At 39.1% G+C, this 288358-nt stretch overlaps 1 protein-coding gene across 7 annotated transcripts; it reads right to left on the bottom strand.

Annotated features, from left to right (window-relative positions):
- Nucleotides 1–89233: 89233 nt before the first annotated feature.
- HIVEP2 (HIVEP zinc finger 2) lies at nucleotides 89234–287989 on the bottom strand. Of its 7 annotated transcripts, XM_033235238.1 has the most exons (11): nucleotides 287492–287598; nucleotides 176653–176765; nucleotides 157778–157845; nucleotides 121552–121646; nucleotides 114150–114194; nucleotides 107576–113148; nucleotides 106391–106545; nucleotides 102477–102652; nucleotides 99210–99311; nucleotides 97539–98434; nucleotides 89234–91698 (listed from the first exon to the last, which is right to left on the bottom strand). In XM_033235238.1, the coding sequence occupies exons 6-11, from the start codon at nucleotides 112760–112762 to the stop codon at nucleotides 90874–90876; spliced, it is 7341 nt and encodes a 2446-aa protein (XP_033091129.1). In that variant the 5' UTR covers nucleotides 112763–113148; nucleotides 114150–114194; nucleotides 121552–121646; nucleotides 157778–157845; nucleotides 176653–176765; nucleotides 287492–287598; the 3' UTR covers nucleotides 89234–90873. The 7 variants fall into 7 exon arrangements, with proteins under 7 accessions (XP_033091129.1, XP_033091128.1, XP_033091127.1 ...); XM_033235237.1 differs by lacking the exons at nucleotides 157778–157845; nucleotides 287492–287598 and adding an exon at nucleotides 287885–287989; XM_033235236.1 differs by lacking the exon at nucleotides 157778–157845.
- Between the last annotated feature and the right edge of the window lie 369 nt (nucleotides 287990–288358).

The following is a 288358-nucleotide window of genomic DNA, read 5'->3' as shown; positions in this document are numbered from 1 at the left end:
CATGAGAATTGAGTGGGAACACAGAGTCAAACTGTATGAGTTTGTTCTCATGCTGCTAATAAAAACATACCCAAGACTAGGGATAATTTATGAAGGAATTTATAAATTCCTTTATAATTTATAAAAGGGGTAATTTATAAAGGAAAGAAGTTTAATGAACTCACAGCTCCACATGGCTGGGGAGGCCTCACAATCCTGGCTGAAGATGAAAGAGGTGCAAAGTCATGTCTTACATGAAGGCAGGCCAAGAGAGCATGTGCAAGGGAACTCTCCTTTATAAAACCATCAGAAGTCATGATACTTATTCACTATCAGGAGAACAGCATGAGAATGACCTGCCCCCATGATTCAATTACCTCCCACTGGGTCCCTCCCATGACACATGGGAATTCTGGGAGTTACAATTCAAGATGAGATTTGGGTGGGGACACAGACAAACCATATCACAAACCATATCAATTCCTCTAGAGAACTAAGTAATTTTGGGATGGGCACATTAGAAAATGTGCTGAATGACAGCCTTTCTTTCCTCTAATTTTCAATATTCACCATTTTTTTTCTTAACAGCTCCAAGACAGGTATTTGTCTTTAACATGGACCCCAATCAGGAAGTGATTATCCCCATCAAAATAGCAGAATTTCCCCTACCTCTGATTGCTATAAATCAGAATAGAATGCCAAGGTACCAGTGAAAAGAGCACCTCAAGATGCAGGATCATGCAAACTGAGAAAGAATCTACTCTCTAATCATAGAAAATCTGTAGCAGGAACCCGGTGTGCACTACAATGCACTACTGAGCACAAATATAGGGCTGTTGTTAATAAGGAACCACTTAGGGTGAAATTTGAGAAATTATAGAAGCACAGACTGAGAGAATTTAATATCATTTATAAAAACTCTTCAGTCTTTGAATACATTCTCGATGAGCTAACAGAGATATAGATTTCAGAAACTAGAGTCATTTTAACAGGAAGGAGCCAAAAATAGAAGGGACACACATTCACAGGAAGACCCACAGTCACCGAGCAGAGACTCACCCTGTCTCTTTTCAGCTTTCATGTGCAAAATCGAAGAATTAGTCTAAAATTATACATTGTATGCCTGCAATGTGCAAACACTGTGCTAGGTGACATGAGAAATTCAAAGGTGAAGGAGACAAAGCTTTAAGGTCTAATTTAGTTCCATCCCTAGCCAAGTATATGACATCAGAAAATCCAAATGTTGCCAGAATTCAGTTTTCCAAGGGGTAAAAATCTCTCAGGTTTCTTGAAATTGTGCAAGACTATAAATCTATAATTTTATAAATCCTGTCCTCAAAGAGTTTAGTAATTTTTTATGAAGACTTTAAAAAATATACACAGTGGGATGGGAGTGGGAGGGAGTTCCCAATACAGAGATTATTTTATTCAGAAGTTTTCAAATTTTACGTTACTTTTTATTTTTGGTGATGAATTATTTGCTCAAAGCATTATTAACTAGAAACCTAAAGAAGTAAAACAAGTATGTAGAGATGTTACGATGGAATCAGTTGGGAGATACCAGGCCCCTGGCTTGGCAGACACTCCCATCTTGACCTTTGGACCTCTGTGGATTCTAAGCAGCTCCACAGAACCCCCCAGAGCACTCTAGAGCATGTCAAAAATCATTTATGAAGTCCAACCTACTTCTTTTATGGATAATATAATAATAGCCAAAGAGAAGTCAAGTTTTTTAATCAGGAAATGTTCTTTCCAAGTTCACGGAGATCAGGGACAGAATGAGGACTGGGTCACTCCTGCAAATAAGTTTCTTCTCCAGATACTCTCTGGCACTCTATATTATCTCCCCTAATATGCTGATAATTTTTCTATATACCATCAAATCATTTGCCCTCTTTTCACAGTCACTCCTCAAATGCAAAAGGGACTCATATTTGCTTTCGATTCTATTAAACGTTGTTATTTTTATAGACTTGCAAAGGGACCGTTCAACACCAAGATCCGTCTATCTAAACATTTTCCTAAGAATTATCTGGTAAATGAAAAGACCAAAGGAAAGATGTCTTGGGGCGAATAACACAGCATGCTTGGCGACACTTGCCTCCTAGAAACATTTGTAAATGTTTCATTTTTGTTCATGAACGTAGTGATGGAGGGTTTTAAAATTTTTTCTAGAGCTTCAAAGGTCATTTAAAATTTTTTCCATTTTCTCTGTCATTTTCTGCTCCTAGATCAGGTTATATATTTCCTGCTGTGACTCTATGTTTCCCAGTGAGGCAAATTCTTATTGTTCTTTTAGTGTTTGTCAATTTAATGAACTGTTTTATGACTTAGACCCAAATAATGGAGCTTTTGTGGAAAAAGGCAGGGGGCAGGAAAGAAAGGAGAGGAGAAGGGGGTGTAGGGTAAAGTGATAAACTCTAACATATTGGGATCGCCTTTTAAAATCCTACACAGTTTCTTCCCCCATTCAGATAACTTGCTGACCTTATCTTATGCTACATCTGATTGCAATTACTTCAGTTTGTTAGGCTGACCAATTTTAGAAACTTGGACAATGTACTTCGTTGCAATCAGATCTGCATTAAAACACAGAAATGAAGGATAAAGCAGTTGTTGCCATTGAAGTTGTTATGGTGTATTTTTTCCAAAAGAAATACACTAGTGTCAGCAGGCCTGAACTGTCATTTCTCCAAACTTCTAACATGACATCTGCAAATAAGTCTGGTATCTTCTGCATAATTAATCTGTAATCCCATAAAACCCAGTTACACACTGTTTCAATAGTTGTTCCTCATTCCTATCTACCTGTCTCCTTTATAAATTTTATAATGATTGACAAAACACTTGAAGATACAATGCACACAGAGAGGAAAAAAGACATAGGAAAGAGCCAGTATATTTTTTCAGCTTTAGAATTTTAACCCTCCTTATTCACTAATAGATAGCAAATTATCTTTCCACCAGGCTGTCTTGCCATAGGTAGAGTGATTTGGCAACTTCTTAACGCAATGTTATTTGAAGGGTATAAAAGAAGACATCTATGGTTTAAAAATTGCCCCCACACATTGCCATAGCCTCCAAAATTCCCACCCTTACCTTCTGGAGTGAGGATCTATGCAGAAGGCTCAATGAAAATGTAGATGTGTCACTGAGAATGCATACTAGGATCTGCAGTCAATACATTGTCATTTCCCAAGTAGAAAGCCCTGAGGGGGTAAGATGGGATTTTAATGGGGAGAGCGAGTGAGGAAGGGAGCAGAGCCTTTAGGGCAAGCAGCCAGTCACCCTCCCTTGCTTCATAAAATCTCTCTCTCTCACACACACACACACACACACACACACACACACACACACACAGTTAGCAAGGAAGTACAGGCCTAGGACAAATACTTTGACAGAGCCACCAACAGCTATGGGATACTGAGAGAGTCAACTATTGGCCCAACACTGGTGGTCTCCAACACATTACCTTGTCTTATCTTACCTTCATCCTCAAGACACACATGAGAGTTAGAGGCAACCATACTAGTGGAGAGAAAAGAAAATGAGCTCCAAAGACTTCAAGTTCACAGAGCTACTTTACATCAGCATCTGGATTTGGATTCATGGTCACACTCTCAATTTCACTTCCTTGGAGGAACTGTAGGAAGGTAGAAGGTATGGAACATGACACATGGCAGGGAGATGGAGGAAGCTGGAAGCCACTGGTGCCTGTTTCACAATTCTGCTTCTTGTGATATCTGGCATGTGAAAGTGAAATGAACCCTAGCTCTGATTAATTCTGGGTGAAATAGAAAAACTGAATTCCTGATGGGTAAATATTCAGCTTCCAGTTGATTTCCTGAGGCTTCTCTCCTATCTCTTCCCTGTGTTCTCCCTGTGCTCCGATATTCTACTTTGCCCCATCTGTGCATTTGTTCATGCCATTCCCTCCTCCAGGAACATTCTTTTCTTCTTCTATGCTTATCAAACTCCAATAAAGTGGAGCCACTTCCAGTGCACGAGTTACATTATAAAGTCAACACATAGACATAAATCAACTTGGTCAAAGTGAATCTTTAAAATCCCTAAAATCACCTTTAAAGTTCAATATCCATGAATGTGTCATTGTGAATCTCTGCAGCCCAAGAGAACAGAGGCTTCCGAGGCAACAGTAGATTCGTGTCTTCCATCTCATGGATGGAAATAGCCTTGCCCTAACTTAGTTGCTTTGTTTCTTTTTTTTTCTTTTTTTTTTTGAGATGGAGTCTCGCTTTCTCGCCCAGGCTGGTGTGCAGTGGCAGGATCTCGGCTCACTGCAAGCTCCGCCTCCCGGGTTCATGCCATTCTATGCCATTCTCCTGCCTCAGCCTCCCAAGTAGCTGAAACTACAGGTGTGTGCCACCACGCCTGGCTAAGTTTTTGTATTTTTAATAGAGACGGGTTTTCACCGTGTTAGCCAGGATGGTCTTGATCTCCCTACCTCGTGATCCACCCGCCTTGGCCTCCCAAAGTTGCTTTGTTTCTTTCTTCTCTTCTAATTTATAGCACATGTAATTCATCTCAAGTAAATTACTCATGTGATTTGCTGTCAGGCATTCAAAGTGGATTGATATCATGCTTCTTATGAAACCAACCTTTCATCTCGTTTGGTGCTTACTTTATTCTCCCTTGTAATTATTGTTATTGGACCCCTCTGCATGGATTATAAGACTGCTATGGTCACAGAATGGTTTTCATTCATATTTCTAGGCCTCACTATGCATAATAAATGTGTTGAATTTTAATACATTAAAATGCTAGTTGTATATAGATAGTTTTTCTCTGGCTGGCCAGAACCACTTGCTGAAATGTGCCCAGATACTTTATGTCCTCTATGGGTAGAGCAGGCATAAGGAGGCCAACTGGAGTTGAAAACTCTTGGGAGAGAAAAGGCCCCAAGCCCAGCCTGGCAGCACCAGCGAGTCAAAGTCAATGGTTCCAGTGTAAGGTAGGGAAAGGACCTATCCTCACCATTGTCTAGAAAGCCAGAGGCTTTGCTAGGCAGAGGTGGCCCTGCCTTGGGATTGAGGGACTGTTTACTGGAGCCAAGAAGACCTCATCACAGACTGAACACAGTTTAGGAAGGGAAATGGGCAGAGGATGTCTTTGGAAGAATCTTAGGACAAAAGTGTCATGATGAATAGGGAAGACAGGCTTTCAAAAATCTTTCCTTGGGTGGCCGAATTATGAGCTGTGCTATAGGATTATAAACCCCATCTGAAGAGATTATCCAAAATAAGCACAGTGGAGAGACATGTCCTTTCAACTTTCATATGGACTAAATGCTGACCTTAATGTTTAAATATCTGTTCATCCTAAGTTTGTCTTTCTACATTGGCAGCTTTTAGTATATGACTAATATGGTTTGGCTGTGTCCCCACCCAAATCTCACCTTGAATTGTAATAACCCCCATGTGTCAAGGGTGGGGACAAGTGGAGATCACTGAATCATGGAGGCAGTCTCCCCCATGTTGTTCTTGTGGTAGTGAATAAGTTTCATGAGATCTTACGGTTTTATAAATGGGAATTCCACTGCATAAGCTCTCTTGCCCACCACCATGTAAAAAGTCCCTTTGCTCTTCCTTAGTCTCCTCTGCCATGATTGTGAGACCTCTCCAGTCACATGGAACTGTGAGCCCATTAAACCTCTTTCCTTGATAAACTACCCAGTTTGGGGTATGTCTTTATTAGCAGCATGAGAACAGACTAATATGACAATCTTGAGTGAGTTTTTAAACTGTTCTGTGTCCCAGGGTTTTTTTGTTTTTTTGTTTTTTTTAATCTCTTAAATAGAAGTAATTATCAAACTTATTTCAAAGGTTCCTTGATGGATTAAATGAGAGAGTTCACACAAACTACCTAGGATAGTATCTGGCCCTGAGTAAGCTCTCAATAAATATTAACCTTGTACCTTATCCAACTTCGTCAATTCATCTATTGACCACAACTTGACCTCTTACTCTATTTGGCACTGCTCCATTTCACATATCCCAGCCTTGGTGCTCAACCTGCACCATTTCAGTTTCAAGACTCTGCCCACATTCCTCTCTCAAGCTGAGTGGCAGAGTCTGTTAATTGTTCCTGGTATATTTTCTCTGCCTCTTTCGCCTGAGTTTTAGCAGATCCCCAGCCACTCAGCCAAAGACTACATTTCCCAGGCTTCCTTGCAGCTAAGTGTGGCCCTGAAACTAGGTGCTGGCCAACGGGAGCTGAGATAAATTGATGTGTACAATTTTCAGAACATACTACTATGAAAGAAGAGGTATGCCCTCCATTCTGCTGGCTGAACTGTGAGCATACCATAAGATGGAAGCCACATGTGAAGGCAACAGAGCAAGAAGACAGGATGAGCCTGGGTCCCTTGTGACTTCCCAGGGCAGAGCCACCCACGTTTAAACAAGCACAGCAGGTTAGCTTTACATTCTCTTATGGATTATCTTTTCCACTTGATACCTTTGCTCTTTATGGTCTATTATAACCTATATCAGAGACAAAGATATCTAAAAAGAGGATAAATTTCAGGTGTCTAAGAACTTACGGTTTTCAAAGATCTTAAAGTGAAAAAAAACGACAAGCTGATTACTCCACATTCTACTGTAAATAAATTACAGAGGCTGGCTATTTCCCCACTTCCTTGCTTGTCTTTTGGTTTGAGAAAAACTGATTTATCATCACTTACCTCTTTTTCTTGCTAATCAGTACAATTTTTAAATATTGAGACACCTTGGCTAAATCATAAATGTTTTGTTAACATGTATTCATTGTAAAAACTTGCCTTGACTCATCTATGACTGTTCCAAAGATTTATATGACCAATTCATGTCTGTTTTTCCACAGAATGATCTTCCCTCACTTCTGAATATCTGTCAGCACACATCTGTGCCTGTGTGTACAAAAACTTCACCTCTTGAGAGCCCCAGATTTGACAGAACCAAGTTTGCCTCATTTTTCAAACAGTGTTAACTCAGTTTAAAAATACTTTTCTCATTATGTTATTGCAAGAGTCTTTTATTCCATCTCATGCTTTTGTCTATTTTGGATCTAACATTTATTTAATGATAAGTTTATTATTAGGGAGGGGGCACAAATAAAATTTAGCTACTACTAACCACCCCCTGTCAAATGGTGGTACATTAAAGAGATGAAGGAAGGTATTACTTTCTTCAGATAACATAAGACAAACATTTAAAATTCAGTCCACTTGGAAAATGCTTTCTCCACATCTTTTTTATCTGGAGAGTGATTTCCTTTTTAGTGGGTTACACAATGCAAATGAGGCACAGTTCATTTTTATCCAAGTTCAGGGAAATGAATTTATAGGCACTCCAGAGGAAAAGTTCCACGGAGATATTCAAGCTTTCTTACTTTCAGACTGTCGGAAGCTCTGTCTTTCCCTGGATATGTCTTTCCCTAGATATCTTGAGGGCACCCAATAAAGCCAGTTTTGCCTGAGAAAAGCCATTTATACCTCTGCTTTCCAACGGAAGACTAATTTGAATCGCTGTTACCATTTTAAATCTCTTCAACTGGTTAGGGTGTTGTTACCAGTGTAACTCCATCAACCAACATATACTTTATGATTTCCAGTTAGAAGAAAGCTTCTTCGTTCTACAAAACAAAAAAGAAAAACGCTATTTCTGCCCTGAAGGAGTTGCCAATCTAGTTGCAAAAACTTGTGAAAGTCTCTGGCTTTTCAAGACCCATTAAAAAGACAAAGCCATGTCCTTCAAGGCCCCATAAATGGGTCTACACTCACCTTTGGCAGTTCTAATCCATCTTGTGTGTCATCATATTGCCTAAGCTTGAATAAGCCTTTTAATCTTCAGTAAATTAAATTCTCAGCAGGGGCTTATAAATCCTGTTGTTCTCAATGCCTAATCCAGTGCCTGATCCACAGAATACATTCATGAATAAATAAAGGAGTGGATGAGTTAGAAGCAGAAGGTAAAACAGTGGTTACCAAAGATTGAATAGGGGAGGATGGGGAAAGGTTGGTCAACAGGTACATAGCTAAAACTAGATAGAAGGAGTAAGTTCTGATGTTCTATTGCACAGTTAACAGTAAGATATTGTATATTACCAAATAGCTAGAAGAGAGGTGTTTGAAAGTCCTCACCACAAAAAAATGATAAGTGCAGGAGGTGATGGTTACAGCTGATTTGATCATTACACTATATATGTATCAAACATCAAATTGTGTATGCCATAATATGTATAATTATAACATGTCAATTTAAAAAATAGTGAATGAGTAAATTTTTAATACAGTCAATGTAGTTTACAAAACTGGGTCTACACCCAGGACATTCTGGCACAATAATTTCTATTTACACCCAAGAGGCACTAAAGATCCCTAGCTTTCATTTATCTATTCAAATTTTCAACAAATATTTATTGAGAGTTCAATATCTGTGCAATATTTTCTCAGGTGCTGGGAATACACTGGGAGTAAGCCAAGAATTTGTCCTAAGGAAGCTTATATCCTAGGGAGAAAATGATGAGGAAAGAATCTCTCCATAGCAAACGAAGCAGCCAGCCAGGGAAGGAACACTACACCACATCAGCTTGGGCTTACAGGTAAATGAGACTTGTCTATTAAGGTTTATTAAATTCAGCAACAAAATGGCTTTGATCTCACAAATAAATAAACCAAAACGAATTACTCCTTGAAAAGTAGAAATGAAAAATTATTACATTTCTTCTTCCTAATTGGTACATCCATAAGGGAAACATTTTAAAAATAAACTAAGATAAAAATCAAAAATGTGTGCCAGAAAGGACTATCTGAACTATATTTGCATGAAATTGTATTCTGTGCTTAAAGCCAATGTTTCCCTAATTTATGTGCTATCCCTCCTTAATTCCTTCTGTCTCCTTTAACAGTCTTTTACGAATGAATTGATTTCTTCACTAAAATTCTCATGAGGGCAAATACACAGACATAATGTCCAATTTTTAAAAATTACTTACGTCTTATATAATCTACCGAATAAAATACTGTTAATGAAAAACATCAAAGTGATGTATTTAACACATGTGGAAGTTAACACCACTTAGTTTCCCCCTTCCTCCCTCCCATAATAACAAAAAAAAATGAGTGGCTGAGGTAGGCATTAGTGATAGAGGAGGTAGACATGTCTTTCTAAAATTTAAATTTCTAATTTTCTCTTTTTGAATAATAATCAGCCAGGTGCCTTTGGTCACGAAGGGTAGGTAAAGACAGAAAGTCGAAATACATTCTTCATGAAGTAGCAAAATCATTTTTAAGGTAGGAACTTTGAACTTAAAATATTACTGCTGATTGTTCATCACACACTTTATGTCTCTTGCTAAATAATAAAGTAGGCTACATAGAGCTTCCTCCATATATTTATGTCTGCTGAAAATATTTGGCTAAATTCATTTTGGAAATACTTCACTTCCATGAAATATTGACATGGCAAAGACCATGTCAGAAATTTTGCCATTTTTCTGTGGAAAATAATACACGTGTCAGCCATACTTTATTCCTTCCCACACTTTGATACTTAATGATTAAACATTTGAAAAGTACTGTTTCTAAATATTCTTCCAGACCACCTGTCCAACACTGAGTTAGCTATTCCAGTGCAAAATCCTGGCTCCCAGACAACTAAGGGACCTTCAGAAAGGGGTAGAAAATGGTGGCTTCTCACCAGAGCCCTAAAACTGAGTAAACTCTAGGAAGGAGAAAAAGTGTAGAAGGTGAAGGGAAAGGAAAGGGAAGGAGTCTGGCATCTGTGATGGAGCGGGCCAGGTGCCTACAAACTCATCTCTCCTTCAGAGCTGAGGAATAAGCCACATTTGCCACCCATGCCTGGCAGTTAGCAGTGGCCATGAGACTGAGTTCTGGGCTGTGGGGAACGTGAGTAGAAGTGGTGCTCACCATTTCCAGGCCTCCCCCATAAAACTCCCTGCACAAACCTGCACATGCTCTGCCTCTCCCAGGGTCACCCAGCTGCAGATCAAGGGTAGCTCTTTCAGGAGGCACCAGAGCATGGTGGAGCCACTGGGCAGAGGGAGCTCAGACTTCTGAATAACCGAGGTCAACGGAGCACCCACATTGGATGAGTGATATCAGAAATACAACTCTGTGTGAAGCCACTGAGGTGTGGGGTAATTTCTGACAGCAGTAGTCTTCCCTGGCTAATTCAGTGAATAAAGAAATAGAGCGATAAGGACAAGCTCCACTTCTTCCTCTAGTCCTGTGAAGCAGTTCATCTTTTTCAACGTCTCAGTTATGACATCTCTCATGTGAAAAGCATCAACGCCAGGAGCTGCTCCATGTCCTCTGAGCAAGGGATGCATCCCATCCATTTACAGACTATAAAAACTCAGAGGGAGGGTTTCATTGCTCAACGAGGGGCTTGAATTTTCTTTGATCCCTACTGATGGTGAATGATCTCTTTATTCCCTGTACGGGGAGGGAGGACGAAACCTGGGGCAATTACATTAGATTCCGTTGACATGTGAAGCAATTTTGGCAAACCTAGCGAGGCTTTTGGTTGTGATTTATATATAGTCAGGGAGAAATGACATCTGGGATGTCTGATTTATTCACTAGCAAAATGCTGGCTGAACCTAAAATAAGAAAATAGAGATTTATGTAACAGATTGCAGAGCCTTAATTTAAGAATGGTTAGGAAAGCAGCAGACACTCCAAGGCTCCGCTCTGCTTGGAATCACATGCTGCAAGTTAATGTTACCTTTCTTAAAGTATTAAGTGACATGTTGAGAGTTAGAGCATTATTTCTTCAAAATTCAACACTTGAATCTTTTCAAGATGACTGTTTCATATCCAAATAAGTCCTGGCATTCCTTTACATGTTGACTGCCGCAGAGAAGCAAACAGCTCTGTGAAATTTATCGGACAGCTATAGCTATGGTCTATTGTAGTTCTACCTGCAATCCCCACAAGCAACTTCATATTAATCTCCATTCCAGGAGAACCTGGAAAGTACTGGGATTTGGTGAATAAGGAATTCTGTCCCCTCTATTAAGAGACCACATGGAGTCAGTGCCGTAATTGTTTCGTCTTCAAAACCTAACAAAATTTTTCTGGAAGAGACTCAATGTTGTAAACACCAAAATGCAATTTTTCTCTGGTCTCAGTGCCCACAGTAGATGTGCTTCTGCATGTGGTGCTCACTAGACGAGCCACTGATTTATTCTTGGCTGGTGACACAGTCCTGTTTCCTGCTTCCTTCTTTACATTGGCCTTTGGAAAGCTCAGAGTCAAGAGGCAATCCCCATTGAGAATGCAGAGGACTCCGTGGCACAAATGCGATATCTAACTTGTTTCCTTGCGTTTCTCTCTCTTTTCTGACTTTGTTTCACACGTTCTTATCTATGTATCAGTTGTTCAAGCAGTTCATTTATCATCTTAGCTGGCTGAAATTCTGAATAAGGTGGGGGTATCCACAGAGAGAGAGAAAAATGATAAAAGAGAGAAGAATGATGAAATAAGAGGGAAAGAAGAAAGGGACAGAGGAAGAGAAAGAGAAGGGAAGGGTGACTGGGCTGGGAAGGATGAACAGGACATAGGGAGGGACAGAGGGAAAGACACATTTCCCGTTTCCATCAGTGTTCAGCCGGTGAGAAAGCTGAGTGCTTATCAAAGGATCATTGAACAGGTGTATTTATCTTTTCCTTTAAAGAAAACTAAAGCTCTTGCTATTGTTCCTTTCTTCTTTTAAATTTCCCGCATAACAAAGGGATTGCACTGAAGAATCTCTTCCACAATATGAAATTTTGCTAACTAATCATGCCTTCCTTGATGTTAAGATTTGGAAAGATTGGGGATGAGATTTTTGTCCTTAGCAAGTCTAACCTTCGTAAGCCTGCTAAGGCTGTTTAGTTGCCCCCTTTCAATGCTGCTAACTATTGGAGACAGACAATCCAGTGTCTCAGGGAGCATGGTTTCAGCTTCTTTACACCCCTCACTCTGGGCAGCACAGCTCCTAGGATGAATGGTGACATAAGCACAGTACCTCCTGCCTGCCTCCCCTCTTTATGAACTTAGCCTTTGCTTAGGCAGCGCATACCATCTTGCTGACCTTGAGTAATTCCTTGGTGTGATCTTGGGCCTCTGTGTCTGCATCTAACACAACAAGACTCCCCATGAGGAGTCCAGGAGTTCCTTCTCTCCTTGACGCGTCTCCCAAATGCATCAAATTACTAGCTAGGATACTTGGGGGATGGACAGGAAATGGCAGAAGGGCCAGGGGAGACATCCTAGAAATCCAAAGATATTTCTGCTGCAGCCCAGTATCTTATTACGCTTCACATGCTAGATCAAGCAAATGAGAGGAGACAAACATGCTGGGAGCACAGGTCCACTATTTTCTACCCCCCCCCCCCCCCGCAAGGCGATCCTGTCTAATACAGCATCATGGGTCAACTTTGAAGCCTGGGAGTCACTCAGACCTCAGTAGAATCTCAACATCATCACAGAGAGGCTGAGTGAGTCTACTGATGCATGACACAGGGACCATCCTACTTATGACATAGAGTTATTGTAAGAAAAAAATGAGATGACACAGAAAGGTCTCACCCAGTGCCTGACAATACTAGTGTTACTCTTCTTTTTCTTATCATTAATGTCTTCTGTCCACTAGCTAAGAAATCTTTCAATAAATAACATCTGTTATGAGATTTTTCCTTTTCCTTCTTGTTTAGTTGGTTTTATTTGTAAACGCTTTAAAACATTTTTTAGAGACAGGGTCTCATTCTATTGCCCAGGCTGGAGTGCAGTGGTGTGACCTGGCTCATTGCAGCCTCAACCTCCTGGGCTCAAGCAATCCTCCCAGCTCAGCTTCCTGAGTAGCTGGGAGTACAAGCACACACCATCATGCCAGGCTACTTTTTGTATTTTTTTTTTTTTTTTTTTTTTTGTAGGGAAGCAGTCTCACTGTGTTGCCCAGGAAACAAGTTTTTTAGCCTCTTCCTGAGTATGTTCAACAGTGTGTGAATTCCATTAATACACTAACTTGGAATCCGAAAAATCTCCAGCCCTTCCAAAGCAGCTCCAAAATACAAGAATCCACTAACAACAGATCTGCTTCCATGGAGCTAAGTGTGAACATCCTGACACACATTGCAAAGCAAACTGTGTACAGGGTATATGCTTATAAACAGTCTTACCTTCACCCAGGATACCATGTTTTATTATTATTATTACCCTCTGTTTTCCTCTTAAATGCTGACAAGTTGCACTAGGTATTTCCTTCTCTCTTAGATACCAAAATAAAGCCTCTTCCAAACTTCTGGCTGTTGAGCTGCTATGCCAGGGTGCCAGAGCCAGCCCCTGAGTCACTCAGCCGAAAGCCAAGCCGAAGGGAGGAGGTTTTCATTGCAGGAACTTAGGTTAGCTTCCTGGAGACAAAACACAGCAGCATCAATAAATAGGGTAGAAAGGAGGCAGTGATAAAAATGAATTTAAACCTCAACTTCAATATTAACTAAACAGCATACAATAGTTAAACATAGCTATACAATATAATGCATTTCTATACAGTGGAAGAAAAGGGTCAAAGTCAAAGGCAGAATATGCTTTGATTCTGCCATACACGCAGTCAACATGGACAGAAATAGCATTTTCCTAAATCCACAGCCTTTTTATGGCAATAGCCCAGCCTCTTTCTAATGGGTATTTTCAAGTTCTTTTTTTTTTTTCATTCATTCTGTAAATATTTATAAGTGCCTCCTATGTACCAGATGCTGGAGATACTACAGAGAGGAAGAAACTGAAGTTCCCTGACTTCATGGAGTGTCTATTTTACAGGAAAAGATAGATTATAAACAAGGCACACCAAGGGAAGATGAACAAACTGTGTGACCCTGGGAAGTGTCTTAATCATCCTATGCCACCTATTTCTCATCTGCTTAAAGGGGCTGCTAATAGTCCCTACATGACTTGGTGCATAGGCTTGGTGTGAGGATAAATGAGTGTTACGTGTTTAAGGCTAAGCACAGTGCCTGGCTCTGGGTCAGTCTACCCTATGTGCAGGCTGTTTTAGCCCCAGTGGAATGGAAGATCAGAGGGAGGGACCTCTTGTCTGCTTTATCCATTGTCATCCCAGTGCTTAGAACCGTGCCTGAAATAAAATAAACACTTGCTCAATCAATAGATGTTGAATGATGAAAATTTTAAAAAGTGATAGATTGTGATTTATGTTTTGAAGGAAATGAGCAGAGTCCTCTAAAAGAGAGGACAGGGAGAGCAGGAAGCAGGGATAACATAGCCAGTAAGGGTCTCTCTGGGTAGAGATAGGGCAAGAATATTCCAGAAAGAGGAAATGAGTACAAGTGCATTGTGGCAGGAAAAGCTTGCTGTGTTCCAGGGTCTCCCAAACGCTGCAGGGTGAGCACATGCGTCTCCGTGGTTGCAGGTTTCCCAGATTGTATCCTCTTGACCCACCACTGTCCATCTCCAGCCTTTTCCTTCCCCCCTTATTACTTAGTCTATTTCCCCCACACTGCAGCACATGACTTCTCTCAGTTGAAATCTCTCTTACTATTTCCTTTAAGGAATAATAGTGGAACATAGAGGGAGACAGTAGGAAGTGAAAGAACACAGATCCCTCAAAAATTTCAGCTCTCTGCAGACTCAGATGAACCTGGTTGGTTGCAGTGTAGTCACGCTGGAGTTTCCAGACATCTCTCTGTATCTTTTGTCCCTGTGTTTCATGCCCCTTCCTGAGGACGTTTAACAACTTGGGACTCCCAAGACTTGCTCTTAAGTCTTTAAATGTGGAGGTTGCATCAATCTCATAAACTCATTCCCCAGTAAGGGATGTTCATCCTATGTGTTTCCATCCCTCTAGGCTCAAAATTATTCTAAAAGAATTGATGAGGTGCCTTCAGAAATGCTCATATTTTCTCAAAAGTGAAAGGGGTATTTATTTTCTTATAATAAATAAAGCAGAATTTCCTCTGTTTTATGATGAGGCAATATGTAATCTAACAGGATTTGCCTGTGACTAGAAAGACCGGAGTGAAGAAGACCCTTGACTCCTCCTGAGTGCTCATTAAATGTTCAGGCCACAGATGTGCCCATCCAGACAGTGAGAGGCATCAGCCATCACACAGTTCCCAAAACTGTTCAAGTCCCCCAACACTCTTGCTATCAGCCTTTGTAAATTAGCTGTTTCCTAGCCATGATGAGGAAAGAAGAGGGGTCAGTGAAGAGATTAGATGTGTCATTCTCTCTGGTAGCCCATGGAAAAAGAAAGAGCAAGAGAACCTTTAAGTGGCATCTCTGCTGGCTGCTTTGTCATGGTTGTGTAATATCCAGGATATGGGCTGGGCATGGTGATGCAAGCCTGAAATCCAGCACTTTGGGAGGCTGAGGTGGGTGGATTTCTTGAGCCCAGGAGTTCAAAACCAGCCTGGGCAACATGTCAAAACCCTATCTCTACAAAAAAAAAAAAATAAATTAGCCAGGTATGGTAGTGTGCATCTCTTGTCCCACCTACTTGGAAGACTGAGTGGGAGAATCGCTTGAGCCCCAGAAGTAACTGAGGCTGCAGTGAGCTATGATTGCCCCACTGCACTCCAACCTGGGCAACAGAGTAAGACCCTGTCTCAAAATCTATATATATATACACACCTCTGGGATATGTTCCTCAAATTGAGAAATGCAATTCCCTTGGGAGTGGACAAAAATGTTTCCATTGTATAGTATCTTCTTACTGAAAACCAGTAGAGATCCCTTCTTTCCTTTTTCCAAGAGTAAGTGGTTGTACTTGTATAAACGCCTAACTGAGAGCTGAGGCTTGGGGTTCTAGTCTTAAGGATGACATTTTGTTCCTTGAGAAGTCCCCACGGCCTCAGCATCCTTGCCTATAAAATAAAAGGCCCTGGGCTTGGTAGTTGTTCAGCTCTCACACATTCCATGGGTCTATTTAACAAGCATCAACTTGCAGGTGTTCATGTGGCACACCCAAAAGGGAATTTGTCCTGTTCTGGCTCCATTTAGTGAAGCCTGGTCTGTACTGTTTCTGCCAATGGCAATTGGACCTACCTAGTTCACACATCTTTCTGTAGCAAGTCCAGGTAGGGTTATGTTTTATTAGATTTTTAAAGGAGAAAAAAAAATCTATGAATGCACTGTGGATCTTTATGTGTAAGCAGAATGTTAATGAGCTGTGCATTTTATGTTCCACCGGGATCGGTTTATTAACGCTTTGTTTACACATGAAGATACAGAGTTGCATTAACTAGCAACAATCACTGCACGCATATAACTATACGGTGGTTTGCTGTAGTACCTCCAATCTTTCCAACATGTTAATGTAAACACTTAGACAGATACCTGGAAGGCAAATATTTCTGTCATGGTTCTGTTCTCATCTTCATTTTATAAGCCTTGTTCAGAACAGGGCAGGAATCCTCCTGTATTCCATACTAGTGTGTATGTGACCTTCTTTATAGGCAGATTGGGAGAATTCTTAGTGGCTTCTATGATTTCACAACATTCACACATTAAAGTTCAGAGTCTTCATCAGTTGTCTTTATATAACTCTAGCTATTTCTATTCCTACTTGTGAATGCACAGACTTATGCAAATGCAAGACGATGGAAAGCATGGCTTGCCTCCAGGGCCCACTCTACAATGTGGGATTGCTGCCACTGCCTGCTACAAAAAAAACCTTCTTTTCTGTGCCCACAGCCACGGAAGGGCTTCTATGGACCTTCCTGCCTTTTGGCATGAAAAGAACGTCTGAACTGAATACTGTCTAAAGAATGCTTCCCAACTATGTGGAAGGCATTACCCCAGGTGACTTCCTGAGTCACACCAGCCAATGGGCCCAGAAAGACAGCAGCTGTGAATCAAGCCATGAACTTTCTGGTCACAGGGAGTTTCTTGTTTAACTATTTTACCACCACTTACTCCAAATTATACTCTCTCGGTTGTCAGGAATCTGTCTTCTTTAGCTTAAGCACACAGTGATTCATCACTTTTTGGGAACTACAGAAGAGGAAACTCAGTAAAACCTCCTGTTAAAAGTTGACCCAGAATTATGTAAGTGGGTGAAATGAATAGCAGAAACAGATGACTTTAATGCATCTCATCTGCTCATTACCTGCAGGGCAGATGCATATATTTGTGACTATTGCAGCACAGCCTCCATTTTTCTTTTACCACATCTTTGACCCCCTTCAGTGCATTAAAGATCCTTAAGTTCCCTTTCTTAGAAAGTTATATATAATCTCAACATTCCTCAATTTCCATCCTGTGTTTCTCATGTGATCAACAAAAATATATCAATTCTTGTAAAACTGTGAAAGCTACTTCTTGTTTCTATGAAAACTGGGATTCGTTCTTAGCCTTTCCTTTCAATGTATCCCCATGCCCACTCCCTTCCAAATGTGTGACTTTAATTCATTATTCTTATCATCTGTTACTTTCACTATAGATATTTATTCAATTTCAATCTTAGAATTCATCTGTTTGTGGTGCATGTAGATCTACTTAACCTTACCCAAGAGTTTATCACTAAAAATGAAATTGTCTTTGAATCATTTACTCCATAAATCTCCAGGAAACATAGATGGTGGCCTCCACCTCCTATGACAGGTAATATTCTTGTCCTTGATTACCCTACTTGACTTGCACAAAAAAACCTACCCAAGTGCTCACCATTTCTTCATGCTCAGCACAGTCCCTGCATGGAGGCTTCCATGAGGACCTTTGCCTTTATGGGTCATCTCTCCTCTGCAATCCCAGAGCATCGATGCTCTGCGGCACAGCAGATCCTGTGTCATACTGACCAGTGCTGCTCTGTGTGAGGTACTCCTGTCTTGCCAATTACATTAGTATTTTCTTGATGTCTGTGTAATGTTACTAGATCTTGGTGTCTTCCCTGGACCTCTACCTCCTCCCCTATAAAGAATAAAATGAACTCTCTTCTGGATCCCCTATCTATTTTCTCTCTAGAATGATGACTTTTCCCTGTAGAAAAATGAAAGTAATTTTTTTTCTGATATTCCTTGTGTATTAGTCTGTTCTTAACACAGTTAATAAAGACACACCCAAGACTAGGTAATTTATAGGGAAAGAGGTTTAATTGTTTCATAGTTCCACATGTCCATGGAGACCTCACAATCATGGCGGAATGTGAGTGAGAAGCAAAGTCACGTCTTACATGGTGGCAGGTAAGAGGGCATGTTCAGGGAAACTTCCCTTTATAAAACCATCAGATCTTGTGAGATTTATTCACTATCACAAGAACAACATGGGAAAAACCCAGCCCCATGACTTGATTACCTCCCACCAAGTCCCTCTTACAACACATGAGGATTATTACAATTCAAGGTGACATTTGGGTTGGGACACAGAGCCAAGCCATGTCACCTGACTGTACTACTATTAAATAGATTGTAAATGCATAGGAAGTGAGTCAATGCTTCATTCACCTTTCTATCTTCTATGCTCAATGCAGAACTTTTAATAAGTGTGTGTTTCATATGGAAGGGATAAATGGGTAATAACCAATTGCTGAGACTTTTAAACCCCTTGTAGTGTTTTCACATTCAACTTATTAAATGTTAGAGAATCAATAAATACTGCACATCAGCAGTTCAGTCTTTTTTTTTTTTTTTAGATGGAGTCCTGCTCTGTCACCCAGGCTGGAGTGCAGTGGTGTGATCTCTGCTCACTGCAAGCTCCGCCTCCCGGGTTCACACCATTCTCCTGCCTCAGCCTCCTGAGTAGCTGCAACTACAGGTGTCCACCACCACGCCCAGCTATTTTTTTTTTGTATTTTTAGTAGAGACGGGGTTTCACCATGTTAGCTAGGATGGTCTCGATCTCCTGACCTTGTGATCCGCCCACCTCAGCCTCCCAAAGTGCTGGGAGTTGCAGATGTGAGCCAACAGTTCAGTCTTATAATTTGACTGGCCAAAGTTATTTTTCCTGCCCAGATTTTTCCCAAATGAGTAAAGCATTCAATTATGTGCAAAAGATCGTCAGTCATTGTTAAGATGCAAATAAAATGTAGCACTCTGCACTGAAAAATGTAACCTAAAAATAGTTTCTAGTTTATACATAATATGCCTAGAGAGGTGCAGAAATGTTCAGTGATTTCTATGTGTTTGATGGCTCCAAGAGCAACATCAAAGTTTCATTTAAAAAAAAAAAAAAAGCTGCTAAATGTGAAAAGCTGACAGTCAGCCATGGCTCCCGCTGAGGGTCTGCCTCATGGCTGGTTTCAGGGAGAGATATTTTCTTTGTGTCATCAAAGTTGACAGTGAATATTAAAGTGGACTGTCACCTTGCCTGAGACCTCTAACAAAATACCTCTCTATCTCTTCTTTCTATGCTCACAGCAAAAGAGCTAACCTAAAAATCACATCAGCCAGTTCAACCCACTGTTATTTCAAAGTGCAACCCACATGTGAGAAAGGGGCCTGTGGCAAGCCATTCAAGGTATTAAAACCGTGACTCACTGAGAGACAGAGAAAAAGTATTCTCTGCACAGAAATTCAGTACCATGTTATTGCTAAAATTAAAAAAATATTAAACCCTCAAAACAAGCCTGCAATGTATTTGTATAAATGGTGGCATTAGAACATAAATCTGTGAAAAAGTTCTAATTTTTCAGTAAATTCATGGAAGAATATAAGATCATATCAAATAGCAGAAGCAAAACGGAGGAGATGCATCTGAAAAATGCTTTCTTTAACTGAATGAAGTCATAGAGTTATGAGAAGGGAAGAACAGTCTGGCTTTCTTGGCAAGGCCGTATTTAAACCAAGTTTGGAAGTAATTTTAAAAAGATTATCATTCCACAAAAAAGATATCAGCGGCATTATTTTCAACAGCAGTTACTCTGCACCGTGGACAGAGATCCCTCCTTGTGTCTCTCTGGCTCATCACAAGGATTGATAGTTTCTAATAGGAACCACAGTCCCTGTGTTGCACGTGGTACAAAGACTCTCACTTCGCATTTTATAGCAAACCACCTAGCCTTTCTGAGAGTTTACAATCCTGTATCCAAAACGCATATGCATGATCAAATGAGGCAACAATTCAGGAATAAAATCAACCTTACAATTAGAAAATATTGCTTTATCTTTTATTTCATGCAGGTAGTGGCTGAAGATTGTTGAGAGCAAAGGAACATCAGTAAGTGTCTCCACAATGTCAAAAGAGGTTGAAGAACCCAAATGTCCATCTGTGACAGACTGGATTAAGAAAATGTGGCACATATACACCATGGAATACTATGCAGCCATAAAAAAGGATGAGTTTGCGTCCTTTGTAGGGACATGGATGCAGCTGGAAACCATCATTCTTAGCAAACTATCACAAGAAGAGAAAACCAAACACCGCATGTTCTCACTCATAGGTGGGAACTGAACAATGAGATCACTTGGACTCGGGAAGGGGAACATCACACACTGGGGCCTATCATGGGGAGGGGGGAGGAGGGAGGGATTGCATTGGGGAGTTATACATGATATAAACGTCATGCACATGTACCCTAGAACTTAAAGTATAATAAAAAAAAAAAAGAGGTTGAAGAATGAAAGATTCACTTAGTCTCTCAGTTGTTTATGTTGGTGGTAAAAACAGATATTTGACTGTTTGTGAGCTGAATTGGTCCCTTTGAAAATTGCAGAGTGTAACTTGGAGGAATGATGAGCACACAATTACTTAAAAGGGCAAAAAGCAGTGTAAACATATGGGTAAGAATAATGGAGAACTCTGGAGTGGAGGCTGCAGAATGTGGTGGAAAACGCAGTTTCACATGCTTACCATCCAGCTGAGAGCAATTTGTAAGAGCACCACCCAAAGAATCATGAGGCTCTAGTGGCAGATGTTTGCTTCAGGAGCCAGAGCTCATGATTGGTAGCTCACTTCAGGAGGCTGTGTGAAATGTGTCCGCATTTGGTCCAGAACAAGCCTGTGGAGCTTTAAGCATATAAGTGACTTAAGCAGGAAATCCTAATGCAAAAAGTTAAGTAAATTTAATATGAACTGAAAGTTCCTTAAAGAAAAACACCATCAGATGGATCTGAAAAAATTTGGAGGAAGATCTGTGGTGTCACAAAGGTCTGTCCTGGGCCTTGTTGTGTTCACCATTTCTCTGTGATTCATATGATAATATAGATGCTATTTCTATCATTTACAAGAAAAATTTTTTAAAAATTGAATTGAGATCTGAAATTATCTCAAAGGCTGGGATAATGGGCCAAATCCAACACCAGTAAATCTCATTCCTCCTTCAGGACCTAACTGAAATCATATTTCTTCAGCAAGTTCTTTCCCAAGCATTAGACCAGGCAAGGTCTCTCATGTGCTTTTGGAGTATCTTGTCTTGTCCTTTTCTTTGTGGCAGATTGTAAATTTGTTGAGGGCAGGAGAACAAGTCTATCTCATTCACAGTTAGACTCCTAGTGCTCATAGCAGTTCCTGGCACATAGCAAGTGTTTCATACAAATTCTTTGAGTTAAAAAAAGAATATACAAAATGTCATGCATTTTGGCTAAGGGCATTAGTGTGTGATTAGAAGATGTAGCAGTGGGGTGGTGGAGATTGTGATTGCTAAAGAGTGTCAGATATGACAGCAAGATATGGAAACCTCACTATATCAACAAGTCAAGACTTCAAACAGTTAGTACAGCACAATAAATTCAAATTTCCACCAAATAAGAAGGAGATAGTTCACCTCCAATCATCCTTGAAATTGTGTATCCAGCTCTGGGGGGAAAATGACAAGCTGAAATTAATCCAGAGGCAAGCTAACTTGATAGTTGGGCCTGTGAACCATGAGAGAGGCCTAAACTCCTGAGGCTAATTAAAACCAAAAAAATAATTTTTGGATCTTACCTTTAAGTCTAATCCATTTTGAACTGATCTTTGAGTATGGTGTAAGATAAGGATTCAATCTCACTCTATTGCATGTGAATATCCAGTTTTCCCAAAACCATTTGTTAAAGAGACAATCCTCTCTCACTGTGTATTCTTGATACCCTTGGTGAAGATCAGTTGACCATATACAAGTGAGTTTATTTATGGTCTCTCTATTCCATTCCATTGGTCTTGATGTATTTCTTTATGTCAGTCTCATATTGTTTTAATTAATTTAGCTTTATAATATATTTTGAAATCAGAAATGTGATGTCTCCAGCTTTGTTCTTCTTTCTCAAGACTGCTTTTGCTATTCAGGATCTTTTGAAACTTCTATAAAAAATAGGAGGAAAGCTTCTTGACACTGGTCATGGCAATGATTTCTTGGATATGAGACTTAAAGCATGGACAAGAAAAGCAAAAGTATACTATTAAGACTACATCAAACATAAATGAGTCTGCACTGCAAAGCAAATAATCAGCAAAACGACTGTTTCTTTTGCAACCTACAAAATTAAGGAAAACATTCGCTAATTATATATCTGATAAGCGGTTAATCTCCAAAATATATGTAAGTAACTCCTACAACTCAATAGCAAAAAATCAAATAATCCAATTTTTTTAATTGGGCAAAGGACTTGAATAGACATTTCTCAAAAGAAGACATACAAATAGCTAAAAGGTATATGAAAAAAAAGGTTCAACATCACTAATCACTAAGGGAAATGCAAATTAAAACCACAGCAAAATAGCACTTCACATATGTTAGATCGGGTATTATCAAAAAAACAAAAGACAACAAGTTTTGGTGAGGATGTGGAGAAAAGGGAACCCTTGCACAGTTGTGATGGAATGTAAGTTGGTACAGTCGTGATGTAAAACACTGTGGAAGTTCTAAAAAATATTTTAAACAGAACTACTATATGATCCAGCAATCCCACTTCTGAGTTTATATCCAAAAAAAAATTGAAATCAGGATCTCAAAGAGATAGTGCACACCCATGTTAACTACAGTATTATTCACAATGACCAAGACATGGAAACAACCTACATGCCCATCAACAGATAAATGGATAAAAAATGTGGTCTATACACTCAATGGCATATTACTCGGCATTGAAAAAGGAGATGCTTCCACATGAAACATCATAGATGGGCCTGGAGGACATTATGCTAAGTGAAATAAGCCAGTCACAGAAGGAAAAATACTGCATGATTCTTCTTATATGAGGTAGCGAAAATAGTCAAACTTAAGGAAGCAAAGACTTGGATGGTGGTACCAGGGACTGGGTAGAGGCGGAAACTGGGAGTTGTTCAATGGGTATAAAGTTTCAATGATGCAAGATGCATGAGTTTTTGAGGTCTGCTATACAACACTATGCCTATAGTTTACTGAATTGTGCACTTAAAAATTTGTTAAACAGGCTGGGCACAGTGCCTTACACCTGTAATCCCAGCACTTTGGGAGACCCAAGGAGGTGGATCACCTAAGGTCAGGAGTTCGAGACCAGCCTGGCCAACATAGTGAAACCCTGTCTCTACTAAAAATACAAAAACTTAACCAAGCGTGGTGGCAGGCACCTGTAATCCCAGCTACTCAGGAGGCTGAGGCAGAAGAACCACTTTAACTGGGAGGCAGAGGTTGCAGTGAGCCAAGATTGCGCCACTGCACTCCAGCCTGGGTGACAGAGTGAGACTCCATCTTAAAAAAAAAAATTGTTAAAGAGTGTATATCACATTAAATATTCCTACAAAAAACCACAAAATAAATAAATATTCTTTTAAAAAAATGTTTATTTTATTTTAAGTTCCATATACATGTGCAGGACCTGCAGGTTTGTTACACAGGTAAACATGTGTCATGGTGGTTTGCTGCACCTATCAACCCATCACCTAGGTATTAAGCCCCACATGCATTAGCTATTTATCCTGATGCTCTCCCTCACCTCCCCTGCCACCAACAGGCCCCAGTGTGTGTTGTTCCCCTCCTTGTGTCCATGCGCTCTCATTGTTCAGTTCCCGTATATAAGTGAGAACATGCAGCATTTGTTCGGTTTTCTGTTCTTGTGTTAGTTTGCTGAGGATAATGGCTTCCAGCTCCATCCATGTCCCTGCAAAACTCATGATCTTGTTTCTTTTTATGGCTGCATAATAGTCCATGGTGTGTATATACCACAATAAATATATATTCTTGCCTAATACAAACACACATGTACACAAAGATGCACAAGGAAACTTTTAGATGTGAGTATGTTTCTTGCCCTGATTTTAGTGATGGTTTCACAAGTGTATGCCTGTATTAAAATTAATCAAATTGTACATTAAATATGCCAATTTACTTCAATAAGGGTGTTAAACAATTAAAAATGAGACTGGTGGGAAGACCAGAAAGCAGTCTTCACATATTTAAAGGGTTGTCCTGCAAAAGAGGGATCAGACTTTTTATAGCATCTGGCACTGGAGGACAGAGAAAGGGGCAAGGCATATAGATTACAAAGAGGTAAGATTTAAAGCTTGATAAGAGGAAAAATCTTAATAATTACAGCTATTTAAAAATAAAATAGGCTTATTTAACTTTTAAAGGTGATATTATGGACAAATACTTAATGAAAAAGGATAAAAGATGGTTCTAAAACATGAGTAGTACAATTCTTTTAGAATAAAGGTATGCATACCCAGGCACGTGTGCACGTGCGCACACACACACACACACACACACACCTGGGCACATACATCAGAATGTTCACGGTGTTTATCTCTGAGTGATAGTATTACAGCTATTTTTAATTTTTATTTTGTACATTTTGATTTTGTTTTCCAAAATTATTACAGTGAATGCAAATTATTTTTCTTATGACAGGAAAATACTGTACAGCAAAAATGGTTGTGGGACCTGGGGAGTTCTATTTTGTTGGAGGTGTTTGAGCAGAGACTGTAGTTGCTGTTGTTAACTCTCAGGATGTTGAAAAGGAAACTGTCACAGACAAGAAGATGGCTATTACCTCTTTTAACCTCTATGGTGCTTCAGATTCTGAGAATCTATTGCACAAAATAGCAATTATAACTAATAGCAATTAATAACTAATAATTATAACCACTGTAACTATTAGCATATAACCTGTAGTTATTAATAGTTATGATTAATAAAGTCACAGATTCTCAGATTTGTCAGGGGAACTCAGAAGTCAACTTTCCCAGTCCATATAGACAGTATGAAAAATCCTTGGCCGGGCGCGGTGGCTCAAGCCTGTAATCCCAGCACTTTGGGAGGCCGAGACGGGCGGATCACGAGGTCAGGAGATCGAGACCATCCTGGCTAACATGGTGAAACCCCGCCTCTACTAAAAAAAAATACAAAAAAAAAAAAAAAAAAAGAAAAATCCTTGGCCACACACGCAGATAGAGGATTGCCCATGGAATGTATAGCCTTTCCTGCTGCCCACTGGTCTACACTAGCAGGTAAGAAACACATGTGTCTCTAAACACCCAGCCCAGTGGTACATGAAATGATCTTCATCTATTTGTGTCTCAAGCATAAAATGATAGTCCACACACAATCTTTTTGTACTGTAGCCACTCTGATCTTTCAAAATGAGAATAAAGAGGTCTTGTCACTAGTTGTACAATCTATTTTCCTTGACTTGAAATCTCATCTTTTATTTCTTCAAAGCGCATAAGGACTTTTTCTTTAATTGTATCTTGTGTTCTGTTATCAAATCCATTTGTTGTTGTTCTATCTCTGCTCAGGATGTCTGAACATTTTTACGTAGAGTAACATTAACTGTGAACCTAAGTTGAATTCAAAACAAGACAGCTAACTCTAAGAAAAGCCTTAGGTAAAACTTTGAATATATTTATCTTGAATGCTACAAGATGTCCAAATTATCCCTAGACATCCTCTCTGCACTTTCTTCAGACACCTAACCTTTCCTCCCTCTGCCACCTCAAATTCAAAATTCACACTTAGGAAAAAGATTTGTAATTTTTTCAAATCAGAGCTTATAATAGAAGCCAATCAACTAATTCTGTAAGTGTCTCTTAAATGCCCTAAACTGTGCAGGACCACTTCATTGAAAAAAAAAAAAAAAAACAAAATAAACTCTTGAAATCACAAGGTAATGTATAGCAATTAACAATTGAACATTATAAACAGTAAATGCTATTGGTAAATGCTACTTCGGTTCAGGAAATAAATTTGAGCTGACAAATTTATGGCACTACCAATAAATGAAGGAATTACTGTATAGTATGCTAGCAGGGATCCTGGGAGAGTTGGTGGAGATGGAAGTTCTAGCTGAATTTCAGAACCCTCCAATATAAACAGGCTTATCTGAGGGGACATGTCAGTCCTACACACTATTGCAAGTGTTATCAAAGCGTGGTCCACGGACCAGCATCCTCTACACCACTTGGGGGCTTGTTAAAGATACAGAATCGAGGGCCCCGTCCAGAACTAGTCAATAAAAAATCTAGATTGTTAACAAGCTCCCAGGGTGATTATTCATATGCACATTTAAGTTTGAGAAGCTCTGGTCTACACAATGGCGATTCCGCTCAGTTTCTTCGTAGTTTAGTCCTGGCATGTCAAAGCTACTCGCTTTTTTAAATCAACTATTAATTTGTAGCCTTCAATTGTCACGGCGGCAAAATTAACTCATTACTTAACTTTATTCTATTTCTCATGCACTTCACCCTCAACATCCCTTTTTTCCCCAAAGGTGGTCCCTTGAGAATTACAGATTTTCACCACCCAGCAACCGAGGCACTACCCCACATTCTACACGAGGGGGCGCATGAGGACTAAGATTCGGGATCTTCTAGGCCATCTTCTCCACAGTGATTTTTATCAGCGATGGCCCCCTTTCTCCAGGATTAGTTCCCCAATGGCATCACTTGGAAGCATGAAGAGTTGCTAGAATCCTCTCCTCTACTCATAAGCCAGGCATTTCCTGAACCCTTGCGGCGTTCGCCGCTTTCCACCCCATGCCATTTCCCTAAGGGACAGGCATTCAGATGATCTACCCCCAGGGGTCCCAGGGAAGGAGGGAGAAGCATTGCTTTAAGTACAAGGGCAGATCAGAGGGGCCCTTGGCCAATATCCCTGCTCTCATTTCTCCTGTGTTTCATCTTCCATCAGGTCATGCAGCGTTGAGAGTCTTTGACACATCACCCCTCTCTTCAGATCCCCACCTCTCCAATATTTCAGCAGACCTCGGTCTTTTATAATCTAATTTAAAAAAACTCTTGCTCCATTCTGTTCTTGTACTGCAAACAGAGAGTAGTTGAGTGAGTGGCGTGAGGATGAGGAGTCCAGAGCTGAGGCTTGTGGATTTCCTGAGAAGTTATTCACTCAACCTTTGGCCTGGAGAATAATTAGAAAAATGAATGTTTCATTTGGGAAGCCTTTTTCTTTGTCCATTGGAAACCAATACTGGCTCTGCGGCTGTGTTTTAGAGAGTGTCCAGTGGCGCTAACTTGCTAAATCCATGAGGTTTATCACTGTTACGCACAGTGCCCATCATGTGTTGGCAACAAGGAACTCACAAATGCATTTTGACAAGTACTATGAAATTTTCAGTGTCATATGGGTCTTCCACTTCCTAAAAGCTTTTGTCCTGGTGCAAGCCTTTATTTTAACTGTAATTTTTCCCTAATAGAGTTTGATTTCAAACTTTAACAGTTGTAATTATTTGTATCAACCTGCAGTCCCACACTTAAACAAATTGGAGCACACTCCAGAACAAAATCAAAATGGCTTCAAAGAATGACAGAAAAACATTTCTTTTGGCAGGGAGTAAGAGGAAGCCAGAAGGAATAGAGAGATCCAGTGGAGAGGGTAAAGCAACGGGAGGCCTTTCCATATGTGTAGTCTCTTTAAATAATTACTAGGATTCCTTATGTTGCCTATGCAGGATACAACCGTATCTCTTAGTAAAAATGGTTTCCCCACCCCCACAATTCTTGTGGCTATTACCAAACAGTGCTTTTTATAAAAGAAAAAGAATATGACAAAGCAACCACAAGGAAGGTAAAAAGAAGATAAAACCCAGGGCTAGACGGTACACCCAGCCGATGCTCAATAACGATCACCTTAAATATTTGTGTGGCACAAGGTACAGAGTGGGCTTCTTTCACATTGATTTGGAAATTCATAGCTTCTTCAGGCTTCTTGTCATAAATACCATGTGAAATATTTTATGACATGGCCCCGTGGATCCTGAAATGCTCGGTCCCGTTCTGTCTAGAAGTAGCATTTCCCTTTTCCTGTTGGGCCCCTCACCAAGAGCACTTAGCATCTGAGGCATCTCCCTGGTTATACTTTCATCAGATGGTGAAGCGGTTATGTATTCCTTGCACTTTGCCACCAACACAAGCACTTTCATTGTTATCATTTACTTATATCAAGTAGAGAAATAAGTCAGATGAATCATCATATACTGTGTATTTATCACAAAATCGAGCCTACCCGTTATGCCTGGGAGAGCACTGGCATGACCCAGTTAACTTCCCTAGGGCTGGATACCCTTCAAGTCTTCCTCCATGAAGGAGAATCTTTCTCCTTGTATGAGCCAACAACACATTTTAGCGCACTCATTTCCTCAGCAATTTAGATCTGTTTTAATTGGGTAAATCTTTCATTACATAAATACAAATATTAGCAGGGGCCAGAGAGTGTATCAGGCACACCAAAGCCAAGTGGCTGGAGGTGCTGTGCCCCACCAATTAGTCTTTTTTTTTCACTGTGATAGTTTCTGTTCCTTAACATAAGACATCAGGTAGAAACCATTCCATCTGGAGACAAGAAAATACATCTAGTGTCCGATCTACATGTATTTGTATGGCTGAGAGGAGAGGGTAGACCATTCCAGGACTCAGAAGCCATCCAGGGAAACAGGAGGAAGAGAGCCAGAGAAGTGTTTTAGAGTGGAGAGAGCATGATTAGACTCAAGCAAAGGAGCACATCACAGAAGGAAAGAAGAATTATTTTGGAAAGTTGGGCAGGACAGTTTGGGGAGTGCTCTGAGAGCTAGTAAGGGGTCATGGTCATGACAGCATAGGCAGTTGGGAGCCCTGCCATGACTTAGAGTGGTGGCATTTGAAAGAGAGTAGGGTTAGGCATGCAGAGTGGATTGGGGCAACATAAGTCTATGGCGAAACTTATTCATGTCTTTTTAAAGTCTTTTTGGTTACAAGTGTCAAAGCCAGCGAAGTTCGGCTAATCAATAAATAAGAACTTACTGTAAAGATGCAAAGTCATCCTCAGAAGTCTATAGCAGATGTAGTCAGGCCTCTTTTGACTCTGGTTCATTCCTTGGCATTGCCTTTTGGTTTTCTCTACACACTGACTTGTTCTGATTCTCCCTGTGTATGGCCACCATGGCTCCAAAATTCATGTCTGAGCCAAACACAGATGCTGATCTCTGTTAATCCATTTCTTTAAGGCCAATTCCAAATTCCCAAGAGAAAGATACTGATTGTCCAGCTTGGGTCAATGAGAACTCTGATGCAATCTATGGCCAAAGTGGAAGGGTCATGGTGGATGCACGGTTACTTGGGCTTCCCTTTTGTGGAGAGGGGGATGATTCCTGGAGAAATGGTGTCATAGGCTGGGAGGGAACTCCAAAAGATGTTTACAACCACCTGCCAGAAGTCTGCTGGTGTATTTTAATCCTGCCATCCTGCAAGCTCGATGTCAGTAGGAAAAAAGAAAGGGAAAAATAGAGGGAATGTTTGTCATATTTCTAGAAACAGGGCAGGTTTAGGACACACTGAAGTGCCAGCCATGGGGGTGACATCAGGATAGAATGGTCTGGGCAAAGCTGAATGGGAAGAGGCATTTCCACAAAACTGCCCAAGGCAGTGTGCACTCTTAGGGTCTGAAGAATTCAGAGACCCAAGGGGGGTTGCTATTTAGAATAGCTCAGAACATCACAGGTGTGCTGGCTTTCCACTTTAATGTGAAGCTGGGTGTGGAGTTTTTAAAGCACTATGCAAGACCTCACAGTTCCCAAAACATGGAAGGAAGTGTTTGAGCTCAGAACATTCTCACATTATTAATCAACACACCAAATATCTACCAAGGACCCACTCTGTGCCCAGTGCTGTTCGACACTGTAGTGCTCGGTCAGGGCTGTAGAGACACAAGGGCCATCCCTCTGCTGTTGCAGAAAGTCCCTTCGGGGGTTCTGAAGGAAGTTGGATTCCAGGAAGTTTCCCAGACTCCTCTCAGCCTCCCTTCCCAAACCCAAAGAAACGTGCTCCGTCCACCCTCCTCTTCTGCCTGCCAGAGTTTCCAGATTTGTTCTGTTTTGCAGTTGCATCAAGCCACACTCAATTCCAATCCTAGCAGAAGGCATAAATTAACATTTTATTATGCGTGCTTGTTAGGGTCTCTTAAAGCAGACATGCAAATTCAAGGCTCCCATAGTAAATTAGGGCATACCCAGATTTCACTGAAAATAAACCAAGTTGCCCTGGCCAAACCCTTGGAAAGCAGCACTTCACTGAGCTATCCTGGGACAGATGCTCCCCTCGGCTCCTGTCCCAGGTTGTTTACCCTGGCCCCTGGCCACTTCCTGCCCCGTTTGGCACCCCGGTACTCTCTGTCCAGCTGCCACTAGCTCATAGGACTCTTGGTCGACTTTCACTTACAAGGAACCAATTTTACAAGCAGCTGTAGGTGAGCCTTTTACAGGCCTCTGGCGAGTGAATGAGAGGCCTCAGGCCCTCTCCCACAAGCAGCTGGACAAATATATCTGCCTTGGTCTTCCGGGGGGGCAGCTATTTTCAGGCTCCCCTTTGACTGACTCTTCCTACTACTGTGCCTTTAAATGCAGCTTATAGCTCTTAAAACAGGAACTTCAAGGTAGACAGAGCTTGATTTGATGTGGCTTGGCTGTGGCAGAGGAATTCGAATTAGCAAAATCAAAAGTGAGAAGTAGTTAGTATGCACTTAGGCTCTACTAGATTCCATTTTTAATTGTTCTGTGGCCTTTGTTTCCAACACGCTGATTAGATCATATAATTTTGTGTGTGTTTGGAGGAAGGTGGACAGGGGAAAGAAAGAAAGTTTTCCACATCGCCACTTTAATTTTCAAAGTGCCCTTTCATATCCCTCATTATTGTAAACATCTGCCTCCTTGGGAGCATGTGTGGAAGATCCCACCCAAATAAAGAGAGAAGGTGGTAAAGGCAAGGAAGCCATCAGAGACCTCCTGAGTCAGCCCACCAGCATCAGTCACAGATCGGAAACCCTAGTTCTGACCCGGTAGGTAGAAGAACTGACTTCAAGGGACTTGTGCCAGCCTAGATGAGCATGGCAAGTATTCGCAGGGGATATTTGAGCCTCCCTATCTTAGAGGTTACACTGGAAGATACCATCAAATGTGTCCTATGTAGTGCGAGCGTGTGGCAGTGCCTCCAACATTCCTGCAACCCTGCTTCCAGAAGACTACTTGTCCCTCCACCCCTGTGGCTCACAGGAAGCTGAGTATTCCTTCTGAGTGCTGGAAGATACACTGGAACCTGTGGCTACCACTCTGAAGGCTCCAGTTTTCTGCCATGTTGCTATCTCTATTTTATTTCTCCTTCCAAGCAGATGCTTCTTAACCTCCTTCCTCCTACCTCTCACCTCTCTCCCAGCTTTTCTGCATCCTTTCTGTCCTTGTTTCACTCAGTTCTTCTTTGCATCTCATTTCACCTTCCTGCTCTATAGAGAGCTAGCTATGCGTGGCTCTTACCTTCCCCCAGTGGCATTTAAAGTGTTTCTTGGTGCAAAACATCCTATTCATTGCCATAGAAACAGGAAGCTCAGTGTGGAAGAAAAAGGAAAAAAAGAAGTCTGACACTCCAAAGCTGTGCAATTCTGTTATTTTGCCCAAATCCATAAATGGCAACATGCTGGGAGATATGTAAAAGCCCGCCCGCTGCTAGAACCAGAGAAGGAAGGGCCTTCCATTCCTAGGAGACTGTCTGCAGGTTTTAAACCAGGCCCTTAAACCAGGCGAGAACTGGCTCAGTGGAAAGAATTACTACTTTTCCTTCGCATGGAAACTCACAGCTGAGTCTAGGGAAGTCAGACTGCCAGGACCCTGAGTGAGGAGTCAGACAGACCTGGTTCTATGATAAATGCTGCCTCTTAAAAGCTGCAGCCTTTTGGACTTTTCACTTAACCCCTCTCAGTCTCCTCAGCTGTAAAATAAGGATATGAATATTGCCACCACCTTTTTGTCAGGCTCTGGCATGTGGTGCTGCACCTTCATTGCACTCCTGTTTCCTTACCCCATCCTTACCCCATCTGTTCATCATGGTGAACACCTCCCCGACATAAAACTAAGAGAAGAACTTCACATTCACATAATTCCTAAAATAAAGCCAATCAGCCACAGCATTTTTTAAAATGTACTAAAAAGTATTTATTTTTTACATCTTCATGCAAAACCTGGACAGAAGCCTTCTCCAAACCATTGATTTCCAAGATGCATCTTCAGCCTACCCTGCGCGCTGCCTTTTTCTTCTGGGTCCCAAGCACTCTAGAAGTTGTTATTCCCTAAGCTGAGAACAGGCTGGGTAAGTGTGGTTCAGAGCTACAAGCTAACAATGTGAAGTTTGCTGGTTTAATCTCTACCCAGCCAGTGGGTCTCTCAGAGGTAATCTATATTCTATTCCCAGAAATGCACCCTACCTTTCAACAACTACCTTTGTTCTGCATCTCTTAGATTCTGCATTTGGCATCCATTAATCACAGGGACAAATGAACAGCCACAGTTGTTTGCATCTTCCCTGTGATCCACTTGCACTGGCCTATAAAAATTGCATTAACAACCCTTTGATCCACCCCAAACTTGTACCTCAAACCACCTCATTTAACTAACTCCCACAAACCAAGTCAATAGTCCCCTTCTCTATTACCCAGGGCCAGGTACCAAACAACCAGAAACCAGCCCACTAGACCAGAGCTCACTGACATTATTCAAACTGAGCCACCCAAAGCTGTTTCCCTACCCTCCCTTGGCTCTCCTATGAAAAACACAATAAGGACTCTGGCTATGGTCTCCCTTGTACCTCCTTCTGCCTCCTGACCAAACCTGGTGCCTCCCCATGTGGCCTTCTCTGGTGTGGTGGCCCCCTTCTCTTGAAAACTGTAGGTAATAAAAGCCTTCTTTCAATGGCACTGGCTTCTCTTGTCATCACTCATTCACCTTCATAAATTAAGAGCCGGGCACAAATCAACCTCGTCCACATCTGTCATACCAGTGACAGAGATACCCTGGTAATGAGGTGTAACTGGTTCATCATGTACACATCACACGCTTGGTGGTGCTAGCTCAGCAGCATCTTCATCTATAAATAAGGCAACCATATGTCCCACTGTGCCCTGTAGAGTCCACATTTACCCCTAGTTGACCTGTACAATTATTAATAGTGGCCTCATTCACTCTCAAAGCAATTCTGGTTTGGAATATAAATGATATGGTTACCCTACTATAAAGGACAGAAAAATATTCTTCTATGAAATAGGTAAATGTCTTTGTTTCAGGGGACTAATTGCAACTGAGTCATTCAGTGCCATATTTCCACTTGAGGAAAAGGTCTAAATGAATGGTACAGACTTTCTAAAAATACAAGTGCTTGTCTTCACATAATATGCAAGAAGATCAAGAGGAAAAACCAGCTGCATGAAGTGTGTATACAAAGCAGAGCAAGAATCATGATTACGCTGAGATTTCTTTCACGAGCATCAAGGATGATGGTAGCTTTGCTCACTGTGACCCAGAAGCTGGACCAGGGTAGGAGTCACTATGGGCCAAACGATCAGGTAATTAGCTCATGTTTTCATGTTTGGTATCTGACAGGAGATTTAGTCATTCAGTCATTCTGCAAATATATTTTGTCTCTAATATGTGCAGAACACTAGGGATACAATTAGAATCAGTTTCAGTTCCTGTCTTCAAGGAGTTTCTTCTGTAAAGGAAGACATTAACACACACAAGAAGTATTTCAAAAGGCACAAGCACAGGTTACCATGGGACCATTTACGAGGAGCACTTATGCTAGTCCTGGGGGTTATTAACTGACTCTATGAGTGAAATTTGGGGTGGGTGTGGGGAGACATGAGGGTGGATTATAAGAGCCTAATTCTATCTGAACCAGTGAGCATAGAGACCACTGTCTAAGGTCCTGGAAACCAAAGGACAGAACCTGAGGGCACTGGAGCACGAGAGTGGGGGACAGTCCAAATTCAAGCAACCAAATGAACAGAATATAATGATTGCCTGAATGCTGCAGAAAATCCAGTCCCAAGTTCTAGCATTTCTTGACAGATAGAAATGAGGAATGTTAAGGACCGCTAGGAAAAAAAATACATCAAACCCAAAATATCAGAGAATTGATTATGAATGCTCTAGATTTTTACCCCAAGCCTAAATTCATCCCATTCTTCCCTAGGTGCCAGGACTGGTGCGCATCTCTGCCCTTCAATGCTCTAGCCTCAGTTCCAAGGAGGAGAAGGATCAGCTACGTGCCAGGGACAACTTCCTCATCATCCTCCCAGGGAAGTCTGTTGGAGGTTGTTTGTAATCAAGCCCTAAAAATCTATGACATGCAGCTGCACTGTCTGTGATGGCACGTACGTCAAGGAGAAAAATTCATGATTTAGGAATGCATAGAGCTATGTTTTCCTCCTCCATGCCCTAGTCAGATGCAGAGTTGTTTTGGTCCTCTACAGAGTTATAAATAAAGAGCCAGCTCTAAAGATTTGCTGAAGCAAACCCAAGGCTGAAGGAGCAATCCTTCTTAATTGACCTGACTTACACAATGCTTCTGGTGTATGGTCTTGCTCTCCCCAGACAAAGAGAATGCCTATAAAAAGAAATACATAACATTGGCCCTAGCATTCTTTTAGAGTCACAGAATGTAAGACACAGGGGATATTAGAGATCATTTTGCCCTATGCATGCATCTTACAGATCAAAAGTGCCAGAGGTTGTGGAGCTATTTAATAGGATTCCTTGACTGGGATTTGTTTTTATTTCAGAAACAAACACAATTGGATTCAATACCTTGGAAAACAGAATTTTGGTAGACTTCGAAGTTATAGACAGCTGTCTCTGTTGCATCCTTGATACACTTAGAATAAGCCAAAGAGTAAAATACCCCAAAGTATTCAGTCTCATAATACAATCCCCAGGACCTATCATCGAACTTCTCCTGATGAGTGTCCACTACTTGAATGGGTCTTTCCATCCTCTTACACATCACCAAATGTCCCTATTATGTTTCCTGTTCTCAGTGCCCTGATAGAAAGGTACTGGTCTGATAAACTCATTCACCCCAAGGTGTACATATAAATAGTAGCCTAATGAGAGTAAGTCTGTAAAATGCTTATCCACTAAACAACAATTTTTAAAAATAGAGGCCAACATTTTTGAGTATCAGGGTGCAGAAATTGCACCAATCATTTTAACCACATCATCTTATTTAATCTGGACAACTCTACAACGTAAGTATCATATTATCCCCATTTTTTGGATGAGTAAAGCAAGGTTTGGAGTGGTCTCCCAAAGTCATACTATTAATAATGGTCAAGCTGGGATTTGAATACAGGCCATTTTAATCCAAAGCCTACAGTCTTCACCACAGTGCCATGAATTGTGACTGCTGTAAATAACAACAACAACAAAAACCATAACACTTGCATATCTGCTTTAATGTATTTCTTCCGAAAGCACAAATCCTGGCCATTCAGACTGGTTTACTTTCTTTTTTTCTCCAGCTTTATTGAGACATGATTGTCAAATAAAAATTGTGTATTTTCAAGGCGTACAATGTGAAGATTTGATATACATATACATTATAAATGATTACCCCATCGATTCACTTCCAAAAGCTTTCATATAACCGCTTATTGGCAGCTTCCTCATATCTCTGTGTTTCCATTCATTAATTTGGCCCTAGTAATTTCAACAGCTATAAAAAATAACAGCAAGTCCAGACCTTCTCTGACAATGAAGCTGCCTCCATTTTTCCAAGATCAAATGTTGCGGCTGGGAGTGGTGACTCAGGCCTGTAATCCCAGCACTTAGGGAGGCCGAGGTGAAATGTTTAAATTAAAAAAAAAAAAAAAAGGTACAATGTCTTTGTAATTCCTCCGTGCCCTGTTTTCAGTCATATTATTTTCTTCATCATCACTACTGTCCTGCTTCCTCCCTCAAGACTCTGTTCAAACCCCTCTGGCTTCTGGAAATGGTCTCTGTTACTGTAAGTGGTCAGAGACAGAAGGGCCATGAACGTGGCCTAACCCACTCCAGGAAATCCATCACCTTTTCAACTTCCCCTTTCCTCACGCCTGCTCCCGCCCCCAGCTTACTCCTTTGCTTCCTCATTTGCAGCATAAGAAAATGTGCCCGGGAAACCAGCACAGGACAAATCCTGGAACACACTCAACAGTGTACTTCCCACTAAGAGAGCAGTCACGTCTCGGCCCAGAAGCTTGCAGTCAGCCTCCAGGGCTCTGAGGAGAAGGGGCCATTACCTCAGCCTCCCAGAGACAGACTCAGGCACCCTGGCACCGCTGCACACAGTGACACTGCCTGGCAGGGGACTGTTTTCCACTGTCTCTACTGTCTGTGGGGCTCCTGCAGCTGCCTCCAGTTCTCTAATCCAATCAGAGCTACATTGTCCTTTTTCTGTTATAATCATGCTCAGATTGCCAGACACAAGATATTTATCAGTTCTGGCAAACGCTTCTCTCTCAAGAGAGGCCATCTCTGAGTCAGGCTGAGCTGCCTCACCTGCCCAGACTGTTCAGGGTCTTTCTTTGGTAAGACTCCACTTTCTATGCCTTTTCCAATTCATTCACATTCATTCATGCTCTCCAGGATCCTTGGGGCAATTTAGTGTCCTTGATAATGTCTTGGGTGAAGTGGAGAGCCCCACTTCCTGCAGGGTGGTGCATGACATAGAAAGGCTGAACTCCTCTGTTCACAGCATTCAGTCAAGGACCTACTGACGTGTTCTAATAAGCCATCTCCAAACTCCCCTCTGGTGGAAAACTGATGTATCTGTTCAAGGGGTGCAGACAATATTCAGAAGTTTTCCCCAAAAGTTATAATTACATTTTTCTTTCAAGTAAGGCACAATAATGACCCCCCCAACACGTGTACACACACACACACACACACACACACACACACACATACACGTTCTAATTCCCGGAACCCTGTGAATATGTGAACTTACCTGGCAAAGGGGATATTGTAGCTGTGATAACTTAAGGATCCGGAGTTGAGGAGCATATGTTGGATTATTCTGGTGGGATCAATGTATTCTCATGGGTCCTTAACTATCAGAGTACCTTTCCCAGCTATCATCAGAGAGAGGCGGCTAAAACAGGCAACACTGCTGGCTTTGAAGATGAAGAAAGAGAACATGAGCCAAGGAATAAAGACAGCCTCTGGAAGCCAGAAAAGGCAAGAGAATGATTGTTCCCTAGAGGCTCTGGAAAGAAGGCAGCCCTCCAGACACCTTGCTTTTACCCCAGTGAGATGTGTGTGGGACCTCCAATGTCTAGAACTGTAAGATAATGAACTTGTGTTGTGTTAAGCCACTAAATTTGGTGATTTGTTATGGTGGAGGTGGGAAATGCATACAGGCCTAAAAGAAGGAACAGGTAGTTCAAGGACCTTTTCTTCTTAGAGCCACATTAGATCAGAAATTATCAAATACCCACCTCTTAATTGGCAGTTACCCTCTCAACAGGCAACTGTCACAACAACTATGAAAAAGACAAGGTCATTGTGTCATCAAATGGGACTTGCTGCTGTTTCCTGAAGAGATTCAACATGAGAAATTTTGAAAAAAGAAAGACAAAAAAAAAGGTGAAAGACCAACATTATCCAAGCGATTTAGGAATATCTATTGCTACTGACTGGGAAAGACATGGGCTGTTACATATTAATACTAACCCCGAGCTCATTTTCAGTGCAAACTGTTAACCTTTAACAGGAATGTTCTTTTTGATTACAAAGGAAATAAGCACACTGCAGAATTAAGCATTTTGTTTTTTAGGGTCTGAAAGACATAAAGGAATACTGGAAATCTTTGCGATCATTTGGAGTCAGGGCGACTTGGATTGTGTCAACTCACAATGAAGGCTGCAGAACTTGTCTGCAGCCCACTGGCATTTGGGAATTACGCAGAGCCCAGTCATCAACCTTTCAAGTGGAGAAAACTAGATTCAATGCTATTCTGATATGAAGTGGTTACACTTGTCCAAATTTGATCAAGAGTGTTTAAAGCAAATGTCGAGATAATTGAAACTTTCTCTTGTCATTCGAGTTTCATTTCATACCTTCTCCCAAATATTACAAAAGTGAATTTTCTTTGCCCCAGCCCTTGAATATGGCATCAAACAAAAAACAGTTTTGTGTTCTTTTATTACTTATCTTTCTTTTAATTGTAAAAATTGAGTTAATAAAAATTGCTACTATTTACTGAGCAACTATTATATGCCAGTCACCTGACATTCACGATCTCATTTAATCCCTCAACTAAGGATTAATATTTCCATTCATTACATGAAAAAAATGAAGTTGGAAAGTCTAAATAACTTGTCCAAACTCACAGAGGTGAGAGGTGGTGAATGCCAGAGCATCTTCACTGCTTCTTGGTCAAGGGCTTCTTGGTTCACTCATTATTTCCCATGTTTCTTGAGTGTGAAATATAGTCAAAGCCAAAAAGAAGTGTAAAATAAAATTTATTAGTAACCGGTGGGTCCACTGTGAGTTTATGAGTCCATGCCCCCACCTCAAATTTGGGCTTCCCATAGCAGTATGCAGAGAGGACCACCAGCTTCCCTCTCTGGGGTAGACGAATAGGGAACTAACAAACCTCTTCCTCATTTCTAAGTGTGGCTCATGCAGTCAGTAATTAAATTTATCTTGTGATACAGCATCCTGAGAGGTCTGGAAGGGTAGGAATACCAACATGGCCTGAAGCCACATGTCACAATTGAGGATCACAAGTTACATTAGTTTTATCACTGCTTCCTAAAAACGTTTTCCTAGTATCCTAGTGCCATGCACATTGGTGTATTTGCTGTATCAAGGTAGTTAGCCCTTAGATGTTTCCTCTTCTATAATTCCTGGCCCACCCTCCAGTCTTTACATCAAAATAATTATTTCATAGAGGTTTTCTACTGCAATGGCTGCTGGGGAATAATTCCTCAACTCTTTCTCCTTTCTTACCTTCCTTTTAGCTGCCTTAATTCTGTGCCATCTTGCAATTTCAGAGGTCAGTCTTAATTTCTCCGATTTGCTGTGCAGTTGCCTGATGTTATGATTTCCTTGTGAATCACATTACAATGTCAGGTGGTTGGAGGACTTTAAGCAAAGAATTAGTAATAATAGTTTGATTGCATTGTCTGCTACAAGAACAACCAAGAATAAAATCCAGTGAATTCATTTTTTCTGGTTCTAGTCAATTAAGTTTCGCTGTCCAGCAGGAACAATGCTGTTTTCGCTAAGGAGCCAACCTTAGCTCATTGGTGTAGTGATCAATACTTATGACTTTTTACCACTTACATAGGTATATAATTAATATGATACAATTACTGTTGATATGCTGTGGCAGTCGATTTAAAAAACAAGAGAGGTGATAAGACAATGGGCTTGGTGTTTTGGTTTGGGTTCGGTTTTTTTTTTTTTTTTTGAGGTGGAGTCTCGCTCTGTCGCCCGGACTGGGGTGCAGTGGCCGGATCTCAGCTCATTGCAAGCTCCGCCTCCCGGGTTTACGCCATTCTCCTGCCTCAGCCTCCCGAGTAGCTGGGACTACAGGCGCCCGCCACCTCGCCCGGCTAGTTTTTGTATTTTTAGTAGAGACGGGGTTTCACCGTGTTAGCCAGGATGGTCTCGATCTCCTGACCTCGTGATCCACCCGTCTCGGCCTCCCAAAGTGCTGGGATTACAGGCTTGAGCCACTGCGCCCGGCCTTGGGTTCGGTTTTGAATTATGTTCCCAGGCTCAGAAGAATCACTAGCATTATGGGCAGTATACCTGTAGATGGGTCAAAATATGAGAGTAAATGCCTTGTGAGAAAGTAGGTCACTTCTTGCAGAGATTATTCTAATGCAAGAAATAAAAGAGAAAGCAATCCATCTGAGATCTGGCCTTTCAGTTTTCTGATTTAGAGTTCAGACCGAAATGTAAGAAAACCTGCATTCTATTCCTGTGCTTAGTACTCATTCTTCCAGGATTCCTCAGGGTTACAAGTAATAGACAGAGAATTGCAAGCAAGAAGACACAAACTTCCCTCTAAAATGTTGGACAAGGCCAACCTCTACAGTCAGACTAATACAGAGTGAAATTCAGGAAAAATGATACCAGCAAACAAAACCAAAACAAAACAGAAAGCTTTATGCCAACTCAACATCAGGAAATATGACTACCTGTAATTTGCCTTAATAATATCTGAATGAAATATAGAATTGTAAATAGGAGAGATTAAAAATAAATTGCAAAATTTACAGGTGCTAGACTAGGTGCAATCAGACTTCAAACACGTCCAGTTTAAATATCAAATGTCTTGATGTAAAATATTTCCTTAAGGGAAGCTGAGAAAGCCTCAGTATACTAAAATAAAAGGAGAACACACATTAATAATAACTTCGTTATAAGGATGACTGATACCTGCAGTAACCATGTACAAAAATTTTATTTGGAGTTATTATTTTCCCCAAATTTCAGTATTTCTAATGCACATCTCAAGGTCATAATTTTTCTTTTATTTCTGAAGTTTAGCAAACACATTAAAATTTCCTGGAAGGGGCCAGAGCATGGGAAGATGAAGGCAAGGGGCTAATATTTTCTTCAGGTAACTGACCAAGAAACAGGAAAGATGTGTTGAGTGATATCTTCAAAATCATGTATTAGACTTTTACTTCTAGAAGATGAAGTGGTTTGCACCAAACCAATTATTAAGAACAAACAGAAAAGCCAGATAAAAATATTTTTTAAAAAATTAGGAACAACAACCATCAACTTGAAGGCATTGGAGAATGACTGAGGCAAACAGGATTTGAGGAGCCAACATCCCAGAGAGAAGAGAAAAACGAGAAACAGAGAGCTGAGCTGATATTCTACAAGCAGGTTTTCCTCTCAGAGCAATTGACAGATTTTGGCTTGAAACCAGAAGTTAAGAATCCACTTTACGGGACTGTAGCTAATAAACAGAGAAACAAACAGAGCTTATAGAAATCTCACATGGCTGTAGACAAAAAAACACACAAAAGAAAAAACAAAACAAAAAATAATAAGATGGGGTGGTGGGAGGAGGGGGATGGGGGGGCCGTTGCCAAAGTATCCAAGACTTGAGGGAACAGAATCCAGGAGAGAAGCGTAGCAGGAGGAAGTAGACTAGATATGTCCGTTTTCTCCTAGAGGCATTTGCTGATTTCTTAAGCTACACAAGACAAGAAGCAAAGCAGGAAGTCACAGAAAATCAGAGCAGAGTTTTTGACCTTCTCACAGAGTTGAAGTGGCAAAAATGGAGTTCAGAACCCGTCAAGGTGGAGAAGCCCCAGTCAATATTCCAGGATTCAGCTGAGACTTCTGGGGGCTACACACCAACGAGGAGTGAACCAGAAGCCGATGCAACTGTCAAAACTTCAGAACAATGAATACGCTCACACATAAACACTCTATTGGTTGTGTTTCTCTGGAGAACACTGACCAATAAAGAGCAAAGGACGCAAATGGGAAGAGGAGAAAGGTTTAATATGTGTAATTGGAACTCCAGAGGCAAGGAGAAAATGACAATGAGGAAGAAACTCTATTTGAAGGTATAATGGCTTAGTATTTACCAAACCCGATGAAGGACTTGAGCCACAGATTGATTCAAGGAGCATTATAAAAACCAAATCAGGGAAATACTAAGAAAACCATACCTAGGCACCCTAGTAACACTGCTAAAAACTCAAGAAAAAGAGTCTCTTGGGAATGTGGTCAGCAAAATGGCGGAGTAGGCAGTTCCAAGATCCCATATCCCCAAAGAAACATCAAAAAACCAGCAAAAACTATCAGAACAAAATGTATAAGAATGCTGAGAGTCATGATTTACAGCAACCTAAGAAAATGTGGAATTAAGAAAAAGGCAACTTTTAAAACTTCCTGGCATTCAAGGAAATCTTTGTCAAATTGCCAATGGGACACAAACTAAGTAACAGAGATTTCAGTGATACCACACTTCAGAATTTAGGAACTCTCATATTTTTGGTGGGAGTATAAAATGAAGCAGCCACTATAGAAAACAGTTCAGCAGTTTCTCATGAAGTTAACATAGAATATCATATTATCTGGCAATTTTTCTCCTAGGTATATACCCAAAATATTAGAAACAAGGACTCAAATGGATACTTGTATGCCAATATTCATTGCAGGATTATTCACAATAGCCAAAAGGTAAAACAACCCAAATGTCCACCAACAGATGAATGGATAAACAAAAGACAATATATCCATACAATGGAATGTCAATCAGCCATAAAAAGGAATGAAGTTCTAATACATGCTACATCATGTAGGAACCATGAAAACATTATGCTAAGTGAAAGAAGTCAGTCACAAAAAAGTAAATATTGTATTATTCCATTTATATAAAATTCCTACAATAGACAAAATCATAGAGACAGCAGGTAGAATAAAGATCACCAGAAACTGGGGAAAGGCTGTATTGGGAATGTATTGCTTAATGGGTATGGAGTTTCTGTCTGTGATGATGGAAAAGTTTAGAAAATAGTTGTGATGGTTGCACAACATTAAAAGTTGCTAGATAAAATGGAAACCTTATTTTCAAAGGATCAATGACCCTGACAGCTGACTTCTCAACAGAAACACGAAATCAGAAGATAACGTACAAATATATTTAAAGTGTTTTAAAGTGCTAGATCTACCAATAATTCAATAATAGTGAAAATATCCTTTAGTAGTAAAAGGTAAGTAAAGGCACTTCTAGAAAAAAAAATTGATTTTTTTTCCTTTTTTTTAAATTCAGGGATACATGTGCAGAATGTGCAAGTTTTTTACACAAGAAAATGTGTGTTATAAGGGTTCATTGTACAGATTATTTTATCACCCAGGCATTAAGCACAGTATCCATTAGCTATTTTTCCTGATTCTCTCCCTCTTCCTACTTTCCACCCTCTGATAGGCCCCAGTGTGTGTTGTTCCTCTCTATGTGTCCATGTGTTCTCACTATTTAGATTCCACTTATAAGTGAGAGCATGCAGTATTTGGTTTTCTGTTCCTGCGTTCAGTTGCTAAAGATAATGGCCTGCAGCCATTATCCATGTCCCTGCAAAGGACATGATCTCATTCTTTTTTATGGCTGCATAGTATTCCGTGGGGTATATGTTCCATATTTTCTTTATCCAGTCTATGATTGATGGGCTCTTGGGTTGATTCCGTGTCTTTCCTATTGTGAACAGGGCTGCAGTAAACATATGCATCCATATATCTTTATAATCGAATGATTTATATTCCTTTGGGTATATACCCAGTAATAGAGATTGCTGGGTTGAATGATATTTCTGTTTTTAGGTCTTTGAGGAAATGCCACACTGTCTTCTATAACATTGTACTAGTTTACACCCCCCACCTACAGTGTATAAGCATTCCTTTTTCTCCACAAACTCGCCAGCATCTCTTATTTTTTGACTTTTTAATAATAGGCATTTTGACTGGTGTGAGATGGTATCTTATAATGGTTTTGATTTGCATTTTTCTAATAATCAGTGATGTTGAGCTTTTTCTCATATGATCGTTGGCCATATGTACGTCTTCTTTTGAGAAGTGTCTGTTCAACATGTATCCTTTGCCCACGTTTGATGAGGTTGTTTGAAAACTGAATTTATAACAGCAGATCTGTATAAAAGATATATTGAATTATTGTTCATACAAAAGAAAAATGTGATAATTTTGAAATAAGAAACTTCAAAAAGGATAAAGAGCAAAGGAAAGAACAGATATTTGGCCAAATATGAATAAAGATTAGCTGTACAGCCAATAATAATATATTTTGTAAGGTTTAAAATATGCATACAATTAAAATGTGTGAAAATCCATAACCAAAAGATTGGAGAAAGTAAATATAATTTAAGGCCGGGCGCGGTGGCTCAAGCCTGTAATCCCAGCACTTTGGGAGGCCGAGACAGGCGGATCACGAGGTCAGGAGATCAAGACCATCCTGGCTAACACGGTGAAACCCTGTCTCTACTAAAAATACAAAAAACTAGCCGGGCGAGGTGGCGGGCGCCTGTAGTCCCAGATACTCGGGAGGCTGAGGCAGGAGAATCGCGTGAACCCGGGAGGCGGAGCTTGCAGTGAGCTGAGATCCGGCCACTGCACTCCAGCCTGGGCGACAGAGCGAGACTCCGTCTCGGAAAAAAAAAAAAAAAAAAAGTAAATATAATTTAAGTGTTATAAAATTTTTATAATGTTAGAGAGATGGTAAAAATATAATTTATGTTAGATACTGGTATATCAAGGATATAAGTTGTAATGATTAAATAAAAAGTAGAAGTATATATAAAAGTTTGCAAAGAGGAAAAATAGGCTGCTAACAATAGTTGATTCATCCAAAAAATGATTTAAAAGGGAGAAAAAAGGGAACACAGAGCAGGAAGATGAAATAGAAAATAACAGTAAGGCAGTTAATATAAACAGGAATATATCAGTTATTACATTAACTATAAAAGGATTAAATATTCCTATTAAGAGGCAAAGATTGCCCAGTTGAATTTTTAAAAATTTGTATGCCAGAGATTGACTTACAAAGAGCCAGCTCTGTCCTCAGCCAACGATCTCTGCTTTCTGTAAGCATTCTTTTAGTCTTTACCTTGTAAAAGAATCTCCTGAAGATCTTTCTAAAATACAAATTCCTTGAAAATACCTTTCAAAGAGTCAGAGATTAGGAGGGTGATAATTTGCATTTCTATGAACTCCCAGCTCCCAGTTCATGCTGGTGCTGCTGGCCTTTGAACTACATTTTGTGTAGCTATATCTGTTTGATGATATCAGTAGGCTCCCAGAGTCTGTGGGAGAGACTTGACTTTTTCTCATGAATTTATATAAGAGGTGGGGTAGAGGGAACAGATTGACCCACGTTTAAGTTTGAGTAAGGCATCACTTTACATAATTTTCCTGAAAAGAAAACAGCAAATGGATTAAACCTTTTTCATCTTTTCCATGAGGAAAATAAGACTCTCCTAGTTACCTAAAACATTCTGTATATTAAGGGGGAATTCTTTTTTTTTCTTTTTGTTTTATTATTATTATACTTTAAGTTCTACGGTACATGTGCATAACGTGCAGGTTTGTTACATATGTATACTTGTGCCATGTTGGTGTGCTGCACCCATCAACTCGTTAGCACCCATCAACTCGTCATTCACACCAGGTATAACTCCCAATGCAATCCCTCCCCACTCCCCTCTCCCCATAATAGGCCCCAGTGTGTGATGTTCCCCTTTCCAAGTGATCTCATTGTTCAGTTCCCACCTATGAGTGAGAACATTTGGTGTTTGGTTTTCTGTTCTTGCGATAGTTTGCTGAGAATGATGGTTTCCAGCTGCATCCATGTCTCTACAAAGGACATGAACTCATCCTTTTCTATGGTTGCATAGTATTCCATGGTGTATATGTGCCACATTTTCTTAATCCAGTCTGTCACTGATGGACATTTGAGTTGATTCCAAGTCTTTGCTATTGTGAATAGTGCCACAATGAACATATGTGTGCATGTGTCTTTATAGCAGCATGATTTATAATCCTTTGGGTATATACCCAGTAATGGGATGGCTGGGTCATATGGTACTTCTAGTTCTAGATCCTTGAGGAATTGCCATACTGTTTTCCACAATGGTTGAACTAGTTTACAATCCCACCAGCAGTGTAAAAGTGTTCCTATTTCTCCACATCCTCTCCAGCACCTGTTGGTTCCTGACTTTTTAATGATTGCCATTCTAACTGGTGTTAGATGGTATCTCATTGTGGTTTTGATTTGCTTTTCTCTGATGACCAGTGATGACAAGCATTTTTTCATGTATCCGTTGGCTGTACGCATGTCTTCTTTTGAGAAATGTCTGTTCATATCCCTTGCCCACTTTTTGATGGGGTTGTTTGTTTTTTTCTTATAAATTTGTTTGAGTTCTTTGTAGGTTCTGGATATTAGCCCTTCGTCAAATGAGTAGACTGCAAACATTTTCTCTCATTCTGTAGGTTGCCTGTTCACTCTGATGGTAGTTTCTTTTGCTGTGCAAAAGCTCTTTAGTTTAATTAGATCCCATTTGTCAATTTTGGCTTTTGTTGCCGTTGCTTTTGGTGTTTTAGACATGAAGTCCTTGCCCATGCCTATGTCCTGAATTGTATTACCTAGGTTTTCTTCTAGGGTTTTTATGGTATTAGGTCTAACATTTAAGTCTCTAATCCATCTTGAATTATTTTCATATAAGGAGTAAGGAAAGGATCCAGTTTCAGCTTTCTACTTATGGCTAGCCAATTTTCCCAGCACCATTTATTAAATAGGGAATCTTTTCCCCATTTCTTGTTTTTGTCAGGCTTGTCAAAGATCAGATGGCTGTAGATGTGTGGTATTATTTCTGAGGACTCTGTTCTGTTCCATTGGTCTATATCTCTGTTTTGGTACCAGTATCATGCTGTTTTGGTTACTGTAGCATTGTAGTATAGTTTGAAGTCAGGTAGCGTGATGCCTCCAGCTTTGTTCTTTTGACTTAGAATTGTCTTGGCAATGCGGGCTCTTTTTTGGTTCCATATGAACTTTAAAGCCGTTTTTTCCAATTCTGTGAAGAAAGTCATTGGTAGCTTGATGGGGATGGCATTGAACTATAAATCACCTTGGGCAGTATGGCCATTTTCACGATATTGATTCTTCCTATCCATGAGCATGGTATGTTCTTCCATTTGTTTGCATCCTCTTTTATTTCACTGAGCAGTGGTTTGTAGATCTCCTTGAAGAGGTCCTTAACATCCTTTGTAAGTTGAATTCCTAGGTATTTTATTCTCTTTGAAGCAATTGTGAATGGAAGCTCATTCCTGATTTGGCTCTCTGTTTGTTACTGGTGTGTAAGAATGCTTGTGATTTTTGCACATTAATTTTGTTGATAAGGGGGAATTCTTTTTTTTTTTTTTTTGAGGCGGAGTCTCGCTCTGCCGCCCAGGCTGGAGTGCAGTGGCCGGATCTCAGCTCACTGCAAGCTCCGCCTCCCGGGTTCACGCCATTCTCCTGCCTCAGCCTCCCAAGTAGCTGGGACTACAGGCGCCCGCCATCTCGCCCGGCTAGTTTTTTGTATTTTTTAGTAGAGACGGGGTTTCACCATGTTAGCCAGGATGGTCTCGATCTGCTGACCTCGTGATCCACCCGTCTCGGCCTCCCAAAGTGCTGGGATTACAGGCTTGAGCCACCGCGCCCGGCCGGAATTCTTATAGTGAAAGAAAAAGCTATGACTCCATTTCACCATGAATTCTGCTGATACCATTATCAAGCCAAAATGGCATATGAAGCAAGAGATACACCATTGCAGGTTGCATGCTAGGAAATGCATCATCAATTATTTCAGGTGTGTTCTGTCTCCTCTTCTAAATTATACCGTGTGTAGGGGTAGTAGTCATCTCTGCCATTTTTTTTGAGACAGGATCTTGTGTTCCCCTGGCTGGAGTGCAGTGGTGTGATGATGGCTCACTGCAGCCTCAACCTCCCAGGTTCAAGTGATCCTCATACCTCAGCCTCCTGAGTAGATGGGGAACCACAGGCTTGTATCACCACACACAGCTAGTTTGTTTCTTTTTTTTAATTTTTTATAGAAATGGGGTCTTGCCATGTTGCCCCAGGCTGTTCTCAAACTCCTGGGATCCAGCAGCCTTCCTGCCATGGCCTCCTGAAGTGCTGGGATTATAGGTGTGAGCCATCACACCTGGCCTCTGCCATTTCCTTTGTCGCTTCACAAACATTCAGCACAAGGATGTCCTTAATCAAATTATTAAGACTAAGGGTCAAGACAACTGCTAGAAATTAGTCTGAACTTAACCCAAGTTTGTCTTCTGCCCTATGCAGCGCTACCATGTATCTTATTCATCACCCCTCATCAGCCTACCTCCTCACCCACACCCCATTTAGTGTTTCCACAATGGCTGATGGAAGCCTAATGCAACCAATATCCCTGTAGGAAGTCATTAACTACCGTCTTCCCTTTACAACTACTAAGAGAGAGCATACCAAAATAATGGTACACTCCCTGCCACCCCCATTCTATCCAGCACTCAACAGTGAGGATTCTGATACGGTACAGAAAACAAACTCACACAGTGTTGCCATTGGAAAGTTCGAGTCCTTCAAATCGTATTCCTACATAATCACCTGTTACTTCTTGGCAGGCCCGCCTTTTCTTGATGTCAATTTAGTTATTTGGGCCCTAACTAAAGTGAGCTTCCAAGACTGTTGTTTTGGCCTGAAATCTGTTGGCTGGTTTAATTGTTTTTAAGGGTGCTAAACACCATATTAAACAGTGTTGAATGATATCTCCCTTATTTGAATAACATGAGTTATCAATGGTTTCATCAGGTGAATGGCACGGATCACTCTGCAGACTATGCAGCCTAATGCATAGGAAGGTTCTGAAAGAAATAGTCCTGAGATGGCTTTTGATTTTATTTAAGATTATGGTGGGTCAGGCACGGGGCCTCACCCCTGTAATCCCAGCACTTTGGGAGGCTGAGGCAGGTGGATCATGAGGTCAGGAGTTCAAGACCAGCCTGGCCAACATGGAAAAACCCCCTCTCTACTAAAAATACAAAAATTAGCTGGGCATAGTGGTGTGTGCCTGTAATCCCAGCTACTTGGGAGGCCAAGGAAGGAGAATTGCTTGAACCAGGACCTGGGAGGCAGAGGTAGCAGTGAGCCGAGATCATGTCACTGCACTCCAGCCTGGACAACAGAGCGAGACTTTGTCTCAAAAAAAAAAAAAAAAAAAGTATTGCATTGAAACTCAAACTCTCTCCTTTTTCTAATAAGAGTAGAGAAATTTTAGGCCTCTTCATTTGGAGTCAGGAGGATCCCAGACATATTAGACCAAAATCTAAGATTCAGCAAGCTTAAAGTTAAATGTGTCTGCATTAAGGAAATGGATGTCTAACCCCAAGTGATTTCCTTATTTTTTGAAATCCTCTCTGAATTGGGAATGGGCATTCTTATGGGGCAAAGAAAATCCTACGAAATCTTTTTTGAGACAACTATATCAGTTGATAGCTAAGCAGCTGTCCCTCAAATAAGCATTTAAGATCATGGAAATATCCTGAAGGTCCAGGGGAGATGATGAGATGTGCTATTTATCATTGCTTTTTATAAAGAATGTATAACTTACTTGGAAGTTACCAGTCTGTGTGGGATATGTGAGACCTGAGGAATGGTTCTTCCAATGGCAGTGAACTTCCATTGATCATGGACTTCCTGAATAACCAGCTGTCTCAAGCCTGCTTCCTCTCAGATCTTTCTCCAGGACACTGTCCCAGAATTCCAATCATGAAGTCACCATGTTGGGATGTCACCTGCTACAAGTTTTTGAGCCACCAGACCATTGAGCACCTGCCAGTTGCCAAACTATGAATGGCATAGTGCATTTCACTCCCTGCTGTCCCTAGAAGCAGGCACAATGCATTTCCAAGGGCCTGCTGAAAGAACCCCTCTCTTCTCAGTGAATATGCCTAGTTTCCAAATCCTGATCCCTCCTAGTCTGACCATATCTGCTACTTCTTGAGCCCAATCAATCAAACTCTGTGTGCCTGTGGATATATGTGCATGTGCACACGTATGTTCATGTGTGGATGCATGTAAACTCAGAGAATGATATAGCAGAAAATACCTTAACTAATTAGTCTGTATTTTTTAGATCTTCTTTGTCTTGTCCTAGGGATCCTATAGAACCCCTTTAAGGGCAGAGTAGCTTTAGGAGGAGAACATGAGGAAACTCAGAAGATTTCAGGGGCCCCAAAGCCCCACAACAATTCAGCTTTCTGACCATCAGTTTTACATGTTGATTTTTCAGCTTTCTGACCATCAGTTTTACATGTTGATTTACATGATCCTATAGAACCCCTTTAAGGGCAGAGTAGCTTTAGGAGGAGAACATGAGGAAACTCAGAAGATTTCAGGGGCCCCAAAGCCCCACAACAATTCAGCTTTCTGACCATCAGTTTTACATGTTGATTTTACAGAAAGAATGTTTTTGAAGAAAGGGTGCTCTCACTTTAAACAACAAAAAGAAAACAACAGTGGTTGAAAACCAGAGATTCTAGTCCACCTCCTTTATTTTACAAGTAACTCATGAAGAGATGAAGATTGTCCCACAGTCACATAGCTATTTAGCTAGAGTTGGAACTAGAACTGAGGTTGATTGATTTCCCAAGTGTGCATTTTCTATTCACCACACAGCAAGAAGAAAGGGGAAAAAAATACCGGTGTGCTTGTTGCATGCATTAATGATTGGGATATGTCTCGATGACAACCTAGGGTTTAAATGGCAAGTGAGAATGTGGGAGTGGAATTATTCCATCCTATAATGAGTCCCAAGAAATCTCAAGCAAATGAAAGAGTGAAAAAAGGACTGAAATCTTGGGCCAAAGGAAATTCCTTCCTTATGTGTTTGGTTACCTTCAGTCTACATTTTCACAGAGTAAAGAGGTAGCATGAATCCTAAATGGCCCTTGTAAAAAGCTTCCCATCAGAAACATCAAGATGGCAAGGAACCTTTTAAGTCAGCAGATTTCAGAGCTTCTTGCATATTTGATATTTGTTAAAAGCGTTCACAGAGTTGTGGCAAGGCTTCTGAGCAGAATGCAAACTGCCACTGGTCAAGAAAACTCTAGTGAAGGAAGCTGCTAAAGTCAATTGGGATGGTCTTACTGATCAGAATCTTTTGTACATGCAAATATACATGGACCTACAGAATCATGCTGAAAAGGATTCTCCTAAGCTTTAAATCTGTATTTTGTTTGCAGTATGAATGAGTAGGAGCACTACTCAATCATGAATGTGGATTAGAATCACCTGGGGGGCCTTAAAAATACTGCTGCCCAGGCCCAACTGAAAAGAATTAGGAATTTCTGCAGGTGAGAGTTGGACATTAGTATTTTTTTAATGTTCCAAATGATTTTAATATATGACCAAAGTCAAGAACCACAGAGTCAGAGGGTTCTCAAAAGAACCCAAAAGATGAAGAAGGAAGAATGAGAGGGAAAGGAAGATTACTGGGTCCCGATCAGCTAAAGTGATGCGCTGTCCAAGCAAATGTCAGTGGTGAGTGACCCACGTCACCGACAGAACCATGCTACAAGCATGTGGCTGCCATGCTCCAACCCTCAAAGCCTCACTACTCCAGTGGGTCTTGCTCTTGGTGTAAAACAGCCCCTGGAATTCTGCCTGAAAGGCAACCACCCAGCTCTCACTCATGACCCTTGCTTTCACTTCTAGGATCGGCTACTTTTACCTCCATCTATCAGGAAGACTCGAACCTCTCACTGAAAAGACACTTATCTTTCCCCACCAAGAGTATAAAAGAGAATGTTCTCATACATCTTTTTGCTTTATGAGTCCCCAGTGGAATCCCTTTTGCTTCTTCTCACAGCCTCTGTCTCCAGGTAAGAGAAAGGAGACTCTTCTGGTAATGGATATTTCTTCTCAACTGAATACTTCTTTTTTTTTTTTTTTTTTTCAGAGACAGGGTCTCATTTTGTTGCCCGGGCTGGAGTGCAGTCACAACTCACTGCAGCCTCTACTTTCTGGGCTCAAACAATCCTCCCACTCAGCCTCCTAAATAGCTGGGACCTACAGGCGCACCCCACCATGCCTAAGTTATTTACTTTTTGTAGAGACAGGGTCTCACTATATTGCCCAGGCTGTTCTCAAGCCCTGGCCTCAAGGGATCCTCCCACCTTGGCCTCCCAAAGTGCTGTGATTGCAGGCATAGGAGCCACCAAGCCCAACCTGAATCCCTTTATAACACTTGAATTTCCAATAACCAAAAGAAAGTCCAAAGACCTCTGCTAGTTTTGGTGAAAGCTCAAATGCTGTAGTCCCATTCCCCTTTAGGGGATGCTGCTCATCACCTGCTGACAATGTCTAAGTCGCCCACCCTTTCAGCAAGTAAGCATTCCCCTCACCTGCTTAACTCCTACATAGAGCCCAGCACGTTACAAAACTATGGAACAAAGTATTTTTTTTGTGTCCTGGCAGCCTGACTTGGTTGAGAGTGCAACTGCTCAGCCTCCTGGACTGCTTGTGTTCCACAACCCTGACAGCTGTGAATCTGCCCCTGGGAGGGAGGCCAAAGTTCTGAGGGAGGGAAACTGGAAGTGGATATCCTCCTATGAATATCATCACACCCTCAATACCTCCGTGTTTTTGTTGTGTTGTTGTTGTTTGTTCTGTTTTGTTTTTCATTAGCAGGAGCTAACAGAAGGCATATTCTGCGGTGTGTCAGGGAGCGGGGTCGAGGTGGTAAGGAGCTCCTCTGAGGCAGGTGGGGCAATGAGATGATAATAATTCCAGGAGTCAGAAATTATGAAGTCTGCTCCCAGCTTCATCAGTCACGTGTGTGGGACCAAGGTGAAATGTCCCTTTCTGCATTTCCAAAGCAAAATAGTCTCTAAGAAAAGCACAGTGGGGATGGCGTGGCCTTGCCATGCCTGTAGCTGGGGGAATCTCGATAGAAAAACAACTGGGGCACAGAAGAAATTATTTGAGGAGTCAGAAGGCAATATAAACAAAAGTAAAAGTACTATCTTCAGTGCTTTAAGAAACGAACAAAGGGATAATTATATTAAGAGAATGGTGTATGAAATTATTTTCCACAAGAACTGAGGCTACTGAATTTCAGGAAGAAACACAATTCTTAATATTTGGATCAGGCATTGCACATGTAAGAATTGAATGTTCCTATTTCCTGAACATGCAGAGCCTTTGTTCTCCATATGCTACCTCTATGCTCCCTGCACGGGCTTCTCATCAGAATTACACAGAACGCCCAAATCTTGGAGAACTGGGATGATTTTGCATCTAACAACTTGGCTTCCAATTTGGCTCCCCTAGGAAATGAAATTCCAAGGGGAGATTTAGTCTAAATGAAGCCCCCACAGGAAAAGCTTGCAGGGATGCCAGCTCTAGCTTTTCCAAGCTCCCGCAGTAATGCTGAGAACAACAGGCAACCAACCATCAAGAAGAGACAAAGAGCCAAATGTGTTTCGCAGATCTAACCACACTGTGAGCCTGTGGGTGAATGTCTAAAGATGTCCCTGACAGCACAGGCTGCTCCATCATGGACCCAAGGAAGCCCCATCACTTGAGATCTAAAACTGGCCAAACAGTAGGCTGACACATCTCCTTAGTGGCCGCATTGTTCAGGCAGGGAAGCCCACAGTGTGTCCTCATTCTGAAGGTCTTTTCCTTTGCGGGTATCTAAGGATCCGCAGGCTGGGAGCTTCCTGGGATGAACAGAAGGACTGGGTCTGTTCATGTTCACACATCTCATTTCATTCACTCACACTTCAAAAGGCTTCAGCTTATGTTAAAATTTTAGCTCTTTCTTATTCTCAAATCTGTTTTTGAAGCTGCCACCAGTATGCCTGAGTTCCAGGTATAATATATAGCTCTTCACTGCCTCCCACTTCCAAGCCTTGCTACCAAGTATGTCACTCACATTTTCCCCTTTCAACACAAACCTGATGCTTTTCATGCTTTCCTCTGCAAATGATGGATGGTAGCTGAGCTAAATATGGAGACAGGGGTTACAGACACATTTTGTTCCTGTTAAATGTTCTACTTCTTGTGTTATTGCTTTCTTTGCTTCACATTAACTCACTTCCTTCCTGGTTTCTAAAATGTAGGTGCCTATGATTGGAATCTTAGAGGCTGAGAGAGAGACTTCATATTCTAGATCTATCTTTAGGTCTAAAGAGTGCCTCCATTTACCTGTAATTTCCCATTAGAAGGGAGTAAATCACCTGTCACTTTTGTGGTCTGAGACAAACAAGCTGCTTGAAATTTGGAACATCTGTTGTTTTGTGTTCGATCAATGAAATGAAGAGTAATTATGAAAGTGGCATTTCCGGAAGATTACTGTTCCAAGCTTTCCCATAACTTTTAACAAGCTAAACTTGGGGTCTTGTGAAAATTCATGAATACTGACAAAAAAATAGAGGGCTCAGACTTTGGAGATGAACACAACCAACTTAGTCTCCTGTTTCTACCTCTTCCAAGCTTGTGACCTTGGGCAAGCTGTTTATACTTTGCTATAGCTGGCATGTTGTCGTCCTAACCTCCTGTGGAAATTTGACCCCCAGTGTTGGAGGAGGGACCTAATGGGAGGTGTTTGGGTCATGGGGGCAGATCCCTCATGAATGGATTAATGCCTTCCCTATGGCAGGGTGAGTGAATTCTCACTATTAATTCCCAGGAGAGCTGGTTGTTAAGAAGAGCGTAGTGCCCACCACTCTTGCTTCCTCTCTCATTTTGTAATGACTTCACACCTGGGCTCCCCTTAGCCTTACACCATGAGTGGAAGCAGCCTGAAGCCCTCACCAGAAGCAGATGTTGGAGCCATGCTTCTTGCATGGCCTGCATAATCGGGAGCTAGATAAACCTCTTTTCTTTATAAATTACCCAGCCTCAGGTACTCCTTTTTAGCAGCACCAAGTCACAGTTGGAGATCCTCAGTTTCCCAGTCAAGGTGCCCATGTTGCAATTAGGTGTCATATCTTTTTAGTCTCCTTTAATAGAGAACAGTTCCCATGTATTTTTTAAAATTTTGTTTATTGTTGTCTCTCTTGATGTTGACATTCAGAACAGTTATTTTGGAGACTATCTGACATTTTGAATTTGTCCTATTTTTTCCTCATGATTATATTCAGGTTTTCAAAGTGGCAAGAATACTACAAAGTTGATGTATGTCTCATTGCATCTCATCAAGTGGTACATAATGCCAATTTGTCCCCTCATGAGTGATACCAGGTTTGGTTACTTGTTTAAGGTGGTTTCTGCCAGATTTCTCCATTCAAAAGGAACTTATTTTCTTTGTAATTAATAAATAATATTCTGTGGGTTAAAATTTTGAAACTTAATGAATATTCAGCTCCTCAAAAACCTTTCAACCAATAGCTTTGGAATCTCTTAGTTATTCTTGTATAAATCAATCATTTATCATTTATCCATTGAGGTTTACAAAATGTTGATTTTTTTTTTTTTTTTTTTCAGATGGAGTCTCACTCTGTAGCCCAGGCTGGAGTGCAGTGGCGCAATCTCAGCTCACTCTAACCACTGTAACCTCCGCCTCTGGGTTCAAGCAATTCTCCTGCCTCAGCCTCCCGAGTAGCTGAGATTATGGGCATGCGCCACCATGCCCAGATAATGTTTGTATTTTTAGTAGAGACAGGGTTTCACCATGTTGGCCAGGCTGATCTCGAATTACTGACCTTGTGATCCGCCCACCTCACCTTCCCAAAATGCAGGGATCACAGGCGTAAGCCACCATGCCTGGCCACAAAATGATGATTTTTAAAGTCTATCATTTTTTGTTTCTTCTACACATATTAATTGATTTTACTTGGTTTTTTAAACAGTCAACAAAATAAAACTTTTCCTTTCTTTCTCTCTCTCTTTCCTGGTGATTTTTTTTTTTAAATCAATGTGCCATTGCCATGATTATTTTTATTGATGTTCAAATTGCCATAAATGTGGTCAAAGGGGCTTCTGTGAAATTTCAGCTTTGTTTTGTTTTGTTTTGAGTGACTGACTTAGGGTTTACAATATACATAGCTATCTTATCCCATTTTACTTTCAAATAGCATTATACTTATTTACAAATTGTTCATGAACATTATAATAACATGCATCCATATCTCCCCACCAGCCCTATGTGCTATTGTTGTCATGTAATTTTACTTCTATGTACTTTTATCAATACAATAATAGTTATTTTTGCTTTAAAGTCAACTATTTTTAAAGAAATTAAAATGAGAAAATTTTTCTTATATTTACTCATATTTTTCATTTTCTAGTATGCTTCATTTCTTTGTGTGGATCCAAATGTCTACCTGGTATTTTGCATTTACTTGAAGAACTTTGACATTGTTCTAATACAGATCTGCTAGTAGTGAATTCTCTCTCTCTCGCTCTTTTTTTTTTTTTTTTTTTTTTTTTTGTCGATACAGGGTCTCACTCTGTTTCCCAGGCTGGATTGTGATGTGATCTCGGCTCACTGCAGCCTTGACCTCCTGAGCTCGAGCAATCCTTCCACCTCAGCCTCCTAAGTAGCTGGGACTACAGGCACACACCACTATGCCCTGCTAATTTTTGTAGAGATAAGGTTTCTCCACGTTGCACAGACTGACCTCGAACTCCTGAGCTCAATCCTGCCTTGGTCTCCCAAAGTGCTGGGATTACAGATGTGTGTAACCACAACTGGCCTGGGTTTTCATTTTTAAAAGCAATTTTGTTATGCTTCATTCTTAGAAGACATTTTTGCTGGTTATAGAGATCTAGATGCGTAGTTTTTCTTTCAGTACTTACAAAATGTCACTATCTTTTGGCTTGCACAGTTTCTCACATTAAGTCCACTGCCATTTTTACATTTGTTTTTCTGTTAATAATATGTTCTACTTTTTAGTTACTTTAAACATCTTTTTTTCTTTAGCATTAGTTTCAATACTGGGAATATACTATGCTTTGGTGTGGCATTATTTAGATTTATTTTGTTTGGGTTCTTTAAACTTCTCGTATCTGTGGGCTTATAGGTAAATTTGTTTGTTTGAATCAAATTTGGAAGATTTTTTTGCCACTATTTCTTCACATTTTTTTCTAGCTTCTTCCTTCCCTTCTTGTAATAGAAGTAATTGCATGTATATTATATTGCTTGCTACTATCAAATAGCTCATGGAACTTTACTGTTATTTTTATATTTGTTTTGTTGGGTTTTGCCGTTGCTGTTGTCCTTAGTTTTCTTCTTTTCCCTCTTCTACTCCTCTTCTCTTCTGTTGTCTTCTTCTCCTTCTTTAGTAATTTTTTCTCTGTGATTCATGGGTTAGTTTCTACTTCTATGTCTTCATATAACCTTTGAGTCTACAGTGCCTAATCTGCTGTTTTATAGCATCTAATGCACTTTTTATTTCAGATATTGTATTTTTCATCTTTAATAATTCTGTTTGGGTCTTTTTGTATCTTCCGTTTCTCTCCTTATTATATTCATGTTTTCCTTTACCTTCTGGTGCATACCAAGTATATTTATAATAGTGTTTTTAATGTCTTTGTCTGCCAAATATATCATCTCAGTCATCTTGGGGTGAATTTCTATTGACTGATTTTTCTCCAAGACATGAGCTATATTGTAGTACTTCTTTGCATGACTAGCTATTTTTGGTTTAATGTTGGACACTGTGGTTTGAACTTTTCAGTGCTGTATTTTGTTGTATTACTTTGAATATTATTGGTACTTGTTCTTCCTTGCAGTTAAGTTACTTGGAATCAGTTGCTTTCACATTACTTGGAAAACATTTTACTGGGGTGGGTTAAGAACAGTATTTAGTATAGGGATAATTTATCCCCACTGCCAAAATAATATCGTTTTGAGAACTATACCCAACATCCCATGTGTTATGTGATCTTCCCACTTTGGCTGGTGGAAACATGAACTATTCCCTGCTTTCTGTGAGTTTTAGGAATTCGTCAGCCTACTGCTTTCCGGCAATTCTTTCCTTGGTCTTGGACATTTTCTTCTCTAGTATGCACAGAGCAGCACTCTGCTAAATCCTGGAGACAACCCTCTGCAAATCTCTAGGACTTTCTCTGCGCAACTCCTTTCTCTCTAGTAAACAGCCCTACAAACTCTGGCTGCCTTGGCCTCCCCAATTTCTAATCCATTTATCATCAACTTAATGAGATTCCCAGGCTCTGTTGGGTTCCCCCTCCCCTGTACTGCAGTCTGGAAACTTCCTTAAATCAGTAATCTGGGTCAATTATAGGGCTAACTTCATTTGTTTCCTTTTCTCTGTAATGACATGTTGTAACACATGAGACAGTCTTTCAATGTCTATTGTCCAATATCTAACATTATTGTATCATACTTTCTGCTCAGTGTTCTGGTTCCTTAAGGCAGGGGGGTCAGTCAGGTGCCTGTTACTCTATCATTGATGAAAGCAAAAGTTCTCCTATGTCTTTTGACAAGTCCCCACCAGTGTTTGATTACCTTTTTGCTTTCTGACACAACTGGGTATTCTAGGTTCAAATTATTATTTTGCTAGTCCTATACCCAGAATCAGCCATTTCTCCAAGGGGCTCTTGTTCCTTTAGTGGGAAATAGTATTTGGAAGACAAGATATGGGTACTAGATTTGCTCATTTACACTGCAGCACCATTTAATCTGTGTGCTGTTATTAGATAGATTTAATAAATGTAATTTCTGGAGTCATTGCTCTATACTGATATCTTGAATTAAAATTTAACAGCATTCTCTTCACCTTCCTCAGACCATATTTATATCTCTCTTTTACTACAACAAGAACCATGGTTCTCAAAACATCACTATATTTATTTATTTACTAAGTATATATGATATAATTTCAGAATTATAACATCAATACCATTACCACCACAAACCTACTAGGTAAAGTTTAGGATTATTTTCCAATTATTATTGTCTTCAATATATTTCCCACAAAGTATGAATAGTCAGAGTACTGTGTTCAAGGGTTATTTGGATTTTTTTCTATGTGATTTTGTTATAAATTTGATAATACAGTTAAGTTTATTTCTTGTTTTTATTTAATCTTAGAGCTTGCTTTTATCTCACCATTTTAGTTCAATTTTATTTTTTGAAAATGAATAACCTTTACTTGATACAAAAATCAAAGCCATCAGAGAACCCCTCTCCTATCCCAAACTCCTCTCCTCCATGCTATGCACCTGTAGAGCAAACCATTGACATTATTCATTTATTTCTCTGTAGAGGAAACCATCTACATTAGATTTACACACCTGTAAATGAAAATATATTTTCTCTGTGTGTTCTTTTAAATGAGTAAATTTTCATTTACAGGTGTGTGTTTATGTATTTGTATTCTTATTCCTTTTTTTCCATACACAAAATATAACACATTATATATGCTACTTTTGTTTTTGTCTTGTTTTTTTGCACATAACAATGGAAATGTATGTATAAGATGTCTCTTACGCATCCACTTATAGATATCAAATAGGTAAATTGAGCATAGAAATATGGAGTTCAAGGGAAGGATGAGAGCCTTGAGATTTCTTCCCGACAAGTTTCTCTACCAATTATTGAATAAGACTTCCTTATATTTTCACCCTACCAATTATCAAAGCCTGCTTCACTTTGGTTTTGTTCAAGTCAACTCCTCTTGAAATTTTTTGCACACCACTTGAAAATAATAACCACAACTGTCTAAAGCACATTTTGAAAAGACAGACTTCTCTTTATCCTGATGAGTTAGAATTCCATTATCCTCAATTCAATTGACCCCATTTTTCGAAACTCAATTCTCTTTATGTATGACCTTTGAGAACTTTCCGAGTTAACCACAGCTTGCTTAATTTGAGGAGGCCTATAAATGAAATTGTCTCAATTCAGTTTCAACTTCCTTATTTCTTCTACACATTTCTCTAAAGATCTGGAACATTTTGAATTCTATATTTGCTCCACAAGCAGATTTCCACAAGAGCCAACCTGAAATTATAGGAAAAGGAGGGTTTCTGTTGTTTGGTCAAATGAAATGATTCCAGTGTAAAACAGACATAAAAAGCAAACAAACAATAACTGTATTTACTGAAAAACTGATATGGAAAGCCTGTTACTCGCATTACATAAGAAGAGTAACTGATGTTAGTATATTGCACTGTCTTAGAGCAATTCATTGTCATGGACTTTTTATTCTTTCAACAGTGTAATACTACTAAGTAGAAAACCTGGACTAGGGCTGAACAACTGCACATCTGAATAAATCAGAGCCCTTGCCTTCAAAGGGCTTTCTTTCCATTAAGGAGACAATTGTATTCACAGATATTGTTAATCTAAGAGGTATTTTATATTATCATGAAAAGAGTCTTAAATAAGAGGTAATGAGAGTTTAGTGACAGGTGCATTAATTCTGATGGAGAGATTTGATAAAATTCATACAGGACATAAGACTGAATCTGACCCTTTGAAGGCTGAGCAGGACTTTGACAGCAACGGGGGACAATTGGTTTTTTACCAAAGATAAAGAGGTCCATTGGAGTCCGTTGTAACACATGACGCAGCAAATGATAGAAACTTTAACTGAACCGATTGCAGTGGGAGTGAAGAGGACAGGAAAGTCAAATGTCCAAAAATAGGAGGATTTAGTCAGATGTCATTCACTGTCCCATATTGCACTTTTTTTTTCTTGAGACAGAGTTTCGCTCTTGTTGCTCAGGCTGGAGTGCAATGGTGCAATCTCAGCTCACTGCAACCTCCGCCTCCCAGGATCAAGCGATTCTCCTGCCTCAACCTCCCTATTAGCTGGGATTACAGGCACCCATCACCACACCCAGCTAATTTTTTGTATTTTTAGTAGAGACGGGTTTTCACTATGTTGGCCAGGCTGGTCTTGAACTCCTGACCTCATGCAATCCACCCACCTCAGCCTCCCAAAATGCTAGGATTACAGGCGTGAGCCACAGTACCTGGCTGCACATTTTAAAAAAATAACCTAAACCTTGGAGATGCTGAGAAAATAAAGTGAGTTTTGGGGGGATTTATTCTACCTTTCTTACAGAGTTTTCATGAATATCAACAAAAGTGAATGTGAAAAATAGTTTGTTTATTGTGTGGTGTTCCTGTTATTTCTATTAACAAAAGGAACAATAGTAATATAGTTATTTAAAGGTGTTATTTTTTCCTTTGTGAAAACCTGGAAGTAAAATTGAAACCAAAGGCTATAGTGAGTTTCGCTGTAGAAAATAATTCTACCACCGGTTTCAGAGTAAACTGTAGCTCCTGGGATTGAATGCATCAGGTTCTACAATTGTACAAAAAGGGCCTCTAAACTCATATTTTAGCAGGAGAACTAGTTTTGTTTCCCAATGTGAAAAGAAACCATTGCAACACAGATAGCTCATTTTTCCCAGGAGTACAGAATGGGTTATGGTAATCCCAGGTTTTCAGAAATCTTTATTTTCTTCCTCTTCCTCAAAAAGACGTGTGAAAACAAGTCACGGCCCACAGTCCAATTCTATGACCAGTCTCATCTCTTCCACCCTGCACAGGCTGCACGACCTCAGAGGGACACATTCAGGCATACATTTACCAAATAACATATTGTCATCACCAGTATCATCCACAAAGGATTTTGATAAACAGCTGGTTTTACATGACTGCCCTTGTCAGTGCCTGCTGGTGTAGATAACCACAGACATAGACCTTACTAATACAGCTCAATGGCTCAGTGCAATATAGGTTTCTGATAAGCAGGGAAAGCAATAATACCTAATATTTATCAAGTGCATATTACTTATCCAGACTCTTTTATAGCAGAGTCTCATTTTGTCTTATTTAATTTCAGCATTAAATCACCATTTGGGTAAAGTCTTATTCTTAACCTTATTTTACTGACGAGAAAACTGAAGCAAACAGTGATTAAATTTCTCATCCAGGCTGGGTGCAGTAGCTCACGCCTGTAATCCCAGCACTTTGGGAGGCCAAGGCGGGTGGATCACCTGAGTTCAGGAGTTCGAGACCAGCCTGGCCAACATGATGAAACTCCGTCTCTACTAAATATACCAAAAATAAGCCGGGCATAGTGGCAGGTGCCTGTAATCCCAGCTACTCAGGAGGCTGAGACAGGAGAATCACTTGAACCTGGGAGGTGGAAGTTGCAGTCAGCCGAGATCACACCATTGCACTCCAAGCTGGGGAACAAGAGTGAAACTCCGTCTCAAAAAAAAAAAGTATCTCATCCAAATTACAGTACTGTGTGGTGGGGCCAGGGATTTTAACCCCGGTAGTTTAACTTCAGAGTTTATACTTTTAACCACTGAAGTTTATTGCTGCCAACAATGTATTTCACGAATTAAGAATGAGAAGGACTTATAGTTGGTTGGAATCTAAGAAAAGAAACAAAGAATTCCATGTCTGGATATGGGTTAAAGAGATCATGGCAACCTCTCAAAGGAGAGAGGAGAGAGCAAAAAAGCCAGGCTTAGGTTTGAATGAAAGCTTTGCCACTTACTAAGATTGTGACTTTCGGGGGATATTTAGCCTGTGCATAGCTCTGTTTCTTTATCTATAAAATGAGGATAAATGTAGCACATACAGCAAACAGTGAGGTTTATAAAACTAATACAGGTGAAGAGTCTATTAGTAGTAATTAGCACGTAGACTATGTTTAAATTATTACTATCTTTAGAGAAAGGGTCTCGCTCTATGGCCCCGACTTGATTGCAGTTCCTTGATCATAGCTCACTGCAACCTTGAAATCCTGGGGCTCAAGCTACTTAGTAGCTTGGACTACAGACTCACGCCACCATGCCTAGCTAATTTTTTCTTTTTTTTGTAAAGATGAGGACTCATTCTGTTGCCCAGGCTGGTCTTGAACTCGTGGGCTCAAGCAACCCTCCTGCTTTGGCCTCCTGAAGTGTGCCACCATGCCAGGCCAAAATTATTATTATTATTATCATTATTTTGAGACAGAGTCTTTTGTTGTTACTCCGGCGTTTTTAGTTGTTGTTACCCTTGGCCTCCTGGGCTCAAGTGATCCTCCTGTCTCAGCCTCCCAAGTAGCTGGGACTACAGGCATGCACCCTTATGCCCGGCTAATTTTTAATTTGTATTTTTTGTAGCGATGGGATCTCACTACATTGCCTAGGCTGGTCTTGAACACCTGAACTCAAGCAATTCTCCCACCTCAGCCTCCCCAAGTTCTGGGATTATAGACGGAACCACCACACAAATGAAAATTTGGCTACCAGGCAGCTCCTTTGAAGAATAGCATAGTTTATCCTTATACTACAATGTGTGTTCACAGGTACCAGAACATTCTCTCCTCAGACAGGGACATATTTGGACTGAGGAAGAATTGAGGGAGAAGGAGTAGGTGTCTGAGTAACTTGAAGGCCCACCCCAGCCAAGACTCCAGCTCTCCACCATAGGCTGCTCAGTTATGACACTCAAGTGCCCTCTGAATTGGCTTCCTTACTTTCCCAGGGTTCTGGCTTGCATGGTAGATTCTCATGGTGGATTTAGGCTCCTCCTCAGTCACTTCCTCCTGCAACAGTCACAGAGCAGTCCTGGATGCCTGCCTGTCACCGGAACACAGGGAGATGTTGTCTTGTCCCAGGCATGTCCTGCTTAGAAGAGAATCTCAGCCTCTTAGAAAATGAAAACAAAGCTGAAGGAAAGTAAGAGTATTAAGGCATCATGAGGGTTCATAACTCAGACTAGAAAAGGTCTGAACAGACCTGATTTTAACTCCTTGCTTACAAGATGAGGAAACAGAGAACAAGGAAAATGATTTGCCAAAGATCACTGAAGCATGGTGCAGCAGAAGAGGGCATTCCTGGTGTACCAGATTCCTGGAGCACCGATCATTGTTTTTCAGTCTGTGTTCCTCAGAGCCCCAGGGCTTCTCTGATGTCCTTCTGAGATCTCCAAGAAAAAAGGGAGCAGGAAGGCTCTCAGGCATTTCTTCAACACATACATCCTCACTTGGAGTGGTTCACATGTGGGACTTCTAACTGAGACTGGTTTTGAAGGAAGAGCTCCAGCACCAAGGGAATGTCTGAGAACCACTATCTTAGACATTGCTGCCTCACAGACACTCATCATTAAACAACTTCTAGAGAGTGAACTAGAATGTTCTCCCACTGACGGAACCTTTTATTAAGTATTACACAGGCCAGGGAGGTCAGGCAATTATACTTCAGGTCATCAGATAAATGTTCAGGTAGACCCAAAGATAAAAGCATTCAAAAACTTGAGGATGTTTCTCTGCTGTTCATATGTTTTATAAATTTTACTATTGTTCAAATTAATGGTAAATAATTTGCCTGAACAGGACAGATATTAATAGAGTAGTAAAGATAATATCTTCAACCAATATTTATCCAGTGCCTACTCTGAGTATCTCGAGCTTTGTCTGTAGCCTGAATAAATGTCTCATTCAAATGTGCTACATTTTTCCAATGCAGCCAGATGATTTTACCACTGATAAAATCCAAATGTAAAATGTTGTTCAATTTATCAGAACTTTCAGTTATTGCAACATTTTCTCAATCAACATTTATATTTTTAGTTGAAAAAGATACATTCTCATCTGTTAAAAAAAAAAAGTAGGGAACCCTGGTTAGACTACAGGACAAGAATGAGCATTGAGTAATAACATTCTACTACTCCATGAATCTAGACGGGGGAAATTTTCTGAGTGTTTCTAGGTGATTTCAGGCCGTCAACTGTATTTTGTTTTTTGTGAGACTGGTCATAACTGTCTTTCATGTGTTATCACTCAAATTCAGTCAAGTCTTTTGGGCAGAAGGCCTCAGATAATTGAGCTAGTTACATTATCTGGATATTAATTAAAATAGAAATCTTTTGAAGAGAGGTATGCTATAATGTTTTTATTTCTCCCCACTATACAAGGACCCTATGACTTTATGGGATGACAAAGCCCTACACAGCAATGTTAGCACTTGCTTAGCATAACAGGGATCATAAAAGATGAGCAAGCATAACAGAGCAGATAACCTCGTCATTTGTCATAATTAAGAGGAATGTGGAGAGGAGGGTGGGCAGTTTGATAAAACTGGATGGAAACGAAGCTGCCCGCTCAGTGTTTACTTGGTGACTGGAAGAAAATCACTGGCTGGGCTAGGCTGTAGGGATGGCCTAAGGTGTCTAGGACATCACCACACTAACACCTCAGGAATATCAGGAATGTTGGAGAAGCAGTATCTTTTGTGTGGTGCTTCGTACGGCTTGTAATCTCCAACCCGCAGTCTCTGCAGGGACGATGAGGCTAGCTGGAGCTTAGGGGAACATCCTCTTGGGAGTGAGAAGGCAGTCTGGAGTGAGAGACAATGCTGTGGATGGGAAAGCAGTGCCCGTTAGCAAACGGCAATGCAAGGAGAGGACCAGAGGATGAGAAGCCAGGTCAGTGGCCTGGAGGTCATTCAACAGAAGGGAGAGTGGGAAACCTCAGATGACTCGGATGAGAATCCCTTTGTCCTGGGTCTCCCCTGCTGAAACATGGGCAGCTACAACTCTTAAAGGTGTCTCATGAGCTGAGATGCCCATGGAATGAGTCACAAATAGTTTCTGCAGGAAAAGCTATCTCTTTCCACTGGACTTTGAATAAATACCCTGGATGTCAGGAAAACTCCTACTTTCTCACCCAAGGTCAACAGTGTTCTACTACCGCTCTTAACCTTCTTGAAACTATAGGAGAGTTACCTTCCCAGGTGACAGGTACTTCTTTTGTCAAGTTATTTGATCCAACCCTCAGTGAGGCTCCTTCAGAATTTGTACAGTGTTTTGGAATGCATTGCATCTCCCCCGTCCCCTGCAAATTCATGTATTGAAGCCCTAACCTCCAATGGGATGGTATTTGAAGATGGAACCTTTGGGATATAATTAGGTTAGATGGAGTCATGAGAATGGGGTCCTCATGATGGAATTAGAGCCCTTATAAAAAGAGGAAGAGAAGCCTGATGTGGGGGCTCACACTTGTAATCCCAGCACTTTGGAGGGTTGAGATGGATAGATTGCTTGAGCCCAGGACTTTGAGAACAGCATGCACAACATGGCGAAACCCCATTCCTAACAAAAAAAAAATTACAAAAATTCGCTGGTGATGGTGCCAAACACCTGTAATTCCAGCTACTAGGAAGGCTGAAGTGGGAAGATCAATTGAACCCAGGAGATCGAGGCTGCAATGAGCCGTGATCATTTCACTGCACGCCAGCCTGAGCAACACAGCAAGACCCTGTCTCCAAGGAAAAAAGAAAAAAAGGAGGACGAGAAATCAAGGAGCAGGTCTCCATGTGAGAACATAGTGAGAAGGTGGCTGACTGGATACAAGCCAGTAAGAGGCCCCTCAGCACACAGTGAATCTGCCAGCACCTACATCTTAAACTTCCCAGCCTCCAGAAGTGTGAGAAATAAATGTCTGTTATTTAAGTTACCCAGGCTACGATATTCTGCTATGTCAGCCCAAGCAAACTAATACATATAGTTACAGCAGTAATACATACAGGTCAGGTAACTGTTGACAATATGTTGGTGTGTACTACCTTCCCTTTATTTTTCCAGATCCACTGAAAAGTATTTTGTGAATAGATGGAGACATGTGCAGAGCTTTTGAAAGATTCCCACAGCTCTTGAAAATCGATACTCTAAGCACTACTGGGATGTGAGTGTGTGAACTCACGTTAGCTCATTTTTTAACTAATTTTTCTGGTTCAGGGATTATATAAAAGGATCTTCAAGAACTGAGCAGAAAAGAATTGTACCAAACTGGATTAACTGGGGCTCCTCAAGTGAGGGCAAGCCCAGAACACCTGCCAACCATTAAAGACTGTGACCTACCATCATTGTAACAAATTGCATAAGACCAATTTGGCAGAATTCCAGGTAACACCTCACTTAGGACTGGGACCAGGAAATTGCTAATTACATTCCAAGAAAAAGTGGATCTGAGTTGCAAGGTATAGCTCCCTTCTTCCTGTGTCAGATCCATATTTGTTTATTCCCATGAATGTATGACATTTTGGATATAGAGGTTCACATTTTAATCTGTTTATTAGCACTCCTTCAGAATAAATGTGAAAATCTCTTGCCTCATATAGTTTTAAACATATCATTTCCCAGGGTGGGGGTAGTGGGGGGGGGGGGGGTGGGAGAATGAGGAGAGCAGGCAGGGAGCAAAGCTGTAATGGGAAAATGAGTATGAAATCCCATTCCCACAGACTCTGCAGTTTTAAAACAATTGGCTTCAAGCTCTGCGTTGTTTCCTTTCCCTCAACTTCCTCTTCATATCAGTAAACCCCAATCAGGTTTCTCAAGTGATCGAAGGCCAACTTACCAGCATCTGTTCCATGTCAAAAGAATCCTTCTTTAGATTTGCTTGATGAGTGCATCATAAACCTTAATGTTTCAAAAGCAAAGGAGATAAACAGCCCAGCAGACCCCCTGGGGATTTGGTGATGCACAACTCATAGCATGAAACATCTGAAATAAATCATATTCGCCGTGTTTCCTATTTATGTAATGCAGGAAGTGCTGTTTGCAAAGGCCCCTGTGCTCTCAGAGATAAGGAAGGTTTTCTGCACTGTTCAGAGTTTTTAGATAGACCATTGGAATTTTGCACAGCGTACAGAGACTGCAGTCCTAGGCAGAACAGACAGGAAGCTGTTCTTAAGGTGTCATCAACCCACTGGAATTGTTTAGCAGCACCCGGGAAACTTAGATAGTTGAGATTCCTTTGTGCACCTGATAGAGGCTGTTGTCTGTATGTATAGATAAACTTATATCTAAGTACATACCTAGCCATTGCTGTGAGATTTCACTCATGGAACAATATACATAGTAGATGAAGCAGATCAGACTGTGTTTGGTAGGTCTGCATAAGAAAGCAGGTTCAGATTTGACAGCCCAGTGTCTGGTTAGAGGATCAAATGCATCAGTAAATGAATTATTAATCATTTTTCTTTATGTGACTTGAAACGCATTCCCACCCTGAAGCAAGGTAGGATGTAAGCAATAGGGTAAAGTATGATGATAAGAGTTGTGATGTCTACATTTGGGATGCTTTTATTTTAGAGGACGGTTGTGTGGGGATGTGGGAAGGTGTGGGTGTCAGGGGGTTGCGGGTTGGGGAACGGTGTGGAATGTAAATATCTACATTATGAAAAGATGACATGAATAGTCCCAAACAAGGGACAGGCAGAAACATTAAAATGCTTCTGCTATGATGTTCAATACAAATAAAAGCAGAAAACAAAAGTTAAACACATCATAAAGCAAGCAACGATGACTTCAGTGGAGAAATTGTGTTTCTATTAACATGGCTGGCAAAACCCATAAATGAATGCAATTATCTTTTTGGTGGACAGTTAGTCTTCTCCCCTCTTATTATCACAGTTGTGGTGCACATCTCTTCTAACAGTGGACAGTGCAGTTCTTGCTTTCTTTGTAATTGCTTTGAAATGTACATCAGAGGTTTTCTGGTGTTAGGGAATTATTTAAACTGAAAGAACACCTGGAAAGCAGACTGGTTTTCTTATTTCCAGAGCTTGTTCCTATTGGGAACATCCACATATTTTCTTTTGCCACACAGCCTCCCCTTCATGATTCTGTATCACAAACACTTTTGGTATTTTAATGTTTGACTTTAAAAATTATTTTCTTAATGATAGACTCTGGGTTTGTGGGGACTTCACTGGTCATGGCAAACACGTGTTTGCTCCCAGAGCCTGTGGGATCCTACTGAAGAAAGTCACGTATCTGTTCTTTAAAAAAATGAGATCACCTGCACTGAAAATTCTGCCTATTCAATCATAACCTTTGCTTGGATTAAGTTTCTAAGTGTAATAGGTGGTTTCTCTCCTTCTCTCACATGTGTCCTGTCCTTACAGTATAATCTATACCTTAAAAACAGAAGTGTGACCATTGCTCATGACTTCCACCACTGTCAGCCTAGTGCCTAGTCCAAGTTTCCATCATGTCTTCCCTGAACAGCTGCAGTGGCGCCTGATTGGACTCCCAGCTTTCATGTTTGCACATCCTAGAGAACATTGTCTACAGAGTAGCCAGAAAAATCTTTTAACATCCTGTTATTACTTTGTAGAAGGTAAGAAAGATTCTTGAAATGATGGATTGGAATTGGAGGTATTGATATAGATTCATGATTTCTAAAATGTGTGTGTGTTTGTGTATACGTTTGTATCTCATGCATGTAAAATGTGGACACATGCACATTTCCTGGCTCTATCTGCTGAAAGAACCTAGAAGACATGCATAGTGACAATGTGACCACACCTAGCACCCAGATCTTGACTTCTGACACTATTCTCAACTAAAAAGAATTAGGGCTTCTCAAAGAAATGATTGTTTGCAGGTCTGGGATACAGAAAATACAACAAGGTACAGAAAAATCTCTTTACCTGAAAAAGTAAATAAATATCTCCCCATCAAAAATGATAGGGACTTGTCAGAGGGACACAGGGAACAGCTTGAAGGAGCCCACACAAGAAAATTTGAGAAATTAAATAACTATGGGCAGTAATTACTAATAAATCATTAAAAAACAGGAATCTACAAGTCCATACCAATAATAAATAATAAAGTAAAAAATGATGAGGTTTAGCTGGACACGGTGGCTCACGCTTGTAATCCCAGCATTTAGGGAGGCCGAGGTGAGCAAATCACAGGAGGTCAAGGCCAGCCTGGCCACCAAGGCAAAACCTCGTCTCTACTAAAAATACAAAAATTAGCCCAGCATGGTGGTGCGTGCCTGTAATCCCAGCTACTTGGGAGGCTGAGGCAGGAGAATCACTTGAACCCAGGAGGCAAGGGTTGCAGGGAGCCGAGATTACACCAGTACACTCCAGCCTGGGCAACAAAATGGACTCTGTCTCTAATAATAATAATAATAATAATAATAATAATACTGGCTGGGCACGGTGGCTCACGCCTGTAAGCCGGTAATCCCACACTTTGGGAGGCCAAGGTGAGAGAATTGCTTGAGCCCAGGAGTCTAAGTAAGACAAGCCTGGGCAACATAACGAGTCCTCGTCTCTACAAAAAAAAGTTAAAAAAATTAGCCAGGCATGGTGGCACACGCCTGTGGTCCCAGCTACACAAGAGGATGAAATGGAAGGGTTGCTTGAGTTCAGGAGATCAAGGTTGCAGTGAGCTCTGATCATACCACTATACTCCAGCCTGGGCGACAGAGCAAAACTGTGTCTCAGAAAAAAAAAAAAAAAAAGATGATGATGAAAGGAAATCTCTTGCTATAAATGTGGCAGGTTTATGAATGAAAAATCATCATTTCACAAATGTAAAGATGAATTCAGGTAAGGATCAAGAAATGCTGAATCTAGGAAGTCAAGTGTACTAAGAATCAGAATGTTTGTATGATTGCTTATTGGTTGCAAGGAGAAAATAGAGACAGTACTGTGGACAAACCATACAACACCTTGAGTGGATGGTTTAAATCAATATTACCAATGAGGGGAAGATGGATATTGTGTCCCTCCAGATAGGATACCCTGAGAAGGGCAAACGTCAGTTCTATGTTATTTCTTGCAATAACGCATAACCTAAATCTAATTATGAGGAAACATTAGACAAAGCCAAAATGAGGATTATCATATTGGAAAGGGGTCAGGAAGTGGGTGGGAATAAGAGGGAGGATGCTACATGATTTGAGACTGTCAATAGTCATAAAAGCATTTTTTTAAAAAGCTGAGACATTGTTCCAGATTAAAGGACATAAAAGAGATATGAAAACTAAATGCAATGTGTGATTATAGACTGGCTCCTGTAGGGAAGAGAAAAAATGCTATAAAAGGAGTTATTGAATCAATTGATAAAAGTAGAATATAGATGATAGTTTGGATATAAGTACTATATTAATGCTAAATTTTATTGAAGTAGGTAACTATTCTGTAGTTATGGTATATTAGTCAGGGTTCTCCAGAAAAATAGGACCAATAGAATGTATGTACCCATACAAAGAGATTGATTGTAAGGAATTGGCTCATGTGATGATGGAGACTGGCAAGACCCAGGATCTTCAGGGTAAGTCAGCAAGCTGGAGACCCAGGAGTGCCAATGAGTTAGTTCTAATCCAACTTGGAAGGCTTGAGAACCAGGAGAACTGACAGTGTCATTCCAGTCTGAAAGCCAGCAGGTGCAAGATACAGAAAGAACTGATGTTTTGATTTGAGTCTGAATTAAGAAAAAAAAAAAAAATTTGAGCTAGAATTTGAACTGGACTTTGCCAGTTCAAAGGCCTTTAGGCAGGAAGAATTCTCTCACATGGGAGAGTGCCAGGGCTTTTGTTCTGATTGGATGAGCCCTGCCCACTTTAGAGAAAGCAATTGCCTGACTCAGTCAACTGATTTAAATGTTAGTATCACAAAAATATCCTCACAGAAACAGGAATAATGTTTGAAGAAATATCTGGGCACCCTATAACCCAGTCAAGTTGATACAAAATTAACCTTCATATGAGGAAATAACCTTTTTATTAGGAAACACATATTGAAATGTTTAGAGATTAAGAGCCACACTGTATGCAACTTGCTCTCAAATGGTGGAGACAAAAATGTTTTAGAGATAAAGATAGTAAATGGTGATGGAAATTGGGCAAAATGTTCACATAAGTGAATCTGAGTAAAGGGCATAGAGCTATTCTTTGTACTCTTCACCTAAGTTTTCTGTAAATTTTAAATTATTTCCAAATAAAAGTTTCTTAAAAAGCCTTTCTTTTTCCTGCTAAAAGTACTCCAACTGCTTCCCATTCACTAAGAATACACCTGACTTTCTTTATTCACCTGCAGCACTGTCGGGGACCCAGACTCTGCTCACTCCTCATCTCACCTGATTCTACTCACCTCCCCACATAAAACCTTACTCACTCTGCACACTCTCCGCTCCCAAGAAGTACCAAGTTCATTCTCACCACAGAAGCTTTACACTTGCACTCTCTGCCTCTATGCATTTCCTCCAAGTCTCCACATGGCTGCTCCTTCCCATTGCTCAGATATGCTGTCAAACGTCATGTATTAGTCTGTTCTCTCACTGCTATAAAGAAATACCTAAAACTGGGCTGTACAGGAAGCATGGCTGGGGAGGCCTCAGGAAACTTTCCTTTATGGCAGAAGGGGAAGCAGGCATGTCTTACAGAGAAAGAAAGAGAAACGGGAGGGGCCACACACACTTACATAACCAGATCTCATGAGAACTCACTCACTATCACGAGAACACCAAGGGGGGAATTTGCCCTTTTGATCTAATCACCTCCCATCAGGCCCCTCCTCCAACATTAGGGAATACAATTCGACATGAGGTTTAGGCAAATCCAAACCATATCACGTCATTTTCTCAGAGAGGGCTCCTGACTACAGAAGTTCATCTTCAATCATGTTTTTCTGTTTCACTTTCCTCTCTGGTTACCATGCTGACTCACTCCTTTGCTTGTTTATTATAGTCACTGAGATATAAATTTCAGAAAGGCAGACATCTCATTCATCCTGTTTACTGCTGTCTCTAGTCTTTAAAACATTGGTTGGCATATGGTTAAGTCCTAAAGAAATATTTTTAATAAATGGATAAATGTTTAAATGCCTAGATCCCTCAACCTTTTGAAACTAAAATATTCAATCCATTAGCTTTTTGCCCTTCTGTACATATAGGCTTTCCCAGTTTGCAGCAAGAATTTTAATGATAAATATTATGATGCTTCAGATGAGCATCAAATATAGACTATTATAATAGAGGAGTTTAAAAAGTACTAGTTGAGGTTGGGTACGGTGGCTCACACCTGTAATTCCAGCACTTTAGGAGGCCAAGGTGGGTGAATCACCTGAGGTCAGGAGTTCGAGACCCGCCTGGCCAACATGGCAAAATCCCATCTCTACTAAAAACACGAAACAAAAACAAAACAAAAATTAGCTGAGTGTGGTGGGATGCGCCTGTAATCCCAGCTACTTGGGAAGCTGAGGCAGGAGAATCAATTGAACCCGAAGGCAGAGTTGCAGTGAGCTGAGATCCTGCCATTGCACTCCATCCTGGGCAACAAGAGTGAAACTCCATCTCAGAAAAAAAAAAAAAAAAAAAAAAGTACTGGTTGATAAAAATAAACTTTTTTTCCCAAGTAATTCTGACAGTCTGAAAATTAAACTAGGTTGACCTAGTAGATGTGAAAAAGACAATAGACTTAGTAATAAGAAAATTCCTTGGAAACAGGTTCTTGTGTAAAAATATCTAGTACACTATCTGGAAAATAGTAAAGGGTTCATAAATGTTTAACAAATGTAAGAAATAACCTATCAATAGCTAATAGCTCATAAGCAAGTAACTCCAGAGAAAGTAAAATAAAGCAAGATGGCTAGTTTTGCACCTTCAAATATTAAAACACATTCTTTTTTTTATTTAGAAGAAGAGCTCATGAGAGTTAGAGGTAAAAATTCCCCAATGAAACAGGAACAACGTTGGGAATAACAACAGAATCTGCCTCAGGATAGTTGCCACCTTCTTTACAACTTTTTTCATTTGTTTTTGGGTGGGGCAGGGGTGGGGGGTTGCACCTCTGGTTCAGTTGATGACTCATACTTCCCAACAAGCCATATGTTGCTATAGAATGCATTCACTCTCTGCATTCACTAGGGATAAGAGCCAAGTAAATATAATAAATCACTTTTTACTCATCAAAAATAAGAATGAAATGCCATTTGCAGCAAGATTTAATCAGCAGGTGCTTAAGTAATTTTGGTGTTGAAAGCTTGCACTCTCCTGTGATATGATAGACTCATTCACACCCCCACACTCCATCATGACATTAAAGCAGTTACACCATGGAAAGGTGCTCTTGCCATTTTTTTACAACCAAAAAAAAAAAAAAATCTATAATTTCTCAAGTTCACTGCATTCAGGTAAAACTGCAGCCTCTGGAAAGTTCTTCTTGGATACCACTTCTTGTATACTTGCCTTCCCTGTATCCGACCCTCTGGAATGCAATACTCTACCTCTATAGCAAGAACAGTGATTGCTTAAGTATAACTGAGCTATTTTGCAATTAGTTTTAAAACTTAAGGCTATCATTGGATCATAGCCTTGTAAATAAATATATAAATGTATCACTTTTGACCTCTTCGTTAATCCAAAACCAATTTCACCACTAACATTTCCTAAGCTTAAGGGAAAAGAAATTATCAACCCAATCTTTTTCTTTGTTTTTTGCTTTTGTTTGTTTTTCCACTCCACCCAGGGTGGAGTGCAGTGGTGCAATCATGGCTCACTGCAGCCTCGACCTCACAGACTCAGGTGATTCTCCCACTTCAGCTGCCCTGGTAGCTGGGACGGCAAGCACATGCCATTACGCCAATTTTTTGATTTTCATTTGGTAGAGATGTGGTTTCACCATGTTACCCCAGGTTGGTCTCAAACTTCTGGGCTCAAGTGATCCATCCACCTTGGCATCACAAAGTGCTAGGATTACAGGCATGGGCCCCATGCCCAGCCCTTGTTTTTCTTTAATTGCAGTACAATTTGTATAGAGTAAAATTCATCTTTTAAATATAAAACTCTATGAGTTTTGACAAATGCATGCAGTGGTATAACCAGCATCACTATCAAAATATAGAACAAATTCATCATCCTTCAAAAATTCCCTTACGACCTTTTGTAGTTAAATTCTTCCTCTATCCCCAGCTCGTAACAACCTTTAATCAATCAAATCTTTGTATATGAATATGTTCATTATATTGCGCTCTTTTGTCCTAATAAGTAAAACTTTGTTAGAAAGAATTCAGGGATCAAAATAAAATTTTATCTGCAGAAAGGGAAAAAAGGCAAGTTAAGAATGATACTCTTACATTTGTTTTCGTTATGTTGTATTTTTAATTATTTCTCCATATTATGCTACTGTATTAGTCCATTTTCACACTGCTGATAAAGACATACCCAAGACTGGGCAATTTATAAAAGAAAGAGGCTTAATTGGACTCACACTTCCACATGTCTGGGGAGGCCTCACAATCATGGTGGAAGGCAAGGAGGAGCAAGTCACATCTTACATGGATGGCAGCAGGCAAAGAGAGCTTGTGCAGGGAAACTCCTGTTTATAAAGCCATCAAATCTTGTGAGACCCATTCACTATCATGAGAACAGCCTGGGAAATATCTGCTCCCATAATTCGATCCTCTCCCACCGGCTCCCTCCCACAACACATGGGAATTATGGGAACTACAAGATGATATTTGATTGGAGACACAGAGCCAAACTGTATCAGTTACCAGTATGTAGAACTCTTATTTAATAAGAAATTTTAAACGGATGATGGTATATGTCATAATAGATAAGGAAAAAAGTCAGTTCAATTCCCCCCTGCTGAGGAAATGTCATTTCTATAACAGTATCTTAAATACTAATTAGCTTATATTAACCTTCTGAAGTGATTAATAATAGTTAAATCATTCTTCTTATCAGAGATGTGAAAATGTTCTCAATTTGAATCCAAGGTAATTGCTAGTAACTGCTTAGAGTCCTAGGTTACAAAGAATTCTGAGGCTTAACAGGAAATATTAATAATATCAAACACTGAAGTCTTAGAAATGATTACATACTAAGTACACATTATTTTATTCTATCCTAACAAAAAGCCCAAGAAATGTTCCTAATGTTATCCCCATGCTATGAAAGGGGAAACTGACTTTTAGAGGGATTAAATAACTAATGCAAGTTCAAACAGGTGAGAAATGATGAAGCTGGGATTTGAATGTACAAAGCCAGGCCCAGCTGGATATTTACCAACTTTAATACATTAAACTAAAGCAATTAGTCACACAATATGGGGAGGGGGTGATGCAAGTTTTGTATCTGAGCTGAAATCTGAAGCATATATTAAATACCAAAGGCACAGAGGCTGCAAAGCAAAGAGGAGCTTTTCAGGCAGAAGGCAGAGCAGGTGCAAAGGCCCAAATGATAGAAGAACAAGGCACGTTAGAGGAACCAAGGTGCCCCCAGAGGCCAAGGAAAAGCAGAACAAGCAGAGACAGGAGAGAGGCTTTGGTCTTTTCCTTAAGGGATTCAGAAAGCTCCTGCATAGCTTGAAGCTGGCTGGTGACACAATCAGATATAGGTTTCCCAAAGGCCAGCTGCCTGTTAGGTGGAAGGCTTATTCACAAGGGTAAGTGAGTTGGAGGAAGAGCACTTAGGAAGTCATTGCAAACAATCCAGCTGAGACATAGTGGCTGTATTAGCCATGTCTTGGTGTATATACCACTATTATATGTTGACATTTGGGGCCTAGCTGACCATAGGACTGCCTATCTCAGAGTTAGTTAATTCCTAGAGATAGCAAATCAAGGACTGCAAACATGCCTTTCATATGCAAACCAACCAATTCAGAGTCCAGGCCACCAACTGCCTCCTTTATCAAGTTCCTACACTTCAGGCCACTGTCCTCCTGCATTACTCACCCCAGGACCAGACAGCTAGAGACAGCACCTCTGCCCCAGAGTCTGCTAAAACTAATCAAACTAGTCAATCCTAAACCTGCTTACCCTGTCTTAACCACTCCTTCCCAAAGAAACCACAATCAAGAATCTTGCCCATACTTTCCATCACTCCATCTGCCTCCCTAACTACCCGGGTGCTTCTCTGCATGGCCGCCTGTAATGTGGTATGCCCCCTCCTCTCAAGATTGTCACCATAACAAACAGTTTTCAATGGCAGTCATCTCCTGATGGTTGGCCTCACTGTACCTGAACAATAATGAAATCTACATTTTAAACAGTGGCATACTGGAAGTGAGGGCATTTCTGAGGGATGTTCAGGGGATACAACTGATAGTATATGGTGACTGGTTGAATATGGGGGAGTGAAGGGAAGTAGGTATCAAGAAAGGTATCTACGTCTAGCCTGTAAGTACAGAGAAATAATAGTAAACACTTAGAGCATTCACAAATGTTCTAGGTTCTGTTCTAAGCACTTTATGTATATAACTCATTCAATCCTCTTTGAAATCCTACTTATTATTCCCATTTCACGTAGGTTGAAACAGACACAGGGAAGTTAAGTAGTCTGTCAGAAGACAGACCAGCTAACTGTTCATCCATCCATCTTTTTTGCTTCCCGGGAAGGCAGCTGGGACATTGGTTGGGTGTGGTCAAGAAACTGAGCTCTGGCTAGCAGAATATGGAAAAAAATGATGAGTGGCCCTTTGAGTCTGGCTCATAAAATCCTCCCATATGCCATCCTGTGTACTCTGGATTACCATAACTCTGGAAGCCTCTGGTTGGAGATAGTGGAGCCTCTAGATGGATGGAGTGTGGGTCCCCAAATTAAGGAATAGCAGACTATTTCTGTAAAAGAGTATCAGATAGTATACATTGTAGGCTCCGAGGACCAAGAGGCAGAATTGAGGATGTTACATAGATTCTTTTTTTATTTTTTATTTTTTTGAGACTGAGTCTCGCTCTATTGCCTGGGCTGGAGCGCATTTGAAAAGCATAGGAACATTTTAAGCTCATTAGTCCTACAAAAAACATGTAGCACGTCAAATCCAGCTCACAGGCCTTCATTGACATAGCACCGTCCTATCATCACTTAAAGGAAAGTCACCTGCTGATCCGGAAAACATTCCATGACTGGGTCATAGACTGCTGTATATCAAGCCTCTGAAGTGTTGGGGCTGTTTGCTCCAGCAGTGAGTATCTGTAACTGCCCCAAGACCACACAGCAAGGAAGTAACAAAGCTCAGGTCTGAATCCATGTAGTCTGGTTCCTGAGTCTCTGCTTGCTGACAATGCATGATGCTACCTCTTGAGAAAGAAAAAGACCAACTGTGATTACTGATCTCTAACAAGGGTTGGGAAGGGGCTGAAGAGGATCACATGCTTCATATTACCATCCCCATTCTCATCTTGAATTAAAAGAAAGTGCACAGAGACAAGTGCAAAAGTTCTACTTAAAATAAATGTCCCTTGAAAACTCACTAGATATCCAATTTTAGTGAAAAGGGACCTCATTCGATAGTGTCAAGGTTGATGACCTGGTACTCTTCTTTCAAGGAGTACAGACAATTAGAGGACTAATGTGTTTCATCTTATAAATAACCTCAGTGCCATTTCTTCCAACTCCAACTCTACCTGCCACCTTATCAGGTGTATCCCCAAATGTAGAGACCAGTTGATATGGTTTGGCTGTGCCCCCGCCAAATCTCATCTTGAATTGTAGTGCCCATACTTCCCATGTGTCGTAGGAGAGACCCAGTGATTGAATTGAATCATGGGGCCAAGTCATTCTTGTGATAGTGAATGCGTTTGATGAGATCTGATGGTTTTATAAAGGGGAGTTCCCCTACACACATTCTCTTGCCTGCTGCCATGTAAGATGTGACTTTGCTCCTTATTCGCCATCCACCATGATTGTGAGGCCTTCCCAGCCATGAGGAACTGTAAGTCAATTAAACCTCTTTTCTTTATAAATTACTCAGTCTCAGGTATGTCTTTTATTAGCAACATGAGAACAGACTAATACGCCCGTAAATCTGGAAGCGTGCAGCATTTGGAAGAAAGGAGGTAGAATGAAGAGATGTGTAAGGCCTGGCTCTGAGGTCATCCCATACTTTCCAAGATCTCCATTCTTTAAATATTGATGACACCTTATTTAGAGTAACTAAGGAAACAGCAAAGAATTTGTTCTTGGAATTTTGCAGAAACTGAAAGGGGGAGCTAGTATGGATTTTCCAGAGCACATCCGAGTTCAAAATGTTGGATGGCATATAGTGTACCTAAAAAATGGACAGGTCTTTCTCTCATAAATTTGGAATGAAAGAAACTGGCATTCCAAAATACCATTCCTGCTCATTCTTGCCATCCTCCCCGACCCAGCAGCATTTGTTTTTATTGGTGTTTATAGTTACTGGTTGGCCTCAAAATAGATATTTTAATTCAGAGCTCTCACTCATGGTTAAAGAATGTGAAAAGAAGGTTTCTATGGTAATGTTTTCACTTTTAGATTAAGGTGCAGATGATTAATCTCTCCTATCCATCTCATGAAACCAAGGATGATTGATTAATGTGGAAACAGACAGTTAGGAGAGAAAATAGTAAGTATTCATTTTGGAATTTTCCTTAAATATTTTGTCTTTTGTCTTTATTATTTTGTTCAGGAAGTTAGGACAGAGAGGTTATTTTTATTTACCACATTCATTTATCCTGGACTCAAAGTTATAAAGAGAAACAAATTATATGTATCTTTGTAATTTATCCTATATGTGAATATACCATTATTAGCTGTTGTGGTTTGGAGATACCATCCTAAATTCTAGAAAAGTGATACGTAGGAAATGTAGTCTTACACAATGCAATCAGACTACTTGCAGATTAATTTCAAAAAGTCGATGGATCATACAGGTTGATACATAATACATTAAATATTTTAACTTAAAAAATTCTGAAACGTACATGCATGTTTTTCATCCTTTGGTGGACGATGGTGTACCATCTTCCCTTTCAGCATTGGGCTGTGACTGGAGATTCAGTCAGGTAAAATAAATACGATCTAACTATAATGCATTGCCAGCATGATAATTTCACCTTATTCAAAGTGGAATGAGTATTGAAAGACATTCAAGAACCAATTGGAGGCAGGGTCATTTTTAATTTTTAATTTTTCTAATTGCCCACACATAATTCAATTGCCACTTTCTTAATGACTTGTCCTTATTCTTTCCAAAGCATTTAACTTAACAGCCATAGATAAAAGCACTCTTTTTTACACTCATATTTTATAGATTCATGTGGAATTTAAATCACATAATTATAATAATCCACAAAACTTGCATATATTGGTATGGGATTAAATTCAACTGCACATAATTCAACTGGCAACAGGAAAAGTGCACAGTTGTATAGAAAGCAGTCTGGAGTGTTCAGCTTGGTTTATGAAGGGAATGAAGAAATTCAGTTACTCCTATGAATCTATTTGATATAGGTCAATTTGAAAATCTTTAAATGTATATGTCAAGTAATTTTTGCATGTTTGTGCATTTTTCAGATCCTTTATGTCACTACAATTAAATAAATGTGGTCATGGTGAGACTATATGGGCCACAGTGGAGTAGTAGAAATAGAAGTGTTGCTGGTGTCTGAGTGACTTTGATTTGAATGAAATCATCTTAGTATTAGTAACAACTCAGTAGTAACAAAAGCAGTTTTGTCATCATTATTTTTAAATTGACTTAAATAGTAATAGTCTTAACACATTATAGTTGTATTTATGTGTCAGCAACTGTATTCAAAATGTGCTTATAGAAACTGTCAAATGCTTTGAAATAGTTTCTTAGACATAATACTCAAAATGTTTGATTCTATGATATTGAGGACAAGTTTTCTAGGATTAATAAATAATTCTGTCTGATGAATTTCTATTCATCTTTATTAACTTCTAGCTTCAAACAGACCAGTGGTTCTCAAACGGGGCAGTATCACTCACACACACACATACCCCAGGGCATTTTGGAAATTCATGGAGGCTTTTGACTGGTGCTATGATGATAGGGCGCTGCCAGCATTTAGTGATTAAGATTCTCCAATGCTGGATTTCCATCAATGAGCAGAACCATTTTATAAACTTGAATGTTCCTCTAAATGGAACACGAAAGTGAAATACTCATTTGGATTTATGTGAGCCTAGAACCAAACTCTGTTTCATTATAAAGCAAATTTGAGGTGGGGGTGTATAGATTTTTAAGTCATCTCTGCTACCAGAAGACAAGCATGCTCCTAAAAATCGTTGTGCTATGCAAGGTTGTATAACGACAAACCACAGGGCTTATGGGGAAAACAGGGTTAGGGACACAATACTCTAAAACTTCATCAGTGACAGTTAAAAAAAAAAAAGATAGGGTGCCAATAAAAATGGCAGCATAGTTTCACATGCATTAAATGGTTAAGAAATACACAGGTACTCCAATAAATGTGGTGCTTAACTTAAAAAAGATCTAATGTTTGCTACTAGAAGTAGGTGACAGAAGAGCTGCAGTTTGTGACTTACTGTGAAATTATGGAAGGAAGGTCATCTGAAATTGAACAGAAAGTCCAATTTCATTATGCGATACACTATGTATATGAGTGGCACTCATAACACTCTTGGTGAAATGAGGTAGCTGGTAGATATCGGAAGTGCGTTAGTGTTTATGTTTGTATATTCCTACATGGCTCCTTCAGCTAAGTGCTGTCTTCTGCATTCACCTAGTACTTCTCAATTGAAAAGTCAAGCATAAGCAAATGTGTTATGTTCAAACTGTTCCCTAATATGTCAATTGTGTTGAAAAAATTTTAAAACAAACATTACAGCAGAATTGACTGTAGACTGAATTTTTTCTGGAAGGGAAACCACATGTCAATTGAGAAAATTTGTATTTTGTTATTTTTGGAACTTTCCAAGATTTTCTTTCTCATTTCAGAAAATCGTGTTCTAATGAGAATGCCACTTGTGGTACCTGAATTCCCAGTGCAACACACTGGCAGGGGAATATGTGGCTGTCATAATCATGGTGATCTGCATGGAGGTGCAAGCTCCTAACTTCTTCATTATACTTTTTACTGTTATCTTTAATTATAACACAGAACATTTACCCATTTAATAAATAAATATAATTTTATTATAAATTACTTTTCTGTCATTTTTCCTTTATATATAGTTAGGGCATTATATTGAAATTTTTGAAATTATCCATATAATTTTGAAATTATATCATATGGATAATTTCAAAATTATATGGATAATTTCCATATAATAGGCTGAGTAAACTATAGAAAAGAGGCACTATAAAATATGATAGTTGATAAAATTGTGAACCACTGATATAGAGCAATAAAAAAGAAAGGGAATGTAGCCATATTCTTATCAACAAATACACAGAAGGATTAAATGAGATTATATCTGTCTGGCATATGATTCATTTTAAATACATTACAGATAGATTTATTATTATTAAGATAGCACCAGAAGAACCACAGATCCAATTGCTCCCTGGACCTCTCCTTTCAGATGTCCACAGGACCCCCAAACTCAGGAAGTAAGGAGGTAAGAGTTACCAAATCGATCACGGCTCTCCCAAACCTCCCTGCCCCCTGCCCTTTAACCATGTTGTGAAAAGGCATCATCTTTAATCTGTTTCTGGCTAGCTAGAAATGGGATGTTAACCATGACTCCCCTGTCTCCTGAGAGCCCTCTATCTAATAAACACCATCTCATATGGTGCACCACTTCCTGCAGTTCAAGTCTGTCTGCTTTCTTTCATCTTCACTGCCACATTATTGCAGGCCACCATCGTGGAAATAGCCAACTAGCTGAGGTCAGTGTCCCCTCTCACCCTCTCATCTATTCTCTCTTTCACCAGCACCATCCAATAGAAATGCAATATGAGCCACATACGCAGTTGTGAAATTTCTGGTACCAACCTAAAAGGAGAAGCATAGGAAATTAATTTTAACATCATTTTAATTAACCTAATATTTGTAGTATAATTTCAACATATTATCACTATGAACAATTATGAATGACATATTTGATACTGTCCTTGTGCTATGTCTTCAAAATTGGCATATATTTTACATTTGCAGTGCATGTCAATTTGGACTAACCAAGTTTTGAGTGCTTTGTAGCCCTAGGTTGCTATGGCTCTTGGACAGTGTACCTTAAAGCCCTTTTAGCTGGGTAAACCACAAACGCTGTCCCATCACTTTCCTACCTAGCATGCTCTAATTCCCAAATAGCTGTTGCCCTAACGTCTAAACCTCTAAAAATGATTTCCAAGACTCTGCAATATCTCATCATTGTTTATCCCATTGGCTCTACCTCTTGCTATCCCTTTCCTGGCCCCCGCACCTCAGAATCTTTACTCACTCTGTAGAATTTGTTTTGTTCTCTCCAACATGTCCTTCTCTCTCTTGCTGTGGGATTTTTCCAGAGGACCTCCTCTACCTGTGACACTTTTAATGTTCTGCACTAACCTGATTATCACTTTATGTTCCCAAACACACATACTTTTTGTTCAGATTAGGGTTCCATCCTTATAGTTCAGACTCACTTGCTTCAAATCTGGGTTTGCTTTGCAGCAATCCCTCCCTCAAATCCCTTGCCATGCTGTCACTGAAATCTCTTGCTCACATGTGGTCTTGTCTACTCAACAGTGTAGCAGGAGCAGTCAATCAACGTGTTTGAATGAAAGAACAAATGATGAATTTCCTTTGAAAGCTTGCAGCTATGGCTGAATGACAATCAGTGAAATAATGGAATGGATGATTCTGGAGTCAGACAGACCTGAGTTTGAAACTCAGTTATGTAATCTTGGGCAATTTATAAAATTTATGTTTCTTTCCTTATAAATATTTGGTGATTTGCAAAATGGAAATTGTAATGCCCACCTTACAGGAGCTAAAAGGAGTAAATGAAATAATGTATATATACATAAATGGCACATATTTATTTGTCTAAACAGAATGCAGTAAATCTGGTCATATCTCTTTTGACATAGGAATGTCTAGTTATACATACCTTAGGATTTAGATTTACATAGAAAGAAGGTGGCTTTACTTCAGAATGGAGATCAAGACACATTCTTGAATGAAGCATTAATCTGAAGCATTTGCTGCATGTGATTGGCAGAGGGAGTAGGGATGATGAATAGGGAATATAACATTTTTTCCTATCTGGCTATGTTCCTTGTGTGGACCCCTCTCCCTGAAAGAAATCCCATATTGCTAGGTATGCCAAGGTCCTGGCTGAAATGTCTAACACATTTGAATTGTAACCTTCCCTGGGAACCTAAGTTATGTTTTTCTTGGGGTAAGGAATTAAAGGAAGCAAAACTGGGGACTTAAATTTATTTAGTCTTTAATATAAAAAGGTGTTATCTTTTTGCAATTTAAGTTTATTCTGGAAAATATTAATGAGGCAGTGTTCACATTTGGGACATTTTAATATTGCTGGCATGATACAATTTGGGGGATTTGATGCTGTCCTGTGGTACTCAATGTATTATTTCTGTTAAACTAGATTTGACAATGTGACTAGGCTTGATACGAGTTGGGAAATATACCACAGTCCATCCCTTGTCAAACAGGCTTCCATATGAATATTAAGCCCTAATGCCCTAAGACATCCATTGTGTGCAACGAATTAACTTTTTTCCTATGCATGAGGATGGTGCTAGTTATATAATCTCCTTAGAAGATTTGAGAAAATAATCACTCAAATCATTTTCTGATGGGCTTAATTCTCTCTGGGAAAGGCTGCTTGTTCTAATTTTTGAGCTAAGATGAGGTTGCTTTATTTAATCTATTTGTCTAGTTTGTTTCAGTTGAATATCACGTGAATTATGATCTCACTGGTTCCAAGGGGATAACAGAGAGTCATAGACTATGTTTTGGGGAAAACAGTAGGTCTTTGGTGACAGTGGATTTTCTCCAAAGAGGGCAACATTTGCAGTGTGGTTTTCCATGAGTCTGGCTACTTAGATGGATACGTGGCAGCGAGGGGCAGCCTTTTCCTCAGACCCCTTGCTTCACAGTCAGGAAGGCCACTTGGCTAGAGAAAGGAAACCCCTCTGTTTCTTTCCTTCCTCCACTCTTCACTATGGAGGGAGAAGAAATGGCAGACTCCTTCCTTCTGTCTTCCATTTACTTAATAACATGTGATCAGTAGAAAAGCAAGGCAAGGCTTCCAGGAGCCAGGGCACTCTCTTCACAGACTCTACATCCTATGCAGAAGCAGTAGGGGGTCAGGGCCCTCGGGGAGCCCAGCTACATCTCTCTTCCCTTAGCCCCACAAGGGGTCATATGCATTTATACCAAGGCAGAACTGAGAGACCCCACATGAATCCTGAGAATGGGATATATTCTCCACCCTTGCTTTTAACAGATTTCTGGCAGGAGGAGGAAGAGTGGCCTATGAGATGCCTGTTTACTTCTTCATAAAAGCATGCTTTGGCTGTTATTGCTTGAATGAGTTCCAAGTTCCAAAACTGAGTGGAAAGAGAAGCAGTCAATAGGATTGGATCACCAGAATCCTTAACTAGATATTTAGTGATAAGTACTGAACACAAGTTTTTTAATAGCAGATTTTTGGGTTTGTTGTGGTTTGGTGGTTGTTGTTCATTGGTATAGCTCCAGCACCAAGAAGAGAGCCACCATGTGATAGAACCTCAATAGCTGTCAAATGGTGAGTGCTTATAGAGGTGGGTGGTGCAGCCTGTGCACAGGGGAAGGGTGCAGTCTGCAGAGGTGGCTGGCCGATTCAGGAAGCACTAGACGCTTGTGAAGTTTAATTTAAATATAATTAAATAAAATTAAAAGTCCAGTTTCTCACTTGCACTCTCTACATTCCCAGTGCTCCAGTCATGTGTAGCTATAGGCTCTTGTATTGGAAGGTGCAGATTTTTCCCACTGCAGAAAGTTTTACTGCACTGCACCACTTTAGAGCCTAACTGCCTCCTCTATTTACTAGCTGAGAAAACTTAAGCAAATTATTTGACTCAGTTTTGTGACTATTAAATAAGGGAATAAATGAAAGCACTTAAAACAGGGCTAGTAGAGAATACTTACCATTATTAGCTACAAGTGATTTTGTATGGGGATCCTGTCCCCATAAAAGGGCCTGGATCCCTGGACCATGTACAATGTGTGTGTATGTAGTTTTTCCTACATGCTATAACAAATAACATGTAGGAAATGATAGCCACCGTGCCCAGTGGCATTTTTGATAGAAAGGTTTTCATTTTAAAATATTTTATTAATATGATTTTTAATAAATTAAGGAAATGTATGATCATTAAACATTTTATTTTAATTTTGCCAAAACAAAATTTTATTCACATCAAACTATGTGGATTAAACTTGTATTTCAACAATGTAACGAAAGTTGGAATCTACTTGTATAAAACACGCCAGGGGCTGGGTGCGGTGCTCACGCCTGTAATCTCAGCACTTTGGGAGGCTGAGGCAGGCAGATCACTTCAGCCCAGGAGTTCTAGACTCGCCTGGCCAACATGGTGAGATCCCCGTCTCTACAAAAGAAATATAGAAAATTAGCCGGGCATGGTGGTGGGCACCTGTGGTCCCAGCTATTATGGAGGATGAGGTCAGGAAGTCTCTTGAGTCAGGGAGGCGGAGGTTGCAGTGAGCCTAGATGGTGCCACTGCACTCCAGCCCAGGAGACAGAGTAAGATCCTGTCTCAAAAAAATAAAAAAACATTACAGGGATCTAGTGCAGAATCTGAAATACATTTATAGGCACTTGGTGAATGGAGAGAAAATCTGTTTATATGATTCATTTTGATAACCAACGTGTATTTCCAGTCTTGAAACCCTGGCCTCAAGCAATCCTCCTGGATCAGCCTCCCAAAGAGCAGGAATTACAGGCACAAGTCAACACATCCAGTCAAATATATATTTCTGAAGGTGGCCTTAGTTGTTGATAAGCAATGGATATGTATGCATAAAATGATCTATCTAGAGAGTTCTAGAAAATAGTTTGTGTCTCCTTCTTGTTAATCTTTAGGTACTGTTTGGTGCCAAGTAGAATAATTTCCCCCACTTTCCCTGTTCTTCAGGACTACTGCATAGCCAAGCTGGTTTATTGTTGCATATAAAGTCTGGGTAAGCATATGTTTCTCTACACTCGGAAATTAATGGGAACTGATGCTCTATATAATGTCAAACAGCCCCTGGGAAAAAAAACTGTACTGTGGCCAAGTAGATGCCACCACATTTAGTAATATATTTTAAACTAATAAAAATCATTTCCAGGGCAGAAATAGGCTTTGTTGTTTTGTAAAATTTTGAGTTCATTCAACCCAACAACGCTCACTGTAAATTATTGTAAATGTAACCTTAATCTAAGTGAGAAGAGCATAAATAATCAGAAACTGTTCTTTAAGCAAACCTGGACAAAGAGTTGGGAGCTCAGTTTTAGCCTTTATTCTGCAATGAACTACCTATTTCTCCTTGAAAACTTCACCTAACTTCTCTAGACTATAGGTTTTGGAAAAGATATTTGTAAATGACACGTTAATTTAATAACCTCTAATTTATTATTTAATAACAAAGCTACTATTATGCTACTAAGGAAATATTAACTAATAGTAAATCCACAAATACTGTTGATTTTTTTCTCAGAAAATGATGTTCTAAAAGTTGTGTTTTCTATAAATTATCTTGGGGAACATATAGAAAATCAAGTTCTCAAAAATATTAAACAATTTTGTATCACTAAGGCTCAGCAGATGAGATGTGGTGTCCTGTGAAGTATACCTTTGCTCACCCCTATATTCCTTATCTATCTTTGGAAACCCTTAAACTTCCTCTTCTACCCCTTTATATACCCTGAGGAATTTCATCCGATTCAGCGCTCTCAGCTATGAAAAAAGACAAGAACTGACAAACCAGTCTGCAGCTCTGGCCTCTCCTGTTTGAGGTTGAACTCCTTTGGGACTGCTAAGGAGAGCTCATTTCTTTATCAGCATTCTGTACAAATCCACTCTCTTTTGTGGCTGAATAATGCCACCCTCATTCCATTGCCCAGGTTAAAAACTCATCATCTTTAACTTCTCCATCTCTTTCCTCCTAGCACCAAATCAGTCTAGCTATCAGCCATTCCTCTTCATTAGCAAAACTGTACCTTCTTTCTCCAGGTCCCCATCATTTGTTTGTATTGTTGCTGCTTTTATTTCCCTTATCTTCGCTGCTGCCACAGTGTTTTATTTTTCCCAAAATAATGATAACAACAACAATAGCAATGCCACTTTATTGCTTAAATCCTTCCTTGGTTCTCCATTGCTTACAGAGCCAGACCTGTAGGCTGGATTAGGAAACTGGACTTTGATATGTGTTTCTAGCTTAACCATGTACTACCTTGCCATATACCCAGGGTGTCAGCTACATGTTGCTTTTTACACATTAATTGGTTTACACATCTCAGATCATCTAACATGTGTTTTCCCACTAATTTTTTTATAATGCTGTTTCCTCTAGAATATAAACTCCATTAAGGCAGGGACTTTACCTGTTTTGTGCCATATTGGACACCTAGCACACAAAAGAGTACTCCAGTGTAGGTGATGAAAAGCTATGTTGAATGAATTAGTCAGTTTACGGTTTCAAGGATCTGTTCTAAGGCTACCTCTGTGATGAAGCCTTTCTCCATTCTCAGCAGTATGATTGCTCTCTCCCTTTGTGGTTATAAAACACACCAAATGTGCAACTATTTTAGCTCAAACATCATATTATCCACATTTTCTCACAGATATGTCTTTTCTATTTACTTCAGCTCCTTGGTGGCATGGATACTCTTTATTAATTCTAAATGCCCACCACCAGGCTGGGAGCATTGGGTCACACCTGTAATCCCAGCACTTTGGGAGACCGAGGCAGGCAGATCACTTGAGGCCAGGTGTTTGAGACCAGCCTGGCCAACATGGTGAAAACCTGACTCTACTAAAAATACAAAAATTAGTCAGCCATAGTGGCGTGCAGCTGTAGACCCAGCTACTCAGGAGGCTGAGATGGGAGAATCACTTACTGAGAGGTGGAGGTTGCAGTGAGCCGAGATAGCACCACTGCACTCTAACCTGGGCTGCAGTGGGACTCTGTCTCAAAAAAATAAATAAATAAAAATAAAAATAAATGCCCACCATAGTACCCAGTTCAGAGCTGGCACTCAAAAACTCTTATGAATGAATGAGTGAATAAATGAGTGATGAATTAGGTAGAGGAGGAAACAGAGTAATTTGATTTGGCCTGGGATCATCAACACACACACACACACACACACACACACACACACACACGTCAATGAGGAATATGACGCACAAATCACCCTACATACTCAAAAGATTCTTCTTGGTAAGAGACAGATATTAGAGTGTCTGTGTTGACCTTTAATTCACCTTTGTAAAACATGGTTTAAAAAGACAGTCTGGCTCACAAAAGCAAGTAGGTACATTGTAAATCCACCAATTTGAGATTTTTGTAGTGGAAATACTAATAGGTTTTGACTTTTAATGAGCTTCTGCTTTCATTATTAAAAAGGTTCTACTCATTCTAATAAAAGAACTGTGATTTGTGGGTATCTTCTGATATATTTTAGTTGATTCTTAGCTTCAGCCACCTTAGCAAAAAGAAAGAGGTTTCCCCAGTTGAATTTCAGATAAGTATACATACTGCAAGAGAGGCAGGAGGCAAAATGATAATTTGCTTTATTCATGAATCTGTTCAGATGCAGTGTATGCTGCCCAGGCCCATGAAGTTTGGATAAGTCTATTTCTAGGCCCCACACCTTGGTGACCACTATCTGTTCTAATCAGATAATCTATGGGAGCCAATGACTGTCTTCTCATTTGTTAAAAGCATTCATACTCAGAATGGGCAGAGCCTGGCAATTAAAAGCACAGATGGTATGTTGCTAGTATCAAAATTTCTTTAGAAACAAAACTGGGAAATTAAAATGTAAAGCAACACATAAGAACTAGACACCTCAAGCATGTAATTGTATATTTATTTCTCTTTTTAAAGAACACTCCTTAATGTAATTCAATATACAAACTTGGTTTCACAGAATTATAATCCACTATATAGCACAAAGATAACCCAGATTGTGTGTGTGCGTGCACACATGTGCGTGCCTGTGCACATGTTGCTGTACCCCTCCCTCTCTTCCACTCTTCTGGACCTACAAAGGCTCTTCCCACCTTCAACACTAACCAAAAGCCATTGTGAGTATTACATACAACAGACATCCTCCCACGAGTTCTTTGCCCTTGAAAGACTCTTTTCTCCATTCCCCCTGAGATAGCCAGGAGTCTGACACTCTTACCCTATGCAAAAGGGTAAGGTGACCTCCCTTAACACAGATGTTAACCCTGTTCCCATGTAAACTGGCTGACAGGAAGAGCTGGTGAGCAGGTTTCCATCCCCTTTTCCCCCTTCCACACCCAACCCTCAGAGTCCAAGTGCGACCCTCTGTGCAGCCTTAGTTCCAGTCACCATCCTGTGTAGCAAGAACTAAGGAGACTCTAAACCCAGGTCTTCTCCATGAGCAGCGCACAGCACTGCCTGCCAAGCCACCGGGCCGGCCGATAACCAAGCTCTACACAGTCCCATGTGCTTTGTCACCTTAATTTTTTAAAGACACCTAGCATAGGTCTGTGGCAACCTAGTGTCCAACTGAGTTACATAAATTGTACCAGTGATGCACTTGTACATATTTACATGGGGTGGAATGTTTTCCCATATTTTTAAGATGAGTATATAGATCAACATGTTCACATAAGACCAAATACTTTTAATATTATTTATAACTGATTTATAAAGCTTTGAAAAAACTCACAATAGCACATTGTTTACTTTAATGCTTTACGGTACTATCATTTTAAAATCACAATCAGCACTTAAGTTATAGTCAATCCAGCAAACAAGAGACAAAAAAATATACAAGAGTTAAGAACTGACTGATACATCCTTTATCTTTTTTTTAACTAATGCATAAGTGCAGAATAAGATACTCTAGTTTAAATATCTTGTTTACAATGTACATTTTTGTTCTAGTTACGCAACAGTAAATCCCATGCTTCACATAGAAAAGCAATCCACAACATTAAGAAAAAATGTACAATTTATGAAACAAAGTAAATAAATATTAGTATTACAGAATCAGAGCTGTACATAAAAGCTGTTCAGTTTTAATCATATAAAAATATGTTTTAGTGCAACCTCACATATATATTGATGCTGTTTTGCTTTACATCATTTAGATCCAAGTGTCCAAAAAAGGAAAGAAATTACATTTATTACAAAGCAGATACACAAATTCTAAAATATGTACAAATTACTGCTAAAAAATGCTTATAAGAATATAAGCAAAGTAAAGAAAAGGCACAAACATCTGTACAATTTTAAAAGTACCAGACCCAATAGGTTAATTTCAAATTTTGTTTTGGTCAGGCTCATGATGACTTGTTAATTTACCTAATTCTTTTGATATAACAAAAGTATATATAATAGCAAACTACTGTAACTTAGGACAGGCATGCTATAAACTTGATTACCTCCATTTCTAGAAAAACAAAAACAAAAAAAAATGGGAAAATGTGGAAATGAAAGTCTCCATGCATCGTAGATCAATGTAGTTGACTCTTTTCTGACGAAGGATCTTTGCCTTCCTCTGTGCTTGAAGATAATTCCTTGCTGCTGTGAAAGTCCAACTGCTTGTCATCCACACAACTCTTGCTGTAAAACGTGGAGTGAGCTAATGGAGTCTGTGATGTACTAAAATTGTCCTTTTCACCATCATGCAAGTCAGGGTGGGTGGCTGAGGTACAGGGCTGACCTGGCTCAGGTCTACTAAAGTGTCTAATGCTAACATGTGCACTTCCTAGGGGGTTCTGGTGGGGCTCCTGCACCCGCGCTGGCTGATCTGCCCCAAGCAGAGCTGCCTCTTCTGTGGCAATCCGGAGAGAGGCAATGGCTTTTGTACAAGTCTGTATATTTTCCTCCTGTTCCCGCTCTGTTGCGTTTAGGCTGTCTTCTGAAGTGCTCTGTTTCATCAATAGCCGAGGAGAGGAGGGAGTGCTAGGTGGACCAGATGACTGCAAAGCATGAGGACCTCGCTTCTCATGCTGCTTAGAAAGCACATAGGGGTCCTTGGAGAAGGACTCCCCAGGCGCGCCTTTCTTCTCCTCAAAGCCCTCCATTGGCAGGGGCAACGTGGGTGGAGGATGTAAACTGGAAAGGGCTGGCGGCATGGAGTGAACCATCTGGATCCCACCAACGGGCACCATGGGGATAGGAGCTCGCACTTGTTGCTGAGAGTGGAGTGGAAGATGACTGAAGACATAGTCATCAGGACCCTCCGGGAAAAGGCTGGAGCCTGGATGTTCATAAGCACCTTCTTGGTCTCCATAGAGACTGAAGTAAGGAACCTGAGGTAATCCTCTTCTTAAGTTCTGCACAGAGAACCAAAGAGAGCACAAAATTCAGATCCTGCTATGCTTCGTTCTTAGGTCAAGCTATTGGATTCATTCACTCACCCACTCACACATTCACTACCTAGAGAGGCTTCAATACCTAATCCTTTGATCAAGTTTTCCTACTTCAAGACAAAGGAGATTTCTCTGTTGTCTTTTATAATCCTTGAATAAAGGTGTCTGCCTGTGAAAAGTTGCTTTTGTTTTTAAACAGCAAGGTGATAAAGCAGTCAGGATGTTTTCCACTGGGTACAGAGACACATTTCAGCTCTGTTTTTTTTGCAAGAGATAATGAAAAGAAATTAATGGATAATTGGCAAAAAAAGTTTACTGAGCAAAAAACACTAATAAATATTAATAATATTTTTTTAATTCAAAAGGAAATAAAAAGATTACCATCTGTTGCTATACTGGACAGATTTGTAATATTTTTCTTAAGTGTTGATGGGTATATAATTGGAATGACAAGTCTGAAAATTGGCTTTTTAAAAAAGTTTTCCACAGAACAGATGACAAAATGGAACCACAAACTGGTTTCTCCAATGTGTAAGACATTGGTCTAAAGGAATGCACCTGCTAAGAGATACTCAATGCAGAAGACCAGCTTCTTCATCCAATAACAAATCAAGGCCATTTAAGTCTTACATCAATAATAATTTTTTAAAGGAAACTATCCATCATAGAGGTAGTTAACATTATTTCAGACCGTTAGCAACTTATATTCAACTCCATAGCTGTGAACCAAAGAAGACTGCATCTTAATCTTTCATTTATATTATTATTTCCACCTCAATATCTTGTTGGCAATCAATAAATTAAGGATGCTTAAAATGTTCAGCCAGAATTTCAGATTTCATAGTCCTAGTCCTGAAAATGGAGAATTTATTTTCCCTACTGTTTCTGTAGTGAAATACAACTTAGATTGTCAGATTTAATATTATCAGATTTTAATTACTGTGATTCATTCTTTAGTGGATTGTCATCTAAAAAGAACTTCATTTTTTCTATTTTTTGAGAACCAAAGATAGATAGATAGCTATAAACCCATACAGTACAGTAGTAGTCCAGGATAGAGCCAAAGAAGCTGTTCTTTTTCATTTCAAGAGTTTCAGTTCTAAAACTCAAGGTATGCTCTATACCATTAAAGATTCATCCAGTTCTATCTAGACTGTGATTTCTGCTACTCTCTGAGATGCTTAGCCCTTACTCTCCTCTGTGATATGTCATACACAAGCTGGAAACATGGGTTCTCCTGAAAGTGTGAGAGAAATGGTGACAGTGATGATTGCATCAACACTATCATTACCAGAACCTCATAAGCTGGGAAGGGTGGGGATTTTACGGTATGAGAAGCATTTAAATTCTGCACATAGACAAAATCCCCCTTGTATTTAATCAGGTTTGGAAAAGGCATGTCTCCTTCATCAAACACCAGTTTGGGAGGAAGACCTGTAATGCCTACAGTAACAATCTCTGAAGATAATCAAGTATGTTTTCTTTTAATCACAGCAATCACAGATTCAAAGTTTAAAATAAAATCGAGCTTGTTTATTTTTCCATTTTACTTCTGGCTGCTATTCTATGACCTCCACTGCATACAGCCCATCAGAATGGATCTGTGGGGGAACCAAGGAAGTGGGACAGAAGTCAGAGAGAGAGAGATGTCCTGTTACGTAAACTGACTTGAGATCCCCAACTCCAGGCTGACAAATGTAGTCATGAATTGTCCTCTAAAACCACAATAATACTCAGCATGTTCTAAATCCTGTAAAATCTTATTGGTGCTACTAATGAAAGTTTCAAATTTAGCTCTTCACTGATTTTAACCACAGAGCTATGTGTACAAGTAGAATTTCTACCATGTGGCCACTTCCACTGCTCCAAGCCCCACCAGGAATTTCTACACATCCTCTCTCCTCTCATTCACCCCTTCTTCATCCTCCAAAGAAACTCCCAGTAAGTTTTCTCTACTTTGGTTTTTACTCCATTTGCAATCCTACTGTTTTGTAATTTGGGCCTTATAAATGTGGTGGACAAACTTCCATCTTACTTAAATCTCAGTAAGAAAAATTTTGTCATGGAAAAACAAATAGTGAATTCAAATGTAGATTATGTTAAGTGTAAGTACATATATATATAGACACATATACACATATGTACAAATGTACATACACAGACATCTATATATACATCTATACGCCATGTACCAGATCTATTACCCTACTCATCTCCTCAATAGTATGGCAGTAGGGACTTCTAGACGCAAATGATGAGAGGGAGATAGAAGAGCAAGAGCCTCCTTGGGGGCAGCAGGGAGCAGAGAAGGGAGAAGTGACCCATCTGTGCTCAGTCACTGGTTGGGGCTGCTTGGAGAGTGTGGATTTGGCTTGTAAACAGTCCTGTCCTGAAGGTGCTGACAAACCAGTAGGAGGCTGTTTGCCCACTACATTCCTTATAGCTGAATGACACGGTCTTTCAGGGACAGAAATCTGCATGGGCCACCTCCCTGGCTGCCAGAAACAAATTAAGAAACTGTGGTCAAGAGGTTAAGTGACTTGCCCAAGATCACACAGATAACAAGGGATACGAATGAATGTTGACTGTTTCCCTAGACACAATCTTCATCTACACTACATACTGACGGCCTGGACACACCTTTGTTTCTCTTCTTGCTATCTATCTACAAAATTTTTTAAATGGAAAAGGAAATTTATTTATCACAAAAAAAGATAAGGCCACAAGCCATAATATTATTTCATCCTCAACCTTGAACCATGCGTAGTAGACCCTCAAAAATTCAGTAAATATTGAATAAATGGATAAAACATACTTACCTTATCTATCTATCTATCTATCTATCTATCTATCTATCTATCTATTCATCCATCTATCTATCTTAAAATTAAAACTAACAGGGGCACTGGGGCAAAAACAACAGGGTGGCAGGATGCCTCTTGCTCTTCTACCTCCTTCTCATCGTTTGCATCTAGAGGTCCTTCTGTCATACTGTTGAAGAGATGAGTGGGGTAATCTGGTATATAGATGTATATATAGATGTCTGTGTATGTACATTTGTATATGTGTGTATACATATATATGCACATACACGTAACATAATCTGCATGTGAATTCATTCATTTCCTCCAAACCTGTGTTTGCTATGATCACCATCACTCCAAAAGCAGCCAGAATATGAATATGTCACATTGGGCTATAAGGTACCTTCACACCACAGTCAGTGTCCTGTGGTGTGAGAAAGCATGAAGTGGGCAGTGATTGGGACCAGTTGTCCCTACATCAGGGAGGCATGTGAACAATGTAGCAGGCTATACATCCTCTAAAGAGAATTAAACTGGGGAGACCAAAAGCATAAAGTTTAACAACACTATGAAATGTGTCCATGATCAGCCAGGCATGGGGGCTCACACCTGTAATCCCAGCACTTTGGGAGGCTGAGGCAGGTGGATCATGAGGTCAGGAAGTCGAGACCATCCTGGCCAACATGGTGAAACCACGTTTCTACTAAAAATACAAAAGTTAGCTGGGCATGGTGGCAGGCACCTATAGTCCCAGCTGCTTGGGAGGCTGAGGCAGGAGAATTGTTTGAACCCAGGAGGTGGAGGCTGCAGTGAGCCAAGGTCGTGCCACTGCACTCCAGCCTGGTGACAGAGTGAGACTCCATCTCAAAATAATAATGATAATAATAATAATAATAGTAATACCCATGATCTGATATTTAAAAACAAAAACAAAACAACAAAAACACATAAAAAAACTGGTACAAATTCAGTGACTACTAAAACTCACCTCTCTCCAACTTTCTGGGCATATATCTAAAACTCACATGAACTTACTTAGTCCACTCTTTCAATTCCTTTGCCCAACTTGACTGTGGGTTCCTGTAATTTTTTACAACCACAGCATGTTTGCACTAAAGGCTTACTTTTTCTGACTGAAAAACTGCATGTTTGCAGTTGACTAAATATGCACCACTGTTTCACAAATGCCACACTCTCAATCCACCTGGCCAATGCCAGAACATAGGCTGCATAGATGGCAGGGAGAGGCTTGTCTAACACACTCTGCCAGCATCACTGTGTGTATACCACAGAAAGCATGTGTCATCCCAGACTTGGTGTCACACGATACAGGGGATTTACAGTTCTCTATTCGTGCTGCAATGGCATAAACTGCAGAAGATCCCTTTTTCCTACTTTCGCTAAGGCACCAAAACCTGTGGAAATGTATCTCTTTTTCTTATTAGCTTGCTAATTTGTTAGCTTGGTAAACAGCATTCCAATTGCCATGCACGTTTCTGCAGGATTTGCTTCATCAAGATGAAGTTGGTACCAGATTTGTGAAAAGACAGTGCTGGGGATGGGGACATGAATGCAGCAGGTTTCCTAAAATGAAAAAATGACAGGCTGAGCTCAGGATTCAGGGTGGTGGAAGGTGATGAGAGGGAGAAAATTGGCCACCAGGGCAGTGATAAAACAGAACTGGGAGCTGGCAGTGTCTTCTCTGGCTGTGAAGGATGGTGCTGATGCACATGACACAGAGATCCGGAGCAAGGGAGTACAACAAAGAGCAGAGACCAGGAAATCAAAACACATTCAAGGCAGACAGATTCCAAAGGTATCATGCCTCTGTCTATGCTAAGTGCATGCTTTACTCATTTTTGAAAATCCTACACAAACTGAAAGAGACATCACAATCTACTGAGCTGTGGAATTAGGTAGGACAGGTGCTTTTTTTTATGAATTTGTATTAAACCTACTGCTTAAATGTAATCCATGATGGCTACTGTTATTTTCATCTATAATGAAGGCACATCATAGAAATCTCTGCACATTCTCGCTTAGCTCTCCTGATTTCCCTTTCTCCTTGGGCCCACGCTTGCACTGAGCCAGTGCATTTGATGATAGTAATGGCAAGAAAAGCAGACAGGCTCATGTCTTCGATTTATAAACATGCCAAGTGTGTCATTCTCTCCTCTCCCTGTCCCTGACCAGTTTCACATGTCCACTCATGATGGGCAAGGTAAAGAATGTATTAAAAAATAAAAGTTTTTGAGGCCAGGTGCAGTGGCTCATGTCTGTAATACTAGCACTTGGGAGGCCAAGGCAGGTGGATCACTTGAAGTCAGGAGTTTGAGACCAGCCTGGCCAACATGGTGAAACCCTATCTCTACCAATAAATACAAAAATCAGCCAGGTGTGGTGATATACGCCTGTAGTCCCAGCTTCTCCAGAGGCTGAGATGGGAGAATCGCTTGAACCTGGGAGGCAGAGGTTGCAGTGAGCCAAAGTCGTGCCGCTGCACTCCAGCCTAGGTGAAAGAGTGAGACCCTGTCTCAAAAAACTAAATAAATAAAATAAAAATCTAAAACATAAAAGTTTTTGAAAGTCAAGGTTAATAACTGAATTGGAATCCTTACCTGGTGATGAGTGATGTCTAAATGTCCCTGTGAGTGTATGTCCATGCAGTCACGGCATTCCAAAGGTTCATCTTTTTTACTTACAAAAAGGCTTCAGTTTATGTCTATCATGAATTAAGTTTAGAAAGCCTTCAGAAAGGTCTCACTTATTCCCACTGGGAATGCACTGCTGTTCTGATGCAATACTACACTTCAGGTAATGCCACAGCCATGTTACCGACAATAGCATATGACAAAAATGTCTCCCCACTATTTTCAGTAGCCAGATTCACTCCACCCATGACAGATACCCATATTCTACTAAATTTCACACCAGTGCATTATCAGGAGGCACCAATGTGCTTCCACTTATATATTAGAAAGAAAAGTGAATTATACTTACAGGAGGCCCCAATACAATTGGCTCTGCTTGCAAATATTGCCCCACGGACAATGGTGGGTTATGATATAAAGCCCTTCTGGGAGATGGCGCTCTTATGGTGGTCATGTATCTTCTCTCTCTTCTAGGAGAGAGGTCTCTTCTCGCTGTGATATCTTTCCCAGGAGACACTGGCCTCCTTGGAGACAAATGCCTTCTTGGTGAAACATCTCTTTGGGACATCTCTCTTCTCAATGCAGCTTCCTTTCTTGGTGAAAGATGTCTCATGGGTGACAGATCTCTCCTAGGTGATAAATGTCTTCTGGGAGATAAATCTCCTTTGGGTATCAGATACCTCTTTGGTGAATTATCTCGGCAGGGTGAAGAATCATATCCTGGAGAGGAATGGCGACTTGAGGGTGAGAAGTCCCTGGGAGAGGAGCTTGGCTCTGAAGGTAGCATGCACTCCTCATCCATACAACTAGGTATGTCCAATCTGTCTTTGTCTGGTTCTGAGTCCGTGCTTTTGCTCTGGAATAGCCTCTGGTATTCTGTCATCTGGGTATCTTCACATGAGTCACTGGGTGTCATAAGCTGAGTAACTCGAATACTTGGCAAAGTAACCAAATAGCTGATCAATGAAGAATGTCCCAGGGAACTATCTGAAGGAACCCCGTGGGGTACGGTGCCAACATTCACAGGCAAAGAGGAGAATCTAGGAGGCTGAGGACTCGTGCTTCTTGATCTTGTTTTTGGTGTTAAATCTCCCTGGTCGTCAAAGTCATCCTCATCTTCGTCATCATCATCATTATCATCTCCATCCTCACCATCTGATTCCTCGGCATCTGAGAACTGATGATCAGTTGAAATGCTGGACATGCTATGCTTCTCTGCTGCTTTGTGCAAATCTTCCATATTTTCTGAAACAATTGAACCAGGATTATGGAGATCAAGATCCAAATGTCAAGGTTAGGATCTTATTTAAGCCCCGTTTCTTTCTAACAGTTTTTCCCAGTCCCTAGTGCCCATAGACAGTTATGTCTGAGAACTCCTATAAAATGAGGCACTTACCTGTGTGACCCTGTATTCATTCTATCTTCTTGTATATCTATTTGTTTTCATCCTCAACTTACAAGAAAAATTCCACAGTAGGACTTTATATCTCAGACACCATCCCACTCACAGAAAACCCTCTACAAATGAGTATGGATAATGTTAATGATGATGCAAGAGGAAAAAGAAAGGCAACAACCTGTCTCTGCAAGCTCGGATGCAAACGTATGTCTAACTGATGTATCTCAGGAGGTCTGGCCAACCTCAATGATGTTTGTTTGTTTGTTTGTTTTCCTACCGAGATTCTTCTTAAATAATAATACATTAAAATACTTTTCAAATTTCCCAAAAAGCCTCATAAAATCTAATTTGCTATCACAAAGCAAGTGCAATTCTATTCCCTTCATGGCTCTAAATAGAAGTATTCTCATAGTAAGGCCTTTTTTGCCCTCAGAGTCAAAACAGAAATGCATTCCTTCTCAGTAGATTTCAAGCAATTCAATGTGTCAGATTTATTTTCTATATTTAGTATTTAATAAAATGAAAAGTGATCACTTTTTAAAAATATCTAAACTTATCTTACCACCTCAGCCACAGAGCTCCACTGTGCATAATGAAGATGTCAACTCATTTATGACATACCTGCTTCCTCAGTTTCTGTATCATCCACTGATGTCATTGAGACTCCCAATTCCAGGCATTTTTTCATGTGCGCTTTAGATTTCATATGCTTCGTCAGGTTTCCTTGAAAATGTAGCCAAAAAAAAGAGAGAAATTAATTGGTTATCAAATTAACAACTGCTGATGGCTACTCCAAATTCAATGCGAAATGAATTAATTTTATTAAATTCATCATGTAACACAGATTTGTTTCTACCCACTATCCCTTGTTTCAACCTTAAGAAGAATAATCTGGTTTTTGAAGATAACAATCCCTGAGAGCTTTGGCCCAATCTCAGATATTCTTTATTCTAGAAGATATGTGGAAGTCCAGGCTCACATCTTTTCAAGAGTAGGCTCCAAGCAAAACTGGAAATCCCAGGCTCTTCTGCCTGAGAAGGGATCTCATATCTATCCAAATGCACCAGCCACCTGGGACTCCACGTAAACAGGGAAACACAATCTGGCCACATACTTCAGAGATACTTCAGAATGAAATATTCTCAACACACCCACTGGGCCCCTGACCTTCTGGCATTGATCAGGTATAGAGTAACCTCCAAGGATCTTCAAAGTTCAGAAGAAAAATACACACAAACTAATGTGAGGGCAAACCTTGTCAGTGCACTGAAAGATCCATACAAACAATTAGCTAACTCTCATAGGGAGCATTATTCCCAGTATTTAGCATCTATCTGTCTGGCATATGTTAGCAAACGTTATGACAGCAATTCTTCAAATTCTGGAGCTGCAACATTCTCTTTTTATTTATCTTCAGGCTCCTATCACGCTAAGGAAAAAAGAAAAGTTTCATGCTGAATATGTTATAATAATAACGGCATATACAATTATATGTGTATATGAATGTGTGTATATAAATTATATATATAATTTGTATAACTGCTTTATGAAATGTGAGAAATTTTGAAAACATTGATCCAATCCTCCTTGACCCAGGATCTATAGAAGAATGTACATACATACACACACACATATATTTATATATATAAATTATATGCCATATAACTTATCAAAAGGGATTCAGGAACAAATTCAGTTGTAAGGAACCTTTACATCACTTCAGTGAAACCAGTCATAATGTTATCTGTGCCTTTGACAACGCTTTAGCAATGTACCAACAAATACTTTAAGAGAAGGCTCTGTGAAATCTCTGTGGAAACTCAGTCTGCTAGCATAGTTCTCTTGTAGGAGTGTTAAGCTTGCTGTTCATGTAATGTGTGAGCCACAGTTAAAACTGGGACACCGTTATTATTTTACTCATATTGCTTTATTAGTTACTTATTGCTTATATACTTATCAATTTTATATGCTGTTTTGATAATTCCAAACAGAAATATTTCCAGGCCCCCATTGCTCTTATTTATCAAAACTTTTATTTACCATTTTTTAAAGAGCTCAAAAATGATATAGACATATCAAGAATCCTTAAATCTAGAAAATTAATGAAACGTATCTATAAATTAATAAAAATAATCACTTCTGCCAGAGTGCAAGTATGCTATGGATGTGTATAGGTATGGATGCTAAGCATATTGGGAGAGTTTATTTAGATTTTAGTATGTGTTTCTTTCTCCTACATTTTTCTCTCCATTCCAAGGATAGTCACGCTGTAGACTCCCATCTTCAGAATAGGTCTGTAGCTAGAAATCTGGATCTGAAACAATTCCACCATGACTTTAGTTTGTTAAAGTCATGAGCTGTGGAAGTAACGTATAAGGACAAGGAGAGGGAAGGAGAGTGGCGGGGGAGGCCCTTGAGGAAGTGGCACAGACGAGGAGAAGGGATTGGTCGTGCAAGGGCGTTCCATCTGTGCTCAGACGACAATGTGGGTTTGGACAACAGGCATTTCAGCCGGAGGTGAAAACTGGCCGGGTTTTCCAGGATGTTTTGCTCATTTTAAGATTCTGAGACATTTGCACATTCCCAAAAGGTGACAAGGAAACTCCAATAATGACCAAGAATAAATTATTTCCTTCAGGAGATGATGATTCAGAGGCAGACTTAATTTGATTTTTAAAAATATCTAGAGATGTCTCATTTCTTCATCCAGTTTTTCACACAACTACACCTGCAGCAAACTCATATGCTCAGTGAAGATATGTATCATTCGCAATGACTCCTGAATTTGCAGTATTCCCTAAAATCAAAGTTTTTATTTTCTTATCTCCTAAGGAATCTCTTAGTAAAGTTCTGTATAAAGGGCTTGATTGTGCAAAGGTGAGTGGTATTTAAAAGGCCATATGTTTATTTTTTGAGATGCAAATGAACACATACTTTATTTCAGCTTCAAATGAGGCACTCCTGTCATACAGATCTTTTTAATAAAAAAGAAACAGATATGTTGAGAGGCTACCCATTTACACTTCTACAACCAATACAGCAATTTAGGATTTTCAGCTATAAAAGAATATAGCTATACATTTCTCTACCAAAGATAATTTTACTTGATATTTATTTTTCTTGAAGGGTATCAGAGCAGATTAATCAATATGAAAATTTAAAGTGGTGAGGGAATGCCTATAGTATCCACTAAACCTAAGGTAAAACACACTTCTGCAAAAATCAAACAACCTCTAAAATCATAACTGAAGCAACTTCCTTCAGTAAAATATTTTTACATAAATATATCTGTTAAAAATGGATTTTTTAAAAAAACTTCAAGGCAAGTCCTAGTTTTATAAGACTAACAGTTATGTACTGAGAATCAGAAATTGTCTCTGTGCTGATAAAAACAGGGAATACAAGCTATCAAATTTCTATGCATAGTTAATGCAACTGTGGATGGAGGCACCCACCTGGGAATGTGTGGGTCTCTACATTATTTATAATCTTGAAACTGACCAAGAGCACATGTTTTCTTCCCAGCTGCTGCCTTGCTTCTCTAATACCACTGCATGTGCAGGATTTCAATGCTGGTATAAATATTATCTAGACCACATAACATTTCCAACATGAAGAAATAGCTATCCAGACAATTCGTAGCCACTTCCTTTGGAGACAACTGGCCCGGACCTATGTCTATTGCTCTTAATTAAGTCATAAAAGGAGCCTCACAGTCTCACATACATCCTTTGATCACTTACTTGAGGGAGAAAATACATTTTGTGGAATCATATTTTCACAAACAAACCATCTTTACTGTTGATGAAGGCTAGTTATAAAATAGCACTCAGAAATCTAAGTAGCCATAGAGAAGCATTTTTCCTCTCAAAAAAATCAGACTTGTACCTTTCGTTTTGAAGGCAAAGTTACATAACTTGCATACATAAGGCCGAACATCAGTATGAGTACGGATGTGTTTTTTGAGCATGCTTGGCTTCTTACAGCGAATCCCACATTCTTCACAAATGTACTTTCCACGGCCACGTCCTCTGACATATACATAATCTTCATTTGATTTGTACCTGTTTTAAAAAGGGGGAATCCAGTGGTTTTCAAACATTCTTAGCATGCCATATCTTAAAGCAAAAGCTAATTATTTGCATGGCAAACTTTTATGCGGGTCTTTTGCAGACAATTATTCAACTTTACATCTATGAAGCCTGTGAAATTTATGCAGTAAATGCCTGAAAGAACTAGATAATAGATTTGGCACTGTAAACAAAATGTAATGCTACATGGAATTCAAAATGGAATTGGGTCCACTGTTACATGTGAATTTATAGAGTTGGGAAATAGATGTTCAAATTGACTTATGTAAACCTCAAAGAGTTGCAGACCTTTGGATTGGATTCTAGTACGGCCTCCAATCAAGGGACATACAAAAAGCATACCAACATATTCATCATGTAGCTTTTGTTAACATTACATCATCTAAGATGTGCGTGTACAAACATACAACCCTCTAAATTTGCTAAATTAAGTATAACTGATAATAGAATTCTTCATTGCAAGTTCCTACTCTATTTTTACAATTCTGGCACGAGAGCGCCTCAGAAATTTCTAGTTTACACAGGGTGAGCTCAGCTCACCAACTGTTGTCTACAGATTTGATCTGCTCTTCCCGAAGACCATGAATCTGTAATAATGTAGAGTCTAAATTTCAACTAGCTTCTTCAAGGTAGTTACATAATGAAAACTAGGGATTCTATTTTTAATCAGATTTGCATTTGTTTCCAGAAGGGTTTCATAGAGATGTTTGAAAGGATATCCGAGGTCATCTTGCTTAATCAAATCAGCTAGAAAAACAGTCTTAGGCATTTTCTTTGATAATCGAGGGAAGAAATCTACCCAATGCTTAACCATGCCATTTTAGAATACAATAAAACATGATTTGTCATAGGATATAGTAGTATTACATGGACTAATTCAATGACTGCCATTATCTCTTAAGTCAAAGCTAAGGTTAGAATTTTCGGTTTAATGTTATTTTTGGAAAGACATTCCATTTGGGGAGTTCTTTTCATAACTTCCAAAGGTAAACTGACATGCAAAATGCCATAATCCACTGTGGATTTAGTTTAAGGCATTAAATTTATAGTTTTTTTACATTCTAAGAGCATTGCAAACTTCCTCATTTTATCCTAGCTAATCCACAAACAGGAATAAAAGCAAGTTTAACTTCAGTCAACCAAACTATTGAAATAATTTTAAGAAAGGAAATCCATCCACATATTTAAACAGCAACTCTGTTATGGATTCACATCTAATCTTAACGTTTTCTACTTTTTGGTCAGTACCAATACAGATGAGAGTTAAGCAGAAACTGTTCAAAACTATGAATAATCCATTTTGCATGTCTTTGGTTCCTTTAAATTTTCCCCCTTTCACCAGGAATTTTGACTTCTACTTGTTCTTCAAAATTATTTTGAATTTTATCTTTGTCTTTTCTAATAAAGTAGAAAAAAAACCCTAAAGATGCAAATATCTTTCAGCTTTAAATTTCACTATTCTCTGCTCCTAACTAGATGAAATTGCTTCAGAGATATAGACCAAAACAAATACTTTTGTACAAAGCTAATTTTCTTCAGGGAAGGATACTTCAAGCTTACTATAGCCCACCATCATAGTGATGGGAAATGCATTTTATCATCAAGCAGTATAATTTTATTTTCAATGTCTTAGCTGATTAACTTGCTTCCAGAATGAAAATACAGTAAAATTCTGTATAAAATATAATGATGTATTAGAAAAGCCTGTGTAAATAAAATATCATACAACAATTCCACAGGCCCATGAATCTACTTGATAATTGATGGATTTTGAAAAAAATTCAAAGCTATGTTTAACTAAATTATTAAATGTATTATTAAACCTATCAATTAGATAATATACACTAAAGATTTTGGTCAGTAATACTTTTTTTTTTTTTTTTTTCTTTAGCTATCACTTTGCAATCGCCAAAATAAGAGGAGGTAACACAAGGTTTGGAAAAAACACTTGGTCACCACTGGGCAGAAATTGGGCCACAGATTAAGAAGTAATGGGACACAGCCCCTAACGGGGCAATTAAAGGAGGAGGAAATGAAATATGGGCACAATCCTTTTGGATCACCAAAACACAGCAATAAACTGTTCACATACACTTTTTCACTTGTGTCCTTCGTTAGTGGAGATGGGCTCCCCCAAGGCATAGAGTAATTGTGGAGGTCTCGCTAATCTATTGGTGCAAGTGCACTGCTATGAACGCTGCTGAATGTGAGAGGGTTGATTCAGTCATAGGGACCTCTCAGTCTCTGAGGAAAGATAAAACCTATATTTCTCTCATTTGTGTTAAAAGATGGGAGATGTCAAAAAAATATTGAGACAAGCTTCATGACTACATACAATTGTGGTTTTAGTGGTGAAAATGCTAGACATCCAAAGAGGGCAAAACCTAAGAGAGAATCAAATAGAATAATCCATCTCCAAACCGGTAATGTTAGGTGAAAAAAGCATATTTCATCTCACTGAACATTCCACACTTTTTATTTATTTATGTATTTATTTACTTATTTATTTGAGACAGAGTCTTGCTCTGTTGCCCAGGCTGGAGTGCAGTGGCGCCATCTCCGTTCACTGCAAACTCTGCCTCCTGGGTTCACGCCATTCTCCTGCCTCAGCCTCCCGAGTAGCTGGGACTACAGGCACTCACCACCAGGCCTGGCTAATTTTCCTGTATTTTTAGTAGAGACGGGGTTTCACTGCGTTAGCCAGGATAGTCTCAATCTCCTGACCTCGTGATCCGCCCACCTCGGCCTCCCAAAGTGCTGGGATTACAGGCGTGAGCCACCACACCCAACCACATTCCACATTTTATAGTCAAACAAATAACATTATTGTCCTCCAAATATAATTGGAATAAAGTCATGCCCATAAAAATATGTAAATAATAGATTTGTTGTAGAGATACGGCTAATTACATCATAATCTCCAAAACGTGGTTAGCATGCTTCAAAATTTTTAAATTTTAAAAGCCTAAGTGTAGAGCTTTCCTTCTATGTGACTGGATGAAAGATACATATCAAAATCTAAAACAAGACATTACACATGTGTAATTTTTCTTAACCATACAAATAACAAAGTCTTTGAACCTTATTACTTGAGTTTCTATGACTCAGGACTCAAGATTTGAAAAGAAATTCCTAAATACGGAGAAAGTGTCATAGACCAGAGAAGACTGGAAAGGCAAGACAAGTGAGGGCAATGTGGTACCCTGACTTGGATCCTGGGGCAGAAAAGGATATTGATGGAACTGGTGAAATCCCATTAAAGCCTCCAGTTTATATAATAAGAAAAATAAATGAACAAATTAACTAGTTCTGAAGATCATACATGATTGTGCATGATCTGACTTTTGTAAGCATAGAATAAAAATATGTCCATTATTAAAACAAATACCTATAAAATCATCAAAGAATGAATAAACTTAGATGACATCAAGTGTCCCCAATTTAGTAGATTTCATAATAAATTAGAGGGGTGGAAATTTAAGGAAGAGGCTTGAATGATATCCATTAGGGACATTTTCATGAAAAGGAAGTCCCAAAAGCAAGGGCATGAACTTATGATCTGTTACCAGCCAGAGTTCAGAAATGCGAATACAAAAGGAATTTACTTCGGCTCCCAACCAGATTAGACCGTACTTTTTCCATGCAGACATTCTGGACCATTTACTCTGACCTATAACTGAACATTTTACATTTGCACTTATGTTTCCTTACCCTCCTTCAAATATTTTAATTCGGACTGGCTCAGTTTGTTTGGATCCAATATCTTTATCTCCATGAATATCTCCTTTCCCTCTTTCCTTTAAGATATTTCCCACTAGTTTCCTTTCTAGTTTGCTGCCAAATAAAAAGGACGCATCAGGTTTCATCTGTAAGACAAGAATAGAGAATCATTTCACATGCTTTCTCCAAGACACAGGAGCCCCTATGTCCCACTCTTCCATAATCTCTGAAAATGAGCCTAAATTCTGTACCAAAAGGCCAGGAACTAGTTATATAAACTAAGGGCCACTAGGGATAAAATCAGATAAGAATGACAGTTTCCACTGAATAGATTCAACATTCTGTTAGATATATATTATATAAATACATATTTTATATATAAATATATATATACACATATGCACTCAGCACTCTGCAATGCTAATACTTAAAAGACATTCTATGTTTCGAAGTAGCAGTGAAAACAATCTATATTAATTAAGGAAGTAGTCTCAAAAATTATTGAATGGTAACTGATATAAGTGAAAACATATTTTTAAATCCTCTATTTGCCTCCTTATTAATTTAGTAGAAATTTCAAAATGCCCCTTAATATTTTTATAATTTTGCATGGAAGGCATTGATGGTGCTTGTAGGAACAAACCAGCCAGCAACTTGGAAAAATAAGTTTTGAAGGAGATAGATGTCTCGTCAATGAGAGTAAGCTCTGCAGCATTTGCAAAGCTCAGTCCTCCATCCTCATCTTTCCTTTCAGCCTCCACTCCCTGCTCTACGGCTCACTTAACAATTCCCTGAATTCCTCACACCCAAAGAAAATTAGACCTGCTAGGTCACTCACAAAGGTCAGAAGGAAAATAACCCATGGGAATTAATCCCAGTGGTAGGATTTCATGGTACCCAAATTTTTACATTTTAAAAGCATAAATGTAGGCTTTTCCTTCTGAAAATACAGAAAGTGACACTTTCAATATTTGGACCATGCCTGAGACCTCAGAATCAAGTGCAGTCAGTGGCTTCTTCCACTCCTAAGTAAGGCCATACTTTCTGAGAATGCCCCCACACTGACCTTCGTTTTCCATATATATATATATATTTTGGCCTTATATCCTTCACTATGTAGTCTGCTCAGCAATCAAATCCACAATACAGAGTTCTTCCTAAAACAATATTTGTTACCTGAGTAAACTGCTTCCAAGCACTTGATGATGTAAGCTTGCCGGTTCCTGGCCTATGCATAGCAGCCAGAGTATAAATTTCTGCAGTGATTTTTTGCTTGGACCTCAGCAGAGCCAGCGTGGTCTTGGTGTTCAATCCTGATGGGTTTGGGTTACAGGAACTAATGCACCATGAAGCATAAACTGAGGATTTGAAGGTGGCCTGTTGCACATAACTGGGTTTTGTATAATTCAAGAAGCACCAACTCACAGTAGTCGTTGTCCGCAGACTGGGGAACTGAAGAATCTGCTGGAAATCTGCCATGTCTGTGAGAAGAAGAGTTGAATCTGCCACGTTCCCACTGGGGGCAGAGGCCATGCGGACCAGCATGCCAACAGGCCGCTTGTGGCCCTTCCTTTCCTCTTCCAGCTGACCATCTCCCGCTGGTAATGAAGAACTCTGTGGGCTCATGCTCATGTCCGATGCCGTCTCATCGATATCTAATTCATCTGAAGATTCTTTGCTTTCAGAAGGCCCACTGGACTTCTGCCCCAGAAGTGGTACCTGGGAACCAGAAAGCATCTCCTTGCTGGGTGGGAATGGCTCCCTGGAAGACGGGCTAACAGAAGGATAGTCTTGAGATGAGGAGGGTGACAGAGAGGAGAAGGAAGATGACCCCGACTGCAAGCCATCTTTTGGCTCAGAAGCACACCCTTGTCGAACCAGCTGGGGTTTCTGGGGGCGAGACAGGTCCTTTTTGATGTCTGAGTTGTTCAGCTCCACAGCACTAAGCTCCTCCACAATCTGTCCATACATCTTTTCTTCTTTGACCCTTTTCTGCTGCTTGGTTTCCATGAAGAGCTCCAAGCTACTGGCTGGAGAAAGCATTCGCTTGCTACCTCCCAGGGTGGCCACGCTGTCAGAGGTGGAAGGTAAACACAAGGGGATTGAGGATTCTAAGCCGAGGGGTAAAGTCTGAGGTGCTTTCCAAATGGGGTACTTCTCCAAGCCAGCATGCTGCCCCAGCACCTGGGCAATGTTGAATCCTATCCCTTGCATGGCTGCGTTGGTGACCAGTGTCCTTTGGGTCATATTCTCATCGACTTTGCATATGACAATGGCAGGGCTATTCTGCCCAAGTATCTGAGAAATGCTTGTGTACATGACACTTCCATAAGATGGTACGTGTGTTTGGATCCGAACAGGAACCACTGTTCCCGGGAGGGACTGCAAAGGCCCAGCATTTGCCGAGGCAAAATCTTCTTGAAGAACCTGCTCGGAGGGCGTTTCAGTTGACTTACTGCTCTGCTCTGATGGAAACTTTGGAAGAAGGTTCTTTGGGTGTAGCCCTGATGCTCCTGAATAACATGGGTAGGTCTGCTCTTTCGTGTGTGCATACTCAGCAGGTTTCTTTCCCGTGTTCCCTGCCACATGCTCTAAGGGATAGCTCGAATGGATTTCTGTCTGAAAAGAGGGCTTGCCATAGCTCTTCTGAGGGGGCTGAGCAAAGGGATGTGGGAAGTGCGCCTGCCACCAGGGAGGCTGCTGAGCTGGTAAATGAACCATACAAACTGTAGGATATTGAAACTGAAACAAGGCATTCTGGATTGGAGAAAATGGAATTGTGTCTTGATGTGGAAATAAGTGTGGCTGTTCAGGTAAGTGTTTGCTTGTCATATAGGATGTTGGTTGGATCAAGGGATTTCTCAAAGATTCCTGACTCTCCATGTGCATGATCTGTGGTTGGGCCAGGTGCAGTGGCCCTGAACTCAGCGGGGGACAAGGACCCACCACCTGCTTCCCTGGGTCCTCTTGCTGAAGAGGAGGCAGCACAGCAGGTGGGCCATGGTGCCACCCGGACCGGAGGCCAGCATGCAGGTGCTCCAGCTGCTCCTGTTTCACACTCTGATCCATGCCGGCCTCACCCTGGGCGATTTCTGGGGAGCCACTGAAGGAAGCTTGCCGCACCAGAAAGCATTTCTTCCTCTCCCTGGACGGTGATACTGTGGAGGCTGCCACTCCCGACACAGGAGCATGGGACAGATTCCCATAATCAAATGATTTGCTGCGAACTTCTGGGACTTCTGCTGGGTGAGGACAAGGCATCTGCTCTGATGAGCAGCGTCGCATCTCTTTCTGGTGGTGATGGCCTGGGACAGACAATGAGTATGAACCAGCAGGGACAGTCAGAAACTCTGAATGCTTCCCAAACTCATCCTGCTTAGGAAGTGCAGAAAGCTTACTAGTTTCTTCTCTTTCAAAAGACATGGAGAAACTGGAGCTGTGAGACAAGTTGCTTTCTTGGCTGGGGCTGCGGGAGAGGCCTGTGCCTGTGGATTCAAAGCTGGACTCCCCTGAGGAGTGCTCCATATCGGCAAGTCGCAGACGCTTCTTTTTGGGTGGCAATTTCTCCGCGGGGAGCTGGGAAAGGGTCTCACTTCTCTGGGGCCACTGAAATTCTTCCACAGGCTTCTCTGGCTCTTTGCTCTGGGCTTCTTTCTCCTTCTCGGGTTTATCAGGCTCCTCGGTCACTCGAATCTCAGGAACCTGGATGTTGTGTTGCCGAACTAGCCTGGGCTGTGTGTGATAGGACGGCTGCTGCACCTGCTGAGATGGAGAGGGTTTCCCTCCACTTTCTGCACCATCCCCGGGTGGAGTCCACTCAGGACTCACTGGGGCTTCTGAAATCTCACTGTCACAAGTCTCTGAAGGGGAAGGGGCTTTATCCTGTGTGCAAGCCACAAGTTCGGCTGACTCAGATCTTTCAAATGAATTGGGTCGGCTCAGCGAGTTGGTGTGCTGAATCACAGAAATCACATTTCCAGGAGGTTTCCTGCCCCCTAGGTCTGACATCTTGTCTGAATCAATGGCTGAAGGTGACTCCTCTGACACAAGAGATGGACTTCCAGGCTGCAGTTGGGGCCGACATGGGTCAAAGCGTTCCGTGTGACCATGAGAAAGGTTTTCGTGTCCAGCCACGGCAAATCCACTCCTGACTCCTTCCTGCATCTGCAGTTTGGGGTCATAATCGGAAGCCATGATGCCCATGGGAGTGCTTATGATGCTGCTGCAGATCATGGGGGTGTCCTCTTCATCCCCTACGCTCTTCTCTTTCCGGCGTTTCCTGTTTTCACAGGTAGTTCCAAACATGCTTGGTACTCCCTGCAATGGCACCACAGGATCCATGAAATATTCTCCACCGTGTTTTAAAGAACTCAAGCAGGAAATGTCCCTGTAGCCTTGCTTTGGTGTTTCAGAGTCCTCCCACTTCTTATAGGGTTTCCGACAGATGTCATAGTCATACCCAACCCTGTCCCCAGGAGACAATTTCTTTTCCTTCAGGGATGAACTGCTGACACCCTTCAACATCCTGCCATGGTGCTCGACCTCCACATGGCCCTCCTGTACTGAAGGCAGTTCAAATGCTGCTTGTCTTCTTAGCATGCGCTGAGGGGGTATGCCCACGGTCCCTGGATAGAATACATCGTCGGAACCAGTCATCCTTTCGTCAAATGAATGACTTCCTCTCAAAGAAGGAGGAATAGTTAGATTAGTTGCTGAAGAAGTTGGCATTGAGTTGCTTCTAATAAGGGGTGAAGAGTCTACAGGAGCTTCTAAGAGAACCGGGTTACTGCCTTGGAAGTTTGCTGGATAAAGTTTTCCTTCATTCCTGATAGATGATGGAATAATCTGGGGTTGTCTAGACTCACTGTTGAACTTAGTGGATTTCAGAATGCTCGTTTGACTGGGGTCAACGTCTCCCTTGCTTGGGATCAGCTGTGAAACAGGATCTTCAAACATCTTGACATCTAACCTGGTGTTTACGTGAGGTAATGGTTCCATTATGCCCTTCCTACCCATTGCAGCACGCTCCTGACTTGTGGTTGTAACACTGAGTGCATTTCTCGGACTAAGCCGACAGTATTTTCCAAAGATGATTTCTTCATAAGACTTTGCATTTGTGTTGGGAGGGCTTATTTGCTGCTCAGCACTTTCTGAGCGAGAAAAGTAACCAGAATCAGTGCTTCCTTTACTGTGCGGGCTCAGAAGGTTGAGCGATGGCTCAGAATCTTGTCCTTTTTTCTCTGACAGTCTTAGTGCAAGTTTCTGTTTGACTGTGTGTGAATCATCAGCCTTAGTATTTAAAGATGGATTTGGTAGCATATCAGGGCCAATATACTGAGAGGTTTCATTAGGGAGAGGAATCCCACTTTTAGGAATAATCAAAATCGGCACCTTCATTGGACCTCCCAATGATTCTTCCAATGACCCATGATAGCCACCTCTGCTGGCAATGTCCAGTGGGATGGGTGGGCCAGGACTCATTTTGTCAGAAGCCTCGGCAAATAAAGAACTCTCCTCATCTGTGTCTGTACTCTGTTCACCATCTGAATGTATTTCTGCTTCTACATCAATAAAACCAGCCTCTAGGTCCAATTTAGATACAGCTGACTCTGTGAAAGGTACTAATCCTGCCTTAATTGCATGGGCATGTGACTTCCTGTGCTTGTACAAATTGCTCTTTGTCTTGAAAGAGAAACCACAAGGTATACATGGATATGGCCGCTCCCCAGTATGGGACCTGATGTGTTTTTTCAGTACGCTAGGTTTGGCACACGCTCTGCTGCAGTAAGGGCAAATGTACTTGCCAGGCTTTTTGGGTTTGTGCTCTTTCTTGTGAGCTTCTTCTGCCTGTTCGATACTTTTCTGGGAGTATTGGCTATAAGCAGGGTTCAGACTTGAAATCTTTTTTCTAGGATAACCACCACTGTGGCCATGTATAGGAAAAGGAAATAAGTCCTCGGAGGCAACGGATGGCAAAGGGCCAGGGAAAAGCCACGGAGGACCTTCGAGGCTCTGATGTGGCTTGGTGCTGTGCATGACCCCCTGTGGCAATGAGTGCTGAGGGAAAGAGAGTGAGTGTTGGCATGAGTAAGGACTTGGACGATGCGGTGGATATTGCTTCTCTGTGACTTGCTGCACCACTTCACTAGGGGAGGCCAGTTTCCCAGAACCAAACAGTTGTGCTGATGCTGTGTTTCCGATTTGCTCAGGCTCTATTTGTGGTTGCCGCTGTCCTTCTTGACTGCCAAAAGTGCTCATCTTAATAATAGCCGATTGTTCCTGTCTCCATCTACCTGATGCTTTATCAGTTTCTCCAGACCTTGAGGTAGCCTTTTGTCCTAGAGCTGTGTCCCCAGTGTCCATTTTGTTACACAAGGTCTTAAGTGCTAGTTCCCCTGAAAGCGGTGCAGACTCATGGAGTATCTCCAAATCTGTGCTTCTTAAAGCTTGGTTGCTTCCATGTTCCAAGGGGTCTGCAAACTTGCTGATTGCTCCTTCTCTTTGGAACCTTCCACATGCACACCACAGTCAATGGGCATTGGATAGTAATGTCCTTGGACCAGGGCTATAATACAGTTCTCTCCATTGTAGAAATGTCCATCCAAAAGCTAAGTGCAAATCTATAAAGATTTCTTACGGCATTTGAAAATTTTCAACTAGGATGAAATTGGATGATGAATAGTCTAGAAGAAATTTTGCTCATCAACTAGAACAAAGTTCAATTGCCAGTTTCACTACGATAAAATGACCTGAAGAAAAAGAAAATACAAAGAGATTGTCATAAGAGTTCCAAATAAGAAACCAAAAATAAAACCTAACTAACCAACCAGAAATCAGATAAATTTGAAATGCTTTTTACTCCAAGGAATTATTTTTATTGCGATTACATTAATTCCACAATTCAAATATATTAATTTCAAACTCAGCGTTAAGTCATAAACCTAAGTCTCTTCCATGTTTGAATTTTGGTCACTCTTTTAAATACTTTTTAACTTTAGAAAAATATCCTTGATGGATATTATCTACAAAAGTGTAAGATTTTAGAAAGCCCCACTAAAAAAATTAGAGCTATTCCTAACCAAGTTTTATGATTTGTATGCCAAAGTGTATTACATATCTCTATATAGGGATATGTTTTATAGCTTAATACAAAAAATATGTGGCCAGGCATGGTGGCTCACTCCTGTAATTCCAGCACTTTGGGAGGCTGAGGCAGGTGGATCATGAGGTCAAGAGACTGAGACTATCCTGGCCAACATGGTGAAACTCCGTCTCTACTAAAAATACAAAAATTAGCTAGGTGTGGTGGCATGCACCTGTAGTCCCAGTTACTCGGGAGGCTAAGGGAAGGGAATTGCTTGAACCCGGGAGGCGGAGGTTGCAGTGAGCCGACATCATGTCACTGCACTGCAACCTGGCAACAGAGCGAGACTCCATCTCAAAAAAAAAAAAAAAACCATATGTTATATATTAATATAAAATATAAATATAACATAGTATACATATAAGCATACATATATAAAATACATGTTTTATAAAATTCATAAAGTATTATATATTACTATAAAGTATAGGTTTATTTTACAGCTTAAAATCAGTGATTAGTAAAATGACATCAAGGCTATAAAAATCAGATGTCACAGAACTTTGGAAAAGATAAAAGGGTGCATCTAAACAAAACAATTATAAAGTCTTCTTAATATGGAAAACAAAGCATATTTCTAGGACAGTTTAAAAATGAAATGATTACCTGAACAGTTTAGAGCTCTCATGGGCATGATTGTCCTGACGCTTCCTGGATACAAAATAAATGCAGTTAGGAAAAATTGTTCCATTAAACCATACCATTGATATATACAAATACAAATTCCAATTTCCAGTTCATTATACAAAGGGTTCACAAAGCTATGTACCCTAAAACAAAAGCAAGAAACTGCTTCAGAAAGCATTACACTAGAAGAGAAGAGTAAACCTTATATTGACACTGTGACTCAAAAATAACTCAGAGAAAATATTATAAAAACATCATGGTAATATTTTCTAAGATATATGATTATTATATATCAAATGTCTTAGTTATTTAAATGTAATCAGGCTAGTTCTAATTCCCTAGATACTAAAAGTTGAGAATAGTGGGCATTTTTTGTTTTGTTTTTTGAGACAGAGTCTCACTCTGGTGCCCAGGCTTGAGTACAGTGGTGGAATCACTGTTCACTGCAGCCTTGACCTCCTTGAGCTCAGGCGATCCTCCCGCCTTAGGCTCCCAAGTAACTGGGACTAAAGGTATACAACACTACACCCATCTAATTTTTGTATTTTTTGTAGAGATGAGGTCATGCCATATTGCCCAGGCTGGTCTCAAACTCCTGGGCTCAAGCAATCTTGGTCTCCCAAAGTGTTAGGAGTATAGGTGTGAGCCACCTCACCTGGCTGAAAATAGTGGGGTTTTTTGTTTAGTTTTTTTTTTTTTTTCTGATAGGTTTGAATGTTTATGTTTAAAAAGAATAAATTTCCTTTTTAGGAAATTTACATAATGGCAAAGTGAAGAAGTCCTCTAGATGAGGGCCTGTGACTCAGGAAGACTTGACAACTAAGTAATCGTTCAATTTTAAGTGAATACTCAACTTCCTTAAGGCAGTGTTCAATGAGGTACCCAGAGGGTTCTGAGAACTTCAATGATAAACTGTATCAACTGTCATAAAACCTCAGATGCTTCCTTGATAGGCAATGTGTCAGTTTATCAAAATAAAAAAGATCATACACATTGACCTAGAAATTCCACTGCTGGAAATATATCCTTACAGATGTCCTTGTACAAGCGCACACTAATATATGTACAAGAACTGCTTAAATAAATTATGGCTCAATTATAAAACTGAGGCATTTGAAATAAAGTACAGCTATAAGTGCCAATATAGAAACTTGTTCAGGGAATAGTAACATTAAATGCAAGAAAAGCTTATTGCACCCTAGTATGAAGACATATTGTTAATCCTATGGGTGAAAAAGAGGAACAATTGATCAACAGAACATTCCTGTGAGGATGCCAGGCAGCATGGACACCAGCCTGATCAACATAGAGAAATTCCATCTCTACTAAACATACAAAAAATTAGCTCGGCATGGTGGTGCATGCCTGTAATCCCAGCTACTTGGGAGGCTGAGGCAGGAGAATTGTTTGGACCCGGGAGGCAGAGGTTGCAGTGAGCCAAGATGGAGCCATTGCATTCCAGCCTGAGCAACAAGAGCAAAACTCCATCTCAAAAAAAAAAAAAAAAAAAGTGGAACCTGGGATTCAGAGGAAAAGCAAAAAAGGATTTTTACCTTTCACCTCATGACTTTCAGTAAGTTTAATTTTTGTTTATTTTTCTTAACATGAGCATGTTTATTTTTTTTAAATAAAACACTGGTTAATAATTTTTAAAAATGCTACCATGCAGATGTACTGCAGATTCCTAAAGCAAAACTCAAATAGTAGTCTTACTTCCGTGGGCAATTTTCTCCCTAACATAGAATTTGACTGTGATGATGATGATGAGAGAAGTTGCACTTTGAAAGGGGAAAAGCACCTGGAAATTCCCACAGGAACAGTAAGTCTTTGGGTGAGAAATCAGTAGCCCCCAGATATTTGTAGTAAGACATCTGTACTCAAAGATTCCTTCTGTTAATGGCCATGAAGCCTAAGAGATTTGTAAAACAGCAGTCAAAAAACTAAACAAAGATATTAATTTCAGTTTGCTAAAAAGTTTTGCTGTTGGATTTCATTTTTTGCTGTGCAATAATTTTCTGTAGCATCCCTCTATAGGAAATGAGGCAAAAACTGAAGCAGAAGTGATGGCCTCATAATATTCTAATGCAAATTTACCTCTGTCAATTCCAGGAACCATGCTAACAAGAAGAAGACACAATATTGATTCTGATTTGGCTGACTGTGTTAATTAACTAAATATTTAAGGTTCATGTAGACACAGCCTCTGTCAGATTTGCAGAGGTAAATAATATCCTCTAAAATGGAAGTATGCTACACTTCCAATTCAAGACAAGCATATGTGAATCCTCAATTAGGACTCAGAGTTTGAAGTGAATAATTTCTAAGTTACTTTTCATATTTAATATTGTATCATGGTATTGATCTATGCATGCAGTTCCACTGTTAATTATAACAATGATAATGGCTGTCATTTACTATATATTTACTATGGGCTGACACATACTGTTAAAGAGTTTCATGTACATTGTCTTATTTTATCTTCATTATACCCCTATGCTAAGGGTATTATTACACCTATTTTACAGTTGAGAATGATTCTTAGAGAGGTTGGGTTTCAGAACCAAAATTCAGATCTAAATTTGATGATTTCTAAGTCTAGGAGGACTCACCATCATTCTCCATTAAGTTTTATTCCAACCTAAAATAATACATTTTCAATAATATCTTCACCTAAATATTTTCACTTAACTTTAATATGTGAAATGTCTCAACTTTTAATGGTTCTAAGAGAATATAAATGAGCTCTGCATGTTTGTAGTACAAAAAAATGGCCCCAAAATGCCATTTCCTAGAAATAAAAAGTCCATAATTTAAATAATGTTCAAAATATGTATAATAAGTATTAATGAGAACAGCTTCTTGTAAGACTGTAATAAAGTCTCATGACAGACTGTTTTCTTTTGTTCTTTGAAAATCATTACTTTTTTTTTTTTTTTAGAGGAGGGGTCTCACTTTCTTGTCCAGGCTGGACTCAAACTCATGGGCTCAAGGGATCCTCTGGCCCCTGCTTCCCTAGTAGCTCCCAAGCCACTGTGTCCAGCTTGGAAATCATTAGTTTTAAAGAAAATAAAACCTTACAAGTGAAAATCAGGTATGTATCATTTTACGTCTTTTGGTTGACACAGAATATATAATTTTGCTCAAAACATAAACTTCAGGGGCTGGGCATGGTGGCTCATGCCTACAATCCTAGCACTTTGGGAGGTGGAGCCAGGTGGATCGCTTGAGCTTAGAAGTTCGAGACCAGCCCGGGCAAAACTCCATCTCGCAAAACTCCATCTCTACAAAAAAATACAAAAATTAGCTGGGTGTGGTGGCATGTACCTGTAGTCCCAACTACTCAGGAGGCTGAGGTGGGAGAATCACTTGAGCCCAGCAGGTCGAGGCTGCAGTGAGCTATGATTGCAGCACTGCACTCCAGCCTGGGGAACAGAGTGAGACTCTATCTCAAAACAACCAAAAACCAAAACAAAAACAGCATAAACTTCAAGTAATAAGTACATACAATTTTATAAAAAACAGGGCTGGAATAATTTATTTCATAAGTTATTCCATAAAATATAATGTTTTCACTTAGCAATGAGGTCATACCTTTATAAATCAGACATTTAATTTTTATGGTTTAAAATAATAAAACCATTCTTATACACTAAGGGCATATCATCTAGTAGATGCATAAAATAAAATTCAGAAATAATATTCTGCTACCAGAGAATACACCAGAGTGAAAAAAAGTGACTTACATAAAATTCAAAATCAGATATCCCATGGTCAGAACAAAACATGCCTAGACCATTAAGTTAACTGTTTAATTTTTAGGAGAAGGAGGATAATCAGAAAAAAAGTCTTGTCTATCATTTTATTTTAAAAAATCAATTTTGCTAAGTTTAACATAGGATCTTTCTATATTCCAACAGCACTTATTATCCAGAAAGTTTTTAAGATTCAAAGCATTAACTCAATTATGCAAATAGCTTCTGTCAAGAAAATCTCTTCCTTCTAAATTTCTAAGACAAGCCTACCCAAGATGCCCCACCATTTTACCAGGAAGCTAGATGATATCCCATGCCATGCTTTCTCTCCTGGGTTGTGCCGGAAGAGCGTCCATCTTTGTGCCTAAGCTGGAGGTCCCAGCCCTACAGGGATCCCTCCTCTGATTCACAATGTCTAGTTTTTCACTTCAGTGGAAGACTTACTAGGGAACTAGAAATCATGCTTATTTCACATGAACCTTTCACATTTGATTTGAAACATGTTTGAGGATGTCTTTTTCTCTCCAACACTATCCTTGGGGAGCCTTTGACTAACTACTGTCCATAAAATCACGTCTCTTCTTGGAGTTTCTGAGACATACAGAGAAAGGTAGGTGGGAGAGAAAGTGAGTGATGGCCTCTTTTTGGAATTTATTGATCATATTTATGAACCATTAAAAATATGGACTATTCGTATTAGTCATTTTTCTACAGCTGCTTTATCCTGGAAACTGAAAAGATTCTGCAATGGAAATTGCATGCATCATAATCTATTAATGAACATAGCATGACTTTCTCTTTAAAAACGAGCAGGATTTTGGAGGGTTTGAAAGTTTCTCTGCTACTCCACTCAAATTATACTGAGGAAAAGAAATTCACTTTAAAAACAATTGGATTTTCCAAGTTTAATTCAAGGTTAGATAATGGCATTTGTCTTGTTTTGTTAGGTGACACTTTTACTAAGCAACCTAACTCTTCCAAATGACATAAATTCGTGAGCTTGCTACTAAAATGTATAAAAATGCTTATAGATAAGAAAACATTTTAATAAGTATGTTAGAGAAGGAAATCTATATTAAATGAATCATTAAGTCTAGGAAAATACTTTCTTTGGACTTCATAATATTATTATAAATCATTAAATGTACCATTGTATCTACCTGCAATTTTAGTTTAATTTCTTCAACAGAGATCTACTCAGAACTATAAAGATCTATAGTAATATGGTTAATTATAGCTACAGCATTTCTCTATGACTGTGTAGAGTCAATTCATTTTTCAGATTCTCTAATAGTCCATTAAAAATATATACCAGGTTTCCTAATCAATTGATACATCAAAAAATGCAGTAGGAGAGTAATTCTCATATGCAAACAGTGAGTTATCACTTTATTCACTGATATTTCCTTTTATGGTAGCCAAACCCACACAAAGTCATTTTTGGCACCCACTGCCAACAAAGGAGCGGAATTCCAAATACAGTTTTGCATTCACAGTTAAAATTTTCTCTAGTGGGTTTTGAGTGTTATGAAAGGAGTAAGATAATTGACTGGAGAATAAAACTCAGGGGATATGACTCTGGGTTTCCTGTGGATACTGCTACAGCCCTCAGGAGTCCTCCAGTTAATAAAGACAGACATTGTCTGGCAGGCTTATCATACTTTTCAGAGGGGGATCATGTAAAAAAAGAGATTACCTCTGCATGGCTATTTCGGTGGTAATGGAACTAAAGGAACTAAAGGAACTGAAGTGGAAGAAAATATCACAGGGAAGAGCTGGCATTCTTCTAGAAGTGTGCCCTCTCCTTTGGCCAGTCTTCAGAGTCCCACTCAAATAAGTTTGGTACCCAGTTAAATAATGTCCTCAGACAAGCTCCCAAAGGAAAGACACAGAAACAGTCTCCTGGATGGACCTCCTCAGAGGTCTCTTCAGGATAACTACTGGGTGGGATTGGCAGGAAGACAGGCTTGCTCTGCAGAAGAATAAAGACCTACAGTACCCAAGGTTGTCAATCTAGGATCTTTTGCTTAGAAAAACATTATCTCAGAAAAAACTTTACCTCAGGAAATTAGTCATTACTTGAGTGGTGGCAAAAGTCAAGTGAGCATTAAATAATGACATCCTAAATAATGACAGTATAAAATGACTGGCAGCAAACACAGCTTCTCCACTTCCAACATTTAAAAAATAAAATATTTTTTAAAATGCAAATGGTCACTTGCTCTTTTCTTGAGGATTTGGTGGTATGACACTTATAAACATTTGGTCTTTTCTTGAGGATTTGGTAGTATGACACTTGTAAACAAAATATGTGTCTTATGGTAATAATTAGTGAATGACATTTTAGAAGGGACATCATTGTGTTTGTTATTAAAATGCCATAGATCAATTGTAAAATCTTTAAAAAATGCATGAACACCTCAGGGCATCGTAGCTGTAACACTGATCCCACGAGTCACTTAGACGCTCATTGCCCAACCACCGCTCAGAACATACATGCTCAGAGAGTATGGGATAAGGGGAAAAAGGAACTACCAAGAAAGAAGGCATGACGAGTGCCAGAGTCCAGCTGAATAAAGACTTATTTCCACAGGAGGATTTTTTAAAAGGTGCCTTCCTGAGAGCCAAATTCATTATAAAGGCTTCTTTTAGTAAAAATTCCCATAACAACCTCAGTTCCCTCCAAAATGAGCAAGTTGCCACTATATGGAGAAAACTATATTATATACAATCCTGCCAAGCAATACAGAAAATTTTTGGAGAAAAGTAAAAATATTGTGATGATCATCCTCTAATTTGATGTAATTAAAATCTAGTTTGATATTTAAAATAATGCGAAACGGTCATATTTTTCAATGTGGGCTGCAATGCAGGCATCATCGCATATATTTGTAGAGTTTGCCTATTTAGTCAAGATATTTATGATTTATTTTGACTACAGCATGCTGCTTTTAATATTTTGTCATACCTTTTAAAATAATTTTTTAAATTGTGATTTCACCTTTCTACTGAGATGTTTTCTCATTATATAGCAAAAGTTATTAGGATTTACTAAGTAGACTCTCACATGAAAATAAACTTTGTCAGAAATAAATTCTGTGAAATAAAGCTATTTTAATTATAACAATGATAATTAATTATAATTAAGACTGGTGGGCCGGGCATGGTGGCTCACGCCTGTAATCCCAGCACTTTGGAAGGCTGAGGTCAAGAGATCGAGACCATCCTGGCCAACATGGTGAAACCCTGTCTCTACTAAAAATACAAAAATGAGCCGGGCATGGTATCAGGTGCCTGTAGTCCCAGATACTTGGGAGGCTGAGGCAGGAGAATCACTTGAACCCAGGAGGCAGAGGTTGCAGTGAGCCGAGATTGTGCCTCTGCACTCCAGCCTAGCTAGTGACAGAGCAAGACTCCGTCCCCCCGACCCAAAAAAAAAAAAAAAAAGACTAGTCTACTATGAAAAACAAAATACAACAAAACAACACTTTTCTCTCTAGATGGAAAATATATTGTTTCCTCCCTGATTTGATGACAAAATCAGTTTATATATGAGCCCATGGTAGGCCAAAACAGCTTTTCAAGTTTAATGTAACGAGAATAAGAATAAATAAATTTTAGTTATTAACCTGTTATCCACATATCAAAAAACTGCATCACAGCCGTCTTTAATTTCCAAGATGCCAATTCTCCTCACAGGAACTCATGCACAACTTCTGGGAATCTAAAAGATGAATAAGAAGATTTAAAAGATGATGACACCTGTAATGAATTTAATAAGCATGCTCACTCTTCTTCACTCACAGAACCTACCTTCCTTTAGGAAAGAAAATTTGGAACTGGATCTCTCAAGAAGCTATGTCCCCCCCCACAAGAAAGAATTTCCTTTCTTTTAACATAGTTTAAATCTTTTGAATAAATACTTGTATTTAAAAGGAATTCCCTGTAACAGTGAAATGCTAGAGTTAAAACTTCAAGTATCAGAACTAGAAATTGTGTCATTGTAGTCCATGATACGGTTCTGCCATACAGTTCTGCCATAAAGCTGAGATTTCCAAAGAACATCTTTAGGTGTATCAGCAACTAAACTTCGCAGGTGAAGTCTTAGATAACCTCGTTGTAAATTTGTTTCTATAGTTTATTTCAGCAATGTTATAGTTTGTGCTAAAATTAAATTCTGAAATAGGAAGCTAAACCCAACCAAAGCAAAATTCAGACTTTCCAAAGTCTAGTAAGTAATGAAGAAAGGAACTTTTCATATATAGAATTAATATTTATTCAAGTATGATCCAAAGAAATGCATGGAAGGTCAAACTACCTAATCCAAATAGATTAATCAATGATCCTAACAGAGTTTATCTCTCAGTATAAAAGACCTACTTAAAAATATTATAATGATACTCATAATTGTATATTTGTTATTTTTTTAAAAAATTGCTCTTTCTTCCTGACAAGTTAATACAAAACTCTCGTAAGAATAACTAAAGCATTAAACAACAGTTAAAATGTGCTTTCCTGCAGTACCACTTCATGTGAACATTCAAAGTGCTTAAAGGAAGTAGTTTGCTTTAGTTTCCCCCTCATTTCTGCACATCACTGTGGTAGCACTTCAGGACACCCTGTGCACTTGAGACATGAATCATTATAAGCAAGTAGGCCCACTCGGTTCCTCAAAAGATTCAAAAGGTGCAAAAATAGCTTCTGCAATTGAAGGAAGAACCACGTCAGTAACCAGATGAATGTGGGTGGTCACATAAGATTCTGGTGCTGCAAAGGGCAAATTATTAAGCAAATGCTAGATTTATTTTCTTTTTTAAACTTTATTCTTCTTGCCTGAAATCAATGGTTTGCTGGTACCCAAAGTGACACCTGACAAGGTCTACTGTTCTCAAAATTGAAACTTTCATCAATGCTAAAGAGCACGATTCATTAACATAGAAGGAATAGAGGTGATATCCTAAAAAAATACACATTTTCTATAAGATAATTAACTGTAGGTTTAACACACTAAATATCACATCTTTTTAAAAAAATCAAATAAAAGCACTTCAAAAAACACCACAAAAACTATAATCTATTCTAAAGTAAAGCATGGCATTCCTCAAAAAAAAAAAAGAAAAAGAAAAAGAAAAAAAAAATCACTGAGTTATTTTGTACTCCAAACAAAATACACCCAAGACATAAATGGGCCAAGGTTCTAAAGAGACAGATATTTATAGGGAGCCTTAACTTGCAGTAGTCAATGACTACCTGTGACTGGTAATCTCACAGTCACCAAATTAAGAGGCAAGAAGGTAAAAGAAGAGCTTAATTTTCAGTAGGCCAGCCAATCTCCCTTCCCCTACAGAAATCATCACTCCTACCAGCAGCATCCACAGGCAAAACAGAGCACGTGAGTGCACCCCAACAAGCTGTGATGGGACAGCATTCCCAGTTCTGATTCGCTTTTCCAGTCTTACTTTCTAAGATGATGGCTACTGGAAAAGCTAAACATTCCTTTCATGATATGTACATGTATTTGAAATTATAGATTACAAATGATCCCCCTTTTTACCTGGTAAGAGGATTTGAAAATTGGTTCTGTTGCATCACTCATGACCTTTTAAATGTTTGGGTTTCTCTTGAAGAAGAGAATGGTAATCACGTTATACTTATCTTTACCTTACAGAAAGTTCCAGATAATTAGTGTGATTTTAAAGCAAAGATGCAAATGATATTAACATGAAAGATATGATATCAATTTCGGAATTTCTGCACAAATCATTTTGTTATAAATTGAAATCAGTAATGGCCTCTACATGGGACTTGGTTATTGTTATTATTGAAATGGAGATATGGAGATGCTATCTCAGAAATTTATTTTTTGCATTAATTTTAAGTGAGTTTTTGTGTCTTTATTTCTCCATCAAAATAAAAGAAAAACCTTTTATCAAACAGCTCTTGAGAATGTATTATGACAACTCATGCTCCTATTCTTAAGAAATCAACAGTTTACATAGTATGTTATTAAAGAAATGGACTAAAGGAGGAAAGATGATTATTTCTTTAACTTTGCTTTTAGATTGTTAGATTCGTAAGAACTTACCAGGTAATGAAATCTTAATATTTAATAAAACAAACAAGTTTTCAGAAATAGTGCTAATGAATCTTGATAAATATCCCAAGGTCATTTAAAATTCCTTCCTAAATATGAGGTAAAAATTATATTTCACTTTACCACATACAGGATGGTTTTTCTGTCAACCTGCAGGTTGAAAGAGACCCTTGAAAATATTTTCCAATCCTCCATCTCCTATTTGTAATAAACACTTGGAAGATTTGAGTATTACTGTTTCTATACCAGTGGTTTCTCAGCCTTCCCATTCTTAGAAGAGAAAAAATCCTTGGCATTAGTTACTTGTTCTTGGATGCTTATGGGTTATTACTATTAAGCTAAGCAAGAGTCAAGCTACTGATTGATAGATGATAGATAGACATTTAAAAATTATCCATTGTTAGTGGGATTGTCTTTTTCCATTCTCTACTTTTCCAAATTGTTTCAAAACAAGTTATAGTTAATGCTTTAATAAGACTCTTACATGAATCTAGCAAGAGGTGAAGGTTTCATTGGCAGAACTCGCAAGTACCTCCCATCATCCTTTTTTTTTCTGAGGTTAAATAAATACACACTATATCACAATTTTAGGAGAAGAGCTGATAAGGTAAACCAGTTACACTTTAGATGAGCATTATTATAATTAAAAACAGTCATTATTAGCTGGGTGTAGTGGCTCACACCTGTAATCTCAGCACTTGGGGAGGATTGCTTAAGACCAGGAGGTTGAGACCAGTCTGGGCAACATAGCAAGACCCTATCTCTACAAAAAAAATTTAGGCAGGTGTGGTGGTGCACATCTGTAGTCCCTGTTACTTGGGAGGCTGAGGTGAGAAGATCATTTGAACCCAGAGGTTTGGGGCTGCAGTGAGCTATAACTGTACCAGCCTGGGGGATAGAGTGAGACCCTGTCCCCCACCCCCCCAAAAAAAAATCAAAACCACAACAATGAAAACAATTCTTATAAATTCAATGGAAAAATGGCAAATAGGAACTGGAAACAAGATATGATAGCTTTATTTCTCAGTAAAAAGGAGTGTTTAAGTATTACATGTTTAAAAGAATGAACACTACTGTTCACTAGAGAAGAGACACTTTACTCTTATAGTAGGGAATAGAAAAAATTCAAAAGTAGTGACTAAAGATGAGAGAAGAGCACTGAAAGAGATATCAATGTTCAAGATATACTCCATCAATTTCACATGGTTTTTGTAGAGGCATCTTTTCCTCTCTATAAAAAAAAAAAAGACTCTAAATGGGCCCATTGTTCCACTTTGGAGTGCCTAGAGTGGCAAAGAAAGAAGAGGTTGGGAAGGACTAGAGAAGGCAGGTACAGGATAGACAATATGCATACACACACACGCACACACACACACACACACACACATTGACAGGATAACTATAAGCTAGATCTTTAGAATATTTTTGATATAAAGGTAATGAATGAGGTTGGTGATGAAATGTAAAAAAGAAAACATATTAAAGGGACATGACTAGGGAAAGAGAAACATGGTAGTTTTGGAACATGGGGCAATTCATTACTGGAACAACTCTGTAGAAGGTTTTGAAAAGTCAAGAAGGTGCATGGAAAGAAGGATTCCCACAGAGTTTTCATAGTAGGAGGCTGGGGCAAATTGAGTCCAAATTATCCAGAAACTGCCTATAAAAATGATACCAAAGCTACATATGGTCTATTGCTGATTCTCAGCAGGTAGTGCAGGAGCACAGAAAAGCTAGGAAACAAAGCATTGCATAAATTAAAACTAGTGAAAACAAACAAAAACAGGTAATGTGCATTAGAGATTGTAACTTAAGCCTCTTTAAATAGGATTTCTGATTATTCTATGATACTTTAAGACATTCACTGAATGCCTACGATGTGCCAGAAATGGGCTACATTTACACAATACAGAAAAAGACAAGACAAGCACTGCATTTAAGAGCTCAGAGCTGGCTGGGTGTGGTGGCTCACACCTGTAATCCCAGCACTTTGGGAGGCCGAGGCGGGCGAATCACGAGGTCAGGAGATTGAGACCATCCTGGCGAACACGGTGAAACCCCATCTCTACTAAAAATACAAAAAAGTTAGACGGGCGTGGTGGCGGGCACCTGTAGTCCCAGCTTCTCGGGAGGCTGAGGCAGGAGAATGGCATGAATCCGGGAGGCCGCGGAAGTTGCAGTGAGCCGAGATCGCGCCATTGCACTCCAGCGTGGGCGACAGAGCAAGACTCCGTCTCGGAAAAAAAAAAAAAAAAAAACAAAAAAAACAAAAATTAGCTGGGTTTGGTGGCTGGAACCTGCAATCCCAACTACTCGGGTGGCTGAGGCAGGAAAATCACTTGAACTCCAGGAGGCAGAGGTTGCAGTGGGCCGAGATCACACCACTGCACTCCAGCCTGGGCAACAGAGCAAGACTCCATCTCAAAAACAAAAACAGAAACAAAACAAACAAACAGAAAAGAGCTTAGAGCTTCAGGAGGTAGTGATATTTGTGAATTCGTTCAACAAATGACATAAATATAAACAGATTACAAGGGAGATTGCAAGAGGGAATGGTCACTCCTTTCTGGAAAGTCAGAAAAGGTTTTCTAGATGTAACGACACTGAACTTCATATTTAAAGAAAACTATATATGTTAATATATAGAAATGCACAGTTATCAATGTTAGATTTAGAAACAAATACATTTGTCAGATGAAATAAAAATATAAGACTCTACCATTCTGGTTTATCTATGGTTGTATATACTTTATTTTAGTGTGGTGGAATGTTGGTTCATGAGGATGCTTGGGGAATAAGGTGTTCTAGCTAATACAACCTTATGGCTAGGTAAAGACCACAGATAAATCATTTTTTGTTAAACATCTGGTAGTAATTTATTTTCAAAAGTAAGCTAGCTTTTGCCTTGAGTTAATTACAGTCTACTAACCATAGTTGAATCTTCCTTTGATGATTCGGGATCATATAGCGTTCTCTAGTCATTCTGCATCTTGGCTGTGCTTATCTGGTATTGACCATGCAAACTTCTCCCAACATGTGTCCTTAAAACACATATCATGTTTTCTAAGATAAGAGCTATAACCTAGGTTGTTTTCTTGACCCAATTTGACACCACGTAAGTCATATACCTGACTAACTTGATTTTAGGAGCAAATATATAACTACAAACTTCTATTACTATTTAAATGTTTAGCTTATTCTAAATAATATAGGCAGTGTTTAGGGCTGTGGAATAATTTAGAAACCATTGAATTTAATCTATCAGGCAACTAAGAAATGAACCAGAGAAGTCAAAAGACTTGCTTAGGGACCCACAGCTCATTATGATAGTTCTGGTCTGCAACTTAGGTCTTTAAACTGTCAAGTCAATTATTTTCCATTATCCACACCACGTCCTCTTATTCAAAGTTTATTTATCTAACCCTATTGCAGAAATCGATTGAATGAGTAAAGAAGTAAAAAATGAAGAATTAATAATTTTGAAATTCAAATGAGCAAAGATATGTATAATCCACAATCAAAGAAACAGAAAATAAGAGTAGTTAAGGACCAATGCTCCACTGAACTGTTTATCAATTTTTATAGTAAATAAAAATCAATTCAACAAAAATTTTAATTTTTCCAAAATGAGTAAATAGTAGAAAAATTAGAAGTAAAGATAATCAATTTCTACAAGCAGTGCATTATTTAGTATCAAAAGCAAAAATAATTACTTAATTTACAACCAATTTTCAGTATAAGCTATTTTCTAAGATTTTTATGTTCTTAAAATGAAAATTTTAAAGTAAATATTTTAAGGAGAGTTATGAGATCATCTTCCTAAAAGCAAAGATAGCTCTTTCATTGAGAGTCAATGGAGGTAAGCCCCTTGTTCACAATACCAAAATTTTACCTAGGAGACCTGTGAAGACATGGTAACACCACCTCCATAGGCAATACTTCTGCTGCATTGGTTTTGCGAAAGGGCAGAGCCAAGTAGATGTTTTGTATAATCAAAAATATTTTTTTGTTTTCTCTTTTGTGATACATTTTCTCACTTTTATTTTTTTTTCCGTCCCTTCAATTTCCTCTATCTTATTCCTTAATATGACGGTAGGTAAATAACTACTTCTAGCCAAGCCATCTTAAACATTTACTCTTTAACTAAATATTTGGAGAGACAGGGATAAAAGCAAATAAGGTTTATTTGACTACCATACTCTAGTGAGAAGTATTTGTTCTCTCAAGTTTTATCGTTTACAATGCTTATGTTTACTATTTGGTTGCTGCAGATATACATAAATAAGGTCATGACTCTCCAATTTTCTTTTTACTCCTAGGTATGCCAAGACTAGCATAAAGAAAGGCCGCTGTTAACTTTGGATTATGTACACAAAGAGAACAGATAAATCAAATCATAAAATATGCATTATATTCATAAGTATTCATATAACAGGTTGACCTTGCCTGCAGAAAATCCATTTTTGAGGGAAGATCCTCCTGCATCAGTGGAAATAATACCCAAAGCAATGAAAGCACAGCTGAAAATTTGAATTGCATCCCACATTTCATGCTACAAATGATTCTCAGGTGTGATGAAAAAGAAAATTGTCTTCAGTCTACCTATAGTAGGTCTACAGACAATAAAAATCCCTCAAAAACAAATCAAGGCAAAGCCTATGACATATCATATAACTTAATCAGACAGATCCTATCTACTTCTAATAACTGAGCTGCTGAAAGAATCAATTCTATTTCCTCTCTTGACAATTTTCCTAGAGAGTGGGGAAACTGGTCTGTGTGCCTGTGTAGAGATATACAACCTCAGGAAACCAAAGAACAAATCTGGACTCACACTGTCCCAGGTTCTATAAGGTACATAGGGTAAGTGGATACTATCTCTCAAGACTTCAGAAATTGACATGAGGTTAGCACACAGCAAATAACCTGAACATCAGTTGTTGTCAGAGCTTACGAACCATATGATCAAAAATGGCTTGAACAACCAGGAAAGCCTAGACAGAGGGAAGGGGCTCAAGTGGAAGCCATGATTTACACAAATGAGTTAACTGGATAAAGCTTTATTATTACCTGTGCTACATGGTTATTCAGGTACCTCCTTGACATTTTGATAAACTGTGAATGGTATTCATATTTTTTGTCTCATCTCGGAATATATCATTGCTTACAAAGTTTAAGGCTAAAAAAATTCAAGTTTCAAGCAGGCATTTATAAGATCCTATTGGGCAAATTCTGTCAGGCAATTCCAGAATTCCATCTGCAGGCTTATTCACTCAGTCAAATTACATTTTTTCCAAAGCTCATATATACTAATGTGATGAAATAAAATATTGCTAAAATGCAACCTTCATATTTCTTCGTTTGAATCCAGATATTACTGTCTCGTTTACCAAAAAAATCCCCACATACGTATAAATTTAAATCAATTTCAATGACACCAAGTAAGAATTAAAAATAGTGTGCATGTGTAGGATCAAGATAAATGAGACAACACTCTGCTTTCAAAGAGCTTACTGTCTAACGAGTAAGGAAAGCATATGAACAATAAGCTATGAAAGCAACAGAGGCATGAAATGGTGTTGTGAGTATACAAAGACAAGAGATTGCTTACAAATGCTGCATTTAAGGAACACTACCTTAGATTTTGAAAGAAGGCTCAGATTTGCAGGCAGAGATACATTTAATGTGAGGTTATTATTGTGACATAGACAAGAGAAGGGGTGTTGGAGAAACAGTCTGTGTGCCTAGAACATTAGGCAGACTGAGGTGATGGTGGTGGCAGAAGGCAAAGAACTTTAGTTGGCAGACACGGAGAGACATCGGTGGTTCTGAGAAGACAACTGCCACTTTAGAAAGCTATTATATCCCATCTCTTTCCATCCTTTTCAGGCAAACTCTGCAAATGTATAGCCCGAAAAAGAATCAAGATTAAGAAGAAGTTTGTTTTAAGGCAAGGAGACTTGGAGCAAAGGAGGAAAAGATACAAGTAATAAGATAATGGAATAAACTCTTTTAAAAATGGGATACTATGCAGCCATAAAAAAGAATGAGTTCACGTCCTTTGCAGGGACATGGATGAAGCTGGAAGCCATCATTTTCAGCAAACTAATACAGGAACAGAAAAATACTGCATGTTCTCACTTATAAGTGGGAGCTGAACAATGAGAACACACAGACACAGGGAGGGGAACGTCACACACCACGGCCTGTCAGTAGGTAGAGGACAAGGGGAGGGAGAGCATTAGGACAAATACCTAATGCATGCGGGGCTTAAAACCTAGATGACAGGTTGATAGGTGCAGCAGACCACCATGGCAACAAACCTGAACATTCTGCACATGCATCTCAGAATTTAAAGTAAAATAATAAATAAATAAATAAATAAATAAATAAATAAATAAATAACATTTCATTAAAGAATGAATGAAAAAAAATGGGAACCAAAAAGGAACTCAAAAGCATAGATAAGGAATCTGTGTCAGAAAAAAGCATGAAAATTTTTCTGTTTTAGAATGAAGGGAAGGAAGATATAATGAAGCAAGATAACTTTTCAGATAGAAAAGAAACTGAGGAGTTCCCTTAGATGTTCTTATTTTCTCAGAAAAGTAGAAGGTAAGGTCTCCTGATGGGAGCAAGGAACTAGCTCTGCTAGAGGGGCTTGATGAGTGGAGAACAGTCAGTTTGCCTGGAGTATTAGTACTCATAGCAGTCTTAGGAAAAAAACACTACTTCTTATTAGGCTATTTAAAAAGAATATTTTCCAAACTTTTTTCTGAGTCAATAACCATATCCAAATAATTTAATAATATATTCAAAAGTTTATCTTTTATTCTAAAATAAAACTCTTAAGATGATTAATTATAAGCTATTACGTATGAACAGTAGATTTAAGACTATTATATTTTTTAAAAACTGTGTATATATCTCATAATTCTATATAACTACCTAGAGTAGCAAATTGTGATACTCGTGCTGTGCTTCATCGTATAGGCATTTAGGGAATATTTACTGATGACTTGAATATTTACTTTTTAGCATCATTAGTGACTGAGGTGATTCTTCTCAGTGAATTAATCAATAATTTAACAGAGGAAATTGATGATGATTCTATGCCACATTTCTTTCCCGATACCATGATTACCAAAATATGTATTGCTTGATACTATGAGCAGAGTAAGGTGTCAATTCTAGTCTATTTAGCGATTGAAAAGGAACTCCATGTTTTATAATTTTTTAATTTCTTTCTTTCTCTTTCTTTCTACCCCTCCCCTCCCCTCCTCTCCCCCTCTCCCCTCCCCTCCCCTCCCCTCCCCTTCCCTTTCCTTCGTCTCTCTCTCTTTCTTTCCTTCATTCTTTCAGACAGGGTCTAGCTCTGTCATGCCCAGACTAAAGGGCCTCCCTCTGCCTCCAGCCTCAGTAGCTGGGACTATAGGTGCCCACCACCACGTCTGGCAAATTTTTATATTTTTCGTAGCAACAGGGTTTCACCCTGTTGCCCAGGCTGGTCTCAAACTCCTGAGCTCAAGCGATCTGCCCGCCTTGGTCTCCCAAAGTGTTCGGATTACAGGTGTGAGCTACTGTGCTTAGCCCTCATGGTTTATCATTTCTAATCGTCTACTTAAAATGAAGTCATATGGGAGAAATTTATCTGGACTCAAAATAAGGAAGAATTTTATTTTTATTTAAAATTAGCTTTATAGACACTACATTTTAAGCCTGTTCTATGTCTCTCTTTGGGCTGACTGATAGAAAGCTAAGATCTAAATCTGTGGCCGTCCTATAGGAAGAATCTAGACCTTCTAGGCATGTGTTTTGGTCACTAACATCATTTCTAGCTTCAAATACTATTTCTACTTTTCTTTCCCATTATACTGACAATTAATATGTACACAAACAAACACACACATCTCAATAATGAGGACTATTAGAAAAGGCAATAAATGTAGCTAGAAACTGTTTCCAAAGTTGAATCTATTTGTATTTTTCAATAGTTTGAGCAACACAACTGTGAAGACTAATTGGTTCCAGCTCTGTGAAAAATGACAGAAACTCTCTGAATATGTGCGTTTTCCTTAGCCTTCAACTGTATTGATTCCAAGAGAAGAGCTTTCATAAATACAACAGAAAAGGTACATATAACCTAACTGGATAGGAACACTAATTATTTTTGCTTCTCTAAGGAACTGTTTAAGAATAATATGGAAATAATATGATCAAATTATATTATCTTTGAGCCATGGTCAAATTTCCAGCTACTGTCAAAGCTCAGCAGCAGACAAAGCAAATTCATCTGACATATTCTAGAACATGGATAACTTACACTGGCAGATCCTACACACAAATCCTGTGCAGTGTACTGAAGCAGGTGGATGAAGGTTTTGTTTCTGTTGAACACCCATGGGGTTATAAAATCAGATTTAGAAACATGTACTTTAATAAGTTTTGAAGCCATTTGATCAGAAAGCATTACAAGTCTCAAATTGACCTCTACTTTTAAGGTAAAGCTCCAAGTATCCTAAGGGTCACTCCAATTTTAAACAATGAATTAAAGAGCCTGAAAATAATTTTCCATTTTCAGTGTCATTTTGATTAACCAATTACATGTGATCTAATTTGATCTTTCTCTTCAAATAAATGTAAACACTAAAGAGTGTGTGTTTGGAATTCGTAATTTGGGTTTCAGTCAGCAGTTAGCAATATCTAATATAAGCATATTGGCTTAATTTCTATATTCTTCACACTCATATAAATAATTTGAAGAATGCAGTTTAAACAATGCAACCAGAAGTTATTTGCCCTGAAAAAATTATAATAAATTAAAAAATGGTTTTTAGTTTTGAAAGCAGTTTGACAAAATCTGCAGGCCTGTGAATGGTCTGAATTCATATAATTTTCAGTGATTTCTCTTTATCGATGTTATTTGGAATCTCACTTTCATTCTTTCTCAGATATCACTGAAGGGAAAAAATTTGCTTAAAAAAAACCCAACCCACCTAATCAAGAATTCTTCATTAGCACAGATTGTCATCAAAACAAACAAAAGTAGAGAAAAATAAGCAAAAACAAGTAATCAAATAAAAACAAAGGAAATTGCAACATAAAGTATTTTAATCATTTTGTCCAATTTCTATCAGACTTGCTCTGGTTCCACTGAGGGCCTCAGATAAGGTGCTAGAACTAATTTTATTGCAGCTTCTGCTCTCTGATTTTAACATGGATGTAAATTATTTGAATAAATATTTATAGATTATAGTGAGTCTTTCAATAGGTAACTAGCAATACAATATAGAGAAGAAAATGTTTTAGTAACATCTTGTCTATGTATATTATTTTTCAAAACTTATTTCAGCCTCACAATAGCCTTGTAATGGAAGAGGAGCATGAGAAAACTGATGCTTAGAAAGGTTAAGCAATTGTCAAAGCAATTTCTCAAAGATCACACAGCAGCGGGTCACTCCTTAGCCTCCTGCTTCTCAGTGCAAGGCTGTTTCCATGGACGGCACATGAACATAGGTTTAAGATCCCATCTGCCGTGAACTAACCATGGGTGAATCCCTTTTGGAGCTTGACTTTCTGCATACGTAAGATGGGTACAATAAAGGTGCTGGTCCATTTCTCCACCATTCTATGGGTGAGCCCACGTGGAGAGGACACACGAAAGTGACCTTTCAATTTTAAATTGCCAAGCAGTAGCATGACTGTTGCTGTCATTGATACTAATGAACAAAGCAGTTTTATTGCTGACTAAAGAAACCCAAGCTGAAGAAATGTTAAGGTCTAGGTCCTAACTAAAACTTCCTGCTTCACGGAGGGCCCTGAGTAAGTCCTATCAGCACAGTAAACAGTCAGAAAGCTTTTATACAGTGACTACAGTTGACTCTTGAATGCTGCAGGGGTTAGGATGTTAATCTCACCCTTACCCTGGACCGAGCAGTTGAAAATCCGCATATAATTTTTGACTCCCCGAAAACTTAATAGACTACTATTGAACAGAAGCCTTACCAATAACCTAAGCAGTGGATGAACACATATTTTGTATGTTGTCTGTATTATATACTGTACTCCTACAATAATAAGCTAGAAAAAATGTTATTAAGAAAATCATAAGGAAGTGAAAATAAATTTACTGTACTGTACTGTATTTACTGATCCCATACGTTTTCATCATCTGTTTACAGGATGAATTATCTGTCGGAAATGGTGGCAACTGCAGCTGTAGACCTCAAACTATGGTACACGTTAAGCAATTCAGCTTTTTCTTTTTTTCTTTTTTTTTTTGAGACGGAGTCTTGCTCTGTCCCCCAGGCTGGAGTGCAGTGGTGCGATCTTGGCTCACTGCAAGCTCTGCCTCCCGGGTTCACGTCATTCTCCTGCCTCAGCCTCCCGAATAGCTGGGACTACAGGTGTCACCACCACACCTGGCTAATTTTTGTATTTTTAGTAGAGATGGGGTTTCACTGTGTTAGCCAGGATGGTCTCGATCTCCTGACCTCGTGATCCACCTGCCTCAGCCTCCCAAAGTGCTGGGATTACAGGCTTGAGCCACAATGCCCGGCCCAGCTTTTTCTTTCTAATGTCATGACTTTCCTCTGCTTCTGGGGACCACTTCTAGCACTAGTAATGGCACTTCCTATGGGTCCCATGGTGTTATTCAAGGTTTAAACTATTGCATTAAACATGATTTAAAAAATGTGCAAGAACCATAAGAGATCACTTTTTATTGTGTCTGCAATTTGCTGGGAGACAAACCATTCACACGGAGATGATTGGCGTCACATGGCGTTTTAAGTGAATGCTTGCAACACTTGAGCTCACTGCAGTAGCAACAGGAGGGAACTACAAAATTATTACGGTAGTATAGCAGGTCCAACAGTTAATTTTATGCAGATTTAATACTGCATCTTTATCTGTTTACATGTTTCTCACTGTGAATGGTGCCACAGTCTATGTATGTGTATAAGTTTTGGCAAATTTTAACTTTTTATAATAGATGTATGTATATTTCATGGTAGTAGATGATAAAATAGACTAGTATCTACATATATTTCATATACTCATAACACATCTAATTTTTTCTTTTTTTGCTGTTTCCAGATTTTTTAATATTTCTGATATTTTATTTATTAAATAGAAACTACCTTAACATTAACCCAATGCTTACAAGTTCTGGATGAAAAATTTTAAAAAAAATTTAGAATTCATTAAACTTCATCTATCCAAGTGACTCCAAACTGATGTGAAACATTTAGTTCTAAATGACTTCACAATACTTTCTTACATGGAACAAATAGTTGTAACTCATCAAAAGTAACAAGTCTGAAATACTTTAGTCAAGGAGACAGTAATTAGGATTTTAAGCTAATAAGGGCATAAATATTTTAGATTGAGAATGGAGACAATATCACCCAAAAGTGTAAATAAAATGCTATTCTTCTTGAATAACAGTTTTCCATTGTGTACATATGTGCTTGGGGTGCCCAAATAGTATGGACAAAATACTTCCTTATTCCCAATTTTGCTTTCTGCAGTTTCAGTTACCCTCAGTCAACCATGGTCAGAAAATAGGTGAGAACAGTACAATAACATATTTTAAGGGTGAGAGACCACACTCACACAACTTTTATTACAATATATTGTTATAATTGTTCTAATTATTATTGTTGTTAATCTCTTACTGTGTCTAAGTTACAAATGAAACTTTATCATAGGTATGTATGCATAGAAGAAATCACAGTATACATAGGATTCAGTACCCTCTATGGTTTCAGGCATTCATTTGGGGGTCTTGGAATATATCCCCTATGGATAAGGGAGACTACTGTACACACAAGTCTGGAAAGATCCTCTTTTTTGCCACAAACATAGTGATTATATGTCAAGGAGGAATATTATAAATAATTCTGACTTGGGCTTCTAGGTAACAGTAGCTGGTGCCTGTTAAACATTAAAGAGGATTTTCATCCTGAGAAGCCATAAGGAATGTCTCTCTCTCTTTGATTTGGGTGGTGAGGAGAAGTCAGGGATTTCTTTGGTCATTGCTACTACCGTGAGTGGAGACAGCCTGATGGCACATCTGATACACAGAGGAGACAGTCAGACACCCCAACAAAAGAAACTAGCTCCTCAAGGCTTCATAGATCTCTGGAGCAAGCTTTGCCTGAAAGCACACCACCCCTGTATAATGTTTCCATTTTTGCTTTAGATAGTTCCTGTAAAGTTCCCCGTTCCTTGCTGTCAATAGTGTCATACAAATGCTATAATTAAAACACCTTGGTTGAAACAGGTTTGGTTGGCTGGTGCTTCCCCCTTTCTAAGTCCACCTGCATGCTCATGAAGATGGCACGAAACCAAGAAATAGCAAGGTTGTACAGTGTTTCGCCTGGGTTGCAATTTTCTGCCTAACCTACCCTCTCAAAATGAGAAGAGATTATGCTCCTAAGTGTTTAGGGACAAGGATGACCTCATGAAGATGGGGTTGATTGATGAGGTACATAGTCTTTCGAGTGAAGACAGAACTGAGTCTCAATTCTAATGCACAATTCACCAGCTATGAGATCTTGGTTATATAACTAATTCTCCTAACATGTTTCTTTATTATGAAATGGGATACTAATAGTTATTATGTCAGCTGGTTGTGAGTATTAAATGAGATAGCACATGCAAATAATTCAGGACAATACCTAGCACTTGTAAAATGTCATAAAATATTGGCATTCTTATTTATATATTAGCAGAGTTAAGTTTCCAGAAGCTATAAATACAGGCAAACATTACATTTACAAAAGTAGGTACTTGACTTTTATTATTTGAGCTATAGGGGTAACAAGTGTCCATAAGTTGAAAATGGTTATTTGATTTTGCATGTATACAAACACATGTGAAATATGTGTTTATATCTGTAGATTTTGTCTTAGCACAGGTGAAATATTGAAAATATGAAATATTACTTAAAGCATGACATGCTTAAAAAGCAAACTGTTCTTAATGTATTTCATAAACTAAAAATTACTACATATAATACAAATGTCAAAATTTCTCCTTTTTTTGTATTATGTCATAATGACTAGCTATTAAATGTAACTCATTTTTTTGGCTTGTCAGTGGGAAACATCATTCTCGTCCTAAGTGCAGTCCAGGAGGAGACAGCGGTCTCTATGGTACCACCCAGGTATCCTTAAAAGACAGATAGGAATGTGAATCTTGTCCACTTCAGGGACAGCCATTTCTTGTTGAGGGGCTAAACCACTAAGAAAGGAGGAGAGAGAGCATCAGGCATTATCTCTTCTTGGAAGAACTGAATATTCATATTGTCACTAGTCACTATTTCAGTGACTAAAAATTAGTAAATTTCTGGTCATCAGTAGACAGCTGCAGCATCAACATATTATTTGAAAAACCAAAAGCATGTTTTCCCCAAAACCTTATTGATGTTCCAAATATCAGAGTTGTCAACTAACTTCTATAATGCAATCTGAAACTGTAATCAAAGTCCAAGATGGTAGAATAGCAAACTAGTGACACCAAACAGCAGGGGTGCCTCTGGGCTAAGATGCAGCTAGTACACAAACACAGTTCCTTTGCAGTGTAGCAGGGAATGACACATCAGCACCAGGCTCATGACAGGAACCCAGCATCACTGATTAGTTTGAAATTTTCCTTGCTCATTTGTGCATGAAAAGCCACATATCATTTAATGCCAATGAGTAGAGTCTTCTCAAACCAGGGTCAAATTGTTAAAGGCTATTTTTTTCCTAGTATACTGAAAAACCTTATTTTTTCCCAATAACTTTCCCAGAAATTAGACTAAGCAGCAAATATTTTCCCTTTACTTCAGACTTATGGTCTGGGCTACTGCACACCCAGGTAGCAGCAAAAAACACTGAAAATGTCTGCATTTGGCTGGTGTGGAATAAATGGTCTTAATAGCTCACAAATATCTGAGGAATTAAACCTAGGAAGATAGCATCACCACATTCAGCTGCTGAAGTGTGTGTCTATTACTTCAATTTTTAGATGACAATATTCAATTAACAACCATGATATCGTATTAGTCATTATTAACACTTACTAAGCACCTCTGCCTCTAGTATGCAAAGTGCAGAATTCAAGTTTAATATGGTTGGACTCTAACTGCCAGATGGCATCTTCACTTGATTTATGCTTCTCTATGAAACAATGGGTTCTTTTCCAAGCTAATCACCCTAAGTTTCTAAGTATTTGGCCTTCATCTTTATATATGCCCAATATGCTCAGAAACAAGAAATGCATGACTTATTATAAGTACATTTATAAATTTATAAGTACATTTATAAATTATAAATTCTTATAAGTACATTTATAAATTTTCTGCTTAGAGTGATAAGCATCTTTTTTACGAGAATGATTTAATTTGTTGAGAGAAATTAAAATTTAAAACCAGAAGATAAGATCTTAGAAATGGCATCTCTTTAATATTCTCAGGGATGACAAACAGAAAATAAAAAAGAGAATTTGAGAGGCTTAGGAGGAGGAGTCTCTCAAAATGCATAGAAGGTGCTATGAAAATAATTCAACGAACTGGCTCTATTACATAAAACTGGAAAGATTCTTCTGTTCTGACACTGAGTGTCTCTCCCTAGGCTAATCCAAACGGCTCAGAAAGGCCATGTGCTCTACCAGACAATAGTTTTAGAAGATCATAATTTTATCTTTTGTTGCTTTTTGATGTTAACGAGTAATTAATGGCATTTCTTGACAAAGACTAGTTACATAGTGATAATTAGGCAGAAACCTCTACATTTTGACCAGAGTGAATACTGTAGTAGTCACCTCACTGTATGATGTGGGGAACATAATGGACTGAGCCTGCACAAGGGAAAGAGGCCAGGGTAGCCCATGTGATGGCTCAGCTTGCCCTGTCTATTTGGTTCTTATGCTGTCTGCAGGTCAGAAGAGAGGACCTTTCCCAGGGATTCACCAGGTATGAGGTCAAGCAGTGGCCAGTGTCAAAAAATAAAAAAGAAAAAGAAAAAAAGGAGAACAAGGGAATACACACAATACTTGCAGGCAAGAGGTACTATGATAGCATAAAAAGAACACTAGATTAAGGCAAATGTCAGCATACCATAAAATACATTCTCACCAGAATTGCTTGAACCCTGGAGGTGGAGGTTGCAGTGAGTCGAGATCGTGCCACTGCACTCCAGCCTGGGCAACAGAGTGAGACTCTGTCTCAAAAAACAAACAAACAAAAAACAAAAAAAATTATCACTTGAGAGAGTTAGATAACATTCTCACTTGCGAAAGCTAAATAAGGCCAACAATCACCGAGATAGTGATTGCCAGTAATTACAAGAATCTAAGCTAATTCTCTTTTACTCCAGATCTAGTATTTCCACAGCGCCTCTCAATTAGCAGATCAATTCAGCTCTCCTGATTATGTACCCTTGCATAAGTCACTTCCACTTAGTGGGACTTGGTTTTCCCATCTATAAAATGGACACAATAATTCCTGCCTTGCTGTCTTCCTGGGTTACTGTAAGAACTAAGTGAATCTCCATATGTGAAAACAATATGAAAATGAAAATCACTAGATCATTGTAAGATAAGAATTTTAAATCCATGACCCTTCTCAATCACAGTTTTATAGATGTCCCCATCACAGGCCTTCTGTGTCATGACTGAAGTTCTAACATGGTTCATTTGTATTAATCTTTAAATGTAAGTATATCCTTCTCCCTAAAGCTCTCCACAAGTCCTTTTCTGTGAAACCACAAGATAGACATCTACTAATCATTCCATCTCATTATGCCATGTTAATCTCTTAGACTGGAGTATGAGGCCCCTGGAGGTTGGGATTCTGCCTGTATTTGTTAATATACTACCAGCTGCTGTAACAAACAAAATCCAAAACGCATAAGGGCTCATTCTCAATAGCAATCTAAAATGTGTGTTCTGATAGATGTGTGGCTCCACACTGGGAGGAATTAAAAAGTCCAAACTCCTTCAATGGCTTCACCATCTGCAACAAGGATTCAATGTTCTGCCATGATTATGGCAAAAGCACAGAAGCATAGAGGGTAAACCAGGGGAGGGTTTGATGAGTCAGGTGATGAAGTTGCACCCAGGGACTTTCCCCCACATTCCATTCACTAGAACTCAGCCACATGGCTCATCTGTCTGTAGCAAGGCCTGGGAAATGCAGTCTAACTGTGAGTCCAGGAAGAACAGGACATAGGTTTGGTGAACAGCCAGCCAGTCTCTGCCACCCTCATACTCGAAATTTAAAAGATGCTTTCTAATGTATGAATGAACTGACTAGTACATCCAAGTCTTGGCCATGAAGTAATAAAGGAACACAAAAAAGAAAAAGAAAAAGAAAAAGAAAACTACTATATGTAAATCATGTTCACAGCTCTAATTCACTTAATTTCACAAATCACTGTTTGCCTTTCTTTTCCTAATATATGCAAACCCAATTTTAAGGATGAAAAATGACATGGCCAAAAGAAAAAAGAAAAGCATCATAAACAAAGCTTAAAGTTTCTAAAAAAGAATCATTCCCTAATAAGGGAATATCATGGATAGAAGAGAATCATGAACACAGACAGAATTTTCTAGCAATACACAAAGAAAAGATAAAGAGAATGTGATAGCTTCTACTTGTGCAATTTACTTAGGGATTTTACATTTTTATACTAAGAAGTAAAGTCCTGCCGAGTTTCTGTAGCTAAGCTAGATTTTACAACACAAAATTCTGATTTTGATGTTTTAATATCTAAGTTGTTTTAAAATCAATTGAGTTTAAAGACTGATCAAATGCATGAATTAAAAAAAGATATTTGGCATTTTTAAGTAAAGTCACTAAGTACAGCAAGAATGGATGCGGGGTCTTTTAAAGGCCTAATATAAAACTCTGCAGTATGTACTTTTAAATGTCAGCATTTGGCCAGGCGCGGTGGCTCAAGCCTGTAATCCCAGCACTTTGGGAGGCCGAGACGGGCGGATCACGAGGTCAGGAGATCGAAACCATCCTGGTTAACACAGTGAAACCCCATCTCTACTAAAAAATACAAAAAACTAGCCGGACGAGGTGGTGGGCGCCTGTAGTCCCAGATACTCGGGAGGCTGAGGCAGGAGAATGGCGTGAACCCGGGGGGCGGAGCTTGCAGTGAGTCGAGATCCGGCCACTGCACTCCAGCCTGGGCGACAGAGCGAGACTCTGCCTCAAAAAAAAAAAAAAAAACATAAATGTCTTCATTTGACCAGGTCAAGATTGCTAGTGTATTTAATTCTTACTAAAAGAAATCTATGAAATGTAAGGTTAAACTCCAACTGGTAGCTAAGTGCATACGCCAGTATTTCATCATCACCTAGAAGTTTCAGGTGATGAAATGCTACAGTGAATGCTCCAACCAGGAGGATCTCTTTACTTTACTGGAATTTGCTTCACCACACAAGCTTTCAAAATAGATATATTTCTGCTATTTTTTCTTACTATATTTTAAAAGAGAAATGACATAGGTTTCACAGATGCTGGTGAAATAATTACAGTTGCATAGTCAAGGCATATAATTTGTTGAAGAACAGGGTTAAAAAAAGATTTCACCTACACTGTGTGGGTACTAAGACTTAGGGTTAACTGTGAAGCAACTGCTACCTGTATCTTTCATAGCTATAACCAACACTGAGGCAAAAAAAAATACCCCAATATATAAATGTATAGTGTATACGCACATACACGCACACACAACTCAGAAAACAAAGAGAAGATATCCTTCCTAAACTCAAAAGCGCACAGATGCTTACACTGAAAATAAAGTCAGTAGTTGCCTTCACTGCAAGGGTGTGTAGCAAAAATCAGGACAGAGCAAGGACAGGAGAGAGAACAATGAAGAATGATTCCTCCTTTCCCATAAATCAAAGACTGCAATTCACTCCCTGAGACAAAGAGAGATGACTTCTCTTCTTTGGCACCCAGTGTATGGGAACATCACCCCTTCATGCACCCCTGACTCCTGGGAGTGGGAGGCTGAAAGTACCAGAAAAGGAACCAAATAATCTCATTTTCATATGAACCTGTTGAACTCCTAAGCATTTTAACCTCTAAGCTGAAAGGGCTCTTAAGCATGAACATCAAAAGCTGTCTATCACCTGTTTTCACAATCTCCTAATTCTAAGAAGTTTCCAAGCAAGTCTACAATGACACAGTGCAGCAAACTCCAGTTCAAACTTTAATTGCATATAGAAGCACAATGCCAGTGTAGTTTATCCAACATGTATAAATTTTAATTGGAAAAATTTTCTCACAGCTTAAACAATCACACCTTAGTGATGAAGAGCTCAAAGGACTTCTGAGTAATTATAAATGAATACTATACGTAGTTGTGGCCTGGACAATTCCACTCAATTTCAGAAAATGTTACACAAGTACTAAAGCAGATTGATTGAGTGTCCCACAAAGACAGCAGGTAAGAGGTGGTTTCAAAGGCGGGTATAGTAATAGGGTCATACTCTCCTGATCTGGCTTGATACCACGATAATATTTATAACATTAGGATTCATAACTCTCGTCCTTTCAGAGGAAGGCAGGTAACGTAGATGTGTAAAGTGGCTTGCTGAAGACAAGGAAAAGTATTGGTGCCCAAAAGCCAACTGAAGACAGAACGTCCTGCCTTTATGTGAATCAAACTAAAAAAAAAAAAAAAAAAAATACACATTTGGAGATCCTGAGTTATGACCCCTGCTTGGAAAAACAAATGCCAGCATACTTCTCTCAACCAACCTAACTAACTTTTGCATAAGGTATTAAGCAACAGTAAAAAGTTAAAAATTGTTCTCTGACACATGTTGGGGTGTAGGTACTCTAGTTTATTAGTGAAATAAGGACTCCATAGTCATAATAGATGGTCAGTGGGAGAAGGGCAAAGCTGACATCCTTTTAACAAAATAGGGCAGCCTAATAACGTGCTTGAGATTATAAGGCCATTCCACCTTACCATGGAGAAAAGCTTAAAAAAATCCCACAGGAAAAGTGCTAGATAATTATTCTTAATAGACTTTCAAAAGATGAATGGAGAATAGTCATCCTTTCAATTGGATTCCACAGGGCATGGCCACAAATTTTAGCCTTTGCTACCCAAAATAAAAAAAAAAACAAAAAACCACATAATCAACAAATTCCCTTAACACTGTGCTGTGTGCCACCCTACATAATGCTAGATTGTGAGGTATATACCCTTCAAGATGAACTAGATACAAAACACACACCAGGTATAATAAAAGAAGGAGAAGAGGGGCTGTAAACAGAGGAGTAATTACATGGGCTGGCAAGGCTAGCAGATGTCTTGAGTGAACTAGAGAGCCAAAGGAACCAAGAGGGCCTAGTATGTGAACCTGGCCACTTGTACCAGCCAGCCTGTGTGCAAGAGGGAACAGCTTGTGCTCCCCATGGAGGGACAGGGAAGCAATTAACTCCAACATTCCCTTCTTAAGGAACCCCCCAGCTCCTCCCTACTCCCTGAAATCCCAACCAGCCTCAGAGAGTATCATGGTGATAAGCCAGATCCCAACACTGCCCCCCAACAACTGCCCCCTATCCCAACTTGGGAACCTTTTACACAGAGCTTGCTCTTTCTGTTAGTGGAAGAGGACACAGAGAGACAGAGGAATCCTGCCTTCCTTTGCTCGTTTGCAGGGCTTTCCAAGTAGGGCAGAGTTTCACAGAAAACAAAAACAAACAACAACAAAAAACTACTTTTCTTCAAGGGGAGGAGCTTATACAGAAAATAGACAGTACATGGGAACAGTTTCAGGGCAGGTCTGAGAAGACTGCGTGTCTCCTGACCTAGCTCTACCATCTCATCAACTTGTTGAGCTCATATTTAAGCATACAAGAGCTCTTCAGACTGCACATAGATTTTATAATGCCATCTACAAAGGGCCTAATTTGGAGGACTCTGGTAGAGGCTTATGAAACACCAACATGTAGGGTGCTAAGACCCTTACCTTTCATTCATTTAACAAATATTTAATGAGCATATGCCAAGTGTCAAGTGTTTTGCCTGGTGCCAGGTCTACAACGGGGAATCAAACAGACATCATCTCCGTCTGTCCAAGAGAAATTGTGCCTAAAGGACAGCCCTCTCAATACAGGTTAGGACTACTGTTCTCAACCTGGATAGATCTCAATATATCTACACATTAACTAACATCTTCGTCTAAAAAGCAGCATTTTCAAAAATTTCATCATCAATACTAATACCTATACTGGGTATTACCGTGCCTACTGGATTTACTGTCCTGTAGATCTGCCTTGGTCTTATTCACTGTCAGTATTCCCAATATACTCACATTTTGGAGAAATGGGATACAAAATGACTTACATTCTCAAGTAGCTTACAATCTCCTTTGAGAAACAAAATATTTACATGAAACTGTAAATGATAGAGTGGAAAAGATACTATGGAAAATTCATGCAAATATTCAATAAACAGGCTGCATAAAATGTTGTATCCAGGCTGCTGTGCCTATGGAGTAGCCATTCTTTATTCCTTTACTTTCTTAGTAAACTTGCTTTCACTTCACTCTAAAAAAACACGTTATCCAAATCATAACACTTTTCAGAGCAAAGGGGAGAACTATTAATACTTAATATTGGGAATGTCTCTGGCAATTCAAAACTATTTTCACAAATTCCTTTTTCTGGGAGGTGAATTCTCTAATTCAGAAACCTTATTTAGTTCCTCATCAAAGAAATATTTATGGAAAATTTACCATATTCAAGGTATAATGACAGGCTTTTCTAGAGGTAGGCTTTAAGCAGGAGCTCACAAAGATAAATAAGACATAATTCTTATTTATCTATCTATTCTTATTTATCTATCTAAGACATTAAAATACCATAAATGCATACCATGTGACAATCTTATGCTCAGCTTTTTGCATATACATTATCTCATTTATCTAATTTAATCATCAAAACAAACCTAGGAGATAAACAGTATTACTACTATTTTATAGATGAGGTTTCTAGTAGTTAAGTAACTGTCCATGATCCACGGTCCCTCTGGCTGTAAGGAGCTGGTATTGGAACCAGGTACATCTCATTGAAATACCCCAGCTCTTATTCTGTGACAGGTACTGTATGGATTATTCTGAAGAGGAAAACATGTACTTCTTGTTAGAGTAATCGAGGATGAATCAACGGCGGATAAGTGATGTTAGATACAGATCTTGAAGGACTGAGTTAGAAGGATTTTAAAAGGCAGAGAGTAGAGGGGATGGCAACCCAGGGAGGTGGAACAATGAACCAATAGCCTGGAGCTGGAAAGACTAAGCATTGAGCAAGGAGGAGTCAACTTGGCCAGTACTACATAGTTCTGAGTAGAGAGCCTAGGAACTATAAGACTGGAAGACAGGAAAGCTGAGGTCAACTTTCCTTTTGTGTTTAATTTAAGCAAATAGGAAAACTAAGTTTGCATGGCCTGAGTACACTCCATAGTGAATTTGCATTGACGCCAACCAGTTCATCCAGGTCAAGATGTCTGGGAGGTAGAGGGCTTCATACAGCTGGCCTGAAGGGGGCATTCTATCATCCAAAGGCAGGAGGGTGCCAACTCATGGCTGGATGCAGTTCTGGCAAAGTTGAAATGACGTAAATCAATCTAATTTTTTTCCATAGAAATAACACTAATATCTCTACTGGGTATTACTCTACCTACTGTAGATCTGCCTTGGTCTTATTCACTGTCAGTACTCCCAATATACTCACATTTTGGAGAAACAGGATACAAAATGGCTTATGTTCTCAAGTAGCTTACAATCTCTTTGAGAAACAAAATATTTACATGAAACTGTAAATGATAGAGTGGAAAAGATACTATGGAAAATTCATGCAAATATTCAATAATGAGTGTGACATTTCATACAAATGGCTGGATACCTGTGTTCTCATTAAAACCAGAATCCGGTTTACTGTCCATCCAGCCTAATCTTCCACTACATCTACTCCAGTAAGCTAGGCTGTAGAAAGATGGCTTAGTCATTATTGTCAAGCATAAGAGGCATCTTTATGCCTTTGCTCAGTCCATGAGCTTGGCTTGGCAGACTTTCCTTATGATCTCTATCATGATCTATTAAAATGTACCTAGACATAAGACCCAACTCATATGCCAGCTGTTTCATGAAACTTGATACATAAGAAATGCTCTGTAAATATGTCTGTGGGTGAATGGATGGAAGGAAGGAGGGAGGGAGGAAGGAAGGGATGGATGGAAGAGTGAGATAGAGGCAGGTATGGAGAGAAGAAGAGATAGAGGGATAGATGGGTGGACAGAGGGAAGGAGGGAGGGAGGGATGAAAAAAGGGATGGATGGAAGAGAGAGATGCGGGAGGGATGGATGTATGGGTAGAGGGATGGATAGATAGAGGGAAGGAGGGAGGGAGGGATAAAGGGATGGAGGGAAGAAAGAAGGGCTAGATAGATAGAAGGATGGATGGAGGGATGGAGGAAGGATAGGGGAGGGATGAGTGGATGGGGGATAGAAGTAGGGAGAGAGGAAAGGATGGAAGGATGAATGGATGGAGGGAGGAAGGGAATGCTGGATGAAGGGATAAATGGATGGATGGTGGAGGACCTCATAATGAATCTCTCAGTTGGTCATAATCGTCCTCCTGTCAGTATGCCATAGTACACATTTGCTCCTACTTTAAAACGCTGCATGCTCCCTTCTTCCATTAACATTTGAATACAGTTCTTCTCTTCCTTATTAAATGGAAGGCTCCTGAAGGCTGAATTATATTCATCTTTGTATCCCACACAAATCCAAGTACAAGGTCTTTCACAGAATACGTGCTTAAGATATCAGAGTATCAGTTGTATGGTATACCTGGCAGCAGGCAGAAAAGTGCATAATGGAAAGCACAATCCATATAAGGGATGAATACTGATATGAATGGCTGTAAATGGACCTATGTCAGCTTTGAAAATTCCAGACAAAAGTCAGGTCTCTAGTCTGAAGTTACCTTTAGGCAGAGACAGTCAAGGTTATCACCTCTTACTTCTCCTTGAGGCCTCAATTCTGACCCCATCTCTTCCTTGAAGGCTGAGAACACTCGCCCCGCCTCACCCACCCTGAGATTTTAAGCCCTCCCTCTCCTCACTCTCTTGGCACTGGGCACACACCCCTTTAAGATATGGGCTGAGTGTGCTCCTATGTAACTGCTGCCCCCTGTGTCTCTCTTCAGGGCAGAGGAGTCGGCTTTGCTCATCTCTGTGAGCCAACACTCCCAGAACAGTATCTGGCACACACTTGGCTCTTAATAAAGACTTCTTTGTAAGTACTTCATTTTAGAAGTACTTGGCTAATATTCTGGGTTGTTTGTTTGTTTGTTTGTTTTGAGATGGGGTCTCACTCTGTCACCCAGGCTGGAGTGCATTGGCACTATCTCAGCTCACTGTAACCTCTGCCTCCCGAGTTCAAGTGATTCTCCTGCCTCAGCCTCCCAAGTAGCTGGGATTACAGGTGCCCACCACCATATCCTGTTAATATTTTGTATTTTTAGTAGAGGCGGGGTTGCACCATGTTGGCCAGGCTGGTCTTGAACTCCTGACCTCAAGTGATCCACCTACCACAGTCTCCCAAAGTGCTGGGATTACAGGCATGAGCCACTGTGCCCAGCCCAATATTCTAATTTTTAAACATCTACCAGGTATAATCATCACTGTTAACAAACCCAGGACATGTTGCTAAATCTTTTAGGGTAATAGGACGTAGGTTAGGCTTTATAGTCAGGCAGCCCCAGCTGGGAATATCAGCTCTGCTTCCTACTAGGGTTGTTCTCTTAAATAAGTCACTTGCCCTCTCTAGGCTGATTTCCTCACATCACATTGTCCATGGGGATAACAACACCTACCCTGCAGAATGTTGTATGGGCCACAGGTTAAGTAAATAAGCACCTAACAGAGCTCCCAGCCATTGGTTATTGATCAATAATGATAGCAATTATAATGACTAGACTAAGAGGATAGGTAAAAGTAAATGTTGATATATTTTTTCAATGATTTTATATATATATATATATATAGTTTTTAATTACAGTGTATTTTTACAAAATCAATCTTAAGAATTTAATTAAGTAAAACCCCATACATAGTCCACATCTTTGGGGCTATAAATTATTTGACATGCTTTCAGTAAGAAACTCAATCCAACAGGCAAAGGAAACATCATGGAATATACGGATGTCTTGAGTTTATAGAAAAGCATGCAAAATATTAGGGTAGGTTCAGTGGCTCACACCTGTAATCCCAGCACTTTAGGAGGCCAAGGGGGGCAAATCACTTGAGGACAGGAGTTTGTAGCCAGCGTGGCCAAGATGGTGAAACCCCATCTCTATTAAAAATACAAAAATTAGCCGGGCGTGGTGGTGCGTACTTGTAATCCCAGGTATTCAGGAGGCTGAAGCAGGAGAATTGCTTGAACCCGGAAGGTGGAGGTTGCAGTGAGCCAAGATCATGGCACCGCACTACAGCCTGGGCAAGAGAGCAAGACTCTGTCTCAAAAACAAAAAGAAAGAAAGAAAAGACAAGACAAGACAAGACAAGAAAGAAAAAACACAATATATGGCACACCAGGTAAGGCTATAGGATCTGCCTTCAAACTGATTTCTGTTTCATGGTTTTCCAAGGAGAATTGAAAAAAATAATCAGTGGATAGGAAAGAGGATGTTTTTTCAACATCAAATATTCAAAGCAGGTTGATAACAGCACTACACATCAGGAATTCTTCATCAGTCTCTGTGCCTCCCAAACGTTAACTGTGTAAGTGATACATGTGTATACCATATTGAGAAAAACCAATGCGGGAAATATGTTTTGGACAGAGTCTCCAAAGAACAAAAATGAGTGTCTAGCTTCCTGTGTAAACCAATGTCATTACATTCAGAGAACAGTACATCAGGACATTCCCTAGAAAATATCTGCTTTCATGGGGCGCGTGTGTGTGTGTGTGCATGTGTGTGTGTGTATGTGAGAGAGAGAAAGCGCAAACAAGCTGATGGCATTCCACCATGGAATGACCTCAGAGCACTGTAAGACAAATCATTAAAAATGCAACATATGCAAACTCTCTTCTACTGCAGATGCAGAGGGGTTAGTGAAAGCAGAATGGTCACTTAAGATCAGTTTAAGAAACCTGGCCGCTTACAAATGGGAGTAAATAGGTGGATTTTTCCAAACCACCCGATTTACATCTTCCAAACCCTATCATTTTGTGCAATGGCTAAAATTTCATGCATGTCACGAGTGTTTCCCCTCCCCCTACACACAATGTAGCTGCTTTGAAGAATGTCAGATTAGAAACAAGGAGAAAACAGAGCCATTCTTTTAAAGTCTCAAAAATTCACAACTAAATTTAAATTGTACAACTTTCAGTTGAAGAAAGGCAGAGCCAACAGTCCTTATATCATGGAGTGAGAATACTTTCTAACACATTCTCTCCACACAGATTTCACAGACCTGACCCCCCATGTTAGGTGTGTACAGTAAGTCAAATCCTTTATGTAGCAATTATCCTAAGAGCATCTTTAATTCTTCAGACTAACAGATATCATATCAATGAGTAAATAAATCCAAGAGGTTCTAATTCAACCTTGGATCAACATGGAGCTGAAGCCAGATTTACCCTCCTGCCTGAAAACAGAGATAGAAGTAGACAACATGCATGAAACAATAGCTCTCAAGATGCTGGGGGCCACCTAGCGGGAAGGGACAGTGGTCCCTGAAAGAAGGGAAACAAATGAGGTGAACTCTACAATGGCCCCAGCAGCTGGCGTGGAGAGAGCGTTTAGGCCACGGCCTAGGAAAGGGTGACCTAGGTAGAGATCAGCAGTCCCCGAGTGGAGGACTGGGAGACAGAAGTCCGGGGAGCCGAAGACGGTTAAAGATCACGGGGTAAAATACCAGGAGGACAGCACTACAGCAAGAGAAATCCAAAGACCTGTGAATATTCAGTTGAGTACTGCTTGATCAGCACATGAGGAAACTACCCACAGCCAGGGAAAAACCACCTGAAAATATTAGAGGGAACAGTGCCTGGTATTCACAAAGGGCTGCCAGCCCTGTTCCGAACAGGCAGAAGGGAAAATCCCATAATTTATGGGGCATTGGTTAGAGTTCTAAGAAAGGTCTTGCCTTGATAGCGGAGAAAAATCCACTCTAGACTAAGTGCTGCCCTGGTCCTATCTAACAAAGCTTTTTAAAAAGCAAGATGTAAAAAGATCATACTGTTTCCAAGTATCTTATACCATGCCCCATAACAAACCTCCATAAAATTTTTAGGAATTCAAAAGTTTCTGGTAGCCAACAAGGTAAAATTCTGGCATCTAATCTGAAATCATCAAGTAGAGAGTGGAAAAGTGTGACCTACAAAGAGGAGAAAAATTAACTGATCAGAACATCTCAGATGACAGAATTAGTAGAAAAGGTCAGCAAGACAGTTTTTTAAAAACTGCATTCCATATTTTCCAGAAACTAAAGAATGGCTGTGTTAAGTGGAAACAATATGGAAAATATTAAAAAGCTCAAAATTAAACCCCTAGAGAGGAAAAGTTCAAAATTTGAGATATATAATGCACCGGATGGCAGATTAGACATTAAGGGCAGATTATATATTACTGAAGAAAAGATTAGTGAACTTGAAGACAGAGCAATAAAAATGATTCAAAGTGAAACAGACAAAATACTTGGCCCTACTTGAAGTCCACAGTTCCAAATGTGTGTCTGAAAGTTAAATGCTACCACTTATTCTGAGGCTCAGACAAAGTTCATTACATCATTCAAGATCATTTTAACACTGTAAAAAAAGTGCTTATTTTTCTGTTAATAAATTATATGACTTTAAAATATTTAATATAATTTAGTTATTTCACTTTATAATCTTTCTATTGACGGATATATATACTGTTTACAAGATCTGTCACTACTATGTATACAGTCAAATATACATCAATAATGAAAACCCATGGGCAGGTTCTAATTTTTCGGTCACTATAGTCAGAATTATATTAATGCAATCAAAGTTGTTATGAGGGCTAATTTCACTTAAAGGTTAATATTCTTTGTTTTTCTGATCTAATTTCTGACTATCTTTTGTTTCACCTATGTCTCTCTGTTATCTGTGGTTGAATCTTCTGGATTCTGGAAAATCATTCACATTTAAGATTTTATTAACATATATATATATAGATGACATACATATTTAATTGATTTTCCTTAAGTTTGCCTCTTTATTGGAGTAAGAGATAGTATATTATTAAATCATTTAAATTCAATCATGTATAAAACATAAGACATTATGTCTGGATGCTCCATCATCAGTTCAGGGTTGTTGTTGTTTTTTTTGTTTGTTTGTTTTTTGTTTTTTTTTTTTGAGATATGGTCTTGCTCTGTTACCCAGGCTAGAGTGCAGTGGCACAATTATGGCTCATTGAAGCCTCAACCTTCAAGGACTCAAGCAATCTTCCCAACTGAGCTTCCTGAGTCGCTGGGACTATAGGCACATGTCCCAAAATTTTTTATTTTTTTGTAGAGACAAGGTCTCACTGTCATGACCAGGCTGGTCTTGGCTCCTGGACTCAAAGGCATCCTCCTGCCTCCGCCTCCCAAAGTGATGGGATTACAGGCATGAGCCATCATGCCTGGCCTCAGAAGTTTTTTTAATATATTCGGCTTCTCTTTACAATTTTTCCTCTATCATTTTATTGAATTCCCAGCAGGTCCATGCTGGTCATTGCAAATATAATGATGAATAAGACATAACCCTCAGAGTCTATGGTCTGGAGTTTGACAGGTGAAAAATAATTTTACACCAGATCTATGGTCAAATATGGACAAAGCACTAGCAAGCAGAAGCAAGGAGATGACTAAGTGTGCTGACGAGAGGGATATGGGAACACAGTAAGAAAAATTTCATACCGGAGATGACCTTTATGTTTTGAAATATGTGCAGAAGTTCATCTAATAGAGAAATTGAAACGTGACATTAGAGGCAGAGGAAATAGCAACTGTAAATGCACAAAAGCATAAAGAAACCAGGTGTATTCTGGGAATAAACAAATGTTGGTATTACTAATCTATACCCTAAAGCACTAGGAAGCCATCAAATATTTCTAAGTTTGGGAATGACATGATTAGATTTGTCTTTTAGAGGAACAACTTTGGAACCAGTGTGGAGAACGGTGGAGAGGTGAGTGGAGACTTCAGGCAAGGACATCAGTCAAGAGTTGCAATAGTTCAGGGAGATACAATGAAGAACTGAACTGGGCAAAGGTGTGGGTTGGAGGAGGCTGATTACAGAAATATTTGAGAAGAACAATTGACAGAATTTGGGAATTGGTTATATGTGTCAGTGTGATAAGAAGGTGAGAAAGGAGTGAAAGGTGAGTCCAAGGTTCTCGCTTGGATGTCTATAGGGGTAGTGGGGCTTTGCATAGAAAGAAGGTAGGACAAACAGGTCTTGAGGGAAAAGTATGATTGTAAACATGTCTAATTTGAAGTTTATTTGGGCTATTTATGCAGACATATCTAGTATATAGTGTGTGGAAGTAGGAAACTAGAGCTTCTACTACAGAATAGTAGTCAAAGAAATCAAAGTAGATAAAAACACTCAGTCTTTGCAAAGTATATAGAGTAAGAAGGGAAATGAGAAAGTCTTGCTTCATCCATTTTGTTCTACTATAACAGAATACCACAGACTGGGTAATTTATAACAAGCAGAAATATTTTGCTCATGGTTCTGGAAACTAGGAAGTCTAAGATCAAGCCATGGCCTTCTTGCTGCAACAGCCCATGGTGGAAGGGCAAAGACAGAGCAAGAGAGCACACAAGACAGGGCCAAAGGGGCTAACTAATCCTTTTAGAAGGAGCTCACTCCCAAGATAACAAACCCACTTTCTCAATAACAGCATTAATCCATTCATGAAGGCATGGCCTAATCACCTCTCCTTAGGTCTCAACACTGTTGCACTGGGGATTAAGTTACCAATATATGCTCTTTGAGGGGCACACATTAAAACCACAGCAAAGCCTTCTGACAGAACTCTGCGCTGCAACATTTAATGGGCTGATTGGGGGACAGAACCAATGATGGAGACTGAGAAGGAGTAATTGGGCAAGCAGTAGAGAAACCAGGGGTAAGTGGAGTCAAGAAATCCAAGGGAGAAGAATATTTCGAGGAGGAGAAAGTTCAAATGCAATAGAAAAGTCATATTAAATGAGAAATTTTTAAATGTCTACTGAAATTGCCAATTGATAGATCATTGAGGCCTTTTACATGAATAATTCCAGGGAGACTGAGACGTGAAAACCAGATTCCATTAAAACAAAAGGTAAAGAAATTGACATTTCTAACATAGATTAATCTTTATGAATTTCAAGCTGGGCATGGTGGCTCAGGAAGCCTAGTCAACATATTACATTAATATTAATAATGATATATGTGATCGTCATAAGTGATTATGGAGTACTTGTTATCTGTCAGGCATTGTACTAGGCATTTCACATGCACAGTCTTGTTTAATTCTAGATAATTTAGATGACTCCACAAGAGTCTTTCTTGAATCACAAATTGCTAGTCTTCTGCACAAAATATCCAACTTGATTATCTGTACTTTATGAATAAGAACTGTGTCTTATAATTCCTTTTTTTGTGCCATCTGGTAAAGTTTTGGGGACATAATAGAAACTCAGTATCCTTTAAAACTCTTGATAACATACCAAGTTCCTGCTATACACATGACTTTGTATTGGACAGTAGAGAGGATTTTTTTACACTAACCAATTCTATACAAAGTTGGAAGCTTATTGGAGAGACAAGGCATGCAGGTGAAAATTTAAATTATAGCTCTAAACATCAATTAAGTGCTACTACATTTATAATAATAGTATATGAGTACAGTAAAAAGGAGATTGCTGTGAGCTAATGTCATGAAACAAATATTTATGCAGCTGGTAGAAGTTAAATAAGGGCTTCAATATTCTGATAGACAGAGACAAGGCTTTCCAGGAGGTGGAAATGCCTGAGCAAGGGAATGATTGTGCATCTCACGAGAGCCAAGAGCTCACAGCCAATGATTTATTTAGCAAAGTCTTCAACCCTACTATTCTTTGCCCCCCGTTCAGCCCATTTCCAGCATGTATTTTTTTCTTCCTCATATTTCCTTAATTAATCTCTTTATCTACTTCTCATGATCACAAACCTCTGTTATCCTATCCTATTTCAACTACGACCACCTCCTCATCACTCAGCTCACACTACTAGCACCGCTAAGAATCCACAGTTCTACTTCTGAAGTCACTTTGGATTTCCCAGCACTCTGCACAGTAGGACCCATAGACCACCAGATACTATCCCCTGCCTCTGGCATTTCTCATTCTTCACTCTAACTCACTGCTGTTTTCCCCACACAAATGTGCTCCAAGACCTCCTAAAGCAAACTATACATTGTCTTCTTCCAAGCCTCCCCTGGCTCAAAGTCAGTCTTAATGCACAAGGCTCTAAATCATAATTTACAGCTTGGAAACCATTAATCCTGTACAGAAGGAACAGAGTTTACTGCCAATGAGTTGTTCAAGTACTAAGACAGATTCTGGTTCTATATGAATTTTTATTTAAGTTCCCTATAAAAATGTTTATAATAGCATCAGAGGGTGTGTGTGTGTGTGTGTGTGTGTGTATGTGTGTACATATACACAAACACATTGTCTCTCTCTCTCTCAAAGTGGGGAGGAGTGGGTGTTGAAGAATGACAGCTCCTTGAGGACAGGCCACATTTTTGTTCAACTCGAGTTGAACAGTATTAGCAAGGGCATGAGAGGACTTAAGAAACAATACAAAATAAGGCAGATAGATATGTTCTTCAAGCTATCCTTCGACCCTGGATTCTAAAGACTAAAATACAAACTAAGGTTGGAGGGACCCAAATTTTCTTCTCTGAGTCTCAGAGATTAGGTGTATATATTTTAGAAATATAATAGTACTTTCTTAAAAAAATTACTTGGTAATTAACCTGACTAAAAGCTCTGGCTAAAATACTGTGGCTCCGGCTTAGTATACTCTATGGTTGTAGCCAACACTAGAAAAAACACACTTTCAGTTCTAGGCTCTGTTCTCTCACGAAATTTTACTTTGGCTGTATGCTGATCATTTGATCTCATTTGGAGATGACTAGCAGTCACATATACACCATCAAGTGACAATCACAAGGCCAAATCTAAGTTATTTCATTTCAAATAAGCATTGGACTATTATTACTAACTTAATAAGCAGGAAGTGCCCATGTGTCTTATGTATTATGCTGGACACAACTTGCAGGGAGATAAATAAAACATCACTAATAAGTACAAGATCCTCAAAGTTCACACTCTGAGATGTAAACAGTGAATGACAGCATAATTTTTAAGAGTAAAGAAATTGACAATGCAACAAAGAACACCACGTAGGAAGTGAAGATAACAATCTGCCTTGAAGAATTGTAAAACAATGTGCAAGAAAGTAACATTTACACTAGATCTTAGCTAGGCGCCATGGCTCACACCTGTAATTCTCAACACTTTGGGAGGCTGAGTCAGGGGGATAGCCTGAAGTCAGGAGTTCAAGAACAACCTGGCCAATATGGTAAAACTCCATCTCTACGAAAAATACAAAAATTAGCCAGGCATGGTGGCACACGCCTGTAATCCCAGCTACCTGGGAGGCTGAGGCAGGAGAAACCCTTGAACCTGGGAGGCAGAGGTTGCAGTGAACCAAGATCACGCCACTGCACTCCAGCTCTGTCTCAATAAATAAATAAATATATAGATAAATTAATTAATTAAATAAATAAAATAAAAATCAACTAAATCTCAAAGGAGGAGGGAAGGGATATATTTGGAGCATGTATTACTTGCCAGACACAGGTGACAAATTATCTCACTGTTGCCACCATTTTAGACATGGTAAATCTGAGGCAGGACAACTAAAGTCACCTGCTAGAATGTCACACAGCCAGCTTCAAACACAGCTTTGAATGCTCTGTCCAACATACAAGCTCCCTTCTAAAGGCAAGGAAGCCTTCTTTAGGTGGAAAAGTGAAATAATCTTTATTGCACTTAAAGTTTCCTAGAAATTACCTCTTACGAAATATTTACTTATAATGATTAACAGTTTATGGTTGTAGCTGTAAGTTTCTATCTGCCCATAAAACACTTTTAAAGCTGGGTGCAGTGGCTCACACCTGTAATCCCAGCACTTTGAGAGGCCAAGGCGGGTGGATCATTTGAGGCCAGCCTGGGCAACATTGTGAAGCCTCATCTCTACAAAAAGTTAGCCAAGCGTGGTGGCATATGCCTGTAATCCCAGCTACTTGAGTGGGTGAGGCCTGGGAATCTCTTGAACCCAGGAGGTGGAGGATGCAGTGAGCCAAGATCACACCACTGCATTCCAGCCTTCAGGACAGAGTAAAACTCGAAGGAAGGAAGGGAGGGAGGGAGGGAGGGAGGGAGGGAAGAAAAGAAAAAAAGTTTTTAAAACCCAGTCCATTGAAAAATGCCCAGGAACCGGGCAAGGTGGGTCAAGCCTGTAATCCCAACACTTTGGGCAGCCGAGGCAGGAGGATTGCTTAAAGCCAGGAGTTCAAGATCAGCCGGGGAAATACAGCAAGAACCTGTCAGGAAGGAAGGAAAGAAGGAAGGACTGGAGGAAGGGAGGGAGGCAGGGAGGGAGGGAAGGAGAAGGAAGGAAGGAAGGAAGGAAGGGAGGGAGGGAGGGAGGGAGGGAGGGAGGGAAGGAAGGAAAGGAAGGAAAAAATTAGCTGGGTGTGGTAGTGTGCACCTGTAGTACCAGCCACTCGGGAGGCTGAGGCAGGAGGATTGCTTGAGCCCAGGATGCAATGAGCTGTGATCACTCCACTGCTCTCCAGGCTGGGCAACAGAGTGAGACCCTGTCTCAAATTTAAAAAAAGAAAAAAGGAAAATGCTTAGGGTTCAAGGTCTATGTAAGAGATATGCAAAACTTCAAAAATATTGAAAAGTGTTGTGTCTATATGCATTTTCCTGGGGAAAAGAGTCAGGAGCTTTTATGAATTTTAAAGGGGTTTATAAACCTCTACCCCAGAAAAGGCTATGAAGAACCAATCTACAGACTTTGGCTAAGCTTTTTAATGTTTTCCAAAAGGAAAAACTACTTTTGTAAATTTAAGTTTCACATACAAGGAAATATATTTCATATGTAACAGGGAAGAAGATTCATATATTCTACTATAATGTAACAACTTGATAAGGAGACACTGAAGTGACCCTTTCCCATGTTTCTAGTAACTACTCAGGATGTGAACGGTGAAAGGACCATTTAGAAAGCTAATTTCCTTTTCATCATGCTTGTTAAGTGTTTACTTTAATTCACATCCTGTGTGACCCTATGGGAAAATTTTTAACTAATACTGGGGAAAATCCCATAGGGTTACACAGGATGTGAACAGGGCCTGTACTGAACTACCTTCAGCTTGAAAAATAAAATTAGATAGGTGAGTTTCACTTTCTGTTTGTCATAAGTTCCACTTTCTGGCTCCCAAAGCTTAGATTCACAGTATATCTGTGTCCGTGCAATAAAATCCCAAGATTCTGACTCTCTTTTAAAGGAAGGATTTCTGCGTGTTGTATAGCAAAATCCTTTCAGCAGAAAAATGCAAATCTGTGGTGCTAATCAAGGAGAGGCGGCTGGAGCACTCCAAGTACTCCTCCATACCTGGGCTCACACACAGTTCAGCTGCCGTTTTCCATTTCCTGTGGAGAATATACATCATACCACTTCCCCTATAGAAAAAAAGAAAGCAGCCCAATTTAATTGCTGATGGAAACATTGTCATACTTTCCACTGGCCAAGCTTGAAACCATTACTGATCTAACCTTCATTAATTTTTCCACAACAATTTGCAGAAATGTCAGGAAGCAGCTGTATGAAGACTGATTAATTGTCCTTATCACCACTACTTTACCAGGCTCGCTCTCTCTTCTCTCTCTCTCTCTCTGTATCCCCACCACCTCCCCTCCCTCTTTTTCAGTTTAAAAATATAATTGGGATTTTTCTGTTTTGGTTGATATTGATGGTGGTATATTATACTCTGAAAAATCCAGATCTATTTTTGATGTCTTTCAGTGGCCCAAACATTTTCAGATCTGGAGGAGACCCCATGAAGTTTGGGATAGCATCCACGAAGGAAAAGGTTGCTTCCTGCTGATTACTCAGTTATAGCTGTTTAAACAGACGTTCATGAATTCAAGTCTTACAGCAACACTGCATTTATTAGTCAATCACAGACACTAAAATTCACTTCCGAAATGTGAATTAGAAAATCAAATGCCCTTTTTCTATTTTTTTCACTTTCTTTTCTCCCTCATCATTTTCATTTGAGCACATTTGAGCTATACCATCTGTCCCAGCCTATCAAATAATGTACTGTGCATGCCTGGCAAAAACAAGTGGAACAGTACACCTAATAACCCCATGTACGCAACCACTGAGCATCTATAAAAGTGGTACATAACAGAATCTGGCCATCTGGGGATAACTGGTTATAGCAAGCTTAGCTTCTCAGCCAGCACTCAGATTTGCAGACTTTTAACTAGCTGGCGAAGCATCAACTAGTGTTCAAGAAAAGAAACACTAACAAACATTTTTTTTTTCAAAACACAAGAATTCACATATAAATTTTCAAAGGTGTACTTGCCAATGTTGCTGACAAGAAGGCTTCAAAAGCAAAGATCAAGGCACTGTCAGGTCCTTGAAATGGAGCCAGAGTCAATCCAAATCTAGCATTTTGCAGCATTACTAAACTTTTTGGGTATGAATATATTTCTCCTTCCCCATATTGCCTGAATATATACAAGCAAGGGAAGAAAGCCGAACAGACTTTGAACCAAATGACATAGTACCTTTCAGAGACAGCTCCAGCAGACTGGGAAGAGTTCCTCCTAGGACTACATTAAAAAAAAAAAAAAAAAAAAAATCCAAAGGCTCTCTTCATCCCAGATATACTCATTCCTAGTCTAACCCCAAACCAAAGACAGATTGGACAACCATGGCTTAAGGCATTAAAGTAGTAACTGGACATGTAGCACAGTGGCCCATGGAGCCAGAATCCTTGCTTTCAGTCCCATCTCTGCCACTTACCAGACATACAAATATCATCAGGCAAGTTACCTAACCTCTCCGTGCCTCAGTCTTTTCATCCATAAAATGGGGATACAAATAATATTGTTAAGAGAATTATACGGCATTTAAAAATGGCACTAGGAAGTGAACTCTAAATGCTAGCTATTAACTCTATATTTTTCGGTTGGTATTTCAGGTATCTATTAGCCTAATAGTGAGGAGGAAATAATGTGACATGAGTTCCTAAATTAACTTAAGAAAGCCCACTAGGTTGGCTGAAAGGTTTCCCGTGATAATATGAGGATACCCATATTGTTTGAAACACCACCACCAAAACTGGGTCAAGCAATCAAGGCTAAATATTCTATTGTTTCTGTTGACTCCCCCTTAGCTGCCACAGGACAGCATGCCTTCTGATGCCACGGGACGTAGGGGCAGGCATGGCTGGAAATTACCACACCTCACCACCACCTCCAGGCCTGGAAAGCAGGGGTGGGGAGAAGGCCACCACAGACCAGCAAAGCACAAACAAAGACAGAAGTTGGCTTGGACTTCGTCATAATCAAAGTACTCATTGAAGAAGCCAAAGGCACTCATTCCCTTGGCACTAAGACCAGGGTTGAGGTGCCAGGAGGCCACACAGTTCAGGAAAGACGCTACTTTTAATTCCTACTCCACCATATGACCTTAAGTACCTCTCATGCTCTAAAGCCTTAATCTGCAGTTAAACAGAGGATTTCATCTACAGCAGACCTTTGGAGTCTTTTGGCTGCCATGACCTCTTTAGCAGTCTGATGAAGCCTGTGGGCTCATTCTTAGCAGAATGTTTTAAACTATGCTGGATTACAAAGGAAACTAATTATCATGAATATAGGTACCTCAAAATCACTTTCGAAGCAAACTTGTTGACAGTAATATACATGATTCTTTATTAATAATTACAAACAAGATATAGTACAGGTCTAACATTCACCATAATTCGGAGTAGTCATAATCATAAAGATACTTTGAGATATGAATCACAACAGTAATGTGATATGAAACTGTCTGTGATTTCTATTGGTGACAACGTCACTGACATTGCCGAAACTACTGTCATTTGTTGCTTACATGAATAATGAAGGGAGTGCTGAACTTCAGTTAGAGATTAATGAAATACAGCTTTTTTCTCAACCATATTTTCTGAATTCTGTCCAATTGTGGTTACCCCAGCCTAGGTAAATAATAAATACTTTTATAATTCCATTATCTCAGATCAATGATTGCATTGTGTCCCTGGCTCCCTCCACAGAGAATATTCACAAAGAGAAAGAAAGCAACTCCTATTCTTTCCAACTGTGTGGAGAAAAACAGATTTACAGGATAGAAGTGTCTTTCCTCATTCCTCTCCAAGTGAAGGAGGGAACACTTATTGACTTGGAAATGAGTTACCCAAACACTCTCAAGCCCTACCAGCCTACAGGCAAATACATAAGAAGTGGCATTAACACCAATTAACCACAGCTCCTGTTCCAGCCCCACCTGCTCACACAGGACCTCCAGTCCCCTTAAAAAGTCCCAACTAAGTATATCTAGGATTCCAGCAAGGGAGACTTAGAAGAGCCCACAGGCAGTCTGACAGCCAGTCACAACACCATCTGCCATGGCTTCCTTCTTGCACCAGCTCCCCCTAGCGTCCTCAGGAAGGATCCCCTCTGCCGCCTCTGCAGATGGCGCCCGCAGTAAGAATGCTAATGCCCAGATGCCCCCACAGACAGCAGAGTCCATACTTCCAGGCAAGAGGGGTTCTTGCCATGGGTCCCACACTTTAGAAAGCCTGCATATCACAAACATGCACAAATAAATTCACTGAAAACTCCACAGCACCTTTATCATAGGCATCCAGATGTCCTGTAACCCTAAACCCTGCGACAAGGGTTTAAGCCCCCAGGGAAATCCTTCTCTTGCCCAATCTCTTTGCACCAAAGAGTAACTGAGTTCGAATGCCCTGAAGGTTCGTGGATTGTGACATTGCAGAGTGTAGAGATAGACATCATTTCCAAAGCAGGGAAGATTCAAGCAGCGTTAACGCTTAGGTAAAAGAAAAGACTTAAGAGTCATTTCTCTCAGATGGTGTAGACGCACCAGATTCTTGCATAACAAGCGTAGCCATGCCAAGCATCCCTTTCCTGGTTTCTCTTCGAGCTCTCATCAGTGGTTCTAGAATCGTTAATAATTAGAGCAGCATTTGGAACAATCGCACATGGCATTTGAAGAGTGTTTTGCAATTAAACAATTCTTATTCTCAAATTTGTAAAGATGTAATAACCTGCATGAAGCATGATGCCAATTCTTTACATTAGCAACTAAAATGGACACTAAAAACAAACTTGTGAATAGTTTTGCTTCTGTAAAAACAGCTAATGATTTCATTCAATTTCAAAAAAATTAAAAAGCTTCAGCTGTATTTAAATAATTTTGAATTTTAAATGTTTTATTCATTCATTGTGATATAGATTTATTTACCTTTCAATTTTAGCATGTGATTTTGGATATTTTGTAATTTTTTAAAAAATAGCTTAATTTAAAACATTTTTATACTTATTCTAATTTACATATATGATGAAAATATACTGACATTTTGCATATGTTGAATACAATTACAGTACATGCTTAAATCCTTTAGGCCACTGAGAATGAGTACATGTCGACACCTTAGTATATGTAGCTACTTTTTTGGAGGTCAAAAACTTAAAAAGCAGAGATTTTTAAGAAGCAGTAGAAAATCTAAAAACAGTCAGTCTGTTTAAATTTTAAAGCTGCAAATAATGAAAGAAGCGGACTTGTCAAGCATGACCCATATAAAATTCACTAACAGGACATTAGAAATTATTTATTTAATAAAGATTTAACTACTGTCCAAAACAATAAAAATGAGCCAGAAAATTATTCTCATCAAATCCACAACGTGAACAAGTCAGACGAAATCCCTGCAACTTTATGTTCTGTGCAAATAAAGATTTTATCACTGATCAAATTAAGAATCTTTGTGGGCCTCCATTTGAACTCTTGCCCCAGAAGCCCCATAAATACTGGCGGCAATGACCCTCCCCCAGCTGTGTGTTCTTAAGGTCCAAGTCAAGCTTGGCTTATAACCAGTTCTCCTTCAAGACTGTCACCAAAGCAGCTCCATCAGGTTTTTTGCTTCCACTCTTCTTCAGAATCTCACAAAGTTTATGGCTAATACCTTGTAGCCATGTAACACAATGGCTCAGATCCAGTCCCAGAGGCTGGGAGGTAACAGTTACAACCTTCATTGACCAGCCTGGAAATCTTCTGCCCCATCTCGGCCAGCTACAAAACCATAGCTGAATACCAGTGAGTGATAACACATACAACTAGGGGTGAGAGAGGGGTGGTTCTGCAATTTGAAATCAATAAAGTCCATACATTTATAGACAGAACCATTGATATTTGGTTTACCCCTCTTTCATCTTTGTTATATCTTCCTGCCTCCAAGGTTCTTGGCTTATAACCCACCTTATACTTCACCACCTCCACACCTCTGGAGCTGGTAGAAGGCATTTCCCTACCTGCCATTAAAATTCAGGTCAAGTAGGAGGAAGAATGGCCACAGGGACCAGAGAGAATGAATGAAGATTCAGAAAATGCCTTTTCACATTTTTGCTCACGATCCATTTCTTAAACTTGGAGGATAAATCTTGTAGCAAGTTTTTTTTTTTTTTTCCTAATAATTTACATGAGCACAATGAACGTTTTCCATAGAGCTGGGCCCTTCACACTTAGAAGTTTAGAGGAGGGATATTTCCTAGACATCTGGATTAAGGGACTGACTCCCACAGTAATCCTTATCAGTATTTGTTTAAAGATCTCTATGGGGTCTTGATTTTCATGTTTTAAATAGAGAAATAATTTTAGAGGTTTTGCAGATACATACTAAAGTCCAGTTACATACACACACACACACACACACACACACACACACATCACACACCCTCAAAAGCAAGAGGCTGAGTGGTGAAACAGTGAAGGGTTGAGTTGCTTGCCCAAGCTCTGCAAGCTAATCTATGAAATTCAGAGCAAGAACCTCAGTTTCCTGATGTTTCAACCAACGGCCTTTCCAGTTAATCAATGAGCCCTTCCACCACAGCTAACTACTCACATTGTTGCCATAATATTGATATTATTCAATTTAGAAATCTCTTATTAAGGTTTTGATAATATTAGAAAATAAAACTTAGAAATCATTCAGTTATCAAGAATCATTCTTATATTTTATACATTATTATAAAATGTGTAAGGTCAAACACATCTAATTTTAATAAACATTACAGAAATTTTACAGAACATTTCCAAACTTAATTCTCTAAGGCATCTAAGAGAGTGTGACTAAAAATGTTATCGTGAGTTAAAAAGATTTAAAAATGTGTTCTCCAGAAAATGTTAACTAATTGCATCTGTTCTAAAGAATAATTAAAGTGCCAATAATGAATTTAATTAATTTAAGGTGCCAACCTTAAAATAAAATTGTTTTAATTTTTTGGGCAGACTTCCAAAATGCTTCAAACATATGCATATAGAAAGGGAATATGTAAAATAAAAATAATAAATGATTATAATTTAATAAATTTAAAATAAAGCAATAAATATCTTCAAATAAATGATTAATTATCTTCATCTACTAGTTTGCTTCTATATTCTAAGTAAAATCTACGTGAACAGATCTTCCATGCTAAACAGAGCAGTGATGTTTCTTCAAAAAACACAATTATCATATATTTGATTTAGAAATTTATTTTCAATATCTGAAAAGTGTCTAAGCTCCTTAAAACAAAATATCGCTTATTACATAATTCTTGGTTTAGGAGAAATTTCCATTATGTGTATGTTTAAATAGCTTAAGAATAAAAACTTATATCAAGACTCTTAAACCAAGCTTGTCCAACCTATGGCCCATGTGCAGTCCAGGGCGACTTTGAAAGAGGCCCAACACAAAGTCGTTAACTTTCTTAAAACATTATGAGATTTTTTTTTTCAGCTCATCAGCTATCGTTAGTGTTAGTGTATTTTATGTGTGGCCCAAGACAATTCTTCTCATGTAGCCCAGGGAGGCCAAAAGATTGGACACCCCTGCTGTATAAATACTAAAATATTTTCTTCTTTTTTTTCTTTTTCTTTTTTCTTTTTGAGATGGAGTCTTCCTCTGTAGGCCAGGCTGGAGTGCAGTGGCATGATCTCGGCTCACTGCAGCCTCCTCCTCCAGGGTTCAAGCCATTCTGCCCCAGCCTCCCAAGTGGCTGGGATTACAGGCACACGCCACTATGCCCAGCTAAATTTTATATTTTTAGTGGAGACGGGATTTCGCCATGTTGGCCAGGCTGCTCTCGAACTCCTGGCCTCAAGTGATGCACCTGCCTTGGCCTCCCAAACTGCTGGGATTATAGGAATGAGGCACTGCGCCCAGCAAATACGGAAATATTTCAACTCTTGTTCCTGTCAGCTAGTAAAGGTTCACAAAGCACACATTTAAAAGCACAGATATAGTTCTAGATGTTTTTTAAAGGCTATATCCCTTTGGCCAAAAACAATCAAAGAAAATTTTATAATTAAATAATAATTTATAAAAATGATGCTCAGCAATTTTTCATCCACTTGCAACCTTAAGTTTTCATATCTTTATTACCTCCCCATTAATACTGTATTTCCCAGTTACATTTAATCTATCTTATATTTATCAGCATGAAAAATACAAGTCATAGGCCAGTATCTTACCATTCCTATCCTGAATAAAGAAATGAATGAGTGAATGAATAAATAAAAAACCTAGATGCACACATCAGACCAGTTTCTGTCCACTCCTCCAAGGTCACAGATATAAGGTATAACAAAACATACATGCTTTAGAAGACAGTGTAGGCACAAATGCATACTATTTAGAAAACAATACCAAAGTCAAATTAACTTTTTTCTCTGTAACGATAAACACAAATCCACATGAACATTTTATCTTTGTCAAATACTTTTAAATTTGGGTTGGGGTTTTCTAAAAATAAACTCCTACATTTACATATAGCTCAATTCAAATATTTTAGTAACTCCAAATATGTTCATCAACTACAAAAACTCAAAATTTATATTTGACATAAAAATGATTGCCATTTATGCACAGACCTATATATATTTTATTTGCTTTAGAAACAAAAGAACTTAAACTTAACAGTTCTATGACAAAAGTCCCATAGGTCTCTTAGGTCAATTTGAATTTCTGACTGTTTAAGACAGAGGTTAACTTGGTGGCATGTTACACTTGACTCAAATACTCTTGAATATGTGCTACAAAGCAAATATGAGGAAAAAGTGATGGCCTTGTTTTCTCATGCAACATAACTAAGCTAAAATAAACACAGAATAAATCCTGCAAGGCACAAATCTGTCAGCCACTATCACCAGTTGAAAGAAATGAAGAAAATGATAAAAACGAGGCAAAGAGAGGTAATAATAATAAAGGATAAATTATTACCTGGGAAGGGACATATCACTACACTCAGATTTACTGTGACCTAAGAGATTGGCTTAGGTCTCCCAGTCTCAACAGTCCCTCACAATTCCAACCACGATCGCTGGTTGAAATATCTTGCTACTGCTTCCAAAGGTGGAAGATGTCCCCATATTTTGGGGAATTCCCTGAGGATATTTACATGCACAGATGAACAAACATACTAACCCTATCTATCCCAGGTCTTCCCATAGAAAAGGAGACAATCAGCCTAATAAAACATCTTACCACTTCAATTCTCAAGGAAAAGGAATCCCAACGCTGTAATAGGTAAAGCCTGAAAAGAATGCAGGTCAATTTTTTCAGAAGCTCTGAGAATTCATACTACCATGAACCTGACAGCTAGATTGCTGTACTCTAGCAGGCTAAGCACATTTTAGTGGCAGAGAATAGCTTTGTGAGGTAGGAACATTAATATATAATACTCACCTCATAAATGTAATTTCAAACAAGCTGTCTACCTATAAAACAGGAAAGCTGACTTACATTGGCTAGTTTCCTAGAAGAAGGATGTATTTTATCTAAAATTTTGCCTGTTTTCTCTACTCAGCTATATCTCCCAGCCCCCAGTCTGGGATAAAACAGGAATTCAACAAACGTTTGTTGATTGAGTGATCAAGTGAATGGATGAATGAGTGAACGAATGATTGTAAACACACTCACTCTCCATACTCATGTACTGTTGTGCCTTTGTGGGGTTTAGGAGCAATTGTTTCTTCTTCCATTCTACTACTCCTGTTAATTTCTCTCTTGTTATTCCTGTTAAATTATAGGATGGTTTGATATAATTTAAAATACCCCTTTTTAATAACATGGGTACCTCTGTGAAAGTTCTTTTATCAAGCCCAGTTGGCTACATAATTGCTTGAAAAAACAGAAACCAACTAAACATAAGCATGATATAAATTTCATCCCTTTACATTCTATAATAGGCTGTTCATCTTTACAAAGCAATTTCTGAATTTTTCTTTAACAAGCTCTATCATTATTCCTAAAGGTTCAATTATTAATAGTATCCCTATCACCTTCTGCTAGCATATTGCACCCCTGCCCTGTGTTTCCTCAGGTTGGGTGTGACAAAGTACGCCTGCATATGACTGTGTGTTTTGTCTATGTATTGGCACATAAATATCCTTGAGGACAGGAAAAGAACTGGTGTGTGTGTCTGTGTGCGCACACGCACGTGCATGCACTTCCCTGGATTGTTCTCCATGGAAATCTCCCTCCAGATGGGAAAAGCGCCAAGGAGAGCCCGAGGACTTCCCTGACCCTAAGCCAAGGGTGTGGCAAGTGTGCTCACCATTGTCAGCTGGTGCCCAAAGGGAAGGAGTGGGAAGGAGGAAGGAGGTAGCAGGGAGGAGTATGAAAGTTGGTAGTGAGTGTGGAGATCTTTTAATTGCAAGAAAATAATCTGGGAGTCTAACATTTTTTGCAGTATTTTAAAGTGTGCAAAGACTTCACAGGACTAGCACATTCTCAAATGACACCTCTAAGAACAACCCAAGCATAAAGATCTTCTGAGGCTTATCTAAACTTTGCCCATTAAGGAGAAATCACAGAAACAGCTGTCTTCTCCTCACTGGTGTACTTAATTATGTACTCAAGTAATAACCTTTAGAATGTTTTCGCCCTGTGTTTGCCTGTGTTTTCAGCTATATTTCTATACTGAAACCTCTTCAAATTCACATGGCATTCTTAAATTGCCAAATCCATTGGTCCTTTCTTAGATCACAACACTGATGTTGACTTTGCAGCATTATACGCTGAACACTCCCTTAAAATAAGGCTCTAAGCTCAAGATCTGACATACCCTATGCACTCAAGTAAGAGCTCCTCTCGTTAGCAAGCTCCTCCTCCCTTTGCTTCCTTGAGACTTGCCTCTTTTAGTTTTCCAGCTACATTTCTGACAGCTAAAGTACTTTGGAATCTTTTATATGATTTTCAAGGCCCAGACGAAGTGTTTTCCTCTAATCAACTTCCCCACTTTTGCAGTGTCAGAATTAATGCCAGTCTCTCTTGTGTTCTCATAACCTTTGCTCAACTCCCATTATCTCACTAATCATCACCTGCTCTGGATTTTAGTTGAGGGCATTTTTTTTTTTTTTTTCAAGACAGAGTCTTGCTGTGTCATTTAGGCTGGAGTGCAGTGGTGCATTCTCGGCTCACTACAACCTCCACCTTCTGGGTTCAAGCAATTCTCCTGCCTCAGCCTCCCCAGGAGCTGGGATTATAGGTACATGCCACCATGCTTGACTAATTTTTGTATTTATAGTAGAGATGGGGTTTCACCATGTTGGCCAGGCTGGTCTCAAACTCCTGACCTCGTGATCTGCCCGCCTCAGCCTCCCGAAGTGCTGGGATTACAGGCATGAGCCACTGCACCTGGCCTGAGAACATATTTTATATCCCTAACTAAATTTCCAGCTACTTGAGAACAGGACCATTCTTATTAATCTCAATACTGAGCACAATGTCTTGCACATGGCTGGCTTTCCATAAATGTTGGTTGATTAAAAAGTTGACAACAGATATCAAGTTGAATCTTTAACTGCTTCCTGTTTCCCACCCTTCACAGCCAATCCCAAGCCAAAGCCTACAGAATATTCATCTACAGTGTCTCCCTCAAACCTACTTTATGTTCCTATTACAATCATCCTAGTTCAGAACTTTACTACCTCTCATGGAGACTATCCCAATAGCTTTGTAATTTGTCTCCCTCCAGGTTTTCCAATTCTTCTTGGTGATACCATCTGTGGTGAGCAGATTAATCTTTCAAACTATAACCCAATTATGTGATTCCTTAGCTCAAAAGTGGGTAAAGTTTTTCTAGTGCCTATCAAATTGATGTGCTAATTGCATTCCAGATGTTCTATGCTCTCTAGGTCTCTAGGTTCCTCCCTTCCTCTTCTTTCATGTCTCCTCTTCACTTACCAATGTTATGTTCCAAACATACCATGTTACTTTTCCTTCCATAATCACACCAACTTTATCCATCCCAACTCTTTACGTAGGTGAATATCATTCTTGCCACCTATCAAAATCTTGCCCATCCTTAAAGCTGTCCTCAGGAAATACTTCCTGCTCCCTAAGCCCTCTACCCAAGCAAATCCATAGGAAAAGTGATATAATTTCTTTTTCTTCACAAAACACTTTATTTATACATCTCTGAGGGCACTACTATAAGTTTTCTTATATTCAAATCAGGTATGTATTAGTCTGATCTCTATTTTAGGTAGGGTTTATAAGCAACTTGAAGGCTGAAATGCAGACTTACTCATCATTGTATTCCTCCACAGCACCAAAACACTACATTGCATATGGCAGAAATGCCATAAATATTCATTGAGTTTAAATGAACTAAAGCTTTTAAAAATAGCCAAAAAAGTTCAGGTTCCATGTAAGAAGAATGGGGCTCAAGCCAACTGAGTGTTGGCGTCTGCGATGATTGGTGTCCTCAAAATTTCCACTTAAGGATGATGACAGAATCAAGCTCTGCTACAGCCAATGAATAATTTATTTGTGCACAAAACGTTCTGTTAATGGAAATCTTTTTATGGCTCAAGATCTAAAATATATTTACTGCCCTATAGTTATTAGATGTTTGCTTTAATCATTAGGTACACAAGGTAATGACAAATGATAATTACAGGATCATTATATAATCTTAAACTGATTTAATCAAGAGTATCTCTTCTGAAATTCAAAAACTCCTCAGTGGATGGGGATGGGAAAGATTACGCTGGAACCAATCAACTCATTGCTACCATCAAATTTAAGAAACTAAGGTTTTCTGTTGTTAGAAATACCACCAATTGAAATAGTAACTTTAGATACAAATGGCTAGTACTTTTTTTTCCAAGCTCAATTAAAAATCGCCCCACCTCCCCAAACTAGACTGCCTCAATCAATGAAACATATCAGAGAAAAAGAGAAGTGCATGTATTTGAGCATTCCCTAGATGTTCCAGCCTGCCAAAAAATGTTTCTTTGCTGTGCTATTTCAGCAAGTCGTGAGATGGCAATGATCATCCTCCTCAAAAGAAAAAGATAGTTATTTTTCCTGTATGTTTTTATTTTAAGAGGCTGGAAGGCACACTTCTGGCTGCTGAAAGTACTCTGACACATACACATGTTCCTGAGGAGGTGAATTCGTGGGGGGATTTTGGCAGGGTGAAGGTTAAGAAAACCTAAAACCATTCTAAGCTCTTGGGAAATATTTAAGGAGCTGAAAAAACAGCAAAAAGAGGAAGACGATGAAGTCTTCCAGTGAATTCTGTTTCCAACTGTAAACCTTCATGAAAAACGAAAAGTAAGGTAGTATAAAATACATGCTTCTTATTCATATTTATCTCAGACTCAACTGGTACACAATCAAAGTCATGACACTATTAGGCAACCAGCTTCTCTCTTTACCTCATGTTTTCTATTAAAAGTGATATTCAAACTCCAAAGCTCAAAGCCTAGAGTCATCACTGACAGCTTCCTCCTGCTCCCCAACCCCAGAATGCATGCACATCCACACAAGCTCACCCTAGACCCAATCAGGCAGCCCCTACACTGGTGTCCTGCACACTTTCCTTCATATGGTCTGTGCCTGTCAATCCTTATCACTACCCTCCAACCAGACCCTCACACCGCTCTGCTCTCCCACCACACACAGTAAGCAGGAGACTGGCAGATACTCTGGGTACAAATGGCAAAGTGCCAAAGGCCAGATCCAGGCCTGGTGTCCTTGCATGCCTGAGATCCAGGGACAATTCTCAGAGACAGTGAGCCGTGGAAGTGTTGAGGGTCCTAAGAAAAACAATTTGAGTGGATCACAGCCACAAGGGCACCATGATGCAAAACCTGAGAAGTAAGGAACTGAAGGGGATATGGGAGGAAGTCAGAAAGAACTTCCTGAACCTAGGATTCAAGTCTCCACTGAGGTCTGCGATGCAGTGCCTTCATCTGCAATGTAAGGGTGGGAAGATATACAGGGCACAACTCGAGGTGACAGCTCTTGTTTGAATTCATGGAAGTGCCTCCTAAGTGGCTTCTGTGCTTGGAGTGACTGCTGCCCCCCATGCCACCTCACCCGCCATCCAACAGGGCCCAACCCAACCCATCTCCCTGAAATGCAGCTCTGACTGCAGTGCTCTCCTACTCAAAGGTTTTCAGGGGCTTCCCAGACCCCTTTCTCCTGCAGTCAAGGTCAGCTGTGCTTTGCCTTCACACTACACAGGAATCCCTCATAGTCAGAGGCCACATGTAATTTATCTCATTAAATTTTTTCAGAGGTCAATTATTTTTGTTGCCATAGTCGAAACAAGGAGAATAAGACCTCCTGGTCAGGGACTCTAGGGGTTTTTAAGGTTGTTCTGCTGTGTGGGGAAGGTGTTTGTTAGTATTTTACTTTAAGAGCAATTTTTGCACTAAAAAATTCATAAATTTGTACTCATGACCCAGCTCTGGATATTTAATAAGTATCAGACTTCAGATTCATCTCACAAATATAATTAAAATTAAACCTGTGTCCAGGTATTGATTTTCAGTCCCCAAAGTGAATTTTAAAACAGAAATTTGGCCAGGTACAGTGGCTCACACCTGTAATCACAGCACTTTGGGAGGCCAAGGTGGGCAGATCACCTGAGGTCGGGAGTTCAAGACTAGACTGGCCAACATGGTGAAACCCCATCTCTACCAAAAATACAAAAAACTAGCTGGGCACGGTGTCGGATGCCTGTAATCCCAGCTACTAGGGAAGCTGAGGCAGGAGAATCGCTTGAACCCGAGAGGCAGAGGTTGCAGTGAGCCGAGATCATGCCACTGCATTTCATCCTGGGCAACAAGAGCGAAACTCTGTCTCAAAAAAAAAAAAGAAAGAAAGAAAGAAAAAGGAAAAAGAAAAACTCACAAGCAATTATTTTTATTAAACTCAACAAATATTTATTAAATGTCTACTATATTTTTCAATCACCATTTTTAAGAATAAAGAAGACACAAGCAACTTACAGTGCAGGCATATGACAGGAAAACCTCACATAAATTATTATAATGTGCAAGTACAGAAATGCATACAAAAAGTGGTATGAGAGAAGTATCGATTGTTAAGGGGTGATGCAGGCAAAGGAGCTCAAACATGAAGAGAAGTAATACTACAATAAAATTATTAACCAGACTCTGACATCAGTAAAGTGCATTAACCCAAAATGCAAATAATAGATGAGGTAGAAAATGCGATTAAGAAAGCGAATTTTTCTTTTGGCAATTCATGGGTGAGACGTCAATGTGATATCAGATTCAAACATAAAGATCTCTATGTGGGGGATTTTGTCCAATATCTAATTAAAGGATTTATAGTGAAAATTGTAATTGCCAAGGGAACCAGAACTCAGAGGTGATTCTTGATCCATAAGGGATATTGCTTGGAAATCATGAGATTCTCAGATTAGGGAAGTGATTGGGTAAACTTAACAGTGGGTATCATCAGGTTTTGGTTTCCAGAAGGTGATATCTGACAGAAGTCTGGAAAATTTACAGTCCACATCTTTCTACAGCATTTTGTTCCTTGGACTACCTCAAGATTCCCTAAAATTATAAGATTTGATTCTGCCCCCAAATTTTGATATGGCTGGCTTCTATTTCTTTATGTGGATCATAATACACAGAACATAGTGACCACATCCACAATGCTCCAACATTTGAACACTAGACCAGTTAACTAGACTGGTGACTTGGCAGTGACTGACACGTTAGCCAAAAATGGGAGAACCAGAGTTGGATTCTGGTTCTATGACTCACCAGTGCTGTGACTTTAAGCAAATCACTCAACTAAAACCAACTCCCCACTATGAAGCCTCCAGTCCGTTACACACAAAATAAAGTGTGAGTAATAACTACATAATAGTTATTACCTCAAATGATATAATGTACATGGAAGCCACCTGTAGACAGAGAGTAGGGCATTACACAAATATTAATTCATGCCATCATAGAAACAAGGCATATGATCAGTCACTAAGATCCACTGTGTAGGTTTTGCATGGGAAGTGAAAAATGAGAGGCTCCTTCACACAGCCATCCTACACTGCAAACTAAAGGGGACAGGAAGGATAGACAGAAGGAAATACTATGAAATGATATGAAAGAAGCCTTCAGTCAGGGTTTCAGATGGCTAGAGCATGCTTGTGGAACAAAATGGGATTTGCTCATACTACTGGTTTAGTTAATATTAACTGATGGAATGATGAATATGTGAATGAAAAGTTACTGAATGCATGAATGAATGAAGGTATAGCCAGGTAAAATGCTTGAAAAACAAAGCAGGAGGAGTCAAATTGTGACTAAGAAAAAATAAGAAAATAATTTTGGAAAAATGAAGCCATGTAGTTCAAATAAGCTAACAGTAATGGGCTCCACTCACCTAAGCCAGAATAGCAAAACAAAGGGCAGTCTTTGTAAGGCAGCCAGAAGAAATCTAGAGCATACATAAAAGTCCACATTTTCACATCAGTTTGTAAATATTAATACTCAAACATAAATGCTGATGCCCTCTTCTGTTATCTTAAAATACAAGGAACTAAACACAAGATTTGTATGCATCTGAAGAGCTATAAAAATATAAAAGGAAACCCTGTATAATAGGAAATATTTTGAGGGCCACAATATACTAAAACTTGTAAGGTCTACTCTGAATGATCTGTGATGGCAGGAGTTATAGTACACCCGGAGATAACAGAAAGAAAATCTAATTTGCACCTTTATCAAATCGCTATAAGACCAGCTAAAATGTAACCAAATAGAATGAATTAAAAGGGTTTTCTTCCTTCTCATTTTCCTAATTGGTATAAGTAATAATAAGAAAAGCATATAAAGTCATATCAAAGAGAAAGGAGAGATAAATGGATGAAGAAAAGGTTTGGGGAAATCACAAAATACAGCAGTTTCCACAGAACATAGTATTATGGGCCGGGCGCGGTGGCTCAAGCCTGTAATCCCAGCACTTTGGGAGGCCGAGATGGGCGGATCACGAGGTCAGGAGATCGAGACCATCCTGGCTAACACGGTGAAACCCCGTCTCTACTAAAAAAAAACTACAAAAAACTAGCCGGGCGAGGTGGCGGGCGCCTGTAGTCCCAGCTACTCGGGAGGCTGAGGCAGGAGAATGGCGTAAACCCGGGAGGCGGAGCTTGCAGTGAGCTGAGATCCAGCCACTGCACTCCAGCCTGGGCGACAGAGCGAGACTCCGTCTCAAACAAAACAAAACAAAACGAAACAAAAAAAACAACAACAACAAAAAAAAACAGAACATAGTATTATGTATTTTGGACTTCCTAATTTAAAGTAAGATTTCAGGGATGTCTGACTCCAAAAATTACTAACAGTAATAATTATATAATTCTCAGTAAATTAATTACTGCTCTTTAACCCAATATTTTCAGATTTATGAGATTCTTAATAATTTTCACCTTCTTTTTGTAGGAAGGAATGTCACTTACATAATTCCTAAATAAATATATCCAATGTAGTGACAGCATATAAATCTGATCACCCATGTGTTTAAAAGCCCAGACTCCAGCTAATACTACTTTAAAATGAATAATGTCAAGACCAGTCAAAAGCATTCACTGCTTGAAGGAAAATGCCAGAACATGCAAAGCAATATTATTGTAAAAAATAATAATAATAATTTGCATTTACTAACTTTTCAAAAAGTATAATAAAAGGAGGAATATTCTATGGATGAGAACATTCCTTTCTTCACAAACTGTTTTCTATTTACTACCAATTTGTGGTGGGAGGAGTTGGGCATATTTTTAAAATGTATGATTTGTAAAAAAAAGTTATATTGGAAAAAATCCTCAATGGGGCTAATGCACAGGGCCAGGTTCATTGATAAAGTCACCAAGAGGTTGCTGATTATGTATGCATCATGAAAATGCTTACCGATTCCATATGAAGTACTTCCTTACCAAAATAAGTATTTGATTTAATTGAGAAAATATACCCAGCTCTTTGAGTAAAGACCATGTTGATAGGATAAAGAATCAGTCGCATGATAAATGAAATATAATTCTGGTTACATTTAACCAGTGACTGCAGTGACTATTACCCCTATTAATCACTATCATCATAACCACTACTATGAACTCCTAGTATTTGCCAGGTATTTAATCCTCATAGAGCCTTATGAACTAAGCAGCATCCTTATTTAATGCAAAACAATTGTTTCAAAGCACAGTGACCCCAATGAGCTAACTCAACCAGAGGAGTCCAGAACTCACAGTGCAATAAGCAAGAAGGCCATCTGCACTCAATGCCCAGGCCATGTCCATTCTCAGGAGGCACTGATAAAACAGTTGCTTGAACATAATTTAAATTAGGCACCATCAATTTAGATGTCACTTAACACTTAGGGTACTTTGGAAATAACTATAAAAGCCAAACTTCTGAGTAGGTGGAAAATTAAATGTGGCAAACAAAGACATTTAAGTTAGTGATTCGGATTATTAATGTTCATCTTCTAACATCTATCATAGCTACTGAAAAAATTAGGGCCTTGCTTTTCACACTTCTAAATATCTGTCTTCCTAATGGGTTTTTTGTCTAACTGCCTTATATCCCTTTAATTATCAAAAACTTTTTCAAACGGCACCATATGCCCATAACAATGAAAATTGTTGGCCGCAAATAAACAATGAATCATGAAGCTTACAAGCCAAATGAAAAGGGGTCTCTGGAATGTCCACACTTGATATTTCTATACTCACTGGATGCTCAAAAGCTACACTAGCAAATCAAGTTCTTAGGCAGTTATCTCAAGGGAGATTATTTCAGACAAAGCTTAGGGTAGTCGTTGGCACTGCATAAACTGTACAACATTATCACTAAAAAACCATCTGACATCATCTTGTCTTAAGATGTTCACAGGTGAAGCAGACACTATTAGTGGGTTTGGTTTAGAAGCTGTCTTCCCAGATGATTAGACACTTTCCTCTCTTGTTAATTATCATTCATCAGGTTTTAAAATAGCTCCAGTTTATTTGGAGGAAAATTAAGTAACAAGCTGTACAATTTTAGAATCATGAATAACATTTAGAATTTCAGAAATTCAAATCTTGTGACCTAAATTAGGAATACAGTTTTTTTCCCAATTTTTCTTTACTGTGTAAAGGGTTAATTAAAGCATGAGTTTGCTTGGAGTTTTTTAAAAAAATACCCAAGCCCTAAAATCAGTATCATTTAAATTTCTGATGCCAAAAATCTGTTTGACAGAGCAGGCTTTACTATACTGACATTTTAACAGTAGCCAAAGTCCTGTTCCCACTAAATTCTATGTTGGCAGCACCAATAATTTGCTAAAAGCCTAAACTCCTCCTGGTAACTAATGTGTTCTCAACCTCAGGAGCTTTCCACAGCAGCACAGTGCAACAAGGAAGCTGAATCAATCAAGTCTTTCCTTAAGATTTCTATTCTTATTACAGAAACTATGATTTCTGTAAAACGAGAATGGATTAAAATATGGAAAGATGCTAATTTACTTTAAATGTTCATTACATCTTAGATGTGCATCTGACAAAACGCAATAAAACTACATATAAAAACCTTACTCAAAGTAAAATCTGATATTTTTACATTACTTCAAGATTATAACAAGCAAATCATCATTAATATATCAAATAAAAGAATCTGGTTTCAAACTATAAATGACAACATTTTCTAATCTTCAGCTAAAATCAGATATTTCCAAAAATGCAATAAAGACATGAATATTTTCATTTAGATAACATCCAAAACATCTATCACAGGTTTCAAGAGCCTCAAATAATTACTGTCAAAATTTCACACAGAGCTTATTTAATATTGTGCTTGAGGAATCTTTCCAATCACTTTAAAATCAAACCATATAGAAAGCATTTGGCTTGACTTACCTAGTGGCTGTATGTTAAAGAATCGGTAAAAGAGCATTCCAACCAAATCAATTCACTTAATTTTTCAGGTAGATCTGATTACTGTGGTCTTTTAAAAAATTCAAAGGCTCCACCTAATGTTGAAAAAACAAAGAACTGCATTTAAACTGGAGCATGATTATATGATCTATACATTAATAACACAAAAATAAAATCCAGACTATTATGATATTATACTATCTTTTCCTAAGTTACTGTGCTACTTAAAGCTATAAAACAGCAAAAGCAGCTAGGAATTAAGTTAAATTTTCCAGTTTGGGGTAAAATGAATGTTCACGCATAGAGAAAACGATTAAAGAATACAACAAAATGTGAGAACAGAAGAGTTTGTTATTGGGAGGTGGAAATCATGGTTATATAATGCCAGTTAAGACATTAAAATTAGGGATGAGGGGAAAATGCAATTTATTGTTTTGGAATTATACTCATTGATTCTTCCAATTTACTGATGCAGTGAAAATTTGTAGGTGACAGTCCCTGAAAGTCATTAAGCCCTAGCTACACGCAATCTCTATTGAGAAATAGAAACTAATATCCAGACAGATCATTTAAACATAAAAATGGTCAAGAAGTCTTGGAGATAATTCACTAGCATGGATTTCCAAATCGTTCTGAGAATGTTACACCTTGTCACCACAGAAAGTGTTTACTCTCCTAAGGACTCATAAATAGCTTAATTATTATTTGTAAATAATACTATTTTACTCCATTCACTCTGCCAGTAGAAGCACTTTTCCTGAAATTCAAACATTAAATTACCATCTCAGCTCTAAGAGAAAGTTTGAGAGAAAGCAAGCATTAACTTAACTAGACAGAGAGCCTAAAAGGAATGCTAGAGGGCTGAGCAGAAGGGTGAAATAGAAAATTGGACAGTTTCTAGCTACTCCCAAATTAGGTCTTCCCAGGACAGACTTAGTATTTTCAAACATACTAATATTTCAAAAAGTCTCAGAACATCAAACACCATCATATTTAAATGAAAGTTCAAAAACTTATTCCAAAGCCATAAGCACAAGATTTTTTTATTGTGCAATTTGGAATTAGCCATGCGCTGCCACTCCCCCAAACCCACTAAACACATTAACAAAATTAATTGATAATCTCAGTATTAAAAAATAAAGATTGAAACAGATGTTATCCACTAGTATTAGAAGGTAGTTGCTCCAGAAAAGGACAAAACAAAAGATGTTGCTAACAATAGAGAAGACAAATAGCAGTAACTATACATACTAACTAGAAATCCACGTAGTCATGGGAAATACGTGTTCACTTTCAAGAAAACCTGTGTCTAGATTCTAGTTTTACTGCTATTCAAGAAATGATCATTTAGGAAACTCATCTGGACACAGTCTCAAAAGACTTCTTCATTAACAGAGATAAAAAATCGTTATTCCAGGGTTCTTGCCATAAACATGATGAGACAAATGTCAAATGGTTTGGTTACTTAAAATTATACTGTATCAACAAATACAATCACCTAAACAATGAACTGTAAACTGATTCAACACACACATTTTTCGCATTTGAATATCTAGACCGATGAAAATATTTCTGTACTTTTCCTAGCATTTTATGCAAAAGTTACAAAGCCTCTCTCAAATAATATTTAGTAGCCAGCTTCATAATATCACTTCTGAATACTTCCCAGGATGGTTTTGTGCAGCAGCTAGCATAACTTTTCTTGCTGTTAGTCACTTTCCAAGAAAGAGGTAGGGTACTCCCTTCAAGATGCAGGACAAACTTCAAGATTCTTAAAAATCCTTTCTCATTGATTTCTCAGTGTACAATGTAAAACTGACTTACACAAAAGTCTTTTTCAGCCCCTCTTCATTTCTTAGGTAGGGTATTGTTTTCTAAAATTATGTAACTCTTGCCTCATAAGAGGTCTTACATTTCCTAAAGATAACCAGTCATTAAGTAATATGTTAAAAGGTTTTTCACCTGTATTGCAGCAACTATGCTCTCATTTCTAATTGGTTGTCTAAGTGCAGTGACTTCAAACTACTTAGGAATTTTTCAGTGTTCCCATAGAGTACCTAACAGTGGTAGTAATGGGCACCTCATATCAAAGTTCAAAAGCACTAAGTACAAAATATATTAGTCACCCATATGGATGATTCAGCTAAATGACTGCTACTGACTAGCACAGAAGAAGCAGATCTGTTGCCTGTACAACAAGTAAGCCTCGCGAACAAACCACAATATAACATTTATTTAGAAATGTTCAATTCCTTAAAAATAACCACATATAATGAAAGGAAAATAAACACACGATGGTAAATGGCCTACAATCGCTACACCACACAGCAGTGCAACACCTCAAATAATTTTATAACTTAATGAAAGTCATTGAATCTAAACTTCCTTACCTTTAATTTATTTTTATTGCCTGCCTTACCAACCTGGGCAGGGACTGGGGGTTGGGGGAGGGACTCTTAATGTTTTTTGGCTCTATCAACTCTTCATGTTTTTTGGCTCTATTAGAAAACCTAAATACATCTGACCTTTGTATTTCAGTTATATGTTACATGGTCTAAACAATGGAGCAATTTATCATTAGCTAATATTTGATCATGCTTGTCACCAATTGGTTTGTTTCAGTTATTTGCATGTAATAAATCAGATGTACAAACAATGCTGGGCTTGAGTGACTTTCTCTAGCTGAGTGGTCTACCGGGAGTAGTACACAGGAACCATGCTCACTGAGTTCACCAGGACACTCCAAGGGAGCAGTTGAATTGACCATACTGTCGCAATACTAATCACAGTAAATGAGCTTTTCGAGGAGCGCTCTAGAGTAGCAAACCACGCTCTGGAGTAAGCCTGTGAATCATAATGTCTCTATAGATGTAAATAACTCTTAATAGTTATCAAACACTCTCCTTTCATTGACAATGAAACTGAAGCCCAGAAGGTCACCTGTACAAGGTCATGCAACTAGAAGCAGTTTTCCTGTACCATTCTACTGTTTTCCCCTTTGCATCGTAGAGCCACTGTGCCTCTCATAGGCAAAAATTCAATCATAGCTAGCAGAAGTTTACTGAACACCAACTACGTTAAACCTGCTTATCAGCTTGGCATGGGAAGGAAAAGGGGACAGTAATGAGCTCAGAGTGAGAGAGAACAAGCTTCAAATAACACAGGCTCCAAAGTACCCCCTTCATCATGGTTACAATCAACTCGTCTCTTCACAAACTCAGTGAAGAAGTGGCCAATTAAAATAGGGAAACCAAGAATACCCTGACACAGTTATATGCCCAAGACATCTTAACATATTTTGCAGGGTTTCAAAGTGAAACTTGAAAAGCCCTCCCCTTATGGCTAATTAGTACAGCTATTCTTAGTTATTTATATGAACATTATTTTTCCTTATAAACACTTAACTTATTATTTTTCCTTATAAACATTGATGACATTTTTAACCAGAAAGACACCATTTATCCCATCACCCAAACACAATTCTTTTCATTTTTAAAAATTTTAATCTATTATTTGTCCCCATGTAAGCATATTTTCACAGAGATATCCTCATAATGCAGATATAATTGTGCATTCTTATGTTTTAATTTAACATTTCATAAGTATATTATTTCCATGAAATTCAGTTTTCATTTTTACTAGCCATATGATATTCCATAAAGCTAACATAAAGTTATTTCCTTCATCATTCTTTTATGTGGTAACATTTCAAATGTTCTCACTTATTTTCAGTACCACCAATACTGTTTTTTCTTAGAATATTATAAAAAATAGGATTATCAAAGTGAAAGGCAGAAATATGTTTATAATGGACTTCATATTTATGGCCATATTGATTTCAAGAGATTGAAATTATCTACAAAGCCACCAGCAATAGATGTGCATTCTACTTTCACCAAACTTCCTCACCATTGCATGTAATTGAAATTTTTTTTTCAGAGGCTTATTTAATGTAATATGATACTTAAGGTTGTCATTTTTATTTTAATGGTGACCATAATTATAATTATTCTCTCATTTAAAAGTGATTTTATTGTCTTTCACCTCTAATACAAAATGTGTCTACTCATATAATTTGACTACCTTTAGGTCCTAGTTTTTCTTATGAACTTAAATGACCCTTTATGTAATATACATTAAATTTTATGCTTTTTTTCTGTAAATTTGTTTTAACCATTTAACATATCTGGCATATATTTAGATCCATAGCATAAGGTGCGCATTCAAATAGTTCTGACCAATTCCAAATAATCCATAATACTATTTACTAAGTTTTCCTTCCTCACACATCTTTCTATAAGCTAGATTTATTATGTTGTATTATCATATGTCTATTTCTGGGCTCACCATTTAGTTACATCGATCCACATATTTAAAATGGAACTTTTGTTCAGACTGCCAGTATGATGTGACTGGCATTGCGTGAGGTCGTTTTCATGTGCATTTTCACATGAACTTAGCGTGTGTGTGTTAGTTTTAATTGTTGTTTCATAGTATGTTCAAATCCATGGTAGAGCTAGATTCTACTCTTCATTTTCCTTTCTCAAACATTCATCAATATCTTCTTTTCTGTACAAGTATATGTGGGAAATTTTCACCCATTTTTTCCAGATTATATTATTTAATTAAGTGTACTATTTGCCCTCCATATTCAGTCACACTCAGAATATTCCCATTAGGAGTCTGATTAAAATTGAGTTGAATCACATATATATGCATCTTCTCAACATTTTGTTTTCCCGTGTTTAAAAAAATAGCATATTATTATGAATCTCTACATATACGACATTTTAACTTTTACATTCAATAGACATTCACATTCTGCAAGTCTCCTGATTCTCTGTCTTTCCTCATTTCCATTTCACTTGCTTGGAAATACTTCATTCTTCATATCTAGCAATTAAATTGTGTTAATTCTTCACAAGGTTACCTGAATCACTTCCTTTACTTGCCAGAAAATGCTGATTAAATAGAAGATGAGTACTTAAAATCCTATCTTAAATAAAGTATCTTCATTTCCTTGATCAAAATGAAATTAAAACTGCGTGTAAACAATAACACCACCACAAAATAATACCCCATGTAACCATTCTATTCCTTAGAAGATTTACATGACAAAGCCCTGAGTTTCTTTAAAACACAGCTGAATGGTTTCGGTTAGCTAGAGCCCTCCCCCTTCCCCTCCACCCAGCATTGTCTCTATTTCTGCTGTCTGTGAAATAGGTTTGAATTCAAAGATAGAGAAAAAGTGCAGAAATATAAATCACTTAAAATTATAAATAAAATATGTTAAACCTAAGTTTGACTGAAAATAGTCTAAATTTTGTTGTACATGTTAACTAAATCCACGTGTTATCTTCCTTGATTTCACAAAGCTAGGTACTCTCAAGGAATCTTATGGTTTACGTAATCGATATGGTACATGAAGAATTCTAGACACTGTACTGAAAGGGAAGAGAAGGACAAAAAGAAAAAATGGGAAGGAGAAAAAAGACCTGAATGTCTGTGTGTAAATAGGCAAATAAGGACTGAAACTGTTTGCCATCCACACTTTGAAAGTCACACTATGTGTCAAGTTTGTCAAGTTGAGTGAAAGAAGGAGTTATGTGCTTCTCCACTTTCCTGAAGAATCACGTAGAAAATGTGGCAAATATTTAATTTAAGCCTTGTTTCCTGAAAGACTGCAAGATGCCCACAAATTTTCTTTCCCAGAGTTCAAAATAGCAAGCTGAGTGGGTGTAAGCATTTTAAGTGAAAAAAAAAAAAAAAGAAAGTAACTAAGGAAAAGGAAATCGTACTTTCTGCGTCTTAGTATAAGTTTTTTTTTAAGGCCATTTAAAGAGATATTAGTGATTAGGATCTGGTGGTTGTCTTGAATCAGAATACAAATACAGCCCTGGTGACCTCAGACAGAGCCCCCTGGCCACATTTAAACATGATTCATTCTGTGTAAAGATTAAACTGACAACACTGGAGTTACAGTAAGAGTGAGCCTTGTCTGCTACAACCAGATACCTAAATCACAACAGGAAACCACTTGCACGAAGGGAAAGCTGAATGTCTCTAGGGCCTCTACCCTTTCCCAAGAGAGGGACCTTCCTCAGCAGTGCTTTATAATATTTTCACATGTAGATGAGTCACCACAGGAGCTTGTTAAAAATATGGGTTCTGATTCCAAAAGTCTACGTGGAACCCCAGAGTTCCCAGGTGATGAGTTCGCTGGTCTACACTTTGAGAAGCAAGACTGTAGTCTGTAACAATAGTTTCCTAATAGCCAGACACCAGAAATCACCATCAACCAATTAAGAACACTTGCTAGGTACCTGTGCCAGTTGTTATAATAAAGCACATAACCTGTGACCTGAGCTAACACAGAAAAAAAACATGTTTTAAAAAAATAAAAGCTAAATGTATGAAAAAGTCTCTAAGGATAATAGGAGTTGAGAATAGGAAGAGTTTTGTAGGGACTAGAGTGGTCGCAAATGGCTTCATAGAGCAAGCTGGACGTGAGCAGCCCCAAGTTGAGGTAAGCGGTGGATGTGGAGAAAGAAAGAGCAGGCCACCACTAAGGGCAATTCTAGAAGGGAGAGCCGAGAGTTCCCACAAGAGAAAGCTACGGTGAGCCTGCTTTGTGGTTATAGATAATATCAGTGGAAGCTTTTAATCAGAATTCACTTTGAACCAGGTGAAAGGAAACTCTGGACTTGTTTAAAATTTGTCGGTTTGGAAATTATAATTCTATTCCAGGACAGGAAAGAATGGGTAGTTTTGCCTTAGTCTTATGCAAATTTTCTCCATTGGCAGCAGCAATAGTGTTATGAATGACATTTTAGGTTTGAGCCTGGGAGCACAAAATTACCATTTTTGTACATATATTTATGCATATGTATGCCTTTGGTTAACATATGTCTTTAATGATTAAGACTTTTAGAGCATTAGAATCATAACTTTTCACTACAATAGATTTAATAATCTTCTGTTACTTCGAGTACTTGCATTTTACTTTTATTATAAAAATAAAAGATTTTCTTCTCCTATAACATACTTTCAGATGGCACATACCCACACAACACCCTCAACTCCAGCAATATTCTTCCATTCTTCTCTTTCCTCCCACACTGGCTGACAATGGGAAGAAAACATATCCAGAAACAGAATGAAATTATTAATGAATTATACCTTACGTGGTTTTTTTTTTAATCTTAAAGAGTTTTTCCTACCAACCCACAATATGTTAGGTATTGCACAATGGATTCCACAGAAAAGCAACCGAGGATTCCACAGGTCAATACAAACATAAACATTCAATCTCTAAACTGTTTTTTTTTTTTTTTTTTTAATGAAGAGAATTACAGAGCGATGAAGGTACCTGCAAGCTGCAAGAGGGAAGTATTTGAAAGAGAAACCTAATCTTTTAGCTCTCCTAAGTCAGGTCAGCAATCTCACTGAGTTCTATTTCCATCTTTTCGTCTTGGGAACTATCAGATTCGTCATCTTATTGTAAGCATTAAGAAATGCTATTTGGAAGACTTACAAATCTTATGTTTCATATTAATGTTAAATGCCATGACTATGGTTTAGCCACAGTTACTGTCCGAGGTATGTTCCTGTCCTACCAAACTTCACTATGCTTCCTGTTCTTAGTAAGGAAGTCAGAATTTAGGCAATGAATTATGGCAAAACTGCTATTTCAAAGCATCAAGGCTTGAATGTTACAAGATACCTGTATCACTGCAATTGGGCTGAACAAGATCCTAGTATTCAGGATGTACCAACAGAGTCACGTTCCCTCCCATCGATCCAATTCACACACACATGCAAACACTCACTAGTGACAAGAAAAAAAATATTAATATGAGAATGCTAAATTACTGTCACCTATGAATGGTTGCAAAAACAATAAACAGATATGAATGGTTGCAAAAACAATAAACAGAATGCAAACAGGCACATCCTAGTGAGACTATGAAGTGTCTTCTACAAATCTCTTCCTCTTTCTATCCTGGTCCTGTTCAGGTGTCCTTGCCTAACCCAGTCATGGGGTCTTTGCAGGCTGCACACTGCATCTACTGCAGAAAAGAGCTGATAAGATTTTTCATGCTAGGTTGTCAAAAGTGTAATGTGTTCTCATTACGAAAAAATTTACATTATGAAAACAACAAAAACAAAAATCCTGGGACATCATGAAACTTAACACAAAGAACTGTTGGTGAAGAGATATATTTGAGGGAGGGGTTTTGCAAAAATAGAAGCCAGACTTCCTCCTCTGTGGGAAACATTAGTAATCCTATTAAGGCACAGTGCAAGGTGTGTCATAGACACTAGAAGCAGATATGTTTTACTTTCAGTTCGCTGAGGTATTCTTATTGGAATTGAAGTGGCTCTTCTGAAAACAATTAATCAACAATAAGTTCTCTCTCCCTCCCTCTCTCTCTTTCTCTCTTCAAAGTGTGTGTGTGTATATATGTATGTCTTTTGACTAATTATAAGGCATAGTCCCATTTTTTCCTCCTTGGTACCTATCACTATAATCATCTGTGTTTATATGTCACCTGCTTTTAGAATTATACATGGATATCACCAGAAGTTACAGAGTTAAATTTGTAACAGCACAGACTTCTAACTATAAGTCTGGGACTATGGTGGAAACAAAGGTTCAGTTAAGGCAGATTTCCTGAGCCAGAATTGATGTCCTCACTAACCGGGCTGCCAGGCTTAGATCGAATGAAGGTCGATGCAGTGTCCCCAGAGGAAGCTGTTCAACTCGCCGGGTCGGTTCCCCAGAGCCCTGCCAAGGAGGCTTTTCAGATTGACAGCTCCCTGGCAGAGCTGCTGTCTTCCCCAGGAAGAGAGGCCCTCCCCCGGACAACAGGCTGGGTGCAAACTTGTCTTCCGCAGACAGCAAAAGAGAGCACAGCAAAGCTAAGCGACTGGGGGCAGCCACTTGTGGCTGAGACAAAGGCAGGCTCCCCCTGCTGCAGGAGGATCACTAGGACTGTCAGGCTGTCGAAATGTATATTGCAGACAGGACATCCCTCCTGGCATCCAGTGTGAGTGAAGTCCAGGCCACGGCAACAACAGCCTGGCCTGAGGACAGCCTGCACCACACATCAAAGCCAGAGGCCCTGGGAGGCTGGCCAGCCGCCAAAGACGCCTGAGAGCGGCAGGGGAGTGTGTTGCCTTAGGACAATAGCAAACTGGGACGTGGTAGAGTCTGTAAATTCCATGCACTGGGGAGGTCTTCTCAGAGATTTTACCCTCTCCTGTCAGGACTGTGATTTAATTTCCTTTGAAGAAAAAAAAAAGAAAAAAGAAAAGAATATACATTCCCAAACCTTCTGTCTGCAAAGGCAGACACCACAATGCAAGCTTAATGCACTCTGGTCCTTCCCAGCCAGTGGCCACTGTCTAACACAATACAGCTAAGTGAGATGTGACATTCTCCCAGTCCCCTTAATAGGATATTAAGTCTAAGGAGTAATTAAGATCATTTAAATGCATACATCATTGTTCCATTGCTACTATCCTCCCAGATATTTCCCATCAATTCTGTTTAATTAGAGTAGCACCACATATTAATTATAACCTGACAGTTTTATTGATTTCACAGGGCACATCATACAGTCCCATTTTAGGTACCAAGAACGTAAGGTGAGGCATGAACCTCTCAGTTACAAAGATGACTCAGCCTCTTGGGCTGATGAGGTTCTGGTTCTTCTGCCAGGAGAGGTTTACCCACTTGCTCAACAGAAATAGTTCAGGAATCATCTTAGGTCCTCACTTACTTCACAGCATTTTGCAAAACAACACATCAAAAACAAACTAAGGAAAAAAAAAATCTGTAAGAGTGTAAAAGAAATATCCATCTCCCTCTGTTCTGTGGTCTTAATCTGCAATTCTTAAGGACCAGGATGAGGTGCTGTGAAGCCTATGCAGGTAAAGCTGGCACCAAACAGAAATATGGTGAACTTCTGCCACTGAAGCGACTGGCCCCGCTTTGCGAAGCCATGCTGCAAACATGCTCATTAGAACAGAGAGGGCTGGTCAGTTTTCCTTTCAGAGGAAATGAATTTGAGTTGAGATCACTCAACTCTAATCCACCCTGTACCTCAGGGTTATACTCCCAGCAGCACATGCTCCATTAAGCCAGCAGTTTGTCATAGCCCAGCGTGTCATCCATAATGGCATGTCGGGGGTGGAATCACTTCCAACTCGTCGCTAATCTGGTGCAGGGAATGCCAGGGTACAGAGTTTTACTTGATTGCATAAAACACAGAGCTATTTTCAGCTTCCAAATCATCGTTCTGGCTCTTTCATCAGTCCTAAAGCCATATTATAACCCTTTAAAAATATCTTTTCTATTCAGTTTTCCCTTATTTTAACATAAGCAAACACTTAAAGTAATACCACTAAGTCTCCGAAATCTGAAGCCATGAAATGTTAGAAAAAAAAAAAGACTAAAAAGAGTTTAAGAGTTTTACACATATTTGTGATTTAAAATGGTCACTACTGCTATAGTAGTGCGCCTTGAGTTATCTCCAACTTCCTTATAAAAACCCTGGGCAATTAACACTTAGCAGGACTTCAGTGCCTGATGACAAAATCAATTTTGTTATAGTCACACTTCGAAAAATGACTTTGAAGAGTAATAATAAATAATGAAAATTAAACAACTGGTAACTGATATAGGAAGAACTTCAGCTATTTCTGTAATAATTCCACTGGGATTTGTGCTGAATATTATAAAAACAGGATGTTTTGTTTGTTGTTCTTCATGAAAGACTACCGAACCAGTATAAGACTCCAAAATATATCAAGACTACAAATCTATGTGAAGTCTACCAATATTTTAAAAAGCCAAATGGAATTTTTATTCATGTATTTAACATTTTTGCTCAATGTTAGATGACCTCAGGAAACATATTTCTTATTTTTATGAAAGCCAAAAGGAAACACAGTTATATAACATAATTCTGCAATGGTTCAAGCATCACAGTGCAGAGAACTTAATCCTAAATATAGGACTGTCACAAATGAGTCTTCACTGCTAAGACTTCTTATATTTAACATTAACAAAGGATTATCCCATGGTAACCAGATACCTGTTCCATTTAGTTAGGCTATTCCTAACAACATAAGGATTCCAATAACAGACTTTTTCTAATGGTAACGTCAATGAACTGTGATGAAGCTACTGCACCAAGGATGAACTTAATATTAGTGGATTTAGAGGTAACTTTAAGTGGGTATGATTAGCACACAAATACAGTCTTATCTGTAGATGTGGGGTGGGGGGAGGTATCACTTCTGTAAATGAAATCATTATTTTTTACTGCTTAAGTAAATGAAAGCATTCATATCCTCTTTTCCTGACACACATAGCTGTATTTGGAAGTGTAGAAGAAATAGGGAGGAAGTATGTTTAGGCAACAATTGCACCTGAATATTTTCTTAAAGGCTGGGCATGGTAGCTCACATCTGTAATCTCGGCACTTTGGGAAACCAAGGTGGGAAGACTGTCTGAGTCCAGGAGTTCAAGACCAGCCTGAGCAACATAGTGAGACTCTGTCTCTAAAAAATAAAAATTTAAAAAACATTTAACTGGGCATGGTGCACCTGCAGTCCCAGCTACTCAGGTGGCTGAGGTGGAAGGACTGCTTGCATCCGGGAAGTATAGATTGCAGTGAGCTGTGATTGTGCCACTGCACTCCAGCCTGGGCAACAGATCCAGATGCTGTCTCAAAAAAAAAAAAAAAAAAATCTGAAACAAATAGTTGGGCTCTGCTCTGTCCATTCTGATGCTTCTAAAATAGCTGGAAAAGTCACCCAAATAACTGCTGCTGCCATTCCATGAACTGATCTCTATTTAATCAAGTGAAAGCAGCAGTTCAACCCCAAGTCTATGAAAGGAACTAGAGGCTTCTCTTTACTTCTGAGGTCCCAGAGACTACATCTAATCACTAAGACTGATCGTTTTATTTTCCATAAAAGTCTAAAAAGTATCTTTTTAATATCTAACCACTTACACACTTTTCTACCAGATGAAATATATTTTTTCCTATTTCAATATCTATAAATTGCTATTTATGTCATCTGTTAACCTATTCAACAATCATTTACCATGCACCTATCACACACCAGGCACTGGGCTGCATGTAAAGGTACACAAATGTGTTTTATGATCTTAAAGAATACCGGGCTTGGCAGAAGTAGGAAAAGTGCTGTGGTACAAATTACCGTAGGGTCCATAGGAAAGAGGAGTAGTTATTAAGGAAGCTCTGAGAGTGGAGACACTTGAAGTGGATCTTCAGTAATCAGTAGACATTTGTGAGGTGGAAAAGAGGAAAACCAAGTCTGAGAGGAAATATATTCAGTTTTAGAGCAAACTAAGTTTGAGGTGCCTTAGAAACAACTGGGTAGAAATGTCCAAGTAGACATTTGGATGTATAGATGTAGAATCCATGGCAATATGTGAACTGAAAAACTAGTATGGAAGACTATTAGCATCATTAGCAGCTAGAGTGATTCTTTTTTTTTTTGAGACGGAGTCTCGCTCTGTCACCCAGGCTGGAGTGCAGTGGCCGGATCTCAGCTCACTGCAAGTTCTGCCTCCCGGGTTCACGCCATTCTCCTGCCTCAGCCTCCCGAGTAGCTGGGACTACAGGCGCCCACCACCTCGCCCAGCTAGTTTTTTGTATTTTTTAGTAGAGACGGGGTTTCACCATGTTAGCCAGGATGGTCTCGATCTCCTGACCTTGTGATCCGCCCGTCTTGGCCTCCCAAAGTGCTGGGATTACAGGCTTGAGCCACCGCGCCCGGCCTTTTTTTTTTTTTTTTTTTTTGAGACAGAGTCTTGCTCTATCACCCAGGTGGTAGTGCAGTGGCACAATCAAGGCTCACTGCAGCCTTGACCTCCCAGGCTTAAACCATCCTCCCGCCTCAGCCTCTTGAGTAGCTGGGACCACAGGTGTGTGCTGCCACACCTGGCTAATGTTTTTGCATTTTTTTGTAGAGACAGGGTTTCCCTATGTCGCCCAGGCTGGTCTCAAACTCCTGGGCTCAAGTGATCTGCCTGCCTTGGCCTCCCACAGTGCTGGGATTACAGGTATGAGCCACCGTGTCTGGCCTAGAGTGGGCTAGGGCTTCTGTAAAACAGTCTGAAAAGCAACAGAGAGTAGCTTAAGGGTTGAACTTTGGGAAAAGCCTCAAAGACTAGTAAGAGTGTGAAGGGGTAGAGAACAGACAGGCCTACTAGGCCACAGCATCACAGAACCAAGTAGAGAAAAAATTAAATGATAAACAGAGTCAGACACCAATCAGGTCAAATAAGTCAAAGACCCAAAATAAGTCACTTAATTTCAAAATTAACAAGTTAGAGATGTTCCTTGCGAAAGCAGGTGGTCAAAACTGTGGAACGGTCAAGACAGATAAAGCAGTAGCTAGAAAAGCCATCAGGATTATTGGTTTTATTGTTTGTTTTCAAGATGGAAGGGACTGGAGCATATTTAAATTTTTCTAGTTGAGAGACCTTTAACAGCTATGGCCCTGAAAAAAAGTACAATGCCCTAACAATATTTTCCTGGATTAAATTTTGGCCACAGTGGAGAGATAATTATGACTTGATTGTGTTAATATAAAACTTCAAATTCTTAGCAATTGACTACTAATGATGATTTCATGATCTGGGGAGTCTTTAATTGAAGGAATATGCTGTTCTTCTATCAAATAAATCAATAAGGAATCGCATAACACTGTGGAGACATGTTGAAAATGAAACTACTAAAAGGTAAACTTTGACCATATAATTTTCAAGCTGAACAAAGCTTTACGGATCATCCACTGAAATCCCTTATTGTGAAACAGATTTAAAATCAATACAATAATAACAACTTCCACTGAAAAATATCAAAACTAAGTTTAAATTGTGCAAGACAGAAAATGATTACGATAAAGACTGCCCAAACTACTCTGTTTGAGAAACTGTTAAACATTTCATTCAGACATCTAGATGGGAGGGAATTCCTAAGTCTGGCAATTACAAGTTACCAGTAAGGGCACCGAGACAATTTCTGAAGAAGCACCCAGAAAGAATTCTCAGGCTGCTCACTGGCTGCTCACACTCCTAGCACATAATGACTAACTTATCTTGCTTCAGCTGGCATCATACCTCACCGGGGTTCTCACCCTGAACACTGTCGCAGGACAAGAAAACAGTCACTTTGAAAACAGTAAACAAGAAACCCAACTGAAAAATGTTAGTTTTACAGTCTTGTGGTTTGTGTTGTGTGATCATAATGGAAAACCCAGTTTTATTCATGTGATGAAAAATTCAGGAAAAAAAAGTGTTTCTTTATAACTTAGAAAATTACTTCTATAAGGTTAGTTTCTGGGAAATATAAAAATAATAGAAGCACTTTCATATTCTTTCATAAGTTGAATTTAGAGTTTTCCAACTCCCTTAAGAGGTGAGAAGGAAAAGCAACAACAACAAGAGGAAGCAACTGTAGCTGGCCTGGAATCAATAAGTCCTGGTAATAGGATTTGGCTCATGGCCAAGAGTGGGGTCCACCTGCTCTCACTGTGGTAAGACTCAGGGTTGAGGCTCTTTTATATACAGACACACACATATAACCACAAGCATGATTTAGTTTCTCTATAAGATGTAGCAGATTGTTTTGGCAAACTAGACTCATTAAGCTGCTGTGATCTCCACAAAGAGGAATGTTAAAAGTTTGGGTTGACTATTGAAAGCTTTAAGGAAATGAAAGGTCTAGAAACGGTAATGGAGTCTGAAACAATCATCACAGAGAAAAATAAAAAATAAGCAACATTTACTGAGTATTTTCACATTTAATCTTTTATGAGGCAGGTACAATTATTACTCCAGCTTACAGAGGATTTGAGGTCCCAAAAAGTTCAAGAACTTGTCTATAGCCTCACCATAAGTGCTGGAGAGAGTTTTTTAAAATATTTTAAGCCTAACTCTGAACCATCCCTCTTGAAAATAGACACAGTGGCAATATAAAGAGATTCATGGGTTGAAGAAATGTAAATATCCTGCCATGACTGGCACCCAATTTTCAGTTCTAGTCATAATAATTCTGATCTGACAAAAGGATCACCATGCCAAAAGAATGTTTAATGTATCGAACCATTCCTGATTACTCAGGAATCAGGAAGTGAATCAGAAGCTAGAAAAATTACCAGATACCTATTTTTTTCCACATCAGAGAAGCAAACTCTATTTGAGCTGGTATGACAGAACCCCATGGTGGAAGAGTTTCAGTGGGGTTCACTCATGTCTTTATACAACAATGATACACTGCTTTCACACTTAGAACAAAGGTCATTGCTTTAAATTTGGCAACAAAATCAAAGTCTTTCTTATCTGGCTCAAGAGTATTATTTTACCCAGATCATTGTCCTAATTTACTTTGGCAATAAAAAGTGTTTATTACTATAAAGTTAGGCTAAAATTGATGGGTTTGGGAGACTTTACATACCATGTTCCACTAGGTTAATTTTGGAGGGCCTGCCATGCTTTCTATCTTTAGAAAATATAGTCTATTTCTCCCTTCTTAAAACTACAGATTTCCCCCCAAAATTTAAAACTTCAATACATGATATTATTTTAAATTTTAACGTTATTATTGGGAAATGACTTTAGTTAATTTTTCTATCAAGAAGTAGCATTCTGCTTTTTTTTTTTAAAATAAAATGCTCACGATAAACTCTTTTTCCTCTCATTTATTCAATTATTCATTCAACAAACAATTGTGCATTCCCATAAGCCATGATTCTTGTCTTCACGGAGCTCAGGGGCTAGTGAAGATCAGACATTGAAAACAGAAGTTAATGTGTAGACCACAAAACAAAAGGCATACTGTGTAATCAATTATATAACAATATTTGAGAAAGGCAGCACTCTTCTAAATTCTTTAAAACTTGGGAGCTAAGTATCCCTCCTATCATGATCTGAAATATAGAGTAATTCCTAAATCCACCACAGATACACTTCATTTCAACAACTCCCAGATGTCTCAGGACACCCTGAACCCAGTTTCAAAACTCATCAGCATAGATTTTTTTAAAGACTTCTCCAAAGAAGTCACTGGCCCACCACTGTCACATTCTAGCTTAGGTAGATTTATCACTTAATCTAATAAATCAATTTGTGCAGTGTGACAAATTTAGAGTAAGAGGGGAAAAATACATAAGATACTCAGAATTGGAAAACCCTTTAGGTCTTAGAGTCTTCTGTGTTGTATCCTTCTTTGTCTAAAATGATAAACATTCCTACCTTCGAAAAATTTGATATATAAACGTTTGTCATTTGATGCAGAAAGTGAGGTATTTTTGTGCTTATCTTTGAATTACTCTAAACTCCTCTTAGTTTAATTGCATACTTGTACAACATATACCTCTTTTCTTACTTTCTCTAGAATCTGCTAAGATTCCAGTTATTTTCTTATTGACTTCCTTCAGTTGGTAGCTAGATCCATGGATCAAGGTATTTTTATTTTCCTCTCTTGGCAGACTAAGTTCATTTGGCACAGATTTGTAGACAATATCATGTCCAAAAGGAATCCAAGGAAATTACCAGATACCTATTTTTTTCCACATCAGAGAAGCAAACTCTAACTAATCCAGCTTGTCTGCCCTCTGAGCTTGGGGCTTAGTGTGAGAAGTTACACTCCCAGTAGAGGGGGGACTCTAAGCTGGCTACCCAGAGGGTCTCCCTGTGGTTTCCACAAGAACTCACTTGTAACAGGTGCTAGCACCTGTTCTTCTGGCTCCCAGAATAGTTCCTACTTAAAATGAATCATATTCTAACAGTTCACTTTTAAGCTTACTATTTGAAATTTGGAATGTGTTTCCCTCTAGAATCAGTGTCATAAATACTGGTTGGCATGCCAGGCCACCCTTCAAAAGCCTGTATAACCTGATTTAGAATTTGCCTAATGCAATGTAATAAGAGCAACATAGAACCTACCCGCCTTAGATGGCATAGCTTCTTGTCAAATAGTCACACTGAGAAATTGAGTCAATAGGATATGAAACTGCCTTTTCCTACAGGGACCATAAAAGTCTAAGTGAAACTCTAACGGGTAAATAACAAAGTAAGAATAGGAAGACACAGATGGGCCAGGGGCATCAGTAGGAAGAATCTCAGTGGTTCTTGTCTTTTGTCAGGGCAGCAGTGGTGGTCCAGGTAGCAACAGGTAGTGGTCTCTGTTGCATTGGTAGCAACAGAGATGGCAGAAGAGTGGAAGAGAAAAGAGGGCAGGGAAAATAAGTGAATCAGAAGCTAGAGCAGCCTTTGAAAAGGGAGTGTCCTAGAATTGAGGGCAAGAGAATTGAGGAAGAGAAGGGAATTCCGACCACAAGTCAACCGGGGAATTCCCTGGTTGGGGTTGCCATTCACTCCGTCACTAACTGGAAATAATCACTGTTTAGTCACGTAATGTTCAGTCTTTGTTTCTTACTCTGGTTTCTTAAATTCAAGCTCTGTGTCGTTCATAAAAACCTGGTTCAGGCTGGTGGCTGTGCAATCCCCCTCAGATTTATTGTTAGTCTGTGGTGGTTCTCAATTAGGGTGATTCTGCCCCCTTAAGGGACACTAGGCAATATCTGGGAGTTCTTTCTGGTTGCCAAGACTGGGAGTGGGAAGGGGTGTGCTATTGTACCCTGGTGGGTAGAGGCCAGGGATGCTGGTAAATATTCTACAATGCACAGGATAGTTGCCCACAACAAAGACTTATCTGGCCCCAAGTGTCAAACCATGCTAGAGTTAAGAAAACCAGTAACATTATAACCCTGCTGCAGTAACTTTCTGGTACATGTTACTGTGCTCCTGGTGTTTAAGCAAGTGATTATAACAAAAATCCTGTAGACTGTTACTCAAACTTCATCGTGAAGATCTGCTCAACCAAGAGAAATTCTACAAAAAAAACCCATAGTATTCTTCAGAATTACAAAGTGTGACATTTGTTTTTTAATTGAAGATGTCCAATCAAGACAGCCAAACTTTGGGAGGCTGGCAGAAAGGGCATGGTATGAACTTGGTCACCTGAATGTAACTGAAGTTTTCCAGGGAAGGCACTGCACAAAATCCCCTGTGGATGTGAACCCTGCCACCAATGCCACATCCTGCTTCTCAAGCTTTTCCATAAAGAGCAGTTGTATTCCTCCCCAAGCATCAAATGACAACCCAGGAACATGCACACGTTCCTGAAATGCTCTCAGCCACCCAGTATTAAAGCAATAATCTCCCCTCGGGAAAAGTCCTACTAGGCCAGATGTAGGAAAAAGAATGAAAGCAGACACAGCTTTCAGGTCCACTCCACCACAAATGACTCCATGACCAGGGCAAGGAACGTTAAGTAATTTCTTTCTGGTCCTTTTTTCCCTCAACTAAAAGCAGAAAAAGTTTGGCTTAGTCATCTCCAACTTCACTTTCAGTTCTCACCATCATGCTGGTTTTCTTCCCAAAAGGTAAAGAGAAGGGAATCAGCTCCAAAGAAAGTAGGTAAGAGTGAGCCTGTGGAACCCGCTTCCTTAAGGGTCCTAATCACATGGAGTGTCTGTGGGCTACAACAGATGAATCACCCACGTGGTAGTACACCCACAAGAGCAACTTTTCTGAACAAAGGCGAAAGTTGGCCCCAAGCTTGATAGACGAAGCCTCCATTGAGCTGAATGAAGGCCACATGAGAAATGCTGACTGTGAGAATGAAGGACCAATCTTTGTGTGTGCACAGCAGGGAAAGGACTAATCATTCCACACTGGCCTCTTCTGCCACAATCTTCTGTATAGATAACCATCATCCCCAGAGCACCATCTTTTCATTAGGAAGGACAGAAGAAGAAGAGTACAGTGCGTTTTAAACTGTCTCTGTATTATAACAAAAATCACAAACAAAAACAAAATGGGCACAAACAGTATGAATTTAAGGAGCCTTTAATTATAATGGCAAATACTTTATGTACTTATAACCATGTGGTAGAAACCCAAATTAGTTCTGGGGAACCTCTCAACTATACTGAATTATCTACTGAGAGAGGTTTTGTTCATGGATCTACAGTAAGAAAGGAATCTGTTTTCCTGAGTCTCCCTACCGAGTTTTCTATGCTGTGCTTCTGTTCATATGCTTAAGTGAGCCATTTAAAAGGAAGAGTGTCAAAGGTAGACTCAGGCTTTACCAGTATGAAAGTGTAAAATTATATTTGTATCCACAGATTTCTAAAATCTGAGTATGCAAACTTATTAAAAATACATTATAGTGGAGGCATATATAAGAAGTGAAAGTAATAAAATGCATTTCTTATTACTGCCTTTTCAACATTATCACAACCTCACAGGGCTATGTTTTCCCAAATGAAACAACAGAATTTTAATGTGTCTGAAATTTGAGACCTTCTGATAAATTATGCTTGTTTGCTGGTTTTGTTGTTTTTCGGTTTGTTTGTTTTCAGTAAAGGCTTGCACTTTATAAAATATCTGTCTTCAGTATTTGACAGCACTTAGCAACCATTATCTCATTACTTTTTACCACATCCTGGTAAGGGGGAAATGGCAGGTAACTGCATCACTCTTCACTAAAAAACAGACAGCAAGGGGTTAAAAATAAATAAATAAATAAAAGGTCTCCCAGTTCCACCTACTGCATGCACCACTTTAACATCTAGGATTCTCCCCAAACCATTCTCACAGAAAAAAGTGAAAAGAATCTCCTTTGACTCGCTTTGGTCACTGCCCCCAAGATACTGAAGACTCAAAGATACTGAAGACTTCAATGTACAGTACATTGGGGGTGAAACTAAAAGGCATATGCAAGAAGTTGACTCCCCTCTCACTGCAAATAATTCTAATATGACCGATGTGCTACAGAAATCAATAGCAGTAATGATTACCTTTTCAGGAACTGCTTCAGCAGTCAGCTGGAGAGGGGGCCTTGCTAAGCCCAGGCACACTGCCTGGATCAAGCACTGAAAACAAGCTTCACAAAAGAGAAGCGTGAGTAATTTACTTATTAAAGAGATAACTGTAAAGTCTGATACAAACAGACAAGCGTAAAGCCTTCAATGCACAAACCAAATGCTTGGCTTGGAGACTATAAAATGCAATCAGCAATGAAATCTAGGTTATATTACCCAACTTTCAAAAGTCTAATGCCCCTTTTTATCCTTAGAAAGATGACACAAAGAAATGACCTGTGAGGGAGAGTTCTGGTTAGCAGGGGCTCCCCAAAGACACTGAGCCCACAGCAGGAAGTGGAGGGGAAACCTCAGTAACTGGTCGGAGACCAACCTGGTCTTCCGTGTAAGGTACAATGCAGATAAAGGGGATTACTGTACTTCAAGTGGGTTCTAAAGCATTCTACATTATTCAAAAGGACAAAAATCTAGTCAGGTGTTGCCCAAATGGTCTCCTCTGTGATCATTTTTCTCATGTTGTTCAGAAATGTAGTGGTGATAGTGCATTTGTGAGACTCTGTGGCCAGGAAACAACATCTCTGTAACCCCAATTTTAAAATCATGACTTCACCGTCACCAACCAGCAAATACCAAAAACAAAAAGGTAAAAACATCTAAAACACTGTTAGAAAATGAAGCTTGAGTTCATGAGCAAATTAGAAAAAAAAAAAAAGTCATTTGCCATCAGATGTTGTCTGTCAACTTAAAAAAAAAAAAAAACCCAAATAAAAAGATAATTCAAACAGTTCTTCTACAATAAGCTATTGTATAGCCCCTAGATCTAAGTCATTCACAACTCCCGGAAATAACTGCATATTCGCCAAATGCTCTTATTTTGTATGTTCTCATGGGGTTTCAGGACTTGTGCAAATTGTTTTCCAAGCACCATCCGGCCATAATGACCAGGTTAGAACTGATAATTATGCCTGCCTGTCTATAGGTTTGTCAGCTAAAGAAATCCACAGACGGCTGCATCATGAGCAGAATTCTACTTCGGGTGCAGCTGTGCTGACCACACTGCATTAGAAAAACAACCCTCTTTGCAATAACCAGTTCTGGGCATCACTGGTTAAAAAAGACTAGTTTCCTGTTTTTCTCAAAAACTTCAGAGTGTGGGTGTTGCTATTTTTTACCCCACCCACACATTTTTCTTTTTAATTGTTGAAGATTAGGTGCTGTAAACACCTAATCATGAGCATTTTTTTATATTAAAACTCTGGGTTTAATTTGAGGTCAGATTTATTCTTTCCCAGAAGGGGACTCCCCTTTGTTAAGACTTGTGTGGCTTCTCCTGCGGGAGCAGGGAAGCCACGGGGCTGCAGACTGCTGTTTAGGAGGCGCTGGGGTCAGGTCTTGGGTGGGGGAACTTATCTGTGGCCCGGTGTTCCCCAGGCAGCTGTCCCCCACCATTGGCCTCCTGATGGCCTAGCTATGCATGGTCCCTGGCAGGGATGCTGCAGCTGACCTAGGGCAACAGGTGGTTGGGGGAAGACGGGCTATTCCCCCTAAAAGAGTATCTCAGCCCAGGCTTGGGAAACAGCCCTTACTGATGAAGGCCGGGTGACTAATAGTGACATAAAGTATCAAGATCCCAGACATATCATCTTATTTCTGTTTATACTATGCCATTTCTCTTCCTCACTTCGAAATGTAATTTCCTTTCTTTCAAGAGGAGTTTGAAGTATATGAAGGCAGTGCACATTCTAGCAGGGCTGCTCCTGGTGCCTGACCCCCTCACTTCACTCTGGTCCCTCTGCAAATATCACTACCTTGCAGATCCCCCCTCTCCCCTACCTAATTAACACACAGGCATGAGTGCTGGGTAGAATGACAGATATCTGTCTCCCACTCTCAGAGGACGCAGCACTGCTCTGTTCACTCCTATAGCCCCAGTGCCTTAAACAGTGCTTGGAAAATAGTAAGTGTTTGATTAATATCTCTTGAGAATAAATGACCCCCTCCCTTATCTGCTTTATCTTTTATCACACCTCCTCTCACCTGCTCTCTTATTTTATTTATTTATTTATTTATTTTTTTTTTTTTTTTTTATTTGAGATGGAGTTTCACTCTTGTTGCCCTGGCTGGAGTGCAATGACGCGATCTCGGCTCACTGCAACCTCCACCTCCTGCATTCAAGCGATTCTTCTGCCTCTGCCTCCCGAGTAGCTGGGATTACAGGTGCCCACCACCATGCCTGGATGATTTTTTTGTATTTTTAGTAGAGACAGGGTTTCACCATGTTGGCCAGTCTGGTCTCAAACTCCTGATCTCCAGTGATCCACCCACTTTGGCCTCCCAAAGTGCTGGGATTACAGGTATGAGCCACCCTGCTCAGCCCTCTCACCTGCTCTCTTGGGCACACCTCTCTGGAAACCCTCATCTACTATATGCAATTTGTTTACATCTGCCTTTTTTATAATCCATAAATTCGTGGAGCTTGAGGACTGGGCTCAGCAAACCTGGCATATAACAAATGCTCAATAAACATCTGCTGGGTGTTATTAAATGAATAATTTGTGATTACCCACTTTGAAGCCAGGAACTACGTAGATACGGTAGAAAAACATTCTGTCTTTGATTTTTTTTTAACCAATACTATAACTTTTGATCCGTACAAGAAAAGTCTGAGGCATTTCCTCAGCCAACAATATATGCTTAAAGGCAAAGCAGTAAGACTTAATCTAGGAGGATCACTTGAGCCCAAGAGTTCGAGACCATCCTGGGCAACAAAGGGAGACTCCGTCTCCACAAAAAATTGAAAAATTTATGATGTCACATGCCTGTAGTCCCAGCCATTTGGGAGGCTGAGATGAGAGGACTGCTTCAGCCCAGGAGGTTGGGGCTGCAGTGAGCTATGATCCTGCCACTGCACTCCAGCCTGGGCAACACAGCAAGACCCTGTCTCAAAAAAAAAAAAAAAATCCACATAAGCTTGTCGAAACAAAGACTAAAGAAATAAAACCTTAAAGAAAATGATAAATGAGGCAGGACGCGGTGGCTCACGTCAGTAATCTCAGCACTTTGGGAGGCCAAGGTGGGCGGATCACCTGAGGTTAGGAGTTCGAGACCAGCCTGGCCAATATGACGAAACACTGTCTCTACTAAAAATAAAAAAATTAGCCAGGCATGGTGGTGTGCACCTGTAATCCCAGCTACTTGGGAGGCTGAGGCAGGAGAATCACTTGAACCCAGGAGGCAGGTGTTGCAGTGAGCCGAGATCACAAAATTGCACTCCAGTCTGGGCAATAAGAGTGAAACTCCATCACAAAAAAAAAAAAAAAAAAAGAAAGAAAGAAAGAAAGAAAAGAAAAGAAAATGATAAATGAAATGTTTATTGCTGTACTGCTATGCAAGAAGTTGAAGTAATATCCTTTGGAAAGTTCCTGAAAAGAAAGAATTCTAAGCAAAATCAAAATCTTCATTTTTGTTAAAGTTCACAGTAGGGAAAGTGTTAAATCTTTTTTTCTCCTGTAAGTTTTCCTTTTAAAGGAAAGGTAGAAATTCAGCAAAGATCTGTATCCCCTCAGACTTCCAACATTTTTCTGAACTGAAAAATGATATGAAAAAAACCGAGCCACAATCACCCTTATATGTTATGTACATGCATTGACTTCATATCACTCCCACTCATGTTAAGAAGAATCCAGGTGATAAAAACTTAAAAGAACTCCTGATGTGAGGAAAATATATGTATTTTTTAATCACTTGTTTCAAAAATTTTAAAAAATTATCACTTTGGGAGGCCAAGGCGGGTGGATCACGAGGTCAGGAGATGGAGACCATCCTGGCTAACATGGTGAAACCCTGTCTGTATTAAAATACAAAAAATTAGCCAGGCATGGTGGCAGGCACCTGTAGTCCCAGCTACTCGGGAGGCTGAGGCAGAAGAATGGCATGAACCTGGGAAGCGGAGCTTGCAGTGAGCCACGATCGTGCCACTGCACTTCAGGCTGGGCAACAGAGCAAGACTCCGTCTCAAAAAAAAAAAAATTATTAATATGTACATTCATACTATAAAGCTCTACAACAGTGGTCCCTAACCTTTTGGGCACCAGGGACTGGTTTCATGGAAGACAATTTTTCTATGGACTGGCGGCAGGTGGGGGGTTGGGATGACTGAAGCGTATTGAATGTATTGTGCATTTTGTTACTATTATTAGCACATTGTAATAATGAAATAATTATACAACTCAGCATAGTATAGAATCCGTGGGAGCCCTGAGCTTGTTTTCCTGCAGGAAAACTAGATGTCCCATCTGGGGGTGATGGGAGACAGTGATAGATCATCATGCATTAGATTCTCTTTGGGCAAGTGACCCAGATCCCTGGCATGTGCAGTTCACGATAGGGTTCACGCTCCTATGAGAATCTCACGCCAGTGCTGATATGACAGGAGGTGGAGCTGAAGTGGTAATGCTCGCTCACCTCCGCTTATCTTCTGCTGTGCAGCCCAGTTCCTAACAGGCAACAGACCACTAGTGATCCGTGGCCTGGGTGCTGGGACCCGTGCTTTACAGGCTATCCATTGCTGCACAAATTTTATAGTAGCTTTATTCTGCACAAATTTTGCAACTTGTCTAAGCAATAGACTTTTTAAAATGAGAGAAAGCTTCTTTAATTCCCATGTTCCTTATTTAATGTTGGAAAAACTAAAAGAGAAAGAGAAATTAAGTCAACTATCATTTCACAGAAGACACACATCTATTTTCAAGGAAGTTAAAATCTACTTAGACAGTACACGAACATGCATACATCAGATAACAGAAACATCACAACAGAATGACATGCCAGCAAGTAACACCTGAAGACAATACTGTCAACATATTCGAATGCTGAGGCTTATTCACAAAGGAAAACACAGGCTAGAATAACAGACCTCCTTGGTTATGTATGTTTGTAAATAACATAATCATTGTCTTATATATTATTACCAAGTAGCAAAATCTTTCCCCATTCATTGATAGATCAATTGGAATGGCCTTCCCCCGTATGATTCATATATAAGACGAAATTTACTAATAATGAGAAGTTTTGACATAGGTACTAACGGCTTGAGATGAGTAAACCAGATTTTATATATGAAAAACATATTGTCCCCTCCCATGGAAACCAGAGCTATGAGGTAATAACATTGGAGGAAATATAAGCAACATGCCAGAGCAAAGAAGTAATTCTGTTACTTGAAGGTATCCTTGGATAAAATAGAATAGCACCATATACTAACAGAATTTATTTTAAACCCAAATGCACATTTTTCCCATCAGATTGTTGGTAAAAAGTAATTAGTATGAAATGGTAATGCCCCAAATTTAACATTCCAAAAGAATCTGTTTGGGCTTTCTTTCCAAATCATCACGTAAATGCCCTTAAAATTTGCCCTCTCCCTCTAAAGAATTTAATGTCATCTAAGTTCAAAGTTGTCAGTCCCACACTTTCAAATTATAAATAGATAAAACTCAGTGTATGGAACTTCTGTTGAGAAAAGGATTCCATTTCAAAGTGGGCTCCTAAGAAAGAAATGGTAGGTAAGCACACCAGTCCGGGTGGAAGCCTTACTAGAGATTAGAATTTGGTCCACCTACAAGAACAGCTGGCTATTCTGGACAGCTGCAGGATGATGGGGGAAATAGCTTGAGAGCTACTGATTGCTGTAATAATTAAAACCAACAACGACAAAGCGGCACGTGAAGTTTTATACTGTTAGTTAAATTTTTTTTTCAGGGAAATTCAGGTTTATAAAGTTAGAGTGGCACATCAGCCCCAGCAATTTGTTAAGACTCTATTATCAATCTTTTATACTGGAATCTGTCAGCAGCCCTACATTCTCTTTTTACACTACAGAGAATAAACGCTAATACCCAAAATGTGTGTTTGACTAACATATTTACAAGAATAAAGCAAATTTACTGTACTAGATTACAGATGTGAAAAATAAGTGTCACTCCTTCAAACAATTTCTCCCAATTTCTCCTACCTTTGACAGTTTCAAAAATTGTGTATGCGTGTATATACATACACACACGTATATAGATACATGTACACAATTTTTGCATTTGCTACATTAGCAAGTCTATTATTATGTAATATATCTATTACATATGTAATATATAATTACATATAACAGGTTATATGTATTATATGTTATATAAAATGTAATATATTATATATTACATATAATATTATACATTGAATAAATTCTCTGTTCACAGCTCCATAATACACCATGAAATTTAATATGAAACCTCTTATAGCAAAACTATATGTTAAAACAAACTACCAATTATAGCAGTTTGGGTTACTTTAATGTAAATCCTAGATACAAACCAAATCTTTTGTATCTGCCTTGTCCAATGTTCCTGACATTAACACATTAAGACTGTTTTTATTTCAAAATCTCAGATCCTTTTGGAAATTACAAATTAACTTCTTTAAATTACTAATGGCTATTAACAATTACTATACAAAAAAATAGATTTTCTAAGATATTGCTTCCTGAAGAATCAAAGCATATAGGATAATATATTACAAAATATTTCTAAAGATAGGACACAGCAAATATCAAGTTATGAATTTTTTAAGAGATTTTAATTGAGTTCTCAGAAAGAAAGAGGAAATAAAATAAGTTTAGAGAAGAGGTCAAATTCAATAGTAAATGTCATGCCAGGTTGAAAGTAAATGAAAAATACCAAAGTCTTCACAATACCTCACATCTACATTCATCTAACTATGCTTTTGCATATTGCGCATTTTGAGGTCCCTGCTCTGTATGAATCTCTCGAACAGAGACTAGGATCCCCCAAGGAATAAGACACACTTCTTTCTGTGGGAAAGTTCACATTCCAGTGAGCACTGATTCAAGGAATATTTGTAGTCCACAGGTCCCAAAAACACACTTATAAGCAAAATCTTTATTTAAATCTCATGCTTATTATTTTATGTAGCTTTTGTTCCATGTGGAGAAATGTTTATACTGCTGTAAACAAAGATCGTATTAAGAGGATATGTGTGTTAGCAATTTTCAAATTAAATGTGCATGATTTACCTTTGCCCCTACCATTGGAAAGACCACCCAGTAAGCAGCCAGGCCAGCAAAAGGGCTGTAGGGGGTGTCCTTTCTTTCCTCTCTGCTACCCTTGTTGAATGTTTTACTCTTTTGTCTATCTCTCCCCTCTCAGTCCAGAAGCCTTGAACTAAAACCTGCTTTGGCTCACTCTCTGTATTTCACCTCCTGCTCAACTCCCAGCCCCATCACCAGCAGCCTACAGGAGTGTCAGCTGGAGCCTGGAGGTCCCTTTCACCAAGAATTCTAGGAACAGCCTAGAAACAGAGGGTAAAGTGCTGCTCTCACAATAGCAGAAAGAGCTGTGTTCCTCAACGTCACAGCTTATCACTCAGAATGAAGTTTTCCAAAGAAACTGACAACCACATTTTAACTTCTTAACTATTACTAACACTTCAAGTACACTACAGGTCAACTCAACTTTTATGACTTAGTGAAAAATAATAAATATGAATAATAAAAATGTTTATACTTTGAGGATATTGTATATGCACATAGAGGAGCAAAGAAAACCGGAGTCCACACAAAACACTTGTTCACTCAATACTTTTTTGAGCACCTAATAACTTCGAGGTATATACATTTGCTCTTATATATATAACTCAGTTAAATGCCTTTATTCTATTGCCTTTCTTTTTAAAGGATTGCTTCTGAGAATTAGAGACTTTAATTCCATTTATCCTCCAAAATAATAAACACAGGGTAGGGAAAATTCACTACACAAATCTTTCACTCACATTGATGACACTAAATCATGTCCTCAGAATTTTCCATTCCCTGAAAGTCCTAACCCTGTGAGAATTCATATAGCCAACCAATTCCATTACAAACTGCAGTGACCTCCCAAGGGGCTGAAACATCTATCCAAGTCATCAATTCTCATATAACAAAAGTTAACTATGTCTATATCTATGTCTATCTACCCACACGTGCTAGCACTTAGAATTCAAAAACAGATTTTCAAAAATAGTTTCTTCCAGCAAGAGATTTATTAAAGCCACGTGAATTTTTTTTTTTGGTTTTGTTGTGGTTGTTTTTTTATTCCTTAATAAGAAAATAAGTCTCTTGACAGCTACTATTGCTCTAGGAAAACCAAATCTCTTCTGAATGATTTCAGATATCCAATATGCTGCCATTTTTATACTCCAAGATAGAATTTGGATGGCTATGTATAACCCATGAATTCAAATTTTGTTTTCTATTGTGCTTCTAATTGCTTATTCAGTTAGGATGTGGGATGATGCACATTAACACTATCAGGAGCATTTTAAGAAAATGCTGAGTGAAAGACATAAAAATCCTAATTTCATTAAAAATTAGCCAAAAGAGACATTAGGATTATGCTACTAACTAGTGAAGGTCTGAAACTGAGAAGAGCGAAAAAGGAAACACTTTAAGGAATAATGTTACTAGTACTTTTTTCTTTTACTTAGTTCAATTCCTGCATAATTAATACAGTAATACTTAATAAATGCCAATGAACCTACCATTTTCTCTCTTGAAGTTTAATTAGGTGATTGACTTCAGGCATACTATAAATTATAATGACATTTTAATTACTTTTTTAATGTGCACACTTAAAAGATTTATAAACAGGAACAGAACAGCCCAGTACATTGAAAAGAGGCACACCAAACGAAATGAAGCACATGACCTAGGACAATGACAGGCAGACAATTTGTAGGAGATAGAGGTGAACCAGAAAGGGTTTCACATGCTTCAGTAAACATCAGCTCTACTGCCTTGGGACGAGTTAGGAACAACCTATTCAGGCTTTTTAATAATCTTAACTTATAAGGAAGGAGCTGGATTCCTCTGTCAGTTACACTTCTAGGCCATCCCAAGACAGCCTCTTCTTACAGTGATAAAGCACAGACTTTCGAGGATCAGACCTTGGTTCAAATCCTTCCTTTACCATTGGCCAGCTGGATGACCTTAAAAAAATTAACCTCTCTAGGCTTTGAGTTCCTCATCTGTAAAATTTGTAAACAGAAGAAAATACCTGTTTTGGAGGGCTGAAGTGGAAATTAAATTAGGTAAGCAGTATGCTGCACTGGTGAAGAGGCATGCTCTAAATCAGACTTTCTGAATTCTAATCCTGGCTCTGCCTTTAATGCCCTCTAGAACCTTGGGCAAGTTATTTTGTTTCCTTGTGCCTCATTTCCCTCAACTGTAAAATGAAGATAATATCAGCAACAACCTCGAAAACTTGTTGAGAACCTAAATAAGTTAATACACATAAAGCACTCCTGGCTGGCAGATAGTAAGTGCTCAATAGATGTTAGCTACTAATAAATCACTGAGCATAATCACTGATGCACGATACTTAGCCATACTTAATTTTTCTTCCTTTTATACAACCCTTATTTCCCATTAGTAGACAGTTCCTGAAATTCCACCTCTGCTGTGAAATTTTCTCAGAGTTAGGTCAGTGCTAACTCCTCACTCCTTTATTATCTCTTTCTCCCATGTATGTAGATCCATGTCAAAGTGCCTACCTTTAAGTTTCTATACAATGAGCATTTAGTCTTGGAGATTCTCTTTATGAGGCAGAATAGTAATTCCAAAAGAAATAGGTACTTTGATGCTAAGGACAACGAGGAGAATTACTGGCAAAAGGATAAATATATAAAGCTGTGGAAAGGGCCTTCTCTTTATCTTTCAGGTCGGTCTCTCCCTTAGTTGATTCGACCACATCAGGATTTCATTTTACCCTAATGGAGTGAAAGTGCAATGAGCCTCAGGCCAATGTGGCTACTTACCCCTTTCTAACTACTAAAATACAATTTCCCTTTGCCATGAACTATCTTTATAAAAAGTGAAAAAGAAAATAAAAATTAAGCTACAATCTTCCAGTGGGGATTTTCAGTCCTCCCTGTGGTAAACTGGTGAACAGGAGAAGCTGACAAAGGTTAAGGATCCAGAGGGTTATAAGAAATTTTAGGTAGGGAGGTACTGACTCCAGTATTTCTAAGCTGCTCTGGGTAAGTATGGTGGTACAATTCTTGTAATAAAGAATTAGATGTGTGTGTTAGTGTGAATATTTCTTTTAATCCAAATGCACTTATTCAGAAAGCATCACTGTCTGTTTACATCAGAAAATAACGATTTTACTCTTTTGCTATTATGTACTTTCATTGTCTTTTTTTTTTCTTTGCATGCTATTAAGTATCAAGTTTTATGTTAATAACTTTACAAGAAGGCTGTGGCCAAACCTGGTGAAGACTACACATCAGTGGTATTTCCTATTATACACGCCAGGCAATCATATATATACTCAAACAGATTGTATTAACTATCAGTGGTATTTATCACCATGGCACCTAATCTACTATATGTTCGGTCAAAGATAAAAAAGTATATGGCTTGAACTGCCTTCCACAAGCCAGTTGTTATCGTCACAGATTGATTGCAACAGATACACTTTTGGTACACAGAATCCGAACACATTATCTCTGACTCTTCCTCCACCCACTTCAGTGACAGCTTTGGTCAGCAACAGCTGCAGCTGATATATTACTCTACTTGTTTAAGAAAGTGGCATAAATATAGAGACGATATGACATAAAGCTGTGAATGCTGGACATGGCTCTTATAAAGTTTTCCTGAGCCAATCAAAAAAACAGGATATGTGCTAAAAGAATTTGCATATGCTGCCAGTTACTTAGAAAACATGTGGACAAATACATGCTTTCAGTAACTAATGAATTAATAAAGGTGGATTAGCATGCAAGCCTTGGTTGCTATCCTAATGCTTTTAAGGCAATAAAAATTCCAATAGGATCCCATATGAATTTCTTGAAATGTTGTGCTAGAATAGGTCATTTATTTTTGCATAAGTTCCTATTCTTGCAAATAAAAATAAATTTCCAACAGTTTCATGGTCACCCATTGAATAACACGACTTCAAGTCCTATGTATTGTCATTTTATACCTCTAATCTGGCATAGATTAGCAACAGAAAGGAAAAATTATGCATATAATCATAAAACTAGAAAGATCACATTGCAAGACTGCTGTGTCAGTAATTTCCGCTTTCAAGATTTACACAATGCTTAGACAATAGGTATCCTACCGGGCTACAGTTCACTTAACCTCATAGTCCAGCTGATGACTGATGAAGGGTCAAGAGGGTAGCAGACTTTGGGTGCACAACACTTCAATCCTTTATCAAAAATGGCAAGAGGCCACATACTACAATAACGGAACAAATACTTCCTTTTACCGTACAGTAAATTCCTTCCTCTGATTGGCTAAAGCTTCAGTGCATGGTTCACAAGAACAAAAATACATTCTATCATGAGCAAAACACATTTTAAAGAGCAATCACTTAAATCTCGGGCCAAGTGAAATGTCTATATCCCTATAATAATTAATAACCAAGTGTGTCTATTTGTCTCCTTATGCTAAAATGGCCATGAAAAAGTTCATTAGTGGACTTCTGAAATCTAACTCTTCAGCTCATGTTGCACAAATCCTTATACATCAAGACACACACCCACCTATAAAGGCAATTAAACTTTTCAGTATGTGCATGAAGAATACACAGAATGATCTAATTCAATATAGGGCAAACTACAATAATATTTCCTTCTTTTAAAGTTTTTAAAAAGCCCTATCCAGATCATTATTATAAATTAATTCAGAATCAGAGGACCATATCTATTTTGAAAGAAAATAAGGAGATAAAACATTATTCCAAATGTGTGAAATTCTGGTTAATTGGATTATATTATGGTAAATGAGAGTTAATCAGAAAACACTTATCCTAACCCATATTGTTGAAAAATCTTATTTTTCATAATTGATAAGTATTGCCTCTATAAGTATGGCATTTTCTCCTTTTTAGTCTGAACATTGATTCAAATTTGTAGAATAATATAGATTCAGCTTAGGCAGAAGATTTAAATATAATGTTGAAAATCCTAGATCAGTGGTTCTCGGCCAAGGGTGATTTTGCCCCCTAGGGGATATTTGGCAATGTCTGAAGACATTTTTGATTGTCACAACTGGGGAGAGGGAAAACTACTGGTATCTATTGGGTAGCTGGCCAGGAATGCTGCTATACATCCTACATTGCACATAACAGCCCCTCCAAAACAAAGAATTATCTGGAACCAAATGTCAACAATGCAAAGGTTAAGAAATCCTGGCCTAGATGTTGCTTTAAAAAATAAATTATTGAGAGTATGTCATGCTTTCTTCCAGTTACCTACCTCTTCCCTGAAAAATGAAGTGCATGTAGCCAAAAATGTATATTATAGCTAATCAAAATTTTACTCCATAAAAACAAATTTATTTGATAAATATATATAGTATCAGCTACACACAAATTTCTGACTCAGAGTAAAAAATGATTTCATAAAAATAATGTGTTCGAATGTAATACCCAAATCAATTCAATCTTCACACATTAACATGCATGAAATAATTATCTAATTTTAAAATTTGTTCTCAGTATTTAAAAAATTCTGAAGTACTATACTGAATTTTCTCTGATCACTTTCCCACAACTTAACTCACTTGATTTTTAACATGACAAATAGGGTACTCCAACTTTTAGAGCTATTTATAATCTCAGAACAGAAAGAAATAAATGTAAAAGTATATCACCACTTTTAAAATTTAAAATGTATTAAAAATGTATACTGAATTACAATAAGATTAACCAGTTAAATCAAATTAAGAATTACATTATATATACATTAATTATTTTACTCTACTCTCCAACTTCATTTTATTGACACAGTGACCCAAGAAGGCCTGGATTGAAAGGGAATTAATACTATTAATCTTGTACAACACACACATGTTCAACCATTAGATAGATGCTCATTACCTTCCTTCTTAGCAAAAGGAGAAGACTGATCCTTAATTTCTCCCACAGAACACTGATCCAAAGTGGCCCTTCACAGAGATTGAAATGCAAGCCTCACTCAGAGGCCACAAAAAGACAGGGAGGGGACTCTTAAAACCATCTGACAGTACTGACCACTGAATGGCTGCGCATTCATGTTCTACATATCACAGACAGAAGGTCCCTGGATCCCACCAAGACCCACCTGGGTCTGCAGCAGCCCACACCCTGCCACTCCTTTGCGGTTCAGCACCAAAGGTTATTACTGACTTGAACATTTTTATACAGCAGAGAAGGACCCGTGGGTTGGAATGAAGAAATATGTCCAGAATCCAGGAGGTCGGCTTCCTCACCATACACTCACTGACCACATGCCTGTGAGCCAGTCCTTGAGTGTCTCTGAGGCTCAGTGTACATATCTGTAAAACAGGTGTTGTTGGGAGGATTAAATGAAATCAATGTACATGAAAGACCTTTATAAACTGCCAGGCCCCATAAAACACATGAATTTGTTTTTTGCGGAATGTACAACAGGGCTTCCCCTTCTTCTTTCCCTGACGTTCCATGAGCATCCTCCTGCCCCCTTTTATTTCCTCTCAAGAGACAGGTCATCAAACTCAACCAAATCCCATCCGATAGAATCTACAACAGTCTGGGAGATGCAAATGGTACATTCCATCACTTTAACATGGAACTCTATTTCTTCCTGTAATCTGTATTGAGTGGCAAGTGCTCCAGGTGCATTACTTCACTTAGGCTTCACAACAACCCTACCATATAATAATCATCCCTGTTCTACCAGCAGAAAAGTGAAGCTCAAAAAGATTTAAAACTCACCTGATTTTCACAAAGCTAGAATTCAGGGAACCAGGACAGGAGGCAAGACCATTTAATTCCAGAGCCCACACTCTTAACCCCTACCACAGACAACCTCCCATTTTAAAAATAGAGTTGTTTCTAAAACCAAATACCAACTTTTGTGAAGTGAATCTCACAGTGTGCTGAGAGCCAAGCAATGTACAATTACCATACTACATAGATATACTGAATCTTTTCGCTTTGTACACCTACTCTTCCCGACTTTCTCTTGGTCAGGACACTGATAGCAGGAACAGTGAAACCAACATTTTGCCTAAAACATGGTTCTACCAGTGATTTTCTTAAGTTCAAGAAGAAAGTCGCTTCTCCACTGAGATATTTACAATCATCTCTGACACTGTAGAAGTGAATTGCTGGTATGTTTGGTGAGATAATGCAATCAGTGAATACATGAAAATAATGGTAATAATAATACATGCTTATTCATAATAACTTCCAGGTTACAGAATGTTTCCATTATACATTATCTCACTAGACTGGATCATCCAGCCATAAGGGGAATAAAAGATGTGCAAATACTGGAAGGAAAAAGGTAAGCCAAGTGTCAGAGTAACCAAAGAGAGAACTAGTGCCCAGGGTTCTTGCTTATTCACTCTACAACCAAAACTAAAATTTTGGAACTTCTGAAGGACTAGAAAAGAACACGTGACTTGTGATTCCAAAATAATTTTGAAATATTTTCCTTTTAAGGAAGATCATAAAACAAAACAAAAATTTTATTTAAAAAATTGTATCTGCATTTTTATATTATAAATATAATCCTAGAAATACAAAATTTACATTATGGAGCACACTGTGTGAAGAGATCAGAAGTAAAAAAATCACAAAAATACATAAGTAGAAAAGTACAATGGCATATGTTTGCATTAATACCCTGTTTGGCCCCTATCCATTTTTACCTCCTCTCTCCCCAGTTGCTACCAGCCCTTGCAGGCAGTTATAATGACTTAGTTTGCCTAACCCCCCCAGGCTTAATACAGGACTTTAAAAGGGACTCAATTAAGGCATGAAATGGTTAATCGATGGAAATTAGGTACTATAAAATAAATGGCACATAGACAAGCAACCCTAAGTTCAGCTGAAATGCAACTTTGAGCAAAAGCAAACCACAAATTTAATAGCACTACAACAAAAAATGCTCCTTTTGAACTTGACAGTTCCCAGTCATTCAGCCCAGAGTAACACACAGGGAACAGTCCTCAGAAAGTTCTGTGGTGTCTTCTGAATCACTGCCATTACCCGAGAAAACCCCAGGAAGTGGTTTGCCTGAGTAGCTGGACCAATGCGTAGGTATCAGCTGATGTCTCTCACACATACAAGTCAGTAACAATGGGGACATTGTGAAACCAGGAATAACCTTCCTTATCTTTAGTAGTTGGGGAAATCATTTCTAACTCAGTATATAACTTGGGAACAGGTCAAATGGTTAATTATTCACTGAAAGCCTAGTAATTAATCTGTGTTAGATCAAATATCATCAGACCTGAATAACATAAGGATGTCCGATGTCTGGAACAATGAGTCTTTGGAATCGCTTCCATAAAGCAGCAAAAAATCTTTCCTAAACAGTTATGACCAACAAAGCCTAATGCAGGCAATTGCTGGCAAAGACCAACAAAGCCTAAATGCAGGCAGTTGCTGACAAAAACTAATCAAAATGGACCGTGATTTCATAAAACCTTTCAAAGTCAGTTTATTTTAAAATATAAGTTGATGCCATCTTTTTCTGCTCCAGCAAATGGTTGGTGCAAACCACAGTATTATTAGGTGAAACTCTAGCTGCTGATAAATCTGGGCAGTTGCAAGCCAGTGAGCTCTCCCGGAAGAAAACCATGCAATGTCACAGAGTCCATCCTCACATGTTTTTATCTAACAACCAAAGGAAAAGGTCCAAGACATCCTGCCAAACCAAAACTAAGAGATAGTGTGATTTACCTAAACCCAGAGATCTGAACTAACTAGCTACCTCTTTTCTGCAACAGAAGTTAGCCCTTTAATGGCCACGATTGAGGATCATAAAAGGAAGTTATGATTTCATGCAGTATTGGGTTTCTTACAGTCCATAAATTTCCCACTGGACGCTTTTCAATGTATTAGCCCAATAGTTAGCACCCTTTTTGACTGATCTGGCTATTGTTTTTCTATATTCCCAGTATCTACAATCCCAGCTTCTGGAAGTATTAATTATCCAAAGGATCTAACAAGGTCACAAGGGCAACAATAAGATATAACTTTTACCCATAACAGCAATATTCCCCTCACAAGAAGAATCTGCAATTCCAATTCTAAAGCATTACACAGCAACCCTTTTTTACAGAAACCACACAGCTTTGACCCCAGCAAGAGCCCGCTGCACAGAAACATAGAACAGATTCACCTGTCTTCAACACTCAGCAGTATATGTAGCAAGAGCTCTCCAGCTCTCCTGTGCAAAGTCGCAGCCACCTTTTGGGAAATCCTTTATATCTATTCACTAGAAAAAAAAAAAAATGGCTGTATGCCCCCAATCTAAACAAGATATTTAAAGAAGCAGACTTTTTTTCTTATCTCTACTTTCCCAAAACAAGTGGATGCCTTAAAAACAAGCTATTTATTCAAAACAGCAAATTCTGGGATGGATTGAGAATTAATCCAATCACCAACATTATTTTGAACACCAATACTATTGACTAGTAAATGATGTACACCATGATTTACCATGGGCTATACTAAGTGTCTTTTATGTTATTAAAACTTAAAAAATCATTGTAAGTATATTTGACTAAATTATTTGAAAACAATTAAATAGGGAATCCTTTCCCCATTTCTTGTTTTTGTCAGGTTTGTCAAAGATCAGATGGTTGTGGGTGTGTGGTATTATTTCTGAGGGTTCTGTTCTGTTCCATTGGTCTATATTTCTGTTTCGGTACCAGTACCACACACATGTACTCTAGAACATAAAGTATAATAATAAAAAAAAATTTAAAAAAAAGAAACCAATGAATCCATGAATGGAATATATGATTACTTTCAATTTTGAGCACACATTTTCCAGCCACTCTGTATTGACAGAAATACACCATTTGCATATACTGAATTTGGCACGGTCATATAGCATTAGGTTCATATATTATATGAAAAAACAAGCCTTCTCCCCATTACCTCTTCCTATCCTGGCCTATGAGAATCTTAAGAACAGCCTCCAACAGAATGATAATAAATTAACATATTCATAAAAAGAATAGATGAGGTGTTCCCTAGCTCCTGAATCTTTTTAAGTTGACCAATAATTCTTCTAATTATCTAAGGAATGAGCAACATCCTTCTAAAATACTGAGTTTTCTGGGATCTGACCATCATCAAAAGGAACACACAGTTGCACCAATCCCTGAGCACTTAGCATGACTTCAGTCTGAAATGGGAGGACACACCGTACTTAAATTGACCCACTACAAATGGTTCCCCTCCACTCAGCCATTTGCTATTAAAAGAACCAAGCTGTTCTGAAGATAAGCAGGAAGAGGATATTCAAAATGTGTAGGCGGGATATTTTCACAGAGCTTCTCTAAATTCCAAATACCTGAACAAACTGAACCAAATTAAAAACTCAAGTTTTTAACCTGAGTTAATAAAAAACAATGTTCACTTCCTTTTTCAACCACTCATGAACACATTTTTATATAAAAACTTAAATGAAATAAAAATCTATAACAAAACCTTTGGTAAGGTTGCTTACAAATGTTTTCAAAACACCATGAAACCAGAAGTTTACATTTCCATTTTTAGATTTTTTTCCTCCAGTTCAAGCTTAACAAAGATATACCTGTTTAGTTGCTTTTTTAAAAAATCTATTTTTGTCCCATATAAATTAGTAAGCAGGCTAAGCATGATTACTGTTTTGAAATCAGTGTTTTCAGAAGACCGCACACCCCCATTGAATTATAAGGCATGTACTGAGTATATCCTATTTGCTATCACCATGGAAGTTCAAAAGAGTTATAACTATAAACCATAGCCCTATGCCTAAGGGCTAAAAATTAGGACAGGAAAGACATGTATATATAAAACAATTACACTCTTCTATGAGGGGTAGAGTCAAAAGAGAAGAAGGAAAATTATTGACAAATGCAACCAGCAAGGACCAAAAGAAGAACACTCAGGAGGGAAGAGAATGAGCAAAGGCTTGAAGATCTGAATAAACATGGTCCATTTATAGGACATTAACGAGGTCAACTGGACCGGATCAAAGGGCTTAGAGACACGATAAGAATTAAAACTGGCTAGGTAGGGCAGGGTCAGAGGTTCCCTGTCCTGACACCTTTGGTTTACACATAAGGAAGCTAGGCTCAAAGTGGTGAATGAGTCAACAAATTCTTTCTATATACCTCTTCTCTACTAGGCACTGAGATGCAGAGGTGAATAACAAAATGTCAGCGACCTCAGGGAGTCCACACTGGGGACAGTCAGACAAAAAATACATCAACTATTAAGCTGATCATTTCAGATTATGATCATTTCTATGAGGTAAAAATGCAATAAAAACTGAACTACGGATGGATGAAGGAAACTGCTCAAACTTGGGTCACAGATGGCCTGTCCAAAGAAGGGACATTTGAGTTGAGACTTAAACAATGACAAGGAGCCATGCAGGGGAGATGCAGGTTAAAAGGACTGCAAGTAGGAGAAACAGTAAGTGCAAAGACAGGGACAAAAACAAGCTCAGCAAGTTTAAGGAACAGAATGAAGGCCATTATGACTGGAACCCATCTGGGAATGGGGTGTGTAGGGGAAAATGAGCTCAGAGAAGCAGAGCCCTATGAGCCATGGTGAATAGCTTGGATTTTATTCTAAAGGTAAGGAGAATGAATCTATTAGAGAATCAGCAAGGGAGGGTGTTATATAACTTATATTTAACAGGCTATTCTAAGGAGTGTGGAGACAGGGAAGCCTGTTAAGAGCTTTTGCAGCATACAAGGCCAGATGCTGGTGGCTTGGACTGAAACTATAGCAGAGCAGAGAGTAAGAAGACATGACATTCAGCATTTATTTTGGAGAGAGAGCCAGAAGCACTTACTGGATTAAATGTGAGTCTTTGGGGAAGGAGAGGAATCCAGGATGAATTCTGGAATTATGGTCTGAGCAACAAACATGGTTGATTTACTGAAACATGGTTCTGTTTAGTGAAATGGAAAGGTTTGGTGGAGGAGCACAGCTGTAAGTAGGAAGTCATTAATAGTTCTCTTTTGCCTATTTCAACTTTGATATGTCCATTAGACAGTCAATTGCATGGATTTAGGAGGAATACAAGTTGAGAACTCATGATAAGATCCATTAATGAAAATAAAACTTTGAAAATTATTAGCATATTGATGATATTCTAAACCATGCTGGGATATCTGCTAGAAAGAGAATTTAGATAAAGAAGATAGAAGGATTTAGATACAACCCTAGGGGAGTCCAACACTTAGGGGAAGTCTAGCATAGAAGACTGACAGGGCTAGATGGGAGAAAGTGTACTGTCATGGAAGCTGGGAGGATCAAGCATTTCATTAAACAAGACAGAGTGGTCAACTGCTCAATATGTTGTTAAGAGTTGAGAAGATAAAGACAAAGAATGACCACTGGCTTTGGTAAGATATATGAGAGGTGAGGAACTTAAGACAGTTAGTAAAGATAAATTTGAGGAGTTTTGGTGAACAGTAATGTTTCCAGGGTCACAAAGCAAGTTAAAGGCCAAGCAATTTAAAACAGGTCTCTGGATTCCACTTTCTGTGCTATTTTTGTGGCTCTAAGCTACCTCGCATCCTATGGATAATAAAGATCCTCTGAAGAACTTTGAGCAGGAAAGAGGGGTGCAGAAAGAAAGTTATTGTAAAATTAATCTGATAGCAGTGTTTGAGATCAATTCAAGACAGAAGCTTCCATAGTAGACAGGCACAGTGATGAGAGCCTGTATTACTAGACAGCAACAATGGAGAGGAATAGGCCATAGGGACAGCTCCAAAGAATGCACAAGGCCAGGGAAAGTTAGAATGATTCCCAATGAGTGCCACTGATCCCAAGAACCATCCAACAAGACAGGAGAAAATAAAGTGGTGAAATGCAAAGAGGGCTAAGCACTTTTGAAAAATTCTATTATAAGGATATGTCACACAATGCCTGTATTTAAAAAGAAGACGTAAGTCAGGAGTGGTGGCTCACACCTGTAATCTTAGCACTTTGGGAGGCCGAGGGAGGTGGGTCACTTGAGCCCAAGAGTTTAAGGCCAGCCTGGGCAATGTGGCCAAATCCCATCTTCACACACACACACACACACACACACACACAATGCAAACATTAGTTGAGCGTAGTGGCATGGGCCACCTGAGTCTCAGCTACTCAGGAGGCTGAAGTGAGAGGATCACTTGAGCCCAGGGGGTTGAGACTGCAGTAAGCTCTGCACTCCAGCAGGTGTGACAGAGCAACATCTTGTCTCAAATAAAAACATAAAAGTAAATAGGCTGGGCGTGGTTGCTCAGGCCTGTAATCCCAGCACTTTGGGAGGCCGAAGTGGGTGGACCACAGGGTCAGGAGATCAAGACCATCCTGGCTAACATGGTGAAACTCTGTCTCTACTAAAAACACAAAAAATTAGCCAGGCATGGTGGCGGGTGCCTGTAGTCCCAGCTACTTGGCAGGCTGAGGCAGGAGAATGACGTGAACATGGGAGGAGGAGCTTGCAGTGAGCCGAGATTGTGCCACTGCATTCCAGCCTGGGTGACAGAGCAAGATTCTGTCTCAAAAAAAAAAAAAAAAAAAAAGGTAAATAAAAGTAAAAATAGGGCATAACAGTTTCTACAGAAGTATCAACTTTGTATATTTTGTCCTTTTCTTTGTTATCATATATGGTCACTTTTACCATTGCTAATGCTTTGAACAAAATCTAAAGTAGTCTTCTTGGCCATCTTTACCATGTAGTCCAACCTGTGCACTAACAAGCTCATGAAGTACACATATGTCTAGTTAGTTTTAATCAAGAATGCCCTCTTTAATTATTCAAGTTTTATTAGGTGACTGTTAAGTAACTAAGGCCAAGTGAAGAAAATATGGCCACAATATAAATCAGTATTTCCAATGAATACCACAATACAAATTTTTATTTAATTCCCTAGAAAGTAAATAATGTAATATCACAGTTCAGAATTGAAATTCCTTCCCCAGAACATTTCCATTCAACACTATTTAGGATCTATGCATCTTGTTCCTGCCCTAAAATGATTTATTACCAAAGTCCAAACAGTATCTTATTCCAATGTATTGTGTATCGTTATATACCTTTGGTTAAATTAGAGAAAGTAAAGAGAAAAAAAATGCAAAGTTTGGCTGTTGAGCGCTTCATATTCCTAAACTATATCTTTACCGACCTTTTAATTCCAACATGTGAAAAGCACTAGAAAAAGTAGGAGACCTCCTGAGATCATAGCCTCCTGAGAAACTATGCTATTTTCCCCAAAAGAAATACACTGGTACAAGGAAGTGGGAAACAATGAGGGTTGTAATATGGGCTTGTAAAAGGTATTTCAACTATTCTTTAGCTTTTGTGATTAGAAAGATGCATTGCTTAATCGTGGAAATGCAACTGAAAGAATGCACAGGCAAAATTTCCAAACAGGTGCTCGGATTGTGTGTGTGTGTGTGTTTGTGTGTGTGTGTGTGTGTGTGTGTGTGTCTTAACATGGAGCCCAAAAGGTGATGCAGCACTCTTCCAATATATTATTTAACTAATCCTCATGAAAATATTTCCATCACTGATTTTTATAGGAGTGGAGGCAATCTTGATATTCTCGGCAATTGTCAGGCATATTTCTGATATCATTTAAACTTCTGATGCAGTAAATTGTCTCCAAAAAACTCTGTCAAAATCCACATGACATTGGCTTCAGTACAATGAGAAAATGATAGAAACAGAGTGTACTCTAAAATCACATTAACACAGACTCATTAATCACTGCGTTGCTAACAAATGTTCCCAATTTCAACATGTATTTCAAAGCACAGCTCTACACCCTTCTGTATACATAATTTTCCAAACGATTCACATCTAAATGGCAATGAATTTATACATCCATTAAGATAACAACTGAGAATGCATTTTGAAACAAGTATTCAGACTTAGAGTTTCTCTGGGTGTGAATTCATGAATTCAAAGCCTGTTTCTCGCCTTACTGGTGAGAGCAGCTGAAGCAGGAAGGGATGGTGCCGGCAGTGGTCAAAAGCCGTCCATAACCCCATGTGAAGTCAGTGGCAACCCTCTCCAAGTTCCATATGAGACAAGCAGGCACTGAGGATGACATCAGGGAAGTACAGAGTGTTTTCTGTGCCTCCCCAGATGTCCTGGCAGGAGACAGGCTTTTCCCAATCTAAGGGAAAACCAGCCAGGAAATGTGTCTCAGTTGACAGCCCCAGATCACAACTTCTGAGTGGTGATAAAAAGTGACTGTAGGGACACTGAAAGGCCTCTCTGCAATCCTGCTGGGACTGAAGGCACCTCGCCTCATCATCCTAATTACAGAAGTCCTAGGGTTAGAATAGAGATGGGGCTCCAAGGTGAGGACATGGTGTGGGGCAAAGGACCTTGGACTTGAACTCAGAAGACCTGGTATCTATTTCTGGCTCTGCCACTTATGAACTGTGTGGCCCTGGATATATCATCCAACATGTCTGATCCTCTATTATGTTATTTATAAACTTAGAAAAAGAGAAACATATATCCTCACTATCATATGGCTTTTGCAAGAACTCAATGAGATTATGTGTGTAAGAGTCATCGGTAAATTAGGAAGGCCTGCAAAAATGGCGATTTCTCACTTTATGGAGGGGCACATCCTTTATACTGTAGGCAAAGGGTACTCAGTGAAACTTTTAGATCTTCATAGTAACCTATTAAACGTGACGTTTTAAGAAGATGGGCCTTGCAGTGGAATAAGGAACTGACCACAAACAGAGTCATTTGAGTCAGGAGCACCAGCTAAGAGGCTGTAGTAGACCAGGCATGGTGAAGTAGAATCTTTCTATGGTAGTGGCACTTAAACTCTCCAGTAGGGGGCTTTTGAGGAAGAACATGGATGTTGAATGTTGAGCACAGGGTCGATAATAAATTAGAGATGATTGTTCTCTGAGCTCCTGCTAGAATAAACTCCATCCTCCAACCTCTTGAGCCCTATACTAGCACTGCAAATTCAACTCCATTATCCTCTTGATCTGCTCCTTCTTCTCTATCTCAAACTCAGATCCCCACTTGCTAATGCAAGACCCCCTTCTCTCCTTGGTTTTCACTTCTTCACAGCTGCTAGAGCGGCTCTTTGCTCTCATGTTGACTTTGGGTCCCTGATTCTCAACCACCCCAGGCCATCTGACTTCAGCTGTCTGAGCAGCTGCAGATCACACAGTCAGATACTTCATTAACACCCTCCCCAGGCTTCCACAGTCTCTTCTCCAGGCAGGCTTCCAGCCTCCTTCTGACACTCCCATGCCCATCTCCAAACACAGCTCACCCACAGGCTGCATTCTGTTTCCCTTTTTTAAACTGCAATCCCAGCAAAAGTCACTCAATAGTAGCACCTGGGCCATGATCTCTGACTTCCAGTGAAATCTCTGAGGACCAAGACTATGTCTTGTTCATATTATATCTACAAGCACTAGCACAGAACCTGACATATAGAATAACTGCAATTGAACACCAATTTCAGTAATGAAATTGATAATTTGGAAACTCTATAATTCATCTCACCTATAACGGTGCTTTTCTCGGCTTCCACCTACCCCTCACTACTCCTCTTAGTCATCTTTATTAGATTCTATTTTTCATTCTGTCCCCAAAGCAGGAATATTTCCCAGGATTCTAAACTCAGCTCTCATATTCTCTCTTTGCTCTCTCTCCAGCAGAGAACAGTTCCCACCAGCAAACACAGTAGAATGTCAAGACATTTCAGATATTCATCCTCACTAGGACCTAAATTCAATGCTCCTGCCAACAACCCCACAACTTGCACCCTCCCTCAGAGGGTGAAGCCACACCAAAAAAATTGACTCCAATGAGAAGGAACAAAGGTCAGAGAGGAACTGGACCCTCCCAGTGGAGACAGCTGAGCCTCAAGTGGGACTGACAGGCAAGCCTTTGCCACCAGACAGTAAGCAGTGTGTCCTACATTGATGACAAAGACGCCTCTCTTCTCAGGGATCATTACTTGCCTTTAAAAGTCGAGGTTCTCCGAGGCCTGGGAGCTTTATACCTTTAAAGGCGTTCGGTGTCCTCTCTTTGAGACAGTCTTCCATATCCAAGAGAAAGGTTTGCTTCAGCACTTCATTACAAATGGGGAAAGCTGCCCTATACCTGAGACCCTAGCCCAAACCTGCCCATTTGGCCTGCGTAGCTCAGACTCTCTTCCATCAAGTCCTCAGGCAAAGTTCAGCCTACAACTGGGCTCTTCCTAGATTCCTTACATCCATCAATGCCTTGGCACAATTTGAGGCCACAATCACAACTGCAGGTTCCTCACACCCCTATCTTGACAGAACAGTTATATAAAATAAAATGTGTCTTCTCCCCAGCAGTTCTGGTCTCTATTAGTGGAATTTCCATTCCTTGAACCACTGGAGTTCAAATGTAAGGCATCTTTGATATCTCTAGTACTCACTTTGGAATAAGCATGAAATGTCATTTTTTTCCCGATACTAGACTCAAGTTTCTTGGGGAAAGAAGTTTTTATCTTACGCTTTATGGTTACAATGCATAGATCCTCTTTCATGGTTGTACTGTATGTTTCTGGATCTTCTTAAGCTTGTTCCCTCAGGGGGGAAATAAATGCTTTATTGGACTATGCCATGAGGCCTTATGAATACCTCTCCATTCATATAAAACTAACCTAAATAACAGAAGGAAACAATTTTGGATATGGCCTTACCCAGTTCACACAGGAGTCAGGCTATGATTTTATGGAAAATTAGGCACTTGTGAGCAATTAGTTATTTAAACATCTATAAATCATGATGTCAATAATTTTTAAATGTCCAGTAAAAAACCCAAAAGTTTGGAAAGAGAATTTTTTAAGACAAATTCTGTAGCAAGTGAATTAATTCCAAGAAAAATGAACTTAGACAACTAGAGCAGCCAGTTTTGAGACACAGTAAGAATGGTCCTACACATGTTATTAGAGTATATTCCTGTGTATCCTTTAGTTCTGAAGCAATCAGATAGTGTCATCTAACTTTAGTGAAATTAGAAGAATGCCTTTAAGAAAAATTATTGGACCTGAGTTCTGTCATCTGTATTCGAAAATACGGTCTCTGAGGTCCTGCTTTCAGCTGTCAGGATAGTTAGACCTCACAGATCTCCTTTTCTCATAGAAAATATATCTTCTTCCAAGTAAAAAGAGTAGAATAAAATATTTCCACTAAAATGCACTTATCTCTGCGTACTATGCCTCCCCAGAGATCTGTGTCTCTCGCTGAGTTCCCAGTCTCATGCTGTATGAAAGTCCTTCCTAAAAGCCACCATTCAACATGAGCTTCTAGACCTGCTGACTCAAATGATGACATCTTGTTATAGAAATCTGAGTGCCTCACAGTGGATCTACACATCAGTTACTGACAGCCACTGCCAACCTCTATCACAGGAAGATTAAGATAACACAGTTAAAGCTGTAAACACTGCCCTAATTATCAGAGTTTGCTACCATTATCAAGGCTGCAGGAGGACTCTACCCAGAGTCAACACGCTCTCTCCTGACATCATATATATGAGGTCAGAGCCTTTCAGCTCCTAAGCCGCAGCAGACAAGCTCCAGCGAGCAGAGCTTATCCTTAAGCCACTGTCAATACAATGTGTAATTTTTAGTATAAAGCCCATCCATTTATTAGGCCTCATATTCTTCATCTATAAAATGACTACAGTGAAGTATGAAACATTTTAAAACTTGGATAATCACTAAGAAGAATTCCTAAAGCTAAAGAGTCCTTCAACACCATTAACTCACTGATTACATAGAAAAGAAGTAGAAGAGGCAGAGTGCAGTAGCTCATGCTTGTAATCCCAGCACATTGGGAGGCTAAGGTAGGAGGATCACTTGAAGCCAGGAGTTTGAGATCAGCCTGGCCAACACAGCAAGGTCCTGTTTCCACAATAAATAAATAAATAAATAGCCGGGAGTGGCAGTGAGCACCTGTAGTCCTAGCTACTCAGGAGGCTGAGGCAGGAGGATCACTTGAGCTCAGGAGGTCAAGGCTACAATGAGCTATGATCACGCCACTGCACTCCAGCCTGGGTGACAAAGCAAGACCTTGTCTCTATAAAAAAGAGAAAGGAGGGGAGGGGAGGGGAGGGAAAAGAAAGAAAGAATCATACATACCCTCTCAGAATGAGCTTTAGCAATGGGTCATTCCATTGTTCTGACACTGTCAATTAGGAATCTTCCTAATTTTAAGAGTTTCTCTTTATTGTTTACTTAATGCTGGCATAATGTACCTTTAAGAAGGTAAAATTAAGTGTCACCTTACCTCAATGTTTTAGGCTGGTTTTTGGTGTTAGCTTCACTTTCCTAAACCCTGCAACTTAACAGGAAGCTTAGTGAAAGGACCACATATTAACCAGGAAACTCCATCAGCTGCACTGACCAAAGCTGATAAACTAACCACCCATACCACATTCAAATAGTCTGATCATCTATAAATAATAAAAGTGTCTCCATAGAAACCAAGTATACAGGGAAATCTGCTCACAGTACGGGATCTGCTTTGACAAAAAGACTTCACTTCAAGCCAAGATTTTGCTCTAACTTAGGTTTACACATCATTATACACGGACAGCATTAGATATCACACCTTTGGAATTTCACAGTACTGAAGATTACAAAAAGCTCTGCACATGGAGAGATAAAGGGGGGAAAAGCTTTGGGAGAAAAGATTTGCATATGTAGTTATAAAAATACAAAAGCAGATTCCATGCTAAGCTCTGTCAAAAACGGAACAATTACTGTTGCCCATCAGCACGCAGCCTTGAAATTATATTCTCTACTCTAAGCAGAAGCAGTCATCAGATTATCAAAATGAGGTTATCCTGACTCAATTCAAACAGTTTTTATATGGAATAAGCACAATGCAATCAACAGACAAGCAGCTATTTCCTTCCCACACAAACTATAATCTTTTGTGAAATATATTTTTAATGAAGAATACATAACCCTCCTACATGTTTACTTCTGTCCTCATACTCCTCCACATACAAGCACACATACATTCTAAAGAAAGGGAGAAGGATTTTATAGCTTCTAATAACATCCCTTACAATGTAAGGTAAAGAACAGTAGCATCTGAACTAACCGTCAAATGTAACTTTTTCATATAGTGTGATGCTTATGAAAGTAAAGTTCATCTCCAGTGGCTCCTCAGGAAAAGTACAATGAAATCAACATAAACAATGGATCTCACCAATATTTTAATAATTTATTTCTAATTAGATGCATTATGAAGGCTTAATTCATTCAACTACTAATGACTCAAAACTCACAGAGCTCTGAGTTTAACCTTTCGCAAATTTCAAATTATAAATTTCTTGTCATGAGTCATCCTGCTATTCAAGAAGCAAGTTTTCAACAGGAAGGTTTTTCTTTTTTGTAGGTAATGTTTATAGTGACAGTCATTTTTCTTTCTCCTTCAATCCCTTGAATTTTAAATGTCTAAAATTGAAACAATATGACTTGACGGGTGAAACATTTTTTCCATTAGGATAGCTGATTTGAAATGAGGCTATAAAAATAATTATGAATGTTCATGCCCACTTAACAGAATTGTAAAACAGATCAAAGTTTAAAAATCTCTTTTTCCACTAGGGTTTTTTATCCTACACACAATATCTGTTTGAGGGTACTGAATCCTGGAATGCATCTCATAATTTGCTTCCTAGGAGGGACACCATTAAGAAATTAATTACAGTGACAAGCAGCCTTGGTAATCTCTTACATTAAGGGAATGTAAGAGATTCCTTTGTTCTGGACAAAGAAAAAGGAATAAAACTTGGTAAGCCAAATCAATAAGTGTCTTTAAAAAAAAAAGATCAGCAAATCAATGTTGCCTAAATGCGTGAACGATGCAATCCTATTACACTAAAAAGAGTGTTTCAATTTTGCCTAATTGTCATTTTAAAAAAACAAAAACAAAATAATCGCTGAAAAGGTAGACTAAACAAACATGGACAAACTAGTGTCGTTTCATTCACACCTAAACTACACCTCATCAGAAGAGAACCTTGTCTCCTTAATTCAGCAAAAGCTCAAGAATTACTCTTGCAAACAAAGTAGCATAGGGGAAGGATAGAGACAGGAAGAGAAAGAACGGGAAGAGAAAGAAAAGAAGGAGTTAGGAAGACAGATTAGGAAAGTTTGGGAGATGGACACCGTTATCCAAAAGCAAATGTAGCTGCTGTAGCTGATGACTAAATCTCACTACATCCAGTTCAGGAATCTTATTCACACGTGTGTAAGAAAGAGGTAGGGAAAGGCAAGACAATGAGAAAACATTTTGTGCATTCAGTTATAAAGCATTTTCACACAAATACACTGCTCTGCTCCCCAAAGCATGCTGATAAGAGGTGCAGGTTAACTTTAAAAATCACCTCCAGATAGATACCCAAGCATATAGAGATTAAAAACAACCCTAAATTCCTACATAGCACTAGGAATGCTGGCACACCTTTAAATTCAAAACCTCTGTTTTTATACAGGATTGTAATTGTCCAGTTGCTCATGGACCAATCTAACTGATCTGGAAAACAAAATCTTAACTAATTGAAGAAAACTCGGTGCCTTCTCCAGTCAACCCCATGGAGTTACTCTGCGCAGCCCATGGCAAGGTTCTGACCGCCGGCTTCCTTAGGTCCAGGAAATGCACCTTTCCCCACACACAGCCACGGAGGAGGGCTAAGAAACAAACTGAGCCAGAATTGCTGCTGTTCACAAAAGGAATTCCCCCTCCCTTCCCCTCCTTCTCCCTCCCCTTTCTTCTCTCGTCCCTCCCCCATCATCGCTGGAGAATATCACTCTGCTACCTGCCTTGAGCAACACCGTGAGCCCCTGTCTTCAAGCATTCAGGGAATTTAACAGCCTGGAAATTCCTGTTGTCCATTCGCTGAGGTCACAGATAAAGCTAAACAACAAGCCGTGGTTCCCATCAATCATAAGTCACTCACTGATAGAATGTATGGTAGGAGACCTGATGGAAGCGAGTCACCAGAGAAAATACCCACTGATGACGCATATCCAGGCATAAAAATAGTTACAGGGCCCTCAAAGGGATTATTCAACAGCCTACATTTAGACTTTCTTACAAGAGACCTGAAGTCAACGTGCTGCAGTTAAGTGGCTGCAGAGTTGAAGTTTAAGCTTCCTCAACACACTTAACCACAAAAAGCTGTTTTAAATAAGCTCCCACAATAACAAGCTGTTTAGTAAATTTGAACACAACTTTATAAGCCCTAAACAGTACCACCAACTATCTTATAAAATGCCACATAATCTTCTATTTTATTCACTTTCTCCTTCAAATAATGATTTCTCTTCTTTAACTCGTAGTCCCCAAGCAGTAATATTTAATCAGTCCAAAGAAATACAGCCAAATAAACTTTAGGAAAACAACACAAATTGCTTTCTGCATCTAGATCTTTATAAAACATGCTTTTAAGTAAAGCTTAATTACAAATTTCACCAAAAAAACCTGACATTTTGCCCACTGTATTTGCAGTTATCTTTTTCATGAATTGGTTTGATCATTTACAGAAATAATTACCACATGTATTACATACACCTACTAAATATGGTATCTTATACAAAGTAGGCATTATTATTGTTTGACAAGAATGAATGAATGGATGCATCAATCAATGAAATCTTATGTGCAAGTATTTTAATTGAGCAAATGACAAGTAAGATGTTAACTAAGATTGAAATTCTGTTTTTTTTTTTTTTAATTTTATGAGGAGGGAAATAACTTTTTACACGTATAACCATTTTAATAGTTTTCAAATCATCTGTTCTGTTTTCCTCCCACTCAAACATATGCATAGCTACCCTGCAAGCAGGTCGTTCACAGAACTTTCACATCAGAAAATGCTGGATTTTGGTACATTTTTATATTTGAATATCTAAAACTGCTCCCTTCCCAGTTTGCCTTAAACAAATGTGCTGACACAATGAACAATGAAGGCAACTGGCTATGACAGAACCAAAAATTCTGCCTCAGAACTTGAACACTTCCGACTTGTAACACCCTATTTGTTAGTCTATTATAAATCCTTTCCTAATTGTGGACAGAAATAATTACCACATGTATTACATACACCTACTAAATATGGTATCTTATACAAAGTAGGCATTATTATTGTTTGACAAGAATGAATGAATGGATGCATCAATCAATGAAATCTTATGTGCAAGTATTTTAATTGAGCAAATGACAAGTAAGATGTTAACTAAGATTGAAATTCTGTTTTTTTTTTTAATTTTATGAGGAGGGAAATAACTTTTTACACGTATAACCATTTTAATAGTTTTCAAATCATCTGTTCTGTTTTCCTCCCACTCAAACATATGCATAGCTACCCTGCAAGCAGGTCGTTCACAGAACTTTCACATCAGAAAATGCTGGATTTTGGTACATTTTTATATTTGAATATCTAAAACTGCTCCCTTCCCAGTTTGCCTTAAACAAATGTGCTGACACAATGAACAATGAAGGCAACTGGCTATGACAGAACCAAAAATTCTGCCTCAGAACTTGAACACTTCCGACTTGTAACACCCTATTTGTTAGTCTATTATAAATCCTTTCCTAATTGTGGACAGAAATAATTACCACATGTATTACATACACCTACTAAATATGGTATCTTATACAAAGTAGGCATTATTATTGTTTGACAAGAATGAATGAATGGATGCATCAATCAATGAAATCTTATGTGCAAGTATTTTAATTGAGCAAATGACAAGTAAGATGTTAACTAAGATTGAAATTCTGTTTTTTTTTTTTTAATTTTATGAGGAGGGAAATAACTTTTTACACGTATAACCATTTTAATAGTTTTCAAATCATCTGTTCTGTTTTCCTCCCACTCAAACATATGCATAGCTACCCTGCAAGCAGGTCGTTCACAGAACTTTCACATCAGAAAATGCTGGATTTTTTTGAAAGCAAAAAAGCGTTTCCATTGTTACCCAGTTAATTATTAGCCATAGAAATTTATCTGTGATAGAATTTATCTCAGTGCTTAATGTTATTAACGATCTTGCCCACACAAATGGCAAAAACCTGTTAACAACACTGCTGTAACTTTTGACTAAACATGTTTAGGGCTTTACTCTGGAGGGTAGCTCTCCAGTGAACAAGTAGTTAACAAGACGGCATTTCTCTTCCTGTCCTGGTAGGCTCTACATCATTTTCCTCAAGAATTATAACACTGCTATAAATACAGGTGCAACATATTTTTAGTACTAAGATTTCACAAAGCATTCACGTTTCTCTCCTGTGCATATGTGTCAACAGTATGTGGCCTAGTTTAAAGAACCTAACTGGAAATGTTCACTGGTGCCCTCTAGTTGATCATTATTAAAGCAATTTTGAAGAAGTACACATGTACCTCCATCACTCCACTCATAAATATTGCAAAGTTCCCAATCAACATTCAGCCCTTAATTCCTGACATAAAATGTGAAATAAAAAATGAAATTTAGAAACTGTTTTATTTCATAAGGTTTCATTATGCATTTTTTTGGAAAATGAACAATAAAGAAAAACTTTGAGAAACAGAAACAAAAAAAACCTAAAAGATAAGAAGAGACATATTCCTATTTGCCAAAGAAGAAAAAATGTATTAATATTAACTCAGAAACCAAAAATGTTTCACTAATTTTACAAAAGGATAGTTCAAAATCAGCCGAGGCACCCTGAAATGATCATGTTTCACCCTGCTACATACATTTGACAGCTTTCGGTCATGGTGGTCTATGCTGGTCAAGTTTGAACTGAGGATCCTCAGATAATTTTAAAACAATACCAATATCCAAAGGAGACAGTATTCCAAATTGCACTGACATATTAACTGTCAAACCAGAGATCACTGATTGAATCCCATAAGAGGTTATTTCCATCAGCACTCCTAGTTTTAGTAATTCCAGGCCTGTTAAATTTACTATCAGCAGAACAATTGTTTTTTGTTAAGAGAAAATGAAACTTCCTTACCCTAGATTGGAAACTATGCTATCACTATAGTTATTTAAATCTGTGAGATCATTTCATGCATTGTCTCCTCCAATGAAGAGGTTAAACAAATCATTGCTTAAAATTTAAAAATGCAAAAATAAATTTCAGAGAGTATGTGCTTTTTGGTTTCTGAAATATCAAACAATGTAATCACCTGGTCACTAAATTTAGCCCCAGATTATTTAATTATCTGGAAAGAACTGGGGGAAGGGGAGGATATAGCAAAACAGCAATGCAGAAAAAAAAAATTGCTTTTTCAAATTAGTCTCTCTGTCAGTAGTAAAGTACCATGACAATAAATCATTTTACATGTTTTAACTATATTCAAAAAATGGGGAAATACATCCCTAGTTCACTATCCTATGCCCAGTCAAGGACAGATACCTCATATTTAGACTATAAAGTCAGTTTTCTCCTTTAGTCTCAGTATTATGATGGGATTCTGTTTTATTTTGTTTTATTGTTCTTTCTGAGATACTCACTCCGTTACCGAGGCTGCAGTGCGGTGGTGTGACCACAACTCACTGGGACCACAGGTGCATGCCATGTAAAGATGGGGTCTCGCTACATTGCCAGGGCTGATTTCAAACGCCTGGGCTCAAGCAATCCTCCTACCCTGGCCTCCGAAAATGCGGGATTTATCAATATGATTCACACTGCCCAGGCACGGATTCTGTTTTATTTTTAATTTTAAAAAATTATATCCTTAAATTTTCTCATTGTTTAATAGTGACATTTTTCATTTAGTAAATAAGATTGCTTCCAAAATATTTCATGGGCTCAATGAAGTCATTATCTTCATTTTTTTCCCACCCTGTAATGCACCTACAAGAGTGCATGCACACACACATATTCAACCTTTCCCTCATGCCTGATTTCCTTTGATGAAGTCAAACATTTAAAGAACCCAAGATGTATTCAAGACAGTCATCCTTAACTCCTCCTTAAACCTCGACTCCCATGTCTAATCACCAAGCCATGACAATTTTACCAAGGTACCTCTGTTTCTTGTCTGTCTTCTCTCTAATTCCACTGCCGTGACCTTAGTTTTACCCTTCAACACAGTGTTTCTCTCAGGGAAATAAAACAACTATCCTTAGTTCTCCCTCTTCTCCCAAACTATGCTCTACATGACCAAAAGTGAGTTGTAGAAAACATAACTCTGACTATACTACTCATTCCATCAAAACCCTTCAATGGCTCCTAGTTGTATCATACAAAGTCTTGTATCAGAGATCACTCTACATCATCATAATTTTTCATTTATGTGTTTGAACTTTCTATTTGATTTTGAGCTCCTTAAGGTCACAGACTGTGTTATACTTATTACTGCATCTCCAGTTCTCAGCAGAGTACCTGGCACTTTTGTTGAACTAAAGTGGACTGAATGACAGGACACTGCATTGACATTTTAAACTCCTGATGTGGCCATACATGGTGGCTCACATCTGTAATTCCAGCATTTTGAGAGACTGTGGCAGGAGGATCTCTTGAGTCCAGGAGATGGAGACCAGCCTGGGCAACAAAGCAAGACCCTGTATCTACAAAATATTAGCTGGGTGTAGTGGCAAGCGCCTGTGGCCCTTGGGAGGCTGAGGCGGTAAGATCACTTAAGGAATTCAAGATTAGAGTGAGCTGTGATGATGCCACTGCACTCCAGCCTGAGCAACAGAGCAAAGCCCTGTCTCAAAACAAACAAAGAAACAAACAAACAAAACTCCTGATGTGGTCTAACTAGACTGAATAAGAAGAAGGCGTGGCAGAGCAATTCTCTTTGAAAGCAAAGCAAACTGACTTCAACAATAGTCTTCTCATATCTTAGGCAATTACATAACCTCTCTGAACCTTAGTTTCCCAAGCTACAAAATGGTGTTATGGCAAATGGAATAGCATACACTGTGTGCCTGCTACAATAGCTGGCACCTATTGAGAAGGTGCTCAATAAATGGCAGCTATTATTATGTTTTAGTGATTTCTGCTGTGCAATTATACATACATTTATCAGACATCAAAATGACCTATTTTGGTGCTGTCCACTAAACAGGTATCTATATATCTATGCTGTCTAATACTGTAGCTGCTGGCCATAAGTGGCTCCTGACACTTGAAATGTAGCTAATATAACTGAGAAACTGATTTTTCAATTTTAATTACTTTAAATTTAGATAACCTCATGAGACTGGGTGGCACTGGGCAGCACAGACCAAATTAGCCCTGACATCAATGGAGCCCCCTTTAAGTGTCTATCATTTCCCCTTCCCCAAAATCAGTCTTGTTTACAAGGATTCAAGTGCCAGTGTTAATTAGGGTCTATGTCTTCATTTTTGTTAATTCAACACTGCCTGCTCTGTTAAAGAAATCAGACCTAAATGCCTATATTTTTCACTCCCTTTGCAAATTAACTCTAACGCTAGTAGAAGAGGCTCTACGTCAGTAAAACAACCCATTCTATTTCAGAAATTTATCCATGGAAGTGTGAGAAGATCAGATAACAGAGTTCCATAGAGAATCTTCCTCTAACAAGCTCCTCCAAAACTTTGTATCTTTACAAAATTAACACAGTTCAGCTTTCATTGCCTGTTCTTCTTTACATATTCGTGCACTTGCTCTGCACTCCTTATAACACTCTAAATTCATTGAAGGTAGAAACAGTCTTGCTTCATTTCCTTGTACATATGTTGAAAGAATTACTATCAAAGAAACGAATGAAGAATACAGTCCACAGAATAGAACCCCCAGCACAACACAGAGAGATGGATCAGAGTGGCAAGTGCACAGGATCTGCACCAAAAGAGCTTACTCCAAATCTCAGCTCTGCCGTTAACATTCGATGAGGTTTGGAAAAATCACCTGACCTCCTATCTGCCAAATAATCATAATACTAACCGCAACTCCTAAATATTCTATTAATGTAATAATCTAATGAGATAAACCAGACATATAAATATTAGCGCAAATAGTGTAACTGAGAAAGTAGTAAAAAAAAAACCACTTAAATCTCTACCTAGTATATTACTACAGAAAATAATGTCCCATAAATATGAAAAACACCAGGAATCTGTCTTGACAATCTGGATAAATGTCTACAGGGAAAGATCAATTTTAAAATAATTATAAGGATGATTACACTTCCATTTGTAAACTGTAATATTAGTCATGACTTGTGGTGTACAGTCTTTATCTGACATCGAGGTGATAGAATGTTGAAATATGCTTTCGTATATATGGCCTGTCTCCTTAATCATACCTGTGCTGTATGGATAGGGTCTGTAGTCTTCAAAATATTTGGTAAAACTAGTTCACTTTTGTTGTTTGCTTTTCAGTTCACAAAGTACTTTCACTTATATGCTTAAAGTTCTCTTCGGGACAACTCCAAGAGAGGCTTAGGATTTTATTTTCACTTTGCAGAAAAGTAAAGTAATAACAGTATCAGTAGGTAAAACCACCAGGTTAGTAACTGGAAGTCTAGAACTCCTGTTCTTGTACTCAAGGAATTTCCTACTGTTTCCCATTTCCAAAGGAGAACCCAGATTGTGTTCATGTGTTCCCACATTAAGAATTTTAGCAAAATACTAGGTATTACACTGTACATCTATCTCATCATACATATATATGTTTACACATAATTTAATATTGATTCATATTAATATATAATTTAATAATCTTAAAAAGTGTTCTCATCCACACTCACTTAGCAGATCCTTACAGAGTGGGTATGCCAGGTAGTACAATCACCATTTATAGATAAGGAAATTGGGTTTTGGAGAGATCTCAACTCCTGATAGTGTCTTTGCAGGGTTGTGGAGATGAATGATCTGTGCACCCGGGCTATGGATCTAGATCTACTATCACCCAGTTGAGTAACTTCAAATAAGTCACCCAGCCTTCCTGGACCTCGCCCTTCTTCTGTGTAAAATGAGAGAATTTGAGTCACTCACAGATACCACCTAGCTATTAAAACTCTATTACTCTGCAATTCAGCTAATTCGGCAACATGGCTGAGACACAGCCCCCGATGGTCTAAGTCCTTGCTGGTTATTTGTCCTCTCTCAAACACTGTAATGCCTCTTACGATATCTGTTTCTCCATGATCAAAAAACTGGACTTCATTAAGGAGTTCATTCTGTTTGTTTGTTTATCTTTATAGAGCCTTAGGCCCTGTTTATGTCCCGTTTATTCTTTGATCCTTTAGCTATCTCCAGCCAGTAAAAACATTCCCTAGAAGAAAGGCTAGCCGAGACAGACACATGTAGGCACAGGGGTCCCAGGGAAAAGGGTGTGCCCTCACTTGACCTGGCCTCACTGTGCTGCCTACCACACTTTCACTTTGGGGATAGGAGATGCTTGTCTGTGTTGATGGATTTTGATATCTTTTACATGTTTATCTTTTTAAAGAAATAGTACAAAACCCAAGGGTGATAGGAAAGACAGCCTCTTGCACACAGGTCCAGGAACAGGGTCCCAACAGATTTAAAACAATGTAAGTGGCCCAACTAAGAAGATTTCCACCATAAAGAAGGGGCAAGTCCAAAAGAAGTCATGTCTAAGGGCACCTGGCTAAAAGTAGGGACTCATGTACACAAATCCACACATACCCTCTGCTGGCATGGATAAAGCTCTTCCCACATCCTGGCCGAGGTGCCAGAGAAATAAGCAACCTGACCCCCCAAGAGTCTCTGGAGCCTGGCAGTAACCTGAGCTGCTCTAGGTTATTTTTGCTGATGGCTAGTGGTTCTTAAAGGGACTGTGTTCTAAGTACACATGTCCAGACACGGGATGCAAACTAATGACAAGACAGAAGTGATCGGCCTACCTTCATTAAATGAAGTCCATAAACGCATATAATAAATAAACTAGAAGATATGCGAGCAAATATTTTAATGACCTTTCAAAGGGATCAATCATATATCCTGTGATATAGCATCAATGGCTTAATACAAGGCAATACTGAACAACACAGAATTCTATTGGTGTAAAATTTAAACAGACAGCAGGCATTTCCCCCAAGGCTCTGTCCTCAGTGCAAAGCTCCTACTTAAGGGAGTGGGGAGTTGAGATTACAGATGGAAATGACTTCCAGGACTGAGCCCTACAGTTATCATCCCACTTAAATGCTCGCTACAACTCTTAAAAGTATAATCTTTTCAAAAAACCAACTCCTGGATTCATTGATTTTTTGGAGGGTTTTTTGTATCTCTATCTCCTTCAGTTCTGCTCTGATCTTAGTTATTTCTTGCCTTCTGCTAGCTTTTGAATGTGTTTGCTCTTGCTTCTCTAGTTCTTTTAATTGTGATGTTAGAGTGTCCATTTTAGATCTTTCCAGCTTTCTCTTGTGGGCATTTAGTGCTATAAATTTCCCTCTACACACTGCTTTAAATGTGTCCCAGAGATTCTGGTATGTTGTATCTTTGTTCTCATTGGTTTCAAAGAACATCTTTATTTCTGCCTTCATTTCGTTATGTACCCAATAGTCATTCAGGAGCAAGTTATTCTGTTTCCATGTAGTTGAGCGGTTTTGACTGAGTTTCTTAATCCTGAGTTCTAGTTTGATTGCACTGTGGTCTCATAGACAGTTTGTTATAATTTCTGTTCTTGTACATTTGCTGAGGAGTGCTTTACTTCCAATTATGTGGTCAATTTTGGAATATTCACACAGCCAACAGACACATGAAAACATGCTCATCATCACCGGCCATCAGAGAAATGCAAATCAAAACCACAATGAGATACCATCTCACACCAGTTAGAATGGCAATCATTCAAAAGTCAGGAAACAACAGGTGCTGGAGAGGATGTGGAGAAATAGGAACACTTTTACACTGCTGGTGGGATTCTAAACTAGTTCAACCATTATGGAAAACAGTATGGCGATTCCTCAAGGATCCAGAACTAGAAGTACCATATGACCCAGCCATCCCATTACTGGGTATATACCCAAAGGATTATAAATCATTCTGCTATAAAGACACATGCACACATATGTTTATTGCGGCACTATTCACAATAGCAAAGACTTGGAATCAACCCAAATGTCCATCAGTGACAGACTGGATTAAGAAAATGTGGCATATATACACCATGGAATACTATGCAGCCATAAAAAAGGATGAGTTTGTGTCCTTTGTAGGGACATGGATGCAGCTGGAAACCATCATTCTCAGCAAACTATCGCAAGAACAGAAAACCAAACACCGCATGTTCTCACTCATGGGGGGAACTGAACAATGAGATCATTTGGACTCGGGAAGGGGAACATCACACATCGGGGCCTGTCATGGGGAGGGGGGAGGGGGGAGGGATTGCACTGGGAGTTATACCTGATGTAAATGACGAGTTGATGGGTGCTGACGAGTTGATGGGTGCAGCACACCAACATGGCACAAGCATACATATGTAACAAACCTGCACGTTATGCACATGTACCCTAGAACTTAAAGTATAATAATAATAATAATAAAGTATAATCATTCCATCGTACCAAAAAGGAAAGTGGAGTTCAGTGAGGCTTCGTAACATCTGCAAAAGTTACATGACGGGCGGGTGCAAGCCCCTTCCAATAATGTCTATGGGAAAGGTGAAGATTCTGAAAGCAAACATCCCATTCAAGAAATCATTAGTCCTTTCATTCTCTATCCCACATCCCTATATTGGCCAGGCAGGAACTGGAAAGTGGGACCTGGAGTCACAAACACCCAGGTTTGTAAACCTTTTCCACCACAAACTTGCTGGGTGACATTGGGCAAGGTGGATACAGTCCTTGAGCCTCAATGCGAATAACAGTAGTACCTACATGGTCAGGTTGTTTAGAGAGTAAATGAGGTCATGTGTGTAATATATTTGGAATGGTGCCTAGCACAAAGACACCCCACAGTAAAACAATTGCTCTTATCAGTTGTATTAGTATTCCTAATTCGGTAAGTGTGCAATTCAATTTGCCTTGAAAAATTTGATAATCTATAATCATAAGAAAAATCATGTAACAGCTAATTATCAAGCAGGTACTGTACAGATACCATCTCTGGTGATCACAATTTTGTCAGGCAAGTGATCTGACTCCCCTTTGCAGATGAGGGAACTGAAATTGCCCAAATTACAATTAGCAAGTGACAGGAGAGGGACTCGAATTTAGGTCTGACTTCAAAGCCTATACTCCTTTCTCTCAATCGAGAAATAGCCAGAGAAATGGCATGAAGAGCAGTGGGAACAACACTCTATTCTATCCAGTTCTATTCTACAACTTGTTAACTCTGCCCTAAGGTCAATGTGCAACCTTTCTAACCTGTTTCACCTGCATTTTTCGGGGGAAGGGAAGCCTAATCTCTGCAGCATGTTATCCATCCATTATTGGTTTACAGGTAATTCTACAGAGAATGATAAAGTTCTCTGTATCCCTATTTAAAATATATTATTGTAAGGGTTCATTTCTGAGCCATGGCTCTTCAGAAATCCACAAGTCCTATATTACATAATCATGACAAAGACACACAAATGCATAAAATCTTATAGTTCATAAAGCATCTTCACAAACATTCACTCACTTAATCATCTTAACAACTCAGCAAGGTAGCTATGTGCCTGTTTCTCAGATGATGAAACTGAAGCACAAGTTAAGTCAATTGCTTATAGTCATATAATCAATAAATAGTAGAGTTGCCATTTTAATAGCTGGGTTTTGTGATATCACATCTGTGTTCCATCCATTGCATTATGTTAAGCTCAGGAAAAATATCAGCATCTTTCTAGTGTGATCTGCTATACTCTATAATATATCAAGGGATGACATATTACTAGCCTCCCCTTCTGTCTTTCGGGTACTATCCTTTACTTGTGGTGTATAATATAGTTTTAATTAATTTCAACATTTTTTCCTAACATAGCATAATACCTACTACTCAAGAAAACCAAGTCAACAGATTAACTTCCCAAAGCTTGACTGTTCAAGAGCACAGGGGCCATATCTTACTCATCAAATTATATTTGATACACAGTTTCTACCCATAAACTTAGTAGCACTTAAAAGTAGATGATCCATAAATTATATTGAATAAAGCTCAAGACAACTGTAACTTTATAAAACTATATGTCTCTATTTTACATAACAATTTTTAAGAACTTTAAGACACTTTTAACAGTGAACTTGACAACAGAAGCTATGTTTCAGGATCACATTTATTGAGTCTCCAGCGTGTCTTGCAGTGCTCCAAGTGCTTTACATTTACTACTTTATTTCTGGAAAACAATTCTATGGGAAGGCACTAATTTTTTTTATTTTACAGATGAGGAAACTAAATCAAGTTAACTTAAGGTATAGAGCTAGTTAGTGGTAGAGCAGTCATTTGAACGCAGGGTCTATGGCATCCACAGCGTGTGTTCAGAACTACTCTACTACACTGTCCCCACTGACAATATGCCAGACACTGTCCTCAGACCTTAATTCATCTTCACAACAACCCTGGGAGCAGTAGAAAATCATCTTGGAGATTGAAAGTCGCCTTGATAATTCACTGTCACAAATTGGTATTCAGGAGAAAAATTAAGTAATCCAATTTGATTGTTTATAACAGTCCTGCTCCATGACCAAAATTATCACAAGTAGCACATCCATCTAATTACAATTTTAGAAGTTGTTGGGAAAATAAAAACTTAGAGCTACATTTTAATGTTAACACTTGAAGTTTAAATGTATAGACCGTTTACCTCTTCTTGAACAGTATCTTGGTATGTTTTCTGTGCAGTCTTGTACACTTCACATTGTTTTTTGTTTGTAATCTTACAGTTGTGACTCTATCTAGCATTCACTGAAATTTTGTTTTTTTAAAACAATAAAAATCTGGTAGAAATGTTTTTTTCAGGACTTAAATGCTAGTTTCTTTTCTTGCTTTCATCTTATTTTATCATTTTTTTTCTTTTGTAGTTTCCCTTTCTTGTTATTTGCTTTGTTTCCTGGTCAAATGATATAGGACGGTATGCATAGCAATCTTCCAAGACTAGATGATTAACAGCAGTTTCCTCAAAATTGAGTCTGTGGACACTCCACATCATTGTCTCCAGGGCTGGGGCTCCAAATCTACATTTTTCAGCAAGTCGCCAAGGTGAATTCTCTACATATTGGGATAAATCATAAGATTTTCAGTCTGCTGATTCCTGTAAGTCGTTCTTCCATTGAAGCCTTTTTCATTTAGCAGTGTGTATGTGCTAATTTTATAAAAACATAAACTTCACTCTCTAGACTTCGGCTAAGAGTGTCACACAATATGGGGCATTTTATGCACTAAATTTAAACCAAAGACTTTAACACACTTTAATATTTATTTCAATATGTAGCAGCCAGGAAACACAACTAGAGAATAGAGAGTGGATCAAACCAGGCCTCCAAAGATAATGAATGGCTTAAGAAACACACCCAACCTGTTTCATTTGAGTTGACCAAAGCAATAGATTTTTATTTTTGGTGTTTCATTTTCATAAAAAACCTGACCATTTGGATCCCTCAATTAACCTTCATTATTAAAAACTACCTTATTGAGCCAACTAATGGCCAACGTTAGAGAAAAATGTTCAAATAAAACTTCATCGGAAGTTTTCATTTAACAGAAAGTATTTAGTTACTAACAATGCAAAAGATAAGCTAAAACTTAGAACGTGACCTTTTTTGAGATGTCACTTGCTGAAATGTTTCATTATTACCCATAAAACCTGACAGGAAATTCAGATTACTATATGTGGGTCTCTAAGACAGGCTAATATATTCAATTGTGTCACATCACCTACCTTCCTAACCTTCACACTTAGTGTTTGTTCTTCAACCTTATGGAGACACCCAATTCCTCAATTCCAGCAGTTCACCATCTTCCTCTTCCTCCTGCTCTGGGTTTCTTTCACTATTGTCTCTGAATCCCACTGTGAACCACTTCACCCTTTGTCTTGCCGGCATCCCAACTCATCTGACACTCTTGCCCTTCATACCCATCCTAAAAACCACTCAATTTGGTTCACTGGTTTTTCTGTTCCTGTGTAATCCAGAGGCGCTGAGAAAAAGTACCAATTTCACAGGCTGAGCTACTTCTGCAGAGCCCTCTGAATGTCGGCCTTCTTATTCCAGGATGCTCTGCTCAGCACTCTCTGCCATTTCCTCCAGACACAATTCCAAGTGTTCCCCATTTTTGTCAATATTATCCAGTTTTTCCAGATAAATAAATTGGCCTTTCACTTCACAAAAAGAAGAAAAAAATAAAATAATGAATCTTTTTTCAAATAAAATTGTATTTGATGCACAGTTTCCACCCATAAACTTAGTAGCATACCTCCTCCTGCCCCAATCAGTCCTTTCTAGAGCTCAAAGCACTCTAGCTGCTCCAGGATTCTGCTCGATTATCATCTTTCCTTTATATCATCTACATTTCCCTTTCCAATGGCTCTACTTGGTCAGCACATATAAACAGGTTCACACTGATGCAGAAATGCTTTCTGGGTCCTATGTCTTATTCTATCATCTCACTCCTCCTACACACAGCCACACTTTCTTGAAGTACAGAGTATGACTATATTGTTCTCTTCTCTACCTCCACAAACATAGTTCCAGATAGGCCCTCAATAGTTATTCTCATTGTTTCAATATTGATGCTGAAAATAGAGAAAGCCCAGTAGAAAGGTGGAAAACATAGTTCAGCAGCCACTTTATAAAAAGAGAATATCCAAAAAAAAAAAAAAATAGGAAAAGGGGCTCAATTTTGTTAACCACCGAAGAAATAAAAATTAAAACTACAAGGGTACACCACTACATAGCCATCAGATGGCCAAAATGCAAAAGATAAAAATACCACAGCAGGTTGAGGACAGTTAGGACCCTCATGCATGTTAGAAGGGGCATAGATTGTCATACCTGCTTCAAAAAGGCACGTGGTAATAACTACTAAAGCGGAATTCATGCAAGCCCCATGATCCAGCGACTCCACCCCTAGGGCTGCACCTGCAGAGATGTGCCATACTATTCATAGAAGCACTATTTGTAAGCACCAAAACCAAAAGTAATCCAAGTTTATCAATGGTAGAATGAACAGATTATAGCACATTAATAGGATGGAATTCAACACAGTAATGAGAATGGATGATTGTTACATGTGACAATTAACATTAACAAATCTCACTGACATACCATGGAGTGAAATAAGTCAGACACACACACACAAAGCAGAGCACATGATTCCATATATAAAGGACAAAAGCAGGCAAAAGTAATAGATACGGTGTTAAAAGTTAGGACAGCAGTTACCCTTGGGTTCTAACATAACTGGAAAAGGGCAAGAGATGTGCTCTTAGAATGCTGATAATGTTCAAATCGTGAAAATCCATCAAACTGTCTACATCCTTTTCTGTATATACATTATATTACACAATTTTAAAATCTGGATATATTGATTCATCATTGAGCCACTTCTTATTCAAAACACTCTTGACTTCCTTTTCTGTCTCACTCTATAGATGCTAAGATCCTGAGGCCAGGGACTAATCCTTGTCTATCTCGGCTTCCCTACTTCCTACACAGAGCTTAGTACACACCTGCTCTCAACAAATGATTCTGGATGAGTGAACAAGCATGGCACCTCAGCCCCACTGATTTTGTTCTCTTTTATGCTCTTGACGCTGAAGTCTGCATTTTCAGCCTCTTCCCTGGGCTCCAGGTCTTGATATCTGCCTATAGACACTGCAGGGATAACAATCTGCCCTTTATTTGGAACTGGCTTTGAGTCAGGAGCTGTACCTATCACAAACAACTTGCACGTTAGTAATTATTATCCCCACTTCACAGACCAGGAAATCAAGGATCCCCAGAGGTTTACCTAGGAATGCACGGGTGAAGTACTTTGGAGAAGTAAAATTGAAACCTGGATCTTTCTTATCCCAAAGCCAAGGATCTTTCCACAGACCACACATGACCACAGATACAACATATCTAAAATGTAGGTCACACAGGCCACGCGCAGTGGCTCACGTCTGTAATCCATATTTTGGGAGGCCAAGGCGGGTGAATCACTTGAAGTCAGGAGTTCAAGATCAGCCTGGCCAACATGGCAAAACTCCGTCTCTACTAAAAATACAAAAATTAGCCAGTTGTAGTGGTGTGCACCTGTCCTCCCAGCTTACTCAGAAGGCTGAGGCAGGAGAATCACTTGAACTCAGGAGGTGGAGGTTGCAGTGAGGTCGCACTACTGCACTCCAGCCTGGGTGACAGAGCAAAACTTCATCTGAATAAATAAATTAAAATTAAAAATGAAATGTAAGTCACTACTTTTCTCAAAGGCCTGCTCATCTTCCTTATCCTGAGCAATATCCAATATCGTCACTACCCAACTTGTCACCCAAGCTGCACGTCCTGGGAATTGCCTTCAATTTCCCTCACCCTTCACACTGACTCAGCCACTAAGTACTGTGTGCTAAGCTTGACAGTCCATCCAGTGCTTACTATTCTAAATATCGCAACATTAATTCAGGCTTTCATTTTTTTTTCTCTTGAATATTACTATAATTGTCTGCGCACTATGTCTCCCAAATCCAGGCTTGATTTCCTCCCAAATCCATTCTTGTGATGCTGCTTGAGAGATCTTTGTAAAATGCTAATCGGAATATGTCCCCACTCTTGCCTAAAGGACAAAGTTCAAATGTAGCAGCATGGCATACCCTCCTTGACCTGGTCATGGCCAAGCTCTCCATATCCTTCCCTTGTGACTCTACTCCTACTCCTCCCACCTTGTAATCCTGCCATGTGAAATGCACCTCACAAATGCACCTCTTTGTTTCCATGTCTCTGGATCCTTTTTTGCTAAGGCTTTATCTTCCTGGAATGCCCTTTCCCATGATGTCTACCAGGCAAATTCCCACCCATCCTGCAAGAGGCAGCTCAAGCACTTAGTCCTCTGTCAAGCCTCTCAAGTAAAGTTGCTGCATTACTTTCATGTCACAGCTAAGCTTTGTGCATCCTTCTCTTACAGCCCTTTCATAATGTATTGCAGTTTTTATAGACTGCAGCCTTCAGTTCTAGACCATTAGCTCCTCAGGGACACATGTTTGCTTTTTATTGCATGCTCAGGCCCACACGCAATAGTCAACAATACTTGAACAAGTGAATTAGTAAATGAAACCAATTGTATGTGTACATATAATCTTAGTTGCAAATAATTTATTTTTAAAAGCAAATCCCAAGAGAATGATCCAGGCAGAAAAAATGAGGCAAGAATAGGTCATTTATCTTTGTAAACTCTAGGAGAGTGCAGCTCAAAGTGTAAGGCTGAAAACAACATTTAGCTGTTGTGTGTCTGCAGGAACATAGCATCCTCCTCTCCCAGGCCACTCGTCAATAATCTCCTCCTGCCACCACCGCAGCCATCTCTGATCCTCGGCAGGGGTTAAGTTCAGGAGTGAAAGGAAAAGGGTGAAGATCTGTATTGAATAGACTATTTCCTGGATCCCTAGTCTCTGAATCGAGTGGAGAGAATCACTGATACTCAACCTCAAGTTTTTGGTGAAATAAAAATGGTCTAAACCTTAATAGAGATGATTCTCAGTGCTAACCAGGATAGAGCAGAATATTCCATTTACCTCCTGGATTGGCTAAAGCGGAACAGAGCAAAAATAAACATTTTTCAGATTGTGCTTTCACTTCTAAGATACAGGACAGGAACGTGGGCATATCAATAGTCAAGTGGTGATACTGTTAGTTCTGAATGAAGAAACTAAGCAAAGGACTGGTGGAATTGACGACGATGAGTATGGCTGCAAAGCACAGTGAGAGAAGAAACTTGACATCTGAGAGCTGAGTGAGGGGCTGAGAAACTGTAGGCAGGAATACCCACTTCACCAATCACTCCATGTCACCTCGCCATCCCGGGCTACACGGTACTTAAGTACAAGGCGGGACATCAGATGACCTACCAAAAGCACTCCTTGCACAGAGAAGAAAGCTGACTACGGCTCTCGCCAGCCCCTACTCTACATGAAGGCTACAATTAAACAGCTCTCTCTGGAATAAGGCTGTGGAAAGAAGCAGCCAAGTGCCCCCCTGAGACACACAGAAAAGCAGTAACTATGTTGACATTCCAAGAAGAGAGAGGGAGAAGAGAATTCTTCTTGCAGTCATATTCTTTAATTGCCTCTTCTGGCTTCCTTTCTGGAGAGAGAAGGGAGGTGGATGGCGGCTGGATCATGTAAAAGACCAGAGTGCAGCTGATGTGAACTTCTACCAGGCCTCCTTGCACAAAGACCTTATTATAATACACACATAAAAATGCATGGGCAAGTCTTGGAGGGTTGGGGTTTTTCCCCCTAAACTCACTCCCAGCCCCGTGTTTTGAATGTAGTTGTGCATACACACCCTCTGACAGAATAGGTTCTTCGTGTTGCCATGGAGCTGAAACCTCTGTAGTTTAGATGGAAGGATCACAGTGCTTTTATGCTTCGAACAGCAGAGGTAAGAATCACTGCATAATATTAACTCCACTTTTATTTCAGATTTTCAGTTGCTCATCTTCATATTCTGTGTGAACTCTATTTAATTTTTTTACTTACTCCATGTAAAATTACCTCATGGAAGCTGCTAGCAAGCTGATTCTTGTCTTTGTAAATCAATATGTCAAAACTTGAGTGCATACATGATGTGTGAGTTTTCCCCACCCCTGCCCTTTCTAACAGAGAGAGTTTGTGACCTTATCACATCTAGGGAAGTTTATGAGAAATGCAAAGTACAAATCAATCCATAGCTAACAAATATGCTATGAAACACATAAAACGTCACATAACCAGTACCTATTTTCTCTGATATGATAAACCTAAAGTTTATTTATATTCTGATTATATTTTTCAAATAGGTTTCAAGAATCAAAATCATATCTAGAACACTTTTGCAAACATAGATATGCTTCTGCAAGTTCCTCTCAGATCTTGTTTCAAAACTTAGCTACTACCCTATTGTTTGGAAATCAAATAAAAGAATCTAACGAAAGAAAAACCAAGTAATTCCTAGGACAACCTCAATATCTATGCTGCCCCTCCTTTTCAGACTTTGTATCTCCTAAGAAATCAGTGATTTGACTTCTGCAAAATCAAATGCAAAGGAGTTAAACAGAACAATTTTGATTTCCTACCTGGAAATATAATTTTGGTCCTAGTCACACATTCTCATAATCTTGAGCCTCAATGTCTCAGGTAAATTTGCCAATCTGCCGACAAGAAGTTTTGTATTATGACTTCTCCTACAGGGCATGCATTACAACTTGACTATGAAAATGACCTTCATCTTAACCAGAACAGCAAAATTGAATCTATTGGTTTGAAAACTGAGAGTGCAAACATGTGGATGAGGGAGAGGCAAAAAAAGGTGGATAAGATGTTGCACTAAGCTACACACAATATTAGTGCTAGAGTGCTCTGCAAAATGAAATCTTAAGAATTAGAAAATAGTTTATGAGGAATAAAATAGTGATGGCACTAGATGGTAACCCAAATAATAAAATAAATATCCATGAATCCATACCAAAGTCAATCAATCAATAAAATATGTAGCTATTTCCTCCCTTCAAAGATAAAGCTTAATTCTTCTCCAGTTAGGTGTGGGCTGACTTCCAAAGAATAGAATATACAAAGAGAAAAGCAGTAACTTTACAGTGGAAAAACCTGGCAGAGTCTATCGTAACCAAGTGATCAAGGTTAACATCACCAGTGATAAGGCATGTTGATGTGACACAATTCCTAACAAAATGTGATGAGATGGGAACCTTGCCTTGTGGCATTTTGCCCCCAAATCCATAACTCCAGATCACAAAATTCCTGGTCCATACTCTTCCAAAATGTCAATTCAATCTGAAACAAGTAGACTGTGCCATGGTACTATCATATTGTATCTTGTGTCATATTAAATATTTTTAAGTGAGTAGCTAATTAATACCAAATAAACTTCTCAGGCAAACCAAACCATTTTTTAAAACAGTTAATCAACCTCTCAGATAGAACAGCCTTTTTAAGATAGTAATATTATTTAGATAAGAATTTTTCTTCTTCTGTCTTGAAGCTTTCAGAACACCTCAATATGACATCTTCAAATGTTGTACACGTCAGCTTTTTCTTTGCTAAAGACAGTGCGTATATTTCCACTATGACTAGCAACAATGGTGCTTGTATTGATCATTCTGGCAGCTATTTAAATAGGCTTGTTCTTTCCCTATCTCAATGGCCTCACAATGCTAATACTACAATGCTCAGGACCTTCTGAGCACCCTAGCCACATGCCCCTTACTGCTTGTGGACAGGCATTCCCCAGCCTCTTGGCTGGGTGACAGCAACCACAGCAGCCCACAAGATGGGTGGAGAACCAATAAGTAAAATGATAAACATTTGTGATGAAATAGGATGTTAGAGACAGGGGGTGAGGAGACAAAATATCTCAACATTGAACTACTAATGCTACTTTGGAACTCCTAACAGTGTTCCCTTGTTGTAAAACTAGAAGCGGTAAACAGCGAACTGAACCACAAGCACTATACCCCCATAAATATTGTAAATGTTCATTGGAGACACTTAAACAATTATGTGAAAATAAAATGTTTTCTGGACAGAGAACACATTTTCAATAGTTCAGCCCTTGCTGTTGATTGAATGTATACTTTAAGCCACCATTTCCCCTCTTATCTATGCCAGTTAGTAATGACAACAATAATTACTTGCAAGCCCAGGAACTTTTCTGTCAAGTATAAATTTAAGAAATTCTGAAATAAACATAGTACTTCACTTACACAGTGTCCTAGACTCAGACTTCACTTTGATTGACTCTCAATATGTAAGTAAATATCTCTTAAGCTGAAATGGTGCTGAAACTATTTCCTGATTTCTGTACTTGAAGTACAATCATTTTGTTTTAATTGCTATGTATTGAAGAATCCACAAAATATTAATGTTATAACTATGTTATAACATTAATGCATCGTGAACTCCTGCTCAACCCCATAAATTAATGCACCAGTACATATATGCATATATACCAGTACCATATTGCAGAAAAAAATGGTTCAGGTGGTTCCCATTACTTCACACACTGATTCTGATATCAAGGTTAAAAAAAACAAAACAAAAATGTGAAATCGCCACTATGGTGGTGCTCTCTTGGACTCCTTTTTAAAGAGAGTTATCAATAAGGATGTCTTCTTAGAGTCTATGATACTCATCTCTCTCATCCATTTCACTCTTGCTTTATTGCTAATGATTGTACCAAAACAAAGTAAATGATTGCACCAAAACACAGTTAAAAAGAAATCCATCTTAGTAGCAATTTGATATTTTAAATAAATCTCTGAAAACCTTTTCCACCTGAAGTGTTCTAACAGTGACAGATCATTCTGCAATATATACAAGGAGATGGAACACAACTATGCACTAAGGAATATGGACGAGGCAGGAAGTGACTGAGATGCAGCAAGCTCACTTACTTCAGACTAAACACAAAACTTCATAGCAATATTAAACCCAAACTTCTAGTCATTTTTAGACTTAAAAACCCCATTCAGTCTGTCTGAATTTCAACTTGTATTTGACAAGTACCTTCAAATGAAAAAGTGGGAAATTACAAAGATGAATTTGAGGACACACATTCTACTTTTGTTCTCCACTTGCTACACTTATCATCCCCAAATATTATTTACCCATCTCTTTTATGCATTTATCTTTAAAAATCATTTCTGGAAAACTTAGTAATTAACATTTTGAAAACAATGCTAGAGTAAAAAGGTTACAGCGTCATATATATTTCCTTTAAGAATGTGTTAGATATCGCCCTTTAAAGCTGTTGTTCGTGTTGAACAACAGGACATCAAACTTGAAAAGGCAAAATTAAGCCTATGAGAAAATGCACTAGGTGCGGTACGAGAGATGAAAGTGACATTTCATTCCAAGCACTACTGCACACACGCAACTGATAAATTTCTTACTAGTACACTCAAGTCTAAATCATAATTCAATATGGATATTAGTCCATACTCTTTCTGAATGAAAATAAGGCAACCCAATGAAACTGATGACATGCAAAAAAAGATAAACAGCCCTTTTTACCCTTCAAAAGAACAAAAGAACACGAGAATATTTCTATCAATACTGATATTTTAAAGCATAACACCATAACCTATATTACTCTGCAAGATCAGTTTATTATCCATTTGTTTTCATTTATCCCGAAGATCATTCTTAGTCTTTCCACTTGTATCAGTTCAATTTGTTATCCTCACACTATTATTATCAGTTAAGTAACCCTGGGTAAACTGTGGTTTTCATATCTATTGACCTGGGATAACACAGGCTGATGTGTCATTAGCATAAGTTTGTTCTAACAAGTATGACTCCTCTCCTTTTATGATTTGTTATAATCAACTTAATTCCATTTTCTTAACTATCTTGATGATTTTGGTTGCCCGTTTACTTTATAATATTTTTGATATTACAATTTTTCTTTTAAAACTAAGCGAAAACAACCTTTCATTCACTTTTTAAATTCTTCCTCTACTGTATGAAATATTGGAAGATATATTGAATTCCCATCTCTAAATTAAAGTTAAGAAAGATACTGCTCAACCATCTACCAATAAACTATTTACCAGATAACTTAGGTTATTTAAAAATAATTATAACATCAATTAAACCAATATAAAGAAAATCTTGAAATGCACTATAAATTCCAAAAGTGCATCCTGTTTACACCATAAAATCTGAGCCTCAGAAGAAGAAAACCAACAAGGCATGATTTAGGTAATCAATACCAGGGCCTGCTAAAATGATTTCTGCAAACGACCAACAAGTTGAGATCACATTTAAAAATGTACTATTACTTACAGTTTAAAAACAAGACACTGGAAAGTAGTGTTATAAATGCTCAAAAGCTCATGGAAAAAAACATAATTTCCAAACATGGAGGGTTTTTCAAGTGTTTAATAAATATAAGTGTTTTTTTTTTTTAAACTGAGGTTAAATACAATTATTAATTTACTAGCCAGATTCACTGTACTCAGAAATTTCTGAATGTAGTTTTCATTTGCTGTCTAAACAATCAATCTGTAAGTCTACATTTAATCTGAAAAAACTATATGACATATTAGATCCTTTAACTACTAATGGTTCAAACTGTTAATTCCCCCCACCTTGGTCATGGTTTTAGAATATACAAGTTCATAAGAATCCAAGCCACTTGACCAAGAAGCAACATAAAAAATGATAATCAGTCCAGGCGCGTTGGCTCACGCCTATAATCCTAGCACTTTGGGAGGCCGAAGGGGGCGGATCACTGGAAGTCAGGAATTCGAGACCAGCCTGGTCAAAATGGCAAAACCCCATCTCTGCTAAAAATGCAAAAATTAGCTGGGCGTGGTGGCATATGCCTGTAATCCCAGCTACTTGGGAGGCTGAGGCAGGAGAATTGCTTCAACCTGGGAGGCAGAGGTTGCAGTAGGCTGAGATAGCACCACTGCACTCCAGCCTGAGTGACAGAGTCAGACTCTGTCCCCCAAAAAATTAATAATAATAATAATAATCAGTTAACTACACTATTTTTATCACTGTAATTTTTAAATAATTTTGAAGGCATTCATGAAGAACTAATCAGAAATAGATAATCTAGATTAGATAAAGCTAAAATCATTAATTGCATAAAATAACAAAATAATAATTAAATCACATTGAGAAATAGTAGAACCAAGTAGATACAAGGTAACAAGAATTAATATTTAAAATATATAAAAGCTCATAGAAACTTTTCAAAAAATAACCAAGAAATAAAGTAGAAAAGATATGCCAAGTCAATCCAGACAAAGAAATGTAATTAATAAAGATATCTCACTAATTATTATTAAAATGCAAACCAAAACAACAATGCAGTCAGAATTTTTACTTTGGCACAATCATGATAAAAATGGAAAGCAATTTGAAAATGGGGACCATGTATGATAAAAAAATTTATACCCTTTGAAAAACAACCCCAAAAGAAAAAAATAATGACCATTCAGGAATAAGGGGATTTTTAGAAAATTGTGATCATTAAATTAGATCAAAAATATGCAGCCATTAAAATTAGAATATGGTAATTTGCAAAATGCAAGTGTTTATAAAAATGATTTTGAAAGTAAGGATTGTATCAACATCATGATTATAACTATTTCAAGTGTATGAATGTGGGCAAAGATCAAAGACTATTCAAGGAAAAATTTTAAAAATCAAGTTGATACATTGTAAAAGCCTATGAGATAGTTATGCATCTTTTCTTTATTGATGATATAATATTGCTTGTGTGATAAATTAAAAACTTAACAAGAACAAATAAATTACAGAATCCAGTCAGCTCCAAAATTAAATCTCCCAAATGCATCAACCAGCACCTACCAAAAAACAATGACTATTCCACAGGAGAGTTCACCAATGGCCAGATCTCTGTAACCAAAGCAAGACCTATATCCTACATGAAATGAAACTGTGAATGGTCCGTAGCATATCCATACTCTTTAAGCTATTAATCCATGCCCAAGTGCTTACAAAGTTTACTACCTAGCATGTGATGCTAGATTGTTTATTTTTATCCTTGTGATTGTACTACATCCATTATTTCTATGGGAGTTCAGTATACACTACCAAATCACGTTGTTTGAATACAGGCAGTTCTCAACTTACAAACACCTGACGAAAACCAAAAATAAAACCAGCTGCTGCTGTCCCCGGGTTGTCGCCTTCTAGCACTACCAGTAGTCTTACTGTTACCCCTAGAGAGTCTCAGCTGTTGTGAAGAAATCTAAAACTTTTTAGAGAATTTGGGGAGAGAAAGGGCCAAAGCAATAAAATAGTACCAGATACTGAATATACACAAAGCACACAAAGTCATTGCTTACCCTCAGTCGTACTTGATAAAGGTTTGATGAATGAATGAATAAATTTCCTTTTCACCTCTGTAATTTGAGCCCCATTACTTTGCCTCTACCCTACCCCAGCAGCCTGTTAACAAGCCTCCTTTTGGGGCTCTTGATTCATGGAGCTGGAGCTCAAGAAGGGAGTGAAACCTCATAAACAAACAGCTGCGATCAACAGGCTGTCCACTGGGCAATTCAACAGAGAGGACCTGCACACAGGACCAATCCAAAAAGGTCTGTTCTTGTGACCTCCCCTAGAGCACCGGTTTGATGTATTACTCCAACTGTACTTTGATGGCCTTAAAGAAGCAGAACCACTTTAAACACATCTGAAGTCCAATAACTTTTCAATTCATTTGAATTTATTTCATGTTTATTTGATGTATTTCTAACTAATCATTCGTCTTCTGAAATTTCAAGCCACTCCATTACTCAAAAATCTTCCTCAGCTCTCTCTTACCAACTGAATTACAGAAAATCAAAGAAACTCAAAGTCTGAGAGGTGTGAAAGGACTTTTAGCACAACAACCTAAAGAAGAGGGCAAAACAACTTCACTCTTTCATTCAAGTTCCATCACAACATGGTCCAGGCTATCCTACTTATGATTCGCAGATCTTAACCCTGTACATTTCCTGTCTCCTGACTTTCACTCATGCCACCATTTATATCATACTTTATTTGAATGGTGCCCTCATGATTTTGCAAAATTCAACTCTTGGGCAGCCATATGTGGTGTTCCTACTTTCACTTGTAACATTATGTCCATTTTCCAACCCATCTCTGCTTCTAAAGATGCTAACCAATCCTCAAGGTCCACATCTTCCAGAAAAACCTTTCCTGGTTCCTGTAATTGGTCTTTTTCTCTGAACTTTCATTTCATCTGGTTTATGCCTCTTTTTTGCATATTCTGTCTTTTCTAGTAAAATGAGTTAGTCATGCATGCTATTAACAATATTGGATTGCATTCTCTCTGAGAACATGATCTAGGGTTCACATTTATTTCTATACAGTTTCTAGCCCATTGCCAAAATCAGAACAGGTACTCAAATAATTATTGGCTGGGACTTTTGATTGGTAAGAAAATACAGATGACTTAGGAACTAGAAAAGTTTAAAGGAGGGGTTTAGACTGGAATGGACTATAGCAATCAAAGACCAAGGACTAAATTTTGATAACTTGGTGCCTTCAGGTTGACTGGGTTGAGAAGAGTGCTACGTGGTAGGATATCACTGTCAAAAATACACTTTTCCCTATTTCAAAATTTTGCCTAAGATCAAATAGGTACCTGTGGAAAAAGACTTCCTCTTATCTTTTCCTCCACTCTGTAAGGAGATACCATCTCACAAAAAAAAAAAAAAAAAAAAAAAACCGAATTCTACACAACAAATTAAAAACACAGTTTTGAAACAAAGTGCAAAGGAACCAAGCATAATTTAACCTGTTTTATAGAATATCAAAAATAACTTTCCTTTTTTAGTTAAGAATAGTCTACTAAAGGGCAGATTTCAGTGATACAAATCTGAAACAGTTGAAGAGCAGGTATATCATTTTAGAGGTATCTAAACGTTATTTTCTCTACTATATGGAGCCTGTGTGTCTGCCTAACACATAACGTTCATTTTCTTAATTAGTATGCGTGCTGAAATATCTATTTTAATAAATATATTGTGATCCAAGGAAATCCTTATGATCTATTAAAGGACAATTAACTATAAAAGCATTAGCTGTACAGAAAGAGATAGCTTCAAACTGGTACACATAGATTTCTATTATCTATAGGCAAAAATCTATCTGAATATTTTTCAAGACCTTAAAAGATGCTGTGTTTACATAGTAATGGTATAGTATACATTAGCAGATGATTCAAAATATTTTAATATATATCTATATAGATGACTATTTATAAATCTGAAAATTAAATCCCATGATTTTAAGACAATTTAAATATAAACTAGGCAGGGGAGAGTACAACAATGTTAGAGAGGAGATAACTGAGGAATGAATGAATATATGTTAAGCATGTTTAATAAGCCTTTATACACCAACATTTTTTGAGATTACATATACCTAAAATGCAAAAAAAAATTGCCTCTGTTTTTAATCAGAAATGTCTCAGGGTCATTATCATAAACACAGGTCACCACAGCAAACCTACTCATTCAATTATTTTCATTTACTAGGTAAATACTTATGGAGCCTCTTCTATCAGTCAAGTACAACATTAAGTCCTGGAGATAACAGTATCATATGGGGCAGGCATGGTCTCAGCCCTAGTAGAACTTAGATTCTGAGTAGAAAGATCAACAAATAGCTACTGTAAATTGGGGGAAACACAGTAATAGCTTCTGAAGCTACTGAGATGCTTACATTTGCTTACCCCTGCACTCTTGTTTCCTCCAGTGGCCTATATTTTGATCTTTAAGATCTTGCATCTGATTTTTATAGTTTATCTGTTTCCTTCTTCACTTTCAGGCTGTCAGTGATTACATTTGCAGTCAATATGTGATCCTTTACCAGTGACAATATTTGACTTCCATATATTGCTCTTAATCTCTAGCCAATCAGATCATCAAGCCTATTAAAATTGAGCCTAAAATAAGGACAAACTGAGTGGAGGCTGAATAGGTATTTTCTACCATTGCAGTTTGATAAAATCATTTTATGGGTTATCCGTTTCCTTCTGACGAGATATTTCTATTACACAACTGACCCTGCCACCCATTTAAGAAGGTAATTTAAAGAAATGTTTTACCAACAAAATTTCCCACTCTTCTCTCATTCTCTTCTAAAATAAATAAAACAGGCCGAGCACAGTGGCTCATGCCTATAATCCCAGCATTCTGGGAGGCCAAGGCGGGCAGATCACGAGGTCAAGAAATTGAGACCATCCTGGCCAACGTGGTGAAACCCCATCTATACTAAAAAATACAAAAATTAGCTGGGTGTGGTGTCGCACACCTGTAGTTCCAGCTATTCAAGAGACTGAGGCAGGAGAATTGCTTGAACCCGTGAGGCAGAGGTGGCAGTGAGCCAAGATCGTGCCACTGCACTCCAGTCTGGTAACACAGCGAGACTCCGTCTCAAAACACAAAAATAAAAATAAAATAAACAAAACAAAATAACAACAACAAAAACCTACACTTCTGCTTAGAAGCAAGATCCCTACTGCCAGAAAAGCCTTCTTTAAGTACAGTCTGTAGAAATGGTATCTTAATATATAAACCACTGTTTCTCAAAGAGTAGTTCTCAAATCATCAGCAGCAGAATTACCTAATTTGCCTCTTAAAATTCAGGTTCCCTATGCCTCACCTCAGACCCAGTGAATCACATGCGTAGAGCATGGGGGCCTGAATTTTTTAAGGCTCCTTGAAAGACCGTTGTGCATGATACAGCTTGAATCCACTGATCTAAATAACCAAAGAGTACACACCGAAAATGTCAGTGTGAGCCCTAAAGACTCAAGTCCTCTATTTTATTACCAGTCTGCAAAATTTAATGAATGCCACCCTCTGCAATGCACTGGATAAAATTAAGTTTAAAAAGTTCAAGACAATAAAGTTTAAAAGCCACCTATACCCAGGGAGTTTCCACTTTAACATGGAAGACAAAGCACAAACACATGAAAAAAAAATTTAAAAATAAGCACAAGCAACATTTCAGGGGAGTCTAGTGGATACAGGACAAACCTACTGAGAGGGGCAGAGCCTAGGACTGAGCAGAATACAGATGGGATTCAGAAAGGAAGAATTCTAAAACAATTTTGGGGCAGAATTTAAACGTAGCAATTTTCAAGTGGGTCTCTAAAAAGGTGTGATGATTGCCACAGGGCATTTAAGATCAAGGAGAAAATATGTACAATCATATCTCTTGGTACCATAGTCAACACAGAAAGAGAAATGCCCTGCAGGCTTATTTAAAAGATGAGATACTGGTTTGGGAAAATCTCCCTGAAAAGAAGCTTTTACAAACATATATTATATTTTGAGGCAGACAGAGGAGGTATTGTTATCACCAGATTTACAGATGAGGAGACTAAGAATCATCTGAGACCCTTTTTTGCAGGGTTCTTACCGTAGGGCAGAAATGGTCCTTTCCTTCCATCAGAGACTCTGCTCAGCCTGACACTGCTCCCAGCAGAAGGATCACTAATTCACTGTCTCCGAAATGAGACAACAAGCCATTCAAAAACATATTTCTCCCTTTGTTCAATTCAAGAAACAAAGAGGGGAAATATGTGTCAGTGTTTGTGTGTCTGTGATACATATGTGTGCATGCATGTAGATCTATGCATGAGTGTGTGTGTAGAGGGTATCACTGACTAATTTAACTTACCGCTCACAGTTTCATAATTAATGAGTTACTTACTGTATTTTAGTGTCTAATGGATGTTTCAGAATTAGTACTTATGGCTAATGATACTGAAAAGCAAAATCCAGTCAGAGTCTCTGACTTTGTGATTTGATTTGTGATCAAGACAATTATCTGAAATCCCCATACTGGGTTAGTGACAGCAGGTTTCCTCTGGCTGTGCTATCCAGTATGGTAGGCACTAGCCATATGTGGCTTAGGTTTAAATACAAATTAACATTAAATAAAATTTAAAAATTAGTTCCTTAGTTGCACTGCCACATTTCAAGTACCCCAACGTCACTTGTGGTTAATGGCTACCATATTGGCCGATGCAATTCAACGGGAGAGTACTGATCCAGAGTGTCACTCTTTCTGAAAAGACAACTTCAGACCTTAGTGTATACAGCCATTGCTATTTACATCTAGTTCCAAACACATGTTAACAACAGTGATCAAACTTTTGTCCCTCCCACTAAGGCTTCTCAAGCCCCTCTAGCAGAATTCACATCATTCTCCTCAGAAATCCCTTCCCCCTGCTCCTCATCACACCTCTCTTCTCACAGTTGTTTTCATCCTGGCTTGATAGCTATGAGCACATCCATCTCCTCTACAGCTTCTCAAGGCCAGTGGGTCATGTTCAGTTACCAGTAATGGTCCATGGCCTTTTAGGAACCGCATCGCACAGCACGAGGCAAGTGGTGGGCAAACAAGCATTACTGCCTGAGCTCCGCCTCCTATCAGATCAGCTGCAGCATTAGATTCTCATAGGAGCGTGAACCCGACTGTGAGCCCTGCATGCTTGGAATCTAGGTTGCATGCTCCCTATGAGAATCTAATGTCTGATGATCTGAGATTAAATAGTTTCATCCTGAAACCATCCACCATCCCCACACCAGGGAAGAATTCTCCTCCTTGAAACTGGTTCCTGGTGCCAAAAAGGTTGGGGACTGCAAGTTTAAAGAATGGTAAGGTTTTGTGATAATTCCTACAAGGTAGATACTTAGATGGAATTACTGCTTGTGCTGCACATTTATAAGGAGAAAAAAAAAATCAAATGATTTTAGAAGTGGGTATGAAAATGTACTTAGCAGACATAAATCAGAAAAGCACTGGGCTGTATTGGAGGTGTTGTTATCCCCAGTTTACAGACGAGGAGACTAAGACTGTCATCAACCACCACACAGCACTGGGCTGTATTGGAGGTGTTGTTATCCCCAATTTACAGACGAGGAGACTAAGACTGTCATCAACCAGCACACAGAGGATGGCCCCTTACCACAGCAGGGAGACAAAACCAGGACTCATGGTGACCTATGGGAACCAAACTGCTTAGCTTAGGATGAGCTTGTCAAAAAGTTTTATCAATTCAATTCTTACTCATGCTGTTACAACATCTTCAAAAACCCAAGCCTTGGGATGCTAACGAGAACTTCTACTTTCACTCTGACAATGACTTCTGAAACACGAAAAACGTACATTTCCTTCATGCTATCATTTGGATAGTTTCAAATAATCTGAAGTACGAACAAACTGATAAACCAGTTTGAAGGGGAAAACCCATGGATCAGGACACACTGGCTGTCCCCATGAAGACAGAAAATACTAAAAAGGATTGAAGAGTTATCACATTGGTACTTCACCGCTCAGTGCTTTCTTTTGCCAACTTCAATGCCATACTTAACTAAGTATCTAATTGTTATACTTAACTAAGTATCTAATTGCCATACTTAACTAAGTTTCTAGGCACTTTCCCACAAGCCTTGGAAGAAAGAGGTGCCTACAGGGCCACCATAGACCAGAGGAAAGGTAAAACACAGGAAATGAAACCAAGTAACACGGTGAGAGCACAACTGATGACAATCACAGAGAGCACAGTCAACTGCAGGGGGTGCTGAATGTGGCCTTTGGAGGAAGTGAAACTTAGAACACGGCCAAAGATGCATCACTTTCCACAAGAAAAGTCACCCACTCTTGCCCCATCCTCACCTCCACCCCATCTCGTAGCTCACCATTGTGGCATTTCTTCATTGTCAACATTCCAGATTGATAAAAAGTAGTAAACTAACAGACTGGCCCAGCAAAGTCTCTGATCAGCCAGATCAGCAAGTTGCACGTTTGCACATTGTCTCTCCTACCACAGTGTACCCCAAAACTCAGTCAGGTTAGAGCCCTGAAACATTATCAGGCTCTCAGTACATGGAAAAAACAAAAAAAGAGTGCCAGAGATGTGCTCCGAGATTGCAGTCATAGTACTGGGGATGGACTCTGGCACCAGCCCCTTGAAGCAGAATCTGAGCTGCACTGTGTATCCGTAGGTAACCTTGGGCAAGAAACTGACCCTTCTTGGTCCCTCCGTTTTCTCACATGTCAGCCACAGTTAATCATGTGCCATCAAATTTAAGTAGCCTACCAATTCTAAGACATATGCTTTCTTTTTTCATATTTTAACATTTTTGAAATCAGAATGTGTCTTACTATGGATGGCATCTTTCAAAAAATTGGAATATTTGTTTTTCTTTCTTAGAGGTACATCAAATGCCATCTTGCAACCGATGATACCTTAGAGTTTATGAAATTTGGAGCCTACTTTATAAAGTATCGATAAAGATTAAATTAGTTAATTTAGGTCAAGTATTTAGAATAGTGGTTGGTCTTGAGTAAGTTGCTCAGTAATTATTAGTTACTATTAAATTTATGACTCTGAAAATGGGCAGAGTCACAAGAGACAACCAACATACTTTCACTCATAAACTGTGTGTTAAAATGATGGCTGATGCAGAAGTGTTGCAGGGAGAAGTTAAATTACTATTCAAAATCTGATGTATCCCCAGCCCTTGGCACACTGTAGTTGCTACATAATAAATAATTGTTAACTAAATCAATTGAATGCACAATCCAGCCTTATTTATGCCAAAAGCCTCTTCATCAAACACAAATATCTAATATTCTTTCCCTACAAAGGGAAACGAGCAAGAACATGGTTCTTTTATGCTAAGTGACAAACAGCAGATTCCTACTTTTTGAAGGCCGTGAATACTTTTCCAGATCAAGATGTCATGCAGGTTTTCTTCTCTGGTAATGCCCTTTCCACCTCAACTTTCCTCAAATGTAAATCCCTGAGCCCCTTCTTTTAAGGCCCAATTCAAATCTCATCCCCTCTAAGAATTGTTTTTCCCACTATTTCTCCCTCGTTTAACCATCTTTCTATTCCTACTCCTTGCATTTATCTCAGCTACCATAAATACTTGATTTGAACCTCATTGGACACAATAATATTAAAATATTGTGTAAGAATGGGAACCAGGTAATGATTGTCACTGCTTCCGCTGCAGAGCCTTACGCAAGAGGGAAATCTGCTTGAATCCTCTTGTTATGTGTGGAATTGTGGCTCCCTAAAAAGATACATTGAAGTTCTAACTCCAGTACCTCAGAGCGCAGCCTTGTTTGGAAATAAGGTCCTTGCAGATGTAATTAGTTAGGATGACATCACACTGTGGTAGGGTGGGCCCCTTATCCAATATGACACAAATGGCGAATACTACGTGAAGACTAAGGCAGAGACTAGAGTAATGAGGAGCCCAGGAAAAACAAGGATTGCAAACCATGGCCAGAAGCTGGGAGAGAGGCAAAGAACAGATTTCCCCTCATAGCCCTCAAAAGAGGTAACCCTGTTGACACCTTGGCTTTACACTTGCAGCCTTCAGAACTGTTAGACAACAGATGTCTTTTGTTTTCAGCCACCCAGCATGTGGGACTTTATCACAGCAGCCCTGGCAAAATCACTACTGTATCTCTCCTCACATAGATGCTATGACACTGGACTCTCTTTTATTATGGACCTCTAGCTAGCCTTTCTTAATCTTGGTTGCATCACTCCCTTGAATCAGGCCTGTAAAAGTTAGGGTTTCTCCAGAGTTAGCCCCACATCCTCTTTTCGTCTCTGTTCTCTTTACACCCTCTCATCCACTCCAACTCAGACACCATCTATACATTGATGACACCCACTTCCATCTTCAGACCACCCCCTCCTCCAGACTCCTATGATCAACTGACTACTTGGCATCTCCATTTAGATAATTCAAAGCCACTTTAAACTCAACAAATCCAGAAACAAGAATCACCACTCTCTTAAACCTGGCTTTCCCCTCAGTGAGCCCCATCCCAATAAATTGCACCTCTGCCCATTCAGGTGCGCAGGCCACACATTTAGGACTCATTCCAGGCTATTTCCTCTCCTTCACTCTCTACATCTACTATCATGCCCTATTTCTCCTCCTGGAAATCTCTCAAATCTCACCAATCTTTCTCCATTCTCCACCTCTACCTCTTTAATTCACTGTAGTGGATTAATCCAGTGTAGTCATCTATTCCCTGGTTTACTGCAATGATCTCTTGAGTAGTTCTAGATCCAATCTTGCCACCCTCCAATTTCTTCACCATGCAAAGCTCTACTACATAGTCCAAGTAAATTTCAAAATGCAGATCTAATCCTTTTATCCCCATGTCTGAACAACTTCTATGGGTTTCCATTCAAGTTGGGATGAAGACCAAAATCCTAAACTGAGTTTATAAGATTCTGTGTGGACTGAGCCCTGCGCAGTTCCCTTGTTCTTGGTGCTCCAGCCACAGCAGTGTTCCTTTACGCCTTTGATTAGAACCATGATCCCACTAATCACAGAGCCTGTGCCCTAGCTGTTCCCTCCACCTGGAGAATCCCCCAACCCCTTCACTTATTTAATGCTCCCCATTAGTCAATCTGGGCTCAAGACACCCGTTTCTCAGAAAAATCTTTCCCTGACTTCATTAAAGAGATGAAGCTCTGCTGTTCTCCTCTCTCCTGGCACCTTAAAAGCATAATTTGTAATTATAAGAGTAGGAAAGACGTTATCAACTAATTTATAATTCTGCATCATATGATTGTCAGATTAATACAGATTAGGGTCCTCCAACGAGGACTGAAACTCTTTGTTTCTGCTGTATCCCCAGCTCTCAGATCAGCACCCAGCACCTAACAGCTACTCAATTAGTATTTGTTAAATACATTAATCAACAGTAAGCAAATATCCTTTATGTATTGAAAGAAGCTACTGTGTTTTAATTGACTACCATATTATGATGGAAATTCTTTCTCTAGAAAGATATACATAGTATTTAATTTTCCTAAGGCTTCTACTATAGCATAATGGACATATTATAAATGTGACAGGCTGGTTTACTGTATGTTAACTATATTTTAAATGCACTTCCTCTAATATTATACTGTTAATAATTATGCTGCCATAAGCAATTATTAACTTATGTCACTCATCCATAATTTCAAAGGTGATTAGTTGATAACTTCTTTCCCACCCTTATTCTAATAGTCAAGAAACAAGTAAAATTTTAGTAACAGTTTCATATGTGATATACTGTTGGTTTTATCACTAATTCTCCCTTCTCCAGGATTACCAACCTACTGGATATGAAAAACAGAATACATGAATGATGAAAAAAAAAGGTTATATCACTCCAACCCTATTAAACAATTTTCCTCAAAATTTTCTGAGTGCAGATCTTGGTACAGCTCTGGATAGGGACAGTGACAGCCACCGCATCAGAAGCAACAGGTATGAATGGCGTCCATGGTGACACTACATACACTGCAAGTGGCAACAATTCTGAGTGCACGTGGATTCCAAATAACAAATTTTATTCTCATTAACAGTGATGATAAAAAATATAACACATATTTCTAAATGATGGGAAAACGTTAGTACTTCCTAACTTATTTCATTAAATAAGACTCTTATAAACAACTTCCAATCACACATGTACTCAACTACCACCAACCTTGATACAGAGGAGTCCAAAGTAAAGACAGCAAAGCTAATCCATATCCCAAATGATCATATCTGAGTATTAGACACAGAAATTCTGTTCTTATCAGATAAAGAAAGTAGCTTCACACACCTTCTCAAAATCATAATATGCTTCTGTAATTTTTGTTTTTTGTTTTTTTGGTTTTTTTTGAGATAGAGTCTTGCTCTGTTGCCCAGGCTAGAGTGCAGTGGTGCCACCTTGGCTCTCCGCAACCTCCGCCTCCTGGGTTCAAGCAGTTCTCCTGCTTCAGCTTCTCGAGTAGCTGGGATTACAGGCATGCACCACCATGCCTGGTTGATTTTTATATTTTTAGTAGATGGGTTTTGCCATGCTGGCCAGGCTGGTTTTGAACTTCTGACCTCAAGCAATCCACCCACCTCAGCCTCCCAAAGTGCTGGGATTATAGACGTGAGCCACCATGCCCGGAGCTTCTGTAATTTTAACAAGAACAACGTGAGCCATGAAATGAAATTACAACAGTCTCTCTACTTCAGTCTCAATACCTTTTTCCTTCAAACCTTTCCTCTTTGCCTCCCTGTTTATTTTTCCCTATTTTTTTTACTTACTTTTATTTATTTATTAGTAGAGATGAGGTTTCATCGTTTAGGCCAGGCTGGTCTCAAACTCCTGACCTCAGGTGGTCCGCCTGCCTCGGCCTCCCAAAATGCTGAGATTAAAGGTGTGAACCACCGTGCAGGGCCCTACTTATTTTTTCTATTAAACTCAAGAGTTAAAATTACAACAGCACCCAGAGAGTTGCCACAAATGTGGATGCTGCATTCTTCTAGCTGCATCCTCCTGGGCCTTCCACCCTAAAGCTTTAACAGACCGCATGCCTCCTAATGACAGCATCTGGATGTTCTGCCCTGGCTTTGTGACGCTGCAGGCCTGTGGCTGTTTCAGAATTGTCTCCCTGAGATTCATGCCCATGAGGTCATGCCAAGCTGACCTCTTCAGAACGTGATACCCTGAAGCACAGCTGTAAAAATAGAGCACTCCATAACAACTTTTTATTCACCAATAAAAAACATAATGTTCTTTCACTTTTAGGGAACTAACATGTTCATATAATTTGCTGAAGACAAGGTGAAATAAATGAAGAAAAGAGCCTTAAGTTATATAAATGTATTTTCCAATGACAAAACAATGTAAAACCAAATACCGGTTCCAGTAATTTAGAAAAAGTGATGTCATAAAAGCCATTTAACCGAAAGAGTCTGAAGTCTCAAATCATTCCCACTATAATTTTTTAAATATTAACACCTGTAGTTAACACATTCCTGTTTCTTTATAATACATAATTCTCTACCTATTATTTTACTTTTAAGCCATGCAATTTAGATTGTTTCATTCTTTTTTTTTTTTTTTTTTTTGAGACGGAGTCTCGCTCTGTCGCCCAGGCTGGAGTGCAGTGGCCGGATCTCAGCTCACTGCAAGCTCCGCCTCCCGGGTTCCCGCCATTCTCCTGCCTCAGCCTCCCAAGTAGCTGGGACTACAGGCGCCCGCCAACGCGCCCGGCTAGTTTTTTGTAATTTTTTAGTAGAGACGGGGTTTCGCCGTATTAGCCAGGATGGTCTCGATCTCCTGACCTCGTTATCCGCCCGTCTCGGCCTCCCAAAGTGCTGGGATTACAGGCTTGAGCCACCGCGCCCGGCCTAGATTGTTTCATTCTTAAAATACATTCGTCTGCTTTGATTTTTATGTCTTTATTAACTTCAAGTTACCCCTCTGTCCATTACTCTACCAAATTTAATGACATTTTCATTTACTCACACCGACTTTCTTAATTCCAGTGTATTTTCAGTGTGTTCTTATTTTAGATTTACAAAAACACAAGCAGAAAGAAGCCTCGAAAATTACAAAGACCTTTGAGGCAGGTCACCTCAACTTTCTTTTTTAATGAAACAGATTGAAAGAAAAGTAAAATTAGAAAACAATACTGTTAAATGCCCTTTTTGTGAAATATACAAAATATTCTCTGCTCTCTTCCTGACAGTGGTTTTATTCACCAGTTTCAGAGCTTTATAGTTTAATATTGACTCATAATTGTGCTTTAAAAATTAAAAAGCAAATCCTATTATATTCTTATTGGATAGGTAAGGAATGTATTTTACCAGCTGCAGCTCAAATCAGGAACTGTCTACAAATATCTTCTATGCAAATCTAGATCCACATTAATAGGCTCAAATGCAAGCCATTTTTTTCAGAATCACATTTCTTTTCATGAAACACATGTCACAGTGCAGTTTATAATATGGGTAAGTTTATCATTATTCTACTCAAAGACCCACTTTTATAACTATTCTCTTACTTGCCTTCCATAAATAAAGTCCATGGTCAAACCTATTCAGCTTTAGGAAATAAGATGTAATATACATTATCTATGCAAAAATAATAAAATGGCATTTTAAAATACTGATAATTATAAGTTTACTTAAAGTTAAAACTTGACCGGCCGGGCGCGGTGGCTCAAGCCTGTAATCCCAGCACTTTGGGAGGCCGAGACGGGCGGATCACGAGGTCAGGAGATCGAGACTATCCTGGCTAACACGGTGAAACCCCGTCTCTACTAAAAAATACAAAAAACTAGCCGGGCGAGGTGGCGGGGGCCTGTAGTCCCAGCTACTCGGGAGGCTGAGGCAGGAGAATGGCATGAACTCAGGAGGCGGAGCTTGCAGTGAGACCAGATCCGGCCACTGCACTCCAGCCTGGGCGACAGAGCGAGACTCCGTCTCAAAAAAAAAAAAAAAAAAAACCTAAAAATTGATACCCTGACATGGATCTTACTCTGTTCCTTTCATATTTAGTGTGCTATTTCTCAAGTAATGTTAGTAAGTTGTAAATAAATGTAGGCAAACTCTACATTGGTCACTGATGTGAAAGAGCAAAGAATTAGTCCTCAAAGGAGGCAGAAATGTTAACCTATCCAAAGGATGTAACAACAGAAGTCAAAAAATACTTTGTTCTAGATAAAAGCAGAGCTTCCTAAGTATATTTTTATGTCATTAGACATAAACTGTTTAAAAGTATTTCTACGGTAGGAAAGTTGGTTCTATCAAATTTAATTATTCTGTTCATTGTAAAGACACAGTAGTTGGATCTTTCTAAAAGTCTAACAAACATTTCCTCTACCATTCACTTCATCTCCAAAAGTAAGAATTACAGCTCCATATTGTGTAACTGCTACCTGAGGTGAGAGTTATAGCTAAAAAGAAAGTCACAAATGTAAGGACAATATCCCTTCTATTCATACTCTGCTACTTATTTGTCACTCAATTATCTTTGTATCTCCGAAGTCCTGGCTTCCAAAGGTTTGGCATGCAGAGCTGATCTTGGCCTAGTCCTCTGTCACATGTGAGTGGCTCACAGCTTCACTTTGAGCCCTACCCGTGGTGTCCACTCTTACACTATCCAGATCACAGGCATGTATTAAGGACCTCCTCCCTGACAACAAAGACCCCATGATTCTTATTGGATAGCAAGAGTGAGAACTCATTTGGAAATTCCCTAATTTCCAGGAAATCAATTCCTGAATACATCCTATGCTTCAATAATTTAGAAACTGGGTTATCACATAGGTAACAGAAGAATAAACTTCTCTTAGGAACATAAAAGGGACGAGGTACCTACCACCAACAAAGAGATAAAAAAATTTATACTCAGATTTACTAATCTGGATTAAAAAATTATTAATCCAGCTGGGCATGGTGGCTCACACCTGTAATCCTAGCACTTTGGGAGACTGAGGCAGGAGGATCATTTGAGCCCAGAAGTTCCAGACCAGCCTAAGCAACATAGGGAGAACCCATTTCTACAAAAAATTTTAAAAATTAGCTGGGAATGGGAGCACATGCCTGTAGTCCCATCTACTTGGGTGACTGAGGTAGGAGGATCACATGAGCCCGGGAGGCTGTAGTGAGCTATTATCATGCCACTGCAATCCATAATGAGTGACAGAGTGAGATCCTGTCTCAATATACATATATAAATCCATCTCTTTTCCCCAATGTATTCATTCATTCACCCATTCATTCAGCAAAAGTATACAGAGCTACATACAGTAAGGAAGTAGGTCATGAAAAAGGAAAGTCTAGGATTTGAATTAGGACTGCCAGAGCTTAAATGCAAGCTCCAAAACATACTAGCAGTGTGACAAGATATTTAACTTCACTGCCCTTCCATTGTTTTCATCTATAAAATAAGAAGACAAACAGCCCTGCCTCAAAAAAATAAAAAGTTTAAAATATGAGGATAGGCTGGGCAAGGTGGCTCATGCTTGTAATCCCAGCACTTTGAGAGGCAGGCAGATCGCTTGAGGCCAGGAGTTTGAGACCAGCCTGGCCAACATGGCAAAACCTGTCTCTATTAAAAACACAAAAATTAGACAGGTGTGATGGCACATGCCTGTAATCCTAGCTACTGGGGAGGCTGAGGCATGAAAATCACTTGAACCCAGGAGGCAGAGGTTGCAGTGAGCCGAGATTGTGCCATTGCACTCCAGTCGGGGTCATACAATGAGACTCTGCCTCAAAAGAAAAAAAAAAAGAGGATAACACATGTAAAGGGACTAGAAAAGTGACTGACCTTCAGTTTTTTTAAATTATCATTATGAACTAAAAACCCCATCAGATTCTGAAGTTACAGTGATCAAATAAGGCTCTATTGCCCTATCCCTACTAAGGATTACAATCTAAGTCGGGCCATGTACTAATCTCAAACCAGTGGTTAATCCTAATCTGAAAGAACAAGGGAGAAAAAGGATTGTCAAACTTCTTTTGGAAATCTAGGACTTAATCCTCCTTTAGTCAAAAACTTTGGGGTCTAATTTAGATGTCTTCTCCACACTTCCAAAAAATCAAAGCTTAAATAGTCATTCACACTAAATAGCAAATGACAGATGAAAGTACATGTTAGCAATTTCCTAATTATTAATCACTTTTCAGTTCTTATTGTAACTCTCCATAGCATATAGTGTTGATGCTTAAAGTCTCTTTGGGGAAACTCAACTTTGTTGGCTTCTAAGATGTGAACCTTTCTTCATTTCCCTCCTGTCCCTCTAGTCCACATCCTCAGGATCTGGCCTCATCTTACATCTCTACCCCATTATTCACAATCTCTCACTTGTCCTTTAAACTTCAGCCATACTAAGCTATTTAAAATTCCCCAAACTCCCTATGCATTCTCAAACCCTCACCAAGCTGCTCTCAGTGTCTATTGATTCTTCCAAGGGCAGCTGAAGGAATGTTCCATTTCACCTCTTCTGCAAGGAGGGTTTAGGGCTCCCTCCAGGCCCTTCTCCCCCTACTTTTGCCCTTATTCCAATATCCTGATTCTTGAATTGCAAGTCAGTTCCTCAGCTTGACTACGATGTCTTCGGGGACAGCAATACAAGCTCTCAATTCACATTTAATAAACATAAATAACCACATAAATATATTTTTAACATTTTAAAATAGTAAGATCCAGAGTGGCCTGAACTGCATTTATTGAGTGCTTACTGCAGCCCAGGTTCTTTACATATATTAGTACACTTAATCCTCACAAGGTCTGTTTTAAGAGGTATCCCTCTTTAACAGGTGAGCAAACTGGAGGCTAAGGGAAAAAACATAACTTGCCGAAAGTCATACAACTAGAAAGTAGCTGAGACAGTATTCAAACCCAGGTGGGCCAGCTCTGAAACCCACAGTTCTGATCCCACTCTATAATGACTGCCTCTTTTCCAGTCATAAGTCTGATTAAGCAACAGAACTAACTGGCTCTCAATAAGAATTATGACATGCACATCCCTAGAGAGCCTCAAATACAGATTTTTTTTTTTTTAAAGACTGTCTTGTCCCCTCCTATTATTTTGCAGGTATGAGTATGTAAATACATAGTAGTTACATGAACATGTATTCATGTAAACACATAGTACTCTCCAGAAAACAAACATGTTTTAATAGAAATCCTGCCCAATATCTTAACAGAGTATTATCAATAAATCAGTAATTAGTAAATAATTATACCACTGATAATAGAGATAAATATTTCATAGTTAAATATTTAGGCCTGGCGCAGTGGCTCACACCTGTAACCCTAGCACTTTGGGAGGTTGAGGCGGGTGGATCACAAGGTCAGGAGTTTAAGACCAGCCTGGCCAAGATGACGAAACCCTGTCTCTACTAAAAATACAAAAATTAGCCAGGCGTAGTAATGGGAGCCTATAATCCCAGCTACTCAGGAGGCTGAGGTAGGGAATTGCTTGAATCTGGGAGGTGGAGGTTGCAGTGAGCTGAGACCGCGCCACTGTACTCCAGCCTCGGCGACAGAGCAAGACTCCATCTCAAAAAAATAAAAACAAAAAATAAAACATAGTTAAATATTTAATAGTGAACAATAAGATAAACATGAACCAAAATATAACATATGACATTTAAAAATAAGATAGTTAATGCTACCTATTATATTTCCCATGATGTTAGCTACAGTCTCCTATGTTCTAACCAAGAGGATATATTGAACACTTTGGAGAAGATTTTCTTTTTCAAAACCATTCATATTTGATTCCAAATAATATTCCAATTAAGCTGATATATTGGATGGATCCCAAACACATCATCTGTTTTTTATTCAGTTGTACCTTAGCAAGGCAGAGAAATGAAGACCCCTTGCTCAAAAATTAATTTCAAGACAGTGACAGCAGATCATTAAACCAGACTCAGGGCCCTTCTGAGCTTCGAGCCCTGTGCAAATGCACAGGTCACATGCCCACAAAGCCAGCCCTATGAAGCCCCTAGATTCTATGTCAGGCACACACCAGGCAGGAGGTACAGCAATGGCTTTTAATCCATAATCCCGATTTCCAGAAAGGCTCAAATGTGGCATCAAACATCCTGTTAGGCAATAAATAATCAAATATGAAATAGGTTTAAGAGCTCAAAGAATCTTTGGATCGCAAACCGCCATGCAGAGCCCAAGGGTTAAGCGCTAGTTAAAATGATTCAAATTCAAGTGGGCCTCTCTTTAGCTTTGCCAAATGTCTTCTTTTATAAATCAATAGGTCAATGAGCTTTTTAAAAAATGACTCTCATTAGATGCAAAAGGAGGATTGCAAATGACTAGAATAGTAAATAAAGCATCAGGATTGCAGTATCATGCTTCTTTTGGTGGTTTTTTAATAAATGTTTATTGTGCATCTGCTGTATGTTTACATTTCATTAAAAATCAAATAATATCTCACCTTTGCTGAATTTAAACCTCTTAACAAAAACAGAATTCTAAAATTATGATCGAAGACCACAAAATAGCATCTGAAATATGAGAGATGGCAGTATCATCTTTATTTCTTCATTCAGCACCTGTGCTCTGAGCAACTGCTCCAGGTCGGGCACTGTTCTAGGCATTAGGCATTCAGAGAGGAAAAGACAAACTCTGCCTTTACTTATGTAGCTCATTGGAAAAGGCACACAGTAGACAACCAATTCTTTCAAAAAATACTGTTTAAGATATTTCAAATTGTAATTCCAAGATACAATGGAGGATTGCATTTATTCTAGGATTTTCCTCCAAGAAACACAAACTTTCAGTTAAGAGGAAAAAGATATTCTCCTACTGACCCTAAACAGAACTATAGTTTTGGTTACTGCAAAGGCACAAAATTCTTCTGCAGTACAAAAAGTGGAATATATGCCCAAAAGTAGATATATTTGTAATTCATGTATTAATCAAATCACATATGCTTAGACTATAATTACAGACAAGGTACTGGGTTTGGATCAACGTTATAAAAATTCAGAATCTACGCAGTCCATAAAGACTCCTCACACTCCATTTTTCATAAAATAGTATGTTAATCTCCTGGTGATTATGAGATTCAACTAATATGTCTAAGGATCCTACTTAGCACCTCCAACATGATGCTGCATAAAATCTGGGGATTATTATTCATACAAATCTGGAGTAACTGGTCCCTATAATACTACAACTAAATAAATACTTTCATAGTACCTTTGCGGCCACATCCTTTGAGGCCACATAGTTGGGTCCCCTGCCTTCTGTCTATTTGCTCTCTCTGTTTTAAATATTATAGAGAGTAAATAGAAGGCAGGAGACCCAATATGTGACCTCAAAGGATGAAACTAACATGCATTTTAGAAGTTCTCCTTGTTCTATTACACAAACGTTCTATACAATTTTATTGTGAAGGAAAAAAGGGAATGAGAATCACATTTTCAGAAAGTAATCTTGCATTAACATAGTGCTTTCCAGTTTTACCAAACTTTGTCACTCACATAACCTTGTTTGCCTCCAAATTGTTTAACTGTAAGAGTGTACTATAATGGATTCTGCTCTCCTAACATAATACCAAGGAGCCACAACCTCCCCTCTATTCTTAATTTCCAATTTTATTTTAAGTGGACCACTAAGTATATCTGTACCAACATTTTTGTGCATTTTATAACCCATAACTTTGCTACCATAACAACTTGAAATAAGCTCAGATGGGAAAAAGGATCGTTGTGTTATATTTTGTCAAGGAAAAAGGGAAAAGCTACCCCAAAAAGACAATTTCAAAAATCTAAAGCTATTATTCCAGATGTATTCAAATAACCTTAAATTTCCTTATTGCATAAGTAAGCTGAAAGTTTCCCAAGAAAAATGACATTGTACTATATGTACATCTCATAATCCTGTGGGGACTTCTTTTAAAGGAGAATATTTAGGCAACACTACTACAAGCATACATATGTCAGCGGTTAGCTTCATGACTCAGTTTAACTTAAACATGTAAACATAGTGTACGTTCCAATTTGGAATGATTTTTGAGGTTTACTAGGAACTACTAAATAGTATTTTCATTTACTAAGTCCTTTCTCTGTCAACTCTTTGATATAAGAAACCTTAGCAGACCTCCCAGTGAACTTTAGCATTTTGGCTGTGTGTCCAAAAGGACAATCTACCATTACAAAGCCTATTCATGAGTCAATCAGGGACGTAATCACAATGACGACTGCTCAGCTGATACAACTCTTCTTTATCACACCTGCAAGCTGTGTGGAAGACATGTAAGGTTCAAGTTACTAAATTAGAGATTATTAGTACTAAACATCGATTCTCAAATACAATTCGAAAGATGATTCATGCAAATTTACTTTTTAAAAATTTAACAACTTAGATTAACTTGCTTGTGTTCAACTTTTTATGTCTACCTCTAGCAAAATAATATTTTCATTATAAAAACAGTAAAAGTTCATCTAATAATTTCAGTATAATAAATTCAAGGCTATGATACTGTCTTCAAATTCACAAGATCATTAGTATTCTATCAAACCAAACTCATCATATTCCCTACATAACAACAGCTAAAATCATGAACACTGAGATCATTTTCTTGTAATGGTTCTGTCTGGAAGTGTATAAACGGCATGATGTTTGTGCTATGCACTGAATATTCATATCTTGTTTCCACAATAAAGTAAAAAGGTGGCAGTTAGAGGGAGAGTTAAACAAGGGGTTTCCTGCCAGGGCTTTGTGAAAAGAAAGAGCGTTATATTCTATCCGGGCAATGACAAACGGACTCAGGCCTCCTGGGGTCAGCGCTCCTGGGCACCATCAGGCCCCACTTCGGGAGCCCCCGGTGCTCCGGGCCCACCTGACTGGGTGTCCTCTCAGTCAGGGAGGTGCCAGTGCTGTGGTCCCCGCGAGGACAACTGTCCCCTGACCCCCAGGGTTTTCCGCACCGCGGAAGTCCCCCGACACGCCGGGGCCAGTGAACCTAGGCCGGGGGGCGCGTTCTCCCTCCCGGACCCGCTCCCGGCGCTGGGCCCGCGGCCCCGAAACTAGGTCTGGGCCGGCGCTGCGGCGGCAGCCGGGCGCGGCGAGCCCCACTTTCTCCCGGCAGGAAGAGGGGAGGCCGAGAGCATTTCCTGTTGTGCAGCTGAGTCCAGCGGAGACGTCATTGCATTCATGCTCCCTCGGGTGTGAGCGGGCCGGGGACCAAAGTTCAAGCCGTGTCCAGGGCAGGCAGCGCGCGGCGGAGCGGGGCGGGCGGCCAGGGCTCTCCTCTCCCGCGGGCGCTCCCGGCGCCTCAGTCCCCGGCCGGCCCAGCGCTGCTACCGGAGGCCAGCCTTGGGGCTGCGCGGGGCGGAGCTGCTCTTCCTCCTGGAGGAAACCGAGCTCGCAAGCCCAGCGATCCCAGCCGCAGACTGCAGGCTGCCCTCCTCCACCGCCTGGATTTCCCACAGGGAGAAAAAGGCGTGCGTTTCCAGGTGTTTGAAGGACGCACTGGCCAGGCGCACTTTTCTCAGCGTAATTTTCAACGCAATTTCCCTAAAGATGACTCTTTTTTCCAGTAGGATTATTTCCAAGTCATCAAAAGTGAAAAATCACGTAAGCGTTGTTGCAGTTGTTTTCCCCTCGTTTTCTGTCTCCTTTCCAATTGTGGATTCCGTAAATAACTGTCAGACATAAAACAGGAAAAGGAACATTTCTGCACTGCAGAGCTCCAGTGAGGTGAAAGTAGGCAAGAAGGCCCCCTGAGACGTTTCTAAAAGCATATTCTATATGTTTTCATTATGAAAACACCCACTACACAACATATAAACTCCTTTTATTTATTAGGACCTTAAGTTATCCTATCTCAACTAGACTTTTAAAAATCCGAATCTCTTAAGAATCTTTCAATCTTGTACTTATCCACTTTAATAGCAAACAAAACCTTTAGCCAGAGTGTTTTAAAATGGAAATTACCTATTCATGTTTCTTAAAGATTTTTAAAGTTTCCTTTCTTCTAAATTTCCAGTCTTCCATTTAGTTTCAAGCCATAAACCAGATTATAACCATGCGTAATTGTAGAGAAGCTGTGGCTTACGGTTAGTAACGATTAAAAATAAGGCCATAAGGTATTTTATGATGTTGAATTAAAAATTGAAATAGTTTAATTTCAGCTTGTGCAGTTTGAGACAGATCGTCAACTACAAAACAAATTGTAGATTCTGTTCTCATGGTGAACAAACATTACAGATGTTTTATTGTGTCAACATCTTTTAACATTTGAACTAAGCAATGTTTCACATCAGGGCATGAATTAAAACAATGTAAACTATGGACCTGGGGTGATCATGATGTATCAGTGTAGGTTCTTGGATTATAACAAATGTACCACTCTAGCGCAAGACTTGGATAGTGGAGGAGGCTGTGTGTATGTGGGGACAGGAAGTACATAGGAAATCTCTGTACCTTCCGCTGAATTTTGCTGTGAAGCTAAAACTACCCTAAAAATATAAACTCCATTTTTAAGCATGTGTTTAAGGGTTTTATGAGTATCATGACACTTAAAATATGCGTTGCATTGTAACCTATAAATTCACCAGAAATTAATCTTAAGAAAAGGCACAGAAATCAGCTCGATGTTTTCATGAGATTCATCCTCGGTTCTACTGCTTCTTTAAGTTTCATTTTTAGAAGGTTACTGAAACTTTTTTATATGGTAAAGGTACATCAAAAGACTTTACAATTTAATATATGTTAGTTGTGCTATCCAGTCATGTACCATTTCAGGCAATATTAAAGGCAACTTAGGTTTCCCCACTTACAGTGATGCAAAGCCCTTCAGTAATATTCTGTTGTCTTATTTGCTAAACATCTGAATAATACAACTTTATCACATGATATCTTAAATTTGCATAGTACATTAGAGTTTGCCATTTACTTCATATATATATATATATATAATATATATATATATATATATTTCTACCCCTATTTTGTCAAGAAACAGGCTCAGAGAACTGAAATCGCCACTCAGTTCAGGACTAGCATAGCTATAGGAACCTCAGAGTGGCTCCTTTCAATCTTGCTGAAAAGCAATCCCAAACTCTTCTCATTCTCAAACTCCTTATTCCTAACTGCAACCACTTCTTTACTTCCCAGTGGCCAGTGCCCCTGAGTGTGAGTGCTGAGAGGGGCCTGCAAAACATCTAATCACATACAATTGCTTTATTTACTTGGCTTCCCAAACTGTATCAAACGATCCTTGACTGTAAATGTGATTCCAGTGTATCCAATCCTAGGAAATACTGTAGTGGATATCTGTTTCCTGAATGATCCTATATCAACCTTTTTTTGGGATGTCTTTTCCCCTTCATATCAATTGTTCTTTTATCCATTAAATCTCTGCAGCAATTATTGTGTTTTTGATTTGAACATACTTATACTTGTTCCTTCAAATCATCTGCCAATGGTATACAATTAGCACTCCCCAAGCTGCATGTGACTCCCCAAATACCGTCTAAGCTCAATGAAGATTTTATTCAAAATTCATGCTCTCTGGTCTATACTTAGTTGCTGATGATGGCACTTGGAAAGGACAAAGAGGGAAGACTAAAAAATGTTTTATTTTATAATCCTAATTACAGGCTAAATAAAATCAGTATTACCATAAATTTAGTATAGACTGAGGATATAAAGATCAGTATGACAACAGTAAGAAAATTAGCTTGTGAATAAACACACAATTGAAAATATAAACCAGAACCCAAAAAAATTTTTAAAAAAAAGTTCCTCAGGTTCCTGGTGCTGTTTTCAAATGCACCTCTTTTATACCATGAAAGAAAAGAAACAACTGTGAGGATAAAAGGAAGTTTTGCAGGATAATGTATTTTACACTTTCTCTTTAGAAAAAAGTTAAAATGCTCCACTTTTCTTAAAGTACATCATGAAAGTGCACAATTCCAACCTAATAAGATAGATTATTTCATACAATGAAAAGGATTAAGACTTGAAGTTTCCCAAACTATTTTAAAACTCATTGCTTCATTCAGGATTGGTTTCATTTAAATATGTAGTTAGAATATGAAAGAAACAGTAAGTTGTTACCAAAATGTTTGGCTGTTCATGCTTCTGAGATCCAAGTTCTCTATCTCAGGAGTCTCCACATTTTCATAGACTTTCAAGTCTTTGATATGGCCAGACTGTATCTGGCAGCCTGACTTGTTTCACAAACTGGCCTCCTCTCTAAAAATATTCAGAAGGGCATACTAAATTTTCACTCTTCTCTAGCAATAACCAAATTGAGTAATATCCTTCTCCAATGAGCTTTCACCAATCATTTGTTGTTTTTCCAGAAAACTGATTCCCAATAAATGTGATGACAAAAGCAGGACTCTTTTCTTTCTGAGGTCCACATCCTATTTCCATTACACACTGAACGACTGTGTTGTTCCTCTAGAGCCAGTACTTTCCCAAATCAAAGCCCAGCTCAAATTAAATAGATGAAATGAAAGGAAGGGAGCTCACTGACTGAACAGATATATATAGGAATGAAGAGAGAAGTGAATCACACACACATACACACACTCATGAACATATAAGAATGAATGAACCATTTACGAAAAACCTACCTACCTACTTGCTTGCTTCACAATCTTTGGTTCCAATAGAACCCTTTTCTACTTTGGTATCTTCAAGCTCAGTGGCTTTATTTTTCTAACAAACTACCCATAAAACTATAACCTTCTCTTTACCATCCTTAAGACTGCTGGCTTTCTAGGACACAGACAGTACATAAAAATAATATGCCAATTCAAAGCAAACATGTCTTATACTCCCTGCTACTTATAAATGCAATTGAATTATCTGCATAGTTTTCACATACTTATCTTTTATCTGTTTGTTTCATTTCATTAAGTTGCGTATGTAGTTACAGAACCGTACAATTCAGGAACCAAACTCTCAATGGGAGTACACTACATCTACCATTATCTATCGTTTTAAGTTCAAACCCCTTAAGCTAGAATATGAGTCTTTAGACCATATATCCCACTCTTCCTAACTTTCTCACCAACATTTACTTAATACGTATTTTATGCTTCCCTCAAATGAAATGCTTCTCGGAAAATACTCTTGACACTTTCCCATATTGGTGTGTGTGCCCAGGTAAAGCATTTCCTTTTGCTATGAAACCTCTCCTGAGACCTCAGCCAGGGTTGATGTTGCACCTTCTCAGTACGTCACATGTGCCTCTCTCATGGTACTTAACCTGCTTCTTTTAGTTACTGCTTCCCTTACATCATTCTTTTCCTCAATAGGGTAGATTATAAAAGTCCTGATGATGAGAATAGTGACTCTTCTTTATATTTTATATTCTACTTACATTTATATTCTATGTATATTTATACTCTACTTCATATTCCCATATATCTTGCACATACCAGAATCTCAAGAATTATATTTTTAAAAATCAATTTGCATTACATTATTATACATTCCAACTCTGTTCTAGTTATACTACATAAAAAGTCTCAGCAAGCATGGCTAGTCCTTTTCTGTAAAACATTTCTAAGCCAGTTGGTAAGAGGCTGTCTCCTGGAAAGTAAATGGTAATAAGCAATTTATTTTTCAGGAGTTATTAAAGAAAACTCAGCCTGGAGTAAATTTCAGACATGAACAATCTGATCCCTGGGAAATTAATAAAATAAAAATGAAAACAACATCTTATGAGGTCTAGTTGAAGAAGTGGGAATATTTACCCTAGAGAAAAGAATACTTAAGGTGAACAAGATGGCTATCTTTAAATAATTGTAGGATTATCATGCAAGACAATGAGTAAACTTGTTCTAGATAGCTGGAAAGGGCTCAACTGCTGGTAACTAGAAATGTCCAAGAACGGAATAGGCCTCCCTGAGAAATAAAAAGGTGTTGAAGTAGAAACTGAATGCAAGCAGGCCTTGGTAATTTGTCCTAAGTGATTTCTCGCTCAGTTAAAGATTAAATGATGCCTCCAATAGTTTTATCTAATCCTGAAATTCTGTAAGAAACTTTACATTGCAGAGTGTCCTGTCACCAGTTGACAAACCAAAACTGATACATCAGATCCTACACCTAAGAAAATTAATCAGCATATTTAAATTAGACACTTTAAGAGATGCCCTAAATAAGGCATCGTTGAAGTACCACAAATTGTATCACAATGAAAGGAAGAAGTAAAATTTCTCACAAAAAGCTCAACTGGGACTGATGATGCAGCCTGCTCAAAACCAAAAGCTGACCCATCGGGAAGAAAGCACTGGGAACAGGTTGCACTGAATAAGGAAGCAGTCATTTGCATGTTCCAAAAGAACCTCAGAATTTCATTTCTTCATGCCTGTTCCATTCACAAATATTTACATGTCAAATACAAATAAGAATAGTAGCCTGATGTATACAACTGTGTGGCATACTGTAAAAATTTGAAATGAAATTTAAACCAAATCAATTTGGCTCCAAGGAAATTAAAACTGTTAGATATACTGTTTGGCATTGTTTGATTTTAAAGCTATAAGAAGGGTGAGTATAACAATAGCAGGCTTCAAAGCCATGGAAATTTTGTGATTAATTTCAAAATGTCTTCTGTTTGCTTCATACTGCTCTCATCCTACATCGCCCATAAGAATACAGGAAAAGAAGAACTATCAGGATAATGTCTTCACGGTATAAATTCTTGGGATTATTTGTGAAGATGTAAAATTTTTCCAGATGGCTATTAATACCCTTCAGTACCATTTTCAGACATCATTAGGTTTCACATTAGCAAACTCCCACCAAACATAGCCAAAAACCAACTGATGACTGGACAGACTTGGACTTTGCCCATTAGAAAATTCAACTTCCACACTCAGTGTCTAATTGTTTGTTATATTCTATACCGTCAGATTATTATTTTAAAAGGTCATTTAGAATATTCTCAGCCACTTGACCCATTTTAAAATTTACACTTGATTGAATTTGGGCACCAAGTTTATCACGAATAGTACTGAGGTCATTTGAAAAAGTAAACAGATTACAAATCCAAAAACAAATGTCTTTAGATCCCTTTTCTTTTGTTTGAATGTGGGTACAAGTATCTGAATACTTTGTGACACGAGTGCATTAGTGACCTACACAAAATTTAAATCCATCAGGAGATACTATAACAAGCTGTGGAACTGCTGACCATTATCTTTCTGAAAACAATTACATAGGCCAGTGGCTCCAGTGGCGCAATCGGTTAGCGCACGGTACTTATAAGACAATTACATAGGCCTGTAATAAATTGCATCAATATCAGTCAATTATCTCAACAACACTCTACTAACCCTTGTCACCATTGTATTGCCATGTATCAGATTTTTTTCAACAATTGAATTATTCTCAAAACTTAGTGTTGTTACACACTAAAAATAGCCACTCCTATTCTCTTGTGTTACCCTGCTGTATTCCCAGGAGGTAGGTGAGTGCTATAAACAATGCTTCATTTTTACGGATGAAGAAATAATGAAATATAACAGAGGTGCAGCCTCTTGGCCTGAATCTTTTTGAAAATCAATAATAAGGCAAGCAATCAACTAGTGGGGTCAGAGTTTCAAGTCATTCATTCTGGTGTTCTCTAGAGCTCCAGTGTAGGCTCTAATGAGCACAGCCTCACAAGAGCAGAAAAGATATCTGAAATCCTCATTTTACCCAAAAAGGCTATATCTCTATATCTCTCCCAACATAAACTTTGACACATGACTACTGACAAGAAAATAAATTGAATGCTTATAACCCTGGATTTTCCCCTTGTTTAAAGAAAGTGAATTTATTAAAATGTAAGTATCAGCGAAGAAAGAAAAATAAAGTTTGATAACTGTTCCATGGATAATTAGAAGCTGAATTTCCCATGATCTATCCAAAAAGTAGTCTACCAGCCATCAAGACCATCCCAAGGGACATTGCTGAGTTGCAAAGACGGAGGCTTTCACCACTTGCTTTGCATGAAAGGAAACCGTTTCACCCCAGCCTTTCCTCTTCCATTTGTCTTGGCCTACATAGGGCAAGGGTGCGTAGTGGGGGAAAGGAATACACTCCCTCTTTCACACCTAATTGATCCAAACAGGCACACCAAGAAACAATGCTTCCTCAAACCCCAGACTCATGAGCAACAGCCACCTTCACACAGTGTCCTTCTTAGAGCACCCTGAACAAAATATTGTCAAAGAAAGCTGTCCTAGGTGGAAGAATCCCAGTTCAACTATAAGCTGACCTATCCAACTGTAGGGAGAAACATAATTCAAAAAGGCCCTATATTTGTTCACTTGCTGCAAAAACAAATGGGGAGTTTAGAGCCTGGGGAGCCCGCAACTATGTTTAAGAGATGTTTGGGATTGCTGGAGGGACACATGGAGGCACTTGTTTCCTGGAAAACATTAAAATCGAATGTGCCAAGAAGCACTTAATAGTGCACAGACAGGCTGGGTGCAGTAATTCCAGCACTTTGGGAGGCCAAGGCAGGTGGATGGCTTGAGCCCAGGAGTTGGAGACCACCCCAGGCAATATGGCAAAACCCTGTCTCCACAAAAAGTACAAAAATTAGCTCAGTATGGTGGCGGGTGCCTGTAGTCCCAGCTACTTCGGAGGCTGAGGTGGGAGGATCGTTTGAGCCTGGGAGTCGGAGGTTGCAGTGAGCGCAGATTGCACCACTGCACTTCAGTGGGGGTGACAGAGTGAGACCCTGTCACAAAACAATAATAAAATAAAGGTGCACAGACTAATGAGCTCTGGCTATTGGCACAAAGACAGACAGGACTTGAGCTCCTGGAAGATCTCCTTCATCTGGTTCTCATGACCCTCATCTTACAGTGTAGCAGGTGTTTTTCCTTACCATTTGGACAGTAAGCTTCTTGAGAATGAATTATGACTTTAAACATCCACCAAGTATCAACTGTATGCCCAGCACATGTCATACACTGTATTGAGCACACTTTTGTGAAAGTGAAATCATCCTAATCCACTAGAAATTTTATAGCAAAAATTATCGGTTAAAAGATGAATAATTCACTTAAAATTAAAAATATAAATTCTGAATATAATTTGTTTAATTACTTCACTTTGGTAAGCTTATAAATGCATTTAACAAGAGAATGGGTCACAAAAATTAGCCGCACATGGTGGTACCAGCCTGCAGTCCCAGCTACTCAGGAGACTGAGGCGGGAGGATCATTTGAGCCCAGGAGGTCAAGGCTGCAGTGAACCGTGATCGCGCCATTGCACTCCAGCCTGGGTGACACAGCGAGAATTTGTCTCAAGAAAAAAAAAAGGATGTGTCATTTGTAAACCATTTTTTTTCCTTGCCCACAATAAAACAGCCAGCACTTAATTCTCTTCTCGCTCTCTCTCTTTTCTTTTTTTTTTTTTGGGACGGCGTCTCACTCTGTCACCCAGGCTGGAGTGCAGTGAGGCGATCTGTACCTCTCGAGTTCAAGCGATTCTCCTGTCTCTGCCTCCCAGGTAGCTGGGACTATAGGCACGTGTCACCACATCCGGCTAATTTTTGTATTTTTAAGAGAGATGGGGTTTCATCATATTGGCCAGGCTGGTCTTAAACTCCTGACCTTGTGATCCACCCACGTCAGCCTCCCCAAGTGCTGGAATCACAGCCATGAGCCACTGCACCTGGCCACCAGCACCTAATTCTACAGGTATGACGGGCCATAATGCTGAACCATAAAAATGAATTTTTTAAAAAATTTAGTGCTATATATTTAGGTGTCGAAAACTACCTTACTATGAAATATATGTACCTACATACATCCACATATATATAAAATAAATGGGGTATTTCATTAGTGATTTAATAAGTCTTACAATGTTTCTTTAAATGTTATTTGGGTTAAGAGAGACCACTATAAAAGCAGAGATTCCTGTAAAAACTGAAAAGTAATACAGTGACTGAATTAGCCATAAAAAGTTTCTAAATTAGTCTACTAGAATGTAAACTCCATGAAGGCAAGCAATTTATTTTTTAACTATTTTTGTCTATTGATGGATCGCCAGTGTCTAGAGCAGCACCTTTCCCAGAGCAGGTGTTTAATACATCTCTGTTGAATTAATAAATTTTTTTAAATTAAAGTTAACAGTCCTGTGAACACCCAAGTTGTATCTCTTAAGTAGGCCCAAGGCCCCACGAGTAATCACTGGTCCTCTAGCTCTTGCACAGAAGTTCAAGTTGGGTAATTCAGGCCCCAAAAGCTATTTTTAGAGCAAAAACTTCAGAATGATTTTCCACAAAGAATCAGAGAATTAAGTTCACTTCATTGGCACAGCACTGGCTGGGCTCAGTGAGAAACACCCCAGATTTTAATTGATGTTTCCATTTGTTAACTGTCGAATGTGAAACCATGTCATTCTAACATTGTTTCTTAAACCATTTCAGTCAAGAGTTTAATGGACCATTTGAAAATTTAATAGTTTACTGTCACAACAATTTGAATTGTCCTGTGTTTTTCTTGTGGTCTAATACCTTGTTAATAATAACCCATAGCTACCAGGTATTAAACGTTTACTATGTGCTCATTGAGATGGGTGCACACATTCTCATAAAAATTTCACAATGACCCTTGAATGGGTATTATCCTCATTTTGTAACTTCAGGGAGGTTAAGTAACTTATCCAAATTCCCCCAGGTGGTAGTGGAGTTGGAATTTGCCCTATTCTGTCTGACTTCAAATCCAGGTTCTTAATCCCATAGGCTACCTGTTTATCCATATACTACTAAGGGGAAACATTGTGCTAAGTGATAAATATGGTTGACCTTTTTTAAATATTTGAAATAATTTTGATGTGTAAACAATTGGTTATACTGCATGAAATGGTAAAAAGACAAAGCATTTTCGGAGCCAAAAAACCCTGAGTTCGAATCCTGCTTCACCAATGACTATCAAACCATCCCTGCAAAAACCTTTCTGAATGGAAGTTTCTTTAAGTGTACACATCAAGATAAAAAACCAAATCTTCTCAGGGTGGTTGTTAGGACTAAGTGATGTAATGTGGGGAGACAGCCTGGGATGGAGCCTGGCACAGGTGAGTGCTTTTTTTTTTTTTTTTGAGACGGAGTCTCGCTCTGTTGCCCAGGCTGGAGTGCAGTGGCCGGATCTCAGCTCACTGCAAGCTCCGCCTCCCGGGTTTATGCCATTCTCCTGCCTCAGCCTCCCGAGTAGCTGGGACTACAGGCGCCCGCCACCTCGCCCGGCTAGTTTTTTGTATTTTTTAGTAGAGACGGGGTTTCACCACATTAGCCAGGATGGTCTCGATCTCCTGACCTCGTGATCCACCCATCTCGGCCTCCCAAAGTGCTGGGATTACAGGCTTGAGCCACCGCGCCCGGCCAGGTGAGTGCTCTTTAAGCCGAAATTGCCTTCCTTCTAACGGATTTGCTAAATTGGCACTGTGCTGATTTTTTTAAGTGTCTTGTTCATCCTTGTAATACCATAATTACAGAATATAATGACATTGCATTCTCTACAACTACAAAGTAGAATTTATAAACTGATAGAATATGAGCTGGAAGAAGCTTTAGGAGCCATCTGTTCCAATCTCTTCCATTTCCAAATGAGGTCCAAAGAGCTTCGATGACTTGTTTCCAATTTTCACAGAAAGTTAATTGCAAAGACAGGACTAGATCTTGCGCCCCTCCCAGCCCCACTCCAGCTATACCCTCCGCTTCTGCTTCGCATTACACAGGCATGGCAACGCATGTAATTTTCTAACAATTAAGCAGTATAAAATAACCTCAATTTAATTGCATCCAATTAACAAGCCAAATTAGCGTTTCATATGTACACTATTAAACTAGTTGTCTGCCTTCCAAAAGAAATAAAACACTGTTTCAAATAAATCTAGCGTCTTAGTGAACAAAGCTACTTACAGTTTAAATCACCTTTCCTATAATCTTCTTTATATGGAATTAGACATTAATCTCCATTTTAAAAGAAATATTTTCTGCAACTATCAGGATGAGAAGTCACACTGTATAAGTAGCAAAATTTTCTCTCTCACAGAACACCTATGGTTTTCTACAATTTGTATATGTGTGTATGCACACGTGCAAACCTGTACACAACATATGCATGCTGTCAGATCCCTAATCAAATACAAATGAAGGTGTGTCTACATTTACCTACTGCCCTACTTTCAAAAGTCCCACCTTTTTCCTAGGCTTCTGAACTCAAGTGAAATCTGCCACAATGCAAATAATAAGAGCTTCGATTATCTCCTGCTTTTTTTTGTTTTGCAGAGAAAATGAAACCATTAAATAAATCTTTGCCCAACAAAGTGCTGCATTTCAAATACACTGTGCTACACTATCTGTGCAGTATTGTAATGATTTAGATACAGCTGAGTATCAATTAAAAAGCAGTATTCCAACTAACCACGAAATGTATCACTGCTCCATTCCTCATACATGTATTCCTAAACATATAATTACCTTGTAATTTTAAGTGTAAACATGTCTGCAAGTTGGTGTTTGATGGTCAGCTTTCACTACTCATATCTATAAATATATTCCGTAGTAAAAAAAAAAAAAAATTATATTGGGTTAAAATAATAATGCAATACTTATAATGTTGTTCAAATTGACAACCTGTCATACACATTTGGCCATGTTTAACAAAATATTTTAATCACTTTTGTTACTTATGATTTTTAGGGTACTTTTAAACACATCAATTAACAGAATAAAAGAATTCATATTATCGTTCAGTAGGGGCAACTTTCATTACTTCTCTTTAGGATATTTTGGCAATCTAACTGTCTCCTTGCCACCAAGATATTCATCCCATGTACCCTTATAAGCTTTCTGAAAGACACACTTTACAGCACCACTCCGCTGCTCAAAACCCTTCAGTGATGCCCAGCTTTCTCTGCAGGTCTTCCAGGCACCAAAAGATCTGGAGCTATGTACCTTTCCAGGCTCCCAACTCCTCCTCTGCCCTGGCACTATCCCTGTCCCCTCCCATTCCAGGTCAGAGTATGGGGAGCTCCTGCCTCCCTTCTTTACTCAATGAAATTCTACTTAACATCCAAGGTCCTCAGTAAAAAAAAGAATCCCCTCCTCTCATAAGAACCCTCTAATCTTTCCAGTTGGAAAAAATCCTGCTTTCATTTATACTCTACTCCCACTTGTAAGTTTTAATAAAGTTTACTATAAGTCATGTCTCTTCTAGATTGTAAAATGTTTGAAGTTGGAAATCATCATCCTTTTATCTCTGTTGCTCATTCTGACTCTTGAGCTGACTGCAGAGCCCAAGCTTGGAACTACTACATAAAATAGACTCTTTTTGGCCCAGCGCGGTGGCTCACACCTATAATCCCAGCACTTTGGGAGGCCAAGGTGGGTGGATCACCTGAGATCAGGCGTTCAAGACAAGCCTGGCCAAGATGGTGAAATCCCGTCTCTACTAAAAATAAAGAAATTAGCCAGGCGTGGTGGCGAGCACCTGTAATCCCAGCTACTCGGGAGGCTGAGGCAGAGAATTGCTTGAACCCAGGAGGTGGAGGTTGCAGTGAGCTGAGATCGCACTACTGCACTCCAGCTTAAGCAACAGAGTAAGACTCCGTCTCAAATAAATAAATAAAAATTTAAAAAGACTCTTTTTGTCACCCAAATTGATTTTCCTACATTATATAAATTATAAAACGGAAAAAAAAAAAGTAATCAAATGATGCAATGGACAAAATAAAGGAAAGTGATTTTTCACTAACCTCTGTTTCTACTCATATTTTCATGTCACACAGACCCCTAATCACATGGAAAGTAAGAAATCAGATCTAAATTTCTCCAAAGATCCTGATATTTGCAATTATGAGGAGAAATTATTGGGATAATTGAATGTCTCAGTCCCTTGCTAGTTGTTTGAAAATATGTAGATCTAGCTCATGCAGGGTTCCAAAGATTAATTGGTTACTTCACACAGTGACCTTGTAAAGACTTCTCAATTGGTACTTATTTATTAATTGAATCAATGATGCTGGCCATTTTTGTTAACTGGAGCACCAAATAAGTATTTTTAAAACAAATTATTTGTTATTTTAAAAATCTGCAAATAATAATAGTTAATTTACAGGTAAATCCTTCAAACTGAAGTTGTTATATATACAGTCATTAAAAATTCCATATGCTCCAAGACAATTGATGTGGAAGCACTGAGAAGAGACATGCGTTACCAAGGTTCTTCCAATTTCAAGGCCCTGCCCCTCAAAATTCCTTCTCCAAGGATCAACCTGTAACATGGTCATTTGGAGGGTCATGATGTGTCCTGATTTGCCAAAGGCAGTCCTCACATTTGTCAGGTTGGATAATCATGCCTGCAGTCAACCTTCCTTCAAGGCCCTGCATTACCTTTCTCTTGTTATCAGCCCTACTGGCTTGTTTTTAACTCCTGGAAAGGAGCTCCTTTAGTGGTTCGGGTCATTATTTATACCCTGCATGTCTAGCAGAAGGCCTAATCTACAGGAAATACTTGTTGAATGACTGAGAGAGTGAATTGCATTGACCAACAATAATACTGCACCAGTCATAGTACTCTGAATAGAGGATTAAGATTATACATAAGTGAAAAGTCAAAAAGATTGGCCCTGGGTACTTCCTGAACTTACTTCCATCCCCCTATGACCCAGAAGTAGCAGGTGAGACCACCTCTTCTTTCGGCCGAGAATCACCCTCAGGCACATAAACATCATGTCCATCTCTTCCTTTCTCCAAAGTACTTTCTCAGATAGATCTAAACAATTAGATCTCAAGTTTTAAGGGGGTTGGAAATCTAAGATAATAGACACTTGTAGAATAGATCACATGTCATAGGTAATACCTCAAATGATGAGTGATGGGAGTGTATGTTAAGATAGCACAAATTCGGCCTAGACAATAGTAACCCAAATATCAGGCAGTTCTCATTCTATTCTAAATGTAGTCATGAAGCCAGTTTAGGCCTGTGTCTATCTAATGTCGATATTCACAATTTGGCTTAGATAAGCCAAAGATTGCACAGACTGAGAATGCTATGTTATCCTCTTTCTCACGATGATTTCGGAGTTGTGACACAATAATAAAGTGCTAAAATGTTTTCCCAAATTAGTTAATGGCATCTCATAGCTACAAATACTGGTTTACTCAACCTTTTTTTCAGAAGCATTGCTATAAATATCATACAGAAAGCAATGCTTTTAACTGTCACTAAATACCAGGAACAAAGAGAAAATATTACTTCTCATACAATTACTTTAAAACAAGCATGATCTTATTTTCATAAAGTTTTCCTATTTTTCTTTAATCCTCTGTGTTCATCCACAACTTCAAACACTGTAAATCCTACAGGTTTCACAGTAGAGTACTCACTTGAATATTCACTAAAGTTTAGCTCCATATTAATAAAGGATCTGCCTGTATGGTTAAAGCGAATCCATACACTCTGGATGGTTTGAAGTTCCTTATGAAACCTTAATTTCATTGAGTTAGGAAACTTCCAGTGCTCCTTTTTATAATATCACTTTAAAAGTTGTAACAGTTAAATCCCAAGTTTTAGCCAAAATATGAATTGATGATGAATTCACATATAAATCCATGAACTGGAAGCATATCATTGAAATTTTCAGGTAGATATTTAAACTGTGAACCGTTTCTCCACCTACAGAATTAATGTATAGACCAAGAGAGAGTTCTGCTGATGCTGATCACATACCAAAATGTGAAAACAGTGTTCATTTTTAACAAACAGGAGATGAGTAGCCTGTCTGATCCACAACCATACATCCAGTTGACCTCAGCCACTTTTCCCTTATGATAATAATTACCACATCAGTTATTAAATTACTTTACATCCTTATGGATTATACTTTCACTCATGCCAACTAACATTTTCTATCATTCTTTAAAATTACTTTTGCTATGTGAAGCTTTCAAATTGACTTTAGCTAATTATTGATAATAATTTAAAAACTGAAACCCAACTCAAATAGTGTACTTGTTATAATTCAAAAACTGAAACCCAATACAGTGTATAACACAAAGGGTTATTTGTTATTGCTGCTGTTAAAATGAGCCCTGCTTCGAAAAAAAAAGGCAAATTCTGGAATAAGATTTTTCATTTTAAATTAAATCAGCATAAAAGAGTCAACCTGATTTTCTGAATAGTGACAAAGTGCCAAAAGTTCAAGCAGACACATGCACCATTACCCCACAAGGAATGTCTCCATATATACTGTCCTCTGTTTTGTTTTCATGGTAACAAGAACATTCACAAACACATCTCACGCAAAGGAGCCTGATCAATCAAAATATTCTGCTGGTTAATCTTTCAGTGTAATCAAAGAGCATTATTTTCCTATGTGATGATATACACATAGGAAAATTTCCACATTCCATGTTAAATAGGAATATATAAATGTTTTATGTACTTCAGTGGTATTTTACCAAACACCTCTACAAGGATCTAACCAATTAAAAGTCAGTTAGATCTTAAATTTGTAAGATCATTAATATACCACCATTCCCAAAATTGTCCCTGAATCAGTCACACATCAATTTACTCTTGAATATCCTTGTATAAATATAAACCATCTCTAATAAAGTTAGCCACATAAAATACAATCACTGTAACAAAAATACAGATGCCATGAGCAAATTTTGTTTTATACCTGACCTATGCTCAACGCAAGAAATTGGCTCAGACAATGTTCAAAAGAGTCATCATTATAATGTAATACGTTTCTGTATATAAGAAATATACTGCATATTTCAAACCTAGTGGTCAAAAGGGATTATGACACTTGAAACAAACACACTATCATTAAGTAAATACTGGTAACTCCTTTTCAGTTCACAATGCAAATGTACAGCTGTCATTTGGTACCATGACTCCTTAGGGTTCCACAGGGAATTTTCTCTTAATAATGAAAATGATACTCACTTTACTCACAGAAAGGGCATTTCTGTTCTGATAAACCATTTGGCCTATATCCTAAAAATCAAACCCAATCTACTCATTCCACAATCTACTTTGTTAAAATTCTGCTTTTGGCACTCTTATAAGGTGAAAAAGCAATGAGGCATTTGCTACATATGTAGCAAACATATGTGATCTATATGTGCAAATATTTAAAATAACTTGGTTTGCTCAAGGACAAATATCACCAAATATTACTATATCACTGGAGGAAACGTTTCTGATAAAGTTAAATGGCCTTTTTCTAGGAGGACAGCTCATTGCAAATTTAATTAAAATGGATCTTATTAATATTTCAAGTAATTTCTGGGCTTGATTATGCACTACAAAAGAAACAACTGTACTGAAGAGAAAAATCGATAGCCCTTGACTAGGGCTCTGGGTATGCTAGAAAAACAGTTCTCTCGTGAATTATTGAGGTCTAGCTTTAGGGTTGGGGGCGAGTACCAATATTCATTTGGAGGTAAATTGAGTTATTTTTTAAATGGCAGAAAATAAGGAGAAAAATCAGTTCAAATTTTCCATTATAATGAAAGTACAGGAAACAAGCCTTTCTATATTCATTTTAGGCCTAAATAACTCTGCAGAGAATAAGGGTTTTGCAATGTCAGTTGCACACACAGCTTCCTGTGTGAATGCTAAGCCATTACAGGTGTCCTAAGGCCTCCAGTGAAACCTATTATCAAGAGATTCCTCTGTTCTCCTCTAAGTCATCCCCAGCGCCCCCCATCTGCCGCCAACACATTATTGCTCCTCTCCTCCAAGTGTCTTGATTAAGGACCCTCTCTCTTCTCTGCCCTCCCGAGGTTAAAGTGCCCCCGTTCCCTTGGGGTAGCAGGTTACAAGCTTTCCCGTTAGGGAGGACTAGTGCCCGCAGTCCTTTTTAGTTAGATGCTTTTAAGTCAGAGAGGATAGGAGCCACTTGAAGAAACCCTCCTTCCCTTCTTCCTTTCCCCCACTAGGAACCAAGTCCCTGAAGGACAATACCCAGAGACGCTTCCTGACCTTCTATCCCCTCACCCAATTTGGGTTTGGAGGGTTGGGGTCGCATTTTCTCATGTCCTCTGCTGCACTGGCTGTGTTATGTAAGAAGGACCAAACGCTGGAGGCACATGCGTATAAAGCGCACCGATCTGTGATAACAGCTGGGGTAGCAGAGCGGATTTGGAGTCCACCCCCCCCACCAACAAATACGACAGACCCCACACATGCACATTAGCACCCCCTCCCCCAACCTCTCACTCACACACACACACACACACACACACACCCAGAGCAATGTTTTCCTGTCTCACCCCTACCCGTACCAGAGGCACAGAATGGAAAGGCGGGGGGTGGGGGTGAAAGGAGGTGAAAGAGGAGGAGCAGCAGCACATCTGCTTTGATAGCAGCCGGCAGTGCTGCCGCGGCAGAGAGCCCCTCGTTAACCCCCTTCCTGTGGCTGCACCACGTCATGGAACATTCCCGGAACGGGCCAACGTTCCACCCACTTCAGGGAACAGACATAAAGGCGCAGACCGAGCTCCCCACAGTGCACAGCCCAAACACACATGCCCCTTCCCGATCCCCGGCCAGACGCACAAACACGCATGCAAACCGCCCCCACCCGTCTCCACGCGCGCGGGTCCAGCCGGCAGCTGCCAGAGCCGCTCTGCGGCCGCTGCACCCGCAAGGCGAGGGCGCCTCCGCCTGAACCTTCCATCGAGACAGTCCCCTCCTTCCTCGTTTCCTTCCTTCGCTCCTTCCTTCCTTCCTTGCCCGGGAGGTAAAGGGAGTCACTGAAATGCCCAGAGCCAGCGCCTTCGCTGCGCTCGCTCGGCCGCAGGCCGGCGGCCCGGGCCTCGCGCCGCCCGCCCGGCCGCCCGCGCCGCGCGCCGCGGCCCCCTCCCCCGCTACCTGACAACGGGCCGCCGCCGGCCGCCGCAGCCGCAGCGGTGGCCGGGCCGTGCGCGCCGGTGCACGTCGCTCATTAGTAAGCAGGCACATTCCTGCCTCCAGCGCTCCCGCGCGGTCCCCTCCCCCCAGGACATTACGCAAAGCAGCCTCTCCTCATCTGCATAGATCCGCGGCCAGGGTATTCCCCGCATTTCCCCACGCGCCCGACACCCCTCCCACGGTCTCCCCCCATCCCCGCCCCCTCCGACCCTCACCCTTGGGCCACCGGGAAGGGGCTATGGGCACGCGCCGGGGAGCGGGGAACGAAGTTCGGCGGCGGCGATTCCAATATAAAGTGAAACAAGCTACCAGCGCAGAAGGAGGCAGGAAAAACCCAGCGCCCAGGCCACTTACCGAGCCGAGGAGGGACCTAGATTCCCGCCGCTCCGCTCTCGCGGTGGCCGGTCCGCCCTCCGCGCACCCCGAGGCTGCACCCAGCACCCCAGAGGCGAGACGTGGAGGAACGCTGTGAACGAGCCGGGAGACCCTCCAAGTTGCTCTGGGCTCCGGGGAGCGTCAAGGTCCAAGACACAACTTGGCAAAGACTTGTGCCACAGTCACCGAAGATGTTTGCGCGGAGACCCTCCTCCGGGGAGCGACGGCGCTCGGCGGCGCCCCGCTCTCCTCCTCTCCACCCCCTCACCTCCAGCCCGCCTCCCGCCGGCCGCCCGCCTCCGGGCCGCGAGCCCCTCGGGCGGCTGTCAGCTCCCGGCCGCCGCCGGGTGACAGGGGCGGGAGGAGGGCGCGACGCGGCGGCCCGAGCCCGAGCGGGCGAGGGGGATCCTCGCAGCCGCGGCGGCCGCTCACCTGGAAAGTCACCGCTGAGGA

The sequence above is a fragment of the Trachypithecus francoisi genome, unplaced genomic scaffold, assembly GCF_009764315.1.
Source record: "Trachypithecus francoisi isolate TF-2019V2 unplaced genomic scaffold, Tfra_2.0 Lachesis_group15, whole genome shotgun sequence".
Lineage (NCBI taxonomy): Eukaryota > Metazoa > Chordata > Mammalia > Primates > Cercopithecidae > Trachypithecus > Trachypithecus francoisi.
The sequence above is the reverse complement of the archived record's forward strand: the minus strand, read 5'-3'. Positions and strand labels throughout refer to the sequence as shown.

Bases quoted from the DNA above. Each gene is read 5' to 3' on its own strand.
- HIVEP2 (XM_033235237.1), bottom strand. From the start codon at position 112,762: ATGGACACTGGGGACACAGCTCTAGGACAAAAGGCTACCTCAAGGTCT. The intron at 98,435-99,209 runs GTATGTCATAAA...CAATTGTTTCAG, and splicing joins TACAGAAACTGAGGAAGCAG to AAAATATGGAAGATTTGCAC. The intron at 91,699-97,538 runs GTAAGTATAATT...TTCTCTGTGCAG, and splicing joins CAATTGTATTGGGGCCTCCT to AACTTAAGAAGAGGATTACC.